Here is a 288,358-nt window from a genome sequence, read left to right as displayed (position 1 = left end):
CAGGTATCCTTCTAAGCAATATCTGTTATTTTATCATCATCATCATCATTACTATTATTATTACTATTACTATTATTACTATTATTATTATTGGTCCCAGGGTGGGTTACAACACTTTTAAAATGCATAATTAAAAATAGTTATAAACAACCTAAAATCACATCACGAAAAATAGGATGGGTCCTAAAAATATACATAGGTGTCAAAGGCCAGAGTAAAGAGCTGCATCTCACATTTGCCGACAACTGTATAATGAAGTTGCCAGATGCACCTCTGTGTTACACAGCTTAGGGGCTGCTACAGAGAATGCTCTCTCCTGGGCCACCACTCCCTGAGCAACAGGCCCCCTCTGCTGAACTCAACACTGAATGGGTCTGTAGGGATGGAGGAGCTTGGGCATTTGGGCCCTAAATCATTTAGGGCTTTAAACAGTAATAAGAGCACCCTGAATTGGCCCCGGAAATTAACTGGCAACCAATCCAGCTGTTTTAAAACAGAGGTTATATGACAACTAAAGGGAACCTCACAGTAATCTGGCTGCTGTATTTTGGACCAGGTGAAGTTTATGAGTTGTCTTCAAGGGCAGCCCCATGTAGAACACACTGCAATAATCCAAACTAGAAGTTACCAGAGCATGGAGTACAGTGCCTAAGTCAGATATATCTCAAGATGCTCATAAAGCCTTAAATGAGCTTGGCCCTAAATTCCATGGTAATCTGTCAGTTTTTTGTAGTGTGCTCCATAAAGCAAATTTAAAAAGTGAGGGGAAAATGTGGAACTCCTTCCAATCCTGAGGTCCAACAAGGTCCAAAATGAAAGTTAATGTTTCATGTTATGTTATGTTATGTTATGTTAATGTTAATGTTTATTTATACCCCGCTTTTCGGCCAAAAGGCCCTCAAGGTGGCTTACAAAAAAAAAAAGTAAACACAAATATAAAATACATCAACAAGGCAATACATCAATAAAACAATACATTGTACAAAAAATTAAATTAAATAGCAAATAACATTATATTAAGAAAAAAATATCCAGGAAAGGCATTCTGTCTCGCCTAAACTTACAACTATTTCAAGGGGCAGTACACCAGTCTGAAATGGTGACGGCCTGTAGCTCAGGCCAAGAGTAGTACAGCTTAACGCTAAGGGTCTCCATCTGCATGCCCTGGGCCCCATGATGCCGACGCCGGTAGAGTGGGAGCAGGGCAGTGGCAACCGGCAGGCCGACCAACTCTTGTGACAAGCTTCAGTTTTTATTTCTTTGAGGGCACGTTCAGAGAACACACATCCACAATTGCACAGGAAACAAAACCGATGTCTTCCATTCATTTCCAAACCAGCTTCTCTTGTAGTCGTCCCTCTCGCGCTTGGCTTTGGCCAGGACGTTGCAGAGGACGCAGATCGCGGGCGTGATGGTGTCAATCTGGACGCTGACACCATCCAGATGGACCCAAGAGATGACAACAGCAAGGTTATCAATTGCGGCCCTGAAGATGGGTTGTGAAGAAGGGCGTGTTTTGCAAGGCGGTATTTGCTGGGGGGCGGGCGCGATCATGAAAGGCCTTTGTAAAGTAGAGCAGAGCCTTCCTTGGGTTTCTTCTCATGTGAAGAGGAAGCAGCAACAGCAGAAGCGACTCATGCCTCCTCTTTTCACACGTCTTGCGTAACATGCAAAATGCAAGGCTGCCCATTTTCCCTGTGGTGAGATGCATTTGGAACCATGCACTTCACTGTGGAGGAGATACAGAAGTTCTTGCATTGCACGCTACACCAGAGGGATGTAAGAACGGTACAAGTCACTCCTCATGTGTCTGCTATTGCTGTTCTCCTGTAACTTCTGAAGCTGCTCCCTTCAGAATGTCCTTTGTATGGGGCGGCGGGGGGGATCAAGTGATGAAAGGCAGTCATTGAGCAGCAGGTCTTCTTACAGTATGTTTTGATATATTTTAAAATTTATTTAAAATATGGGTGTCTGCTGAGAGCAGGCACAGTGGGTTAAAAATCAAATAAAAAGATGAGATGCTGAACAGAAGGGGTTAAATAATTTTACAAGGTGTCAGACAGAGCTGTGGCAAAAATATTTTCCATCTTGGTTCCCTGAAAGATCTTTTGGCACTCTGTTGCCAATAAAACTGCCCCTGAACACTGTGATGTCCCTGTATTTTAATATTTGTAAATATGGTAAGTGTGGGTTTATTAAGCGATATATGGTAAGTGACTGAGTGAGAGGGGGGAGTACATGGGCTAGAATGCTGGATAATGTTGGATGATTATTGGCTGAGTGTTTGAATGGCTGAAGGTATAAATGAGAAGATGACAGTTGGGTCGGTTGGTTGTGGAGTGTGGATGGGAGTTGGTTGTGGGTTGGATTATATTTAGCTGGTATTCAGGCAAATTATATATGACCAAAAACATAAAGAGTGACACTATATGAAACCATACGCTTGTTGAACATTCCTAAAGTAATCTTGTTATTTCCTGGTGTTATCAAATAAATACTTTTATTGGTTTACCAAAAGCCTGATCCTTGGCTGGGGATTAACAGACCAGAAGGGAGGGCAGAGTAATTATCAAGGCTGGAGGGAAACAGTATCAAATAAATGGTGGCAGCGGTGAAAGGAGATATTGTAACATCATCAAGTATCCAGAGCAACCCAGAATTGTATGCTTTATAGACAAAGATACAAGGGGGGTTGTGAAGGCAAGGGCACTCAGACACATAGTAACAAGAAGCCAGAAGGAGACTAAAGGCGAGGTCTCAGGCAGTATTGTTTACAGGAAGTGGCTGGTAGTGCTGCCTAGCAGTGGGATCTTGTGAGATCTGTGTTAGGGTGAGCTAGAGAAAAATAAAAACTACGTTTCTCCCTGGTGGTAGCCACGGGTGAGATCGTCACAGGTGGTGCCAGGGGAGGAACATTACAAACACTAGCCCAATATAGCAGCAATATAAAGGTATAGAACCTGCAGCCCTTGGAAGAAAATTATGCCAAACTAGTGACAGGTACAAACATTTTAGAGAGTAGGCTCTCCCTACTGTCCTCAGTCATAAACACAGAATTTGCTATTCAACCTAGCTGCCTTAAATGACACTTGAAGAGGCTGGGCCAGATTCCTTGCAGATCAGGGGAAATCTGGCTGAATTGCTCGGAGTTCATAAAAATAATGTGGTGTTGGAGGGAGAAGGTGGGGGGGATGGCAGTCTGCTCTCCCCCTCGTTCTCCACCCCAGCAAGCCCAGAACTAATTCAGATCTGATTAGGGATGCTTGTTCAATATTCAAAATGTAAAACATGGAGGTTGCTGAACCAGCACTTTGAAAAGTTAATTAAATGCCAGGTTTCTTTTTAGCAGATACTCCATCACTTACTGATTGCTTTGACTATTTCACCGGATGAAGTTTTTCAACTCTGTGTATTGGGAAATACTCTTTTCTCCTTTCCTAGAGTGGAAGCACAGTGTGACAAGGAACATAACAAGGCTCTCCTTTATATGCTCTACCCCCAAGGAAGGGCTTCCACCCAACAATCAAGAGACAGTATGATGGGGAATTTTTATTTTCAAACAATAAGCAAAATATATTCTTTTATAAAGCTATAAAGGTTTATAATATTTTAATAAGTTTAGTAGCCAGCCAGAACGCTTTTCTTCTTGGAGCTGTCTTCCCTGATTGTGTTGGTTTGTATGGAACAGCTAGAACTCTACAAGATAAGATAACACTGAACAGACACTGAACATTTCTGTACTCTCCAAAACATAGGAAGGACTGCATTAACTAAAATGCTTAGCTCACTAGCTGGAGTACTCAGCTCATGGAGAAAGTGTATTGGGATGTGAAGTTTTAAACATTGCCAAATTGACTAGAACATAATGTTGACTATGCAATGCCTATTGCAATGCTTATGCAATGCCTATGTAATACTGTAATGCCTATGTAATACTGATGCGTAAACTCCTGATTAATTAATGCTAATTTCTTTGTACTGAAGTGTATAAAACTCCAGGCAAGCAGTAGCATGTTGCAGTTCTCCACTCACTCAGAGGGAGACTGACCAAATGTATGCTTGTCATCCCATAAAGGTCTACTTTTTCCTGCAAGCCTGTGTCTTTAGTTCCCTCAAGGACCCCCAGTCCAGCGAACTACAAAATTCCCCATCAAGTAGAGCTTCAGAATGTCTCTCTCCTGAGTTTTTATAGATACAGGGACTGTCTCTAAGCAGCAAATATCATCACCAGAGCCAATATAAAGCCTCAACTGCCACTTCTCCTTGTTAAAGTGAGATGATAGGGTGGTAAGAGGCTCTTTCTCCTCTTACACCATATAGATTCTAACTATAGGGTGGCCATGTGTTCAGCTTCACAGAAGTCAATCCTCTATTCCACGGCTGGCACCAGGCATGACTGGGCTCTTGGGCACCAGCTTGGCCCAGGCCCACAATGTCCACCTGCATGCACCACTCACCTCTCCTGTTGCTTCATGTGAATGCCCTGCGCACTGTGCAAGCATGGCTGCCATCAGCCAAGATGGCAGCAGGGGGCTCCCTACGGGGCTGATGCCACTGCCACCATTTTAGTTGATGGCACACTTGAGCACTACATGCGCACATGTCTGCCATCAACAAAAATGGTGGCAGGGGCATGAGCCATAGAGAAGCCTCTGCCGCCATCTTGTTTGATGGCAGGTATGCGTGCGCAGTGTGCATAGCATTCATGGCAATGGGAGAGGCAGGTGGGGCATGTGGATGGGCATCATGGCCCACATGGTCTGTTTGAGGGGACCTGGAAGTTCCCTTTCTGCTATCTGTAGCAGGGTCGGAAATCAACACTGCCACAGATCACAGAACGGAAGTGCTAACCTCCCACCCTAAGGAGAGGCCCTTCAGGGGCCCCTCTGAGCCACAGGCGCTCTTGGCCAGAGCCCATCTGGCCACCCTCTGGTGCCAGCCCTGCTCTATTCAATCAAAACTTCTGTTTGAAGGGCTGTCCAGTCCAAGTCTGGTTGAAAGATAAAGAACAGTAAGAAAGGAGAGCATCCTGAGTTTGCAGAGACATTTATACTGCAGCCATCTCTGACACAGTTGTGAAGACCACTTTGAAAAAAGTTCCATGAGAGACCTAACAACACTCTCCTGTGCCACTACCTCTTCTCAGCTTAAACCATTCTTCTTAACATTTAATTAATTTTATCCTCCAATTCAAGCCCATTACAAATCCTATTACCCTTACTGAAAATAATGCACAATCTTAGCATTCAGACGGATGTTTAAAACTTAACCTTTGTTGGGGGCTCTGACTTCTAACAAAGGTTTTACATTTGGGATGAACACTCTGTCATTTCATGAATGCAATAGTTATAGTGCCATAGATGAACTATGTATCTCACCAACCTGTTCAGCAGAAGCATACTTAGCAGTTTCATTGATTGAAGTTTATATTATGATGAGAGCATTTTATATACAATCTATGCACATTCACACTTTGCCACTCTCTAAGGTAAATTTAATTAGACCCCACATATCAGAGAGATATGTTGCCTGTCCCTTACATATACAGACTTCTTCTAAACTCCCACTATTCTCTTCAAGAAACACTAGTTTGTTTAAATCCACCCTCCAGTTAATAGCATTCCTTCTCCCTAAGTAAGAACAAAATTAGGGAATGAATGCACTAGAATTTAAAGGTCACAGGACTGGTTCCTACATGAGTATTAATCACTGCAGAACTGCAACATCAAGTGAAGACTTCCATATGTGAATGGGCTGTCACAGATACAACCACCATAGACAGAAATTTCATGTCACCTCAAATGTAATACTCTTTTTAGTGGGGTCAGTTCAGTTGCCTACCACTGTGTGAACACAAACCAGCAGAATGCAGATGACAGAATGCCAGGTTTGAAGACAGGAATTCCTTGTTCAAATGTCCTTTCAGATATAAAGCCCAGCTTTTGAAAAGTATCTCTCAGGCTAACCTATCTCACATGGTAAACAATTGCGGGGTGGTAGGTGTGGTGGCCTGACCTGAGGTTTTGGGACAGGGCAAGGAAGCAACACTGATGAATACAACTCCTACTTTCTGTTCTGTCAACCATGTCGGAGGATATACTTTAAAAATAGGAATAGCTTCTCTAAACACATTAATATACACCAATGACGCCTCTCCTCTTCTTTCTCCTTCAGCAATGTACCAGATTTAAGGTGAGGAGGCAATTCTCCTCCAAGTGCCACTGTCTCAGAGGTTAAGTGCTGAAGGGTGAAAGGCAGCACTAATGTAGACATCATCTCTGTTAAAACGTTTCTCTCCTATTTAGTGGAATACTGTGGAGATTTAATAGAGATAAAATAGCCAGGTTCCAAGAAGAGCAAGGATGCTATATTCATGCAAGATGACAGTGTTCAGTGGTTAATTAGACACCGTTAACCTGTTCTAACAGGAGACATAAGTGGGACAAATGTGGACAAATGCCCTTGATATTGTTGAATGTCCATAGCTCATCATGGGCCCTAGTTATTCTTCCTTGGTGTTCTACAGTACACAGTACAAACAACTGAGCATTGGAGGTCAGCCTGCTTTACAGACATACAACACAAAATGAATAAATTATATATAGGTGGCAATGGTAAAGACCAGGGAAACAACAAAACTGCTATGATAATATATTGGATATAGTGGCATGCATTGATGGAGTGGCTAGAAACCTTTGATGAGGGTTTTCTGGAAAACGTTGAACTGAAATTTGTACTTTGTATAGAATAATGTTCATTGCCAACTTTTCAGTTTACATCAGGAAATGTTCTGATGCCCTAGAGTAGTCTAATTTAGAATGTTTATTGTACTTGGATTTAGCAAACGAAAGGTAAAAACTCTGAAACTGCTGATCTTGCTTAATATTGTATTTGCAATATATTCAGAGTTACTAATGAACTTATGGAACAAAAAAAATTACTATGGAAAAATAAAGCACTAGAAAATTTTCCACCTCACATCACAGTGGAGACCATAAGAAATGCTGGGTTGTTTTCAGCTAAGTTCTAACAGCAGGGCCGCTGACATTAATGAACCTAAGTTACTAATGTCTATTAACGTCAGTGGGCCTATTTTGAATGGGACTAGCAGTAAATAGCATGATTAAGCCCAGAAATCTGAACACATTGAAAGATGCCACCTTCATCTGACTGAAACCTACTCCTTTACCAACTATTACTATTCCCAGGTATGGTGTTCAGAATATAAGCCCTTGTAAAATACAGTGGAAGCTTGTTATATCGCATTTCATTGTACTGTGGATTCAGATATACTGTGGGTATGACGATGTCCCTGAGTATAATACTGTATACACTGTCTTTGTAACACGTAACCTCTATAAAGCAGGTGCGTCCCCTGACCCCCGCATTATAACGAGCTTCCACTGTACCTGCTGGCACTAGCAGCTCTCTAAGAAAAAGAAGGTAAAGAGTATCATGCTGCAACCTCAATTTCTTGGCAGAAATAGGTCCATCATGTCATCCTTGACTGGATGTGTTAAAAAACAAACTCTCTGTAAAACAAGACACAATCAGACAGCATATTTGCCATAGAGGGAGGGAAAATAAGGTGAATGATCCATGATGATGATGATTTATATCCTGCCCTTCTTCCCAGAAGGAGCCCAGAGCCCAGGTTAAAACTCAAGTGAGCAACATATGAATAGCTATGAGGCTTGGTAAAAACAAAAGGTGGATTAAGAAGATGGCATGAGTTGAGCTTTTGCACAACAGTCAGTTCTGCCTTCTACTTCCCCAACAGACCTGTATCCCTTAGGCAGTGAGGCCACACCATCTTCCAACTCTGTCACAGCCCCAGTCCACTGTGGTTAACCCTTATTGCCCAATTTCATCCGTAACACTACAAAGAGAGTAAAATAAGTATTGATGGGGCAGAACTCAGTGGAACGGAGACTGCCAAAGTGGGAAGCATATTGGATTTTGTGCATATTTCTTGGCAAAGTTTGCCCCCTTCTGACTAAATTTACAACAGCATTCCCATTTAATTCTCTCCCCATCACTTTCTCTGCTTGAAATTCCTTACTCCTGATGCAGCTTTGCTTCCCCCTCCCCCAAAGGGAAAAAAGAAGTCTACTGCTATTCCCATGATGTAACAACAGTTTGTCCCCCAGGCAGAAAAATATAAAAGATTTCATGTTTTCTGGATTTTCATTCAATCACCCCCACTGGGTATTCAACTACTCATTCAATTCAAAGACTCCTCTTACCAGTCATAGTTGCCTTTTTTTCTGTTTAACTTCATCAACAACCAAGCCATTATACATTACAGACTTATGCTCTTCATTCAAGAAGTGATTGGAATGGCTTTCCTCATCTCCAAAAAATTACTTTCAGCAATCATTCTGGATACCACCGTTGACTGTCTTGAACCCAGCAACAAGTAGTGTTGCACTCAAGGGGTCTTGCTACTCTGAAAATTCCAAAAAGAGGGGGCAAGCATAGACACACAGAAAGTACAGTGCGTAGTTTTTCACTTCTGGAGAGTGACACATACAGACACAGTAACCCAGTGGTGCTAGTTGTGAGGGATGGGGATCGACAGAGCTCTGCAGGGAGCCAAAGACTGGAATATCAAAGATGCTGTAGGTCCACATGCAGGAGCTCTGTCATCACAGCTGAAGGGGATGTTTCAGCATAGCAGTGAACATGTTTCCTACCCCATCTAAGCCGTTTCTCTTTTATGGATGACCCACAAAATGAAAGCCCCTTGAAGAAGCCCTCTTGCTAGAAGAACAGGAAAAAAAGAAGGGAAAGGAAAGTACTGGTGTTCACAGACATTTTATTCTTGAAGAGAGGATTCATCAAAAGGAAAACAGAGCAATTTGCTAGGCTTGTAACATTCAAAATCTCTCTGCCTCCAAACAAAGCTACTGAATACACAGGATGCTTGCACAGATTACCACTAGCTGAAGGGATGGAGAAAGGACAGAATTTTATTTCTGATGTAAACAGGAACACAGCATCCTGCAAGGCCGAAGTCTGACTCCTTAAGATACGGTCTTGTGGAGAGAATCTGCTAGAGATTCAAGGTACAGAGTCAGGACAGAATTTCCAGAGGTTTAAAGCAGCAATTCTTTATTTAACCCATGTTCTGATCTTCTCCCACAAAGTCATTACGTCTCCTTATACATGGATTAGCATTTCCAGCTACAAGACACATCTCCAGATTTGTGATTAATATAAAGTGAATTATTCTTCTATTTTGTACCAAAATTCCAATTAGGAAAAGAATGAGGGATTTTAGTGCAGTGTTGAAGACCTACTACAATTGTGTAAACTACATGGGGCTGTCTGTAATATGCATGTTTTACTAGGGTTACTTTTTCTCTAGTGTTGAGTATGAGACTAACATAGCAGTTTGGGTGGAGTAGACATTCAAGACTGGGTGTGTGAATATTCACCTTTTAAAAAATCCTATTTACTGGTTTTTACACAAAACCTAAAAACATTTTTATTTCAAAACTCCCTTTTACTATGTTGTGCTCTGTATTGTTTTAACTGCTGTTGTTTTAATGCTGTAATGTTTTAGCTTTATATTATGGTTTTATTAATATATTGTGTATTATAGTTTTGATGAAAGCCACCTTTTGAGGTTTTGTCTTCATGGGCTGCACACACTTTTTTGAAATATGGTGTGCTATCGTTTTCCATCTCTGCTTCTGTTTTCTCTCCACTCCACCCCCACCTCCAGTTATTTTCAAGATTACAGTGATCCTAGCTAATCAGGGTTCACATTGTAAGGAGGAGGAAGCTGATGTGGTTGCATCACTAATACAAATGAGAATGTGAGCAATGCTTCCTGGATTAATCACGTTGGTGACCCTACCCTATCAAGATTATATAGCGAGCTGTATTATGTCACAGTGCTACAAAGCCAATCAGATCTGACTACATGAGGACACCAATGAGACTGAATGAAAGTAATTGAGAGTAAGAGCAAGTGAGAGCTGGGAGAAATTTTTGCAGGGAAAAATTACTTTTGCTAAAAATAATTGAAAATGGTTTTTTCCCCAGCATTGCCAATAATGTCTGTGAACATTTGAGAGTAATTTCAGCTCTATCCTAGTTATTACCACCAGAGTTGTGAGTACTGCAACTATATTCCACCCAGCAAAATCTCTGATTCCAGGCACGGTTATGTTTCATAAACTAGAATGTTTATCTACTATTTTAGAGACCTTTGTCAGTGATGGCAGAAATATTTAGATAAGTTATGTGCAAAGCAGCCAACTTTGTGATGTTTCCAGATTTATTCTTTTCACAAAGGAGCTTTAAAATGAAACAAAAAAAAATCACACTATAAATACAAAATTCTAATTAGCGCCATAACAGCCTTCAACGTTAGTACTTCACCAGTGGAGACAACTCCAAATCCTGACTCTTTCATTATCAAGCTGTAGATCAGCTTCTGTGTTAATACCCATAAACAATTTATACTGCACACATAACAACATAAGAGCCCTGATAAATCAGATCAAAGGCCCATCTAGCAGTCTGTTCTCACAATGGCCAACCAGATACTATGGGAAGTGTGGAAGAGGGACCTATGTACAAAAGCACTCTCTTCCAGCAACTGGTATTCTGAAGCACCCTTCCTATGGTACTGGAGATAATATATAGCCATCATGACTGGTGGCCATTGACAGCCTTATCTCCATGAACTTGCCTAACTCCTTTTTAAAGCCATCCAATTTAGTTATCACTATATCTATGTATGTACTGCCTTCAAGTCGATTCCAACTTATGGCGACCCTATGAATAGGGTTTTCATGAGGCTAAGAGGCAGTGACTGGCCCAAGGTCACCCAGTGAGCTTCATGGCTACGTGGGGATTCGAACCCTGGTCTCCCAGGTCATAGTCCAACACCTTAACCATTACACCACACTGGCTCTCTCACCATATCTAGTGCTAGCAAATTCCACAGCTTAACGACACACTGGGTGAAGTACTTCCTTTTGTCTATTCCGGGGGTCCCAAACATTGTGCCCAGGGGTATCACAATGCCCTCAATCACCCTCCTTGCCACCTGCCAATGCTATCTGCCCTTACCATTTTTTAAGAATTGAAGGTTTTTCTGGCTTCGGTGAGGGGGGGGGTTGCCTGCTTTTTTGTCTCTTTTGTTCGTTTCAGGGTATATGTAGGTGTTTTTCTTGGAGGGAGGTTCTTAGCGCTGCCAGCTTTTCTTTTGTGAAATGCATATTTTGTGGTGCCCATGATTTCGAAATGTGCCTTCTGACCCAAAAAAGGGTGATACTTGATTTATTCAGAATCTCCCACCATTCAGTGTTATTGGATGACCCCAGTCCTAATATCATGAAGGAGAAAAACTTCTCATCCACTTTTTCTTCACCATGAATCATTTTATATATGTCTATCATGCCTCTTTTCTAAGCTAAAAGCTCCCTAAAATGTAGCCTTTTGCCATGGGGGGGGGTTTACTTTAGACCCTTGATCTTTTTGGTTGCTTTTTTCTGCACCTTTTCCAGCTCTACTGTTTGACTTACTGCTACTTAGAAGACAATACCTCACACTGACTAATTATCCAGACGGTCTTGTGCAAAAAAAGCAGGGTAACAAAAGCCCCCCCCCCTTTTGGATCAAGAACATTTGTAAAAATCCTATGCTTTCAGATCTTCTTGATAAACAGCAGAAGGGAAACAACCAGCTGTGATGACCTCTTTAGCCTAAAGATTAACAGAACACAAAACAAATAGCGCAACCCAGAATTTACTCTACAGCCACCTTTGCACAGGTAGAAGATCCTTAAGGCAATTCTTCTGTTGCCCTTTTGCCTTCTTATTTTTGCCAAGTCTCAGCGCAAGAACTGTCTGTGAAAAAGACAAGGAGAGAACCACCCCAGCAATGACACTGAAGGAGAAGTGGACAGGAGCCAGTTAGCATTCCTGGAACATCCACTCCATAAAAAGAAGGAAAAAAATCCAAGCCCACAGATTGCAGCTCTACCGCCATCTTGATGTCCTTGATGCGTGCTGATGGTGTGGAGGAGGCAGGCACCAGAACAGCCCAAGAGAAGGAATGAGAGGCCAATGGAGATTTATGTGAGGAGAGTGAGATGGACAAGGTAAAATTGTCAGGAGGAGTTGTTAGAAAGTAAAATATATTGTGACAATTCCACTCCTGCCGTTCATCAATAAACTGACAGATCATTTAGTGTCAATTAGGTGTGATAGATGGACAAGTCCCCATGATCCCGGGCCAAAATTAATGGCTTGGAGGGAGAGGGTGATTGAAAATGACGGCTGACATTGAGGAGAACGTCCTGAATGTCCCAAAGGGGCCATTACTTGCCTCATTCCCTTGCAGATCAATGCAGGGACAAACCCAAAAACAGACACTTCGAGACAAAACTTAATCAGACTTCCTTTCCTTCCTTCCAAGTTCTACTCATTCACTCCGCTTCCTGTGCTCACTCTTCCCCCTCCCCCAGTAGGGCCATCAACTGGTGGCAGCATATACAAGAACACTTTCAGCAAACCACAATTAAGGCTCAGGATCCATCGCAGCGCCACCAGCAAACTCTTTCTTAGATTATGGACTGGTTCAAATGGTCATTTATTGGCTCCCTCCCATTTAAAAGGTTGAAAAACCTCTGTATGAACTGGGATTTTATTATTATATTTATATCCCACCCTTCCTCCCAAAGGAGCCCATGGCAGCAATGTAGGCAGATAGTGGCCAGCAATTATTTCTAGGATTCAGGTAGCCTGGAAAAAAAATGCCATTGCAATGGTAGAAGTGGCTCCTGCAGGCCGTATCCATGAACAGCCTAGTTTTCTTAATACTGAATTTTTGTTTTGTTTTGTACATGACTCAGTTTTATTTGTGATACAGGTACCTTTTGTTTTTATCTTTTAGAAAAATGTATTGAAAGTTGCCGTGTTTTTTTGTTTGTATGTCAACCATTTTATTATATTAAGCAGTATATTTTTTAAAAAAAGAATATGGAGGTTTCTTTTCATAATCCCCCATATTGAAGGGACTGTGTGTAAAAATAAACACCCAAATTGTGTGTGTGAACCAATCCTTACTTTGGCAATAAAAACTTTTGTTTGCAAGAGAAGAGTTACTCTGAGATTTTGTCAATTCTTGGAGTCACTACATAAAAATAAAATTCAAGAGGATTGTTAATTATTTAAATTCAGAGCCCACCTCATTCTGAAGTCATTGGATGGGAAACAATAAAATTAGAACATTAATAGGAAAATATCCTATTAACATCAAATTAAGTTCCATCTTTGATTAGATTTTAGATTTTCACTTCTCCAAAGTCCTCAAATTAAGTATTCAGTCTCCAGTTCTGTTTCCAGTTCTGAGCTGCTAAGCCTCAGACGCTGAAAAGCTTGAAATTTTCCCAGCTCTGTCAACCTCAACCACATACTGCTAGCCGCAGAACTCAAAACTGCTACTGACCACACTTCAAATAGTTCTCTCTTTCACTTCAGACCTTTTCTAAGGTGTCCCACCTTTTTTCTAATTGTCTGTAGAGTAAGCTCTACACACTGTTCTGAATTACAAATACTCTAGAGGTACAATCTGAGAAGCGCTTATGTGAAAGCTCCATTGCATATAATGGGAGCAGAACAAAGGCTCAAGCAGCTCTCATTCAGTTCTACTAAGTTTGCAAAGGAGCATGTCATGAGGATTTGTGTCCCCAGGGAATATCCTGCCACCTCTTGCTCCAGAATAAACTAAAACATGCATACTTCAAGTTTTGCCCCGATTGCTCCTCATCTTAAGGATTGGGTCATAAGGTCAAAAGAGACTATTCACCTGGCCCAATCACTTGATCCAAAGCAGGTGTCTCCATAAATTAACACCCTACAAAATAACTACATAATCATCATGTCTAGATTATTCAGGAAAGGAAGATATTCATTTCTTAGAGATAAATTCCTTTCCAGCCCCAAATACAGGGGTTCAGATCTTGAATATAAAGAAAAACACTTTTAAGTTTATCCCAAAGGAAGATACAATTGACCATATTATTTGCTGTGGGTGATTTTTAAAGAAAGTATTTCACCCCTTTTCCTATGCCATGTGGTATAGCTTGCTTACTTATTCCTCCTGTTCAGTGCACCTTGGTTATTCTCTGCTTACAGGTCACTAGAGGCTGAATGATATCTAACTCATCCCATATGAACCTGCCAGTCCATTCAGATTTTCAATGGAGATCCTTCTCCAGGTTCCTTCACCTTCAGAGGTGAGGCAGGTAGTGGCACTGAATCTTCTGAACACCCTTTCCAAGAAGTCTGGTTGGTGCTCCTGGTATAAGTATTCAGGCACCCAGTAAAGAGACTGTTATTTTCCTGTGCTTTTGGCCATTTCTTCTTTAATCACTTTGCTTTGCTCTAGTTCATGGGTATTTTGTTGCAATTTTCTGGTAATTTTAATGATGAGGTTTATTTGCAGTATTGGTTATATATATATTGTGATTTGCATTGCAATATGTATTGTGATTATTTTATTGCAAGCCATTTGGAGCATATTTTGAAGAAAGCAAGATAAGAACAACTCTAGTAAACTGTTTAGTGCAGGCATGTTTCTGGCCTGATAATGAGGGAATTCAGACTGCAATCCTATATATGCTTACATGCATGAGTAGACATGTGTAGGATTGCATTGTCAGTCTAATAATTCATACTAGTTTTCAGTCCCGCCCTCCCTCTTTCTTGTACTCATCCTTTTTGTGCTGATGGCGTTGTAAACACACACACACAAACACACACACACCCCTATGTAATTTCTTTTAGTTCTTTTCGATATTGCTGGTCTGGATTAATTTATAATATTGTATCACTGCAATTTGCATAAAAACCCAGTTGCAACAGCTAGCAACAGCAGCAACACTTCATTAAAAAGTGCTTCATATATGTTATCTCATTGTAACCCTTACAGCAACCCTTTAAGTTGAAAAGTATCCCCATATTGCAGGTGGGGGGCTAAGAATGATAGAAAGTGGCCTGTCTAGGTAAACCTGGTGAGTTCATGCAAGAGGCAACATTGAACTTAACATGACACCCCACTCCCCAATTGCAGCTCAGTCTCTTAGGCGCTACTGCTAGCTCTGTTTAGAAATAGAACCAACTACATATTTTTAAGTGCTCAAACAGCAATCCACAACAAAGAGAAATGTGTGCTTTAACATCAATCTTGCCCAGACAGTGGCTAAGCTGTTTGGGATGTTTAGATATGAGGGCTCTGCTGGGTGCATGGACTCCATGAAATGACCTTCATGGTACTTCTAGACTTCAGTCCTGAAGGCTTTCATTCGTATCACTCCACTGCAACGGTCTTTTCTGGCCTCACTTCCTCATCTATGATACAGCAAATATAGTGACCTATCCCATAATATGCTTTTCCTAGGAGAGGCATCATAAAAACTATACAAGGTAAGTAATTGTGTTGATAGCTCCCCCAACAAATTTTTATTCTAAGACCACATATATGGTTTATGTGTGGAAACATACTCAAATCAGGATTTTTTGTTAAATATCTGCTAGCTTTAAAAAAAATAGAGAAAGGAACAGATACTAATAGCAACAGGCTCTATAAAGGAGATATTTAGGGTGGTAGCAATACTGTATTTTAAAAAAGGAATCATGCTGAATGTCTCAATCCTCTACCCCTTGCTTTCATTTCATTTAAATTCCTTAACGTATGAGAATAAGTACTCTTTGCCAGATGCCTGGTGATCTCTTCAGCAAGCACGTTCTCTTTTCCCCTTGTGCCTTATAAATATAATGCATGAGCTAACATAACGGGCCATTTACTGTAAGTCTGTTTATCAAAAGGTAATGATGTCATGCAGTGCATCTGTTCAGCTTTCAGAACAGAGCATGGGCACCCTCTCCTGGTAGGAGACTGACTGTGCAGCAGAAATAATATGTATCAGGACTTCGGCTCAATATATTACACTGTAGGTGGAACAATGTAGAGGAAGTGGGGAGAGTGGATGGATAATAATTTTATAGAGGGTCCAACTAGACTGCAGTTCCTTTGTTCACTTTGCTGTTTGTACATGCCTTGGATTATTCCTCCTGCTCTGTTCACATTGCTCTCTCTTTGCTTATAGCTCACTAGAGGGTAGATCAGTGTTCTTCAACCTAGAATCCCCAGATGTTGTTGGACAATAAATCCCATAATCCCTGGCTATAGGATAAGATGACTGGGGAAGATGGGAGTTGGAGTGCTGCAACATCTGGGGACCCAAGGCTGAAGTATACTGGGGTAGATGATGGTGTAGTAGGCTAATTCAGTACTATAGTTCAATCTTTTAGCACAGGCTAAATATTGGTCTGATATTGAGGGAATTCGGCTTGATCATCCAAGTCCATCCCACTATCTGCCTTTCTTCTTCTCACACTCTCTGAGTGGATGGGGCAATAAACAATATTTATTAGCAGACCTATGGAAGTTATTTTTGCTCTCAAGCTGAATTTTGTGTACCGCATAAAAAAATACAAGTATTAATAGAAAAAAACCCAAGCTTTTCACAGGGTTGCCCTGAATTTTATAAAAAACACTTTACAATTCCTTTAAAACCTGGTTTTTTAAAACTTTTTTAAAAAATTGAAAACCAACCTATCTTGCCATGTAAGCAAAGAATATAATGTCCTCCTTATTCAAACTTAAGCATAGTGGGTTCTAGTCAACTAAGTCCTACTCAGAGTAGATCCATTGAAATTAACTAACCTAAGTTAGTCATGTCTATTAGTTTCAGTGGGTCTCCTCTGAGTAGCACTAGCAACTATCCTATTGTTTGGGCACCTTTTTGGGAGGTAGTGCAAGGTATGCATTTGATAAAGTAATAAAATTAACATAAGTTAGTCATTTCATTCCCCTTATGTAGACGTTCCACAATGGAAAAAAGTAAAGTGTGCAGTTAGAATTAGCAATGAGGAGGCAGCTTCTGATTTTCAGGTGTAAAGATATGCAGTTGGTGGACTGTGTCCAAATTCTTTACAATTCATAAACATAATAAAGACTATTCCAGGTTGCAAAAAAAAGTCACAGGAGTTCAAGACTTTTATAAGCACTGAGTTGATGAATGCACTTTCAGCCATAGCAGTGTTCCTTTAAGTTTCTATACCACAGGTTTAAACTCAAATAGTTCAAAGTCTTCCACTGCTGCACTACAGAAATCCACACTGCAGTCATCATGAATATTAGAAGATCCTTAGATTGTATGACCTGACCAAATATGGTCAATAATGTAAGTTATGGCACACAGTCTATCCTGTCACTAAGTGTTTTGGCTATTTCTTCAGCTATGATGCTTCAAAACGTAGACATAATTGTGAAATGCCACCAAAGTTGCATATATGATCCCTTATGAATGCATCCCCTCCACTGCAGGATACAATGAACACAGTTGTAGCTCAAAATCGACATTCAGCTCAGGCTGTTTCTTCTGTAACTACGGACTCCAATTGACAGCTCGGGTTATTGTCTTGGAACATTATGGGATGGAACAACAAAGCTAATGACGCTGATTTAATCTCCTTTTTAAATCAATTTAAGATCATCTGTCTACAGGAAACCTGGGTAATGGAGGAAACTGAGATACTCCTCCCAGGCTTCCGTGCTTTCCCCCTACCTGCGTTCAAATTTAATCTTAATGGCAGAGGCAGCGGAGGTTTGTGTACATTCATCTCGGATGACCTACCGGTTGACATCTTTGTGGTAAACTCAACCTGCAAGCAGTATGTACAGGCCCTGAGACTAACAGGCTCCACGTTTGGAGCTATTGTTATAATAAATGTTTACTCCCCCCCCCCCCAAGGCCAGTACATTGAACCCAGGCTGCGTCTGGGATCTCCTCGCTGAATTTTTGGTTTCTCTGGAATCACAATACCCCGCCTACAAGTTAATTCTCTGTGGGGATTTTAACGCTAGGCTGGGTCTAGGCTGGTCAGAGGGCCCTTCTTCAAATCAAGGCCCGATATATACAACCCCACATAATGCAACAGTCTCTTATGATCGGACACTAAATAAGCAAGGTATGAGGTTTTTAGAAATAATCCAGGCACACTCCTTGGAGTGCCTACATGGTTCAAATGTGGATCGATCTAATGGTACATTTACCCACCTATACTCCAGAGGTGCCAGCGTGATTGATTACACGCTGGTTTCAAGTTCCCTTGTCTCGCAAGTTCTTGAGTTCTCGGTGTTGGATAGATATGAAAGTGACCATTTCCCTTTATTAACAGTTTTAAGTATGACTTTGTCCTGGAGACGTCCGAACCTCCCTAATTTGGAAGATCTCCAACTAATAGAACATAGAGTCCTCTGGTCCATTAATTTGCATATCTCAGTTTTAAGTCAACTTGAGAATAATTCTCTTCTTGCGCTCAGACAGGCTATTATTGCCTCAAAAATTGATGTTCAGGTTGCCTATCAACAGATAACCTCCTTGTTAAAACCTTTGCTAACCAGAAAAGAGCCCTATAACTCCACACGCCAGAGGAATTCTGGTTGGTTCGATCCAGAATGTAAAAAGGCAAAACAGCAACTATCTAATTGCCTAAGAAAAATGGCAAGGGACCCTGATAATATTGATCAAACTCATTTAATCACCCTCCGGTCTTTTTATAAAAATCTGATCAAACAAAAAAAGGCACAATATGCGAGAACTCAGTGGCAACGGCTCTATCTAGCACAGGCGGAGGGAAACGAGCGTCTTTTTTGGGACTTGGTTGCAAGAGGTTCAGGTAACTCTAGACAATTTGTAACTAGCCAAATATCAGCCTCAGTCTGGTTTGATCACTTTACTAAGATATATCATGACCCAACGGTACCCGTGGTTTCTCCTATGCGATGCATAGAGGAAAATTGGCCCCTGGTATCGTCATCACAGGTAAAGATGCTCATTTCCTCACTAAAAAAAGGTAAGGCCCCTGGGGAAGATATGCTCCCCCCGGAATTGTTTTATAACTTCCCCGATTGGTGGATTCCTATCCTGGCCAAATTATTTACACAGATTAACAATACGGGTACTTTTCCAGAGGGTTGGAAACAAAGCATAATTATTCCCATATATAAAAAAGGACCAAAAGATGATCCGAACAACTACCGTCCCATTAGCTTGCTAGATACAGGCGCCAAATTATATAGTAAATTACTTCTAGACAAGCTTGAAGAGTGGGTAATGGACAATTCAATAATTTTCCCAGAACAAGCTGGTTTTCGACGTGGGCAGAGCACTATAGATCATTACGCCACCCTATCATATCTTGCTAGGAAATCGATAAGGGGCCCCACAAAACATCTCTATGCTGCTTTTGTAGACCTAGCGGCCGCTTTCGATTCAATGGACAGAGACCGTCTGTGGACTAAATTGGCCCAAATGAACATTGACAGGCGCCTTTTATATCTAATTAGAGAACTTTAATTCTACCAGAATCAGAGTGGGAAATAACCTCACAAATATAATACCAATAAATAAAGGCGTCAAACAAGGCTGTTTATTAGCCCCTACCCTCTTCAATCTATATCTTAATGATATTACCACCGAGTTAGAGGGTCCAAAAATTTTTTCCCCATCAGTAGGTTCCAGGAAGATATCCCTCCTATTATATGCCGACGACATGATTCTCCTATCATTGACTCCTATAGGAATGAGAAGACTTTTGGCGAAATTAGAACTTTACTGTAATAAGGAGGGCCTTCAAATTAATTACAAGAAGCCTAAGATCATGGTCTTCGGTAACAGATATCGCCAACATAACTGGTCTATTGGGAATTTCCCAATTGAGCAGTGTCGCTCTTTCAAATATTTGGGAATTCATTTTCAATATAATCTTGCTTGGAAAAACCAGTTGTCAGCTATAAAATTAGCCGCCTCTAGAACTGCAGGGGTGATTCCTAAATTTTACAGGACAGCAGGGGGATACCTAGCCTCTCCAGCCTTGAAAATATTTCAAAGCAAAGTCATCTCACAAATAACATATGGGGCAGCTATCTGGGGATGGATGATCCCCTCGATTCCGATGTTAGAGGCTATTCAAAATAATTTTCTCAGGCGCCTGCTATCCATACCTCCAGGTACCCCGGCTGCGTTTATGAGAGCCGAAACCGGCCTACTTCCAGTATCAGCAAGGATTCATGAAACATTATTGACATACTGGGCTGCACTTCCCAATTCAACATCTAAGGTATTAGCAAAGGCATGTTTAGATGTGGTGGTGGTAGAGAATTACTGGCTCACAAAATTCAAGATGGTCCTATCCCACTATCACATTCCAATTCAATCAGTTTCCTCTCTGCACGGGTTTAACTTTCGGGCCCAGACTGAGAGAAACAGTATTTGGCAAGATAGATTGACTATCTTGAATTCTAAGTTTTCTAGATGGTATGGCATATTTAAAACCAACCATCTAAGGGCCAATTATTTGTCTTATCCTCTACCTATACAGATTAGACATGCTTTTACTGCTTTGAGATTTCAATCTATGCCCAATGCCATCGCAAACGGTCGATACCATCAGACAATATATGAACAAAGATTATGTATCTGTCATCTAGGGAAGGTTGAAGATCTAAACCACTACCTATTTGAATGCCCGATCTATATACACCCTAGACACAAATATCTTGACAGTTTGATAACCCACCCAAGACACGAGGAGGACGATTGTTTAGTTTCTTTCTTATTAGCAGACAATAATTTTCAAACCACCTACTCTGTGGCGCATTTTGCCCTCGCCGCTCAAAAGCTGAGGGCAAAATTTTTGATCACCATTGGTTCACAGAAATAAATGAGGTGTATTCATAAACTTGGTAGCACTCCAATTACAATCGCTGTAGTCTAATAATGATAGGTCTATGAGTTAAACACAGACTTTATAGACTAAGGTTTTATTCTGGCATTCTGCGCTATAATAGTTGTAAATGCCAAAGTTTTATTGTTGACTCTGATAATTTTAATAATTTTTGAAATCTTGATGTTTTATTGTTATATTTGTTGTATTTATATCTATGCTGCGATGGCCTACGGCCTGCAATAAACTTACTACTACTACTACTTTTAATCCCAACTAAGCCTGTTCCCAGTTGAGTTTCAGCCATTGGCTTATTTTGAAAAAAAAATGTAATCTATAAAGCACCTTAGATTTCCACAGCTCTGATTGCTTTTGTAGGTCTCCATTAACAACAGCAGGGTGATATGAGAATGAAGACAAGGGGGGGGGGTTCTAAGAGAGAATGATGTGCTTGCCATTATTTTTATGTCATAAGAGTGCACACCATAAAGGGATTGTGTACATGTCACAAAAAGTTTGAAGCAGGTTTAAGAAAAGGCCATGCTCTTAGTGACACTCCTCCAGTATCTGCCAATTCAACATAAAACTTGGTTTTTAAAGATAAGACAGTTGAGCAGTTCTTAAAACTGATATGTAGAAGTTCCTTGGAAACAACTGTGATCAAGAATCCTAGCAAACGAAAAGAACTACTTGCCTAGTTCTCATTTTCTGCTAGTAAAACTAAAAATCATACGGCAGGTTAGAGGGGTGAAGAATTAACATTGGCATGACAGCATACAGACATATATCTGAGCCAGAGAAATACAAAGGAAGCACATCCAGGCTGAGTACCTGTAGGATCAGAAGATGGTGCTGCTAGCGAGCTTCAGAAGCTGTTGGCTAGAGGTTTAAAGTGTCACACAGAAAGGCCAGTACATACCAGACTCATTTACTGGCCAGAGTCAAAGCTGAGGCATCTGTCCAAGGAAAGTGTAATGCAGGACCACAGCCAGCAGGCAGGACAGCTAAAAGAAGATGCAGGAAGGTATGGAGTAAAGTAGGTCAGACGGAGGCTAGAATGTTACCCAGGCCTGACTACAACGCATTTACAAGCAGATCATGACAGAATGAACCAATGGTGTGTCCGGGGTACAACCATGATGGAATCTGAAGAAGAAAAAACTGGGGGCCCTCACCACTTGAGTAGATGGGGACAAGCATGCAGACCAGAGTGTTCCTGGCTGATCCTGACAATCCTGGCTGATCTTGACAGAGATGGAGAGAGATGTGTACGTTATGCACCAAGCACTGGGAACTATGCAAAGTCCACAGGAGCTTTCCTTCATGGTAATTGTACAAAGCAGCAAAGGACGGGATATACATTTAATAAATAAACAAGGTATCTCAGATACCTCCCTCTTGCTCCTACTTCATTGTATCTGGTATCACCATACTACTACAGTCCGGATATTCAGTTCTGCACAGCAGATTCAGTTTTTTACCACGGAAATTCAGATTCTGAACTGAGGTGTAAATGTTTTTCACTGTGTAGTTACTTGAACAGGGAAGCCACTGCGTACATTAGCTACCTGATCAACGTCCCAGCCCATTTCTCCTCCAGTTAGTGCAAGGACAGAAAAAGCATCCAGTCACAATACTGTAAACATGCAACGAACTCATTATTTTCCAAATAAACCTTATCTTCATGCATGAACATCAGTGTATGGATTGGCTCCTTCAGCATGCTACTTCACCATTATCTGCCAAAGGAGAAAAAGATGCTCCAGATTCCTGGATGCTGCCTCCACTGCTCTGTCAGAGCCTTGTAATGAATCCTGAGCCCTTCTAGGAGAGGCACAAGTGATCTTTGCACAAACGTTTGTTGTTGTTGTTGTTATGTGCCTTCAAGTCAATTATGACTTATGGTGACCCTATGAATCAGCGACCTCCAAGAGCATCTATCATGAACCACCCTGTTCAGATCTTGTAAGTTCAGGTCTGTGCCTTCCTTGATGGAATCAATTCATCTCTTGTTTGGCCTTCCTCTTTTTCTACTCCCTGCTGTTTTTCCCAGCATTGTCTTTTCTAGGGAATCATCTCTTCTTATGATGTGTCCAAAGTATGATAACCTCAGTTTCATCATTTTAGCTTCTAGTGACAGTTCTGGTTTAATTTGTTCTAACACCCACTTATTTGTCTTTTTCGCAGTCCATGGTACCCGCAAAGCTCTTCTCCAGCACCACATTTCAAATGAGTTGATTTTTCTCTTATCCGCCTTTTTCACTGTCCAACTTTCACATCCATACATAGAGATCGGGAATACCATGGTCTGAATGATCCTGACTTTGGTGTTCAGTGATACATCTTTGCATTTGAGGACCTTTTCTAGTTCTCTCATAGCTGCCCTACCCAGTCCTAGCCTTCTTCTGATTTCTTGACTATTGTCTCCATTTTGGTTAATGACTGTGCCGAGGTATAGATAATCCTTGACAAGTTCAATGTCCTCATTGTCGACTGTAAAGTTACACATATCTTCTGCTGTCATTACTTTAGTCTTCTTGACGTTCAGCTGTAGTCCTGCTTTTGTGCTTTCCTCTTTAACTTTCATCAGCATTCGTTTCAAATCATTACTGGTTTCTGCTAAGAGTATGGTATTGTCTGCATATCTTAAATCATTGATGTTTCTCCCTCCAATTTTCACACCTCCTTCATCTTGGTCCAATCCCGCTTTCCATATGATATGTTCTGCGTACAGATTAAACAAATAGGGTGATAAAATACAACCCTGTCTCATACCCTTTCCGATTGGGAACCAATCAGTTTCTCCATATTCTGTCCTTACAGTAGCCTCTTGTCCAGAGTATAGGTTGCACATCAGGGCAATCAGATGCTGTGGCACCTTCATTTCTTTTAAAGCATTCCATAGTTTTTCATGATCTATACAGTCAAAGGCTGTAGTCTATAAAGCACAGGGTAATTTTCTTCTGAAATTGCTTGGTCTGTTCCATTATCCAACATATGTTTGCGATATGATCTCTGGTGCCTCTTCCCTTTCTAAATCCACCTTGGACGTCTGTCATTTCTCGCTCCATATATGGTAAGAGCCTTTGTTGTAGAATCTTGAGCATTACTTTACTTGTATGGGATATTAAGGCAATAGTTCGGTAATTACTGCATTCTCTGGGATCCCCTTTCTTTGGAAGTGGGATATATATTGAACGCTTCCAGTCTGTGGGCCATTGTTTAGTTTTCCACATTTCTTGACAAATTTTTGTCAAAATGTGGACTGATTCAGTCTCAGTAGCTTGTAGCAACTCTATTGGTATGCCGTCTATTCCTGGTGATTTTTTTCTTCCAAGAATTTTAAGAGCAGCTTTCACCTCACATTCTAAAATTTCTGGTTCTTCATCATATGGTTCCTCCGTGAATGAATCTGTCATCCTGGCATCTCTTTTGTAGAGTTCTTCAGTGTATTGCTTCCATCTTCCTTTTATTTCATCTCGGTCAGTCAGTGTGTTTTCCTGTTGATTATTCAACATCCCTACTCATGGTTTAATTTTCCCTTTCATTTCTCTAATCTTTTGGAATAGGGCTCTTGTTCTTCCCATTTTGTTGTCCTTTTCTATTTCTATACAATAACTATTGTAATAGTTTTCTTTGTCCCTATGTACTAGTCATTGTATAGTTGCATTTAGGGTTCTGACTGTGTTTCCATCTCCTTTTGCTTTTGCTTTCCTTCTCTCTTTAACCATTTTAAGAGTTCCTTCAGTCATCCATTGAGGTCTTTCTCTCTTTTTAACAAGAGGTATTGTCTTTTTGCATTCTTCCCTGATAATGTCCCTGACTTCAGTCCATACTTCTTCTGGTTCTCTGTCAACTAAGTTTAAAGCCTCAAACCTGTTCCTTATTTGATCTTTATATTCTTCTGGGATGTTATTTAAATTGTATTTTGGCATTATGAGTGCATTGTTGTTCTTCTTTAGTTTTACTCTGATTTTCGATACAATCAGTTCATGATTTGTACCACAGTCTGCTCCTGGTCTTGTTTTTGCAGAAAGTATGGAACTTCATATTCCATTTCCAATTATATAATCAATTTGATTCCTATATTGACCATCTGGTGATGTCCCGTGTACAGTCGTCTTTTTGGTTGCTCAAAAAATGTGTTGGCAAGAAAGAAATCATTGGCTTCACAGAATTCAGTAAGTCTTTCTCCTGCTTCATTTCTGTCTCCTAAGCCCCATTTCCCCACAATTCCTAGTTCTTCTCTGTTCCCTACTTTTGCATTCCAGTCCCCCATGATTATCATCATATCTTGTTTTGGTGTGTGATCAATTTCCTTCTGTACTTCTGCGTAAAATCTCTCCAATTCTTCTTCTTCTGCGTTTGCTGTTGGAGCGTAGACTTGGATGATGGTTGTTAATAGGTTTCCCATTTAATCTCATTGATATCACTCGCTCAGACCTTGCGTTGTAGCTCCTAATTGCTTTTGCTACATCACTTCTCGCTATTAAAGCAACCCCGTTTCTTCTTGATTTCTCATTTCCTGCATAAAATATTTTGTAGTTGCCTGATTGAAAATGTCCCATTCCAGTCCATTTTAATTCACTCACGCCAAGTATTGTAATGTTGATACACTCCATTTCTTGCTTGACAATTTCTAACTTTCCCTGGTTCATGCTTCTCACATTCCATGTTCCTATTGTGTGCATCGTACAACTCCGAACTCTCCTTCTGCATCAGTGCGCATCAGCCTCTGTGCTTCCTTTCGGCTTTGACCCAGCTGCGTCATTAGTCACAGCGCTACTTGTACTTGTCCTTTGTTCTTCCCCAGTAGCTCGGTGAGTGCCTTCTGACCTGGGGATCTCATCTTCCAGCACTATCTCGTGTTGCATTTTGGATACTCTGTTCATAGGGTTTTCGTGGTAAGAGGTATTCAGAGGTGGTTTACCATTGCCTTCCTCGGAGTTTGGATGCATCTTAGTCTGGTGTCTCACCTTTGACCATTCCGCCATAGGTGCCCCTGCTAGGAGTCTAGCCTCTTGGTCTAGACTCCTGATGGCATTGCTCTCAGCTTCTTCAACACTCTCAAACCCCCTCACCACGTTAAGGTGTGCATCCTAAAGGGGGTTGCACAAACCTAGGAGTGCCAAATAAAGGAAGACAAGTCATGAAACACCTATACCAGGACATTTTATGCCAAAGCTACTCAAAAGGCTCATGAATTCATCTTCACCTGCCTTGTTGCACTAACCAGAAGAGACAACTATGAAGGGCATCTTCTCTGCAGTCACTGATGTCACAGAAAATAGACTTTAACAGCCCAAGGAAATACATCTAGCAGGATGAGAAGATCTAGAGGGCAACAACCATGAAGATTTGTGTATTTTAATTATGCATGGATTTTATAATTGATTTTATGCTTAATGCTTAGAAGCTATTCCAGCTTATAAGTGGTATATAAATTATAATAATAATAATAATAGGAAGAAGAGGAAGAAATAATTCATTATTCTAGGAAACTGCCCCAGTGACCACAACAGCATGTTTTCAATTGTTGTTGAGTTAAACAAAATTGCACTTACTTGGAAGCATTGGCGCCAACTGAGCCATACCACACTTTTTGCCGAAGTTGAGGTTTAACTGATGAACGCTTTAAAAAGGCAGCAAGCAATATGAGGAAAAGAGAAAAAAACACCAAGGTTATTATATTATATTATATTATATTATATTATATTATATTATATTATATTATATTATATTATATTATATTATATTATATTATATTAATAATTTGTATCCAGTCCTTCTGGGAATGGGACCTCCAGGGTAGCTTTACAATAATAATGAAATCAGCTGTCACAATAAAAAACAATATACAATCATTTAAACAAATAATACAGACAATACAAATGGTACAAGTTCAGCAAACATATTTACTAAAGGCAAATGTAGTTGCTTCCCCAAAATCAAGATCTGTGGAAGGTGGGGTTTCCCCTGTAATAGGGTTTTGATGAATGAGGCAATCCTGGCCAAACCACTTGCATGCACATTTGCATCTAGGTTTTTTTTAAGAAAAACTTCTCATTCCAAATTCTGACATGGTATATCATAGAAACAATTTTTTTAAAAGCACAAAATCCCACTCTGGAAGTAGGGATATCTATTGTCTTGCTAATAGCAAAGGCTGCTCTATATAGTCAAAGTATTTGTCACCTCTATGATCCTATTTCCCTTTAGTTTTCTAGCAATATCACTGCTCAGACAATCCTCTGAGGATTGGCATAATCGCCTAGTCTCTTTCCCTTCCCGGTGAGAAATCATGCATGTTCAGAAACCTCTAACACTTGTTTGGCAAGCTCACCTCATAGCCTGAAAAGAGATAGTATAGGGCAGTGGCTAAGAAACCAAGATGTCCATGGTGCAAATTTCACCGAGTGGCCTATGTCAAGCTTCTCCCTCTCCCCCCCACCCGCAATATTGGGATAATAATAAGGGTAATAAGGTTTACTACAACCCAGTCAAAATATGCAAGAGGTGATAGAATGAACTGTGACCACAGCAGATGGAGGACTCCAATTGTGAATGTTCTTCCACAATAACTAAACTGGCAAAAATTCTGTCCAAACTCTTCTCATTTTCTATTTGTAGTTTTTGTTTCGTATTGGTTTTTTCCGTCTGAGATGATAGTCCATTTTACCACCTCAGCACTTTACCATTCTGCTATATGTGTAGACCAGGCCTCAGGTAATTGTTTCGCTGCCTATTGCTATGTATGTTTACTTGGAAATAAGTCCTACTATATTCAATGGGGTTTGCTCTCAGGTAAGCATTTACAGGACTGCAATTCTATGTAGGGCATACATGGATCACATCAAAGCACTATATAAACCTTATGTATTGCTATAATCCAGCCTTTTCCAATCTTTGGCTTCCCAGATGTTGCTGGACTACAACTCCCATCAGCCCCAGCCAGCATGGCCAATGATCAGGAATGATGGGAACTGTAGTCCAGCAACATCTGGGGACCCAATGGTTGGGAAAGGCTGCATAATCATTACTGAAATCATTATAACACACAGGGCCGCAACAAGTCCCCCCCCCTTTTTCTAGGAGCTGTTTTCACCATAAAAGTGATGGGGCCAAAATAAGTTGGGTTAAGTATATCTAACTGGGGATCATATTTCTTGCAGCTGAGACAATTGGAGGCCTAAAATGTGGCTAATTCCATATTTAACCTGCTAAAATACTTTGGATTGTAGTAGTAGTAGCAGTAGTAATAATAATAGTAATAATTATAGTAATAATCTTGTTCCAGCAAGTATTTTAAGGTATGTTCAGTTTTAATGTTCATTTTTGTGATAAAATGTTATGGTTTAACTGCTTCATGTTCTATTTTTTGTTTTTGTGTACACTGCTTAGAAATGTGCTTAGAAATATGAATAATTAAGGATTATATAAATGTTTTAAATAATAAGCCTTCAGAAACCTGCTTGATATATCATACTTTGATGCTAAATGGTGTATTGTACTAGCTAGTATACTATTTTATTTCTCCTATTCTATTTTTGTTTAATGATGTTGTCACACTGCAGTTTGCTTGGCCACAGACAGTATGAAAGTTTGGCAAGGTCTAGGGGGAGGGGAATTTGGTTGGGTTTATGAAGAGAGGGGTTTGGTGGGCCTAAGGTGTGGGGGTTGGTGAAGGAGTTTGGTAGGGATAGGTGGGGTTCACAAGCAAAATGAGCAGGGTTGCAGTCCCTAGTATTCACTATATTTACATAAAGCCACTCAGTAACATTATTCTCTGGGCAGCTTACATCATGAAATAATAAAATACAATTTAAAAAGACATTATAATAATTTGCAACATAAAGATTTCCAACAAAAGCAAAGCAGCAGTAAAAACAAAGCTTAACAGGGATGTATCCAACAAAGTCATCATGTTAGCATAGGGACCCCTGTCCGTGCAACAGGTCTTCTGATCTTTCTCCTTTCCCCACATTCCCCTGCTCCCCCCATCTGTTCTAGGGGTTCCCCCAACACTCCAGAGCAGATTTCAGGGGAGAGCAATGGAAGTCCTGTTTCACAGGAAGATGTCAGTGGTGCTAACAGGATCCCTTGGTTGGATACAACCCTAAGAAATAAAAGCAAACAAGAACTAAAACAAAGCAAAACCTATGTAGCAGATAAAGGCTTTTGGAAATGTTTTCAAGCAGTAATACAACTGCAAAGTGGGGAACAAACGAACCTCCCCTGACAGGGAGTTCCACATACTGAGTACCATGACAGAAAAGTCCTTCTCTTACATCCACTTGCACTTTCGAAGGCAGAGGGACATGCAGAAGGGCCTCTCACCAGATTACCTTGTCGAACAGGCAGATTCATAGGGAGAGATCTGTGGGTTGGGTCCTTTTAAAGATGACTCAGGTCCTCAGGCTTATCAGTGACAAGATCCATTGTGGGGCATAAGTTAATCAGAAATGCTGGTGTCACCAAAGTTGAAGGTCTGTGATGCCTCCTCTCCTTAGCTGTAGGCCCTGGCATTCAATTTCAAGTTATCAGCAGATGCTGGGTGGCAGAAGCCTGACCTGGAAGACATGAGGGTTTCTGGGTGGTTTGGCTGGATAAAGCCAAACCAAGACTGATCCCCACATCTCAAAAAGGATACCATAAAGCTAGGGAAAGTATGGAAAAGGGCAACCAAAGTGATCAAGTCACTGAATCATTTTTCCTATGAGAAAAGGTTTTAAAGCATAGGAAAACTGGAGGGATAATATTATAAAACTTTTAAAGAGTTGTAATAGTGTGGAGGCAATGAACAGAGATTTTTTTCTCCCTCTCTCACAATCTTAAGAATTAAGGCCAATAAAATTAGTTGGCAGAAGATTCAGAGTCAGACAAAAGAAAGTAGTTCTTTGCAAAGTGGAGAATTAACTTGTGGGATTAGCCACCACAAGATGTGTTGGTGATCAGTTATTTGCCACGACTGCTAAATAGTACCTAAATATTCAAAGAGAATTTTCTTTTGAAAACATGTGATAGGAATGGGCTACTGGCTTCATGTCCTGCTTGTGGACTTCCCAGAGACGTTTGGCTAGCTACCATTGGAATTAGGATGCTGGACTAGATGGACCTTTGATCAGATTCAGCTTCTAATTTTCTTAACATTCGATTCCCCCATCTGTAGGTCAAAATGGCACAGTCCTCCAAGTATTACCACATGTTCTTAATACATATTTGACTGGCTCGCAAGAGCTTTAACAACATTCACAGAGGTACAAATTCTTCCACAGGTCACTTCAGCCCTTTCACTGCTAAAGAGGGAGGGAGGCAATGTTCTAGATCCCTCCAGATAGTAGCATAAGAAAAGAATAGAGCCTGAGAGTCTCCCAAAAGCCTTTGGGGGCTACACTCAGGGTGATGGGAAGGCCCAGCATCTTCTACAGGTGAAGAAGTAATTTATTTCTTGATGTAATATTTGTGACTGTGGGAAATGGACAATACTTGCCATTGGGGGCTGCTGCCTGCTGGAAGGAGGGGGCATGACCCAACATAGCTCCCTAAGAGAAGCAAAAATAGTCACTCTCCAAAAATAAACAGGGAGAAGGAATGAGCCGAGAGCTGCAATTTCTAAATACCAGCTTTCTTCAGCAAAGGGGGCGCGGAAGGCCAGAGGGACACACAGAGAGCTCAGAACGCAGGAAACAGCTTCCTTATATGGGCTCATCCGCAAGCGACAGAGCTCAGTCGACTGGAATGACTGTGTCACAAAATGTGAAGACTTCAGGGGCTGCAGTGAATGGAGTTTTCTGATCTTTAAATGATTCCTCCAGATTCTTAAGATGCCAAAACCAAGAGGCTATAGTGCCAAAAAAGGAGCATTTTGAACAGGGTTGTTTCAGGAAAACACACCACATTTGGGCGTATGTGTGCACATACACAAAAGACCCTACACATATTTTGTCACCCTACTGAACCACCAAAATATACACTAAGCTATCTCATATATTTTCATACATTTCTGTTATATACGCGCACAATAACCTATTATTTACTGTATTTTTAAAAACAACTTTTACATGGTTTGTAATAACATCCTTTGACTACTGCCCGTACGTACATTGTGCATATGTACATGACAGTATAAATCATCCCAAGCCAACACGCCCATCCAGCTGCTCTTCTCATTGAAGAAAATATTAACAATCCTTATTAAACTGGAAATACAAAACTCATATAATTTTAAGAACAAACCTTTGCAAAGCCCAACAGTCAAGGCAATACTTCAGTAGCACACATACAATTCTACCCTGCTCGTCACACAGAAGAGTATTCAAGTAAGTAGATGCATGTACGCAAGGATTACTGCTAGTACAACAGAACTCCTTCCCCCTTCCTCCCCCTGCACGAACCCCACACTAGCCCCAAATCTGCTCCAGAGTTTAGGGGGTGCAGGGGGAGGAGAGGGGTATTCCACTGTGCCAGGAGATCCTTGTGCTGATGAAATGTTCGCCTTATGCTATATTTAATACAACCCATAGCTTACAGACCACCATAAAAACAGCCTTGCAAGGCTTCCTTTTGGTGTAGGGAACATTTGGCCTTCCAGATGCTGAACTACAACTACCATCAGCCCCAGCAAACATGGCCAAAGGCCAGGGATGATGTGAGTTGTAGTTAAGCAACATCTATAAAGCCAAAGGCTTCCGACTACATTATTTATATTGTACTGACAGAAGGAGAAGATATAGGAATGCAATGCAGTGAAATGGCAAATTTAGTTGTGACACTACAATCGGGCTCCTAGCGTTAGGGTACCCTCCCTCAATATATTTCTTTGTACCTGTTTAATGTTGTTCTCCACAAGACAATGAATTCAGTTTCTGCACCTTTAAGGAACCTTGCTTCAAGGTTTGTGTACTAGTTAGAAGAGCTAAGAGCCAAATCAAATGAGCAATGCCCCTGTACCAGGTTTCACACCAATTTACATGAAAACCCACTAAGATAGGGATTCTGAAGTTTAGTTTACTGAAATTAGTCTACTCCCCCTCCAACTCTGCAGTATAAATCTCTCCTGATTTTTTGTTTTGTTTTGTTTTAAGGGGTGAATGCGGTATGTTTATCCTCTGCAGCAAGGTTATCCAAACTACAGCAAGGCCTCCCTCCCTCCTCCTCCCGCTTCCCTGTTATGTGGAGACAGAATACTATACTGAATTAGGAGAAACTTGAGGGGCACTCAGAGGAAAATCCTGCTTTGTTTTTTAAATAGTTCATAAAGCCGAGTAGAGAATGAATTGTCATGGGTGGAAAGGTAGATCTAGTAGACATCAGTACAAAGGTGATAACGGAAGTCATGTCATGAGCATAAACAGCAGAGTGAGGTGTGTCACGTGTGTCTTATACGGATAGAATTTAGGATCAAACCCTATGGGAGAAAAAGTTGCAATCCTGTGTGCATTTACTTGGGAAATAACTCCCATGGAATTCAGTGGGATTTATTTCCGTAAACATGAACAACTGTTCATGTAGATTTTCACTGAATTATAATGTTGTTTTGATGATTGATTTACTGTACTTTTATCTTTTGTTGTATTAATATGTTGTTTATTGCTTTGGGATCCTTTAGGCCCCCAAATGGAACATCATCATAATATATTGCATCCAAATCAGTCATAATTAGAGTAGATCAACTGAAATCACTAGGAACAGGAATAACTTAAATCTATGAATTTCAATGGATCTACTCTGAGTATGACTATAATAATGGAGCAGAGTCCTGTGGTAACTTAAAGGCTAACAAATTTATGAGGGTGAAAGCTGATGCCACCATAAATGTGTTAGTCTTTAAGGTGCCACTAGAATTTTCTTCTTTTTTCTCTAACAGCCTAGCATGGCCACCCCTCTGAAATGATAGTGGAGTGGTCAGAGAGGTAGAAGAACTAGAACCGTACATCTTGAAAGTGTAAAAGAGGAGACCCCTTTGAAGGAAATGTGTGTTGAAGGCAGTAGACAAGTCAACAAAAGGCCCTTAGATTTTGGTAGAAGGTAATCTGAAAATTTGATGACAGTATTTTCAAAAGAGTGAAATAGGCAAAAATAAAACAAAATAGCTTGGTCAAGCAGAGACCTTGGAGGATAAAAGTTAAAAACAGCGATAGAGTACAAGCCTCACAAATTTGTGGAAGAAAAGGAGACACAGAGCAATAGCTGGAAGGAGAAGTGGGATCAAAGGTAGCTTCTTTCTTAGGGATGGGTGAGATCTGAGCTCCTGAAAGTAAAGAGGAAGAAAGGGGTGGGGAGGAGAAAGAGAGAGAACAAAAGATATCAAGAGAGAGAGAGAGAAAAAGACCGGAAGGGAAAAGGTCAAGGGAACAGATTGCAAGACTGGAAGTTGAGGGGAGCCGAGCAAATTCCCCCACTGGAATTGAGCAGGGCTCAAATTCTATGTGTGAATGAAGGCTGCTTCACATCATATCAATTGTTTCAATGGAAGTCAATCTGCAGGGATCCCATGTGCTGATAACTACATGTGATGACCCTACACATATACATAAACTGCTCTTAGATCCAACTAGACTATTCTGCCATATGTTTTACACAGTCTATAGTCTCTTGCAACGACCTTTCCCAATCTGGAGCACCTCAGAGGAGTTCAGATTTAAAATGCTTCCAATATCTCTCTTATAGGTACCATAACTGGCTCATCTGACTGCTCAACTCTTTAGGGCAAGATGTAATTTTATCTTTCCCACACCAGCTATCATGCTGCCAGAGTCCAATGATCCCAGCTCTTTCCCTCAGGGCCACATCCAGATCCATATTTCCACAGTGTCCTGGGGCAGAGGATGTGTGAAGTAACAGTCTACAGTCAATGGCACCCTCCCCTCATTCTTTGGTGGGCTCAGGTTGGAAATATTCAAAGAATGAAATAAATGTGTGGAAATAGAATTTTAATATAACTCTTTCCCATGGTTTTGGGCTGAACACCAGCAACTGTCAGTGCAAACTAACAGTGAAAACTAAAATGAAAAGGGCTGGGAAATAGAGATGCTTAAGAGAGTTATTTTGGTGAGGATGATGAAAAATGTTATTGAGGATCAGGAGATAACCCCAGCGGGCTGAAAATAACTAGGCAGCTATTCAGGGTGCCAGGGGCTAAGGAGAAGGCCTTGGGGAGCTCCAGGCTGAATGAGGCCAGAGCTCATTCGAAATAAGCTGGCCTAATTAGGGAACATGAGTTCAGTTACATTTTTCAGATTCTTGTTGGAGAATTTGGCCATATTCCAAGGGAACAGCTGGAAGTCCAACACTTCTGCAGGCAACTGGGTGGCTTCAGGAGGAGAAACAGTGATCCGTTACACAGAATTTGGCCATATTTGAGCAAAACAGACAATGCTTACCTATCCTGACCCTCTTCTGATGGAAGGTGCATCTACTGGTCTAAGGTCAACTATGAAAAGGACACAGTAGTATATTTCAGTCCAAGGACTGCTGAGTGTATGTGAAAGGAGATTTAGTCCTAAAGGCATCTCCCATGAGGTTAAATATTAAGACTGGCTCAGTGGACTGCATGGGTGAACTACAATGATCTGGACAGAGAAATGCAATGACATATGGTAGAAAATGTAGCTTGCTGACTTGCTGTCCACAACCATGACATGTAGCAAGCTGGCACCAAACTGTAGCACTGCAGAGTGTGGACAGTTCCCATGATGGCAAACCTGAGATACCAAGAAAAAAGTCACATTATTCTATGATAACCCTAAAAATGCAACAGTTTAGCAGAATACCATAGTAGGAACTGGTTCACACATTACTTTTTTGGGTGTACCCCTAAGATTTAAAGGTCTGCATCTAAAATGTAAAGTGTGATTATAACATTTGTAATTATGTATAACATATAGTACATTTGTGACAGCATCTTCCCACTGACCTGGTTTGGACATCACAATAGACCATGATTTATAGTTAAGGGAACAAGTCTCAGTGAGCCTTGGGCTCGTGCACTCATCTCTCCCCTCCTCCAAGGTGACAGTGAGTAAATCAGAAGCCTTCACTTCTATGTTTGAATAATCACATATAGTACATTTGTGACAGCATCTTCCCACTGACCTGGTTTGGACATCACAATAGACCATGATTTATAGTTAAGGGAACAAGTCTCAGTGAGCCTTGGGCTCGTGCACTCATCTCTCCCCTCCTCCAAGGTGACAGTGAGTAAATCAGAAGCCTTCACTTCTATGTTTGAATAATCACAACTTGTTGTTACATCTACATCTGATACACTGTGGTTAATCTTAACTATGGTTTATGTGCAACAAGCCAACTTCAAACCATGGGTTATTAAGCTGGCTGGTTTCCACAAACCATAGTTAAGATTAACCATAGTTCAGCTTTCAGGTGTAAGGCTAAGCCTTGATTAATGAAAAACAGAAACAAAAGCTTCTGATCCCTTCCTTGCCAGAGTAGTGGGGCATATGAAAGCCCAAGGATTGCTGTGGCTCATTCCTGTCACAATAAACCATGGTTTACTGTCTAGCAGCATGTAGCCAATCTTCTTGAACAGACTTAGCAGACCAAAGTGTCATCTTACAGTCCTTTTGGCTGCCACTGGCTTAGCTGCTCTGATATAACACAGGATTGGTTTCAGAGCTTTCCAATAAAAACATAGGACAATTGCTGTTTATGTGGTAATACACAAAAGGCATATATTTGGACAGCCATCCATACAAATCAGTCTGATCTTCACACTAGCAGCTGAAAGCATTTGCTGTAGGTCAACTTTCAAGTCTTGGAGAACAGTGACATAGATGGATCAGAGGTTATGGAAACCAAGTACAGAACAAACAACTAGGATAAAGGAAACAGCATGGCTTCATTTCAAGATACAGAGGATTATTCAAGTAAGTTTTATTAATTCAAGTAGATATGCTGATTTGAATGGATTGCTTATGTAGATGCAGTGAACAATATTTTAAACTTGAAACTCTTAATTTTCATAGCCTGAAAAACTCTCCAGATCTCCTAGCTCCTAAGTCATATTCACATTCTTCCAGCCTGCCAACAAGATTTTGTTCTTCAAGCTAGTTATGATCATAGTATCCTTTGCTCAGCTTAACTGCCCAGCTTTGTAAGGCATCCAATGGCCCAGATATGAGCTAGTTAAGAGATACACAGCCACTCAAGAGTCAAGCATATGGACAGAGGAAACAGCCCAGGTTTGGTAGCAGGCAAGTGGCTGAGGTCCAGGATGTCACCAACTACAAATTTTAATTTTCAGCAGAGATATGATTATTCACTAGACTTCAGTTAATCAGAAGCTACTTTTGCCCATACAGAGAAGAAACATATACCAAATACATAAGACCTTGGACCTAAGCATGTGACCCAAAGAGAGTTCAGAGAAAGTGAAGAGCGACCAGGGATTTGGGTAGAGCCAAGAAGGAAAAATGACGAAAGATAACAAATATTTCAGCTTGGCAAATCAGCAAGCAATTATACACAGCAAGTGTACAAGCTTTTAAAGCCACAGGCCATATTTATGGAAGACTGAAGAGAACCCTCAAAAATACTTAACAGAAGATGTTCACACTGTAACAGAAATCATGGACACCTCCCTTTCCTGTTGTCATCACAGATCTCTCAAGCAACTACAGCAACAAATGCTCACATCCACAGCATATTTTTCATTTATTTTCATGAGATGAAGCAGCTAGGAGTCAAGAGGAGTCAGGACCACATAATTGGACAGCATTTTTAGCAAGGGCCCAGGAGACCACAGCTTGAGAACCCTTGATTTTGCATGATACTAGAAGCAATAAAACAGATTTAAGAAACAGTCTGCTAGCTATGAAAACAATGGGCATGATCTAGTCCAAGTTAAGCATTTTTAAGTCTCAGTGATTTCAGCGTGTAGGTGTGTTGGGTGATTTGGTCAATAATCTGAAAGAATAACTGCCTAAAAGGAAAGGCCATCACTTAAGACACAAAGCCTAGTCTAGCCACAACTATCTGTGAAGGAAATTCTCTACAGAACAATCCTATTACATCTCACCAGGAGGACAAAGATAAGTAGGCATCCTTGCAAAATTATTTCATTATTGCTGCTTTAATAAATGTGATCCACAACACAATGTTGTAGTGAACCCACACCTGCTATGAGGAGTGCTCCTGTTCAGAGCTCAAGAACAACCTGGAACAGGTGCCTTGTACACATGCCCTATGAAGGCTTTGGGTCAGGGGGTGTTTCAGGAGTGGGGAAGGAATAAAGCCAGAAGTGACTTGACTAGTGAGGTGGAGCCATAGCAACAGCCTCACAACAGCAATGTCACTGCAAGGTGACAGTAAGGTCAGGGCTGCACAGGTGCATCAGGGGAGCCAATCCAGTGTGACTGTGTACCCCCAACCTTGCAAGTACCTTGTCCTTCTCCCTCCTGATAAGTGGCAGGGACACCACTGCCTGGAAGTGATTACTGCATCTCCACCCCCCTAGGCAAGTCACTCCTGGATAAATTATACTTTCCCCCCCTTTCCCTTCAGTTATGCACTGCGTAAAGAAGTACTTCCTTTTGTTTGTCCTGAGGTATAGAGTCCAAAGGAATAACCATGAGGTCTTGGTTTCCTTTCACAGTATTAAGACTGTATTAATGACTACCATTGCAGAACAGGACAAGAAAGTGATTACAAATAAAACCAAAGCCCCCAACATCATCACTTCTCTCATAAGAACATAAGAACATAAGAAGAGCCTGCTGGATCAGGCCAGTGGCCCATCTAGTCCAGCATCCTGTTCTCACAGTGGCCAACCAGGTGCCTGGGGGAAGCCCGCAAGCAGGACCCGAGTGCAAGAACACTCTCCCCTCCTGAGGCTTCCGGCAACTGGTTTTCAGAAGCATGCTGCCTCTGACTAGGGTGGCACAGCACAGCCATCACGGCTAGTAGCCATTGATAGCCCTGTCCTCCATGAATTTGTCTAATCTTCTTTTAAAGCCGTCCAAGCTGGTGGCCATTACTGCATCTTGTGGGAGCAAATTCCATAGTTTAACTATGCGCTGAGTAAAGAAGTACTTCCTTTTGTCTGTCCTGAATCTTCCAACATTCAGCTTCTTTGAATGTCCACCAGTTCTAGTATTATGAGAGAGGGAGAAGAACTTTTCTCTATCCACTTTCTCAATGCCATGCATAATTTTATACACTTCTATCATGTCTCCTCTGACCCGCCTTTTCTCTAAACTAAAAAGCCCCAAATGCTGCAACCTTTCCTCGTAAGGGAGCCGCTCCATCCCCTTGATCATTCTGGTTGCCCTCTTCTGAACCTTTTCCATCTCTCTCTCTCTCTCTCCCTCTCTCCCTCTCTCTCCCTCTCCCCCTCCCTCCCTCCCTCCCTCTCCCTCTCCCTCTCTCTCCCTCCCTCTCTCTCTCTCTCTTTCTCTCTCTCTCTCACACACACACACACACAGAGTGAGAGAGAGACAGAGAGAGAGAGAGAGACAGAGAGAGAGAGAGAGAAGAAACTGAAAAGGCAATATAGTTCCCATCAGCCCTAAGGGTTAAAAGTGCAGGGAAAATAAAAGCTATTCAATAATCACCTTGGGCCCAGATATAAGGATCCCAACAAACACATACAGTCATTAAACAGTTACATCTGCTTTGAACCAATAGTTCAAAGCAGGCTCACAAAGACATCCTCTGCTTTGATTTCACGGGAGGGAGATCACATGGTTTGGCAAAGCCCCTGGAAACTGTGCCCCAACTTCCCAGGTCTAGCATGGTCACTCATTTGTGAGACCAGAAAAAAATTGTACCGATTTATGCTCATCACTTTCATTCCTGACCATTTGTTCCCATATCTGATTACTTCTTACTTACCATACAATTTCTTTTTCGTATTTCTCCCTGACTTCTTGCCTACTGATTTGTAATCATTTCTTATTCTTACTGTTTACTTTTTTTAATGCTACTGTTCTAACCCCCTCTAAATCAGTGCTGTAGAGTATTCATCCAATGGGTCGGGATCACAAGTGCGTCATGAGGCCTGTCCAGGTGGGTTGCAGCAAAGCTGTTGCCTCTATGTTAGGACTCCAGCTCAGGCTGATCGGCCAAAGGAGCGCTACATGCGATGTCTGGGCTAGGATACATTATTGTGATGAGGTAGACATTTTATCAATTTCCATGACTGCTGTAATGTGGCAGGAGAAAGGCATGAGTCTTTTTCAGTCAGATACATATTTCTGGCCAACCATATGCCCCATCTTCCTGCAGCTATGCCTCTAGTGAGGAAGCTCTATATGGAGCAAGGGCACTCTGTTCACTTTCTAGTCTATTTCTACAGCTTTCTAGACTTCTCCCAGAGTAGAAGTATGCTGGAGACTAGGATGCTAAAGTGTCAGCTGCGATGGGATATCTCTGTTGGCCAACGGTTGCCACCATGGCAGCAGCCAGGGGCCCAGGCAGTAACAGCAGAAGTCTGCTAGCTGCAGGAAGTGAGAGATGGAGGGAGCAGGGATACCACATCATCATCACCCTCCCTGCAACAGGAAATAGGGCTGGGTCAGAAGAAAAGTTCCTTGCTGGGCAAAGAGGGGTCTCTCTGTGATGCCTCAAGTGACCCTGCTCTCATTTCCCTCCTTCCTGCTTCATATATTGCCTCCTCCCATTTCAGAATAACTATTAAGGCCATGTACCCACTTCAGCCAGCCACACAACAGCACTTTGCTTTTCAGCTCATGTTCTGGGGAAACAAGGGAAGAAAGCTGTGCTGAGCTGTGGGGAGGGGGCAGGGTTGATTTTAGTGCACGGAGGAAAGTGGAGACAGAACCGTAGCTGTTTCTGTTCTGAATATGGAAGTGTGACTGAATGGCTCTGAATGCCTATAGGAAAGGCAACAACAGCCGGTGAAAGAAAGTAGAGGAACATGAGAGAGAGAAAGAAAGGACTGAAATGTGTAAAGGTAAAAAAGAAAGTGGAAGATAATGTCAGCAGAGATGAAAAGGCAAAAAGTAGACAGCTGGTCATAGAGGATTATGAAAGAAGGTGAGACAACAGAGAAAAGTCTGAGAAAGTGCAAATAGGAGGCAAAGATATGCTGGCAAGTGAGAAGAGAGAAAAACAAAGGGAAGACAAGTGGCAGGAGAAAAAGTGCAAGAAGGGGAGGAGACAAATAGGCACCAACAGGTGACAGAAAGAAAGGAGGTGGCAAAAGTAATAGCAAGCAAGAGAGGATACAGAAGAGAAGGGAGAGCTGAATCCTTTTGAATACCATGCATGATTTTTTGGTAAGAAAAAATTTGGGTAAGAAACAAAAAACTTTTTGGTACAAACGTAATGGTGTTGACTTGTCCTCTTGCTCAGCATCAAAGACAGGCTTTCACTACAGAGAAAACCCCCAGAAAGCACGAAAACACAACTTCTAAAAGGGTCTAAATATCTGACCAACAACACATGAAATATAGGTTCACCTGTATTGGGAAAAAAGAGCAAACCAATACCTCAGTATGTGAAATGTTGCAAGACACTAGCAAATGAAAGCTTGAAACCATCAGAGCTGTCGAGGCATTTAGAAACAAAGCATGATAGTTTTAAAAACAAAGCCACTTGATTCCCCCTGCCCCCAAAGAATAGACAACCAGTTTGTTATTTATTTATTTAAAATATTTCTGTCTCACCCTTCTACCCTACAATAGGGCACTCAGGGCAGCTCACAATAAGATTATACACAATAAAATCACAAAAACATTAAAACAGATAAAATACATAAAATACAATTAAGAAACATAGAGGAGTGATATTAAAAGGGACTAAAGAGGTAAAAAACTAAAAAGAGGGAAATAAAATAATGTACAGGCTCTACCTTCAGTCCCTCCCAAAGGCTTTCCAGAACAAGATGGTTTTCTGAAGTCTCTGGAAAACTAACAGGGATGAAGCAGAGCAGGAGTCAAAGTGCTGGTTCTGACCTTTAAAGCCCTAAACAGCCTTGGACCAATGTACCTGAGGGAACAATGCCTTGACAGCTCTGATAGTTTCAAGCTTTCATTTGCTAGTGTCTTGCTGCATTTCACATACTGAGGTATTGGTATTCCAGAGTTTGGGGGCCACAGCTGAAAAGGCTCTCTCATGTGTGCCTGCCAGTCTGACATCTTTCATTCCAGGCACGCAGAGGAAACCAGAGGCAGCCAATCTTAAATCATGGGCAGGTGCATGTGGGCATAAGTGGTCCCTCAGGTACATTGGTTCAAGGCCATTTAGGGCTTTAAAGGTTAGAACCAGCATTTGAATTGGTCCTGGAAACAAATTTGGAGCCAGTGGAGTTGATAAAGCACAGGGGTGATATGATCCCTGCACCGTTTCTGAAGAGCAAGAAAACTTTATCTATAACACAAAGGAAGAATGGACTGCTCCAATTTGTTCACAAAATGACCAAGATTACCAAAGTTTTGGATTTCGGTTAGTAAAGAACCCTAGCAGGGGAGCAATTCTAATTTCTTGGCAGAATTAGTGAAAAGAATGTGCGGTTGGTTTTATTTGATCAGAAACTACCTTTAGATACATAATTTTCATGGTGTAACTCTATGGTATGTGGCATATAATTTTGATTATGTCATTAAGATGGCTGCCATCAAAATTCACAAAATCATGAATATCTCTGTAAATAGTGGATGGATTTTAATGTATAAGGTCGCATTTTGTATGCATTTCACAGAACTATAAATTTAATCCTTACAACTTTAACTCAAAAGTCAATAATTTGTGTAGATATCTGTGTATTTATGTCAGCTTTATCTCTATACTGATTTTGGGTGTTACACAGGTAATAAAGACAGAACAAAAAAATTCCAGTAGGAATTTATTTTTGTGTATGCGGTTAATATCTAATAGGTAAGTATTTGTGTATGTGGTTAATACCATAGTTAATACCTAATAGGTAAGTATTTTAATAGGTAATACGTTTAATAGGTGACAGTTTTATGCTGATAGTAATATGTAATATAATTGCAGTGTTCTCAGCTGTATAAAGTCATTCACTATTTTTTATTGGGACTGTTAGTTGTTACTGTAACATAATGTAATTGTTCACACACTGCATATTAGTCAACATGGTCACCATCATCATCACCATCTTCATTATCAGAGTCTGAGAGGTCTGGTCCAATGTGAGAATCATTATCACACAGGTCATCATTTCCTCCATACTCGCACATGTCTGTACATGGTAGGTTGCTGGCTAAGCATTTGCAGGATAGATATCATCTGTTCTTTATACATGAACATTTGATCAAATTGCAGAACTTAATCTGGTGCGCATGGCACGTCAGAGATTGGGAGATATCTGTCCACCCTCCATGCTCCATCCATGTTCAACAGGAGGTGGAATTGTTGGGTGTGCTTGGTCATCTTGGTTCCAAATCATAGCTTGGTAGTTAACCCTCTTAATTGCAGTATAAAGGCACCTTGTGTAGGTAGTAATTTTTCCCAATTTGTCTATTTCCTAAAAAACATGGACCAACATAACTCCACAAGAGTAGTTATCCTAGTTCTTGGCTGATAGAGCTGGCAAATGAATGCTTCCAATTTATCAAACACTATGTCTGGGATTGTGGCTTGTGTTCCTAGTGAGTCTAAAGCAAGAAGTGTATCTTCGGTCACTGTAGTGAATGTTTTCCAGTATGAAATTTTACCTTTCCCTTACATAGTAGCTGTGCAATCAGATCTGGACAAGGCATGAAATGCAGGCATTGCAGAAGCCTTTCAAGGGCCTAGTGATTGAAATCTATCGACAAGTGATATAACATTTTTTGAAGAAGGAACAAAGTAAGACTCAGGGGGAAGACTTGGGTACCTTTGTATAGCAAGAACCAATATATCAGTTTCCTGCACAAATATATATAAAAAAATAGCTCCTCTTTCTGTGGCATTGATGACATGTAGAATTATCTTGGTATCTGCTTCTTCGTGGGTAGTACTAAGAAACTCCAAAGAACAATGTGAGGCAGTCACGTTTGTACTCCATGCAGCTACCAAGTCTTTTCTAGTCATTTTTGCATGCTAAGGCATCTTATCAGCTAGGCACACAGTTAACTCATCTCTGGTGCTAATTTGTGAAAGTAGCTTCTTCATACTAACATTTGCTATGTTTGTGCTATCCATGATTTTGTATTGGGTGGATGATATCCCCAGGAGTCTCTTTTGTCGTGTCATATTCTCAATAGAATTGTTGTTATGTGTGTTAAACACCAGGTGTATTTCATCATGCTCTCAATACTTGCTCTGAATTTAGCTCTGCCATACCATCAATAATTGCAACGGAAAAGATGCTTTCAGATGTGATGCTAACTGATTTAGGTGTTTTGCTGGTTGTGCTAGTACTTTACGTTGGTGGAAGTGACTTCTGGACAAGGACAATACTCTGGATAAGAGGTTACTGTATAGATTAAACAAGTAGGGTGATAAAATACATCCCTGTCTTACACCCTTTCTGATTGGGAACCAATTGGTTTCTCCATATTCTGTCCTTACAGTAGTCTCTTACAGTAGTCTGGCAGGATTTCTTCTTGATAAATCCATGTTGGCTTCCAGTAATCACTACGTTGCTTACAAGGTGCTTACAGACCGACCGCTTTATAATCTGCTCCAGGATTTTCCCAGGGATTATGTCAGGCTAACTGACCTGTAGTTCCCAGGTTCCTCCATTTTGCCCTTTTTGAAGACAGGGACATTAGCCCTCCTCCAGTCATCTGGTGCTTCACCAATCCTCCACAATTTTGCAAAGATAATAGACAGTGGTTTCCAAAATTCCTCAGCCAGTTCCTTCAATACTCTAAGATGCAGTTCATTGGGTGTTGGAGATTTGAACTCATTCTGAGTGATTAGGTATTCCTTGACCACTTGTCTGAATCTCAAGCTGCAATCCTGCCCCTTCAACGTACTTCATGTTTGCCAGGAAGGTCATAGACCCTCTTTTGGGAGAACATTGAGCCAAAATAGTAATTGAGCACTTCTGCCGTTTCTTTGCCATCTCTTACCTTTTTGCCATCCTCACTGAGTACCGGTGCCACCATTTCTTTTCTCTGTTTTTTACTATGGATGTACCTAAAGAAAGCTCTTTTGTTGCTTTTAGCCTCCCTTGCTATCTCTCATTCTCAGCTTTAGCCTTCCTGATGCCATCCCTGCAATTCTGCGCTACCAGTCTGTACTCTTCCTTTGTGGCCTGGCCTTCCTTCTACTTCCTATATATGTCCTTTTTCATTTTCAGGCCATCTCTAAGCTTTTTGTGAAGCCACGTTGGCTTCTGCTGTCTTCCACCTTTTTTCCTTGTTGGAATTGTTTGCACTTGTGCCTTTAAAATGTCCTTTTTTAGAAACTCCCGCCCATCTTGAACTCCTTTTCTCATTAGGGTCACTTGCCATGGAACCTTACTTATCTTTGTTCTAAGTTTATTAAAATCGACTTTGCTGAAGTCCACAGTATATGTATGGCTACACTCAGCTTTTGCTTTCTTTAAAATTGAAAACTCAAGTATTACATGGTCACTTTCACCCAGAGTTCCTGTAACTGCCACTTCATCCACTAAGGCTACAATCCAATACACACTTACCTGGGTGTAAGTCACATTGAACCTAATGGAGCTTACTTCTGAGTAGACGTGTATTGGACTGCAGTCACAATCTGCAATCCAACTGCTTGACAGTTAATGTTGAGCATTTTTACCATGTAAATAAGGCAAGAAGAGGAGATCACTGTAAAAGCTGCTGCTGTCACAAATGCATTGAGGCATGCATATTCAGGAAGCATAGCATTTTCTCCTCTGGGAGGAGGCAATTGTATAATGTATTTATTTCTCACATGTAGGTCACAGGTAGACTAACCTCTCCTTCCCTTTGAGCTTCGCAACAGCACACCTCCGCCATATATGCCAGTGCAGTGTTTCAGGAAGAAAAGTAAAATACTTTCGAACATGAACATTTTTTACATATACAATGTATATTCGCATACATTTTGATTACTTACAACTTAACCTCCATAAAACCTCTGCACGCTGAGGAAAAACTGAAGCTCGGGACAGTGCTGGAGACAGGCTACATAACTGCACACTGACTGACACCACACCCGCACACTCTGGACACTATTTCATTCATGTTAGAACAGAGTATGCCCCAAATGAGAGGCTGTATATGAGCAGAGAATGGAATTTCTAAAACCTGGCAAGATTATCTCCCACCCTAAGTAAATCCTCTATGCCACATTTCATATTCATAAGACAAATCATTTATACTGTATAATAATCTTCAGGCTGGTGGTGGAAAAGGTGCTCACCTTAATTCCAGAGCGACTTGCTCAGCTCTATAACAAATATAAAGATTATTCACTAATAGGCAAAAAACCTTGTGGTTTAAGAATGTACCTATAGCCAACAGATATTTCTATCAAACTTAAAAAAGCAGGGAAATTGGGCAGCTGTAGTGAATGCACCAGGGGAAAAGGAGACTTGCCCTCCTCTCTGAGATATTGTACTGCCCTACATTTTGTAAAAATGCACAATTTGGGTTGGTCTTTCACAGTCAAACCAACTTCCTGTGTCGGTGGGAAGAATTTGGTAACGTGTATAATTAGCATTCTACAGATTCCATATTAGGAGGGAGCCCTTTGGGGTTGAACAGTAGGATACAAATTAACATGTCAATAAAAAAACAGCATAAATACAGATTGCAGAATCGAGATTCAATCATCAAATTCTAAATTGCCCAACTTACCAGCATAACCATCTCTCCAGAGAACTAGTTCTAAGAGAAAGAAGGGAGAAAGAGAATCCCAAGGGAGAGCTACAGCTATGCAACACAACCAACTATAACCCAACAAAGCTGCTAGCTGGTTTCCTCAAAAAGGAGTCCTGTAGGATTGTGTGGCTTTCCTATAGGATGCTGTTAAATAAACAGACCAGTCAGAAGCCAGATTTTGATTTTGTAAGCTTCTCACTGCTGTCCCTGTGATTTCCAAGGAGGCCCTGGAATCTCTAAAGCTTTTCACCTCCTCCTATTGCTTCTCACATGGAGTTCCATAACTCCACACTGAGTCATGGAGAGACAATAAAACTGCGAACAAAAAAAAGCAGAGCAAATGAGTGCTCTAATCCTTAATTTTTGAGTGTAACGGCACCCCTCAAGGCAGGATTGGGGAACTTGTGGCTCTCCAGATGTGCAATTCCAATTCCCACTGGCCTTGGCCAGCAGGGATGATGGGAGCTGAAGTCCAACAACATCTGGAGGGCGATAGGTTTCCCATCCCAGTCTTAATGCAAACTTCACTTGAATTAATGTTATCGGTGGAAGTGTTCCCTTCAAAAGTTCCTGTTTTGATTATCTACTAGAATGGAAGCAGGAGAGGAGGACGCATAATAGCTGTTCAGTAAGGTTCCCACAGGCATCTAGTTGGCCAGTGCAGAAAAAAAGGAGGCCAGACTAGTTAGGCCTTTGGTCTGATCCAGAAGGACTCTTCTTATGTTCTTCTTATGCAAGTTTAACTCACAGTTAGAATCCTTACTGTCACCTGAAGCTAAGATTATGTCTACACTGGATGAAGATTCAGCATGTTTGACATGAAATTAATCTCAAATTGCAATCAGTGTTGACCAATCCAGTCGCACCTACCTCTAAACCTGGAGAGTTGGTCTGACTAAGATGGTTTTCCTCTGGGAGGTAATCCTGGTGAGCTCGTCGACCCATCTTCACTACCTACACAGAGGACAAAGAACACAATTCTTCAAAAGGCTAGCTTCAGTCACTGCAGGAAGTCAAGGAGGTAGTTGTACGGCAGGGATGGTCCAACTATGGCTAACTGGATTGGGCTGATGGGAGTTGTAGTTCAAAAAAGTAACTTTTCCAAGCTCTGTTTCCTAAAGAAAGTTAATAGAAGTAAACTATGAACTCACATTAAGCTTACAGTGTAGAGTTCAATATGGTCTCACCTTCCTCACTGGAATTATTGCATGAGAAGGCAATAAAGGAAGAAAGAAGTACAGGGCTGGTGTAGGGTGGCCAAAAAGGCAGAAGCTGTAGTGATTAAAAATACTGGCAACAGGGGAGCAAAGGAACATTGTAAGCTGGGCCTTATACAGGAAAGGCGTTGCCAGTCAGTGTAGACAATATGGAGCTACATTGACCAATGGTCTGAACTGATGTAAGGCAGCTTCCTATGTCTGTAGTTCCCTAAGGAATATAAAAAACCTCTCAAGTGAGCACATTTCCCAAGGCAAAACTTTGCAAGCTGAAGCTCTGCTCAACAAAGCAAACACTGCGGTACTCAGGCACCACATGTGGCAGATTAGGCTAGAGTCTATGTTTTGTGTGTGCACATACGTAATGAATACTACAGGAAGACTCTTACTAGTTGATTAGAAGACAATATAAAATGTTCACAATGGCAGTCCCTACTTCTACTCTAGATGAACCTTCTAAGCATGGTAGGGACACGTATATACTTGGACGCCTTAGGCAGAACGAAACGCCATGGGATTTCATGGCCCTCAAAGCCCAGAATCCAAGAATGCTCCTGTAGCTTTAAGAGCCGGTCAAGATGCAAGACTTAATGAGGGGGGGCTCCTTCCAAACCCCAGAGGTGTATTAAGGGTAGAAACTGCACCAGGCATACATTTTCTCTTCAGCACAAGTCTTAAAAGCATGGATGAGGAGAATGTGACCCTCCAAACATTTGTTGGATCCCAACTTCCATCTGCTCCAGCCAGCATGACCAAATGTCAGGGACAATGAGAGTTCTAGTCCATCAACATCTGGAGGACCACACCTTCCCCATCCTTATCTTAAAGGTACAGGTGCCCTCTCAAGCTCTTAACAGTGTGTGTAGGGGGGGGCTGCCATATATCAGTCCATCACTCTGTAACGCTCCTGCTTTCAGACAGCTGAAGGGCTGCTTCAGCTTAGAGTGACAGCATCATTCTAGGCAGTTAGAAATCTGTTAATTTCAACAGAAGGAGCAGAAAGTTCAGTTAGAGAAACATCAGGAGTCAGTAAGAAAGTCTGAGGGTGCAGAGTGGTACAATAGGAACAATAAGTGATTAGTTAACACTTGTTGCTGTTTACTATTCAAACAAATTAAAAATAACCCCATTTCTGGATAGCAATAGTTGTCTGAGATGCACGTCCGTGCTAATCTCTGCCAGCAATTATATTTCCCTCCCACACTTCTCTGTGGCAGGTGCTTTCTTCCTTGGCTGATTTTCTGCAGTAGGAAAAGTTTGAGCTTAAACAAGAACAGCAAAAGAGCTTCAGCGGAGTGATCTAACCACTGGAAGGAAGGGGAGAGCTTTTGCAAAAGGAGAAACATCCTTCATCTCTCCCCAAAGCTGGCCCTACTATTGGTCAGAGCAAGGCGACCAGGCAGAGGAGCAGACGCTGGGAAGTGGGCAGTAAAGTGTTAGAGGCCAGAGCTGTGTGCCATCTGGCCTGCCCAGGGCCTCCTAGGTAGCCTGCTGTCCTATCACTTATGTGGAACGAAGATTCAATCGCCAGTCTGGTTGGTTTCTGTAGGTCACGGATGGGGAAACGGTCGCCCTCCAGATATTGCTGGACTACAACTCCCATCATCCCTGTTCATTGGCTATGCTGGCTTGGGGCTGATGGGAGTTAGAGTCTAACACATGGGGGTATACGTTTCCCGCCCCTGATTTATGTGGACTAAGGGAGGGGCCACCAGCTTGACTTTTGCCTCCAGCAACAATATATCTAAGGACGGCCCTCCCCTTGTAGTTCTGGCCCTTAGAAGCGAGGTCAGGAGACAGCGGAGAGAAGGCAAGGGGGGACAAGCCGGACAGCCTGGATGGAAAAAAAGTTTCTCCGTCGCCAGGGCAATTCGGCCCGCGTGCTTTTGCTCTTCTTACCCCCTTGCAGATTTCCTCGTCCAGCTCCAAGTCATCCTCCATCCTTCAGGCCCAGAGTATGCGCGAGTGGGGAGGAGGGGGTGAGGAAGTCCTCACTTCCGGGAGAAAGACCCGCCCCCCAGCGTCCTTAGCAACCACAGATTTCCCTTAAAAGGACCGCAGCCCTCTATAATCTACTATCCGATTCGGAAGTCGTTGCTGGGAAGGGTCGTTGGGACCGAGATAAGGCAGGCAGACCCCTTTACTCAGTGGCGTCACTAGGGTTGGTGTCACCCGGTGCGGTAACTCATGGTGTCACCCCCATGGACCTCCTCCCGTATCAGACCATACAGAATCCTTAGTAATGTTTTTTGTACTAATGTTACTCATAAATCGTAATTCCCATATATCACTGAATGTAATGGCAATAGTAGTGACATAAACAACTAGCAAAATTAAAATTACACCTTTGAATTACAATATCATACGCACAGCTCAAATTCTTGCTCTTATTACTAATGGGAGCTAATTATCTTGCATATGCCCATAGTAAATTTTCAGATACTTTCAGACCCTCAGCAATTTTCAAGTGGTCTACGTAGAAGAAAGGTTTGGGAACCCCTGGAATAAGACACCTGCTTATGTCCCTATGCTGCTCTCTCCCCTCATTTAGGGGCCTGGGATGCTTGCTGTGGACACACCTCCTTACAATTATGGAAAGTGATTCTTAATAATAAGTCTCCAGACACAAAGTTACATAGGTATTTATCAGTTGTTTAGTAGAAAATTCAGAAGTGCAGAGTCCCTTCATGATAGTTACAGCCACGTACACCCTTTGCTGCTCCTGGATTAAGAATTAGATCTTTGTTAATTCTGTCACAACAACAAACATCTCTAGGAGCCAATCAGCATGAAAGTGGAGAGCGTTAGCAACTGAGAAGAGTCTTCTCAGTGGCTGACTCACCTCCTTTCACTCTGATTGGCTCCAATCTGCAGAAAAGGCAAGGAAGCATATTAGAAGACTCTTCTCAGTGACTAACACACTCCCTTTTCATGCTGACTGTAGGATACTTGGAGACATAGGGACCCTGCTCCCAAAAAAGCAGAGGGACTAAGATCCCCTGGGCAACTACCCTCCTGGTGCTTACGGACATGACCGTAATAAATTTTGTAAAGTGCAAGTTCGATATTATTTATTAAGTGTGTTTAGGATTACACTGATGGCATTCCCAAATACGTACTTTCACACAGACTTTGGTTTTCCATAACACAATATTTGTCCAAGCCTCCACACTTGGGGGGTGGGGCACTACTTGCACACCCCTTCCATATGCACATCAAAGTTGGATACACACCTGAACCAAGACCCAGACAAAAGGGCACTCAAAACCAAAAGGTAATTATAGTGGCTGAGTAGATCTTGTACAGTGGTTATACTGACTGGGCAGCCACTGTCCTTCACATTTTACAAAATACTTTTTCCTATACAAAGATTAAATTTCTGTGTATGAAAAAGTAATATATGAAGTGGTCTCAATAGTGAGAAAAGTAAACAAGTGAATGGTGATCCAAATGTTTTTCATTCTCCCGTTATGAAGCTAGCTGCCAGATGATGTATCACCTTCCCTACGCATGTAGCGTAGACTGAAAAAACAGCACCCAAGCCACCATTCAATACGTGCATGTGTTCTTTCCAACATGAATCTACAGGTCTCAAAAAGTGATGTGTGACAAAGTCCTCAACCACCTTATAACATGCCTCAAACATGGTCTCTTGTTCTACCAGCATGCCTCCACACCATCACTTTGCCAAAACGTAAGGATAGGTAAATTGCTTTTAGGGAGGTTCACAATTATGATTTCCTATTTATTTAATCTAAAAATATTTAAAATACATAAAAACAGCCAGGGGAAGATATTGGAGAAATATAAAATAAATACAAATAAAAAGGGGGGGGGAGGTGAAGAGACCTTAAATGTGCTACTCACCATCTCTCAGCCTATCCTCCCCTCAGGATGAAAACAATGGAGAACCATGACCACCCCCAGGAAGAAGGGCACACTTAGAGGGAAAAAAGCATCTACAACCATAGTGTGAAATCAAATACTTATTGGGACACAGTATGAAGAAATATTTATATAAACATGACTATCAAATATGTTTATGAATTACACAATCTGTAAATATATTTATAGTGCAATCCGATGTTTGTTTACTCAGAAGCAAGTCCCAATGTATTCAATGGGGCTTACTCAAACTGGGAAGTGTGCAGAGAACTACAGCCTCAAGTGATAAGGAACTTGTTCTTTTAAGTTAAGACCTCATCCCAGTCTGAGTCTGTGTTGGAATTGCTTTTTAATATGTTTTTAAGCCTTTTCTTTTTTTAAAAGCTTATAAAAATATTTTCAAAGATGTTTTAATATATTTTAAAGTCTGTTTTTATGATGTTTTAAAGTGCTTTTAGTGCTTTTGTTTGCCGCCCTGGGCTCCTACTGGGAGGAAGGGCGGGATATAAATCAAATAATAAATACATAAACTTCATTCACCCAACCCAAAATTCAGAATCATGCCTCTTTAGGCTGTTTTTCAACTGTTTATTCTTGCTTTACGGTTATTGGATTTTAAATGGCTTTATTTCTTGTTGTGAGCTGCCTTGGTTTCCAACCCTACCTCACAAGGTTGTTGGAAAGACTACACACACACACACTGCAGATGTATAAATACATACAGCCCATATAATAGTTTATTGTCAAACCAGTTGGTCATTGCAGAAAAATCAGTACTAGTTTTTAAAAAATCAGTATTCGTTTCCTACAGAATAAAAACTGTAATACCTAAGTAAGCCCTGCCTACTTGCTTTAAAATAGGACTGGAGGAGGGAGGGACAGAAAGAGAACACAAACACAATTCTTTTTTACATTCACTCCAAAGTCCCATTGATTTTCAGCACATTCATAACCATGTCTACTCAAAAGTAAATCCTATTGAATTCAATGGGATTTACTCTGGACATATGGGATTAGCAATGCTTTTACCCCCACAAAAGCAAGTATTGGGAAGGTTTTGAAAACACTGCCCAGGATCTGACTCCTACACACAAGAGGGGAAAAAACTGAAATGTATATACTTACCCAATTTATGAGATTTTCAGATAAACGGGGGGGGGGACCCACCATTTTCTGGCCTTGCAATGAGGTTTACTAGACACTGCCACAGGTCAAACAAACACTTCACTGATTGGCTGCAATCCTGAACGGGCGGGGTTAAAGCTACGAAGTGCTATACAGTAGTTTAAAAAAAGATTTAAAGGGGGCGGCTGACGTTTTTATGTATATCTCGAGAACCAGACCACCTAGAAACTTAATTTTTTTTAAAATTAAAGCTGAGACTCACCCCCCTCTGATGTGTCACCTGGTGCACTCCGCACCCCCCGCGTGATGCCACTAGTGGACGGCTGACATTTTTATGTATATCTCGAGAACCGGACCACCTAGAAACTTAATTTTCTAAAAAAATTAAAGCTGAGAGACACCCCCCTCTGATGGTGTCACCCAGTGCGGTCCACACCCCCTGCACCCCCTAGTGACGCCCCTGCCTTTACTTTCATCTCCTCAGCCCGTCGACTCCTCACCTGGCAGCAGCCTTCCTCACCCGCCTCATAACAACAACACAAGGGGGTGCTGGTGCCTCAATGTTTTGCGCTCGCCCTGCTCCACCACTGCCTGGTTTGTTAACATGTCTGGTAAACCAGGGTCCCCGAGTGGCCGCTCCCAGATATTAATCGCTACCTGGTTAATCCTCGAGAATGCTTGAGGGCTTGATCTGAAGCGGGGATCAGCCTTGAGACCTGAAGACAAGAGGGTTTCTAAGCATGTGACGAGTGCCTTTCCCTAGCACTTGAGAAACTAAAAAAAATATGAAATGGACTGCCTTCAAGTCGATTTCGACTTATGGCGACCCAGTGTGGTGTAGTGGTTAGAGTGTTGGACTGTGACCTGGGAGATCAGGGTTCGAACCCCCACACAGCCATGAAGCTCACTGGGTGACCTCCAGTCACTGTCTCTCAGCCTCAGAGGGAGGCAATGGTAAACCCCCTCTGAATACCACTTACCATGAAAACCCTATTCGTAGGGTCGCCATAAGTCGGAATCGACTTGAAGGCAGTCCGGTATTCAGAGGGGGTTTACCATTGTCTTCCTCTGAGGCTGAGAGGCAGTGACTGGCCCAAGGCCACCCAGTAACCACTACGAAACCTCGCCATACATAATGGGAGAAAGCTGGGCGCAGGGGGAAGGGGGTAGAAGCCTTCTTGAGCAGCATGTTTGACTCTCAAGAGCTTCAGGCCCAGGCAGCGCTTCTCATTTTAGACCTTTCCAGCTGTGTTAGTCTGCTGCAGCAAAAACAAACAAAGGGTCTTGTAGCACGTTAAAGTTTAACACAGCTATTATGGCACGACCGCTGGCTGACCACTTCATCTGACTCATCTGATAAAATGGGCTGCAGTCCACAAAAGCTGAGGATGACATAAGAAATATGCTAATACCGAAGGCGCTACAAGGCTCTTCATTTTCAGAAGAACTGGAGGCCTCTTCCTTCTATCTCCCTACCTCCCTTCTTTATTTCATAACATTTTGATCCACTTTTCTCACAGATACTCAACGCAGTGTACAATAAATAATACATAATAATGCAAATTAAATGTTTCTGCTGTAATAAATTAACGCAGACATTCTTCATTACTCTCCTGCTGCTTGTACTTACTTATTTATGTATTCTGCCTGGCACCTTCGTTTGCTCTCCTTTGACCAGTCCCAGCATTGAACATGGTAGTTCTTCTGGCTGCTGGGGCAGAGGGCAAAATCAAGGCAACCTTTGAAGGACTGGAATGTCACAAGTGGGGACTGAGCCAGATTAATCTCCCTGCCTCCAACCAACAGGTCCAACAGTTAAAACAGAAGTTCAATGGGCCAGGAAAGGCTGATATCCTATACTTGTCTCTACACTTTTTACAGAAGGGAAGGGACTAATAGTTTCAAACAAGAAATGCTATGGGCCCCTCCAGGCTGGTGTCTTTTTGTGGGTGTATTATGCAAGATGTTGTTGATGCAATATTAGTGTATTATTGGTGGATTTATACTGGAGAGTCCGCACATGATTCTGCTTCATTTGTTGTTCTGCAGTGGTCCTCCCAATGTTACAGAATTATTGCCAGCTGGAGGGGCACTCTTCTGCTATAGCACATCAAAAGCAGAACCAACGCACACACAACAGAACATTTGTGGTATAAAAAAATAAAGGATTTCAGCAGGAAGCTTTAGAACATCCACTGATTGGCAAGGAAACAGTATGTCTGCCCCAAAACTTTTGCAGGCACAAAGAGTGTTGAAAGCAGTGTGGCGTATAACCACCATAATACCATCATGTGCACAAATCATCATGAATGCACAATAAAAAGCACATCTGGAGGAGCCCTATGTAGTTTGTTGGTGTCTAGTCCACAGATTTTTATGGGACTGCTATTTCTTAAAGTGTAGAATAAAACCTGAACCTTTTCTATTTATGTAATTCTCTCTCTCTCTCTCTCTTCCATAATTCCGCTCTCTGGAAATCTTTTGCACACATGTGCCGGCCATAAAGCAAAGCGTTCACATTAATGCTCCATCACCATACAAACTGTTGCTCAAAGCACAGCAAGGTGAGTGAAATTTTCCACATACCTTACTGCTTGCTAGATAGTGATCCGAGTACACTGTGCTCTTATGGTAATTTCTGTCAGACTCGCTTTATGTAACATGCGTTAGATTAACTGTGCATTGAAGGTCCAGTTTCACCAGGTGTATCAATCCCTCATGGAGAAATCATGTGAAAAGAAGGATGAGGCGCCATTTCTCTATTACGGTTCACTTTGTATTTTTCAAGATGTTTCATGGGTGATTGGTGGTTGCTGTTTACATTGTCTGCTTTCTCTAGTTTTTGTTTAACTGAATAGTTTTGTTGTGCTGTTCATTTGTGTTGTATTTTGTAAACCATTTTGGATATTTTATACCAGAAAGGTGGCATAAAATATTTTAAAATAAACCAATCTCACTTGTGGGGTTTGGGGGGGGGTTATACACTGGAAGGCACAATTCCTAACAGACATATTTCAATCCTAACAGTTCCTACAACGAAACCTTACAACAGGTGTCCTATTTCTGTTGCAACTACCACGATTGTTCATATGCTGGAAAAGTCACATTAGGTAAGCTTTAGCATTCAAGACGCTGTTTAGCAGCTCGAAATAACTGGGAGGAGGATACGACGCCAAATACCCAACCCACTCTTTTGCAGCTCAGGGGCAAACTTTTTTCTTGGTAACTGCTCCTATATATAAACAAGGACTCCTGGGAGTTACAGTATTTCACAGGCATAAATTGTCCGCCAGAGGGCACTGTTCGCTTGCCTGAGTGACTTCCAGCCTCCGGAGACGTTGGTAAAATAAATGAAGCCTTGATCACGGCTAGAGTGCCCAAGTCTCAGCCTCTTGCCTCAGTCCAAGCCTTCTCGCCTTCGAAGGATGCCCAATATTTTAAGGAAGAAGAAAAACTGGAGAAATAGACTTGCCAGATTGCGTATACTCCAATTTTGCAGGATCAACTCGACGTTTCTAATGTTTTCCAGTGCCATCCTAACCATGTTTACTCAGAAGTAAGTCCAACCGAATCCAATGGGCCTTACTCCCAGATTAGGACTGCAGCATAAGCCTATCAACGTTTTATTGTAATAGCAGCCCAGGCAGACACTGGCGTGAAGAGTGATCAAAGGACGGATACGAAGGGATTGATTTATCTCTCTCATACGCACGATTGTTTTTGGCATTCTCATGGGAGAAACCGGATTTCGGCTACATACTTTCGCTACAAGCCATCCTTCCTAAAACCATCCCACTGCTTCCACTAAAGCTTACTTCCGAGCAAGGCTGCAGTCCTAAGCAGCACATCAAGGAGTAAATTCTCTTTTAATCAGTCAGGCTTATTACTCCCGTCATGAAAAAAATATGAAGGTTGGAGTCCGAGTGTTTGGGGACATAGTGAACACGACTTGTTGGCACCAAACGTGACAGAACCGTGGACATCTCCTGTCTCCCCACGTGGGTGTGTGGGATGGAGATTCCGACAGGTTTCAGTAATAATCGTGAAGACGCAGGCAAAGGGTGGGTAGTTGTTCTGAATCCATTCATCCCGTTATTAAAAGAGGGTGGGCGCGATCAAACTCTGAATTCTCTGGCCAACATTCTATTCTGGAAAAAGAGTGCAGCAACATGTCGATTGAGCTCGTGGGGAGAACCCTTTCAGCATGAACACCCTCCGCGCAGCATCGCAGCGTCGCGAGAACAGGGCCTGAGGACAAACCATCCCCACCATCACCATACGTGGGTGACAATGTGCCTCTCTGTGTGTGTGTTGTGTGTGTGTGTGTGTGTCCCGCCTTTCCCCAGGACGCGCCTGTTTAACACATTAAAACTCTGCTGAACGCGAAGGCTGGGCTTGGAGAGATTTCTCCCTCGCTCCCCCTTTGCCCGTCCCGGTCTCAGAAACGTCACGGGATGGAGGTATAAAATTTCAAGCGAGAGGAGTAGAGAGAGGCAGAGTGTGTTGTGAGAGCGCGCGGAGGAGGAGGAGGAGGAGAAGAAAGAAAGAAAGAAAGAAAGAAAGAAAGAAAGAAAGAAAGAAAGAAAGAAAGAAAGAGGGAGGGCTCGGCGGCAGGGCAGGTAGCCAAGGCGAGCTCGAGGGCCGTGGGGAGGGTGGCAAGAAGGGCCAAGTGGCAGAGAACAGCCAGCTTGCCCCAGAGCTGTGAAGCGGCGGCGGAAAGGGAGGGAGCCACAGGCGGCCAGCGGCGGTAGCCCGGCCAGCGCCGCTCCGTCCGTCTCCCGCGACGGCGCTCAGTCGCTAGACGCGCGCAGCCAATGAAGCGACTCCACTTCGGCTCTGCTCCCGCGGGAATGGCTAGCAAGGGGGAGGCATGAGCGGGGCTCGCCGGCAGCCGCGCGAGCGCTCCCGGGCCCGCCTGACACGTGCGCTCCAGGCTGCGCCTCCAGGGCGCCTGGCTCCGGAGCTGCCCCGCGCCGCGTAATTCAGAGCGCAAAAAGCGAGCGGGTTCGCGCTGCCGCTGCGGTCGGAGCGCCCGCCGAGGTTCGCTTGGCCCTCTGCGGACGCCTTCGGACCCATGGAGAGGGACCCCGGCGGAGCGAGGCGCCGATCCGCTCCCTCCTCCTTCTCCCCCTCCTCCCCTTGCCCGAGAGCTGCCCGCACTTCTTCCTAGAAGTCCCAACTCGCTTCCGAGGCCGGGGAGTCCCTTCATGCCCCTTCTCGTCCAGCGCCAGCGCGCAGGAACTACCCCATCGCCCTTCCGCGTGCGCGCTTGCCCCCGAGGGGGCGTCCTTCCTCCGCCGCCCCTCCCTGCGCCTGAAGATGCACTTGCACCGGGCTCTGCTGCTCCTCTCCCTCCTGAGATTGGCCACCGTCAGCCTGTCGCTCTCCTCCTGCACGACGCTGGACCTGGAGCACGTCAAGAAGAAGAGGGTGGAGGCCATCCGGGGCCAGATCCTGAGCAAGCTGCGCCTCACCAGCCCCCCGGAGACTGTGGGACAGAGCCACGTGCCCTACCAGATCCTGGCTCTTTATAACAGCACCCGGGAGCTTCTGGAGGAGATGGAGGAGGAGAAGGACGAGAGCTGCTCCCAGGACCACACCGAGTCCGAATATTACGCCAAGGAGATCCACAAATTTGACATGATCCAGGGCTTCCCGGAGCACAGTAAGTCCCTACCAATGTGGTCCTGAGGGTCGTTTGCCGAAGGTGCTGGAGCGTGGCTGCATGCCGAAGCTGGAGATTCACAGCAGAGGCTGCCAGGGCCCCAGCAGCTTGGAGAGGAAAGGGAGGCTCCCTGATGGGGAGGGGATTGGCTGACCGCATCCCACTTAGGTCACTCTTAAGGCCATTTTACAAAGGGAAAGCTGAGGCAAAGTAGTAGGGTTAAACCGGAGGTTACCCAGCAAGTCCATGGGTAAACTGAGATTTGAACTCCAGCTTCCACACCCAAGGCTTGATTCCCTGGATTATGCTGCTACTTCTGGGTGCCTGGGAATGCCGGGTTGCAGAGGGAGAATTTCTCTGCCAGGCTTCCTGAAAAAGGGAAGGTGGTGTCTGGGCAGCAGAAGTGCCTTTTCTCTGGGATGCAGAACCCTGTCCTGCCAAGAGGTTGGCAAGAGCTGCCCAATGCACCACTGACTGCAGTGTGTATATATGCTCTGTGAGAGTATACCGAGGCAACTGTGTTCTTGTAAGTGGAATTCTTGCACATGGACTAGCTTGCACACACACACTGCTTATACAACCAAATAGCATTAGATGCACAGTCATACTGTGCAAACATGTGCGTGCACAAATGCATGTGTGGGCCAGTATATGTTTTGGATGCACCCATATATCTTAAACAGCCATGGAACAGGAATGTTTATTTGCATCTCATCATGCAGTGACTCTGTGGCAGATGTATTTGACTCATGAATGGATGTTGGGGGTCTGGCAGATTTGCATGTAAGCTGTGTGATCTTTGTACAGTGACTTGTTCATATGTATCCATGATTTTGGACCCACAGGACATGCATTTCAATGTTAGGTCTGGAATCTTGGCGAATGCAGAGAGTGCACAGGCCGGTTTTCCAATCATCTGGGGGCCGTGAGATTCTGGCAATAGCCCTGTTTGCCTTTGCTGCCATTAGGTGTCCTCACGGGCTCTTGAATTACAGCAGAGTAGTGGGGGGGGGGCTGGAAGGAGGATGCGGCCAAGTGTTGTCAAGGAAGGGGTGAAGAAAGCAACAGCAGGAAGGGGTGGCAAGAGTATATTTCTAAGAGAGTTAGTGAAGAGTATAAAGAGCTTGGGCGGAGGGGGGGTGATGAGTGGCTCTAAGGCAGGAATCTAAACAGTTCAGGCTTCAGTTCTGTGCACACTTCCTTAGAAGTGAGCCCCCATCTGAGCAAACACACCATAGATTCAGGCTGATCAGAAGGTTAACTTATTTGAAACTCTGAGTTATGAAAGCCAGGCTCTTGGTATGGAACTGCCCCCTCCCGGCAGGTGAAGAAGCTGGAGTGTTGGCACAGGGCAGGCCAGGGTGGGCCAGCTTTCAGAGTCTTGGAATAACATCAGCCCAAAATCCAGCCAGTGAACAGAAAACGGAGCCAGTGCCTAGGAAACTAAAGGAGGAGGGATGGAGGAAAGGGAGAAAGAGAGAGAGAGAAGGAGGGAGAGCGGGGAGGGACGCACTTCAGGATTGGGAGAGAATAAGCATTTTGAGGCTAGGAAGCCAAAATTCTCCTTGAAAGGCTGAGCAGATATATTAAAATGTTCCATATGTGAGTAGCAGTCGCCACAAACACTGGGCAAGATTCCTCCCTCATGGAGTGCATGCATGCACACATGTGCTCACACACACACACACATACAAGGCATGATAAGGTTTGTCACATTGAGTGAATTTGGGTCATGCTTGGCGTGTCGTGAAGTGGTTATGTGGTGAGAGATGGACATGATCAGGCATAAATGGAACCATTCAACCCACGCTTAGATTTGCAGCTGTAGGGAAAATGTTTGGGTGAGCTGTGCAGCCAGGCACATGGCAAAGCAGTCATTCAGCCACTTACACCCTCAACAGATTCTGCTCCACTCCACTCAGTCTGCATCCCCATTGCACCAGTGTGGTTGTATGGCCGTGTAGTGCGGTAGCTTTGTGACCTGGCTACTGTTTGGAAACAGAATGGTGTGACTGTCTTTCCAAGCAGGAAACCATTTGTGTGACGTTTGAGTGATCTCAACCATGCCAGTGCAATTCCTGCCTCAACAAAGAGGCTTTGTACTAGCATGGTTAAAATGGCCAAACCATGTGAGGAGCCATTTTTACACAAATAGCTTTCCATGTGGATGTCACCCACACTTTTTCCTTTTCCAGAAGTAACCAAGGGTGGTATCTATTTAAATAGATTTGCCAGTGTAAGGACTTTTGGCTGCACAAAGGAAATGTCCCTCCCTCTCCTCTCCCCAGGGGTGTAGTTGTCCAGGGTCTGGGAGGGCTTTGGCCCCCTTAATGTTTTGGGAGCCACATCCCAGCAGGATCCCTCTATCTACAGCATCCTATGAACCAATCAACATGAAAGGGGAGTATGTTAGCCACTGAGAAGAGTCTTCTAATTTGCTTCCTTGTCATTTCTTGTTGACTGAAGCCAATCAGAGTTAAAAGAGTTCCTGTTTCAAAAAGCCAAGCTGTGGAGAGTGGTATTTTGTAATTGTAGAAGAAAAGACAATGAATCCTGATGATGGCATCCCATCTACATTATCAAGTAATTTGGTAGCAGCAGGAGGTAAACATGTAGACACAAAATTCAGCAATCCAAGCAATATCTCTGACAGTGAAGAAGGAGAGTAAAATGATGACAATGAGAGAGAAATGGGAAACAGTATTCAAGCCTGGCCAGATTTTTCTATAATCTTTGGTTGTATAATCTTAGAAGGGGATGTGGCTGTGATGATAATGAAAGGACCCTGCTGCTCTGAATTTGCCACTACACTACTGCCTCTCCCCACACACCCCTGTGTCCCTCAAAATATATTCGGAGGGTTCCCCCAACTCTCCAGAGCAGATTTGGGGAGGGTGCAGGAGGTGGGAAGTTCCATTGTGCAAGTAGAAATCGTTGCACTAGCAGATCTGTTTAGTTGGATACTGCCCCAAGCCCTCAAATGATTTTGTAAATGGAGTCTGGGGGTGGGAGAGAGAGCACAGAGAGGAAGCAGATGGGAAACGTGGAGAATCAGGAAGAGAAGGCAGAAGAGTTGAAGTGGCAAGGAAGCTTCTTTCTGATGCTGAGGAGATGGCCACTGAACTAGCAGGAAGCAAGTAAAACAGCCAGATCCTCTTGTCAGTGGCAGTGAAAAGGAAAATTCTGAGGAGGCACCAAAGAGACAGCTGCTAAGCAGATATTGTGCATCTGTGTCTCTTCACACTGAGGGGTGGTAATATGAAGCCATAGACTAGAGGCTGAGCCTATGCAGATGTGAAGTAACGTCAGTAGGTATCAGCATTTCTTAGTGCTGCTGTTGCAGCACAGGACATAATAAGCTGCTGCAGGTGACTGTAGTTCATTGAGTATATTATTATGCTTGTCTGACTTCCCAGAACAGTGAAGTACCAGAGGTGCAGCACTTACCTAGATGTGATTTCCTTTAGAAGGTCACGAGAGTTTTGTAATATTTGAGTTTATTTACAAATATACAAGTTGATCATAGGTGGAGACATGCATCTTAAACAACTCCACAGCAAATCCAACTGCTCTACAATCGGGCTCATCTACATGGTGGTTTACTGTATGTCTGGTGCTACTCACATCTCCTTTAAATTTGAATGGTTCATATGATGTTACCGGCAAACAAAAGCTATCACGCAATTTCCCCCCTGTAAATCTATAGTAACCCAATTGACTGATAATATGAAAAGTGGAAAAAATAATGTGTCGGCTTTGCTTTCCTCCTCCATGCAGGCACTTTGTTCCAATGCTTTTAGGTGGGTGTGTCAATTGTTCCCCTCTTCGCTCTATCTTCTCCTCCCTTCTTTCATTTTGTTTCCTGTAGGCTGACATGCTACTTCTGGTTGCTCTCCTCCATTCTGTTGGTCTTTTTTATGTTGCTGCAAACAGTGCCTTTATTTTCTTTCCCCCCTAACTTGTGCATAAAAGCATAATACTGTTCAAAAAAAGAGTTGTATTTCAGCTGTATCCTACCAACCATAGGAACGGAAAACACAGCTATTTGCGCATCTGTTTTTTTTTAAAGAAACCAACTGCAGCTGGTAGAACAGACTGAGCGTGCTCAGTCACTTAGCAACCAGAGGGAATGGAAATGTATAATAGAGGGTGGGGCCACAAGGAAACAGCAAGACTAATCCTTCCCAGAGGAACGCCTACTTGTATGAATGGGAAAAATTTGCCGACGGTGCAAATCTATTACAAAAGGAATATGAAGAAATGCTCCCATGTAGATGACTGCCAGAGAGAGGCAGTCAGCACCCCAAAATGCTTTCAACATCTGTTCGTGCACAAGCCCAGATTACCTTGTACATAGATAGGGTGAGGGAAGTTATGTCCCCTGTCCCATTCAGAAGACTTGAGGAAGATCCAGCTATTGAGAGCAATCAGACAACAGATGTCAGGAAGCGCCAACTTTACCATGAGCTATGAAGGAGGTTTCAGCAGCCATTCTACCTTCATTATCCCACTTCTGAACAATCTTACAACAGGATTTGTATCCACAGTAGTTGGTCCTGCCTTCTCCTTGGTATTAATCTTAAACACAGGGCCAATTTGCATGCTCCTATTTCAGAATCAGTTCTGTGACTGATCCGTGTGAAAACAACGTGCGAGTGTATAGCAGTTGTGGAGCAGTCCAGTGAAGTCTTATGCACAAACTGAATGGACACTTTAGAGATGGCTGCTTGAATTGTCATGTAGCATATGGCATATATGGCCTAGAATACATCTAAGCCACAGCATCTCTTCTCTGTTCTACCTACCTACTGGTGGGGAAACAATTCAGAAATATAGCACATTATCATGTTACATTCCGACAAGTATTCAAGTATTATGACTGAAAAAAAAATATATAAATCAGCCATGTGTACCTTGCTCATCTAAAGAGTTGGGGAAAGAGGGATTAGCATTAGAACCATTAATAATGATTTTACATATATGCAGAACAAGGCTGGGGACCCTGTGACCTCCCAGATCTTGTTAGATTCCAGCTCCCATTATCCCCAGCCAACATGGCCAATGTTTGATGAGGATTGTACTTCAGCAACATCTGGATGACCACAGATTCCCCACATCTGATGTAGAGGGACCCCACCTTTGCCCCAAGATCCTACTGGTTAAAGCTGGACCCACCTTAAATAATTCACTCATTGGCAAAAAACAACAACACCTTCTAAGCTACACAGGAAGTGGACTGGACTGTGAAATACCAACCTAAATTGTGTTTACATTTTTACAAATTTGTAGGGCAGTATATTATCTCAGAGAGAAGGCAGGTCTCTTGCTCTCCTGGTACATTCACTATAACTTCCCAGCGTCCCTGCTTTTTAAAGTTTGATAGAAATATCTGTTAGCTATAAGTACTTTCTTAAACTTCAAGTTTTCTTTGCCTATTAGTTAATTTCTTTGCTTTTTAATCCAGGAGGTAAAAATGGGATCCTGGGCAAGTTTGCGAGAATGGACTGATGATTTGCATGCTTATTGAGTTCAGTGGGATTTACTTCCCTGCAATCATGCTTAGGATAGGTGAAACTGACCACAGAGGAGGAGAAGGGGGAGGGAGGGAGAGCTGGAGTGTGGAGGGGAATGGGAAGGGGAGGAAGGGGAAAGAAGGGGAGGGGGAGAAGGAGAAGGGAGGGGGAAGAGGGATAGAAGGGGAAGGAGGGGAAGGGCAGGTTTGATCATTGGCATGCTTTTTGAGTTCAGTGGGATTTACTCCCATGAATCATGCTTAGGGTAGATGAATGACCTAGGGGAGGCAAGGGGAGGGAAGGGAGGAGATTGGGTGGGTGGCACTGGGCAGAGGGAAAGCCCCTTTCCTTTCCAAAAGGAAAAAAATGGTTAACAGTATTATTATACAGATTTCCCCCACCTTTTATTCTACAGCAGATGCATGTAGTCTCCCACTCAAATGTAAACCAAAGCTGACTCTGATTAGCCAAGCCAAACGGCTGTTTGTTTGGCTTTTAGAACACTGACAGTAGGTACTTACTGAGCATGCCTTCACTATCATAGACTCCAATGTTAATTTTCTTAAACTAATTAAAAATCAGCCAGGCATTTTTTTAACATTTAAACTGCAGAATATGAAGATCAGAGTATGGGGCAAGATAAGTAATAGCATTACATGTCCTCTGTGAACATGCCTGATTTTTAATTAGTTTCAACAAATTATGAGATCACTGACAGAAAAAAGTCCAACAGGGTCTGGACTGTTTTACTCTTGTTTCAGACTTTAAAGTGTATTGCCATTAAATCTTACAGGGTTGTTAAGCAAGCGTTTCTGAGTTCAGGACTATAAATTTTATAAGATTTGATTTTGAAATGAATTTATGGGAAGCAGCAGAATGGCATGGGGGTATTTTCAATTTAACATGGTGAAATGCAAAAAAAAAAATCCATGCTGGGTGTATAAATGCTGCTCTGGGCTCCTACTGAGATGAAGGGTGGGATATAAATCAAATAAATAAAAAAAGGAAGTATTTAAAGTGAAAGAGCTCAGTAAATGGAGGTGAGGTTGTCAAACTCCTGATTCTTTGTAACAGGTGTTTATGGAAGGAAGCCATTGCAGCTGCTGGTTTTCTCCCTGCCATGCAGCTGTGCTAATGGAAGTTCTGCTCATGCAAAGGAGACCCCGGATCTGGGGTCACCAACCTTTCTGAACCAGAAGGCACATTTCAAATTTTGAGAGAGCTTTAGGGGCACCAGTCACAAAATGGCTGCCATGGGGGAATGGTGTAACACCAAATGGCTGCCATGGGGAATATGGCATAACACAAAATTACAGAGTAGTCATGGAGAAGCTTTTCCTATATGCATTTCCAAACTAGAAAAGGCTGGACCTGTTGAAATGAATTCTGTTTGCCATACGGCTGCTGAAGGCACAAGAACCCTGTTTTCCCCTAATACCAACCCTAAACCAAAGCCTAGGCTGCCATCCTGTACCCATTTAGCTGGAAGTTAGCCCCATTAAACATAAAGAGACTTACATCTGAGTAGACATGTATACCATTGTACTGTAAGTTAGCTACGCAGTGAATTCTTAATGAGTCTCTGGTCTTTAGTTTCTGCAAAACAGAAAACATGCCTAAGCCTTTTCGCAAAATGTTCACATTTGTCTTCTGGTGGGAGGGCGATCCTTTAACATTCACCCATACTTATTGTAGTTGTATATGCAGAAAATAATTTCTATACACGACCTGATCTCAGGTGAACCCAGCACAGCAAAGATGCATCCTGGTTGCTAGGGAAAAAAGAATGGCAAACTATGGAGATTCCAATGAATAGGGGAAAAAGACAGATGCAGGAAAAGTGCACTAAACGGGAGGGCAAAACAGCAGCTTAGAACTCCAGGGATTCCTATTGCATGGTGTCCAAACAACTCACTTATCAATCACAGATCTGACTTCATTCATTGGTTAATAACACTGATAAATTGGAGTGGCCAGGTTGGCTCATTTCACAGAAATCATTTAGAAGGGTACCTGCACATTTTGTTCCATAACTTTCTTTCTAGAAAGGCCACAGACTTACCTGAAAGCTCAGAGTCTGGACTGCCTGCTGGGGGTACCACTGGAGGCCTTTGTGGGTGCTACAGTATCTGTGGGCAACAGGTTGGTGGCCCCTGCCTCACATTAAAGCCAGGCAGTAATGATACTAACTAGAGTAAAGGAGAAAGGAAACTGAAGTGAGACATGGAAATGTGATTGGCTGAAAGAAAATATGAGCCTGTTCAAAATGCCATGGCAGTGAGCTCAGGTGTGGAAATAGAACACTGGCCAAGACTAAGGTAGGAGGCATCACTGGGCCTGCAGAAGAGCCTCGGGCTGGTACAGAAGTGCTGTTGGATAGAGATGGGGTGCTGCGGCAGAATGGCTTTAGGCCAGAGTCTACTGGGCATTCTCATCCTGTTACTGTCCATGATGCAGTGATAACAATTGAGCCGTGGCTTCTATGGGCAAAGGTGTCCTCTCAATTGGCCCTTTGGGACTAAATTGTTTGCATTGCATCCCAAGAGATGCCGCTGAACTTAGATGACAGCGAGAAAGATGGGGTTGAAATCTAGCCCTGGTGAAAGCAGGGACCTGTCTTGCAGAAGTCTGTAGTGCTCCAACCACATGCCTGAGCAATGGATTTGCTCCCATGTCTTCACAAAAAGTTGCTGGTGTTCAGCTTTCCCATGGCTCTGTCCCTCTGCCAGGTGGTGATTCAGAATGAATTTAGAGCCGAAACCAATCTCGTCCTCCTCTTTCTCCCCAAGGAAGCAGGGAGAGTCTTATTCCATTGAGGTTTCAAGATTGAGACAGACAAATCAGAACTCTCTCTCTCTCTCTCTCTCTCTCTCTCTCTCTCTCTCTCACACACACACACACACACAGAGAGAGAGAGAGAGAGAGAGAGAGAGAGAGAGAGAGAGAGAGAGAGAGAGAGAGAGAGAGAGAGGAAACGTCTTGGCTCCAAACCATCAACTAGACAGCTCCAAGTATTTGTCCTGTTCCAGGACTTCAGTCCAGCAGGGGAAGCGAGATAGCAAGCGGAGGAGAGCATAGCACTGATAGGAAAGCAGACCTGATATTTTAGGAGCAGGCTCACATCCTTGTTCCAGATGGTGATAAAAGAGGAAGTCCCACACACACACACGCAAAAACATACTCCTGCCTCCCCAGCATTTCATCCCTAGGACAGTAGCGCATGGCAAAACGAGAACTGGTCGTTAATGTCCACGATATGCCTCAAAAGTGGCAGGCTTTTCAAAGGACCAAACACACTTGTCAAAAGCAGCTGAGAGCATCACATCTGTGCACCTCTGGGGAAGCAGTCTCTGTGTACTTGCATGTGTGTATATGCCTTTATGGAGTCTGGAACTCAGGATCCTGCCGATTCCTCTCCTTGTGGTCTTTGTTTTCGTGCTTAAGGCTTGGAGCCCACTCAAGTCAGGGTTCCTTAAAAGAGGCAGGATGGTGATGACCTCACATTGAAAGAATGGGAAAAGGAGAGTAATGCAGGAACAGGGCTGTAGTTAGCAGTGACAGGAATTGGAAAAGATGAGCGTGTAGTTTTCGTTATTTATTGGTTTGCTTTAGAAAGAGTTATATCCCACATTTTATGACAATAAACTAATGATGTAGTCAGGCAGATCTCCCCCTGGAGGGCATCCCGTAATCTGGACATCACTACAGAAAAGGCTGTGCCTCTCTTACCCACCTGTCAAGCATCTGACAGCGATGGAACAAAGAGCAGGGACTCAAATATCTGTCCCAGAATCTGGGCAGAGTCATATATGAGAGGAGGTAGTTCTTGAGGTTCTCCTTACCCCTGCCAACATTTCAGATCTTCTAATGAAGCCCTGCTCCAGATTCAATCTCACAGGGAGGCTAATCTGAGGCAGCCTCAACAGTCTAACACTCTCTGCTGGGAGAGGTTCATACAGTCTTCACCCTGTGGGGTTTTGAAGACATGTAAAAAGGTGGCACTTGAGGACTGAGAATTTATAACTGATTTAGAAAGGACTACAGCGCCCGAGTTCTGCAGTGCTTTGCTGTTTTTCATGCTGCTGCTGGTCTTCTGTGAAGTGTAATTAATTTGGTATTTTTGTTTTATATTATATTATTTTATTTGTTTTTGTGTTTAATTTTCTAAACCAATGTCACATTTATATGAAAAGTGGCATAAAAATATTTTAAAATAAAGATATCTTGGTTCCAGGACTATGTAGAGTTTAATCTATAGGGCTCTCAAAGGTGTCCAAAGTAGATGTGGCCATGAAAGACCTGTGATCAGATCCCCTTGTGGCATTTCAAACAGTTAAATCAGAGGTAGCCAACGCAATGCCCTCCAGATATTGTTAGACTACAACTCCCATCTTCCCTGACCATTGACTATGCTGGTTGATGGGTCTTATAGTCCAAGAACACCAGGAGCACACCTTGTTGGCTTCCTCTGGATTAAATGTAGCTGCTGCCCCTCCCCTGATTCAAAGTTGGGCTGTGACACTGTGGAGAAGGGTTACCCTTTCCCCATAGACCATTTTTTTCTGATCTACATAGTCCTCCACCTGGAGCTGTTATTTACCTCACATAGGAAAACATACAGGTACCCAGAGGTGTAGTCTGCTAGCTTTTATTTAGAGACCCAGTAAAAGAGCCTATTATTTGCCTTGTCAACAGTGTAATTTGATTTGTGTGTGCTTCCTGCCCCCCATTACATATATTGCTAACTAGACCTGGGAGACCAAGGTTCAAATCCCCACACAGCCATGAAGCTCACTGGGTGACTTTGGGCCAGTCACTGCCTCTCAGCCTCAGAGGGAGGCAATGGTAAACCCCCTCTGAATACTGCTTACCACGAAAACCCTATTTATAGGGTCGCCATAAGTCGGGATCGACTTGAAGGCAGTCCTTTTCCATTTTTTTCATATTTATATTAGGTTCCAACATAGCAATAAATCCACATAGCTCCCTTCACCCCATCACACCAAGTGGAATTGTTATCTGTCTAGGTGCGGTGCTTAAATAGTGAAGGCCCATATAATGGCATTCTTGCGGGTGCCCCACAGTTGAAGAGTTCTGTTCCTGGGAGGCTCTGGTGACTTTAAGTTGGAGCCTGTTTTGGAAGTGATGTAAGTCTTTCTAAATATTCCAGTCTGGCTTTGATGATCAGGGTGCAGCTGGGCTTCCTTTACTCCAGGAGCGGGCTACCCATAGCTGTAGGTCTCTGCCCAATTTCATGTGGTCCTCTGCAAGCAATCGCTTCAGACCTCTGGAAAGAATGATTTGGCCATCCCCAGCAGCCAGGTGGACAGGAATGGAGAGAGAGAGAGACAGAGACAGAGAGACAAGGCAGTAACAGAGAAGGAGAGGGAGGAGGAGTGCCCCCCCTTTGGGCTCTGATGCTACTCACAGCTGCCTTCAGCCCTGCCCACCAGCGGCATGCAGCCCCTGACAGATTACCCCCAGGGAAATGCTGCTTTCAATCTGGAAAAAAATTCTCTACCCCATCTTCACTATGTTTGCAAATACCTATCTGTCATAAGTTTAATACTGTTACTTGTTCTGAGCATCTAGAATTGAATGGAGTAAAAATTGAATGAATGAACAAAAAATGATACACTTTAATTGATTTTCAGAAGCAAGCATTGCATGTTAGGGACATAGTAGTTCTTTGTTCCATGATGCCAAAAATTGTTAATCCACCTAAAGGAAGAGCAGCTCAGTAGCAGCCACATCCATCTTCTGCACTATTTATTATTTATTTTATTTATTTATTGAATTTCTTAGTCGACCATCTGATGGCTATCCAGCCACTCTGGGCAACGTACAGAGCTTGGAAGATTACTTTTTAAAAGTAATAAATTACAGTTACAGTTACATGGCCCAAAAAAGTAGTAATTACCGTTACAATCACAATTGCTCTAAAAGTAACTGATTACTTTACTTTTCCTCCAAAGTAATCACTACAATTACATTTCAGTTAATTTTAAAAAAACGCCTACAAGCTGCTGGCCTTGGCTGCTGCACATTAAGCAGCCTAAAACAACATTAAAAATAAACAAACACATACAGAGGTAGTAGAATAATTATTTTTATTCATAAGATAGCAATGGTGGCCTCTCTGCTGGTAAGGGTGATAGGGAGGGAGGCAGAGGCCACTACTCAGATTTTTGCACGTCAAACCAAGTGCAACCCCCTCACTCAGCCAGCCAGCATAATCTCTCTCACTTAACCACCTCCCAGACCCTGCCCTGCCCTGCCACCTGCCACTCACTCAAGCAAGCATTTTCCCCTGAGATGCAAAAAAGTCAAAATACTGCAAATGCAGCACAGTAGCCAGAGAGGGTGGTGAAGGCCACTTTGTGTGCCAAGTGCAAACACAGTATTCACACACAGACACACGCTTTGTCATCTTTCACCTCCACAGTTCTTTATCTCCATTCTGCTGCTGCCTCCTTCTCCTCCTTTATCCATGTTCTTGACCTCCGGCTCCTTTTTCCCTCCACTCCATTCTTCACCACCACTATCCGTTTTTTTAAATAATTGTTTTCTTCACTCCACCCCGTCTCCTCCCTCATCGCCTCCTACCCATCCACAGAGCATGAGGAAAGAGCGACACTGCACAGAAGCCCAGTTTGAGGCACATGATTTTCATCCACAAATCAGAGGATCAGAAGACTTCCCCTGCTTCCCCCCCAAGTATTGCCCAAAAGTAATTCTGGAAACGTTACAATTACTCCACAAAAGTAGTAAAATTACTCCTAGTTCTATTACAATCAAAATGTAAAGGAATTACCCACTCGTTACTCAAAAAAGTAATGAATTACAAGTAATTCGTTACTTGTAACTAGTTACTTCCAAGCTCTGCGTACAAAATAAGCATACAGATACAATAAACATTAAAAATCTGGACACAAGATAATAAAATCACTACCTATGACTCAAGTCACTCATCATGTTTGCTGTGGTTGTATTGGTTTCACAACATGTAAAAGTGTGAAACAGAGATCTGCATTTCCAAACAAACGGTGACCATATGTCAGCGGAGTTCTAAGCACACCTTCCCAAGTGTTTGAAGATGTTCATCTCCCTTTCATTATAAGAACATATGAAGAGCCCTGCTGGGTTAGGCCTGTGCCCTATCTAGTCCAGCATCCTGTTCTCACAGTGACCAACCAGATGCCAAAGGGAAGCTCGCAAGTAGGACCTGAGTGTAAGAGCACTCTCCCTTCCTGTGGTTTCCAGAAACTGGTACTGTATTCAGAAGCATATTTCAGTGCATAAAGTGTGAAATGATATATGTATTTGTTGCAGAAAACATGGCAATCCATAGAGGAATCTCATGGCAATCATGATCTCCATAGTGTTAACACCAGCATAGCTGTAACAAACAAAATTGCTGCATTCAGTTCCCTCTCCCCCCATGCAGCTGATGAAGACATATCTGCTTTATTCACCTTGTGCCAAATTTGGCAACAAATAGCACAATTCCATTCATGTCTACTTAGAAGTAGAAGTAAGTCCTACTAAGTTCAGGGAATTTGGGATAATTGAACAGGTTGGTACTTTCGTCTGAGTAAACATGCACAGGATTGTTCTGTTAAAGATTATTTTTCTTTCTGGTGGAGCAGTGTGGGATAACTTTATTTGGACTTCTGCCTTGAGCAGGGGGTTGGACTCGATGGCCTTATAGGCCCCTTCCAACTCTACGATTCTATGATTCTGTGACAGAAAACATGATTCCTATCAAGCATGAAAGAGTGATACGGAAGAATGATGTTCCCAACATACAGACCGGTTAAAGTTGTCAGGAATTTCATATCTAAGAAACTGTCCCTCCAACCAGAGTTTCAAAAAGGTGTCTTCACTGAGGTTTTACTATATGTAAATATAATAAATGAAAAAATCTTAATATGTATGCAAGGAAATTTAACATTGGGGAGTGCATTCTAAAGTGGCATAGTCCCAGCAGAGCTAAACTACATATCTGAGCATGGACAAGGCTTGATCTGCATGCCATTTCCCCCACATCAAGGTATTCAGATAGTTAAGTACAAATAAAAAGAAAGAAGAAAAAGAAGTGGCAGTGCTCACAGCCCTTCAGAGGAATCCTCCTGTCAAGGACCCCAGCTAGTCCGGAACATTCGGGCAACTGCTGGTGCCCATATACTTTGGCTGGGCCCACCAGCGCTTACTTCTGTCCCCTCCACAACACTTGCCTCCTGGGCCCTTGCCTGACACTGCTACTATGATTTGGGGCTGCCCTCAGCGTTATAGCTGCCAGTTGCATGTCCTGCCGGTGCTTATGTGGCAGTGCTGGCTTTGGGTGGAGGTGGGGTCACCTCATTCCAGTTGGTGCCAGGTGGCTGTGCTCCATTTCTCACCCTAATCCAACCATTACATATCCACAGGGAAGAGCCACTGCCATGTCAGTGTGGGGGAGGGGCAGAGAGTGACTGACAGCTGCAGTGCTGCCAGGGGGAGAGGGCGACACCCAGGCCAGCACAGGCAGGCCTATTGATGGCACTGTGCTGAGAGCCCACCAGAGCCTGGTGTTGGGCCTTCTGGAACAGGAGCCTTGTAGTATTGTTTGGGTCTCATGAAGACACTTTTCCCCCACTCCACTGTCCTACAACCGTTCAGGATTGGGGCTGGCTGCAGGCCCTGAACCTGAGAGCTCTGTTGCTATGTAACTGGGAAGGAAGTGTTTTAACCTCATGGTTTCATTCCCCATCACCCTAATGCTCACCTCTTAGATACAGTTTGCAGTTCAAGCAAGCAAAGTTTTCTCAACTGTCCTCAGCCATAGACTTAGCCTTCAGTCCTCTCCCACATCCCTGGGACTGAGGAGACACACATAACCTTCCCCCTTCTCCTTATAGATCCCTTTATCAAGTTTTCCTCCCCTGGGATGCATGTGCAAGCTGTCAGTCAAAACTATGGAGAAACCCAGGATTTTAGGTAGCAAATGCCCCCTCCCCTAACAAAAGGTACCAGCAAAGAGAGGAGTTCCTCTCTTTAGCATTCAGTGTGAGCTCAGAAGTTCCCTTTCCAAATAATGAGAAATATATGCCAGTACTCTATAGGTCTTGGATGCTCATGGGGCTGTTTTGGGTTTTTAATATTTTTATTTTGATATGCAATCTTATATATGCCTACATACCTAGGGAATCCCCCAAAAGTATAAAATTTGCTCTCTTCCAGTCATAATAGGCACTTGACCACCCAAGTTCAGTAGCAGAGGGAATGATTCAGCATGGGGCATTTACACACACACCCTGTCTTGTGTGTCCAAGTGATTCTTCCATTTGGCACAGAGGCTACCCATACCTCTGAACTACTGCCAGGAATGGGCTATGGGTAAAATGATATGTTTTATTCAGCAGTCATTTGGTGTGGGAGTATGAACGTTTTTTGAGTTTAACAAATTCCCTAGATGAAGCAGTTTTATTCCTTGCAGTAGAAGCTGGTCAATTAGAGTGAGTAGGCCCACCACCCTCAGCCAGCCCCCACTTGCCTGCCTTCTTTTTCTTAACTAGTCCAGTGGGTGGCACTGGCTGTGAGCTTCTCCTTCATCTATGCTGATTTTGTAGAACTCAGAAGGGAAGAGGATGAGGCTAAACTATAGTTAGCTCTGCCTGTCATTGGCTCTGGCACCACCTACTGTTGGTCTCCTTGCCTTCTGCCATTGGGCATCAATCACCGCTGAGCCTCAAGACCAGCATGGCCACCACTGTCTACTGTGACAATATTGGAAGTAATGGGGATTTTTTCTTGCAGGCCCCTACAACTTAGACAGGGTTTAGCTCTGTCATGATTCTTCTACCTCATTTACACTACATTAATAACACTGTCAGCAAGTGTTGGAATGTGAATGTGAGATCCTCCCATCTGATGCATTATGGGCCATCCTGGTTAGTTCATTATCCTTGTTTCTTCATTTTCTCATAGATGAACTGACTTACTGCCCCAAAGGCGTAACTTCCAACATGTTCCGATTCAATGTGTCTTCGGCAGAGAAGAACAGCACCAACCTCTTCCGGGCTGAGTTTCGGGTTCTGCGGGTGCCAAACCTTAGTTCCAAACGCACTGAGCAGCGTATTGAACTCTTCCAGGTGAGCAGACTCACAGCTGGGGCAGTGAGGTCTATAATAGGACTCAAATTGCCCCATGCCATGTGCTTGGCTTTACCATTCCCACCAACAGAATGGTTAACTAAGCTGTGGTTATCTGTTATGAAACACCATTTAATGTTATTTCTCAGAATGGTGTTAGAAGATTCTAGTACCGGGGGGTGGGGAAGAAATGTGCAAAGCTGTAGCATTAGGGAAGTGTTTCCTAAATAAACTGTCGTTTGTAAAATCCCCTCCCATTTGCTGCAAAAACTTTAAATGAGGGCAATGCTGTGTGTGCTTCCTTTCAAAGGCACTTTGACTCCTGCAGTTATTCTCTCTCTCTCTGTGTGTGTGTGTGTGTGTGTGTGTGTGTGTGTGTGTGTGTGTTTGTGTTTGCGTTTGTGTGTGTATATATATAGCCCTTTGGTAATATATCGCCCTTTGGTAGTAAACATCTAATAATAACTGACTCTTTTTATTCTTTAGAAGATCCCAGTATCTGCTGCTTCAGGCAGATACCTCATTCTGACTAATGTTAGGGTTAGTTCTGGTGCCTTTTATAGCCATTCCACAAACAACAATAATACTTAATAATATTTAGTGCTTCTTCCAAGTACTCAAAGCGCTTCATGTACGTTATTATGCCAGTAATCCTTGCACTACTCATGTAAGATAGGCTGTCATTACAGCCCTGTTATTACAGATCAAGGGAAGGTACATGACTGAGGAGTTCTGTAGGCAGAGATTTTTGAAGGGCAAACTGGTATGTTGAAGGGATGCTGTCACAGAATGAGGACCTCAGGGAGGAAGAGCATCACTCTGAGGAAGAGAGAAACAATCCCTTAGAAGGGACCTATTCCTTGGGGGATAAGCAGATACCCTCTCATGCTGAGGATACCTCTAGGTGTGTGTGTGTGGGGGGGGAGAGAGAGATCCTGGTAGTGGGTGATTCAGTCATTAGGAACATAGGTAGTGAGGTGTATGATGCAGACTGCAGGGTGATTTGCCTGCCTGGCATGAAGGTCGCAGATGTCATCTAGATAGCTTGGTAGATAGTGCTGGGGAGGAGTTAGTGGTTGGGGTGCACATTGGCACCAATGACATGGGGAAATACAGTTGTGAGGTCCTGGAAGCAAAATTGAGGTGCTAGGTAGAATGCTGAAAGCCAGGACCTCCAAGGTAGCTTTCTCTGAAATGCTGCCAGTTCCATACACAGGGCCAGCAAGACAGACATAGCTTTGTAGTGTCAATGGGTGAGGGGCGGCAACCCTGGACTTAATCGTAAGTGATGCCAGGACCTGGTGCGAGATGTAAGTGTTGTTGAACTGATTGGGAGCAGTGAACATAGTGCTATTAAATTAAACATATATGTGAATGGCCAGTTGCTGAGAAAATCCAACACAGTCACTTTTGATTTCAAAAGGGGAAACTTCCTAAAAATGAGGGGACTGGTAAAAAGAAAGTTGAAAGAGTCAAGAGGGTCAAATCATTCCAAACATATTGGGAGTTGTTTAAAAATACAATATTAGAAGCTGAACTGGACTGTATACCGCAGATCAGGAAAGGTACCACCAGGTCCAAGACGATGCTGGCATGGATAACAAGCAGAGTCAAAGAAGCTCTTAGAATCAAGGAGGTTTCCTTCAAAAAAATGGAAGTCCTGTCCGAATGAAGAGAATAAAAAGGAACGCAAACTCTGGCAAAAGAAATGCAAAGAAGACAAAAAGGGATGCTAAAATGAATTTGAGGAGCACATTGCTACAAACATAAAAACCAACAACAAAAAATTATTTAAATACATTCAAAGCAGGAGACCATCTAGGGACCATCAAGCTTCCCTTGGAAGACAAGGGAGTCAAAGGTATACTAAAGCAGGATAAGGAGATTGCAGAGAAGCTAAATGAATTCTGTCTTAAATGAAATCTGTCTTCACAGTGGAGGATATAGGGCAGATCCCTGTGCCTGAACTAATGTTTGCAGGAGGGGAGTCTGAGGAACTGAGGCAAACAGTGGTGACAAGAGATGAAGTCCTAGGCTAGACAGAATAAAAACTAACAAATCACCGAGTCTGGCATCAAAGAACTAAAATGTGATATAGCTGATGTTCTAACAAAAATATACAACTTGTCCCTCAGATCTGCCTCCATACCTGAGGACTGGAAAGTGGTCTAATGTAACATCAGTCTTTAAAAGGGGATTGGGGGGTATCCCGGAAATTACAGACCAGTTAGCTTAACATCTGTCCTGGGAAGACTGGTAGAAAGTATTGTTAAAGATAAAATAACCAACATATAGAAGAACAAGCTTTGCTGAAGCTTGTTGGTCTTGACTCACCAGCCTATTGGAGTTCTTTGAGAGTGTCGACAAACGTATAATAGAAGTGATTCAGTTGACATAGTGTACTTGGATTTTAAAAAGCTTTCAGCAAGGTACCTCACCAAAGGAGAAGTCCTCTTATGGATCAGGAACTGGTTAAGCAACAGGAAACAGACAGTGGGAATAAATTGACAATTCTCAATGGAGGAATGTAGATAGTGGAGTCCCCAAAGATTGGTATTGGGGCCTGTGCTGTTTAACTTGTTCATAAACTATTTGATTAAGGGTGAACAGTGAGTTGGCCAAGTTTGCTAATGATACTAAATTGTTCATGGTCATTCAAACAAAAAAAAATGTGAAGAGCTCCAAAAGGAACTCTCCAAACATAGTGAATAGGTGGTAAAATGGCAAATGCAATTTAATGGGAGCAAGTGTAAAGTGATGCATGTCGGGGCAAAAAATCTTAATTTCACATATACACTCACGGGGTCTGAACTTGGGGTGACCGACCAGGAACAAGACCTTGTGATTGTGATGGTTAGCTCGATGAAGATGTCAGCCCATGTGCGGAAGCTGGGAAAAAGGCAAATTCCATGCTAGGGATCATTAGGAAAGGTATTGAAAATAAAACTGCTGATACCAGAATGCCATTATACAATTCTATGGTGCAACCACATTTGGAATACTGTGTACTATTCTGGTGGCCTCACCTCAAAACGGATATTGTAGAATTGGAAAAGGGTCAAATAGGCTCACCAAGATGATGGAGATGGAGCGACGCCCCTATGAGGAAAGGTTGCTGCATTTGAGGCTTTTTAGTGTAGTGAAAAGGCGAGAAAGAGGTGACATGATAGAAGTTTATAAAATTATAAAATTTATAAAATTATGCCTGGTATGGTGAGAGTGGATAGAAAGAAGCTTTTCTCCCTCTCTCATAACACTAGAACTCGTGAACATCCAATGAAGCTGAATGCTGGAAGATGCAGGACAGATAAAAGAAAGCACTTCTTCACACAGCTCATAGTTGCACTATGGAACTCGTTCCCAGAGGAGGCAGTGATGGCCACCAACTTGGACTGCTTTAAAAAAGGATTAGACAAATCCATAGAGAATAATGATATTGAAGTCTACTAGCACAATGGCTAGTTCTGCCTCCACAGTTGGAAGCAGTATGCTTGTGAATACCAGTTGCTGAAAACCATGGCAGTGGAGGTGGGGAGTACCCTTGTATCCATGTCCTGCTTGTGTGCTTCCCATGGGCATCTGGCTGGCCACTGTGAGAACAGGATGCTGGACTAGAAGGGCTACTGGCCTGATGTTCTTAAGGGAAGAATCTATGCAGAACGTAAATACACCTAGCCTAATATGCTATTTAATTCTATTAAAATAATATTTGCTTTATAACATTTAAACATTAGTCCAGTACTTGTCCGTTAGCCTGATGTCTCTGCTTTCATTGGTTAGCAAACTAGGAGGTGGGAGCAGATTTGCTTCTTACTGAGCAATTCGATAGAATGCTGCCATCACACTTTTCCTTAGTCTCTACACAAGTAGAAGGGTGACTTATTAAAATTAAAGGTGAATATACAATGAAGAGGGCCTGGAATATTCTTGAAGGGGTTAGGCCCTCATGGGCCCTCCTGCAGCTATGGCCCTGAGGCTGAGAGGGAACAGCTTGCCTAAAGTCACGCAGTATCTGGCTCAACCAAGATTTGAACCAGGAACTTGCACATCACTCTTACTCTACACTACAATCTGGCAGGGGTGAGTGAGGAAATACCAAATGCAGGAGTCATATTGGGTATAGAAATGGTTATTGAACTCCAGCCTGAGGACCTGATATGTAAAGAAATAGAACATTTTAATGTGTACAGAGTACTTTTAACAAGCACAGGAATATAGGAAGTTGCCTTACACCTAGTCAGACTATTGGGCCATCTAGCTCAGTATTGTTCACACTGACGGGCAGCAGCTCTCCAAGGTTTCAGGCAGGTTTCTCGCCCAGCCCTACCTCAGCTGGAAATGTTGGGAATTGAACCTGGGATCTTCTGCATGCAAAGCAGTTGCTCTGTCACTGAGACATGGCTCTTCCCCAAGAATGTGCCTCCCACTTAGCAATTAAAGATAAGGCATTCTAATCTAAAGAACATGGTTTTCTGGAAGGCAGAAGCTCTGGCAGTAATTTTAGAAATGAAATATTGCTGAGGTTCAGACCAACAAAAAACTTTAGCCTAAGGAGAGGTGCCATTTTTCTTCATGAGAACATTTTCTGAAATGGAACGATGCTCTTGCAGTGTGGCAATGCTCCCCTCTCCCTCAAGGGTGGGGGTATAGTGGGAGGAGTGGAAACAAAGAACACTCAAAAGGAAAGGAAAGGGTCAGATGCAAGGCATGGCAAGGACCCCAGTAAAACAGGGCTGTGTCACACTTGTGTCTTGCCTTGTCCTTCCTTCCTGAATGTTCTCGCTGGAACAGCCAGGGATTTGAAAAAAGTGCAGGCACCATTTAGAATGTCAGTGAGGTTGTGATGAATATTGATGAGGGATTCACTGCAAGGTTCAAAGGCCTGTTCTTGAACACATTCAGGATTTAATTGCTCCAAAGATGTGTATGTTTAAAGCATTTGTTTTGGTTACATCATAATCTTGATGGGTAATCCAATATGATCTGAAGGAGGGGGTGACTACTGTCCCCCTCTGTAAATAGAACCTGGTATTGAGTTGTGGCTCTAAAAATGTTTTTATCCTACTCACTGTCCAGTGAGCTCAATGTGGCCCCTTTGGATGGACATGATTGATCTCTCCTTTTTTTATTCTCACAACAATCCTGTGAGGGAAGTTAATCTAAAAGTTAGTGTCTGACCCAAGGTCACCCACCAAGCTTCACAGCCAAGTAAAGATTTGAACCCTGGTTTCCCCATCCTAGTCAAACATTTCTAGCCACTCCACCATGCTGGCTCTGAAAAGGTTTCAGGAAAGTAGAAATCAGGACCACTTCACACAAGCTTTGAGCATGTGATAGTGGACTGGTAGCCATTTGAAAATCCTTCTTGTGCTGGCTCTCCACTTGTGGCCAGCTGATTGTGCAGAGCTTCTACTTCACAAAGAGCTCACCAACTTAGGGCAGACCTAACTTCACATTGTGTTAAATGAATAGCATGCAGCATTGCCTATAGGTTTCATTATTTAATACCAAGCATGAACCCACTTCCCAGCTAGGATCCCAACAAAAATGTGCCCCCCCACGCTGCAAGCAGCATTAGCAAAAAAGCTGTCATTGGTGCCAATGTGAATTTTTGCCATAATGTTAATTGCCATGCACCTTGTGGGGATGTCATTGGGATTATGGCTGGAGAGGGAAAGGTTAAAACCTCCTCTCTCTTATGCACTGTGGTCCTGATGGAAATTGCCCCATCCCCCGGTACTTGCTCTTAAACCAGACAACGCAAACAACACGGCATACATTTAGAATAAGTGTAGTTGGGCTCCTAATATCCTTGTAAGCATTGCTTTTTAAGTATTTGTGGTGATATGCTGGAAGCAGAAACCTTAAGTAGTGGCGCAATACCAGCTGGCCCAAAAGCAAGGAGTTGGCACATGTGGGATTTTCCAGCAGTTTTCTGTCAGGTATGTGCAGTGTGCCTAACTTAACTGCCCTCCTTGTTGCACTTCATCCCAGTTGCATCCCTGTCAGTCAGTCCTTGTGAGTGCTGCTATAGATTTTCACTTCCTTGTGCAGAATTGCCCCTCTGCACTGAGCAAATTATTTAGAGGTGTACTTGCATACAGTCACCTTAGTATCCAGCAAACTGGTGACACAAAGGGTATGCAAATGTTTGTATAGAAAGGATTGGCTTAGTTCTAATTTGGGAAAACATCATTACTGCCGTTGCTGAACTGAACCGTGTCTTGCATGTCTCCCCGATGCAGATCCTGAAGACCGATGAGCACATTGCAAAGCAGCGTTACCTCAGTGGCCGGAACGTGATGACACGGGGCTCCCCTGAGTGGTTGTCCTTTGATGTCACAGAGACTGTGCGTGAATGGCTTTTGCATAGAGGTGGGTGGAGCAGGAAGCGGGTTCAGTGACCCTCCCTCAGTGGATCTGGGGGATCACATGGGCGTGTACATCAGTAATTCCTCATCACTCAGCATGAATTACTCATCATTCACAACAGAATGTTTAAATTGTCTCTAATAGTCATCTTTATTTTTATTCTTATTTTAGAGTTTTCTACCCTTCTCCCTCCCTCCCTCCCAGCTGCCACTGTAGGGGCTTCTGAAGAGCATTTTGCCTAAAGGGGAAGGAAGCTGCTGCAGAAGCAGAGTTTCTTTCCTCTACTTACCAGTTTTGTTTTTGTTGTGTAATTAATATTGATAGTTATTTTAATAATTGTATGTGAATAGCTTTGTGAGGTCCCCATGGAAAGCGGTATATAAATACCTCAAGTAATATAATATAACTTATAACAATCTGTGGCGTTTGCTCTAAATTTTTATATTCTCTCTTGCTGTTGCTTTAAGGGGCTCAGGGTAGCATAAATTCCCTCCTTGATCCTCATAACAACCCAGTGAGGTAAGTTAGGATGAGAGGGAATGACAGGCTGAAGGTAACCATTATTGATTGTATGAAAGAGTGGAGATTTAAACCTCCAGTCTGAGTCCAACACTCTAACCATTATGCTATGCTGGCTTTCTAAGCCATTCAAATATGAAAACCACCACTCTGGAGCATGATGATCATTCAGAGACTATAGCATCTATGAAGCAGATATAAGAAGCTGAATTAACCTTTTTTTCTTCCCTGAGGGAGGGACGCTCTGGAACACCTCACTGGATTTCAATCACTCCAAATAATAATGCTGTTCAGAGAGCTCACGGATCATTAATTTTGTCCATTGCCCAAGCAGGAGTTCATGATGATTTTTTGTTTTTAAGATTTTAAATAAGTTTTCAAAAATGTTTTATCACTGTTGTTTGCTGCCCTGGGCTCCCTTTGGGAGGAAGGGCGGGATATAAATTTAATCACCATCATCACCATCTGATGCAAGTGCTGTCCTGGCTGCAGGTGAAGGTGGCTGGCATGAGCTTGCCAGCCCTGCTGTTGCTGTGCCACAAGCCCACCAGCTTGGCTGATGCAGAATGCAGCTTACCCTCCCTGCCATCACTGGAGCCATGCCAGGGTTGAGGCGGCCCTGGCAAGGTAGCAGTTCTGTCGTTTTGGGGCACTGTGGATATTTTTTTTAAGGAAGCCTCCCACTGGTGGCTGCCATGGTAACTGTAACCCACAATATCCGGGAACAACAGGGGCATTCCATTTTAGAAAAACTAAGATCACCACCAAGGGCCTGGAGCAGAGGTCCTGGCAGATGTCACTGTCAGCCACAGGCCCCAGCAGGCTTCACTGTTGACATTGGTCCCCAGCCCAAAGATGTCAAGTGCTGACATTGGTCTGGCTACCACCACTGCTGCCATTCTTCCATTTCAAATTTAGCATGTAGAGGGCAGTGCTGTGTGAGCACACATGCCTGCATGCACACACCCTTATGAAGGTGGGAATACCAGGAACAGCCTAAGAGCCAGATTTAAGGCAGGGCAGCTCCTGAGGTAGGAAAAATCATCACTGTACTGTCACCCCCAGTGATGTTCTGTGAGCCCCAGTTCCGCCAATGATCAGCTACTAAATTGGGCTAAATCTATTACCCTGTGCATTTCCCCCTGCCCCATCCCAAATAAACACTCATACAACATGTGTAGAAATAGTGTTTTGTCTGTCTTAGAGGAGTTCTGAGTAAAGTTGAATTCAAGAAATTTGCACCTGTTATTCAGCAAAATCAGCTGTTGGGTATGAGGGAGTCTAAAAGCAAGAATACAGGTTCATTTCACAGTTGCTGAGATTCATAGTTGCAGGTACAGTAGTTACCTGGATGCCAGTAAAGGTTGGCATGCAGGCAATAGATTCTAGAAGGAGAAGCTGATTATAGGCTTCTTATATTTTTCTTGGCCAGAGTCCAATGACTGAATTATTGGTAGGGCAAGGCTGTTAGTCTGACTAGTATTGTGCAATTCAAGAGAACATCACACATAGCTTTTGATGTAGGTGATGCTTAGAGATACAAATGACAGGTACTTTACATTGCGGCTTGGGCAATATAACAGTTGCTGCAGAGCTTGGCATTCATCAGAGAATAACAGAAGAAATGCTTGCGGCTACAGAATTCAAGTTGTGGGATTCAGCAGCTGCAACCAGCTGGGAAGATTAGACAGGTGTTGAGATCCGATGGCTGCTTCTAGCTTGATGCTTGGGAGCCTCAAACAATTCCTCTGGCTGTAGCTAGCAGTGTCAGCTTGTGCAGTATATGTTGGTTACCATCATGCTTCCCTCCTCCATTAAGGGTCTGGCAGGATTTTCAAATTCCATAACAATGCAATGCAAATTCAGGCTCTAAATTATGTATGTAAATTGGATAAACCTGTGAAATGATTTCTGACAAAGATCCCAGTTGCAGCATTTAGGTTTTGGTTTTTGTGTGCGCGTGATTTCTGGTTTGGTGGTACAGAATTCCAATAAGGAAATTTCTTTGTCTTGTCCATTTATACAAAGACAAGGACAATAAAAGGAGAGTTGTGCAGCCCAATCCTGTGCATATTTACCTGTAAATAAGTTCTACTGAGATCAGTGGGATTGCTCCCTATTGAAGATAGCGATGGAGCCTAAGCTTGTGGTTTTGAGGGCCTTCTGATCTGCGTGTCTTCTGACTGGGCTGTACACCTTCTATCAACATTATTCAGGAGAATCTTGCTTCAGTGGATGGACGTGTACAGTATTGAAAGAACATGACCACCAAAAGTTCAGAAACCTGAAACTGTATCAAACAAACTACTTGAGATGGGTGAATCCTGGCAGTTTTGATCTCTCTCCATTTCTCATTTTTCCAGTCTTAAATTCAGTGCTCTACATTTCCACATCAGTTTGCAATTTAAAAAATCCTCATGAAAATTCATCAGCATTTTAGTGCAAATTTCTCATAAAATTCAAATTTTGGGGGAAATGCATAACAACCACCACCACCACCACCACCTACCCTTCAGCACAGGATCCCAGGGCAGGTTGCATAATGCATTTGTGTGTGTTCTTTTCCCTAATATATGCATTTTTATGCACACTTTACCCCACATTACTTGGCTGAAGAACTGCACTGCAAAATTCAGAGGAGTGTGAATTTTGAAGGAAGGCTATGTTTCTCTTTCTGTACTTTTTCAGAAAGTGCAAGTTAAGTAGGTTTGGCTTTTAAGTGCAAATCCCTATGAGCGACCCATGATAAGCAAATTCAGATAGCTGTCTGAAAGGTTGCCTTGTGTCAGCTTACCTGCTCCCCTCCTCTCCCTCCATAACATCTCTGTCAATTTAGCCCCCTGTCCTGATGTCATTACAGTATGCATTTTCCCACTTCTCCCATTGGCAGTCAATGATGAGGAGCAAAGGTGAGGAAATGCACAACTTGAATTATGTCAGAACATGAGGCAATTCCAACCATGCAATATGGAGCAGGAAGGGAAAACTCAGAAGTGCCTCCAGTATGCTTCTGAATGCCACTTGTTGGAAACCACAGTGGGGAGAGTTGCTATTGCCCTTGGGTTCTGCTTGCAGGCTTCCCATGGGTGTCTGGTTGGCCACTGTGAATACAGGATGCTGGACTAGATGGGCCACTGGCCTGATCCAGCAGGCTGTTCTAATGTTCTTAATATGGGGCTACCACTTTTTGGCAGAAAGGCCATATTCCTTGTTCATTTAGCTCCATCCCCATTTTCATTTCTCTTCCGCCAACAGGATAATATCAGCGCTGGTGTCTACAAACAAAGAAACTCAACATTGATGGGACAAAGGAAATGAAATTGCTGGAGGATTGTTTGGATAGCAGGGATGATATTTTGTTAGTTCTCATGAAATCTTCCTCTCCTAATAGAGAGAAACCTTGGACTGGAGATCAGCATCCATTGCCCATGTAACACCTTCCAGTCTAATGGCGACATCCTGGAGAACTTACATGAGGTGCTGGAGATCAAGTTCAAAGGTGACACAGGAGACGATCAGAGGGGAAAGCCGCAAAATGGGCCACCGGGACAAATGAATCATGATCCCATCTAGATCTGAGTGTTTTTAAAACACTATTTGTGTGCAAGTTTTGCTGTGTTTCATAACTACACATCTGTGTTTGCATGTGGGCAGGGATGGTGGTTTTTACAGCAGAAGGGCAACGGCTCAGGAGTGTGTGGGCACATGCATGTTGCAGACAAATTGGTTTACTAGTAATCTCCACAGGGAATCCTGAGAACTATAGCTCTGTGAGGGATTGTTAACAGAATTCTCAGAGCCTTCACCAAACTACAATTCCCAGTGTTCTCTATAACAATCAAAGTCGCTCAAAACTGCTGAGGAGTAGACATATATGTATTACTGCGTAGAGGCATGCAAGCATGTACAAAGCAGATACATTTCTAAAGTTAAAGTCTCTCTCTTTTTCTTCCTCTGGAAAACTTGGTTCCAATGCATTCTTGGTTTCACTCTGGTTTCCAACTTTCATGATGTGGACACAGAAAAGCTGGGCAACCTGCCTGAGGTGGCACTGACAGCCAACGGCTTAGTGAGGTTCAACATTAGCAACTGGCTGGCTTTTGGCCCTGGGCTGTGGCCACTAGTACCCACAGGCTACGAATCCTGGATATTCTTTCTGCTGCATGGTTCCAGTAATCTGACATCTTCTTTAAGCCATTCGTCTTTTTTGGCCTTTCCTGAGATGGAAATTGATAACAAGAGGAGCAGATTAATGGTCCCACCGCCAATTTACAAATTATAAAACAAATGACCCACAAAACTTCATTTTAGGCTAAGAGCAACCAAGTTTATCATGGCAAGGCCAGCTGCAGTCCTTACAAAGAAGCCTCACAGTGGCCAAGTTGTTGGCAGGCTTCCCAAGCTGTCCTCGTGTTGCATCCTTCATAGATTCCAATGTTTTCTACTGCAGCTCTAAAGCAACTATGGGGTTTCACTGATGCCCTTGTTTGCCTTCCTCAGGCATTGAGAATGAGGATCACCATGGGCGTGGGGACTTGGGGAGCCTGAAGAAGCAGAAAGACCTTCACAACCCCCACTTGATCTTGATGATGATGCCCCCCCACCGGCTTGGGAGTCCAGCCTTGAAAAGTCAGAGAAAGAAAAGAGCGCTGGACACTAATTACTGCTTTAGGTAAGCTGAAAATCCTTGTTCCCTTCCATGACCCCTGGTGTTAACTTGCTCCATCTATTTGCTTTGCAGCTGCAGGGCTAACAGTTTACTAACTTTTATTTTATTTTTGCACTGCAATTGAAAAATGTTCTGGAAGCCCATAGCCTACATAAAGCTGGGAAGGCAAATCAGCAAAGTATTGTGGCATGCCAGGTACTTGAACAGTAGTGATGTCATTGAGTTTCATAACTTCTGTTTTGCAGATACAGAGCTTGATTACTTGTGATGCTTGCCTCAATTGTGGGGAAATAGTTTGGTTTTCTAAGCCCAATTACAAATGTAATTCTGGGGGAGGGATGCCCCTCCATCACTTTGATTCCGATCTCTATTTTTGCAGTCCTAGTCAGGCAGCAAAACCTATTTTGGGCTGCCATACTCAGCTGGCAGGCTGCAAATTCAGCTTGGTAAGTCTCTAGTGATTCAGGTGTCTAGTTACACAGGCCTGGCGTATGGGTTCCTTCGGCACATTCCCAGTACAGGTTGCCAAGTGCTAAACTGGTAGTGTGGAAAGCATCTGAGGGACAGACAAGTTGGTCTGCTGAACGGAAATATGGTTATCTGCAGGCTAAATTTCATGCCTACCTCCTCCTCTTCTCTCTCGTTTCGTGTGCAACTGGAGATACTTTATATTACAGTAAGAGAACCGGAGGGTTGCCATAATGTACCCTCCCTGCTCTTGAGCTCAACTCTTTTGATTCCTGAATCCTTACCAAGTGGTGGCATGAATTCAGTTTCTTCTGGATTAGTTTCCAATTCCATACAGCCTGATCACACTTCACAACGTGAGGGGCTACCAGCATCTTTGGCATCAGGTGAAAACTCCAGGGTGAGGGGGTGAGGAGAGAGATGAGTTCTTTCTCAGATGCTCCTGATTCTATGTCGAATCATTTTGTTCCAGGAACCTGGAGGAGAACTGCTGTGTGCGCCGTCTCTACATTGACTTTCGGCAAGACCTGGGCTGGAAATGGGTCCATGAACCCAAGGGGTACTTTGCCAATTTTTGCTCTGGACCATGCCCATATCTCCGCAGTGCAGACACAACTCACAGCACGGTACAGCAATTCTTTAATGTTGACAGGGAACCTACAGTTTTGGAGATGTGTTCTCTTACTCCAACCGGGGCAGTCTCATTTTACTTCCTCATCATTCAGAGTTTCTAGTTGCTCACAAAAAGATTTTGTAAAATTATTGACTCTGGTACCCAACTGCAAGTCTGTTCTATTATATTATATTATATAGATCTGCCTGCCTGCCTGCCTGCATTTTACCACCTCAATACACAATTGGGGGTGCACTTTACGATATCAGTTATGCATTTGCAGTCATGTTCTACCTGCCCCACACCTGACGTCACATATGTTAACTGTGGGGCAGGTGGGCATGGTTTGGGGAAAACAGCCTTGCGGGTCAAATTTTGAACCCCCGGTGGGCCACATTTAACCCACAGGCTGGAGGTTCCCCATCCCTGAACCAGAGTCTTGGTTGTTGAAAGGAGGAAAAATGTGTATGTAAATATATTGAGGAGAAAACCAACAAATAAAGATGGTTCTGGAAGGAAGGCAGTGATAAAATATCAGTATTCAAATACTAGTGATAAAATATTAGTATTAAAATGAATAAAGGGACAGAATGAAGCAAATTAATCATGTGAAAAATAATCCGTATTACACAGAATTGCAGGGCCACCACTGCATGCAATGCCCTGCTGCACACAGGGTGGAAAGTGTGGGGCGGCAGTGGCATGGTAGATCACTGCACTGGCCTGGAGCTGGCAGAACAATGTCATAATGTAACATCAGTGAGATGAGATGAGGATCCAGTGGAACTTTGTTCAGCCCAGCCCAGTTTGGGAGCCTTCCATTGGCTATCAACAAGGAGCATCCTGCTGATGGCAGCCCTCCCCACTTGCACATTTGGTGGGCAGAAGGAAGAGTTCTGCACTGGCAGCCGGCTGGCTTATCCAGGAAAGCTGGAGGGAGGGACATCTCTGCCTAATCCAAACACCCCTAGCCTGGCGCAAGTGGGTGGTGATAGTTGGATTGCTCTGTAAAATAGTAGAAGTGTAGAAAAGAAGGGACTATGTAAGAAAATGATTTAAGGAACAAAATAATACTTAGCACTTATAATATTCAAAAATATTTTGCACACATTATCTCAGAATTATGTACAACAACCCTATCAGGTAGGTCAGTGTCATTATTGTCATATTGCAGATGCAGAGGGTTAAGACTGAGAGAGTGGCTTGCCTAAGGCCACCTAGTGTCGTAGGTGAAGTTTGAACCAGACAGTTTTTGACTGGCTGGTCATTCTCTTTACCTTTACATTGTAGCCGCTGTCATTAACGGGCATGTGTGTAAAGAGGGGGGGGAAAGGAGGAAACAGGAAGAGGTGGGGGGGGAATGAAACTGTAAAAATTGTTCTGTCTAAAAAGGAATTAAGAGATAGAATTAAGCTTGTATGGAAGAAAAACTGAGTGTACAATGAAAAACAATGGCACATATGTTCTGATTTTCTTTGTTTAAGGAGGGGAAAGTGTGAGTGTGAAGGGAGTTTGAATGGAGGACAAATGACATTATCTATTTCTCAGATTATAGAGGTATTTTTTAAAATTCTTGCTTCACAATGCCCCAGGATTTGATCTGTCTCATGTTAAAGTGTAGTATGGCTGATGGAAAGACACTATGCATATGCTCAGAGACAGTATTTAGATTTCTCTCACAGTGTAATGAAGTTCAAAGGTTAGAGTGGTTTGCTGTTAATCGGCATATTGCACAGGCATTCTGTTTTATGTTGAATATTAGAGTTAGACTTGGATTCAGATACAATCTCTGCTCTGTACTCATTTTCAGGCCTTTAGCAAATGAGAATCTCAATAGTTGCCTTTCTGTAAAATGGATGCACCTTGTGGAACATTCAAGGAGTGATCTTGATAGTAATCCCTGATGTGTGGTGGTTCATGTTACTCCTCATGCATGTATTATCTCTTAATAAGTGCTACAGAAAGTAAATGATTGCCTCTGGCATTTGTACCAATCATACCCTCTCCATTTTGGAAATGGGATGAATTATGCACGTTACCATAAATGTAGTTTTATTCATTTTGGATGGATGTAATCTTTTGGGTAGGAAGGAATACTGGAGGGGGAGGGCTAGCAGTAAAGTGCTGGATGTGTAGGAACCATAGAGTAGGAAATGATGATTGTGGGAAAGGATAAGGAGATGTGCAGTGAGAGGTCTTCGGCCCTAACCAGCGGAATCTTTCCATCCAAACTCATCCCAATTTCTGCATTTTTGTCAAATGACGTAAATTTTCAACTATGCTTTCACCTATGCAGGCCATCCCCACCAGAGATTCTGGTACATGTCCCTGATGTTGTGCTGCAGGATAGACCCATAGTGCAATTGCAGTGATGCATATATCTAAACGCTACAAGCATTTGCTGGTTGTGGCTTTTTGTCAGTGAGAACTATGTTACCCTGAGTGGCTGGTCTCAGCTGTTCAATCAAGCTGGGTTGGCATTTGTACAGCATCATGGCCATGTGTGGACACTCCCATCCAAAATAATTTAATGAAGACTCCATGTACCTCATTCCAAGCCTAGCCATTTGTGCCCCAGTCCCTCCATCATGGAGCTAGTGCCATCTTCATCTCTGGAGTTTTATAGCAGATTTCATAAATTTAGGCACAAAGAAGGGGCTATGTAATTAAGAGTTTTGTTGAACTTCTCTTTCATGGAGGGGTCTTTGAACCTTTTGCTTCATCTCTCCTCCAAATTCTATTTTCAGTTTTAATTGGATGTGAGACTGATCAGTCTTGGCACTGTCTTCTGAATGGCTAATCACTAGCCTATAGCTGTTGCATGCATTCTGTAAGAAAATGGGACAAGTCCTTTTGCCAGCACTGTCTCCCTCACATATAGCAGAAAAGAGAAAATCCAGATAAGCCACCACTAGTTCCCATACAAAGCAAAGGGTTAGCTAGAGTGGAGGTTTTCCTTTATGGACATTTTTGTCTTGGCAGCAGTTATAGAACCCAACAGCTATACCATTGTGGTTGTTAATGCTTGTCCTAAGTGTTTACGTGGCCAAGGACCCATTAACAGTTATTAATACTGGTGGTCATCACTCCATCACACAGGAGAGTTTCCATGATGGAAAGCAACCACATACCTCTAGTAGAAAGCATTTCTATAACCATTATAAGGTGGTGTGCCATCACTGCCATTCCTCCAGGGTCTTATTTATGCTGTAGTTACAAGAGACATTAATATCTGTGAAAGCAAAGGAACTTACCATATATTTATTTCACAGCAGTGAAGGAAAAATACCCGTATTATTTCCTTACCATCTGTAATGTTTGATTGTACATAATGGGCCATCTGTGTGAGTAGCAAAATGATTCCCTCTGTTGTAGAATGAGACACAGTACTTTGAAAGGAAAAGCTGTTCTCAGCTCAGTTACCTTACTTGTTCGGGGCATTAAGCTGAAGGTGTGACTGTAGCGATCGGAGATGACTCAAAAAGAGAGGGTCCTAAAGAGAGCGCTGTGGAAGAAGTGGTCGTGTTTTTCTGGCAGTATACTTGGCAGCAGCAAGAATGGAAAAGCTGCTGATGTTATGTCAGAATGTCAGATTAAGATTATAGAAGACCAGCAATGACAGATGGTGCTGTGGTCTCAAGGGGAACATTTCCTAGAACATGTGGAAAAGGCATGACGTTATTGGGAAAGGACATTGTGCAAGTTCCCCCAATGTGGTTCAATACAATTCTATTACTTAGATTGTGAGTCCTATGGAGATAGAGATAGATATGACTTAGGTGAATAAGCTAGCCTGCACCCATAGACAGAGCAAGGTATCAGTAAAATTAAAGAAAGACAAAGGCCGCTAATCAGAGAGGATCAGTTTATTAAGAGTGAAGGAAGGATCTGGCTCCTGTTGCGCAAGGAAGGAAGAGACTCCTTCATGTAAGTGTGTCAACAGTATGGTGAAGCTGTGAAAAAGTGATCAAAGGTATCCACATAAGCCACTTGAGGGGATGCCACAACCCTTGTCATTTCAAGTGTTAAAGCGAGGGGAAACTTTGGGAGTTTCCCTGCCCTTCTATTTTGCACCTCTGCCTTCAGGGGTGGAAAAGAGAAGCACAGGGAAGGTGTGCAAAGCATAAGGCTGGCAACACTATGTGCACTGTGGTTCCTAAGATTGGGAATTGCATGCAAGGAATTTTGACAGGTGGACAAGACAATCTATCTTCAATCATGTGACATCATAAGGATGCAATGAGATTAGTAGGTGGGTTGCCCCACCCACATGTCAAAGTTGGCCCGCAGGATGGGACCAGATGAAGATCTGGCCCCTGGAGTCACCCCTGCCTTAAAGGAAAGATTTCAGAAATCTTTGGGGAGAATCTGAGGACCTGGAGGTGCACTAACATTGTCAACATTAGTCAGGCTTCTCTAGTCTGAGGAAAGTTGTTGACGCCTCTTTCTTCTTTTATAGTAAGGCTAGGGAGGAAAGCTGTGAGAGAACTAGAAAAGGTCCTCAAATGCAAAGATGTATCACTGAGCACCAAAGTCAGGATCATTCAGACCATGGTATTCCCAATCTCTATGTGTGGATGTGAAACTTGGACAGAGAAAAATCAACTCATTTGAAATGTGCTGTTGGAGGAGAGCTTTACGCATACCATGGACTGCGAAAAAGACAAATAATTGGGTGTTAGAACAAATTAAAGCAGAACTGTCACTAGAAGCTAAAATGATAAAACTTAGGTTATCATACTTTGGACACATCATTAGAAGACATGATTCACTAGAAAAGACAATAATGCTGGAAAAAACAGAAGGGAGTAGAAAAAGAGGAAGGCCAAACAGGAGATGGATTGATTCCATAAAGGAAGCCACAGACCTGAACTTACAAGATCTGAACAGGGTGGTTCATGACAGATGCTCTTGGAGGTCACTGATTCATAGGGTCGCCATAAGTCGTAATCTACTTGAAGGCACATAACAACAAACTCCCCAGCACTAGGGAGGCCTTTTTAGTAGGGATAAAAGCAGATTATGATTCCTTTCCCCATACATCACCAGACACCCCCCTTCCATGAAAAGCAGCAGCCTTTGGGGAGAAACATGGCTCTAGGTTAGATGTCTACAGAATGGTTCAGACCCAGCACTAAGGAGGCAGCTGAAGAATTCATTAGCGTCTCTCAGGGCTCTCCTCTGGCACTCTCTCTCTCTCTCTGGTAATAATAATATGTGAAATGAAGTAGAGAGAGACCTCACTGGATTTGCAGAGGATTCAAAAAGTTGGGAGAGAATGTAGATATTTGAGAGGGACTGGATTAAATCCAGCATGATCTGGCCAAAGCAAGTTGATTTTTTTCAGCTGTTTTTCTTGAAACTCAAACAGGGCCGTAGGATGGTTACACCCAGGGTTTTTTGTTTTTAAAAGAGCAGAATATGCATGAAAAATGCTTATGCGGATGCAGAGGAGGCTTGAATGCTCTATGTCTGCACTTGTGTTTTCTCTGTCAGACTGGGCCTCAACTCAGTGCTGTGAATTAATAACCATTTTGTTTAATAAGTTGTTAAATATATTAAACAGTAATGGAGGTGGGTGTTGTAAGCTACACAGATTTAGATCACTGAACAGAAGTTCAAGCGTGCTTTCTGGTTATCAGCAATTGTGTTTGATCCTAAACAAATTCCTTATGTATCTCCTGGTTGCTTTTCCAGGTACTTGGCCTATACAATACATTGAATCCTGAAGCATCTGCTTCCCCCTGCTGTGTGCCCCAGGATCTGGAGCCTCTTACCATCCTGTACTATGTTGGACGAACCCCCAAAGTCGAGCAGCTCTCCAATATGGTGGTGAAATCCTGCAAATGCAGTTGAAAGGGACCTAGTGCTAACCACAGCTGAGAAATTGCAATTATCCACTCTCCACTCCCAGATCAAAGGCAAAGAAACAAGTACTTGGAGGAAGGCCTGGTTTTTTTTACACGGCAACCAAGGACAAACTACTCACTTTGTAGACCTTTAAAAACAAACAACTCACCTCTCTGCCTTTGTGCCTCTGTCACTTTTTCTCTGGGAGTTACTTTTGCCAATATGGAGGCTTGGGAAAGCAGACACAAATACTGACTAGACAAGGAAAACCAAATGAGAATTTCACTCAAAGAGGCAAGGATTAGCAGAGCTGTGGACAGATGGAGACATCTTATCCCTCTACTAGCTTTTCTGCGAGCCCAGCCTTTCCTACACAAGGATGAAGATACCCTTACAAAGGAACATATTTTCCTAGAGCCAGACCGTAACGGAAATAATTATTCTGCATACAAGTTGGTGCAGGAGTCTGTGGTCCAAATTGCTCAGAACAACCAGTTCAGAGAGAACCTAGTGACTATGATTAAGTCTCCTACAGCTTCTCTGTTTCTGGAGTGCCTGCTAGATTACTTCTGGGTAAGAGTGGGCCGCAAATACAGGATTCTTTGAAAATTACTGAGTCTATAGGCAGTCAGCTTCAAAGGATCCAGTATTTGCTGCAGTGACCGAGGTATTATAAGGAACTCTGCACATCTTGTGCACAAGGACCTGGCCCAGGCCATACCAGCCAAGGGTTTATAAAAAAAGTATTAATCTCAAATATTGTAAAAAAATAAATTTTGGAAATTGGAATATTCTATTCAAATATGTTGTTTGGTCAGGGAGGGGAAGGGGTAAGATATATGTGGAAAAACCCAAGGGAGTGGATGAGGTGGGGGGAGTGTCAAAAATGACTCCTTCGTGAGCCTGCTCACTTGGGCCTCTTCAGATACTTTTGACAGATGTATGTCATGCTTAGGATGACAGAGTAGTCAGAGGGATTAGATCTGAACTGATGGAAATGAGCTTGTTTTCTGCTGAGCATGAAATCATTTAGCTTACAATGAAAGTTTTGGTGATTTGTGTTCATGGTGAATCAGTCAGAAGATAGCTATGCTCTGCCCCCACAGTCAGAGGCAGTATGCTTCTGAATACCAGTTGTCAGAAGCTGCAGGAAGGGAGAGTGCTGCTGTGCTCAGGTCCTGCTTGTGGGCTTCCCATTGGCATCTGGTTGGCCACTGTGAGAACAGGATGCTGGACTAGATGGGCCTTTGACCTGATCCAGAAGGCTGTTTTTATGTTCTTACAGTAAGATCACTTACCCATGAGCATGATAGCAACCTCATTTACTTTAACCACATTTATATGTGCATATGGTTGTTCTTCATTCTCATATGAAACTTCCCTATGCCAAAGCTATTGTTCACTGGCACATTTAGTTTGAGGCTGTCAACTCTGACTGGTAGCACCTCTCCAAGGTCTCTGGCAGGGTCTCTGGCAGCTGTATTACCTTGACCATTTTAAGTGGAGAGACCATGCATTCAAGCTGTGACATTGATCTTTTCTAGGTGCAGGTCCAATAAAAAAGACAATTCCTAGTCCCTCTGCCTATTGGTCTTTTGCCCTTCTGCCTACCTTTCATTTTCACATACTTGAGCAAGGGGCTGTGACAGATCTATAGTACCCCCTTTTCTTGCTTGCACTTCTTTTCCACCATCAGCCCCTCCATGCCACTGTTTACACTGGTACCTCTGCTTCTTTGGGTGTTGCCTCAGTCTACTTCAGTTGTACTAAGCTTTGCTGCCAATGGGGAGATGGGAGGGGGCTTAACCTATTACCCCTCACTGGGCCTTGAGCCAGAGTGGGGACTGCCACTACTGCAATTTACATTGGAAAAACACTTTTTTCCCAATATAAATCACTGGTGCACACAGGCTGACCAGAAGTTGGAGTGCGGGGGGGGGAAGGATGAAGACCCTCTACTCCCATGCCAGGGCCCCCAGTAACAATTTAGGGGTTATTTTACTTTATAGTTCATTGGAGTTTTCACATTATTACAATAAAACAGTACAATCCCTTATTCCCTCTCAGCTTTAAAGCCATTCATGCAGTTGCTGTTTGTGTGACTATCATGTTTAGTTTGACCTTTAGCCAGAGTAAATCCTGATGATCCATATGGACCTGCCCCCCCTACTTTTTTTAATAGACAGCACTCTAGGACACATTTGGTCCTTACCATAACACGAGGGAATCAAAGCACTGTTTCAACACTTTGCTGTGTCCCTGATTTGTGAAGTGGTTGAGCTGTGCCAGTTCTAGAACCTGACACTGAGCTGTACCCTGGTCCTTCCAGTCCCTCCAATTAAATTCCAAGCAAGCTCTTCTCTACCACAAGCCCATTGCTTTTCATTTTCTACCATACTGTTCTAATTCAAAATTTCAAGCATTTTTATGAGACATAAAAAACTGCAGCAAAAGCAGCTGGGCTGATGTTAATCCATCATACAGGCCTTTTTTGGCTAAAGGCCTGTGACAGGGAAACTCATACTCAGATAAGAGGGTACTTCCCACTCATTGCCTAACTTCTGGCATTTTCATTTTCTTTAGGTCTCCTTGACCTGTAATCATGTTCAGATGAAGTAAACAACTCTTATCTCATTCTAACTTTATTGTATATTTTAATTCTAGCAGTCAAGTAAGATTTCTTCATCCCTCCAGTAAGCATATACTTTTGGAATGGGAGAACAAGCGTGGTGTATATGACGACAAGTCACTGTATGCTAGTATTTTAATATTCCTATTTTCCTACCCCACTTTTGATTGTTCCTTCTTTAAAAAACACAACCACATATCAATATGTTATCCTTCTGGGTAGAATCTGTCAAGAAGACTTAAGGAGTGGGCCAATGCGGTTTTCTTCACCAGGATAGATTATTCATTTGACAGCTGATATACATTTTGAATTTCATATGCTGCAGTTGTATTTTCACTGCACAGAATAGGCACTATCGTTTCCATCATCTTTTAAGCCTCAAGTGTCACTTAAGGCTTAGTGATAGTGTCACTCTTGTCTTTTCCCAAGACCATCAACAAACTATCCAGAGCCCTGGGCCTAGTTTGGAACCTCCCAGCATAATAAAGAACCAAATCCTTTCCCATCCCTTCCCGCAACATAGGAAAAATATTGTACTATCCAGCAATGAACAAACTGGGATATGAAGGTATTTACCAGATATCTATTGATGCCAGAACTCTTGTTTTCCCCCAGTGCTGATACAATCAGTGTTCAGGGTCCCATCTTGGAGTGCTCTTTCACAATTAACTTGGTTGCTACTTCAATATATAGCCCTTGCATTCTTGGGTTTGTTTTCTTTTTGGTACCAAGAAAAAATATACCCTTGAGCAGTCTTTCCGTCCCCAGATGTTGCTGGACTACAACTCCCATCAGCCCAGACAGCATGGCCAATGGTCAGGAATTATAGGAACCGTAGTTGGGCAACATCTAGGAACTCAAAGGTTGGGAAAGTTTGCCCTACAGTGCCTCTTGAGCCCTTAGGGAAGTCTCTGTGGCCACCATTTCCAGTAGGTGCCGAGTGGCAGTTGAGGTGCAATGCTGTATGCTAGCTTTTTGGAGACTGAATATGCCTTACAGTTTGCACAGAAGCAGAGGGACATTTGGGCATCACCAAAGGACACAATCTCATGTCTCCATGGCTGTTTTAATGTATCACTACAAAAAGTGAAGAAGGCAGCTGCTTATTGACAAGGGTACACAGGGCTGCCTGACATCAACTAGTGTCTTTCAGAGGATGACAGGGATGACCCTTTTTTCTGCATGTTTGGAGTGTGGCCACTTACATCTGTTGACTGGCCAGACACTGATGAGTTGTTTGACAGTTTAAAAGGAGTGCAAAGCCTTAGTGTTTTTTTGAACACTTTCTTTGCCAAAATTTGATCTCTACTAGGATAGCTTCCAGTGGATCTCCAAAGAGATTTGAGCTGGAAAATAGGGTGCTTACTAGCCTCACCTGCAAACCTGTAACTACACTCTAGTCAGATAGAATGTCTGGCCATCACAGTGGCCGCCATTGGCCAAGATTCAGCTAAACCATCCAGGGAGGAATTGGTTTGTAAAGCTACTGGGGAGGAAATCTTTTAAAGGCCATCTTTTACCTTCTTGGGAATGTTTGCATATGCTTAGGTGATCTCTTCTGCCTATAGGTAAGTAACTCAGAAGAAAATGAAGCTGAGGACCAATGTTTCTCAGTGATTCCACTATGGGCCTCTATTATCGCATGCATCAAAAGAGGATGACTGCTGACAAGGATTATACTGCAAGCAGAGTGTCTACCAATGTGATCTTCACCATGATCTGTTCTAGGAATTAACAGTGATGGATCGCTTAGGAAACAAGTTTGTTGAAAACACATGGGCCAGACTTTCTGCATTTGCGTCCACATCTTCAACCTCCTTGTATGGGGAGAAAATAACCATTTCTGAATACGCCAGGGAGCAACTTTCACTGATGCTGCCTATCCATCCCCAGCCAGTACTTGCTAAAAGGTTCATAATAGACAGCCTCTATAGTAGCTGTTGTGCTCAATTGGACATATGAATGTACATCCTTGGAGCTAGGTTTCAGAGAAGTGGAACTGCTGCTGGAGGATGTGGATCAGGAAGGGTTACTAGCTGAAGACCTGTGGCCCCTCCGGAGCAGTGCTTGTGCTTGGAGCAGCCACTGGAGTAAATTCAGCACTTTAACAGGCTTCACCAATTTTTATGTGATGATTCAGAATACAAGAAACTTGCTTTTTCTTGAAACTACTGGGAGTGCTCCCATGATTTCCCTTACAACGAGGGACTTAACTCAAGTCAAAAACTGTCCTCACTTGCTTCCCTTTTTGGTCTGGAGGGAACAGGGAAAACTAAGCCCTCAATCCACTGTGTGATGCTTTCCATCTGATCAGTGTGCATTGGACTTGTGTTACTGATGCTACCAGACATGCTCCAGATCTCCTGTAAGTTACAGCTGTTTTTTCACTCATCCCTATAGAAACTTTTCTTGTGCCATGTGTTAGGTTGACTCAGTTCACCTGGCTCAGAGGAAAGGGTGCAGCAGGGAAGACTAGAAGTCCACTGCTTTAAGCCACTTAAATAAAAACATTTTTTTCACCCCTAACACAACACAGTTCAGGTGGAAAAGATGTGACCTTGAGATAGATGGCAGAGAATTCTTCCCAGTTTGCCTGGCCCAAAGGAAAAGGTGTGCTGGGATGGGATATATGTGAGGAATCAGGAAAGGAGTACAATGTGCTAAGGCCTTCAACTGCTACTGCTTTCAGCCAGGCTTGCAAGAAAAGACCAGCCACGGACCACTAACTGTGGCTTGTCCCTAGGACCCCTGCTGCCCCCCGTGTTATGAGACACAAGATAGGGACCATCAGTGTTGCCCCGAGAATGTAGCAAGAGGTGTTCATGCTGCTGCAGCTGAAGGTATTTTATTCAGAAAATGTACATCCTGCCCTTCCAAAGATCAAATAACACAGGTTCTCCATTTAGACACCTAGATTTCAGACCCCACTGAAAATGCCCCCTCAGCCCTCTGAAGGCACATCTCTACCTAAAGGACTTGTCAGATGAGGGAAGAAAAGTCAAGGGATGGGTAACATAAAATAAAAACAAATTTTGGTTTAGATTTTAGAGACCAGCTAAAATCACGGCACCTGACTGCTAAATAGGACAGGTCTTAGAAAGTTGTGGATCCCCCCCGCCCAAGGAATCTGTCAACGTATTGGCCCTACCTCCTAGCTAATGGTAAGATATATAACCCAAGAATAAAGACTTATCTTCTTGCCTTGCCTCGTGAAAATTTTAAATCCCAGTTCTTTCTTATTTATTGTCTATATAATTCTTAAGGAAAAACACTGGCCACACTGCAAATGCTTTGCAAACAAATGCCCCGAGTAATTTGCTTCTGATTTCCACAGGATTTTCTCTTTTGTTTTTCCCAGCATAAAAAAACCCATTTATCCTTTTTGCCCAAAGTCTCAACCTAGCAGGAGTCGGACTTCTAAGATAGCCACTGAAAAGCCCATTGGGTGTTTCATTTTATATAGGATGCTCAAGGACCTGGGAGACAAAGGTTCAAACCCCCTCTCAGGCATGAAGCTCACTGGATGACCTTGGACTAGTCATTGTCTCAGCCTAACCTACAGCACAGGGTTGTTGTAAGGACAAAAGGGGGGGAGAGAGGAGAATCATGTGAACTCGAGAAGTGGGGTAAAATAAATAAATAAATTAGAGCAGGTAATCAAAAAGGCTAAGAGGAGAGTCTACTGGCCATAATGGCTGTGCTCTGCCTCTACAGTCTGAGGCAGTAAAGGTAAAGGTGTCACCGCACTTGTAGTGCGAGTCGTTTCTGACTCCTTGGGTGACATCTTGCAACGTTTACTAGGCAGACCGTATATATGGGGTGGGATTGCCAGTTCCTTCTCCGGCCTTTCTTTACCCCCCAGCATACGCCGGGTACTCATTTTACCGGCCACGGATGGATGGAAGGCTGAGTGGACCTCGACCCCTCTTACCGGAGATTCGACTTCCTCCTTCCGTTGGAATCGAACTCCGGCTGTGAGCAGAGCTTTTGGCTGCGTTACCACCGCTTACCACTCTGCGCCACAGAGGATCTGAAAACCAGGTGCCTGAAGCCACAGCAGGGGAGAGTCCTATTGCACTCAGATCCTGCTTGTGGGCTTCCCATGGGCATCTGGTTGGACACTGTGAGAACAAGATGCTGGACTAGATGGACCACTGGCCTGATCCAGCAGCTCTTTTTATGTTCTTATGAGAGTAAAAACAACACCACCACAGAGAAAGCACAATGAGGAAGGAAGTGCCAAACTGCTAGGAAGAATGCTTAGTGGCATAAATGGTCTGTTGTCCCTATAGATCCTTTGCTACTCAACAATGAAATCACCCAGGCTTTCACTTCAGAGCCAATCTCTTGTATAGGGCATTCATGACAGTACTAAAATAGTCACTGAGAGTCAGCCCAAGTACATGCGTCCTTACTGCCTGTACAGTCATGATGTAGCTTTAGCATGTGGGAAACAGTTCACTGGGATGGCAAAATTCCTACCTGTCTGTGGACTGCTATGCTGTGCGATGATTGTATGGTTGTGATTTTCTGTTAGTTTCAAGAGAAAAAGGACAGTAGCCTGATTAGTACCAAGAAACAACCACAATACTGTATAGTGTCATAACTAGGCACTAGATGTTCCAGCCCCAATCCTGTGCAAACTTACCTGAGAGTAAGCTTCACTGAACTCTGAGATTGAGGAGACATGCATAGAATTTCGCTGTAAAGCTTGCAAGTAGTAAGCACAGTGTAATTAAGAGGGCAGAGTTTGCATATTTTAAAAATATGGACTAATTCCTGTTCTGTGACCAAGTAGGATGTATGTTTGGCTTGCAAGTCTCTCTTGTCAAGCCTAGCTTACCTCACAGAACAAATGTGAAGCATTTAGAATGCTAAATAGTGTTGTAGAGATAATAAATAGTGAACTGTTTCCATGCTCACACAGCTGATCTGAAGAGACGGAATCCAACTGCTGGGATAAGGTGGGACCCTGGAAACTCAATTCCTTCAGTACAGCAACATAAGAAGTGTAAATAAATGTGAGGAAAAGCCAACGTAACACATAAAAAAAGTGCCTTCCACTTACTGGGAGTAAAGTTAAACATCAACTAGTTGGAAGTATAATAAATGTAAATTTTAAGCTAAACAAACAAAATGAATGACTTTATTCAGACTGAGCATTTCTATGGCTTCCTGCCAAAATTCAAGATAGCAGCCAGAAGTGTCTATAGTCAAGTCAGCATTTTAACTCCTTGTGCCATTGGTGGTCATATGGTATGAATGCTGCCCAGAACTTGAAAGAGAACCTTGGCTGTTCTCAAGGTGAGCCAAAATGACTGCATGGAGAAAGAAATCTGGGTCTTGGTATATCTAACACAGACACAATTAAGAACTCCTGCCTCATGTGAGTCATAACCAGAATCTGAGGGCTAGCTGATGGAAGATGCAATACAGAATGCAAAGGAAACCCTGAGACTTAAAGCTCAGAGGGACTAGGAAGTCTCAGGTCGGGGCTCCAGCACCACTTCCAGAAACGCTGAGCTGCTCTCTTTTACTTGGGGAAAATTCTGGCGTGTGCGACAGGTCTTGCTATCAATCTGGGTGTTTCCAGGAGCGTGGAATAACATTCATTTCTGCTTCACCTCCTCCTCGCATGCTGAAGCATGGAATTGTTTGTTCACCCATTATTTAGGATTAATCCTTCATTTCAAAAAGTAAGTGCACGCAGGAGCTGAAAGAGAGATAAAGAAAATTGGTGAATAGTTTCAAAGAAGTGAGCGCTGACCCACAGGATATAGGAGTTTTCCTGACACAAATTACAAAACCAGACAAGATTATCTCAAATATCTTTAACTGTAGGTACCCTACTGCCCAGACTAAAGGACAGACTCTGCTAGTCTTTATAATTGACAGGAATCAGCGTGTTTACAATCACATGGCTGCCTTCTCACAGTGAATCCAGGTGTGTTGTAGGGAAACAGGCATCTGCAATTCCACAGGACACCTACAGCAAGCCTATGCGCATCTTCTCAGAAATAAGCCCAACTATGTTCAATGGTCTTATTCTTAGGTGTGTATAGGATTGCAGCTTAACTGTGTTCCACATTGGTCAACACAGTACCCAACAAGGAGTATAGGAAGCTATTATCTGGATATGTTCTAGATGTGGAAGAATATACTAAAACCAGATATTCAATACTGTATGTGACTGAGGTTAAAACTCTGCCCTTCAATGTCATCTCTATCATGATATCCAACAGTTATGTTATTACAAGCAATCCATTCACTTTTTTGCAAAATTATAGCCTACCTTCTTGTGTTTATTGCTCATATTTGCAGATTAAAGCTCCGATATCCCCCTACCTCCTTCAAAAAGGAAGCTGCAAGCAGATCTGGAGTTACACTGTTTTCATTTTTGACCATAATATTTAATTGTTTTATTGAAACTCCTTTCCAATACACACCACAAATTCTTAGCAATATATCAAATTTGGACTGGATGAAACAAATTATGTGGATCACTGTGGAACAAAGCTTAGGAACACAGGAAGCTGCCTTATACTGACTCACAGCATTGGTCCATCTAATTCAGTATTGTCAACACAGAATCATAGAATAGTAGAATTGAAAGGGGCCTATAAGGCCATTGAGTCCAACCCCCTGCTCAATGCAGGAATCCAAATGAAAGCATACCCGACAAGGTGCCTGTCCAGCTGCCTCTTGAATGCCTCCTTTGCTGCAGAGCCCACCACCTCCCTAGGTCATTGGTTCCATTGTCATACCGTTCTAACAGTTAGGAGATTTTTCTTGATGTTCAGTCAAAATTTGGCTTCCTGCAACTGGAGTCCATTATTCCGTGTCCTGTACTTTGGGACAATCAAGAAAAGATCCTGGCCCTTTGTGTGGCACCCTTTCAAATACTTGAAGAGTGCTATCATATCAGTCTTCTTTTCTCAAGGCTAAACATACCCACTTCTTTCAATCTCTCCTCATAGCGCTTTGTTTTCAGTCCCCTAATCATCTTTGTTTCCCTTCTTTGAACCTGGTCCGGTGTGTCTGCATCCTTCTTAAAGTGCGGTGTCCAGAACTGGAAAGGAGAATTCAAGATGAGGCCTAACCATTCCCAAATAAGAGGGGAACTAATACTTCACACAATTTGGAAATTATACTTTTTTTAATGCAGCCTAAAATATCAGGTGCCTTTTTTGCAGCCACATCGCACTGTTGGCTCATATTCAGCTTGTGATCAACAACAATCCCAAGATCCTTCTCACATGTAGTTCTGCTGAGCCAAGTAGAACAGATGGAAAGCTTTTTAATCTCAGTAGGCTGAAAGCAAAAAGTAAGGTAATTACAACCTCTGTTGTAGAACTTCAATATGCCGATGATAATGTAGTCTCCGCACATTCAGAGGAAGATCTTCAAACTATCCTAAATGTCTTTGCAAAAGCATATGAAAAGCTTGGCCTCTTGCTTAACATCAAAAAACCCAAAGTGCTTCATCAGCAAGTGCGAACTAGTCCCTCTGTAGCACCATCAATCCAGCTTAATGGTGCACCACTGGAGAATGTCGATCACTTTTCTTATCTTGGCAGCCATCTGCTGTAAAAGCTGACATCGATGCTGAAATTCAGCATCGTCTGAGCTCTGTGAGTGTCGCATTCTCCCGAATGAAGCGCAGAGTGTTCGAGGATCAGGATATTTGCAGGGAGACCAAAATGCTTATTTACAAAGCCATTGTACTACCGGCCTTACTGTACGCCTGTGAAACATGGACCATCTATAAACGCCACTTTCAACTTCTTGAAAGATTCCACCAACGCTGCCTCTGGAAAATTCTGCAAATTACTTGGGAAGATAAGCGGACTAATGTTAGCGTATTGGAAGAAGCAAAGACCACCAGTGTTGAAACAATGATCCTCCAACATCAACGTCGCTGGACCGGCCATGTTGTTTGAATGCCTGATCACCATCTTCCAAAACAGCTACTTTACTCCCAACTTAAGGATGGAAAATGGAATATCGGTGGACAGCAAAAAGATGTTTTCAAAGCTAATCTAAAAAAATGTAACATAAGCATAGAGAACTGCGAAGCCTTGGCCCATGAGGTCGGCCATTATCAAAGGTGCTATGGACTTTGAAGAAGCACGAGTACAGGGCGAAAGGGACGAACGAGCTAAGCGGAAGGCACGTCAAGCAAATTCTCATCGTGACCATCTTCCATCTGGAAACCTATGTCCTCACTGTGGGAGGCTGTGTGGATCCAGAATTGGCCTCCACAGTCACTTACGGACCCACTGTTAAAGACCTTACCCTGGAAGACAATCTTACTCGGCCACGAGTGATCTTAAAACTGTGCACTTGGTTTCTTTTTCTTAGGTGTAGTTAAATTTCATTCTGTTGCTTTCAACCCAATGCTCCAGCCGATCAAGATCCCTTTGAATCTTGTTTCTGTCTTCCAGACTATTAGCTATCCCTCCCAATTTGGTATCATCTGCAACTCTGATAAGCATTCCCTGCACCTTCTCATCTAAGACATTAATACAAATGAAGAACACTGGGCCCAGGACTGAGCCCTGCAGTACCCCGCTCGTTACCTCCCCCAGTTTGAGAAGGAACCATTAATAAGCGCTCTTTGAGTACGATTCTGTAGCCAACTGTGGATCCACTATCAAGTTGTTCCAGCCAGCCAACATTCAGCTACCTTGCTAATCAGAATATCATGAGGTACTTTGTAAAAAGCTTTGCTGGAGTAGAGATATATTATGAACATAGCATTCCCACAATCTACCCAATCAAAAAATGAGATAAGATTAATCTGGCAGAATTTCTTCTTGATAAATCCATGCTGGCTTCCAGTAATCACTGCATTGTTTACAAGGTGCTTACAGAATGACCACTTTATAATGTGCTCCAGAATTTTCCCAGGGATCGATGTCAGGTTGACTGGTCTACAATTCCCAGATTCCTCCCTTTTCCCCTTTTTGAAGATAGGGACAACATTAGCCCTTCTCGTTATCCGGCATTTCACCCATCCTCCACAATTTCACAAAGATAATAGATAGTGGTTCCGAGAGTTCTTTAGCCAGTTCCTTCAGTACTCTAGGATGCAATTCACAGGACCCTGTAGATTTGAACTCATTCAAAGTGATTAGATATTCCTTAACCATTTGTTTATCAATTTCAAGCTCCAATCCTGCCCCTTCAACTTCATGTTTCCCAGGAGGGTCAGAGACCCTCTTTTGGGAGAAGACAGCCAAAGTAGGAATTGAGCACTTCTGCCTTTTCTTTGTCATCTGTTATCATTTTGCCATCCTCATTGAGTGACTGTATCATTTCTTTTCTCTCTCTTTTACTATGGATGTACCTGAAGAAAGCTTTTTTGTTGCTTTTGGCATCTCTTGCTAACCTCAGCTCATTCTCAGCTTCAGCCGACACCATTCCTGCAATTCCATGTTACCTGTTTGTACTCTTCCTTTGTGGCCCGGCCCTCCTTCCACTTCCTATACATGTGCTTTTTTGTTTTCAGGTCATTTCTAAGCTTTCTGTGAAGCCACATTTGCTTCTTCTGATGTCTTCCCCCTTTTTTCCTTAATGGAATTGTTTGCCATTGTGCCTTTAGAATGTCCTTTTTTAGAAACTCCCATCTATCTTGGACTCCTTTGCTCATTAGGGTTGCTTGCCACACTGTTCTGAGTTTATTAAAATCTGCTTTCCTGTAGTCCAGGATATGTGTATGGCTACTCTCAGCTTTTGCTTCCTTTATAATCAAGAACTCAAGTATAGTGTGGTAACTGTCCCCCAGAGTTCCCATAACTGCCACTTCATCCACCAAGTCATTTCTATTGGTTAGAATCAAGTCAAGGATAACTCATCCTCTAGTTGCTTCCTCCACTTTCTGTAGGAGAAAGGTATCTCCAACACAAGTCAGGAATTTCTTGGAGGGGGCATGTTTGGCAGAATTTGTCTCCCAACAGATATCCGGGTAACTGAAGTCCCCCATTGACTAGCAAGAGTATTTTCCAGCTCAACCTGGAGATGTTGGGGACTGAACCTTCTGCATGCAAAACACTAAGCTATGGTATCACTGAGCTATGCCCTATATATTTAGCAAATTATTTTTGCTAACATCAGTTGATAACTTGGTGTAACACTTGTGTAGAGTAGCATCAAAAACATTAACATTTTACAAAAACATGTTTGTCTCTTTAAGCACCAAGCATCACACAAACGCATAAAATTTGGAATTATGTCTAGACTGTAAATGTAAAGACATTTGTGAGCAATGCCTGATCCAGCAGAACAAATATTCTAGCTATTACAAATGGAAAGCTGGGTCATTGAACAGAAACTTCGGAAAAGCAGCCCAATGTAGTTATTTATGAGAGTGAATTCCCATGCTATTCACTCCATCTTTGTGTACAAATAATCAATTATGCTATAACCTAATAATGACTACAAATGCTAACATATACACTGGTGAAAGTACTGGCTTACTAATGTGAGTTCTGAGTTAAATTCATACTTGTATTTCACTCTTATATTACTTTAATACTGGTATACAAAAACATGTACAATTTCTTTGTGCTAAAGACTGCTATGGAAATAATTATTTTGGGATCCTATTTCACTCTTTCCCCCCACTTTATTTTGAGGAGGGAAGCCCTGTTATAACTATTTGTTTAAGCTAATGAATAAGACTTTGCCTCTTTCCAGGCGTACAGAGGATTTGAGGATTCTGGACACTCCAAAGGCCACTTCACACATTTTGTTTGCAGAACAACACACATGCACTTCTCTCCCCACCCCCCTCCATTAAAACAGTGTTTCTCAAACTGTGTTCCATGGAATCCCGGGGTTTCGCAAAGCAGTCCAAAGGGTTCTGTAGAGAAAGAAGTTGCAATTGCAGACAAACACACACAGTGTATGATTTCCATTGAGCTGCAGCCATGGGAATTAAGTGCACTACGCAAGCAATTGCCCTGGGAATCCTTTCCCATCTTTCCTTCCCTCACCATGTTTTCCAAGGGTTAAATTTATATAGTGGCCAGCAGGGTGATGTAGACAGGGCAGCAGTGCTTACCTGGCTTTCCAACACTGTTGGGTTGCCAGTTACTAAGAGCAGGAGGGGCAAGGCAGCAGGGAGCTTCGTGCAATGTGGGGGAAGCAGTGGAGCCAAATCCACAGTTTCCTGCTGCCTCATTCCTCCCCCTCTCAGTAACCAACAGCAATGTGCAGCATTGGGAAGCCAGGTAAGCAACTCTGTATCTGCCCTGCTACTCGGTTCAATGTGCTGTTCAGGCATTTGTCATGGGAATCCCTTGTCCCCACTTAGCACCTTCCACTGAGCTAGAGCCTGGCAGTAAGGTTAAATATGCTGCTCTTTTAATGCTGACAGAGAGAACTCTGATGAAAGCCTAAAGGATGGCAAACAAACAAAGGCTTCTCCCATCAAAGGAGATGACAGCATTTTTTTTCAAAGTCTCAAAGTTGCTGCTCTGGCTGGTTCTCCCTGGCTTATTCTTCCAAAAACCACCACCACCCCTGCCCTTTTAAAAAAATCATTTAAAAAGAATTTACAGCAAAACCCAAGGTTTTGTTTAAAGAGAAGGGTTCCACCACAACAAAAAGCTTGAGAACCACTGCATTAAAATATATCTTCATATCTACATAAACATCAAACATATATATTTAATCATTTCCAGATGATTATGCCTGATTCATGAGTAGCCAAATATGTAATTTTTTGTTTGTTTGTCCCACATTGATATTTTGATAACAGGAGTGACCTTTTGGGAACATTGACATGAATGAAAAATGTTTTGTGAGCAACTGAGTCGCGGTCTGAGTTTCATTTCATCTTCTTCAATATGACTAATAGCATTGGTTGCACTGGTTATCAGGTGCTTCCTAAACTTAGTTTATTTATTTATTATTACATTTATATCCCACCCTTCCTCCCAGAAAACCCAGGGTGGCAAACAAAAACACTAAAAGCACTTTAAAACATATTAAAACATTTTAAAAAAGCTTTAAAAACATTAAAAAAGGTGGTTTAAAAACGCATTAAAAAGCAATTCCAACACAGATGCAGACTGGGATAAGATCTGTATTTAAAAGGCTTGTTGAAAGAGGAAGGTCTTCAGTAGGCGCTGAAAAGATAACAGAGATGGCGCCTGTTTAATATTTAAGGGGAGCGAATTTCAAAGGGTAGGTGCCACAACACTAAAGGCCTGCTTTTTATGTTATGTGAAACAGACCTCCTGAGAAGATGGTATCTGTAGGAGGCCTTCACCTGCAGAGTGCAGTGACTGACTGGGTATATAAGATAATCTTTCTGGTATCCTGGTCCCAAGCTGCGTAGGTCTTCGTACACCAAAACAAGAATCTTGAACTTGGCCCAGTAGCTAATAGGCAGCCTGCGTAATTCTTTCAGAAGCCAGATAACATGTTGGTGATACCCTGCCCCAGTGAGCAGTCATGCCACTGCATTTTGCACCAGCTGCACCTTCTGAACCAACCTCAAGGGCAGCCCCACATAGAGCACATTACAGTAATCCAGCTGGAGGTTACCAGTGCATGAACAACAATGGTCAAGCTATCCCAGTCCAGAAACGGCCACAGATGTCTTACCACCCGAAGCCGGTAAGAAGTGGCACTCCTAGCCACTGAGGTCACCTGGACTTCTAGCAAGAAAGATGGATCCAGCAGCACCCCTAGAGTACAAACCTGCTCTTTCAGAGGAAGTACAACCCCATCCTAAGCAGGCAACTGACTAATTATCAGGTCGGGAACCACCAACCCACAGCACCTTCATCTTGCTAGAATTCAGACTTAGTTTATTGGCCCTTATCCAGCCCACCACCGAGTCCAGACACTGGTCCATGGCTTGCACGGCCTCTCCCGATTCAGATGTTAGAGAGGAACAGAGCTGTGTATCATCAGCGTACTGCTGACACCTCCAATCTCCTGATAACCGCTCCCAAAGGCTTCATATAAAAGTTAAATTGCACTGGGGACAAGATGGTACCCTGCGGCACCCCACAGCACAACTGCCAGGAGGGAGAAAGACAATCACCCAATGCTATTCTCTGAAAACGACCCTGGAGATAGGATCAAAACCATTGTGAAACAGTGCCACCAATACCCATCTTTCCAAGTCAGCTCAGAAGGATGCCATAGTCAATGGTATCGAAAGCCGGTGAGAGAGCAAGCATAACAGGGTCACACTTTCCCTGTCTTTCTCCCAATAAAGGTCATCCATCAGGGCAACCAAGGCAATTCAGTCCCATACCAGAACTGAACACAGATTGGAAGAGGTCAAGATAATCTGTTTCATCCAAAAGTACTTGCAATTGCTGCGCCACAACCCTCTCAATCACCCTCCCTAAAAAAGGAGTATTTGCAATTGGGCAGTAGTTGTCTCAATCTAATAGGTCCAGGGTGGGCTTTTTTCAGGTGTGGTCGGAACACTGCTTCTTTCAGAACAGCTGGGACCACTCCCTCTCAAAGGTGCATTGACCACACCCTGGATCCATTTGGTCATACCCCCTCTGCAAGCTTTAATAAACCAAGGGCAAGGGTTGAGAGGTCACATTGCTGGTCACATCATCACAAGAACCTTGTCCACATCATTAGGCCACATCAACTGAGACCGTTCCCAAGAAGTTGCAGGAAACGCTGCACTGGACACCTCAAAGGGGACTACAGTAGAAGAGGGGGCATCAAGATTGCTACAGAGATGAGCAACTTTACCCTCAAAGTGCCTTGCAAACAATTCACAGTGGGCTTCCAAAGGGTCTAAAACTCCATTTCCTGAAGTTGATGTTAACAAACCCCTGACAATATGAAAAGCTCCACTGGACGGCTATTTATTTATTTTTTATTTATTTTATTTATTTAAAATATTTATACCCCGCCCTATTTCCAAAGAACTCAGGGCAGATTACAGATAAAAACCATAATCAGTTAAACAAGTAATATACAATTTAAAACAGTTAAAAATGGATTAAATCAACAATAAGTTAAAAAGTATGACTATATTAATTAAAAGCCCGTCTAAATAAAATAGTCTTCACCTGGGCATGAAAGGATGAAAGTGAGGCAGTCAGTCGAACCTCGCTAGGGAGGGAATTCCACAGTCTAGGGGCAGCCACTGAAAAGGCCCTATTCTGTGTTTTTACAAAGCAAACTTGTGAGAACAATGGAATAGTGAGTAGGGCCTCACCAGATGATCTCAAAGCTCGGACAGGGTCATAGAGGGAGACACGATCTAACGGATAGCCTGGACCTAAGCCGTATAGGGCTTTATAGGTTAAAACCAGCACTTTGAATTGTGCTCGGAAACAGATTGGAAGCCAATGGAGCTGGTACAACAGCGGGGTTGTATGTTCTCTGAGCCCAGCTCCAGTTAACATCCTGGCTGCGGCTCTTTGAACCAGTTTAAGTTTCCGAGCAGTCTTCAAGGGCAGCCCTACGTAGAGCGCTTTACAGTAGTCCAATCGGGATGTAACTAAGGCATGTGTCACTGTAGTCAAGTCTGACAGGTCAAGGAACTGGCGCAGTTGGCCTACCAATCTTAGTTGAGCAAAGGCACTCCTGGCTACAGCAGAGACCTGTGCCTCCAGGTTCAAGGCCAAGTCCAGGAGAACTCCCAAACTGCGAACCTGTGATTTCAGGGGGAGTGTAACCCCGTCCAGCACAAGTTGGATCCCTATTCCCTGATCCACCCTTTGACTGACAAGGAGCACCTCTGTCTTGTCAGGATTTAATTTCAGCTTGTTCGCTCCCATCCAATCCATCACTGATACCAGGCAACGGTTCAGAACCTTGACGGCTTCCTTAGTTTCGTTAGATGGAAAAGAAAAGTAGAGTTGGGTGTCATCCGCATATTGGTGACATCGAACCCCAAAACTACGGATAACCTCTTCCAGCGGCTTCATATATATATTAAATAACAAGGGGGACAGAACAGAACCCTGGGGGACTCCATAGGTCAATGGCCAAGGGGTCGAACAGACATCCCCCATAATCACCTTCTGGGTTCGTCCCTCTAGGAAGGACCGGAGCCACCGTAAAACCATGCCTCCAAGTCCCATCCCAGCTAGGCGACCCAAAAGGATACCATGGTCGATGGTATCAAAAGCAGCTGAGAGGTCCAGCAAAATTAACAGGGACACACTCCCCCTGTCTATTTCCCTGCGTAGGTCATCCACCAAGGCGACCAAAGCCGTCTCAGTCCCATAGCCGGGCCTGAAACCAGATTGAAAGGGATCTAGATAATCCGTGCCATCCAAAAATCTCTGGAGTTTGGTCGCCACCACCCGCTCTATTATCTTGCCCAAAAAAGGTATATTAGAAACTGGGCGATAATTACCTAATAATAAGGGGTCCAGGGAGGATTTTTTCAATAAGGGTCTTATTACTGCCTCCTTTAAGCAGGACGGTATTCTGCCCTGAAGTAAGGAGGCATTAATCACTTCCCTGACCCACTCAATTAGTCCTCCTCTGGCATTTTTTATAAGCCAGGAGGGACAAGGATCTAATATACAGGTGGTAGGATGTGCCTCTCCAAGGAGTTTGTCCACATCCTCGGATTGAACAAGCTGACAAGAATCCATTCTAATCAAGCAAGTAGAGGCCAAAGTTACATCCACAGAGACTGTATTAACGTTGGTATCTAAATCAGAGCAAATCTGAGTGACTTTATCTGCAAAATGTTGTGCGAATTCATCACAGCGGGCTGTTGCATGGTCACCATCATATTCACAGGGGTCAGATTTTAAGAGGCCCTTGACCACTCGAAACAGTTCGGCCGGACGAGACTTGGCAGACGCAATGGAGGCGGAGAAGAAAGCTTTCTTTTGAGCCCGCATTGCCACGGAATAGGTCCTTAGATAGGTTCTAGCCCGTGTTCGATCAGATTCGCTCCGAGTTTTCCGCCAACAGCGCTCTAGCCTTCGTCTTTCGTGTTTCATCGCCCCCAGCTCCTTCGTAAACCAAGGAGCAGATTTGGTTCCAATCCACGAGAGGAGGCGCTTAGAAGCGATTGTGTCCACCGCCCTGGTCATTTCCTCATTCCAGAGGTCGACCAGGGCTTCGACAGAATCACCTGCCGAGGTGACAGGAAACTCCCCAAGAGCCGTCAGGAAACCATCTGGATCCATCAGTCTCCTGGGGCAGACCATTCTAATTTGTCCCCCACCCCTGTGGAGGCTCTGAGTCCCAGTAAGTTTAAATCTAACCAGGAAGTGATCTGTCCATGACAACGGAACTGATGAAAGGTCCTCCACACCAAGATCACATACCTCCTGACCAACACAGAAAACAAGGTCCAGAGTATGACTACTTGAGGATGTGATGGAAGCAGAGAAGTGGGCCTTCTTCGCCACCCTTATAGCCACACAGTAGGTGTGGTTATGATGCTTTAATCATGCCCAATCAGTCTCACAGCATGTCTTTTGCAACTTGCGCTCTAGCCATCGTCCAGCCTGTTTCATTGCCCTTAGTTAATTGGTGTAGCAAGGTGCAAACCAGGCTCCACAATGGTCAATATTAGTTCAAGATTATGGATTTAATTTATGGAAGTACTACACTAGCTAGGGCCAGGGTATATATTTAAACATGTGCCTACACCCATTGAAATTATAGATGGGAGGAGGGCTCTACTTAGGAGGAGAGATTCGCAGGGGCTGAAAACAAGGCTCTCTCTCATTTGTGTTTGCAGAAATCCCAAATTCATTGATTGAAGAAACATGTTTCAGCCTTTTCCTGCTACATTTAAGAAAGATATGTGGAAGATAAGAAAGGATAGAGACACAGATCATCTCATATTCTCTCTAAGATATATTAGTCATACTATAGAAAGGAGAAATAAAAGTACAGTGAGACACTGAAGCACTAGCAAATTTCCAAATTCTCTTGATTCAGAGTCTTCAATATAACATGGCAATTCCTCCCTGTAGATGACACATGTATCTGGCTACATCAGGAGGAAATTTCCCAACTGCTAGTGTACCACTGGTACCTCTTAATGAATACACCTGAAATACCAACCATGAAATACCAAACATGGACTTTGGAGTTGTTGTTTTTCTTATGGACAAACACAATTGCCTTGGTTCTGTTATGCAACCCTACCAGAAGACACCAAGTAGATGGAAGAAGTCAGGAATGCTACCTCCAAGTCCCACTCTTCCAAACAGTACAGTGCCTTGGAAAGGTAATCAGACCCCTGACCAATGCTCTCATATTACTGAATTACAAATGGTATATTGTAATTTTGTTCTGTATGGTATTTTATTTTGAAACACTGAAACTCAAAATCAAAATCAATTATTGTAAGGTGACACTGGTTTTATGTTGGGAAATGTTTGTAAGAGACAAAAAACTTAAACATGTTGCTTGCATAAGGATTCAACCCCCCCCCACATTAATATTTGGTAGAGCCATCTTTCCCTGCAATAACAGCTTCTTTGGGGGTAGGTATGCACCAGCTTTGCACACAGTGTAGGACGAATTTTGGCCCATTCTTCTTGGCAGATTTGCTCCAGGTCATTCAGGTTGGTTGGATGTCGCTTGTGGACCGCAATTTGAGTACCCAATGTGCAATTCTTAAATATTAGGGTAATCTTTTACCAGTATTGCAAATGCTGCCAGATACAGATTGAATAGGAAAGGATCCCCTAGATAAGTCAAACTGGGACAACTATTCCATTTATTAAAATCCTTGGCAGTGGGATATGGTAAATCAATTTAATTCAGATAATAAAGCTGAAAACAGCTGAGGCAAGTGGGTTGGGGTGAGGTGGGGCAAGGGAGTGTTGATTAGCTGACAGCCTTTTAAAGCCCCTTCCCTGAGCTAGCATTTTAAATTGGTTGCCTGGGGGAGGGGAATGGTTCATGAGTGTCTGTGTGTGTGTGTGTGGAGGGGGAGTGCTTGGGGAGTGCTTGGAGGTGCCTGGGCTGTATGTGTGTGTCCATGTGTGCCCGGTGTGTGTGCGCATGTGTGTTTGGGGTGCCTGGTATGTGTGTTTGGGGTGCCTGGTATGTGTGTTTGGGGCTGCCTGGTGTGTGTGTGTTTGGGGGTGGGGGATTGGTAAGTGATGCAAGCAGGGGGGCTCTGCCCCCTAGTTTTCTGAATAAAGACCTTACAAGTTCTTTTAAAATTTAGAGAATTTTACCATAAGCAAACAGTTTGAGCCTAAATCTTGAGTACAGCAACTGACAAGAGAGTTCAGTGCTGTTCCAAATACCTCACTAACTGCCCACTTAGCGATGTGCTTGACACATTGCCACAGTGTACACCAAGGCACTGCCACAGGAGTACTGCAGGATTAAGCAAGGGCTTTTCTTTCACAGGTGGTAACAAACAAAAGCAGGCAGTTGACTAAGTAAGCTTCTACCACAGTGTCTCCCAGCTCATCAAGAGGGCCTATTCTATGTTGTAAATAAGATGGAGTGTGCAAGTGACAGGAGAAACTATTCAACCCCACTTTAATATGCTCTGCTCTATTACTTCAAACAATTACTCCTTAGCCCAACACTAATACTGGAAATGCAACACTGGGGATAAAATTGCTTTAAGTACAATACCACTATCTGCATTATATGTGGACAGGCAGACACAAGAATCAAATACTCATGGCTTCCAATATCTTACTATTGAGAATCTTCAAGACCCTCTCAGAGACATGCAGAGTAAGCTGGATCATATATATAGCCTTTTGTCAATATTTTATATCTCCTTTTAGCAATTAATTTTGCTTGGATGCGGGACGAACAGTGACTATTAGCTATTAAAACAGAGATAAGGCAAGTATAGAATATGATATAGAACCAAGGGAGAAAGGCAGCCAGCAGTTCTACAATCCCCTACAGCTTTTTCTGTTATATTCAGGGCAGCTTTCATAATTCCCAGCCTGCCTTCCATGTAGCAACTTTGATGTACTGAGTGTAGTATGTACCCAATATCTGCATATTACATGGAATGCGGTGGTACAATTCTAGACTATACCACTTCAGACTGTAGGTGGAGTGTGTTTGAATAGTCATCCACGTAAAAGTCTCCCATGCTAGCACATCAGGAAGAGATGCTAAGCATCTCTCTAATGTGCTAGTTTATTATATGCAGAGGGTTTCTTTTTTTAGAAAAGGGGGGGGAGAGAACAATGAACTATATCTGCAGTCTGAAATCATACAGTCCAGAATTCTTCCATCTCAATCAATCACCTTATTCTGCACTCAACTATGGAAGCTGGTTAGAGACACGACTATTTCTCTCTCGTTTCAGAGTTCCAAATGCGTTTTCTATACCAGAGTAATACTCTGCAGACTTGGACTATTTAGACCAGCCTTTCCCAACCGGTGTGCCTCCAGATGTTGTTGGACCACAACTCCCATCAGCCTCAGCCATTGGCAATGCTGTCTGAGGCTGATGGGAGTTGTGGTCCAACAACATCTGGAGGCACACTGGTTGGGAAAGGCTGATTTAGACTCTTTGTAGCATACAGCCAGCAGATAACAGGAAACACCTTCTTCCTCTTGTATAACAAAGACAAAGTGACTGACCCAAGGTACTAGGGGCAGGGTATTCTCATAGGCTAAGGATTAAAAGTATCTACCCACTGCTCTTTAGAAGCAAGTGTCAACCTTCAACCTTCAGATTTAGTGGAGAGATGGCTGCAGTGTTTGATGACTTTTTGAGAAGTGCTTTCAGAAAGCAGCTTTGAACTTTGCTGGAATTCAATCATCTTCAACCAAAAATACGAACAGTGAATAAATAGTTGCAATTACAAAAGTTGACTTTAGAACTTCAACAGGTTACAAGGGAAATCTAAGGGTAGAATTACATATTACATATGGTTCCATAGTTCTTTTTTCCTTAGGGTATTTTCATTCAGTCTTTTTGCATAATGCAGCTACTAAGGCTGCAATCTGAAGTGGAAAACTGGTAAAGGGCAGAAGGGCTTCTTAACCTTTTCACCTTCATGCTATTTTTCACTGAAAATCGCCCTCCAGCTATTAATGGGAAAGAAAAACTGAGGCCCAAGAATTTGTTAAGAGCCAGCTTTGCAGCCTCCCATACAGACAACAACAATGTGATTTAGAATGTTTTTGCGCTGGTGGATTTTCATGTGATTTTAGTATTCTATGGTCTGTGGTGTCCTTTCACCCCAAATTGTTTTTCTTCCAGCACATTAATACCTGAAAACTGGTCCTAATCTTGTCTCGACAGTTTCCATCCATCAAGACTGTGCCATGCAAGGAAGGGAGTTATCCGTGTACTATACTACTGATGAACGTTACCAGTTTCCCATATAGTTTTATGGACAATGTGGTAAGCTTATAAATAGTGGAAACAGGGTAAATGACTGTCTGTGGGCATTTACTATCAAACCTACAGCATTACTGCAAATGCACTGGAGCCTTCCACACATTTCAAATGTCACTGCTTCATGGCCCAAGTTCACAGGGAAGATATAGGGGGAGACAAGAAACCTGTAGAGATGGTTTTGAAATGCTTCTGAGGCCAATGGGTTTAACAGATGAGAAGCCAAGCACTCCATCCTAGTCAGGTCTCTAAATTTTCAAGTGAAATCCAAGAGCAGGTGTTCTTTCTACAATACATTGTGATGCTTTTCTACACATTTGTGTCATACAAATACAACACATTTCTTGTTAATCCATCATGGCTAAAAGGCTAAGTAAGTAACAGCAGTAGCAAAATCTATTATTTATGTGCAGGATGAAGAGGGCCTGGACTGGTGTTTCAAACAATCCAGTGAATTTTTCAGATGCCTGCAAGGATCTCTGGGAAGAACTAGTGGTCACAACCATGACTTCTGTGTTTCGGCTAGTGTGCTGTCTTCATAAGTTGTTTTCTTGCCCAATTAGGAAACCAAACCCAAGCACGACGTCACTTAAAGTGATATTTCAAACTCAAGACAACTTGTGCAGTCAGTTATGGCAAGCAAGAGAGGAAGGAAGATGAGAATGAGGAACGGAATTAAGTACATTACTATTGTGCAGGAAGAGATGCATCACTGCACAGAAATCAGAGGGATTCCTGTTTCCAGCTGCTTCTGCTGAATGATTTAAAGATATGGCTGACAATGAAGAGCTGTCTGAAATTATAGCTTAAGATCTCTGGGTCCACAGTTGTCAACAAAAAACACACACAACACAATTAGAATGATGATCTACAGACCACTTCTGGTTTTACAAGAAACCCTTGCGGGCTTCCCCCAGGCACCTGGTTGGCCACTGTGAGAACAGGATGCTGGACTAGATGGGCCACTGGCCTGATCCAGCAGGCTCTTCTTATGTTCTTATGTTCCTGGGAACCTAAACCTACAATACAGAATAACAGAAAACCTGTGTATAGGACTAGAGATGTGCCATAAATTCACTGGGCTCAGGCCTGAAAATGAGCTTCAAGGGCTCAGGAATGCTTGCCTAAAAAAGAGAGAAGCATCAGACCCCCCCCCCAATTTTTTTTCTCAAATTCAGACTAAACTCTGAGTAGGAGAAGACTTCCCAGGTGCAGCCTTGGAAAGCAGTCCCTGTTCAGACAGAAAATATTCTCTCCATCAGTTTCTATGGGCTACTTTATGAGGCTGCCTACTCTACATAGGGGAACGTATTGCCCCAAGAGTCCTCCAGGGGGATGGATTTTTGCCACCCAACAGTAGCTCTTGAGGGTCCAGACTTGGAAAACAATCCCATGCAAATGCATGGAGATTATAATGCAGGTAACTGCATTCTATGGATCATTTGGCAAAAAAGATGTAACTGCTAGATGCCTTCTTGAGCAACATACAGCAAGGTTAGCAAACCATTTCCAACTATGTGCAACCCCACTTTGCTTTGAGGCATTATCTAAGCCTGAAATTGGTGAATTTCAGCTGTTTCTCTAGTTTGGACCTCAACAATTGCATCAGATTGTTGCCCATTTGGAGGGCTTCTTGTGCTTTGGATCATTTTTCAGAATACCCAGCAGGAACTATTAAAGATGATATAGCACAGACATTGCTATATCTGCTCAACATTAATGGGACAATATGGCCACTATGTTTTAAATTTTTTTATAATTGATTTTAACTGTGGTGATGTCTGATCAATGAGCTTGTTGGTTTTTGATTTCTGGTTCTCTCAGACATCCTAATAATGAGGCAATATTAGATACAACTAATAACTTCCCTTTGTTATGTGGAAAGATGTAAATTCTGTTTCCTAGCTGAAATTCCAATTTTGAAGGTGCATTTTTTGGGGAGGGGGTGATTTTTTTCACTTCCTTGCTCATCTCCAAATGGACAGTGCACTTTTTTACTGGAAAAAAAAGAGAATAGAGGTACATTTTCCTACCACAAAATGATTAATAAAGCACTAAGAAAATGTCAAAAGGTCTTGGATTTATCCTGACCTCCTGGCACAATTGTTGAATTCTAGGTATTGGCAAATTAAGGGGTATGGTTGAAAATGTGACTGTAACACAGAGAAAGTCAGAGTTATGCAAGGCTATCATGTATTATTTGTCACAAGAGAGGCGCAACTTGCAAAAAAATCATAATGAGCCTTCATCCCTCTGAGTCATTCCGATGGTTAAAATATGAGGGTCTGGCTGCTTCAAAAGCAAAGAGTAGTGGAACACATGGTATCCTTTGTTTCTTTCTTAGAATACACTGGCAAGTGGCACATTACTACGCACAGACTTGTTGCAGGCCTCTATTATGTCTAGCCTTTTCCTATTCACAAGAAGTCCCACCCTCATGAGTTTTTTTGGAATCTGCCCCTTTTCCTCTGCTAATTTTTTTTTTAGCAGAGCTAGTGGAATTATTGAAGGAAAATAGTTGGGGATCACAAATGTGCTGCCGTTACCTTAATCTGGTCCTCCCTCCACTGGCCTTTTCCTTCTTGGCCCTACAACTGTGTCAATGGTTCTGGTTCGGCTGGACAAAGGTCTAGTTCTGGCGAAAATAATCTGGGGTCCAGCTTCTAGAAGACCTGGAAAATGGAAGAAATGGGTTAGCTTGGGGCAAGTCCTTCCACTTCTTTGCACTAAAGCCTCTCTTCCACTTGGCTTATCACCCACCCATTCTAGGAAAGACAACAAGAGCCCCATGAGTTAAAGGGGTTTCAACATACTCACCAGCATGACAGAAAAACTCAAGATGGTTTGCAGGTGCTCCACTTTGATGTTTGAGATTTTTAGGGGTGAGAAATGCAGCTCCAGCACTAATGTTGATGGAGTGCAAGAAAATAGGGAAGTGGAATTTTTTCCTTTTTTTTAACTTAAGGGGGAAATGTTATTGACTGCTTTGATCGGTCCTCTGTTAAAAATTCAGAAAAAGCTCTGTCCAACATGACATAACTCTAGCACAAGATGCCAGTTCCTTCCACAATCTGCTTTTAAAATGTGGCAGCAAATGCCCCTTTCTAGTTTTTCCTGTATTATACATGGTATCTGTGTGTTGGGCATACACCTCCTGGTGTTTTTCATGACATAGAGGCTATAGCTGAAAACTGACCTTAGCTAGGACAGATACAGTGCTGTGATTGTGAAACAAAAAAAACAAAACTGTGTTTGATGAAAAATGTTGACTGCAGTTCCCCTAGTTCTCACCTTTGCAGTTTGTGAGTGGCTCACAGGATGTAGCACTGTTAAGGCTATTCTGGAATCCATTCAGATGCCCTTCTGTGGAGGTTGCCCTGCCAGACAAAAAAATGAATCAGAATATAGCAGTGGATATGGAAAGCCATGTTTGAGAGGAAAAATTACATCTCTTTAAGGAGTAAAGCCATTCTAGTATTCAGAAACAAAAGCACCAAAAGGTCTTTCTAGACAATTAATTTTTCTGCACAATAAATATGTAGCTGTCAGAAACATGCAGATCTGCCTTATACCAGGTCAGACTATTTTGTCCATCAGATCCTACACTGTCTTTTAAAATCTCTTAAGTAGTGTACTAAAACAACATAGAAACAATAAATCACCATTATAAAAACAGACAAAACGAAATAAAATGAAAAAACAGGCTTCAGCTTTCTCCAGCCTGATACCCTCCAGATGTTTGACTCCCAACTCCCATCAGTTCCAGCCAGCATGACCAATGGTTAGGGATGATGTAAAACATCTGGAGGATGCTAGGTGGAGGGAAGGCTGGGCTATTCTGAATAGAATTAGCTCTCTAGTCTCAGGTGGAGGTCTTTCACATAGTTCATGAGGAATTTATAATCCAATTCTTCTAAAGAATCCAGATGTTCTTCCATGAAGTAGTGCTTCTATTGCAAGGATGTTTCATTTTGTCAGGACTTGTGTTCAGTGAATATCAAACAAAGAAAAGAAATGGTGAGGCTATGCGAGTGGTAACTCTGCTACTAAGATATTGAAATTAATGCTACACCAATTCAGTTGTTGGCATTCAATCAGAAAGGGAAACCTTTTTGTCACAGCCTTTGGTGACTCGCATAGAAGACTGACAGCAAGATGCCGTATGCAATGCTGTCAGGATCAATAGGTTTTCATAGTGAAAAGTTGAAAGTGTGCATCCTCCTCAGAACATGAAGTCCATTCACAAGAAAAAAAAATTCCCTACTCAAGCAGCACTCATTGTTAGGCTGCCAAAAGCTCTGTAAATCTAATAGTGCAGAGATAGAAGTAGACAGAAAGTAAGTGCAGCAAGCAGCTTCAACTTTAATAGGTTGGTACAGTGCTTCTCTTCCTACAGAATATGCATGTCAACACTGAGATCAGTTCATTAATGATAATGAAGTAATTTTATTCTCTCTTTATTCTTCTCTTTCCCTTTTCCAATATCATATAGCAGAGTTCCCCGTCTACTATACTAGTCTGAGTTACAAAATATTAATTACTTTTTTCACTCAATCTCCCATCTCCGTTTTAACCATATATATGGTACATTATGCCCAAGCTGCTGCTGTATCATTTGAAAATGAAAATGATCATTTAAGTTCTCAATTAAAACTGCCACTATTACATAAACAAAGTTAGATGTGGCTACAAATCCAACCACCTGTTGCAAGGTAGCATATTCATCCACACATCAGCCACACCTTTTGTTTTTCACAGCACTGATATGCAGAATATATTACCTCTGAACAAGTTTTGCTGTCATAGCTAATAAGCCACTGACAGACATATCCTCCATCAATTTGTCTAACTCCATAAGGAAGATTACAAATCAACCATAGTGTTGCCCATCCTGCACCTAAAGGTACCAGAGTGGATCACAACAATATAAAATACATTATTAAAAACAGTATAAAACAAAATACATTAAAACTAGAGGGGGTCCTAAAAATATCTCTCTCCAAGTGTCAAAAGCCAGGGTGAAGAGGTGTGTCTTCAGTGTACAACAAAAGCTGCAAGTGAAGGTGCCAGATGCACCTCTCTTGGGACAGAATTCCACAAATGTCTGAGACCAGCAGAACTTCCAAGAGGGCCCCTTCTGCAACCAATGCAACTGTTTTAATACAGGGCTTATATGAGATCTAAATAGAAGCTCAACCAGTAATCTGGCTGCTGCATTTTAGACCGGTTGAAGGTTCAGAGTCATCTTTAAGGACAGCCCGATGTAGAGCACATTGCAATAACCTAATCTGGAAGTTACCAGAGCATGGGGTAGAGTGGCCAAGTCATCTCTGTCCAAAAGGGGCCAAAGCTGGTGAACCAGCTAGAGCTGGAAAAAGGCACTCCTAACCACTGAGGCCACTTGAGCCTCCGGTGATAAGGCTGAAGCCAGGAGTACCCCCAAGCTGCAGACCTGCTCCTTCAAGGGCAGTGCAAGACCATCCTCAACAGGACATTTCCCCACCTCCAAGCATGAGACCTCTAGACACATAATACTTCTGTCTTTTCAGGATTTAGCCTCAATTTATTGGCCCACATCCAGCCCATTACTGCCTCCAAGCAGCTGTGTAGCACCTCAACTGCCTCTCCCAATTCAGATGGTACAGAGAGATAAAGTTGGGCGTCATCTGGATATTGATGACACCTCACTCCAAATCTCCTGATGACAGCTTGCAGTGGCTTCATATGGATGTTAAATAACATGGGAGACAAGATGGAATTCTGCAGAATGGTACAGGACAGCTCCCATGGTGCCAAACAGTAGCCTCCCATAATTACTTTTTGGAAACAGCTCTGGAGGTATGAATGGAACCACTGAAGCACAGTGCCATCAACCCCCACCTCCCTGAGACGTTCCAAAGCATACCATGGTCAACAATATCAAAAGCTGCCATGAGGTCAAGGAGAACAAGCAGGGCTGCACTCCTCCTATTGGACTTGCTCTAACTCTGATATCCTACTCTGTACAAATCTGAATGACTTTGTCCCTGAAGTGTCTCACAACACTGTTCCAGGAGGCCGCTGAGGATGTCAGAGCAATGCTCTCTTGGCCAGATGACAAAAGCCCACTCACCATTTAGAAAAGCTCTGCCAGACAGCTACTTGCAGATGCAATGGTGGCAATTTTTTTTTAATATGTTTTTAACCCTTTTTTAAAAGATGTTTTTAAAGCTTTTTAAAAAAATGTTTTTAACGTTGTTTTGTTATAATGTATTTTAAGGTCTGTTTTTATGATGCTTTAAAGTGTTTTTAGCGTTTCTGTTTGCCGCCCTGGGCTCCTACTGGGAGGAAGGGTGGGATATAAATCAAGTAATAAATAAATAAATAAATAAAATAGCAAGCTGTCTTCACCACTGCCACAACCATGATAATGCAAGCTTACAAATGTTCAGTCAGGTTCAAATGGCAACGGCAAGAGCACTCAGGAGCAATTGTGTCAGTGGTTCTAGACACCTCACCATGCCACAGTGAGACAACGGCTTTGGCAGGAGCGCCAGCCATGTCAGCTGGAAAATCCCCCAGAGCATTCAGGAATCCATAAAAATCCGTAAATCTCCAAAGGTGGAGCACTTCAATGGGTCCCCCACACCTGCAGAGTGGAGTAGCCATATTGAGTTCAAATCACACCATGGAACGGTCCATCCATGACAATGGACTCACAGTGAGCCCCCCAATCAACACAGTATCACCAGTATCACCAGAGATAGTGATTGGCCTGTAGTCACCTAGTGAATTTCATGGCTGAATTGGGATTTGAACCTGCTCCCCCCAATTCACAGAATTACAAAACTTAAAAAAGAAACGGTGTCAGAAAATTAGCCAGTGTGATAATTTGGATGGCTTCATATGTTTAAAGATGGGAAAGAAAAGGAAGCAGAAAAGGGCCCAGGCCTTCTTACAACATCCAAATGGTCAGTCATGAGCCCTCTTCATCTTTTAAATGTATTTTTTCAATATCTACATGTGTATAATTTTCTTACTAATTTATTAACAGCAGCAAAAAAATTTAATGCAGAAGACATTGAGTATAAAATATTCTAGCTCCCAAATAATAAAAACTTTTAGTTTGGCAAGTGGCAGAAGTTGAAAAAAAAACATTTATAAAACAGATTCAGAATAGAGAAAGAATGGATGGGTCAAGTTACTTTAACTGTATGAACATTGTGAAGTATTGGAAAATATCTTTGCTTTTTTGCAGATGTAATGAGAACTTGACATATGTAATGCAGTATGTATATGTATTTTACTTTATTTTTTAAAACAGCCGTACAAAAAGTTACACACCCAGCTCAAAAGATCTACAAATTCCATTAGTAAAATTCATATTCAGTCATAGCTTAGACATATGTTGGGCCATTTTCCTTCTGAAAATTAAAATCTGAAGTAGCCACAAAACGCTTTGGCAGTAGAAAAGAATCACACTTTTGCTCACTGCTGAATTAACAGCACCTTCTACTCAACTCTCTCAGCCTTGCCCTCCACCTTTTTCTTTAGCCTAGTATGTTGCTATATTTAAAATTAAAATCTTTGCATAGAAGACTTAGATGTATCTCTCTATTCCTGACCTCTCAGCATGGACTGATTTAATATACTCAAATTCCATGTACTCTTAGATGTCCTACGGTCAGATACATATACTTTCCAATGAAGTGGCTGATCTTCCACTTGATCATAGGTCCTTTGTTTCCTGACAGCTGCATTTACCCTAATTTCCAGACTTTTCCCCTCTCTCTTTAGTTCTCCTCTCCCCATCCATGGTTAGCCTCGTGCTGTTTTACTTTTCTTTACCTCCTTCCATACTTCACTCACTGTCCCATGTGCCCAAATCTAAGTTCATGCCTACGTCCTATATCAATTACTTTCTCCATTAGTATCAATCTTTTTTACCTCACTATACTTTTTTTTACTGCCCAGGCAGACTACATCTACAGAGAGGACAACCATTCTATGGCAAATATATCAAAATTCACTATCTTTATTATAACAGCTTAAGTTGGAGATGATACATATAGAGATAATGAGCAGGGAGGGCCAGCAGTAGGAAGTGTACAGCACAAAAGAGGTAAGGCTTGAATGGAAGATGGCAGCAGATGTGAAGAACCAGTGCCAATGATAGCTTGTCTCTGTTGCTTTTGGTCTGCGTGCATGGGCATGGCATGTGACCAGCCAGGAGGTAAGAGCTTTAGGATTAGTGATCCCTGCTGCGGCAAGGGCTAAATCAAGGCACTTCTCTTGGATGCACAACTTTTGCTGCTGAAACAGTCTAACAGTTAAGTAGCCTGAATAGCCCAGACACTTGGGAAAAAATGGCACAACGGAAGAGTGTAAAGTGAAAATTTTCTCATTCTAAGTCCCCATTCTTCAAACATGCCCTAAAGGGAAACTCTACATCCAGGATACCACTTTTTGCAAGTAAGAAGATAGAGCTAATTTCTGCTGTATAATTAATTGAGATCACCACCAGAGGAAGCGGTATGGCCACTAGCTTAGCTGGCTTTAACAGGAGATTAGAGAATGATAGCTGGTTGGAGATAGCAACAATGGAGGGATATTCCCTTCATACCCTGCTGGCAGGCTTCCCAAAAGCATCTGGTCTAGAAGGACTGCTCTTATGTTCTCATGGCTCCACTAAAGGGAGAGACATCTCAGTTCCCAAACTAAATTAGAATAAGCAGAAGCCCCCCAAACCCATAACACAGAAAAGGAAATAGTTAATGAGAAGCAACGAACAACAGGAACAAAATTGTGCAAATGCCTTAAGGGGAGAGAGTGTGCAGAAGCAACCTGTGTTGTCCTATCTACCTCACCAACCTGGGCTTAAGAGTACAGGCCAGGCTAAATGCTCTGTCAAGTGGGTAGGCTGCTATCTGGACAAGTAAAAGAATGTGATTTTTTTGTAAGAAAACTTACCCTCCCCCCCCATCTTGTCCAGAGGGACGTCTCCAAACCTGAGATGCAAAAAAGAAGTACCATCCCCTTTGCAGACACCACAGGGGATTGCACATTTTTATAGAACCATGAACCCAAATACTGTGCTGTCCAATACACAGAAGTTACCTTACAATGCTTGTTGAATATATGCACTGATGTCCACATGGCAGCTCTTGAGTCCTCTTCCATAGAAGGCCCAGCCCTGTAGGCTGCAGGGATTGCTGTCTTACAGAATGAGCAGAAACATCTTCAGAAGAAACCATTCTGATTGTGTTCTGTGCCATGTCAATATATTAAGCCAGCTAGCAGTGGTTGCCTAAGATCAGGGATGAGGAACCTTTGGTACTCCAAATGTTGTAACTACAATTTCCATCAGCCCCAGCAAGCATTGCCAATGGCCAAGGATAATGGAAGCTATGGTTCAGCAACATCTGGAGGTCAAAAGGTTTCCTGCATCTGCCTTAAAGACTGCCCTTCCCAGACTCCTGTCTCAGATCCAAAGTACTGGTCAAATAAACTTTAGTGCTACCCTGCTATTTAATTTATGCCAGTGTTTCTCTTTCTGATGGACTGGGTTAGGAAACAGTGTAGCATCCGCTCCTAGGATCTACGGAACAAATAATGTGTCTTGTGCATCAATGATTAAGTTTCAACTCCTTGTCTATATGAAAAATGCATAAGATCTTATTAAGTCAAAAGAGCTCCCAGCTGTGAAAATGATAGACCAAGATAATAGCTACTAGAAAGATTTTAAGTTGTGAATTCTTTGAAAGGAACTTTCAGAAAAGATTCAGTGGGGAGACAAAAAACCCCAAGAACAAAACCATGTCAGAAGGCACTATGAAGATAGCAAGCTATTTAGAGCTGTACCTTTCAAAGAATTATGTAGGTGTGTGTGTGCAGATAAGGAATTCCTACCCTCCTTGTGGAGGGAACTGGAGTTTGACCCCACCCATTGGTCTAGATAGTGTTGCTTATTTGCCTTAAAATGGACAAGCTTGCAAAATTGCTGTAGATGGATTGCTCTTATGTCAAGCCAATTGATGCTCATCTGAACTTCTTCCTTGAACCTCATACGTTTTGTCACCTGCCCCTAGAGGTTGGTATCTGTTATGATAATTGTCCTGTGGGGTTCCCAGAGCAACGTGACTCCAGAGATTTGTCCCTGTGTAACCAAACCACAAGGACTGGATTGTAGCTGAAACTGCTACTGCTGTTTGTAGATGGTCCATATGTTGCCAGATGGCCAACAGGCATTTCTATAGCAATTATATGACACAACCACTATCTAGATACCACTGTCCCTGGGAGCTTTGCCAAGTCAACATGGCGGTTTTGAGACACAAAGAAATCACTTCCAGGTGATCAATGCACTACTGTGGGTTCAAGGAATACACTCACTCTCTCTATGTATATATACACAGGGGGCTCTGCTCCCTGCTCCCTCCTCTCACCACGCCCTGCCAACCTCCCAGGGACCCCCAATGCCCAGTTCTCCTTTCCAACCCCCCAAGCACCCCAAGTCTCCTTGCCAACCCACTTGCTTTCCTTGTTCCTCTGCCTCCACTGCTCCAGGCAAGCTCTGATGCCACGCAGTGCAGTGCAACTAGTGTGCACACCTGCCTTCCCCACCCACTTGCCCAGGCTGCTGTCACCATCATCCCACACCAGCCTGGACAAACTCTGCTGCCCTGCCACGCAGCACACCTAGGCGCACACTGGCCTTCCGCTCAGGCTGGAGGACATTCTCTAATAGGGATGACTCCTCCTACTGGTCTTGACAGGCAGGGTCTTCAAATCCTTTTGCCTCCTCTCCAGGGGTGGGTGTGGATCCGCCCTTCAGACCAACCTGGCAGAGCAAAGACAACCCCTCAACCCCATCTGAAGATTCTAGACAGGAACTAATCAACAGGAACAGTGAACAATGAAAAAACTAATAACAGATAAAGAACGGAAACCGAGAATAGAAACCGAAAAACACAAAGCAAATAACAACCCATGGTGGAAAACACAGACAAATCTAATCATATGAAAATGTATGGTGGTGGCATAAGTTCTACAAACCCCAAACCCCTCCCTTCAGACAGATGCTGCAGAGGAAGGACACGTGGGCAGAATGTCCTCCACCCCTACCCACAAATAGAAATTCACGGTAAGGAAAATTTCCATTTTTGCTAGACAGGCTGGAGGACATTCTCTAATAGGGATATAGCAGAGCAGTATACACAATCACTGGGTGGGCTTCCTCTGTTCCCATCTAGGTATGCAGCACCCTCTGGAGAACCCTTCTTCCAAACTCAGTCAGCTGAGGAATATGAGTCTATGTTGTAATGTTTGACAAAGGTCTGTGAAGAGGCCCAAGTGGCAGCTCTACAAATATCCATGATGGGAAAACCCTCCCTTGCATGCCACTAGTATGGCCCCCCTGAGCAAATGCACAGCAACACCTGGTGACTCACTCCATCTGCAGAAGATCCTGCCTCAGAGCGCTGGTCAACACAGAGAAAGAGGCACTCAAATCCGACTAGCTCCCCCCACAGACGACTGCTGCAGCCAGAGGAGGCAGAAGCAACAGGCAAAACCATCAGAGCCATAGCACAACTCTCCCTGCACAGTCAGGGACGGGGAGCAGCCAACCATGTGAACACTGCCCACGCACTCTCAACCCCCCAGGAATCCCCAAGCCAAGGATGCCAAAAGGGCAAGAACACAGAAACTCAAAAACGTGCCAATGAGAACATGGTTCATTCTACAAGGTTCATCTTGCCTCATAGCTTCTGGTGTTAAACTTTGCCTAACGGTTTGGCCAATGTCATCTCTTCAGTTGGACAGTAGATCATCTCTAGAAGTGTTTTCTCTTGTGTGTCTTCTAGGTAGTGGAACTTCACATCAATGTGCTTCATGCGAGAATTTAGTCCTGATTCCGTGAGCCTTGTGCAAGCTTGACTGTCTTCAAGTACTCCAGTTCAGATATGCCTAACTCTCACAGAAGCTTGTGTAGCCACATCATTTCCTTCCACGCCCAGCAGCAAAGTGATTGCCCATAGTAGAACAGGTTTCCACTGGTTGACTTGTGATCCTTGGTGTCTCCAGCCCAGTCAGCGTCCGCATATCCCAGAAGCTTGGGATCTTGAGTAGCTGTTAGCTTTACTTTTAGGTTGGCAGTGCCTTTGAGGTATCTTGCCACTCTCTTGACTGCTTCTCAGTCTTTTGTGGTTGGTGAGCTGGTTCTTCTGCATAGGCATTCCACTCCTGCCGCCACAAAAGTAATCAGACCCCTGACCAATGCTCTCATATTACTGGATTACAAATGGTTCTTTATTTTGAAAAACTGAAACTCAAAATCAATTATTGTAAGGTGACATTGGTTTTATGTTGGAAAATGTTTGTAAGAAAAATAAAAAATTGAAACATGTTGCTTGCATAAGGATTCAACCCCTGTGCTGTGGAAGCACCCAGTTAACACAGATGAAAGAAAATGCCCTATCAAGGACACAATTACCTCACACAATTACCTTATCATTACTAAAGTTGCTGTCACATTGTCAGGATAATAACCCCACTGTTGAAGGATCACTGGTCACGCTGTAAATCTGAAGGAAAATGAAGACCAAAGAGAATTCTACAGAAGGGAGAGATAATATAATACAAATGCATTGATTAGGAAAAGGGTACAAAATAATATCCAAGGATTTGGATATCCCACTGAGCAGAGCTGGATTAATAATCAGGAAGTGGAAGCTGCATCACACCACCCAGGCACTGCCAAGAAAAGGCCATCCCTCAAAACTCTTCTGAGAGAAGCCACGGAGAGGCCAAGAATCACTTTGAAGGAGCTACAGAGTTCAGTGGCTGGGAGTGGAGTAATGGTGCACCAGTCAACCATATCTAGAGCTCTGCATAACACTGGCCTGTATGGGAGGATGGCAAGAAGCCGGTACTCAGAAAGTACCATGTGAAAGCACGCCTAGAGTTTGCCAGAAAGCATGAGAGTGCCCCAGCCGCAGTGTGGGAAAAGGTTTTGTGGTCAGATGAGACCAAGATAGAGCTTTTTGGCCAAAACTCAAATCTCTTAAGTGTGTTGCATACCTGCCCATGCCTCAAGACACACCATCCCTACAGAGAAGTACGGTGGTGGCAGCATCATGCTGTGGGGATGCTTCTCATCAGCAGAGATTGGGCATCTTGTTAAAATTGAAGGAAGAATGGATGGAGAAAAATACAGGGAAATACTACAAGAGAACCTGCTTCAGTCCACTAAAAAACTGAAGCTTGGGAGGAAATTCACTTTTCAGCAGGACAATGATCCCAAGCACAAAGCCAAAGCAACAAAAAGGTGAATGTCCAACAGTAGTAGTAGTTATGTGCCTTCAAGTCGATTTCGACTTATGGTGACCCTATGAATCAGTGACCTCCAAGAGCATCTGTTATAAACCACCCTGTTCAGACCTTGTAAGTTCAGGTCTATGGCTTCATGGAATCAATCCATCTCTTCTTTGGCCTTCCTCTTTTTCTACTCCCTTCTGTTTTTCCCAGCATTATTGTCTTTTCTAGTGAATCATGCCTTCTCATTATGTGTCCAAAGTATAATAACCTCCATTTCATCATTTTGGTTTTTAGTGATAGTTCTGGTTTAATGTGTTTTAACACCCAATTATTTGTCTCTTTTGCAGTCCATGGTATGCACAAAACTCTCCTCCAACACCACATTTCAAATGAGTTGATTTTTCTCTTATTCATTTCTTTCACTGTCCAACTTTTACATCCATACATAGAGATCAGGAATATCATGGTCTGAATGATCCTGACTTTAGTGTTCAGTGCTACATCTTTGCATTTAAGGACCTTTTCTAGTTCTCTCACAGCTGCCCTCCCCAGTCCTAGCCTTCTTCTAATTTCTTGACTATTGTCTCCATTTTGGTTAATGACTATGCCAAGGTACTGATAATCCTGTACAAGTTCAATGTCCTCGTTGCAACTTTAAAGTTACATAAATCTTGTCGTCATCACTTTAGTCCTCTTGATGTTCAGCTGTAGTCCTGCTTTTGTGCTTTCCTCTTTAACTTTCAACAGCATTTGTGTCAAATCATTACTGACAAATCATTACAAACAGACCTTAAAATACACCAAAACAACTTTAAAAACATTTTTTAAAAAGCTTTTAAAACATCTTTAAAAAAGGGTTAAAAATATTGTTTTTTTTTAACAAAACATATTAAAAAGCAATTCCAACACAGACGCAGACTGGGATAGATCTCAACTTGTTGAAAGAGGAAAGTCTTCAAAAGGCGCCAAAAAGATAACAGAGAGGGGAGGGAATTCCACAGGGTAGATGCCGCCACACTAAAGGTCCGTTTCCTATGCTGTGAAGAATGGACCTCCTGATAAGATGGTATCTGCAGGAGGCCCTCACCTGCAGAGAGCAGTGATCGACTGGGTATATAAGGGGTAAGACGGTCTTTCAGGTATCCTGGTCCCAAGCTGTATAGGGCTTCGTACACCAAAACTAGAATCTTGAACTTGGCCCGGTAGCAAATGGACAGCCAGTGCAATTCTTTCAGCAGCAGGGTGACATGTTGGTGATACCCTGCCCCAGTGAGCAGTCTCTCTGCCACATTTTGCACCAGCAGCAGCTTCGAGACCAACTTCAAGGGTAGCCCCACATAGAGCGCATTACAGTAATCCAGACTGGAGGTTACCAGTGCATGGACAACAGTGGTCAGGCTATCCCGGTCCAGAAAAGGCCACAGCTGTCTTACCAGCCAAAACTGGTAAAAGGCACTCCTAGCTACGGAACTCACCTGGTCCTCTAGTGACAAAGATGGATCCAGGAGCACCCCCAGACTACAGACCTTCTCTTTCAGAGGGAGTACGACCCCATCCAAAGCAGGCAACTGACCAATTATCCGAACTCAGGAACCACCAACCCACAGTGCCTCCATTTTGCTAGGATTCAGACTCAGTTTACTGGCCCTCATCCAGCCCACCACCAAGTCTGCCCGTCTGTTCCCTAACCTCAACTAAACCGCAGTCTCCAACCCATTGACATAATAAACCTTAAACAAAACTATGCAGGTAAGAAGCCAGCAGGGGTGTGGGGGCTTTCCAGTGTTTTGCACCGCCTGCAGCATGTATGACTATCTGCCTTTTGGACAGAAGTCGTGGGTGTGCTCTCGGTGCAATGAGCTCCTGGCTCTCCGGGAACGACTTCATTTCCTTGAGGCCAAGGTAGCGGACCTGGAAAAGCTGAGAGAGGCAGAGAGGTGTGTGGAGGAGGCCTTCAGGGACGTTATAGCTGTGTCCCACTCCAACGATGATAGCTCTCCTGCTATCATGGAGAACGATGGTCTCGGGGAAGGAGAGCATCCAGCTGAGGAAGAGGGAAACAATCCCTTAGAAGGGACCCATTCCTTGGGGGATGAGCAGCTATCCTCTCGTGCCGAGGATATATCTCCAGGGGGTGGAGGGATCCTTGTAGTGGGTGATTCGATCATTAGGAACATAGACAGTGGGGTGTGTGATGAGCGTGTAGACCGCAAGGTGTTTTGTCTGCCTGGTGCGAAGGTTGCGGATATCGCCCGTCGTTTAGATAGTTTGGTAGACAGTGCTGGGGAGGAGTCAGTGGTCGTGGTGCACGTTGGCACCAACGACATGGGGAAATGCAGCCGTGAGGTCCTGGAAGCAAAATTTAGGTTGCTAGGTAGGATGCTGAAAGCCAGGACCTCCAAGGTGGCTTTCTCTGAAATGCTACCGGTTCCACACGCAGTACCAGCCAGACAGGCCCAGCTTTGCAGTCTCAATGCATGGATGAGACGATGGTGTCGGGTGGAAGGGTTTGGATTTGCTAGGCACTGGGGAACATTTTGGGACAAGCCTGGCCTGTACAAAAGGGACGGGCTCCACTTGAACCAGAATGGAACCAGACTGCTGGCACATACAATTAAAAAGGTGGCAGAGCAGCTTTTAAACTGACTGAGGGGGGAAACCCGACAGGAGCTGAGGAAGGTCCGGTTCGGAATAAATCTCCCCCCGGGATAAAAACCAAAGAAATGATGAAATTTTAAAAGGGGTAGGCCTAGAAGTAGGCATTGTGAGAGCAGGGGCACAGGATATAAATTCAGAAGAGCAAAATTACCACAGGCCAAACCACAAGTGCCAAAGACACTTGAAGAGAGACACTGCTTACAAGTGCCTGTACGCTAATGCTAGGAGCCTCCGAACCAAGATGGGAGAACTGGAGTGCTTGGTCTTAGAGGAGAGCATTGATATAGTGAGCATAACGGAGACCTGGTGGAATGGAGAAAACCAGTGGGATACGGTTATCCCTGGATATAAACTATATCGGAAGGACAGGGCAGGACGTATTGGTGGCGGAGTCGCTCTATACGTGAAAGAAGGCATTGAATCCAGCAAGCTCGAAACGCCAAAAGAGGCGGACTCCTCCACAGAATTGTTGTGGGTGGTGATACCATGTCCCAGGAGGGACTTAATACTGGAAACGATCTATTGTCCCACTAATCAAAATGCTCAGGGAGACCTTGAGATGAGACATGAAATTGAGGAAGCATCCAAACTAGGAAATGTGGGAGTAATGGGTGACTTCAACTACCCGGACATAGACTGGCTGCATATGTGTTCCAGTGATGACAAAGAAGCAAAGTTTCTAGATATTCTAAATGACTATGCCCTAGACCAGTTGGTCATGGAACCGACCAGAGGGACGGCAACCCTGGACTTAATCCTCAGTGGGGACCGGGACCTGGTGCGAGATGTAAGTGTAGTTGAACCAATTGGGAGCAGTGACCACAGTGCTATTAAATTAAACATACATGTAAATGGCCAATTGCCAAGAAAATCCAACACGGTCACATCTGACTTCAAAAGAGGAAACTTCACAAAAATGAGGGGATTGGTAAAAAGAAAGCTGAAAAACAAAGTCCAGAGGGTCACATCACTCGAAAATGCTTGGAAGTTGTTTAAAAACACTATATTAGAAGCTCAACTGGAGTGCATACCGCAGATCAGAAAAGGTACCGCCAGGGCCAAGAAGATGCCAGCATGGTTAACAAGCAAAGTCAAGGAAGCTCTTAGAGGCAAAAAGTCTTCCTTCAGAAAATGGAAGTCTTGTCCGAATGAAGAAAATAAAAAGGAACACAAACTCTGGCAAAAGAAATGCAAGAAGACAATAAGGGATGCTAAAAGAGAATTTGAGGAGCACATTGCTAAGAACATAAAAACCAACAACAAAAAATTTATAAATACATTCAAAGCAGGAGACCATCTAGGGAGGCGATTGGACCCTTGGATGATAAGGGAGTCAAAGGTGTACTAAAGAACGATAAGGAGATTGCAGAGAAGCTAAATGAATTCTTTGCATCTGTCTTCACAGTGGAAGATACAGGGCAGATCCCTGAACCTGAACTAACATTTGCAGGAAGGGATTCTGAGGAACTGAGACAAATAGTGGTAACGAGAGAGGAAGTTCTAGGCTTAATGGACAATACAAAAACTGACAAATCACCGGGCCCGGATGGCATCCACCCGAGAGTTCTCAAAGAACTCAGATGTGAAATTGCTGATCTGCTAACTAAAATACGTAACTTGTCCCTCGGGTCCTCCTCCGTGCCTGAGGACTGGAAAGTGGCAAATGTAACGCCAATCTTCAAAAAGGGATCCAGAGGGGATCCCGGAAATTACAGGCCAGTTAGCTTAACTTCTGTCCCTGGAAAACTGGTAGAAAGTATTATTAAAGCTAGATTAACTAAGCACACAGAAGAACAAGCCTTGCTGAAGCAGAGCCAGCATGGCTTCTGCAAGGGAAAGTCCTGTCTCAGTAACCTATTAGAATTCTTTGAGAGTGTCAACAAGCATATAGATAGAGGTGATCCAGTGGACATAGTGTACTTAGACTTTCAAAAAGCTTTTGACAAGGTACCTCACCAAAGACTTCTGAGGAAGCTTAGCAGTCATGGAATAAGAGGAGAGGTCCTCTTGTGGATAAGGAATTGGTTGAGAAGCACAAAGCAGAGAGTAGGAATAAACGGACAGTTCTCCCAATGGAGGGCTGTAGAAAGTGGAGTCCCTCAAGGATCGGTATTGGGACCTGTACTTTTCAACTTGTTCATTAATGACCTAGAATTAGGAGTGAGCAGTGAAGTGGCCAAGTTTGCTGACGACACTAAATTGTTCAGGGTTGTTAAAACAGAAAGGGATTGCGAAGAGCTCCAAAAAGACCTCTCCAAACTGAGTGAATGGGTGGAAAAATGGCAAATGCAATTCAATCTAAACAAGTGTAAAATTATGCATATTGGAGCAAAAAATCTTAATTTCACATATACGCTCATGGGGTCTGAACTGGCGGTGACCGACCAGGAGAGAGACCTCGGGGTTGTAGTGGACAGCACGATGAAAATGTCGACCCAGTGTGCAGCAGCTGTGAAAAAGGCAAATTCCATGCTAGGGATAATTAGGAAAGGTATTGAAAATAAAACAGCCGATATCATAATGCCGTTGTATAAATCTATGGTGCGGCCGCATTTGGAATACTGTGTACAGTTCTGGTCGCCACATCTCAAAAAGGATATTACAGAGTTGGAAAAGGTTCAGAAGAGGGCAACCAGAATGATCAAGGGGGGGGCGGACTTCCGGGAAGGGTGACTTCGCTTGTGCCTGCTTTTTGAGACGAGCTCTCGTCTCAGAAGAAGCTTTTTCAGCTTAAATCAGTCAGAACGTTCTTTTTGACTGGTGAAGATTCTCTCCCGGGCAGGGAGAAACGTAGAGATTAACCATAAAAGCCTGTTTTTGTTTGGGAGGACTGGATCTCATTAATTTATGAGAGAAGGTTCAGCCAGCAATGCCGGAGGACGTCCATCGAGCTCTAACTGAAAAAGCGACACGTTTATCTTTTCTTTAAAGAAGAACGGACTTAAACAAGCAAGCATCCTTCTTTCTATATTTTTTTTCCATTTGGTTTAAATCGTTGCTGCAAAAAGAGATTTGTCAATGAATTAGCTATAAAGATCTTCTGGGTGAGTTAAAAACTTTCTCCTTTATTCACGAAACTAAGGAGGAAAGAAATTGAAAAAGCCTATCTTAGTTTTTATTGCAAAAAGCTGGCCTGGAAGTGCATTCTAAAGATACAAACGGAAGAGGGATTTCTATTTCAAGGAGGGAAAAAAATAAATAAATTTGATTTATGAACTTTGGAGCATTATATGTTTGGGATTATTTTCTTTTTGGTCTATTTCATTTTGACGAATCTACTTATTCACGATGCCATTCACTTTTTTGAAGCTGGGAACTAAATTTGTTTTGTATTCCTGAACATAAGAGATAAGGCAGGCTGTACTGTCTACATTGTGACTTCATCGAGCCTGGAATATTAACCCAATTGTGACTGAAATAATTTTTGTTTTTGTGGTTTTAAGAATGGCAATCAGGAAAGTGGCTGAGACCATGGAAGAAATTATGTTTCAGAAAATAATGGATGAGATTGAGATAACGAAACAAACCCTGAGACAGGGTAGACAGGAGATGAAAAATGAATTTAGTAAAATGACGCAGGAGTTTAAAGAAATAGTGGATTCTGTGAGAGAGGAGATTGTTGAGATTAGAGATGAGAAAAGAAAAATTAAAGGGAAGATACAAGCTCCGGAGATTGGAACAAATGTAGAATTGGAAAAAGATCTGGAGTTTATGGATACTAGAAATAAAGCTTACTGTTTGTAACTTAACGTTGTCTCTGAAGAAATTAATGAAGATAATAGAGATAAAGTTATCAATGTTTTGGATAATTTTTTGGACTGGAATGATGTGATGGAGCTTGATATAGAAAAAATCTATGGAATTGACTACAGATATATGACAATGGAAAAACTCTTAAGAGATGAGCCAGTGCATTTTGTAAAAAAGAAGAACAGAGATATGAGTTTACAACAATATCTCAGCAACATATTTAGAATTGATGGCAAGAAAAGATTTGTGATAAAGGAAATTCCCATCAGACTCTTATTATATGACTATGGCTATGACAGCAAGATTAATATGGGATACTGATAATGGAAGAATGGATACTGAAAATACTGGACTGAACAGGACTATTGAAGACGGAAGATGGAATCAATATTGATATTGGAAGAATGGCTATTGAAATCATTGGATCAAACTGGTTTGACGAGATGGATAAATCTATATGTTTATTTGGACTATGGCTATGATAACAAGATTATTATGGGATACTGATAATGGAAGAATGGCTACTGAAATTATTGGACTTAACAGGATTATTGATAATGGAAGAATGGTTATTGAAATTATTGGACTTAACAGGATTATTGAAGATGGAAGATGGAATTAACATTGATAATGGAAAAATGGCTATTGAAATTATTGGACCTAAGAGATTTGAATGAGATGGATTAATCGACATGTTTATTTGGAGAAAAATTGAAAGATATATCTCTCAAGGAACTGAAACCTCTCTTTGACTTTTTGTGGGAAGAATAAAGTAATGTTTATGAGATTTGATGATTAATTAAGATAATTACTGGAGGAAAGTGATTTTATAATATAATTTAGGAGACAGGATTGTTATATATTGTAGACTTATAACAGATCTGCGATAAATCGGAAGTCAACATTTTATTTTATTGTTTAATAATTTTTGTTTTGTTTTGTTTTTTGTCTTTAAAAATTTGAATAAAAATTAATGAAAAAAAAAACAGAATGATCAAGGGGATGGAGCGACTCCCTTACGAGGAAAGGTTGCAGCATTTGGGGTTTTTTAGTTTAGAGAAAAGGCGGGTCAGAGGAGACATGATAGAAGTGTATAAAATTATGCATGGTATTGAGAAAGTGGATAGAGAAAAGTTCTTCTCCCTCTCTCATAAGACTAGAACTCGTGGACATTCAAAGAAGCTGAATGTTGGAAGATTCAGGACAGACAAAAGGAAGTACTTCTTTACTCAGCGCATAGTTAAACTATGGAATTTGCTCCCACAAGATGCAGTAATGACCACCAGCTTGGATAGCTTTAAAAGAAGATTAGACAAATTCATGGAGGACAGGGCTATCAATGGCTACTAGCCGTGATGGCTGTGCTCTGCCACCCTAGTCAGAGGCAGCATGCTTCTGAAAACCAGTTGCCGGAAGCCTCAGGAGGAGAGAGTGTTCTTGCACTCGGGTCCTGCTTGCGGGCTTCCCCCAGGCACCTGGTTGGGCACTGTGAGAACAGGATGCTGGACTAGATGGGCCACTGGCCTGAACCAGCAGGCTCTTCTTATGTTCTTATGTTCAAGTTCAGGCAGCGGTCAAGGGCTTACGTGGCCTCTCCCAATTCACATGTTATGGAGAAATAGAGCTGGATATCGTCACCATACTGCTGACACCTCACCCCAAATCTCCTGATGACTGCACCCAAGGGCTTCATAGAGATGTTAAACAGCATGGGGGACAAGATGGTACCAAGCAGCACCCCACAGCACAACTGCCAGGGGGCTGAAAGACAGTCACCCAATGCTATTCTCTGAGAGCAACCCTGGAGATAGGATCGCAACCACTGTGAAACAGTGCCTCCAATACCCATCTCACCAAGTCGGCCCAGAAGGATACCATGGTGAATGGTATCAAAAGCCTCTGAGAGATCAAGTAAGAATAACAGGGTCACACTCCCCCTGACCTTCTCCTGATAAAGGTCATCCCTCAGGGCGATGAAGGGCAACTTAGTCCCATAACTAGGACTGAACCCAGACTGGGATGGGTCAAGATAATCTTTTTCATCCAAGAGTACTTGCAATTGCTGCGCCACAACCCTCTCAATCACCTTCCCTAAAAAGGGGGTATTTGCAACTGGTCAGTAGTTGTCACAAACCAATGGGTCCAGGGTGGGCTTTTTCAGGAGTGGTTGGATCACCGCCTCTTTCAAGGCGGCTGGAACCAAGACAGCTGGAACTCCCTCCAGCAATGATGCACTGACCACACCCTGGATCCACTAGGTCAGACCCCCTCAGCAAGCTTTAATAAGCCAAGAAGGGCGAGGGTTGAGAGGACACGTTGCTGGCTGCATCACTGCAAACACCTTGTCTACGTCATCAGGTCGCATCAACTGAAGCCATTCCCAAGAAGTTGCAGCAGACATTGCACTGGACACCTCATTGGGGACTACAGTAGATGTGGATGGGGCATCAAGACTGCTACGGAGACGAGAAACTTTACCTTCAAAGTGCCTTGCAAACAATTCACAGTGGGCCTCCGAAGGGTCTACAGCTCCATTTCCTGGAGTTGAGTTGATGTCAACAGACCCTTGACAATACAGAAAAGCTTCACTGGATGGCTACTTGAGGATGCAATGGAGGCAGAGAAGTGGGCCTTCTTCGCCACCCTCACCGCCACACAGTAGGCACCATTATGATGTTTTACTCGTGCCCGATCAGCCTCACAGTACGTCTTTCGCCACTTGCACTCTAGCTGTTGTCCAGCCTGTTTCACTGCCCATAGCTCACTGGTGTACCAAGCTGCAAACTGGGCTCCACAACGGCGGAGAGGGCGCTCGGGGGCAACCGTGTCAAGAGCCTGACGCGCCTCACTGTTCCACAGTGTGACAAGGGCTTCAACAGGATCACCTGCTCTATCTACTGGGAACTCCCCCAGGGCATTCAGGAATCCTGTGGATTCCATTAGGCTCCAGGGGCAGACCATCTTAATCTGTCCATCACCCCTGCAGGGAAGGATCAGAGCCATAAGTCTAAACTTCACCAGGAAGTGATCTGACCATGACAATGGGGTGACATCCACCCCCTCTATCCCCAGACCACCCCTTCCTCCATCTGGAGCAAAAACCAAGTCGAGGTGTGCCCTGCCCTATGTGTTGGGCCACTGACAACTTGAGACAGCCCCATGGTCATCATGGAAGCCATGAAGTCCCAAGCTGGAACACTACAGGCAGCCTCCGCTCTGGGCTCTATTGTTCTGGGCTCCTCCAACACCACAGCTGAGATGGCCTCTGCCAGCTCGGTCAGAGAAGCTGCCAGGCAGCAGGGTGGATGGTACACCAGCAGCAACCCTAGTTTATTGTCTCCTCGGCCTGACACCAGGTGCAGGCCCTCACAGCCAGCTCCAAGATAGAGTGGTTTCCAGGTAACAAGAGATGCAAGTTCTGTAGACCACAGCAACTCCTTCCCTCCGTCCCTGCAGCCTGTGCTGGTGTTGCACCAAGTATCCAGATGGGCAAAGTTGGGTCAGATCAACTCCTCCCAGCTCACCCACTCAGGTCTTGGTAATGCACACCAAATCGGCACCTTCATCCACAATCAAATCATGGATGAGTGTGGTCTTATTGTGTACCGATCTGGCGTTAAACAACAACACACACAGGCCAGTGGGCACAGATGAGCAATGAGGAACCCATCCATGAGAGGAGTGGCAGAAAGGAACAAGGCGCAGATAGCCTTGCCCTCAGCTTCTATGGTAACTTACCACATCCCCATGGCTATATTTCCCTCTACCCGTGATCACTGAAATTGTGGTGGCATCACCCATGTTCCTCCGTAGTAAGACTCCTCCTAAACAACTGATATGGACCCAGCACAAGCCCACCAACAAAACCTGTCGGAGCCAATTATTCCAGTAGGCCTCTGTGAGAATTGGGAACGGTCATACCTATTCAAACTTTTTCACACAGGGCCCATCTACTCCCCCTCCTGTCACACACCCAGGGACACACCTTCTGCCAGTTACAGACTCTTACTCTGAAGGCATCTGGCGACTTTCTGTCATTCATTTCATTGCACAGGCTCTCACCCTGTGCAGGAACTACACATGCACCACACGCCCTCCCCACCACCAATCTCCTCTAGATTAGTTTAACAGGAAACAAATTTAAAAGAAAAAGAATAAGAAAAGGTAATAGAAGTGGGGTAGCGCCCTTGCCCTCAGGACTCCCTAAGGGGCTCCCCAAGGGGCAATCCCCTTTGGTGGCAACCCTGCCAGCAGCAGACCCACCGCCCAAGGGCAGCTGGGCTTTTATGCCTCCTGCCCCAGCCAGCAGCTGATGCAAGAGGCTGCAAGATTGACTGCAGCCCCTCTCTGGAACTAGGGTCAGGCAGGGGGTCCCAGTCCTTGCAGCACTTACCAGGGACTTAAGCTGTCTCGAGGGACAGCAACCCAGAGGAGCGAGCAGCAAGCACCTAGATTTTTAGGTACCCACTCCCAGGGAAGGTCTTCTTCAGTCCCCTAGTGCTGCAGCTGTTCCCATATTAATGTGTGGGAGTTGAATACATATGCAAGCAACATGTTTCAGTTTTTTGTTTTTTACAAGCGTTTCACAACATAAAACTGATGCCACCTTACAATAATTGATTTTGAACTTCACTATTTCAAAATAAAATATCACAGAGAACAAAATTAACTAGCAGGATCAGAGGGTGAATGATAAAAATCAAGAAGGGCTCCCTCGTCCCCTCAGGGAAGTGTTGAAGGCAAAAGCATGATCAGTGCGATCTGCCCTCATAGCATGATTCTTAGCTGACTGCACTATGACAGGAGAAGGACTGGAACAGGGGGAGGAAGGAGAGCCCACAGAACTGCTACTTACAAGATCTCTGTCCCTTATGCCTCCTGGAATGGTGCCTCTTTTATAGGCTTTCTGTGAAGAGGATCTCCCCCTCCTCAGTTACCATGAGGGAGGGAGTCCTTAACCTCTTGAAAAAACAGGAGCATACCCACGAGATAAACCCTTGGAGAAAGGCTCATGACTGACATAGGAAGCAGCATGGTAGGAAAGGGACAAAACTTAACGCAGGACAGGAATTTAGAGTACTCAAGAGTGCGGGAAAAACATGATGGCCATTACCATGAAATGGAGTACTCACTCCCCCATTGCTCCCACTTGGGGATGGTGAAGAAACTGCCCTCAGACTGCTGGATTCTACTGGCAATGAGGCATTTTGGTCAGACACGTCTCCCACATAACTACAGACATGGCAGGGGACTGTTGAAGCATCAACAGAGGCCATTAAAATGGAGGCTGTGACTTTCCTGTGCAGCTATGAAAAATGTGGGAAGCTGCTAAGGACACGCTTCGCCTTCACGTGAGTGCTGCTCAACCTCCAAAGAACAGCCAAAGCCCAGATGACAGCACCGAAGCAGGCAATGTTGGTGGGGGAGCTGAGTGACCTCAATCCCACTTGGTATAAGTGTTGCAGTCCCCATGGAGCTACCGGGCCTGTCAGACCCACAAAGTCTAAGTGGCAGTCGTAATAGCAGTAAAGCATAGCGGCTTGCCAAGCTCTGTAATCTCAGAGCGGCAAAAGCGGTCCCAAACGCCCAGCCAGGTAGTCTCATCTCTCACACTCCCTCCACAAAACCGCGGTTGTAAAGAAGGGAGAAAGTCACAACAATAGGAAAACTGAGGTGATAACAGAAAAGAATCTTGTGGTGAGGAACAAAAACAAGAGACAGAAGGACTGAAGAATGAAGGAGAGGAGAAAAAATGAACAAAGAATAACTCAAAAAAGGCAAAAAATACAAAGGATTTGAGCAACAGTGAAAAGACCCAACCTTCACAGACTGCAGGCAGGGTCAGCCTGGAGGGCGGGACAACTCTTTCCCCTGGAGAGGAGGAAAAAGGATTTGAAGACCTTGCCTGTCAAGACCAGTAGTAGTAGTCATCCCTATTAGAGAATGTCCTCCAGCCGTATCTAGCAAATTGGATACTAAGGTCCTAAGATTTTCCACTTCTTTTTTTGGTTGCTTTGCTCAGGAATAAAGAATAAGGGCTTACCCATGGTAGAGGTGGAGCAAGGGAGCAAAAGGGGAAAAAGTGTAAAGCTTTGTACCAAAGTTACAATCTTAAATGGATATTAGAACTGGTGGTGCTTCAAAGTCATCTACATCTTCCCTGGCTGCTAGCCAGCTCTCTTCCTCTACATGAAGAACGAATCAGCAATTTATTTATTTAACAGATTTATAAACTGCTTCACAGTCTGAGGACATCAGTGGTGTAAAAGGTATGAAAAATTCTAAAAACAATAAAATGATGAGGTGCGCCTGGCGCCAACACTGTTGCCTTTTTGGCGCCAGGTCAAGACTTTCCTATTCTCCCAGACACTTTAGCATGTGTTTTTAAATTGTTTTTATTTATTTTTTTAAATTGTGATTTTAAATTTTTTTTGTGTTTTAAAATTTGTATATCTGTTTTTATTGTTTTAATTACTGTAAACTGCCCAGAGAGCTTCGGCTATGGGGCGGTATATAAATGTAATAAATAAATAAATAAATAAAATAATTTCTATAAATGTATAATTAATACAACTGAGTCACACTTCAGGGAAAGCCTTCCTAAAAAGAAAATCTTCAGTAGCTGCCTAAACATCAAGATGCTAGGTGCCTGTCAAATTTCAAAGGGCAATCAATTCAAGAGGGTTGGAACTACAATACTAAAAGCCTGGTTTCTAGTACAGACTAAGCACGCTTCTAGGGAATGCAGCACTCTCCACAGTACTCTGTTTGAGGAGCACAGCTGCTGGGCAGGGATACGGGGCAAGATGGTTCCTTAGGTAACCTGGTCCCAAGTTGTTTAATGGAACCAGTTTGGCCATAAATTCCAAGACAAATTCAGCATTTCATTACTTTGCAAGTATCTGGATTTTGTCAACAATGGATGCTGGGATTCCAACAATGGTTTCCCAGAGACATGCCCTCAAGTTCATAAAGAAATCCTGGGAGATGTTAATCAAATCACAGGAGTCCCCCAAAGCACCAGTGGTTTCTAACAGCTGCTCAGCACCTGTTGAACATCAGGTTGATAGAGCCTCTCTGCTGTAACTCCCTAAGATGGGTGCTCATATGCTGACCCTGCTTACTGTTCCAGCCCAAAGGCACCATCCTGAGAAGGAATGCCCTCTGAGTTACAAGTTGCCTCTCTCCAGAAGTCTGGAGACAAATGAAAACCCAATTGTTTGGAACATTTATATATTAGTGTCATAGGGCTCTAGGACTACCTGCATCACTATGTTGAAAAAAATACTAATTTATAGTTATATTTCAATACATAACTTTTTATAGTAATCTCCCAAAGTCCCAAAACTTTTAATCCACAACTTTCATGTTTTTATAAAGCTGGTGAGCTCCTTATTTAAAAAAAGTGGTTAGGAGGTAATGCAAAAAAAATATATAGAAATAAATGAGCTTTCTTTGTCTGGTTCTTAATACCTTTCTGAGTGGGAAAAGTATGGAATGAGGAAGAGTCCTAAACAGAGGAGGTTCTCAAATGATTCAAATACTTGCTGAAGTAGTAATATTCATCCTTAGGATATCCATCATGTTTTCAGCATTTTTTAAAATCTCTAGTAATTCTCTTTCCTGGTGAAGATCAAATGTGGTCTAGCTGAGGCTGGAACAATGAGATGGTTCAGAGATGTAATACTGATTCTAGTTTTTCTTTATGGCACACATTTCAAACAGAGGTTCTCCATAAATCTTTGATACAAGATTCAGTGGTTTTAGCTTATTTTATCTATGACAAAATGGCAGAAAGACAAGGGCAGCTTTGAGATAAAGAAAAATATATCCAACACTAAGGTTATAACCCCACTGAACACACTGAACTATTGCTGAGTAGACATGCATTGAATTGCACTGCAAATTACCAAGACTAGAATTCAACAATGTTAAGTTTGTCTTCAGAAATATAGAATGGCAGAATATGAACAGATCAAATGTGTCATATAGCTCAATCTCCTTGTCCAACCTTTCCTTAAGAACCTTCAAGGAGAGAGAGATTCCAAAACCTCCTGAGGCAGTTTATTAATTGCATGTTCTCTTTTTAATCTCAATTCCTTGTAATGGAATTTGCACAAACATTTAGCAGATTCCCCTCCCCCCCCAAGGAAAAGTACAACAAATGTAACTTTAAAACTTGAAGATCAAACTTGTGTAGAACTTAATCCCTTCCTGTTAAGAGGGCTTTTTGTATTTGGACCAAACAACATAAAATCTCTTTGCATTTTCTCACATGAGATGTAATGGAATTCTTGATAGTGGAGTTCAAAAGCAGGCTGGAAATACCAACAAAGAACAAATAGTCTGTACTAAATGGCTGAAGAACAATAGAAAACATAGACCTGAAGCATCTAAGAAATAGTTTTCATTTGAACTATTTTTTGAGTCAAAGGAAATCTGTCCTTTATACAGAACACAGGTTGTTTTTTCTCTCTGATCCTGTTGGAAAGACAGACTGGACAATACAAAAGAAACACAGAGGTCAGTGAGAGAGGTTTGAATGTGGTCAGTCCCCTAGTTGTTCTGGAATATATTGGGAGCTCCTACTTTCATGTAACGGAGAGAAGTTAGTATGTAATCCCACAAATTGCAAGAATAGACTTGGAGCCTTATGCTATAGTCTGAACAGCAGAAAGTATTTCCGGAATGGCTCCTTGCAGCCTTCAATCATTGGACTATGTTCTGAAATTGTGAAGGAATCTTTTGCTTTTTTCACTCTTCTATGCATTTTTGATGCTGAGCTTTTTCCGGTTTTCCCACACTTCTGCCTGTCACAGAGCACAAACCACAAGAACGCAGTAAAGTCTGTCCAAAGAGCTGCAATTCCATCTCACAAGGATAAACATTCTTCCTGCCAGTATGTGAGTACAACACACTGGCATCTTCAAATACACATCTTGCTGCTTGGCAGAAGAACTCACTGAAAAGACTTGTCACCTGAACTAACATGTATCACCCCCAGGACACGGAGAATCAAACAAAACTATCATCAGCATAGGCCCATCTGCACTCACTGAGCTGACCAACTCAATTAACATAAAATGTGTCTGGAGGACTTATCTCAAAATATTTTAATTAGCAGCCCATCTTATCTCAGGGACTCATGATGGGTGAAGACATCAAAACATTCAAAAAGTGAATGTAAAAAAATTGAACAGGCAACTCTTCTAATGGGTTGATAATCTAAAAATCTATAACCAGAAAGTAAGAAGCAATTACACTGCACAAGTGTGTCATCCCAACTTGCTGTGTCACAGCACTTTTGTGAAATGAGACTCTGACAGGGACAGTCCTATGTATGTTTATTTGGAAGTAAGTCCCATCTTGTGTAATGGGACTTACTCCTAGGTGAGTTGCACAGGACTGTAAGGACTATCTTCCTAGTCTTCAATATGTGTATGCCTACAAAAAGATAATAAAAAGTGCATTTTGCACAAGGCATTGTATGGCACCTTCTAGAGCTTAAGCCCATAGATTTTTTGATAGCAGGGTTTTGTGTGCATGCCTAAGGGGTGGACAGCATGCCTTATTGTTCATGGAAGACTGCCATTAAGAAAAAAATTACTTACACCTGTGAGGGGAGGACTTTGTGACTGTGCTGATGACAAAGAACTTCATTTACAGATAAGCAACCTTTCCTCCTTTGTGGCCCATGGCCCATGGGAGACTATGCAGCTAGCCTGTCTGGAAGGTTGGGCAGATCCTCCAACTGGCTGGTGGGCCAACTTTGACAGGGGGTGCAGCAGCACACATGTCAATCACTTGACATCAAGTGACCCATTTTCCTTTTTCTGCACAGTTTAAAATCAAACCACTGCAATAAAGGCAAAGGAACAATCGGGACTTCAATTAAAGGTCTCAAGTATTCCTTTGGAGCCATGTCCTTACCTGCTCTGCACCTGATGTCACATAGGGACATAGTGGGCATGGGTTTGGGACATACTGCCCCACAAGCTAAATTGGGACCTGTGCTGGATGTAATTAGGCTACGGGCCAGAAGTTCCCCACCCCATCCTATGCTAACAGAAACTAAAGAACTGCTCTCCCAAAGACTGCATAAGCATAGACATGAATAAAGAAACATTTGTCAACTGTTGGGACCATGCGGCAGCTCTGTGGAGGTGCTTTGCACTAGGCGTCTGGGAAGAATGAGGTCAAAGACCTTCCTGTGCTGACGGTGACCCAACTTGTAACAGAGCCTAACAACACATTTGAAAAGGTGTTTGGAAAGAGACTTTTGGTGTAACTTTGTGTTTCCTAGAATAGCAAATTTAATTTATTTATAAAAGTATTTATATGGTACCTTTAGATTAAAATATCAGGGCAGTGTACAACAATATAAAAACATTAAAAAACATTAAGAGTAATACAGAACAATCATTAAAATGATTGGCTACTCAAGACAATTTTAAACAACTGCATAGGTCTGTCAGCATAAAAACGTCTCTAAGAGATGCCTGCCAAGTCTCTGCTGCCAGAGTGTTCCACAGCATAGGACCAGTAGCACTAAATGCCTGACTTCTGATTAAGGCCACTCAGGCATCTGTACTATGGGAATAAGAGTCCCTCCAGAAGGTGCAAGTACAGTCCAGATAAAAGGCTAGTGTACACTGAAGTCTAGATATTCTACTGCATCAGCTGGAAAAAAATAGGTAAACAATGACCTTGTTGAAGGGCACACTACTTGAGGTAGAAAAAGGATGCATCATTATCTCAACACCACTTTGTCCAGGTGGAACAGCTAGAGAACTCTCCAAGACAAAAACAGCTTCAAGGTTCACCCGTAATGAGAGGATTTGACACTCCTACAGGAACTGTTTAGAGGAAGGGCTGTAGCTCAGCGGTAAAGGATCTGCTTTGTAAGCGGAAGGTCCCAGGTTTGAACCCCAGCATCTCCAGGTAGGGCTGGGAGATAACTGTGTTTAAAATGCTGGATGGCCACTTTCAGCATCTCCAGATAGGGCTGGGAATGTCCCCTGCCTCAACCTGCTGCCATTCATTGTAGACAATACTGAGCTAGATGGACCAGTGGTCTGACTCTGTAAAACGTAGCTTACCATGCTATAGGTGAGATATAAATTTAAACAACAAACAAACACTAGGGGATGAAATACTTGTAAAACCAGAAAAGCCAGGCCAGGGAGGGGGACAGGGAATGACACTGATGTGCTTCTGGTGAAATTTTGGGCTCCTGCTTGCACTCACCGTATGCTGGCACATAGGGACCACTTGCAATGTTTGCCAATGAACACAGCTCTCAACCTCACATCTTCTCCTAGGCAGAAGAGGCAATGGTCATGCCTGGCATTTTGCCCCAGGCTCCTGCACTTTTTAAATAGCAACTTTATCATAGATACCTGGCTACAAGGGAAATCATGGGGAAACACACCCAAGCTGAAATAAATTACGAACAAAAACACCCAACCCCACACACAGAGAAAAAGCCTAGAAACCAGACACAAGAGATCTGTGTTGAAATCCGTATTGGCCAGGGGGCGGGGGAAATATCCTACTGACAAATACCTGTATGCTTAAGTGCCAGAAGGTTCGAAACAACCATAAAGGGACAGCAGGGATGGAGGGAGAATTTTGTTTGTGTCACATTTTAAAGCAAGCCAAAGTAATTCACTGCTCCCAGACTTAAGCAAATCGGAAAAGCAGAATGCACAGTTCTACAAATTTTGCAATGCAGTTTTTGTATGCATTTTTTCAAATTTACATGCCTATTTTATTACAGAGAAAATGCATATAAAATGTATGTTTTACGGCAAATGATTACAAAATATGTATTTTCGGAAAATGCATACAACTTAAATCCAATAAATATCATTGCATTTAAATAATGGGACCCTCTGGAAAATAGGTTGACGCTTCCAACCCTATGGAACATTATTACTTAACAGGATGCCGCACACTGTCACATCCATCCTGTGCTCATCACTGCAGCTACACATATTTCACCTGACTTACAGGCAACCTAGTCCTATAGACTGGGGACAACCAAGCAAAAGGCACAATTTAAAACAAGCAAGATTTACAATGCAACTCAATATCTCCAAAGACACATGATACAATTTATGATAAGTCTAGAGAGGCTTCTGTATAATGAGAGACTGGGAATATTGAGACAGTTTAGTCTGGAAAAGAGAAAAGCAAGAAGCAACATGATGGAGCACAAAATAACAAAATGGTCAAGGGAAGAAGTCAATGACTTCCATAAAAATAGAAAGATGGCAAGTTCCTCTCCAGAAACTATACTGAAACCAAAAACTAATGATACAATATAAAATTGTTCACACATTTAAAACATCAACAGTTATGCTTTTGTTATAGTATACAGAAGTTACAAAAGAAGTATATCACATGCTACAGAAAAGAGACCTTATCACTAGTATGGAGAGTTAAGTATTTAAGATAATTTGTTTTTAAAGTTCTCTGTGCAGCATTAAATACTAGCAACAGTGATATAGGATAATGCCTGCATCACACTTGATCAAAACAAGCATAACTTATAATGTAGAAATGGTGATGCAAAATTTTCTTCACCCATAACATATTAGAAATCCTTGGCAAAAAAGCAATTATCAGACTAAGGAGCATACAACGAGGCAGGATGAACAAGTACTTTTATCCTGTATGCCGGATAGCGGAAGGGGAGCAGAGGGGCCTGTGGCAGGCTGTTACCCAAGGGCCCTGGCATGCCTGGGGCCGGCCCTGTGTGTGTGCATGCACCGGTGTGCCTGCATGTGTGTGTGTGTGTGTGTGTGTGTGTGTGTGTGCGCGTGCGTCTGTGAGAGAGAACGAACTATGTGTCTGCATTTTTGGTGCATGTTTATAACAATGGGGGAGGGGAGGACAGAGGTATTTTGTGTGTTTGTTTTTGTTTTGCCCCACCCACTACTGGAATGTGGCACCTAGAAGGTTGGCCTAGTTTGAATCAGGTCTTTGGGCTGAAGTAGGTGTCCCCCCCCCATCTTATGCCACATTGTGTGGTAATTCCTGTTATCAGGGTTACCTTTTTTTGCTTTTTAAAATTTTATTTATTTATTTATTTAAAATATTTCTATAATAGGGCACTCAGGGTGGCTTACAATAAAATCCAACATGTACATAATAAAATTGTACACAATAAAGATCACAAAAACATTAAAATAAATTAAAATACATAAAATACAATATATACACACACACACACATATATATACATATATATAGGGAGTGGTACTGAAGGGACTACAGAGGTAAAAATTAACATAGAAGGCATAAAATCAGCGTCAGGTTCTATCCTCAATCCCTCCCAAAGTCTCCCCGAAACAAGATCATTTTCAGAAGTCTCTGGAAAACCATCAGGGAGAGAGCAGAGCGGGCTTCTTGGGGTAGGGTATTCCAAAACTTGGGGGCCACAGCTGAAAAAGTTCTCTCCCTTGTGCCTGTCAGTCTAACATCTTTCATTTCAGGCACGCAGAGGACACCAGAGGCAGATGATCTTAAATCCCGGGCAGGGACATATGGGCATAAGCGGTCCCTCAGGTACATCGGTCTAAGTCCATTTAGGGCTTTAAAGGTCAGAACCAGCACTGTGAATGGGTCCCAGAAACCAACTGGGAGCCAGTGGAATCGATAAAGCACAGGGGTGATATGCTCCCTGCACAGTGCTCCAATTAACATTCTGACTGCTGCATTTTGAATGAACTGTAATTTCTGAACCATTTTTAAAGGCAGCTCGATATAGAGTGTGTTACAGTGATCAAGCCTCGATGTCACCCATTCATTTGTCACTGTGGCCAAGTCAACTGCTTCCAGGAACGGACACAGCTGGTAGATCAGTATGAGTTGGCCAAAAGCACTCCTGGCTACCGCAGCCACCTGATATTCAAGCAGCAGGGCAGGATCCAGGAGAACTCCCAAAATGCAGACTTGCTCCTTCAAGGGGAGTGCAACCCCATCCAGAATAGGTTGCAACTCTATCCCTGGCACAGTTTTCCCCTTGACCAGCAACACTTCTGTCTTGTCTGGATTAAGTTTCAGTTTGCTAGCCCACATCCAGCCCTTCACAGCCTCCAGGCACTGGTTTAGGATGAGCACTCCCTCCCTGCAATCAGATGGCAGGGAGAGATAGGGTTGAGTGTCATCAGCATATTGATGACATTGTACTCCAAATCTCCGGATGACCTCTCCCAGCAGTTTCATATAAATGTTAAAGAGCATGGGAAACAGAATGGAACCCCGTAGGCCAACAGCCAGTGGGTCGAAAGTAGTCTCCCAGCACCACTTTCTGGTGATGGTTACATTGTCTTTATTACATTGAACAATAGAGATACCCCATGTCCATAAGTAAAAGTTAGACATTTGCTGCCCTGTTTCTCCATCAACATTTTTCAACAGCAAGTTTTGTTTGATGAACACAAACTTACTTGGAAATCCTCTGAGATGCCACCTTCCTAATAACTGCTTGTCTGTGGCTGGCTGGGGGCTTTGGAACCAAGTGTGAAGATGCACTCTGGGATGGCATCACCTTATGTAGGCTGGGTACCTTCTGGCTGCTAGAAATGGCACTTGATGTTCTGTGGGCACCAGAACTAGATGACAGCGCCATAGAGCTGATACTTGATGATGGGAAATTAGCAAACAGAGCCTGGCAGAAAAAGAAAGAAATATAGATTTAATTTGCCTTCTGTGACTAGGTAAGGCAGCTGATGTGGTCATATACCCTACCAGACCACTTCTACTCTTGCAATTTATGCTGAAATGCTAACTTTCCTAATTTGTTATTCCATATTTCTCCATAAAATGAACAAGTACATGAATTTATGCTTTTCCCCAATACTAAAGTCTTAAGAATCCTGATGCCTGCAAGATTTTTGCTCAGCACTGCCTTTGCAATTTCCTTAATTGCATGCAGACAAGGAGCTCTATCACCCAGTGGGAACAGTCAACAAAGCAACTTCTAATAGCATGACTGTTAGAGGCTGAAGAAAGGTCAGGACTGTTTTTCTTGAGGGCAGCAGACATCCAAAAGGCTTTTGTTTCTCTGGCGTGTTGTAATTCCGGCTGCTCTACACACTAGCCAGCATACAGAGACTGACCTGAGCTTCTGGATCCAGCTTCAAAGAAAGCTATTCCACTGTGAACCCCCTCAGTGTATGCTAGGAAGCCAGGAGAAGCTACTCTACAAACAAGACAGCAGCGAGGTCACAGGGTTTGACCACACAGAGAAAGGAGGCAGAGTTAGGAAAATCTCAGTACATACAAACTAAAAAGAAATGTAGAAGCCTTCATCTGCCATGGATCAGGTGCAATGAGGGAAGGACACAAGAGAAATTCAGGCATAAAACAGTCAGATGTGTGCGTGGCTATTAGTTTGCTGAGATGTCCCAAGCAATATTTTAAAGGCCAGAGATCTGAACTAGCTTGTGAGGAGTGTCCCATGCAGGACAAACATTACACAAAAACTTTGAAAATTGACAAATCCGAGTCCTTCTCTGAAGCTTAAGTAATGCATTTGGTTTGCTTACCCCTCAATTATACTCGGTGACAAAAAAGAACCAGATTTTCTACTAATTCTACAGCCACGAGAGTGGCTGCATACTACAGCCAGCATGGATTTTTCACATTCTGCCCTCTTAAATTGAAAATACCCCCATACCATTTTGCTGCTTTCCATAAGCTAATTTCAAAACAAAATCTTACAAAACTTATAGTCCTGAACTCAGAAACACTTGCTTAACAATACTCTAAGTTTTCATGCTGATAAAAAAAATCAGAGAGAATCCAGACTTTAAAGTCTTAAACATGAGTAAAAATATGCAAACTCTGTTGGACTTTTTTCTGTCAGCGGTCTCATAAATTGTTGAAATTAATTTAAAATCAGCCATGTTCACAGAGTATCTGTAATCCTATTACTGACCTTGCCCCATATTCTGACCTTCATATTCTGCAGTTTAAAGTTAAAAAAATGCATGGCTGATTTTCAATTAATTTAAGAAAATTAACACTGGAGTCTATGATAGCGCAGGCATGCTTAGTAAGAACCAACTGTCAAGTGTTCTAAAAATCAGGCTAATAGCGTTTGGCTTGGCTAATATGGGGACCATACCCATGCCAGACATTTATTCCACTTTAAACAGTCATGGCTTCCCCCAAATAATCCTATTCCCCTGACAGAGCTCTGGAGGCCAGAGTAGTTTAACAGTCATTCCCTCTTCCCAGGAAATTCTGGTGACTGTAGCTCTGTGAGGGGATTCGGGTATCTCCTGACAACTCTCAGTACCCTTCACAAGCTACACTTCCCAGGATTCTTTGGGGGAAGCTGTGGCTGTTTAAAGTGGGAAAATGTCTGGGGTGGATATGGCCAGGGACAACTTTGGTTTAAATTTGAGTGTGTCTGCTGTAGAACAAAAAGGTGGGGAAAACCTTAACAATGCTTTCCGTTTGGAAAGGAAAGAGGCTTTCCCTCTGCCCAGTGCCAATCTACTCATTCTCCTCCCCTCCCTCTTCCAGGTCAGTTTTACCTATCCTAAGCATGACTGCACAGGAGTAAAATCCCACTGAACTCAATAAGCATGCGAATGATAAGACCTGCCCTCCCCTCTCCAAATTCTTCCAAAGAAGTGGATTGGACTGTGAAAGACCAGCCCAAATTGTGTTTGCATTTTTACAACTTTATAGGGCAGTACAATATCTGAGAGGAGATCAAGTTTCCTGCTCCCCTAGTACATTCACTATAGCTGCCCAATTTCCCCACTTTTTAAAGTTTGATTAAAAATATCTGTTGGCTATACTTATTCTTAAACTGCAAGGTTTTTTTTTTTACCGTTAGCGGACAAAATTAGTATTTCATAGTCAGCAATTTGCAGTTTGCCAGCAAAGAAAATTGCAGTTAATACATTTGAAGAAAATAATCAACTAGCTGCTGAATAAAACAATCTAGATATTCTGTAGCATGGATTGCATCATATTTTAATGTGAAGCTTTCCAACAAGATTGGGTTACAATGCCATCTTCTTTCTTTTTACTAAGAGTTTACTTCAGTTTTTAACTTAAGAGTTTACTAAGGAAAAAGTGGCAAAAAGAGCATTGGGTATTTTATATTACAACGGAACTAGTGTGGACATCTGGTAGCACCAGCACTGGAGGTGTGTAATAGGAAACTCATTCTACAACTTCTCAATGGGGCCCAAGTGTGCATTTCTGGGAATTTAAGTCCTTTGGAGATAGTCCAAACCAAATGTATACAGTCACTGCTGGTGCTTCTCTAATTGGTCACCTCCAATTTATGCAGCATTGAACTTGCAACAACAATACCAACAGAAGCATATAAAATGATGTTACATTTTGGGTTATAAATTAACTTTAGTGCCTTGCTGTCCTCTTAGGGTGGCAGCCTTTGTGGAAATTAGCAATAATTCTTTGAAGGGGTTTGTTTCATCCCTAATGGTAAAATTTTACTTTTCTGAATGATACATAAAGTGGGGATGGAGCTCACTAAAAAGCATTCGAAACACGAGATTGACTAATGTATCCCTTCAGATGGACAGTGCAACAATATCCATTTCTAAAATAGCAGAACAATATAGCATTACAATACTTGGGAGAAATGTTGGGTCTGATCATGAGCCTGTGAACAAGATTCATGTACAACTGTGACGTCTGCACATTTTCTATCTGCAATAACTGATGAGAGGAGAAAATTCTTTTAAAAGATGCTGTCTTGTCAGTGAGATCCAAAATTTTAAATTTGTTTCATGCTTTTATTCATTTCAGTTTTACCTAATTTTATTCATATTTGCTCAATTTCATTTCACTTAAGGATCACCTCACACTTTCTCCAAGTGGCAGCTGTACTCCAGGAGTGGTTGAAACAGCACAACCACAGATGCAGTAGCAACTAGAAAGTCTCCTAAGGAGGACATTGGTCCATCTAGTTCAGTACTGTCTACACTGACTGGCACTGCAAAGCATGTGCTCTATAACTGCGTTACTGCCCTCTCCTGCAGTAGGAGCTATCCTGTTGCAGAAATATCCTATGCACTCTAAGAAACAGAAAAATTTTTGATGGGTGCAGTACACAGAGAATCTTTCCTCTGCAAAGGGTTCTCACAAAACTCAGCAATAAAAGGAGGCTATTGACAGTGTAACTCAGACTCTCCCATCACCAGATAACCCACTGTTCTCCAATAACCCTGTCTGGAGAATGCAAATCAACAATTCTCACTCGCACTCTCCATGTCAGATTGCATGGAAGAAGTACTACTACTTCTATTTGAGATTTATATTCTAGGCATTAAACAGAACTCAAGATGGCACAAAACTTGTCTTTGCAGGTGACTTATGAGACAACATAAAGAGGGAAGGGAAAAAAGAAAGGGAAAGTGGAGGAAGGGACACACACACACAAAGACAGTGAAAGAAGGGTTGAACCAGAAGTTCCCAAACTATGAACCACAGAAACACCACCCCCCAATTCCTTCCTCTCAGCTGTTACACTAAAAATACATGAAATACATTCCTGACACGATTTTTCTATGTGGATGACTAAAGTTCTTTCCAAAGTAAGTTATGGCACTGCAGACCAAAGGCAAAGGGACCCTGAAAATGGCAAATGTAAAGCATCCCAGGGCCAAACTTAAAGGGGACAGCTAAGAATGAGGACAGTAGTAAGGAAAAGCACACCAAGAGTGATCAGAAGAGGAATAGAGATAGAATTGTATGTAGTTGTGAACTGCTGTTATGCTTTATATTCAAACAGCAGAAGCAGCCATCAACAGTTAAAACCAAACATGATGTTGCTCATGATTTCTGATTGTTTTGTATTAAGTGCCTAAACAGGAGATGATGTGGAGCAAAAATGTCATGGTCCATTTCACTGGACTTTTCTGCAGTACATAAGAATTATTATAAGTTGAAACTATTTGCTTTTCATTTTTAAAATGGCATTAAGGAAAGCAACTTCTATTTAAAATATGGGGGGCAGGCTATAAGCTCACAGGTAATATGTGGGCTATGAACATTATAGGTTAATATATGTGCTACTGTAAGAGGTAGCAGTGCAATGGGCAATACGTGAGGTACAAGTGATAAGAAGATATAAAGGGAACTGCAAAAGGGGAATAATGTTGGAAGAAAAAATGGTTTCTTGTTCAGATGTAAACCATGGGTACTCATTATCAGAACGCACCATGGAGAGTTTTGGATTTGTGAACTCTCTCCACCCTCCCTTCATCATGTATAAGGGAAGGACAATAAATCTTCCATTTGCAATTTGTAACAATCAGCAAATCTAAATAAGATTTGGACCAGATGTCAGACATTTAGTATCACTTGTCCCATGCTGTGAAACACTCTTACAGCAAAAATTCACAAGGCATCTTCAATTCTTACTTTCAGGTGTCTCTTCAAGCCTTTTTTTTAACGCCAAAAGGCCTACGCAGCTGCTTAAAACTTTTTGACTAGCCAGTCATTCTAATTACTTTCTCTTTTTAACTGTTTTTGTTTTTTATTGTATACATATTGTTGCATATCACCTTAATATTTTATGAGACGGCAGATATAAACACTTTTATAAACAAGCAAGCAAGCAAACAAACAGTGGTTTGGTTACATCCCGCTTAGACTATTGTAACGCGCTCTACATGGGGCTGCCTTTGAAGACTGTTCGGAAACTTAAGAAGAAACAAAGAGCTGCAGCCAGAGTGCTAACCGGGGCTGGTTACAGGGACCATAAAACTCCCCTGTTACAACAGCTCCACTGGCTGCCAATTTGTTTCTGGTCACAATTCAAAGTGCTGGTTTTGACCTACAAAGCCCTATACAGCTCAGGCTATTTGACAGATTGTATCTCCCTACATGAACCTGTCCGGGATTTGAGATCTTCAGGTGAGGCCCTTCTTGTGCTCCCCACACCTTCGCAAGTACATATGACGCGGACATGAGATAGGGCCTTTTCGGTGGCCGCCCCTAGGCTGTGGAACTACCTTCCGAGTGAGGTGCGATCAGCTCCCTCCTTGCCGTCTTTCCGGCGACAAGACTGTTTTATTTCAACGGGCATTTGGGACAGAGAACGACCAGGATTAAGTGTCATAGGTTTGGTGACTACATTATATGATTTTATTATTTTAAATTGTCTGCTGTTTTTAACCTATGTTTTATGGTTTTAATTTTTCTCATAGTTTAATTCTTTTTTAATAGTATACTTCTGTATGTTTTAATTGGTGTTGTTTTTAGTTGCAAGCCACTCTGAGTCCTATTGGAAAAAGGGCGGGGTAGAAATAAAGTTTATTATTATTATTATAATATTGTTCAATCACCGAACAAACCAGGATCTGAAACCATGGCTTGTTCTAATCAAATCATGATTTCTTGAATTTGGTTGTATTGGGAAACTGTGGTTTATTCAAAATCACAAGTGCAAGGTTTAAACTTCCACCCCTAATGCATGGATGGGGGAAAGGAATGGAAGGAAAAGTGTGCAAGTCTGTCACAATACATTCTCATAACAGGAAGCCATGGTTTATCATTATGATTGAACTGGGCAAATATATGTTTTGGTGCACAGTAATTTTTTCTTTTAGCATAATGTTTTACCTGGAAAATCTTAATTATACAAATGTAAACAACTACTTGACATTGTAAAAAACACACCGTTCAAGAAATGAGCTTATCTAAGGCACACTGCTAGTACAATTTAAATTAGTGATGGAGAACCTTTTTCAGCTCAAGGACCACATCCCTTCTGTGCAACCTTACAGGGGCCACATGCCAGTAGTAGGCAAGGCTGGAGGCAAAAGTCAGCAGAGCAATGAATGTGAATTTTGCCACTGTACACTATGCTCATTTCTACACAGTTCTGCACACCCTTTCTATCCTCCATCCAGGCAAGCAAGAAGCATTATCAGAGCTCAAGGACACATTCCAGCCAGGCACAAACATTAAAAGAGAGTGCAAAGCAGCAGGATAAGAGGTACGACATGGGGGCATGTGATTGGGGAGGGAGTATGCCCTTGGTAAAGTCCCAAGGGCCAGATAGAGAAGTCTGAAGGGATACATTAAGCCCCCAGGCCTGAGGCCCCCCATTCCTGATTTAAACATTCAAGCAAGGAAATGCAACACTGAACAATCCCTACACCTCAGCAGCCATCATGGCAGCCTTAATTTTACAATTGAACATAAAATGCTGAAAAGAACAGGAACCTCTGTAAAACTGAAAATGAACCTGGCTAAAAACAAAGAGAAAGATACTGTTTTTATACTTAATCCAGCTAAAATCCAAGCAAATTAATACCTTGTGTGAGGAAAATGATACTGGCACTATACTATTCATAATGTATCTAGCACTTACTTGCAAAGTTCTACATAAATGATGTGTTCACTCTGACAACTACCCTGGGAAATCAATAATTATGTTTCCAATTTTAGAGTTTAAGGAATTGACGTTCAGAAAAAGCTACTTCTTCAAAGCTACACAACAAGGCCATGACAAAGAGAAAATAAATTCTGGTCTTATACATCAAAACCCATTACACAAGGTTATATTATTTAAAACACATTTTAAACCATTATTTAATTATTTATGAAACTTGGATACGGCACTGGCTAGGCAGCCTTTTGTTTCTTTTTCTGCCTTATGTCAGCATGCAGAGTTATGGCAAACCTGCTGGTGACTGAGAGCAAAACCAAATAATTTATATTTTGTTGCCTTTTGACATTTAAATTATACTAATTAGACTGAATTAATCTACAGCGTACACTGTGATAGCCTCTGCATTAAACAACCCCCTTTCTTCAATGATGGAAACTTCAGTACTGCCTGAGCCTGCGGCATGGCAAGGATCTCTATAACTATAACTCTGACTGGCTGTGCTCAGAAGGAGAGGGGGAGGGAGTGCAGGGGATGCATGCAGAGATTTAACAAAGAATCACTTTAACAGAAACTCCTGAGTAATGGCTTTGCCCCAAGCCAAGAACAACATCATCTCAATGTCAGCAATTAGAAAAGAGATCAGCCAGGCAGCACGGCCCCCTTCAAGCCCCTCACACACACAGCTTTGCTCACAGGGCTACCCTGAGCTGAACACTGCCCACGTGGAGCCCTTCGGATAAGAGAGTAAAAATGTGCCCACTATTTGGCTAGGACAGAGGGAAGTGCAAATGGAAGAACAGTACACAAAGGGTCCTAACAACCAAGCCAGGATTGCTGAATTACAAGGGATCTTTTCTGTATGTTTCATTTCCAGAATGTGTTGTGAAACTATGCCTTGAGTTATTCTTCAGCTTTTTTGTGTATCTAATGATTTGGGGCAGAAGAGTTTTGAAAATATGCTTATAAAAGCAAGACTCAGTTCTGTACTATAAAAATGGAATTTTTAAAATGTAAATGTACTGCCTTCAAATAGATTGCGACTTATGGCAACCCTACAAACAGGGTTTTCACGGTAAGCGGTATTCAGAGGTGGTTTACCATTGCCTTTCTCTGAAGCTGAGAGGCAGTGACTGGCCCAAGGTCACCCAGTGAGCTTCATGGCTGTGTGGGGATTCAAACCCTGGTCTCCCAGGTCGTAGTCCAACACCTTAACCACTACATCACACTGGCTCTCATGGAAATTTTACTTACCATGAATTTCTATTTGTAGATAAGGCATTAGGGATGACTCCTCCTACTGGTCATGACAGGCAGGGTTGTCAACTCCTTTTCTCTCCTCTCCAGGGGGAGGAGTCGCCCTCCAGACCAAGCTGACAGAGCAAAGACAACTCCTCAACTTCACCTACCCTCCAGACATCCACTTTGGGACAAGCCGGGCCTGTACAAAAGGGACGGGCTCCACTTGAACCAGAATGGAACCAGACTGCTGGCACTTACAATTAAAAAGGTGGCAGAGCAGCTTTTAAACTGACTGAGGAGGAAAACCCGACAGGAGCTGAGGAAGATCCGGTTCAGAATAAACCTCCCCCCTGGGATAAAGACCAAAGAAATGATGAAATTTTAAAAGGGGTAGGCCTAGATGTAGGCATTGGGAGAGCAGGGGCACAGGATATCAATTCAGAAGGGCAAAATTACCACAGGCCAAACCACAAGTGCCAAAGACCCTTGAAGAGAGACACTGCTTACAAATGCCTGTACGCTAATGCTAGGAGCCTCCGAACCAAGATGGGAGAACTGGAGTGCTTGGTCTCAGAGAAGAGCATTGATATAGTGAGCTAACAGGGACCTGGTGGAATGGAGAAAACCAGTGGGATACGGTTATCCCTGGATATAAACTATATTGGAAGGACAGGGAAGGACGTATTGGGGGCAGTGTCGCTCTATACGTGAAAGAAGGCATTGAATCCAGCAAGCTCGAAAACCCAAAAGAGGCGGACTCCTCTACAGAATCGTTGTGGGTGGTGATACCATGCCCCAGGAGGGACTTAATACTGGGAACGATCTATCGTCCCCCTGATCAAAATGCTCAGGGAGACCTGGAGATGAGATACGAAATTGAGGAAGCATCCAAACTAGGAAATGTGGTAGTAATGGGTGACTTCAACTACCCGGACATAGACTGACCGCATATGTGTTCCAGTCATGACAAAGAAGCAAAGTTTCTAGATATTCTAAATGACTATGCCCTAGACCAGTTGATCATGGAACCAACCAGAGGGACGGCAACCCTGGACTTAATCCTCAGTGGGGATCGGGACCTGATGCGAGATGTAAGTGTTGTCGAACCGATTGGGAGCAGTGACCATAGCGCTATTAAATTAAACATACATGTAAATGGCCAGTTGCCAAGAAAATCCAACACGGTCACATCTGACTTCAAAAGAGGAAACTTCACAAAAATGAGGGGATTGGTAAAAAGAAAGCTGAAAAACAAAGTCCAGAGGGTCACATCACTCAAAAATACTTGGAAGTTGTTTAAAAACACTATATTAGAAGCTCAACTGGAGTGCATACCGCAGATCAGAAAAGGTACCGCCAGGGCCAAGAAGATGCCAGCATGGTTAACGAGCAAAGTCAAGGAAGCTCTTAAAGGCAAAAAGTCTTCCTTTAGAAAATGGAAGTCTTGTCCGAATGAAGAAAATAAAAAAAGAACACAAACTCTGGCCAAAGAAAAATGGAAATTTTACTCACCGTGAATTTCTATTTGTAGATAGTGCTGGAGGACATTCCTCAGTAGGGATGACTCCTCCTACTGGTCGTAACAGGCAGGGTCTCTAAGCTTCTTTGTAGCCTCTCCTGGGGGAGGAGTCGTCCCTCTCTCCAGACTGAACTGACAGAGCCAGGAACACCCCTCAGGCCCCATAACCACAGCATCACAGACGTCCCTAGAGAGGAAGCCTATACCAGGAGATAGCTGAAGAAAAGTGACAGACCAACACAGAACCAACGTGCTAGAGGACAGGTCACACATGAAGGAAGACACACAATATTAAACAACGGGTGCAAATGTAAGGCGCTGGCAGAAGCCCTAACTCCCCCACTCCCACTCCCGCTCCAGAGGGTTGAAGCAGAGGAATGAGAGGTGGGTGGAATGTCCTCCAGCACTATCTACAAATAGAAATTCACAGTGAGTAAAATTTCCATTTTTGCTAGATAGTGCTGGAGGACATTCCTCAGTAGGGATATGACAGAGCAGTGTACTAGGACTCCGGGTGGGATTCCTCTAGCTAGGAGGCAACACCTTCTGGAGCACCTTCCTGCCAAATGCAGCATCGGCTGATGAGAAGAGTCTATTTTATAGTGCCTGATAAAAGTGTGTGGAGAAGCCCATTGAGCCGCCCTACAGATATCCATTATGGGGAACCCCCCTTAAACGCTGCTGAAGCCGCTGCACCCCTAACTGAATGTGCTGTGGTACCCAATGGAGGTTTCTTACCCAGAGCTTCATATGCATGTGCTATAGCCGCTCTGAGCCAGCGTGAGATAGAGTAGGTTGTCACCTTACACCCCTTTGATTTCCCAGAGAAGGCCACAAAGAGGGCCTCAGACCTCCTGAACTCTAAGGTACGATCCAGGTAGAAACGAAGGGCCCTTCTCACATCAAGGGAGTGCCACCTACGTTCCTGGGCACAGGAGGGAGCGGGGCAGAATGAATGAAACACGGCTCCGCGGAGCGAGAGACTCCCGTCTGGGCGGTTGCTGCTCTGCTGGTACACTGCAGCTAGCCGCGCTCCGCCCTTCTTCGGCCTCCTTTCCGACGCCTGTGAACCCAGCCGGGTTCAGCCTGTGAACCCAGCCGGGTTCAGCCTAGCCTCACGGAGTGAAGGTAGGGGAGGGGAAGGAAACAGGCAGGGAGGAAATAAAACAAACGTAAGGAGAGGAGAAGATTAGCATAAGAAAAGACGCTAAGAGGGAGAAGCAGAAAACAAAAGAAAGAAGCTCTAGATAGAGAGGAGAGATTAACTCCAGACCTTCACTGACTGCAGGCAGGGCCGGTCTGGAGAGAGGGACGACTCCTCCCCCAGGAGAGGATACAAAGAAGCTTAGAGACCCTGCCTGTCACGACCAGTAGGAGGAGTCATCCCTACTGAGGAATGTCCTCCAGCACTATCTAGCAAATGCAAGAAGACAATAAGGGATGCTAAAAAAGAATTTGAGGAGCACATTGCTAAGAACATAAAAACCAACAACAAAAAATTCTATAAATACATTCAAAGCAGGAGACCATCTAGGGAGGCGATTGGACCCTTGGATGATAAGGGAGTCAAAGGTGTACTAAAGAACGATAAGGAGATTGCAGAGAAGCTAAATGAATTCTTTGCATCTGTCTTCACAGTGGAAGATATAGGGCAGATCCCTGAACCTGAACTAACATTTGCAGGAAGGGATTCTGAGGAACTGAGACAAATAGTGGTAACAAGAGAGGAAGTTCTAGGCTTAATGGACAATATAAAAACTGACAAATCACTGGGCCCAGATGGCATCCACCCGAGAGTTCTCAAAGAACTCAAATGTGAAATTGCTGATCTGCTAACTAAAATACGTAACTTGTCCCTCGGGTCCTCCTCCGTGCCTGAGGACTGGAAAGTGGCAAATGTAACGCCAATATTCAAAAAGGGATCCAGGGGGGATCCCGGAAATTACAGGCCAGTTAGCTTAACTTCTGTCCCTGGAAAACTGGTAGAAAGTATTATTAAAGCTAGATTAACTAAGCACACAGAAGAACAAGCCTTGCTGAAGCAGAGCCAGCATGGCTTCTGCAAGGGAAAGTCCTGTCTCAGTGACCTACTAGAATTCTTTGAGGGTGTCAACAGGCATATAGATAGAGGTGATCCAGTGGACATAGTGTACTTAGACTTTCAAAAAGCGGTTGACAAGGTACCTCACCAAAGACTTCTGAGGAAGCTTAGCAGTCATGGAATAAGAGGAGAGGTCCTCTTGTGGATAAGGAATTGGTTAAGAAGCACAAAGCAGAGAGTAGGAATAAATGGACAGTTCTCCCAATGGAGGGCCATAGAAAGTGGAGTCCCTCAAGAATCGGTATTGGGACCTGTACTCTTCAACTTGTTCATTAATGACCTAGAATTAGGAGTGAGCAGTGAAGTGGCCAAGTTTGCTGACGACACTAAATTGTTCAGGGTTGTTAAAACAGAAAGGGATTGCGAAGAGCTCCAAAAAGACCTCTCCAAACTGAGTGAATGGGTGGAAAAATGGCAAATGCAATTCAATATAAACAAGTGTAAAATTATGCATATTGCAGCACAAAAATCTGAATTTCACATATACGCTCATGGGGTCTGAACTGGCGGTGACCGACCAGGAGAGAGACCTCGGGGTTGTAGTGGACAGCACGATGAAAATGTCAACCCAGTGTGTGGCAGCTGTGAAAAAGGCAAATTCCATGCTAGCGATAATTAGGAAAGGTATTGAAAATAAAACAGCCGATATCATAATGCTGTTGTATAAATCTATGGTGAGGCCGCATTTGGAATACTGTGTACAGTTCTGGTCGCCTCATCTCAAAAAGGATATTCTAGAGTTGGAAAAGGTTCAGAAGAGGGCAACCAGAATGATCAAGGGGATGGAGCGACTCCCTTACGAGGAAAGGTTGCAGCATTTGGGGCTTTTTAGTTTAGAGAAAAGGCGGCTCAGAGGAGACATGATAGAAGTGTATACAATTATGCATGGTATTGAGAAAGTGGATAGAGAAAAGTTTTTCTCCCTCTCTCATAATACTAGAACTCGTGGACATTCAAAGAAGCTGAATGTTGGAAGATTCAGGACAGACAAAAGGAAGTACTTCTTTACTAAGCGCACAGTTAAACTATGGAATTTGCTCCCACAAGACGCAGTAATGGCCACCAGCTTGGATGGCTTTAAAAGAAGATTAGACAAATTCATGGAGGACAGGGCTATCAATGGCTACTAGCCGTGATGGCTGTGCTCTGCCACCCTAGTCAGAGGCAGCATGCTTCTGAAAACCAGTTGCCGGAAGCCTCAGGAGGAGAGAGTGTTCTTGCACTCGGGTCCTGCTTGCGGGCTTCCCCCAGGCACCTGGTTGGCCACTGTGAGAACAGGATGCTGGACTAGATGGGCCACTGGCCTGATCCAGCAGGCTCTTCTTATGTTCTTAAACTCCAATGTATGGTCTAAATAAAAACAAAGTGCCCTTCTAATGTCTAAAGAGTGCAACCTACGCTCTTGCACAGGAGGCTGCAGTGCAGAAAGATGGCAAGACCACCCCCTGGGATCTATGGAAAACTGAATTAACCTAAGGCAGAAAGGCTGGATCCAGTCGCAAGACCATCTTGTCCTGATGGAACACACAGAGTTGAAGGTCATGCCCCCGACTCAGAAACTCTGGGTGCAGATGTAATGGACACCAAAAAGACTGTCTTAAAGGTCAGAATGTTCAGAGGACAGATGGCCATAGGTTCAAAGAGTGGACTTGTCAACGCCGACAAAACCCAGCACATGTTCCAGGTTTGGAAACTGACTTGTGTGTGGAGATACAAGGGCAAGCCCCTTAAGAAACTGTGTGAACAAAGGACTGGAAGACAGCAAAAGACCCCCCCAGACTGAGCACAGCAGCTTGACGCTTGAGAGTAGCTGCGCTTAAACCCTTGTCAAGGCCCAATTGAAGGAACCCCAGGAGAATGGGTCAATGGAATTTTGGGAGCACCATGACCAAAAAAACACCTCCAGGTGGATGAGTAGACCTTATTAGTGGACTGCTTGCAGGAAGCCAACAAGGTCTCTAGCACCTTCCCTGCAAAATCCATATCCTTCAACCATAGCTGCTCAGCCTCTTGGATGTTAAGCGGAAGAGTTCCAGCTGAGGATGGCAAACTGGGCCCTAGATCAGAAGATCCAGCTGAATTGGCAATTGCCACGGTTCCCTGACTGACAGATTCAGCAGGTCCGTGAACCAAGGCCATCTCAGCCAATATGGACCCACGGGAATAAGTTCAGCTCTCAGAACACGAACTCGCTGAATCATGCACTGTATCAGCCCAAATGGGGGGAAAGCGTACAAGAGACCTTGCAGCCAATCCATCTTGACAGCATTTGTGCCCAGAGCCTGAGAGCATGGGGTTCGGGTGACGAACGTGCCCAATTATTCATTGTTCTGTGTTGCAAAGATGTCCACCACTGGTTTGCCCCATAGCTGTGACAACTGATGAAAAACTGCTGGGTTCAACTGCCACTCCACCTCCTTAATTGCCGTCCGACTGAGCCAGTTGACCACAAAATTGTTTGTGCCCGCCAGGTGCTTGGCCTTTAAGGAGGCCAGGCGTTGTTCCACCCATTTGAACAGGTGATCCGCTTCAGATATCAAGGCCGTAGAGCATGTGCCCCCTTGTTTGTTCACATACACGTTCACAGATGTATTGTCGGTGCGTATTAGAACATGTGCTCCTCTGATCTCTGAGAAGAAAGCTCTCAGGCCAAGCCTGATGGCCCGTAGCTCCAGAATATTTATGCTGGGCTCCAATTCCCATTTTGACTAAATACCCTGTGCCACGTGCTGACCCAGGTGAGCCCCCCATCCAGACTCACATCCGCTGTCATGATAGTCTGTGGTGGATTCTCCAAATTGACCGCTCGAGTTATCCGATGGGGGTTCAGCCATCAGCTGAGCTCTGACTTTAACAGTGGAGAAACTGGCACCAATCCCCTGTGCCAAAGCAGGATCTTGTCTTGGAAGGGCAGGAGAAGTTATTGGGAGTGTTCTTGAGTGAAACTGAGCCCAAAGAATCATGTCGTATACGGACACCACGAGACCCTGGAGGAGGACCAGAACAATCAGATCCATCTGGGAAGCTGAGGCAACTTCAAGCAGCAGTTGGGAGAGCTGAGACTCTTTCTGCAGTTAGACTCATTTGAAAAAGTCACATTTCCAACTGGACCCTGAGGTGAATAATTGACTGAGAAGGAACCAGAATACTCTTCTCTTTCTTCACCATGAAATCCAATCACTGTAGCCAAGCCACTATGTGATTGGTGTCTAACTGGAACCGGCCTCCGATGGAGCCCTCACCAGGATGTTGTCCAAGTAGGGATCTACTCAGATCCCCACTGTCCGTAGGTAAGCAACTAGAGCCACCAGCCCCTCAGTGAAGACCCTTGGCGCTGAAGAGAGGCCAAACGGCAATGTCTGGTACTGGTAGTGCAAGTTGTAGTAGGGAAACTGGAGAAACCACCAATGGTGCTATGGAATTGGGATGTGCAGATAGGCCTCGGAGAGATCAATGGAGGACAACCAATCTCTCTTCCCTAGTGTCGCAATTATGGACCTGAGGGTCTCCATTTTGAAGGATTTCTTGGACACCCACCTGTTGAGCTGTTTTAGGTCTAGAATGGCCCTGGTATCGCCATTCTTTCTGGGCATTAAGAAAAAAGCAATTAGATCCCTGATTTCCTCTCCAAGGGAGCAACTGGCTCTATCGCCTGAATGGTTGGCAAGTGGTGAATAGCGGCTAAATAACCTTGGTGTTTCTCCAGATTCTGGGACCAGGGCATGGGGAGGAACAAGTTGGGTGGGACTTGGGCAAACTCCAGAGCATATCCTCTGGATACTGTCTCTAATACCCATTGGTCCAAGGTGATGTCTTTCCACTGGTGGGCAAACCCCAGCAGCTTACTTCGGGGTGCAAGTCAGGCTGAGGGAGCCTTCTGAGCACCCTTCTGAAACTTCCCTGAGGTGAATGATGCACCTCCTGATCTTGCTGAAGAAGCGCATCTGCCACCCCTGTCCTGTCTGCCCCAATGTGACCTGTAGGACAAAAAAACTCTGGACCTGGGGAACTGCCTAGCTGAACGAAAAAGCTAGCTCTGCCAAGTCTTATACTCATCTTTCTTAGCTGTAGGAAGGGCTTTCTTCTTATTTCTGGTCTCCTTGAGGTGGGCTTCCAGACATTCATAAAACAGCTTTGAGCCAGAAAAGGGGTGGGACAGCAGGGCTGTGGAGTCGGAAGCAATCTTGGGTGGAGTCAGAGTTGGTAGAAATGTACTGACTCAGACTTCAAAATAAAATCTTTCATAGGAATTTAGGAAAGTTTTCTTGTTCAGAAATTTTAATCAAATAAATATATTTTATGTTCTATCAATCTAGCCTGATGATTCACATGGTGGTGATGAAATGCCTTGTGCTACCATTTTACTACAGTAAATTTGTTATTACTAGTTAATATACATTTGCCATTTATGAAGGAGTCAGACAGTAGAAAAATGGAGGAGTCGGAGTCGAAGGTTTGGCATACCGACTCCACAGCCCTGTGACACAGCATCCACAGCTCATTGCCTAAGCCAAATGTCACAACATGGCATGGTTGAGGCTGCCATAGAATGCGTCACAAATTGTAATGCATGCATGGATACATCTGCTGACAGAGCTAAGGCATACACCATCTTTTTTAATCCATCTTTTAGGCACATCCTCCTTTGCCCCCATTTCTTCTGCCCACATGAAAACTGCCCTTGAAAACACTGAGCAGGAAGCAGAAGCCATGAATGCCACATAGTACTTTCTCATACTTGCTTATTTGGTAACAACTTGCTCATCTTTACATTCACACTCGAATTATTATTACATTCACATTCGAATTATTACTCAAGAACTAGAGATTTATTTATTTATATCAAGGAGCAATATGGGATAACCAAAATAAAGGACTCTAACCAAACAATGAAACACAATTGCTAATAAAAGTCAACTTGATACAAAATACATAAGATGATACCTTTCAATCTGCTGAGATAGTAGTAGAAAACAAATGTTTGAATAATAAAGAACAAGCCAGGTTGATCGTGAAGGTACACAAAAAAACTCCTACTTAAAGTAATAGCAAGAAAAACAAATCTTATCACTATAGGATACAAACCTCAGTATTTGTCTCCAATTGACAGAGCAGACTGCACAGCTGTAATTATGATACAACTGCAAGAAAACCTGGATTATTTTTTAATTTTAACTTCCGATGACAAATAAAAGACTAAAGGTTTGTAGGCAGCATTTCTTGTAAATTTCAAAATCAAAATGCTTGTGATCAAATGGTGTGAACACTCCCATTCCACTCTATGGCTCTCAGGTGTCATTTGTCTCTCTTTATAATGACAACAGAAGATTTATGTAACTTTAAAGTTGATAATGAAGACATTGAACTTGTTAAGGATTATCAATACCTTGGAGCAGTCATTAACCAAAATGGAGACAATAGTCAAGAAATCAGAAGAAGGCTAGGACTGGGAAGGGTAGCTATGAGAGAACTAGAAAAGATCCTCAAATGCAAAGATTTATCACCTAACACCAAAGTAAGGATCATTCAGACCATGGTATTCCCAATATCTATGTATGGATGTGAAAGTTGGACAGTGAAAAAAGTGGATAAGAGAAAAATCAACTCATTTGAAATGTGGTATTGGAGGAGAGCTTTGCGCATACCATGGACTATGAAAAAGACACATAATTGGGTGTTAGAACAAATTAAACCAGAACTAACATTGGAAGCTAAAATGATGAAACTGAGGTTATCATACAGTAGGGCCCTGCTCATACAGCGGGTTACGTTCCGGACCCCCGCTGTAAAGCGGATCCCACTGACTTATATTGACCAAAATGGCGCCTGGCGGCAAAAAACCACTGTAAAAGCGGAGCAAACGCTGTAAAGCGGGGCCTTTCTACAATTCACAACTGCTGTATTAGCGGAACGCTGTAAAGCAAAGCACTGTAAAGCGGGGCCCTACTGTACTTTGGACACATAAGAAGACATAATTCACTAGAAAAGACAATAATGCTGGGAAAAACAGTAGAAAAAGAGGAAGACCAAACAAGGGATGGATTGATTCCATAAAGGAAGCCACAGACCTGAACTTGCAGAATCTGGTTTATGACAGATGCTACTGTATTGGAGGTCGCTGATTCATAGGGTCACCATAAGTCGTAACTGACTTGAAGGAACATAACGTACACACATGAACCTTTTTGGCGTTACTGACAAAACACTGCAAAAATCCCAGTTTGTAGGAATTTGTAGCAATAGGAAAACCACTATGCAAATCAATACACAAACCTGCATGATTTCTACAAATAACAAAGTTTGAGTTTTTCATTATACAGCATTTGGCTTTATTCTGAATGGGTGCAGAACCTAACAATGATATGTCTTCCAAGGTAGCCTCATTCATCTTAGTTACCTGGTGTCGGGCTCGGCTCTGGTCCAAAAGCTGTCGAGACTGAAGTTTCTGCTGTTGGAGCTGCTGCAGGGCAAAATGGAGTTGATAGCTGCCAGCACTTGGCGAGGCCCTGGGAAGTCCCGGTTGGCTTCCTATCAATTTAGTGTGTATGTTGTTCTCTGCATCCCCTTCCCAAGCAAAGCTGTCAGTCTCCAGAGTCCTGCATCGAGAAAGGTTCCATTTTAAATGTTTAAAGCTCCAATTAACAAGCCTGCATAGTAAGAGAGAGCATGCCCAAAGACCTTCCTTGTTGTTGCCCAAGAAGTTATGCAAGCTTTTACCACAAACAGTCCTACAACAACAGTGAAAACCACCTTCGCCGTACACCGTGTACTGCTGTTTGTACGTTAAATTGTACCAAATTTCAACCACTTGTTTACCATGGGCTATACACCTGCAAAATGAATAAGCAAAACTTGCATTTGCTGCTCTCTTCCTCTTGATGGAAAGAGCGTGTTTGAAAATGCACTAGCAAAAATGAAGCAGAACTTGGACCAATGTCAAGCTTCATTGCTAAATATATTCCTACAAATGCACTTCAATGCTATCCAAAAATCCCTTTGATTAATAGCTATTTTTATTTACCATATAATTTGTGTTCCTGAGAAAGACAGTCAATAGCCTTTGAGATATTCTCTCCCCTGTGGAAATGAGGCAGGAACAGCTGATGATACTCTTCCCCAAGAGTCCTTCTTCCATAGACTAAGCATAGGAACCCTAGGATACTGTAATAATAGCAACTACGAGAAAAAACTATCACATGCCCACTGGAGCCCTACAGAGAATTCTCAATAAACACATAAAGAATTACATCCCAGATGGATTAATCTTACGTGCCTACTATGCAGAAAGACAAGGCAAACTTAGCCAATCCATGTGGAAGGGGTCTGCGCTCTTCCTTCTCCTCGAGAACTGAGATTTACAATAAGTAAAACATTCATATTTTATCTGAGGAAAGGGAGGATGGAGTCAGTATTTTTTGGGATACATCATACGCTGGAAAGAAGGGTGGGCAACCTATGACATTGCACATCCACTTACACCAGTATCCTTTGTAGAACTCGTTGGTCAAATGCCACCTCTGCCACTGTAAAAATGTACACTTCATCATACACAGATGCCACTTTTTTTCAGTGAATGCTAAAGACACACCTCTACCCTAGCTTTCCGATTCTGAAATGTATATTTTCAGAACCACCCTAATCTTGTGATTGAAATGTGTTTTAATTCTTTTAAAGATTGTATTTTAGATTTTGTAACCCACCCTGGGACCTACTGGTGAAGGGCAGACAATAATGATGATGATGATAATAAACAATCCTACAGATCCCATCAAGAGGGAGCTCCTTCTGAATGCTACAGACATTGCTACCCCTCCTCCATGAATGTTCTGAGATATCTCATGGTAGTACCTTGCACAGGGCCCTATAGACTAGCACAACAGTAGTCAACATGGTGATCTCCAGATGTTGTGGGCTACAACTTCCAGCATCCCTGATTATTGGCCAAGCTGGCTGGGACAAATGAGAGCTGTAGTCCACAATGCCTGAAGAGCAGCATATTGGCTACTCCTGGAGTAGAGGGTGTCTAATGCTCCACCCACTAGCAAAAAAAGTATTAGAAAATATCTTCTGATCCAGGGTGTGCAAAAAGAAAAAAAGGCCTCCAACTCAGCAGAACTTCTCAACAGACAGAACTAAAATGCTCTTCTTATATACAGCTTATGCCATCTCTGCTCTTAAGAGCGGAGAAATAGGTTGGGGCAGAAGGAAGCTGTTGTGTTATATGAACAGCAAAGTTGACTTTTAGCATAGAGGATACATCTTTTCTCAGCACAATCTTGTATCTATGAAAAATGCAGAATTAAACAAATATCCTCCTAGCTCTGAAGTCCTTCTCACCAAAGAGAAAGCCACTAAGAACAGTCTTAACTTCTTCAGAGATGTAATAGACATGGACTTAAACAATGGTCCCATGATCACCTTCAGCACTCAATTTAGATTAGAAAAGATACTCCCTTGAGAAGGTTTCCAGAGGGGTAGCCATGCTGAAAGAGACTTTTTGGAGAAACAATGGAGTCTTGTAACACTTCAAAGTCTAACAAATTTATTATGGAATAAGCTTTCATGGACTCAAGGCCACTTTGTCAGATGTACCTGTTGAAGTGCACCTGAGTCCATGAAAGCTTAGGCCATAGTAAATTTACTAGTCTTTAAGGTGCTGGGAATAATGCTGGGGAAAACAGAAGGGAACAGAAAAAGAGGAAGGCCAAACAAGAGATGGATTGATTCCATAAAGGAAGCCACAGACCTGAACTTACACGATCTGAACAGGGTGGCTCACGACAGATGCTCTTGGAGATCGCTGATTCATAGGGTCGCCCTAAGTCGTTATCAACTTGAAGGCACATAACAACAACAAGGTGCCACAAGATTCTTTGGTTTTTTCCCTTGAGAAAATGTCAAATGTGTACATGGAAAGAAATAGAACCTTTCTTTCTGCAACCAAGAATGCTATTAAGAGCTGAAGCCTACCTTTCTGAGTACTAAAGCCCCTTATCAAAGTCATCCTGCAGAAACACCACAACCAGGATGTTGTCCTGCATCAGAAAAATGGAAATTTTACTTACCATGAATTTCTATTTGTGGATAGGGCGGGAGGACATTCCTGATTAGGGATGGCTCCTCCTACTGGTCGTGACAGGCAGGGTCTAGAAACTTCTTAGTCTCCTCTCCGGGTGGAGGAGTCATCCTGCTCTCCAGACCGAGCTGACAGAGCAAGAACTCCTCGACCCCATCAACTCCAACCATGCAGACGTTTATTAAACAGACACCTATACAAAGTAGTAACTAGGAAAAGGTAATAACCAGAGACAAAACAGACAACTGGAGAAAAACTTCACACAAAATGAGATACCCGCAGTACTAGACATCATGTGAAAATGTAAGACGCTAGCAGAATGCTTCAAGCCCCCAATTCCTCGCTCCAGAAGGCTGTAGCAGAAGGAGAGGTGGGTGGAATGTCCTTCCGCCCTATCCACAAATAGAAATTTATGGTAAGTAAAATTTCCAATTTTGCTAGATAGGGCTGGAGGACATTCCTGATTAGGGATGTAACATAGCAGTATCCACATCCCCAGGGTGGGCTTCCTCTGTGTGAAACTAGAGATTTAGCACCTTCTGGAACGCCTTGCTACCAAACACGGCATCAGCTGGGGAATAGAAATCTCTTTTATCATGTCTTATGAGGGTGTGTGGAGAGGCCCACTTGTCCCCCAACAGATGTCCATGATTGGGAAAATTGCATGGTGCAGAGGCAGCCGCCCCTCTAACAGAATGTGCTGCAGAAGCACTGCGGCTAGCCACGCTCCGTTGCTCTGAAGAATGCCTCACACGGCACCAAACTGCTCAGCTGGACTGAATGATCCTCCCAAGTCCCCAGACCCACGATGTGAAGGCAGGCGGGGGGGGAGAGAAAACAGTAAAGGATGGAGACAGAAGAGAGAAATAGCTAACATTAAGGAGAGGAGAACGACGGAATGCAGAAAAACGGGAAAAACAGCAAAAAAAACCAGAGGTAAAAGGAAGTTCTGAGCAGAGAGAAGAAAAGACCCAACCTTCACAGGCTGTAGGCAGGGCCAGTCTGGAGAGCGGGATGACTCCTCCCCCCAGAGAGGAGACTAAGAAGTTTCTAGACCCTGCCTGTCATGACCAGTAGGAGGAGCCATCCCTAATCAGGAATGTCCTCCAGCCCCATCCAGCACATCTGCCCTTTCTAAGTATACCAGGAACAGAAAGACTGTCTTGGTGGTACCATATACTTTGTTGGCAGACTTGCACAGAGAGGCTTACACAGTCAACAACACTATGCCCAAGTAATCAAATGTGGCCTAGCTATTACCATACAGCCTCCAGGCTTGTCAGATGGAATATACTGACTGGAGTTCAGGTGCAGTGCTAGGCCCTGAGATGGCAGGTTCAGGTACACTGGAAACATTGAACATCAGTGAAACAACTCTAGAAACTATGGTCTTAGAGGCACTAAGGATGACTCTGGCCCTTTTTTTATCTTACTTACTAGGACAGAAAGGCCTTTTTGGCAGTACCATATACTTTTTACTGGCAGACCCGCACAGAGAGGCTCATGTAGTCAACACCACCATGCCCAAGTAATCAAAAGTGGCTCAGCCATTCCCATAACCTATGCCACTGCAATACCATTTTAATACAAATTTCTCTGTAATTTGTGGCCATTGTAAAATTTGAGCCTACACCCAATTAAAAAGTACCTACTTCCTCCAGAATGTCCATCTATAAAACTCCCATTTTACAATATATGTATGTTTTACTTTGTTATATTTATGGGTCAACATCTGGTATAAATAGGAGAACAATTTAACTTGCTGCTTCTTGATCTCTTTCTCACATTCTTTTTTCTGTTTCCCAATGTCCTGCCTTTGTTCCAACTTGTTCAAGAAGGTTCTTATTTGAATATACTGAAAGATTCATGGTATAAAATTCTTGTATTGTTTTTACAAGATTCCTGTGCTTGAATAACAGCAGAACATTTATTGTAGAGCCCAATTATCCACTTTCTCCAAACACAAAAGAAACAAATAGCTATTAAGTGAAACAGAAGATCCAAGACTGAAAAGGCATCATAGTGCTGACAAAGTAGGAATAATTACAGAGCAACATGCAGTGTCACTATAATAATTTGCTCCCAAACTAGGACTCTGGCTGGTTAGAAAAACATCTGCAGACTATGGCACCAAGAAGTGCCTCAGCAATTTCGAGTCCATCTTTATTTTTTTTTAAATTATATATTATATTCTCACAAAGATATACAAGAACCCAGATTACAAAAAACAAAACAAAAACAAAAACAGTTGGCTCAAAAGCAGAAATTTTACTTACTGTGAATTGCTGTTTGCAGACTGGAGTGGAGGACACTGTTGATAGGGATGATCCTCCCCCTGGGAGTGACAAATAGGGTCCTTACCAATCTTTTGCCTCTTCTCTCTAGCAGGAGGAGTCATCCCTCTCACCAGACCAACTGGCAGAGTGAGACAACTCCTTGGCCCCACAGAACACCACATACAAACTACCTCAAACATACAAGAGAACAACCCAGGAAAAAACAGTGAAAACATCCAGGCTTAAACAAGACTCAGTAACGGCCCAGCTACAATCCACCCCAACTCAGTGGTAAGTTACACAGCACCTACTGCCCCTATCAAGCAGAGGAAGTGAGAGATGGCTTGAGTGTCCTCCACTCTAGTCTGCAAACAGCAATTTACAGTAAGTAACATTTCCTCTTTTGCCAGATGGAAGTGGAAGACACTCTGTTGATAGGGATGTAACTTCTGCGATGTGCCTAGTTTGGAACAATCCTTTGCAATACACTCCCGCCAAATGCAGCATCAGAAGAGAACACATCCACACAACAGCGCTTTGTGAAGATATTCACCAAGGCCCATGTAGCCAACCTACAGATATCTACAATAGGGAAACCCCTGAGGTATGCAGCCAAGGCAGCTTTCCCCCCCAACAAATGTGCCAACTTCCCTGCTGCAGGCTTATCTTTTTTTTTTTTCAATAATTTTTATTCAGATTTTCATAAAACATACAAGACAAAATCATAAAACATTCAAAGACAAAAAACAAAATCAAAAATAGTTAAACAAAAAGAAAAAAAGAAAAAAAAAACAAAAATAAAAAATAAAGAGTAAAATATTGACTTCCCATTTGTCAAAGATCAAATCAGTTATAAGTCTATAATATATAACAATCCTGTCTCTTAAGTCATATTATAAAATCACTTTCCTCCAGTAGTTATCTTACTTAATCATCAAATCTCATAAACATTACTTTATTCTTTCCACAAAAAGTCAAAGAGAGGTTTCAATTCTTTAAGAAATATATCTATCAATTTTTTTTTCCAGATAAGCATATCGATTAATCCATCTCATTACTAATTATGATAATCTTATTGTCATAACCATAGTCAAAATAAACATTTCAATTAATCCATCACATCAGAATCTGTTAGGTTCAATAATTTCAGTAGCCATTGTTCTATTATCTCTATTAGTTCCATTTTCCATCTTCCATCTTCAGTAGTCTTGTTAAGTCCAGTAATTTCAATATCCAATCTTCCATTATCAGTATTCCATAATAATCTTGCTGTCAAAGCCATAGTCATATAGTAAGAGTCTGATGGGGATTACCTCTATCCCAAATATTTTCTTGCCATCCATTCTGAATAGGTTGCTGAAATACTGCTGTAAAATCATATCTCTGTTCTTTTTTTCAAAATACACTGGGTCATCTCTTAAAAGTTTTTCCATTGTCACATGGCTGCAGTTAATTCCATAGATTTTCTCTATATTGGGCTCCATCACATCATTCCAGTCCAGAAGATTATCCATGCCATTGATAACTTTATCTCTAGAATCTTCATTCATTTCTTCAGAGATAACATTGAGTTCCAAACAATAGATTTTATTTCTAAAGTCCATAGACTCCAAATCTTGTTCCTGTTCCACGTTGGTTCCAATCTCCGGGATCTCCTCTCTCACAGGGACCCCTATTCCAGTCTCCAGGGTCACCTCTCTCACAGGGACCCCTGTTCCAATCTCCGGGGTCTCCTCTCTCACAGGGACCCCTTCCAGGGTCACCTCTCTCACAGGGACCCTTATATCTTTAATCTCCTGCTTCATTTTACTCAATTCAATTTTCATTATCTCAATCTCATCCATTATTTTCTGAAACATAGTTATTTCCAGATTTTCAGCCACTTTCTTAATTGCCATTTTAAAAGAAAAATATAGGAAAACCACTTCTTATTTCAGCAACAATTGGGTTAATACTCCAAACTTGGTGACATCACAGTATAAACAGAGCAGACAGCCTTATCTCTCCAATAGTTAAGTAAACAAAATGCAGTTCCCAGGATCGAAACAATTAATGGCAATCGTCAAGAAACAGATTCGTCAAAATAAAATAGACCAAAAAGAGAGTAGTCTCAAAACAGTATAATATTTTTCAAAATAAAAATCTGGAATAGAAATCCCTCTTCTGTGTATATCTTTAGAATGCAAATCCAGGACAGCTTTTTGCAACAAAAACAGAGATAAGCTATTAATTAGTGCGTAGCAGAGAGAAGTTATGGCTCCCCAGTGAGATGTCAAAAACTGATCAATCTGGCAAATCTCTTTTAAACAGCAACAATTTAAGTCAAGTAAAAGAAAAATATAGAAAGAAGGGTGCTTGCCTGTTAGTGCGTTCTCTCTTAGAAGATAAGGTGAACGTTCGCTTTATCAGATAGAGCTTGCTGTTAAAAATCCGTCCCACCTTCGTCGGCTGGACCTCGTCCCATAAATTAATGAGATCTGGTCGTCCCAACAAAAATAGGCTTTGAGGTTAATCTCTTCGTTTCTCCCTACCCGGGAGAAGTTTAATCAGTCAAAAAAAAAAGAAAAAACTGACTGATATATCTGAATAAGCTTCTTTTGAGGCAGGAGCCCGTCTCAAAAGCAGGCACAGGCTAAGTCACCCTTCCCGGAAGTCCCTGCTGCAGGCTTATCTAAAGCCTCGCATGCTATTCCAATAGCCTCTCGCAGCTACTGAAGAGGTGGAAACTTTCTTGCCAGCTGATGGCCCAGCATAGGATACAAACATGAAGTGATTTCCAGATTTCCTGGGTTCTATCTAAGTAGGGGTGCAACTGACATCCAGGGTGTGCCACCTCCTTTCCTGCAGTTGACATCCAGGCTGTGCCACCTCCTTTCCTGCAACAGGAAGGGTTGAGACAGAATGAAGGCAACACCACCTCTTGTGAATAGTGAAATGCCAAACTGACCTTTGGGAAGGAGGGATCAGCTGCAGCACACCTTATCAGATGAAAAAACCCACTATTGAGGATTACAGGACAGGGCACCCAGCTCCAATATGTGCCTGGCCAACATGACAGCCATCAGAAACACCATCTTGAGGGTCAGGAATTCAACAGGGCAAGTCACTATGGGTTCAAATGATGGACCCCATAAGAGCAGTGAGGATCCAACTGAGGTTTCAATTAGGACACCTATGGACCACCTGTGCCAACTTAAGACTCACCCCCTTAATGAAGCATTTGTACAAAGGATACAAAGAAAACACTGGACTCCCAAGACTGGCCAGAATGCTGCTGAGTGCCGCTGCCTGGCATTTGATAGTGCACAAGGCCCCCTCCACCCTGACTTGGAAAAGCCAAGCAGATCTTTAATGTCCTGGGAAGTGAGACCCACCCCCAACAGAAAGCACCAAGAGAGAAACACACATCATGTGGTCAAGTACATGCTACTGGTGGATGCCCAATGAAAGGCGAGCAGGGTATCAAGAACATCCCCAGAGAAACCCAGCTGCATCAGATATCTGGAAGAGGTCTGGCTGAAGATACACCACTGGGCCCTGCCAAAGCAGTCCTCCCTCACTGGAATCCTCCATGGCTCCCGCAACAACTGGTTGAACAGGTCCCGAAACCACAGACAACAAGGCAAATAAGGTATTATAAGATTCACCTCTGCCCTGAATTGGTGCACCTCCTGCAGTGCGTGCTTGATCAGTGAGAAGGGAAGGAACACACAAAAGAGTACCCTTGAGCCAAGACACTTCCAACACATCCATCCCCCCCCCACTGTTGCATGCAAACCAGAAGATGAATGCCACCACCTGCGTGTTTTCTGCACTGGTGAACAGATCCATCACCAGGTATGCCACCTGGACAAAAACCTGAAGGTCAGCGGCCATGCTGACTCCCTGATGGAGGTTTTGCTGAGCCAGTCCTCAATCAGGTTGTCCACTTCGGCCACACATCTGGCCCAAAGGGACAGGAGGTGGCACTCTGCCCAACACAGAAGACTTTTGGGAGCCAGCCACCATAGCAGCTACCCCCTTACAGCTTGTCCAGAAGGACAATCTCCAGTTTTGCCCATTCCATAATTTGGCTGCTGGAGGAACCGAGAATGGTACTGAGCTCATGGGACCAGATTGTGAACGTCACCATCATCCCCTGAAGCTGTGCCAGGTGAAACATTTGTAGCTATATAACAGACAAACAAACAAACAAACATTAATAAGGCTTTACAAAGCCCCCCAAATTCTTCTTCATTGGTCATGACTTGGATGAAAAGAATTCGCACAGTTAGATTGTATTTCTTTTCCCCCCTGAAAATGTAAATTTGGCTTTCCCTAAACAGACCCATTTAGGCATTGTATTGTTGTACCTTTGTTTCCTTAACACCAGAGAGCTGAAGTTACCTTCTGTTTTTCCATCCTGTAATTAAATCCTAAGTGTGGATAAGTATAAGTACAGACTTCCAATATACAAATTTATACAGACATCACCTTCCCCAAAATGACAAATTCTAATTTTCTAGGCTTTCAGAAGCCTACAGCTTCTGACCATGGACAAAGTGTTGCACACGAAAAGTTGCTCTGGAATTCCCAGCATCTGGCTCACTTGCAGTCAAAGACTAGCTCAATGCAAAAAAATTTTTTTCAATTTGTATACCCAAATGTTCTTCAGAACCAATTAAAAATAAAAACACGGCCATATTGTTTTTAAACAGGCTGGGGAAAGGAAGGGTTGCTGGTGGAAAGACAGTCCCTTTTTCTTTCAGCCTTGAACTTACAATTTGTTCTTGAACTTTCAATTATTTACTGATCTCAAGCCTCCTTTCAGAGAGCAGGGGAGGAGGAGGGGTTGAACTGCTGGCATTAACCCATTCTCTTGCTGTCTCCCTTTTTTGTTCCTGTGTTTTGTTCATGAGTCAGACAGCAGGAAAACTTTCTCACAGCATTATTTAGACAACATTTCATTTCAATTTCAGTGAAAGAATATATAATATCTTCTGTGCTCTCTTTAAATTCCTTGGGCTTCAAATTTTTTTCCCTTGGGAGTCCTTAAGACTCCTTACCTGGGATTCATGTAATCTCTTACTAGTTTCCTTCTGTCAATCAAAAATAGGCATTCCATTTTGCTGCTTCTAAACTCAAAGGCTCCGCGGAGGTGAACAATTTTATCTAAATCAAAAGTTCCCATCAGGGGAAACTATAAGTCCAGACTATCTCTAATATAAAAATTCCATTCATCCAAAATCTGCAACTTTGATGGCCATAATTCTTAAAAGCTGGTGTTCCTTTTTTGGCAGGGTCCTCCACCCCCATTTTCACTTCTCACAGGTCTTTCACACAGGCAAGGCTCATTCGGGTTTGTTTTCACTCACACAGGAAAGGCTTATTTCGGAAGTCCAGTTCTGGTCATGGGGTCTGCTATGGCACAGCAACACCCACCTAATGCACAGAGGCAAAACTGTGTGATGGTGGCACAATATGCATTTTCCCACAGTTAGATCTGGCTCATAAACTGGTATACACTGGGGAAAGGGGAGGAGAAACTCATACAGCCAAGCCTCTTTTTAATAGGAGAGCACTCAATGCATGCAGGAGCTCAGGGCCATGCATACCTAGCACATAGCATATTCCATTGTTTCTGATTGGCTAAGCCTACCTGGTATCCCTGTAGTTATTGAAACATGTTCTACACATCTATGTCCTTAAGCAACATAACCATTTATCAAATGTTAATCATACACAGGCCTGGTTTTGCTCAAGTTCGGGTGCCTGAAAGTTCAAGAACACCACAGGCCTGTTTGTTATAAGTTACCTACTCATTATACTTCTTAAAATATATTCCTAACTTATGTATATGTGGCTATATAGAAATCCTATACGGATATGTGTAAATTCCTCATTAAAGCCTCCACAAAGCTCATCTCATGACTCAATGGCTCCTGGAATCTCTTAATTAAAAACATGAAGTCCCTCCATGCATCTAATCTCTGCATGCTTCCTCACTGGTATGCTCTACAGATTATGTTGTTGTGACAGAACCTTTTGTGTTTTCACCCACATATACTTCTTTGCTTTCTAAAAGCTGTCACATACACTTAGCACCATACTACTGTACAACAATGCCATTATGAACTGTTACACCTAACCTTGAATCTCTGAGACTTAGATCATCAACATGTTCCATCCCAATGGCCTTGTTCATCTTCGAAACCCCAAGTCACAGAATGTAAATGCAGGTTTTACAACCTTGCGGGAGTGTACACATAGACACACATATAATCCCTTTAAGACTCATCTATGGCCAAAAACTGGGAGAGGAGGCCTAGAGAAGTCGAGACTTAATAGCTCCCAGGTGGGAGGCAATCTTTTCTGGTACCAACAGTGAACATCTGTTATTTCATCTTTCCAAGCTGAACCTCGCCAGTTTCTGATGCCTCAGATTTATAAGACTCACCAAAACTCTCTCCCTTTAGTAACCTAGATTGGTGGGCCTTCTTTGGTTTTGTTCAAAAACTCTGAAACATGTACTAGGTCCAATAGCTTTCCTGACTGACTCTTTTCAGTCTTGATATGCTACAGAAGACCCAAGGCCTAGTCCAATTCATTCAACTCTTATCTTCAATCTAAACTTCACAGGACTTAAACCTTGCTTCACAACCCCCAAGGCCCTTACTGGTGCTTTGACTGAGCCCCGTTGCAATCTTTTCTAGTTAGGAGCTTGGGTTGTAAAATTAGAGCCAACAGTTGTTGGGCTATTCTGGGATGTCCAAAAATCAGCAGCTTCCAGCTTGGCCAGAGACACTGGACTGTGTATCATATGAATCATTATCCCTCAGCTACAGTATGAATGTGCTGGAAACAGACATATAGCATAAATGTTTTTTATAAGTACATATAAGTGCACACAGATAGAAGCCCATAGCAGAACAAATCACTTGCAGCTTTCCTTAGCGGTCTAGGATGAACACACTAGAGATTCTCACTAGAGACGGGAGCTGTCCAGCTGTCCCATGAAGAATAAGCAAGAGAAGTAGAAGGGCATTTTAAGTCCTTTCAGATTTACCCAGCATAAATTTATGCTCTCAGGGCACTTAGCAATAAAAAAAACCAAAAAACAAAACCAGCAACAATCTGTTCAGATAACTTCTGTTCTCATGGAGAAAGAGCAGCTCCTTCCTTCCCCAAAACTAATTGGAAAGAGCAGGGGTCCCCCCTCCAACGATACAGCAATTTAAAAATAATGACATACACTAACCTAGCAAAATGAAAATGAAAACTGGTACAGGCAAATACAATAAACAAGGAATGAAAATAGAGAATCAGAGCAATATTCTAAGTGACTATCTTCCTTGCATGCCCTAATCCAGAAGAATTAGATTATGCAACCACAACGGACAGCAACAAGACGAATGCCCCCCAGCTTCTCCTGAGAATATTTTTCTTATCATGAACTTCTGTTTATCCCTGAACCTCAGGCATATAACCTCCCTCTGGAGGAATAAACAGTGCCATCATCAGATCAGCCTGGAAAAGCAGAAGCAGACCCTCAACCTCAAGTTGGTGGGAAAATCTGTGCCTACAGGGAAGGCCATACCAGAGGTGGGGTCACACTGTATGTCAAAAAGGATAGTGTCCAAGAAGCTAGAAATCCCAAGGAGGACAGAGTGCTCCGCAGAACTGCTGTGGATGGCAATACTAGGCTCCAACAGTAATTTAGTATTGAGGACATATTGTCCCCCAGACAGGCAAGAGGCAGTACTTCTTCACACAGTGCATTGTTTAACTGTATTGTTGTTGTTGTTGTTATTATTATTATTATTATTATTACAACAACAACAACAATTTATATACCACTTTTTGGCCAAAAGGCCCCCAAAGTAGTAATTATAAAACATATTGCAAAAAATTACATAAGAAATATACAGTAAAAATACAATGCATACAACAGAGATATCAAAACCGTATTTTAAAAACAACATGAAAATTCAATCAATAATGCCAATACCAATTACTCCTTCCCACGTTCATTCCCACATTAACGATCTTCACACATGGTACAAACATCCAGAGAGTTAAAAGGCATACATAGAAATGGTTTTACTTCTGAGACTTACATTTCAAGTAACAAATAATCCTATAAGGATTACTGTTGAATTCAGTAGCAGAAGATGTAGTGGTGGCTTCCAACTTGGATAGCTTTAGAAAGGGTTTAGAAAAATTCAAGGAAGACAAGGCTCTCAGTATGTGACTACCTATAGTGGCTATGCACTCCTGTGTTTGAGGCAGTATGAATCTGAATACCAGTTACTGGGAATCACAAGTAAGAACGTAAGAGGAGCCTGCTGCATCAGGCCAATGGCCCATCTAGTCCCACATCTTGTAATCAAGAGTAGCCAACCAAGTTGCCCATGGGCAACCCGCAAGCAGTGGGGAGAGTGCTGTTGTGGTCAAGTCCTGTTTCTGAGCTTCTATAGACATCTAGTTGGCCACTATAAGAATGGGATCCTGTACTAGATGGACATTTGGTCTAATCCAACAGGGCTCTTCTTGTGATCTGAGGCAACATTGGCAGTGACAACAAGGTGTATAGTAGGGTGCTGTATCTCCTTGTTTTTAGGGCATTTGTGCTTGAGGTTTTGGGACATGGAAAAAACAGAAACTTCTTACCATTAGTTTCTGTCTTTAAAGAGTCTTCGGAATGGCGCCTCCTGCTGAAGCCGGCAGCCAGAGCCAAACAACTCCTATTCCTCCTGAAAGAGTAGCTGCCCGTCGATTCTCAGACTAAGTAAGTAAGACTGGAAAGTTAATGCGAAGATATGCTTCTGAGAGGTTGGTGAAGGTCAGGAATTCATTCTTCATGAAAGTCTCAATGACTGATCAGAGTTGGAAGGGGCCTATAAGGCCACTGAATTCAATCCCCAAGAACTTGTTGAGTCATTTTAAGCCTCAGATAGGTCTGGTGTCCCTCTGGGGCCTAAGAAAAAGATGGAATAGATCCCAGAATGGATATCCAACTCCGGAACTGGTTCTTTGGTGCAGCATTTATCTCCAGCAAGTGGAAAATTTCCTGGAGAAAATTATGATGCTTGACTTCATTCCTGGACCTTAGAACAGTGAAAAACCTGTTTGGGTGACACACAAACCCCAGAGCATACCCCTCAGACACTGTTACCTGGACCCACAGGTCTGAAGTGATTAATGACCAAAGATGTGAGGGGAACAGCTAAGCGCTGTTAGGCACAGGATGTTTTCTTGAAACTTTTGCCAGACTTTGCAGGTGTGCTGCAAGTGGCTAAAGAAGTGGTACTATGGTTCCATCTAGGATACAAGCCTCTAGTTAGAGGAATGGCAAGATCTAGGCATGGTCTCTGAGTTGTGAAAAGAATATTGCAACCTAGGCTTTTTAGAATCCTCCTTTGCTGTTGGAAAAGCCCTCTTTTTATATTTAATCTCGACCAAAACCGTCACCAATGGTTCCCCAAATAACTTGGCCCCTGAGAATGCCGTAGTGGCCAATCTTATCAGAAACCCAGGTCAACATCACATTTCCTCAGCTAGATCTTCCTCCTGGCCAACCTGTTGGTTGCCATGTTTCTGGCATCAAACTGAATGGCATCAAATGAAGATTCTGCCCCAAATACCCAAGGCAATCATTTTTAAACTAGCTTTAAGGGGCTTAGGGGCTTCCGACTTCCGGGAAGTGGTGCTGGCTGGTGGTTGTCTCTGAGGGAGCTCTGCCTCAGAGGAAGCTTTTTTCAGGTTAAAAGCCAGCCAAGAGGAATCTTGGACTGGCTTAAATGTTCTCCAAGGTATAGGAGAACCGATCAGATCTTCCACAAGACTTCGTTGAGCTGTCGGCGGCTGGAATTGATCAGGAAATTCCTGAGATAAGAAGGCAAGCCGATCGGCTGAAGACGGAGTCAGGAATTCCACGCAAGCTGAACTGGAATAAAGCGAAGCGTTTTTTCTTCTCTCAAAAAAAAAACGTTCTTAACCAGCGAGCCCACTTCTGCCTAAACCTTATCATTCGGCTTAAATTACTGCAATAAAAGGGATTTGTTTATGAATCAGCAACTGAGAAACCTGGGTGAGTCATACTTTTTCTCTTTTAAATATAATTAAGGAAGAAAGAAAATATAAACAACTTATATACTTTTTTTACGACAAAAAGCTGGCTTGAATTTGGACTTTTAAAGTTTAAAAACGGATGAGAGGTAATTATTATATTTTGGACTATTTTTCTCTTTGGACTATTTCTTGTTGGATGAATCCGCTGCTCGTATATGCTACTAATTGTTTAGTCTTGGCAACCAGAATTGTTTTGCATTCTTGGAAGCAGATAAGGACTGTGTTGTGCTGGCTGGATTTCAATAATAGGCCTGGAATATTAACTCTTCTTTTTGGTGGAGGGAAAAAAAGAAAAGAAATAGACTGCCCTTAGGTTCTGAAACAGTGATTAATATTAGAAATTAAAGGCCTCTTTTTGAAAATGACAACTAAAAAAACAACCAAGGCCCAGGATATACCCCCAGAAATGTTTCAAAAAATAATGGAAGGGATTAATGCTATAAAACAGGAAATGAAACAGGAAATGAAAACTGAATTGACAGATATAAAAGACTATATTAAAACACAAGTGGATGAGATTAAAGGGACAATTGGGCAAATAAAGGAAGATGCAAAAAATACTAAAGAAAAGGTACAAACCTTGGAGAATAGAACAGATATACTAAATCTGGAACTAGAAAAAAATTTGGACTATTTAGCTGTGACTGAAATGAGAAATAAAGAGCATTGTTTGAGATTCCGTGCAATCCCTGAGGAAACAGGTGAAGACATTAGAGATAAAATTGTTAATGCTTTAGTAAAATTTCTGGACTTGAATGAAGATAGGATGGAATTTGAAATAGACAAAGTTTATAGAATTAACTCCAGATATGCAACAATGAAAAAAATTCCAAGAGATGTGCTTGTTCATTTCGTAAAGAAGACGACCAGAGATATGGTTTTACAGCAACACTTTAAATATACCTTTAAAATTGATGGTAAGGAAATACTGGTGATGAAGGAAATTCCTATTAGACTTTTACGTAAGAGAAAAGAATATGCTTTCCTTACAGAAAAATTTAAGCAATGCAAAATTCAATTTAGGTGGGACGTTCCAGAAGGAGTGATTTTTACATTCAGACAACAGAAATACAGACTGAATACTGTTCAAAAAGCAAGGGACTTCTTGAGAAAAGCTTCAAAAGATATGGAAGAAGATAAACTTAAAGATATGGATATAGTTCCTGGGAAACAAAGTCAACAAGGATATGCAGAGGAGGGGAAGGAAGATGATGGATCAAAAGGAGCATCAGGCAAATTTTAAAATACACGCTTAATGATGGATTACAAATACCTAACTTGGAATATAAATGGAGCCAACACGGCGCAGAAGAGAAAGAAAGTGTTTCATTATTTGAAAAAATTAAAATTGGATATAATTTGTTTACAAGAAACTCATATTCAGAAGAAAGATTCCAAATATTTGATTTGTAAAAATTTGGGTGAAGAATTTATTTCAGCTGGACCAAAAAAAAAAAATGGAGTTGTTCTCTATATTAACCCACAATTGCTTCCTAAATTGGTATTATTGGACGATAGTGGTAGATTTGTGGGGGTTGAAATTACTTTACAAGGTACAAACATTTTGATAGTGGGTATTTATGCCCCCAATGAAGATAAAACAAGGTTTTATACAGGACTTATGGAAAAATTGTCAGAGTTTTCATATGAGCATTGGTGTGTCATGGGTGACTGGAATGGGGTAATCTCACCAAAAATTGATAGGCTTTCTGAAAAAAATATCAAAGAGACACAAGGTAAATTACCGAAGATTTGTTTTGAACTCATGGAACATTTAGAATTGGTGGATACCTGGAGATATATAAATGATAATGCAAAGGAATTTACTTATTTTTCAGAAAGACATAAAACATTTTCGAGGATTGATATGATTTGGATGTCAAAAATTTTAGTGAAGGATATTTTTAAAATGGATATATTACCAAAAACTTTTTCGGACCACAATCCTGTGATATTAACTTTAAAAAAAAAAAATCTTGGATTTAGATGGAGACTAAATGAATCTTTATTACAGAATGATAAAGTAGTACAAGAATGTAAGAAGAAATTAAAGGAGTTCTTTGAATATAATTTATATAAAGGAACAAGTGAAAATATTGTTTGGGATACTAGTAAGGCATTTATGAGGGGATACTTTATTAAATGTAATTCTGAATTAAAAAAAAAGAAACAACAGAAAATGCAATTAATTTTGGAAGAAATAAAACAAAAAGAGGAAGAATTGAAAAAGAATCCAGCTAAAGTTTCTATTGTAAATCAAATTAAAATGTTACAGAAGCAAGTATCAATGTTGACAGTTAGAGAAATTGAAAGGAAATTAAATTTTGCTAAACAAAGGACTTTTGAATTTGCAAATAAACCTGGGAAATGGTTAGCATATAAATTAAGAAAAGAACGTCAAAAAAATATTATTTTAAAGATACAAGAAGGAGATGAGACGCTGACAGATAATGTAAAAATCAAAAAGATTTTTCATCAATATTACTCAACATTGTATAAGTGTCAAGAAATTCCATCTGAAAAAATAGAAGAGTATTTATCTAAACAGAATTTGCCGAAAATTACAGATTTTCAGAGACAAGTTATTAATGGCCCTATTACGTCAAGAGAGATATCTGAAGCTATAAATAAAATTAAATTAGGAAAGGCGCCAGGACCAGATGGGCTATCTGCAATGTATTATAAATGTTTGGAGGAAGAACTCTTGCTACCCTTACAGTCTACAATGAATTCTATTTTGCAAGAGGGAAAGATACCGGATAGTTGGAAAAATGCTAATATAACATTAATACCTAAAGAGGACCAAGATTTAACTAAAACAAAAAATTATCGGCCAATATCTCTACTGAATAATGACTATAAAATTTTTACAATGATTTTGGCTGAAAGATTGAAAATAATATTGCAACAATTTATTCAGGAAGATCAATCAGGGTTTTTACCTAAAAGACAATTACGTGACAACGTCAGGAATGTTTTGAATGTGTTGGAATATTTAGAACAACGAAATGATAAACAAGCAGCTTTGATTTTTTTAGATGCTGAAAAAGCATTTGATAATTTGAATTGGAAATTTATGTTCCAGGTTTTGGAGCAAATGGATTTTGGAGACAACTTTATAAAATGGATCAGATCGATTTATACATCACAGAAGGCCCAGATAATTGTTAATGGAGACTTAACGGATTCATGTGAAATACAAAAGGGTACAAGACAGGGATGTCCATTATCTCCCCTTTTATTTATTCTGGTTTTAGAAGTGCTGCTTAGAGATATAAGGCAAGATAAAAGGATTTCGGGATTAAAAATAAAAAAAGAAGAATATAAATTGAGAGCATTTGCTGATGATTTGATAATTGTACTAGAAAACCCTTTGGAAGGAATTCATATATTGATGGACAAATTAAAAGAATTTGGACCGTTAGCAGGATTTAAGATCAACAATCAAAAAACAAAGATGTTGGTGAAAAATTTAACTTTAAGGGAACAGAAAGAGTTAATGGACAAGACAGATTTTACAATAGAAAAAAAGTTGAAATATCTAGGCATCATCATGACAAATAAAAACTCAAAGCTGTTTCATAATAATTACGAAAAATTATGGACAGAGATTAAGAAAGACTTGCTAAGATGGGATAAACTACAACTGTCATTAATGGGTAGAATATCTGTGATAAAAATGAATGTATTACCGAGAATGATGTTTTTGTTTCAAACAATACCTGTAATATCCTCTGATTTACCTTTTAAACAATGGCAAAAAGATATTTCTAAATTTGTATGGCAAGGAAAAAAACCAAGAGTTAAATTTAAATTACTTCAAGACGCTAAAGAAAGAGGAGGACTGGGATTACCAAATTTGAGACTTTATTTTGCTGCCTGCTGTTTAGTCTGGATAAAGGAATGGATCTTATTGAGGAATAAAAGACTATTGGATTTGGAGGGCCACAATCTGAAGTGGGGATGGCATGGATATCTATGGTATGACAAAGTAAAAGTAAACGTAGACTTTAACAATCATTTTATAAGACGTTCTCTGTTGAAAATATGGAATAGATACAAACCAAGGTTTTATTCGAAAATACCATTATGTGTCTCAAGTCAAGAAGCGTTTTATAGAAGAGAAATGTCTGGAAAAGAGAAATGGTTAACTTATCAAGAACTATTAGAAAATGTACATGGAGAATACACAATGAAAGAGAGAGAACAATTGATAAAGGAAGGATATAGTTTTCATTGGTTTGCCTATTTACAATTGTTAGAAAGATATAAAATGGACAAGAAAATGTATGGGTTTGAAATAAGTAAATCTGATTTTGAAATAGGTTTGTATACAAATGATGAAAACATAATTGCAAAAATGTATAAACTTTTATTGAAAATGGATATGGAGGAAGAACAAGTAAAAGAGTGCATGGTAAAGTGGGCAAAAAATTTTGGTCATAACATACAAATGGATCAATGGGAAAATATGTGGAAAAAAGGCTTGAAATTTACATTATGTTATAATCTTAAAGAAAATTTTTATAAAATGATGTACCGTTGGTACATGACTCCAGAAAAGCTGTCAAAAATGTATAGTAATGTCTCTAATGTTTGTTGGAAATGTAAACAACAAGAAGGATCTTTTTATCATATGTGGTGGTCATGTAAAAAGGCGAAATTATTCTGGGCACAGATAGGTAGGAAGATGCAAAAAATTTTAAAGATAAATATTCAGTCAAAACCAGAATTTTTTTTACTGGGTTTTATGGATAAACAAATAGAAAAGAAATATGGAAGAATATTATTATATATGATTACGGCAGCAAGATTATTATATGCACAAAAGTGGAAAATGGAATCAATACCAACAATGGAAGAATGGCTACTGAAATTAATGGACTTAGTAGAAATGGATAAATTGACGTGTTTACTTAGAGAAAAATCGACAGATACATTCCTTAAGGATTGGAAGCCTCTCTTAGACTTTTTGTCGAAAGATCAAAATAAAATGATGATACTGGGATTTGATGATTAATTAAGACAGCTTATGGAGAAAAGGGATTCTGTATGTACATATTAAGGGACAGGTTTGATGTATATTATATACTTATAGCTGATCTGTGACAAATCGGAAGTCAACCATTTTATTTTTATTTTTTGTTGTAGTATTGTTATGTTTTTTCTTACTTTGTTTTGTTTGTTTTTTGGAAAAATTTGAATAAAAATTATATATAAAAAAAAAAAAAAAAAAAAAAGGGGCTTAGGGGCTTCCCAGACTCATGGTCAGCATCTAGGGCCAAAGAACAACTCAAAGACTTGCAAAGATGGCACTGGCAGTCAAAGCCCTGAAAACTGCCACGGATGTCTCAAAGTCCTGCAAAGAGATGCTTCTACTCTCTTGTCACAAGCATTTCTGCTGTTACCCCCACTTCTGTAGGGATGGCAGCTTAAAAGGAGAGTTGCCACAGGGGCCTCAACCATTTTTTCCCCCAGAGAGAGGATATATCTTATTTGCCAACTTTTGAAGAGGTTTGGCCTTGGCAGGATTAATCATCCAGCTTTCCTCACTTTTTCAAAGGCCTCAGAGTACTGCCAGAGTTTTGGAGATACTGTCCCTAAGGGAAGGAGTATTTAGCTCCCTGGAGGGAGAGGGCATTTATTTCTGAACCTCCCTCAGGACCCCCAATTCTCCTTGTGCCTCTTTATTACATGGGGAAAAGGAATCCAATTTGCTGTGGGATCATCCTCTCCCACTTAATGCTAGAGAGTCTTACACTTTGGGAGCAATAAAATCCAGAACCCAAAGGGGAAAAAAGCACAGGCCACCTTCCCGATGTAAGATAGGGGATACTTCACTCATTCCATCCGAAGATGTGAGGAGTCTTGGAGATCTTCCTTACCATTGAGAAAGCTTGGCTCTGCCTTCTGCTGTTTGCTTGCTGAGGCCTTCAGTTCATTTATTTAATGGGTGTGTTTGCCCTGCATAAGAAGCACACAGAAAAATCCTAGTAGTGGTACTGCCCTATGGACCAGAGAAGGTAGCAATGACTCACAGCAGCCTGGCCTCTCTAGCATGAATGGTGCCAGTTGGCCTCCATATTAGTGCTATGGTGGGTGGTGCATTTGCCACCCTGCAGCACTGTTTCTGAGGGCCTGGTTTTTCAGTACATCACCAACTGCAGGAGGCAAGGTCAAAAAACAAAAGGAAAAGCCTTCATGAAAAAAGTCTCCTTGCCTTTCCTAGGATATCAGAAGGGAAAAGGAAGGAGAGGATGAGGTGAAATGAACAATAATTTGAACAGAACGCTAAATCGAGTTAAGGCTCTTAAGAGCACAAATTGAGCATCACCTTTAGGCTCATTATACAAAACCAGTCTGAGGATCAATGGGTGGCTCTTCCTCCAGGAGGCAGTGAAGTTGTTTGGCTCTGCCTATGGGCTCCAGTAGGACGCACCATCATGCAGGAGTTAAATGCCCCACAGGAGCCTCTGAAAAAATTAGCAGTGTGTGTGCATGGTCTCTGTGGAGGCAAAGAGGTCCAGAAACATACAAACCGGTGTAACAACTGTCTGAAGATTTGGAGGTTGAGAACTCCTGGACTGAAGTCTTGCTGAGTCAGTCAACCATCTAGTGGAACCCACCAGATACTCCACTCTGATAGATAGAAAGCATAAACAGGACCACATCCCCATTCTTCTGAATGTTTATAGGGTGACCTTTATCACGTTGAGTTCTAGTCATTTTATGCTTTGGCAGGACTCCAACTGAGATTAAGTCCCTGTGGCTCCTCCATGTGCTCTCCCATGTGAGCTCTCAATTGGACCATTGTTATTATGGTCCTGTCTAGTTCTGACAGACTCACTCCACATAACTGCTTATGTGGTTTCAAGCACAAGTCCAGTGCTAGGTAGATATGGTCTGTGCTCACCACCCTTCAGTTGTGTAAGGGATCCTATCTGGTGTTCATGTTCGTATCTATGTGCTGGAGTGGCAAAAGAATTTTTTGCAGATGTCTGGAGCAAAGACATGACTAGTGCACCATGTCCTAGCACAAGACCATCATGCCTAATATTTGAGCCAAGGTCATGATATTCACATTTTGCTGTCTTGACACTGACATTGCAAGCTGAAGGATCTTTTGTTTTTGTTTCTCTGTAAGGAACATTCCGTACTATGCAATGCCCAGGATCAGACCCAAGTGCTCCAGGCATTGCCTGGGAATCAGTGAGCTCTTTGACCAGCTCACAACATAGTCATGGGTCTAAAGGCATGACAACATGGCCTGGATATGTTGGTCAAACTCTTACCCCCTAGGATAAAGATGCTATCCAGGTACGGGAAGAGACACATGCCCTGCATCCTCAGGTGTACCACCAGTGTCACCAAGACCTTGGGAAACATTATTGGGGTAAGTTTTGGGCCAAAGGGTAATAAAATGTACTAAAAATGGCAACTGTTATAGGCTGAAATAATTCATATTCCCACCTCTGATAGGAATTTGAAAATATACCTTGGACATGTCAATGAATGCTACAAATTCCTGTTTATGTATGGAAGCCATAATGGATTTCAGCATTTCCACCCTGAAGCACTTCTGCCCAAGTACTGTAATTTGTTCATCCACTTCAGGTCCAGAATGGCTTACATATTCATTTGTCTTAGAAGCAAGAAAAATAATTACGTAGACCTGGACCATTTGTGGGAATGCGGCACTGATACAATGGTTTGAAATTCCATGTATTGAATCACAATCATGAAGCCTCAATGCTTTGCCTGGCCTTTGCCTGTGCAAGGAAATGTCATGCCTTCACTGGTCCAGGTTGGGGAGGGGAGGGCAGCTGGAGTGGTAGTGATCTACATGATTCTTTAAAGCCCTAAACTACTTAGGTCCCAAATATCTGAAAGACCGCCTCCCCTATAGACCCTCTCAGGTGTTGAGATCAGCAGAGGGGGAGTTCCACCCTTGGGGAGTTCCACTATCCTCAGAAGCTCAGGGGAAGGGGTGGTCTGGGAGAGGGCATTCTCTGTGGCAGCCCCTAAGCTATGGAACTCCCTCCTCACTGAGGTGCATCTGGCAACTTCATTGTACAACTTTCAGTAAATGCTGAAGTTGCACCTCTTTACCCTGGCCTTTGATGCCTGAGATGTATATTTTTATGACCCACCCTATTTTTGTGATGCTGTTTAGGTTGTTTTTAACTGTTTTAATTGTGTGTGTTAAAATTGTTGTAACCCACCTGAAACCTCTGGGTGAAGTACGGGGGATAATAATAATAATAATAATAATAATAATAATACATTATTTCCCTTCCAACCTTGAAGGTTCTTTTTCTGTGGCTTGGGACACATGAGTAGGGGGAAAGAAAGGGAGGAAATCAGTGTAAGAAAAAGGTGAACCAAAGCAAGTTCATGGCATGGTAAACGAAACCGAGCTATTGCCAATAATCAAGGCTGGTTCAGGGAAACCCTTCCTCTTGAAGAAGTTGCTGGCCCTGCATTCTGATCCAAGGGGAGGTGCTACCCAACAGGTTATCAAAATGCTCTCCAGGAGTTCAAGGAGAATATTCTCGTAACACAGACTACACTGCTGGAAATTAAGCCTGAAGCAGTTGACCAGAGCCAAGGGCAGTGGTCTAAAGGAGGAATGCTGCCATGCATGATGTAGGTTTGCCAAAATGTTAGCTGGCAAAGCTGAATACCGTGGACTGAAATAGCAGAAAAGGTGAAACAGTGAAAGGACTGTGCAAATAAAATCTAAATACTATCTGATTAAACAATTTCTAGATTCAATTGAAATTACTGGCACTATCATGTTCAGAAGAACTAGAATTTACCAGTTATTAAATTTACCAGCTTTTGGCAGAGTGGGCTTTTACTCAGTCCAAAGTAGCATCTCTGGATCTGTGCCAAGAGTACTGTAATACTGGCCTCTATGACTTGGGAAATACTTGGCACCTGAGTACTTTCTTTTTTCCCCTCTCCTCTTTCTTTTCCTTTCATAGAAAATCAGGCTTTGAAAACGAATGGGAAAACATATGGGAACTAAGTCAAAAGGAAAATGAAGGGTCATCCAGCTAAGAAGTTCAGTGCCTTCATTCCATCACATCAGGTCAGAGAAGACGTAGTAATGGCAGCAATGCTTATCCCCTGTGTGATTTGGATTAGCAGAATCACAGAGCACATAGCACCCTCTCTTTCAATTAGAGAAAGCCAAACAGTAAGGCGCACTGAACAGGAAGTAGCCCTGGATTTTGGACGCCAGCACATGCTCTGCACAGGGGCCCAGCCTGCTGGAACATTTTAATGAAAAATATGTGATGAGATTAGCATGAATGAAAGAGCTCCTGCTGCCATTTGGGGGTAAGAAGGAGGTCTCCCTAAAGATAATGCATGCCATAATTCCAAATTCAAAGTATTAAAACAAACACAAAGTACAGTAACAGCATAATCTCTGAAGAGTAAGTATACAATTCATCTATCAGTACATTGCATAAACTCCACTGAAACACACAAAAACTATAGAAAACTGTTCTATATATGGAATAATTGCTCTCACAGCTGCCATATGTACTATGTACAATTTGAGCTTGTCTTGGCCAGAAAATGATCATGTTAAATTTGAGACCAGTCTAAATATGCTAAGTATTCTTCTTCATAAAACATTTCCCAATGCGTGGTTTGGGTAACACTAGAGGAGGGGTATCCAATGTGCTGCCCTCCAGATGTTGTTGGACTAAAACACCCACATGCCTAACAACAGGCCAGGCTGGCTAGGGCTGATGGGAGTTGGAGTCCAACAATATTTGGAGGGCACTAGGTTTGGGAAGGATGGGCCAAGGCATCAATAATCTTCTCTGTCTTCCAGGAATGCTAGAGTGCTACAAAACAGGAGTTTATGCTTTCCTGGAAAAAGTTAAACTACACTATCAGATATATCTCCTACCCTATGTCTATCAGAACACAGAAGGCTCCTACAGCATGGATCCCTTTCTCTAGCTTAGCATTGTTATTTGTTGTTTATTATGTAAAAACAATACAAAATATGAAAGGCAGTCTGTAAACTCTGAAATTACATTAATCACATAAGCTTCACAACAACACTGTAGTAAAAAGGGAATTAATTCTAGATTCTCCATTAACACTACTGAATTAAACAGCACAGGTAGGCATTATCTACTTTCTCTCTGGCAGCATCTTGTGACAACATACATCACTACCTTAGTTCTAGTTCTGTTACACAGTCCCGGCTTAAAGACGAAAATCCACAGTGACATACTTTGTTCTATAGAGGAAAGTGAAGATTAAAAGAAGAGGGAGATTGAAATTATGAACCAGAGTAGCGTAGAGAGGAATGTAAACTGGTTTCCTATTCAAGTGTGACAAAGCCTAAGGCAGCCTTCCTCAACCTGGTGCCATCCAGATGCTTTGAACTACAACTCCTAGAATCCAACAGTACTGGCCATGCTAGCTGGGACTGATGGGAGCTGTAGCCCAAAACATCCAGAGGACACTAGGATGGGGAAGGATGGTCCAAGGCATCAATAATCTACCCAGTCTTTTCTCAGAAACCAACTCTGGCAGCCAGGTCCCAGAATTTTCAGGTCCCAGAATTTCTAACTTTCCAAGAAGTCAAGTTCTCCCTCAGTTAAGGCCATTTGGCTCTCCTTAACTTTCAAGCAATACAACAGTTAATATTTGTGAAATTCTTCATGTTTGGGAGACAAAAGTATTTGAACCCTCAGTAACAAATCTAAGCTGCAGAACTGAGAAAGCATTTGAAAAAACAGTAAGTATTAAATACTTGGGAAAAGATTTAGGGTGAGTCTCATGAGATACTTAGGAAAAGATTTAGAGTGACTCACTTCACAGGAAAAAGCAGCAGAAGAGCAAGAAAGGGCTTGTGCCAAAACAATTTTAAACAAAGTAGAACTAGGTTAAAGCCTTTTACAATCTTGGCTAATTATTTTCTTCCCTTCCCCCATCCACAAACACTAGCATGTGCACTAAAGAATGCAGCATATGAAGGTTGGGTTCAGAAACACTGCACAGGGCTGAGGCAAAAATACCTGGCAGCTGCTAAAACAAAACTTCAAAGACTCAGCTCACTTTGAAAACACATCAGGCAGGAGCCACTCTTCCCCCTCAGCTTTTCTAGGAGCCTGTGGGAAACTTAACCACTTCAGCATGGTTGGCAGCCTTCAGGTCCTTCCAGGCAGGTGATACAGTGAGAAAACTGAAGAACAACAGAAGCACCAAGCAACATGCCCCCCCATGTCTCTTCCCACAGGGAATATGTAGTACAGGGGCCATGGAGGCACAGCCTTGCAACCAGTACTAGATAAAACCCAGAAGTCAATAGGTCTGCCAAAAAAGATGCAGGTATGACAATAGGAGACAAGACAGGAACATTATACATTGCATGGTACAACATAGATTGCTGACATTTCTATGCACACAGTAGGGAACATTTTCCACTTTCATCCTTCAGGTTTACATAGTCTTTTCCACTTGTGACATGTTAACAGTAGGTCAGAACAGACAAAATGAGTTGCAAGGACAACTTTGATCGTACTAATTTCTGTATTACCTTGGATATAAAGCAAGTATAATCAAGCGTAGGAAATGCTGAACCTCCATTACATGTCAGTGTACATAGTAGGTCAGCTAAGTAAATGCTGAAAGATTCTCTCTGTCTCACTCTCTATCTTTAAAATGGGCAATATGTCATGGATGCGTAGGCAGTTTAATTCAAAAAAGAATCCAAGCAGCAAATTGAACAGCAAAACCCAGGGGCAGTATGTCTGATGCACAGCTGAAGGGATCAATTCTGTTACTGCTGGCTAGCCAGGAATATAAAATTGGAGGGTAGGGACTGAAAGAGCTTCTATGGATTATCTATGGGGTTTGGGTTTAACCCCCACAGGGATATTTTCCTACCCACATTAATTCCTATGGAAGTAGAAAAAAGAAGCTCCATATTCATGCTGACCAGTGAGGTGGGGACCACCAGCCTCACCGGCCAGCATGAACAGAACACACTGTCAGAGAAAGGACAGCACTGCTGCTGCCTCTCTCAGTTACAAGCAGAATTGGACAGCAGGTCGCTTGAGGTGAGTTATGCTTCTGCGTGCAGAAATCATGGAGTACTCTGCTTTTCCGAGCAGCCCTACTCAGTTTCTCATGACATCTCTACAAGATACTGACCAGTGTAATAGAGCAATTTGCGAGAGTGGATGAAATATGAAAACTATCCAGCTTAAACTCTATAAGCCCATAACCACGGCTTCAAATTTAATTAATTATTCAACACAGATGTTTCAAAATTCTTATAATCTACATAGATTCCTTGCTCAGCAATGGACTAACAGGACAGCCTTGGAAAAATTCATGTTTCCTATCTGTAAAATGTAAAGGTTAATGATTGTGAAAGAAAGCTTTAAAGCATTTTGCAAATTTAAAAGTCTATAAAAGATAGGTGGAGATAGGTGATGGCTGCTTAGATGCGTTAAGAATAGACATAAAGGATGATGATTATACATAAACATAATAACTCCATTATCATTACTATTGCCATTATTAAGCTTTATAATATAGCGAGTATTTACATCCCATTAACAATTCCTGCTTGACTCTTAATAGGATATAATTGCTTGATAACGCTGATATCAAGAAATTGAATATTAGTGTCGAAGATCACATTCTCAAAGTATCTACTTGTCACTGGTTATATATATCATTCCTAGCTTTTGATATACCTTCTCCCTGAATGGGTGTACTAGAGAACAAATGGGGCTTATGATGACAAAGCAACTCTAGTTGATTTAAGATGAACAGATTGACTTCTGCCATGAAAAAGCTTGGTATCAAGTTCTACACTTGTCTTTAGAGAAATCTGCCTGCCATAAAGCTTGCAAGAGAAGGGGGAAGAGGAGGAGAAAAATACTTTGGTGAGAAGGCAATGCTATCCTAGTTTACTGCATCCATTATAATGTGCACTGTACAGCTGCTTGCATCAAGATCAAATGAGATGTACATTGGCCAGGTGCAAACATCAGAGCTTTGAGATTCAAGTGCAGAGACATAACACTGCGGTTATGAAATTAGAGTAGAGAGCATTATAGTGAAAGCAGCTGAGGGAATATTCCCTAGAGAGCAACATAAAAATAACTGGAGCAAGCTCTATAGCTTTTGTTCAAGGAACATACTGAAGCTGACGTTGGGGAAGCTTAATTTTAGACCTTTTAAACAATAAAATCCCTACTAATTGACTAAAGTACCTGAGGCCACATGGCCCAGAAACAAAGGAGTTATTGTCAGAATAGGAATGACACACCTGAGTGCAAAATCGCCCTCTAAAATAGGAAGACGGATCTTCACAAATGTGCCAAGTAAGAGTATTTCTAGTGGGATTTCTTCAGCAAAATACCAGACCCATCTCATCCACAAATCTTTAACAGTTTGTACCCTCATTTATGACCCAGGGAATCAAACAATTTTGGCTTAGAGTTTTTTACTTAACAGCTTCAACTCTCTTCCCTACAAGCGTGCTTTATATGCCACTGATACCAGCAACTCCAAAGTTAAACTAGAAGCAGGACTGAAATAACATCAGAAAAATATGAGCGCTAGTTGGGATTGTAGAATGACATTTTAGTTGTCTTTTTCTAAGGTAGTCTAGATCCTCTATACCTTGATGGGCACAAAGCTAGTGTTTTATCTTACAAGAACATAAGAGTCCTGCTGAAACAGACAGAAGGCCCATGTAATCCAGCATCCTGTTATCACGGTGGCCAACCAGATGCCAATGGAAAGCATGAAAGCAAGACCCATTTGTTATTCCCTGCAACTGGCATTCAGAGGCACACTGCCTCAGACAGTGGAGGTAGAATACAGCCATCCTGGATTGTAGCCATTACTAGCCTTATCCTCCATGAATTTTTCTAACCCTCTTTTGAAGTTGGAGGTCATTGCTACATCTTGTGATAGCAAATTCTAAGTACTTCCATTAGCCTTTCATTAACATTCCAAAATCCAGCTTCAGTATTTTGAGAGAGTATTTCTAGTATTTTGAGAGAGGGGAAAAACTTTTCTCCACAACATGAATAATTTTATCATGCTCCTCCTCCTGTACTGGCCTTTTTTCTAAACTAAAAAGCCCAAAACATTGTCAACTCTCCTAATTTAAGTAGAACCCCCTTTTTAGAAAGGGTTGAAACCTAGCAATAGGAAACAGGGGCTATTCAGCATGAGCAGAGAAGAGCATTGATATAGTGAGCATAACGGAGACCTGGTGGAATGGAGAAAACCAGTGGGATACGGTTATCCCTGGATATAAACTATATTGGAAGGACAGGAAAGGACGTATTGGTGGCGGAGTCGCTCTATATGTGAAAGAAGGCATTGAATCCAGCAAGCTCGAAAACCCAAAAGAGGCGGACTCCTCCACAGAATCGTTGTGGGTGGTGATACCATGTCCCAGGAGGGATTTAATACTGGCAACGATCTATCGTCCCCCTGATTAAAATGCTCAGGGAGACCTGGAGATGAGATACGAAATTGAGGAAGCATCCAAACTAGGAAATGTGGTAGTAATGGGTGACTTCAACTACCCGGACATAGACTGGCCGCATATGTGTTCCTGTCATGACAAAGAAGCAAAATTTCTAGATATTCTAAATGACTATGCCCTAGACCAGTTGGTCATGGAACCAACCAGAGGGACGGCAACCCTGGACTTAATCCTCAGTGGGGTCCGGGACCTGGTGCAAGATGTAAGTGTTGTTGAACCGATTGGGAGCAGTGACCATACATGTAAATGGCCAATTGCCAAGAAAATCCAACACGGTCACATTTGACTTCAAAAGAGGAAACTTCACAAAAATGAGGGGATTGGTAAAAAGAAAGCTGAAAAACAAAGTCCAGAGGGCCACATCACTCAAAAATGCTTGGAAGTGGTTTAAAAACACTATATTAGAAGCTCAACTGGAATGCATACCACAGATCAGAAAAGGTACCGCCAGGGCCAAGAAGATGCCAGCATGGTTAACAAGCAAAGTCAAGGAAGCTTTTAGAGGCAAAAAGTCTTCCTTCAGAAAATGGAAGTCTTGTCCGAATGAAGAAAATAAAAAGGAACACAAACTCTGGCAAAAGAAATGCAAGAAGACAATAGGGGATGCTAAAAAAGAATTTGAGGAGCACATTGCTAAGAACATAAGAACCAACAACAAAAAATTCTATAAATGCATTCAAAGCAGGAGACCATCTAGGGAGGCGATTGGACCCTTGGATGATAAGGGAGTCAAAGGTGTACTAAAGAACGATAAGGAGATTGCAGAGAAGCTAAATGAATTCTTTGCATCTATCTTCACAGTGGAAGATATAGAACCTGAACTAACATTTGCAGGAAGAGATTCTGAGGAACTGAGACAAATAGTGGTAACGAGAGAGGAAGTTTTAGGCTTAATAGACAATATAAAAACTGACAAATCACCGGGCCCAGATGGCATCCACCCGAGAGTTCTCAAAGAACTCAAATGTGAAATTGCTGATCTGCTAACTAAAATATGTAACTTGTCCCTCGGGTCCTCCTCCGTGCCTGAGGACTGGAAAGTGGCAAATGTAACACCAATCTTCAAAAAGGGATCCAGAGGGGATCCCGGAAATTACAGGCCAGTTAGCTTAACTTCTGTCCCTGGAAAACTGGTAGAAAGTATTATTAAAGCTAGATTAACTAAGCACATAGAAGAACAAGCTTTGCTGAAGCAGAGCCAGCATGGCTTCTGCAAGGGAAAGTCCTGTCTCAGTAACCTATTAGAATTCTTTGAGGGTGTCAACAAGCATATAGATAGAGGTGATCCAGTGGACATAGTGTACTTAGACTTTCAAAAAGCGTTTGACAAGGTACCTCACCAAAGACTTCTGAGGAAGCAGTCATGGAATAAGAGGAGAGGTCCTCTTGTGGATAAGGAATTGGTTAAGAAGCACAAAGCAGAGAGTAGGAATAAACGGACAGTTCTCCCAATGGAGGGCTGTAGAAAGTGGAGTCCCTCAAGGATCGGTATTGGGACCTGTACTTTTCAACTTGTTCATTAATGACCTAGAATTAGGAGTGAGCAGTGAAGTGGCCAAGTTTGCTGACGATACTAAATTGTTCAGGGTTGTTAAAACAAAAAGGGATTGCGAAGAGCTCCAAAAACACCTCTCCAAACTGAGTGAATGGGTGGGAAAATGGCAAATGCAATTCAATATACACAAATGTAAAATTATGCATATTGGAGCAAAAAATCTGAATTTCACATATACGCTCATGGGGTCTGAACTGGCGGTGACTGACCAGGAGAGAGACCTTGGGGCTGTAGTGGACAGCACAATGAAAATGTCGACCCAGTGTGCAGCAGCTGTGAAAAAGGCAAATTCCATGCTAGCGATAATTAGGAAAGGTATTGAAAATAAAACAGCCGATATCATAATGCCATTGTATAAATCTATGGTGCGGCCGCATTTGGAATACTGTGTACAGTTCTGGTCGCCTCATCTCAAAAAGGATATTATGGAGTTGGAAAAGGTTTAGAGGAGGGCAACCAGAATGATCAAGGGGATGGAGCGACTCCCTTACGAGGAAAGGTTGCAGCATTTGGGCTTTTTAGTTTAGAGAAAAGGCGGGTCAGAGGAGACATGATAGAAGTGTATAACATTATGCATGGCATTGAGAAAGCGGATAGAGAAAAGTTCTTCTCCCTCTCTCATAATACTAGAACTCGTGGACATTCAAAGAAGCTGAATGTTGGAAGATTCAGGACAGACAAAAGGAAGTACTTCTTTACTCAGTGCATAGTCAAACTATGGAATTTGCTCCCACAAGATGCAGTAATGGCCAGCAACTTGGATGGCTTTAAAAGAAGATTAGACAATTTCATGGAGGACAGGGCTATCAATGGCTACTAGCCATGATGGCTGTGCTCTGCCACCCTAGTCAGAGGCAGTATGCTTCTGAAAACCAGTTGCCGGAAGCCTCAGGAGGGGAGAGTGTTCTTGCACTCGGGTCCTGCTTGCGGGCTTCCCCCAGGCACCTGGTTGGCCACTGTGAGAACAGGATGCTGGACTAGATGGGCCACTGGCCTGATCCAGCAGGCTCTTCTTATGTTCTTATGAGTATAAATGGTTTTCACTGGTAGTCATAAGTGGAAGACTGCGAATAATAACAGATAAGTTTGCACATCTCACACACAAGAGGGGAGGTAAGGAGAAGTGTTGGATGCTTTTCTATTAGACCTCCAATGCACTGGAAGTCTAGTTTTAACGTAGTTCTTCAAAGCTCTAGGGTTTTGCCAACGATAAATTAGCATAGGCTTTAGCGTTAAGGTACCAGAGGCATTGCCACTTAACAGAAGGGTTATTCTATCTTTAGCTGCCTTGTAGCCTGGCATTGTTTTCTCCTCTCTTGCGATGAAGGTTCTTGCAGGCATGTTTTTCCAGAACAGCCCAGTCTCATCCACATTAAAAATTTGTTCCTTGGAGTAGCCTCCCTCTTCAATAATTTTGGCAAGGCCACGTGGATAGCTTTCTGCAGCCTCAGGATCTGCAGCAGCTGCCTCTCCTTGCACTCTGATGTTATGTAGGTTAGACCTCTTCTTGAACCTATCAAACCATCCACGGCTTGCAACAAATTCAGCATCCTTTGCTGCCTCACCTTTCTTAGCCTTCAGGTCATTGAATAGGCTTAAGGCCTTACTTTGAATCATGGCCTGGCTTACAGGAACCTGGCATGCAGTCTGATTTTCTATCCAAACTATTAAGAGTCTCTCCATGTCTGCAACAACGCTATCCCTTTTTCTAATTTTTGTTGTGTTCACTGGTGTAGCACTCTTAACTTCCGCAATAATTTTTTCTTTGCTCTTCATGACCATGTTAACTGTAGTTTGAGTGAAGCCTAGCCTTTGGCCTATCTCAGCTTGAGAAACACCTTCATCAGACAGTTTAATCATTTTAAGCTTCATATCTAAGGTAACAGATTTACCACTTTTCTTTGTATCTGCCATTATGTACTGTAATACTGTACAGTACTGTACTACTGTATGTACTGAAGGCAAGGGAAAACAATACCAATACACACACACAACCCACACACGCTATTGGTAATCACAAGCCAGCAGTGGCAAAAGCCAGAACTAATGATGGGCAGAGACAGAGAGAAAAGTATTCAATTAAAGCAGGAAAGGAAGATGGGACAATGGAGAGGTATGAAATGGGACAATGGAGAGGTATGAAATGGGACAATGGAGAGGTATAAAAGGAAATCAGGGGGATCTAAATTTTTTTTTATTTTTTTATTTTTTTATCACAATCAATTAAAGCAGGAAAGGAAGAGGGGACAATGGGGGACAATGGAGAGGTATAAAATGGGACAATGGAGAGGTATAAAATGAAATCAGGGGATCTACAGTACTGTAAATACCACGAGGTGCCATACACACACACACACATACACTGCCGCCACCGACCTAGGCCGGGAGCTCCAATCGCTCTGTACTGTACAGAGTAAAGTACAGTACTGTACTGTAGTAACAATTTAAAGAATTTAAACAATTTAAAGAAGATATTTACTGTACTGTACTGTACACGAGATCCTTCAGGTCAGCAGTCGCTCAGAGTCGCTCTGAATGCTACGCGAGACGAACCTTCGCAACGCATGTGGCACGTGGAACGCAAGTTTGGGCGTTCTGTCAGTGTCCGTAATTGCGAAGCGCGTGTACGTTAAGTGGGGTATGGTGGAGTATGGAGCATGTCCGTAATCGCAAGGGTCCATAAAACGAAAGTACGTAAATCAGGGTATTCCTGTATAACGGAGTCTTGCATAAACTAAAGATATGTCTCCAATGCAATGAGAGTTCATTGCATCACATTATGGTGGAAGTTGTACCAGTAAAGGAGAGGCAGCATGAATGGTGGAACTCATTCACACAGGATTTCGCTGAATGGTTTTATATGAGCATTTGGTATGTTTAATTTGACTGTTATGGCCTTAGGTATTGTGATTTTACTGACAGTAAGAACTCAGTCAAGGGAAACCTATGTATCCCCCACGCACGCACACACGGGAGAAGCCACTCATTTGTGGGATTCCCTGGCAATCTGATGTAGAAGGATGACTTGCACTAGAAAAAAAGAAAACTGCTGGTTCTAACTTAGCTGACTGAAGCAGTTCTTTCCAAATCAATTGAACTACAGTCAAAACTCCTGTCTAATCATTTCACAGGGAGACCATTCTGAACATCAGTACAATGTAACCATACTGCTAGATTTGTTTTCCTCTACTGCAGTTATCATAATAGTGTGGCTATTATGGTCAAGGAATACCTAATCACTTTGAAAGAGTTCAAATCTCCAGGGCCCGATAAACTGCATCCTAGAGCATTGAAGGAACTGGCTGAAGAACACTCAGAAGCATTGTCTATTATCTTTGCGAAATCATGGAGGACCAGTGAAGTGATGGATGACTGGAGGAGAGCTAATGTTGTCCCTATCTTCAAAAAGGGCAAGAAGGAGGAACCAGGGAACTACAGACCAGTCAGCCTGACATCAGTCCCTGGAAAAATTCTGGAGCAGATTATAAAGCAGTCAATCAAGCACCTTGAAAACAATGCAGTGACTACTAGGAGCCAACATGAAGAACAAATCCTGACAAACTAATCTCATCTCATTGTTTGATTGGGTAACCTCCCTTGTAGACTGTGGGAATGCTGTGGACATAATATATCTCAACTTTAGCAAAGCTTTTGACAAAGTGCCCCATGATATTCTGATTAGCAAGCTAGCTAAATGTGGGCTGGATGAAACAACTATCAGATGGATTCACAGTTGACTCCAGAATCGTACTCAAAGAGTGCTTATCAATGGTTCCTTCTCAAACTGGGCGGAAGTAACGAGTGGGGTACCACAGGGCTCGGTCTTGGGCCCAGTGCTCTTTAACATTTTTATTAACGACTTGGATGAGGAGGTACAAAGCATCAAATTTGCAGATGATACAAAGTTGGGGGGCATAGCTAATACCATGGAAGACAGAAACAAAAAAGTGATCTTGATGCGCTCGAGCATTGGGCTGAAAACAACAGAATGAAATTCAACAGGGATAAATGCAAAGTTCTACACCTAGGAAAAAGAAACCAAATGCACAGTTATAAGATGGGGGATACTTGGCTCAGCAGTACGACATGTGAGAAGGATCTTGGAATTGTTGTTGATCACAAGCTGAATATGAGTCAACAGTGGGATGTGGCTGCAAAAAAGGCAAATGCTATATTAGGCTCCATTAACAGAAGTATAATTTCCAAATCGTGTGAAGTACTAGTTCCCCTCTATTCAGCACTGTGTTCAGTTCTGGTCTCTGCACTTCAAGAAGGATGCAGACAAACAGGAATGGGTTCAGAGGAGCGCAACAAAGATGATCAAGGGACTGGAAACAAAACCCTATGAGGAGAGACTGAAAGAACTGGGCATGTTTAGCCTGGAGAAGAGAAGACTGAGGGGAGATATGATAGCACTCTTCAAGTACATGAAAGGCTATCACACAGAGGAGGGCCGGAATCTCTTCTCGATCATCCCAGAGTGCAGGACACGGAATAAAGGCCTCAAGTTGCAGGAAGCCAGATTTCGACTGGACATCTGGAACAACTTCCTAACTGTTAGAGCCATATGACAACGGAACCAATTACCTAGAGAGGTAGTGGGCTCTCCGACACCTGTCGGGAATGCTTTGATTTGGATTCCTGCATTGAGCAGGGGCTTGGACTCGATAGCCTTATAGGCCCCTTCCAACTCTACTATTCTATGATTCTTTGATAAGTAAGATTTCAGAATATTAACTATGCTATACAGTTAATGACCCTTAAGGCCTATTTCCATAACCATAGAAAGCTATATGATATACCAGAAGGTCCATGACTGATTTCCTCAGCCCTCAGCCCACCCCTGCCATGCACACTAAATGCAGCTGAAAGGGTGGGAGGATGAAGGTTGCTATCAATTTGATTGGGTTAACAGTGAGAAATGAGCACATGCAACTCTTTTCCCTGTGACCTCTTCCTGATCTGAATTTCTCTGATATTTTACACTGAGATGAGTACACACAAACACATTGTAGCAGGACTGCATTTTTCCTCCATTGGAGGGGGGGGGGACAGCTTAAAAGACGGGTAATTTAGATAAGGAAATTGGCATTATTTAGTCCATTTAATCTAAAATAGCATGAAGGAAAAATGTTGGAAGTCAGAACTAATACCAACAGAAATGTGGAAAGAGCAGATTTGGGACATTGCATTATAAAGCCTTGAGTATCTATATTTATTTTAAAATATGAAAAGAATGGAGCTCAGAAATTTGAAAAATAGTTGTTTGATGTTTATTTTCTCTGTATTTATAATTTAAAATGTCAGAAATAAAAATTAAAACAATTGAATTAAAATGTATACATGACACTAAAATATTTTTTAAAAAACTATCACTTCACCAGTTCCAATGTCATCACCACCACCACTAGATTCACTTTTTATTTTTTTTAAAAAAATAGTAACATTGATCTTCCAGTCACAGTTCTCCCGATGTAATGTTCAGCTTGGCCATTCTCCAGCCATTTTTACTTTGTGGAGTGCTGAACATATGTATGGAAAGTTAATAATATGAACTGGCTACCACAAACACAAGTTAGTAGGCTGCATTGATTTTTATAGTGCCAATGTCACACAAACTGGCAATTTGTACCTCATATTACGAACACACATTCAATATAATTATATATAGCAGATATATGACCAAAACAGCAGCAATATGAATAAGCTGTGACTTCATTCAGATACTGAAGGGGAGCAAGACCTTAGTGCCAGATTCTATTTTGCAATGTGCATTTTCTGCAAATAGCTGTGTGACTCCCATTTCTCTTTTCTGCAAGCCTTCACATCAACAACTCTACCTGTCCTTAAGTTTTCTTTTTCTTAAAATTGGACAATTTAAATATTTATCAAAGATTCTGTAACAACAACATAACCAATGGCTAGAGGGGGATCAATTTAATAAAATGAAGCCAAGGATCTAATAGCCAATAAAAAGGGTGAAATCAACTACTATAACATGCATTAACCTCCCTTTCCCCTCCTTTTTGTGGGTGTATCTGGTTTAGGGAGCAAACAGGGAAATGTGCATTCTGTGTATTAATTTGATACCTCAGTCATAACCATAGAGAGTACTATAACAAGTTAATTTTTGACTTTCCTTCAAGCATCTATTTGCAAACTGAACAGCAGAGAGAGGTATGGCAGTTGCTGCAGTATCAGCATAATCTGAGCTCTACCAGAGAAACCAACAGCCCATTCCTAATCAAATTTACTCAGTAATGTTTCATGTATGCACACTATAGCAGAACCAAATGATACAATTTCATTTCATTTGGACTGGAAACTAGTAAGAGCTTGTTGGTTCAGACACAACAGCAAACTGTGGTTTCATAAATATTCCATTAAGTCACACAGGCAAGAGGAGAAGGGAGCACAAACGTCATTCCTAATCCTTCAAACCACAGTTTGGAGGATTGGAAATGTGACATCGAAATGAAGCCAATTAAAAGTTCTGTTATTTATTAATTTATTAGAATTATATCCTGCCCTTCCTCTCAGTAGGAACCCAGGGTGGCAATCAAAGAACCAAAAACACTCTAAAACATCATAAAAGCAGACTTTAAAATATATTACAACATCCTTAAATACATATTAAAACAAAACATCTTTAAAAGCAACTTTTTTTAAAAAAGCTTTAAAAATCTTTTTAAAAAACATATTAAAAAGCAATTCCAACACAGATGCAGACTGCGATAAGGTCTCAACTTAAAGGTCTTGTTGAAAGAGGAAGGCCTTCAATAGGTGCCAAAAAGATAACAGAGATGGCACCTGTCTAATATTTAAGGGGAGGGAATTCCACAGGGTAAGTGCCACAACACTAAAGGTCTGTTTCCTATGCTGTGCGGAACAGACCTCCTGATAAGATGGTATCTGCAGGAGGCCCTCACCCGCAGACTGCAGTGATCGACTGGGTATATAAGGGATAAGATGGTCTTTCAGGTATCTTGGTCCCAAGCTGTATAGGGTTTTGTACACCAAAACCAGCACTTTGAACTTAGCCCAGTAGCTAATAGGTAGCCAGTGCAATTCATTCAACAGTAGGATGACATGTTGGTGATATCCTTCCCCAGTGAACAGTCTTGCCACAACATTTTGCAGCAGCTGCAGCTTCCGGACCAATCTCAAGGGCAGCCCCACATACAGCGCATTACAATAATCCAGCCTGGAGGTTACCAGTGCATGGACAACAGAGGTCAGGCTATCCCAGTCCAGGAACAGCCATAGCTGTCTTACCAACTGAAGCTGGTAAAAGGCACTCCTAGCCACTGAGGCCACTGAGTGTTGAACCTCAGCTAACCCAGAATGGACAGGGAAGGGGGAGGCATGAGTTTCAGGTGCCTCCGCTGCCAGAGGAAGCAGAGTTGGGAATTGTTGAGTCTGAGCAGGACCTTGCAGGAGGGGGTCAGCCTGCACACCAGCCAATTCCCACAGGTCCCGCACTCCCCAAGGAACACAGCGCGCCGCCCCCACCTGCTGCAGAAGACTTGTTGGGGGAGGCTCCAGAGACATTGTCAGCTCCTCCCTTGCCAAGCAGTTCCCAGGAGGATACCAGTGTGGCACAGCCCCCTGATCTTGAGCCTGTTGCTCAGGAACAGGTGTCTTCCGATGAGCCGTTGGAAACACGCCCTCTGTCCCCGCGCTCCCGTCGCCACGAGAAATGGACAGGGCAAAGACAGGAATTACGCAGGAGTCAGAGATTACGTTCGAAAACGTTCCTTTCTTAAGCTTGCCGCTTACAGTGGGGAGTCGTTGAGTCAACTTTCTTCACACGCTGCAGAACATGTCTAGAGTGTAGTTAGGAATTCTAGTGAGTTAGCGCAGGGTTTTCTATGAAGCGCAATGCCTTTGATGTATCCATTACTCTAATAAAATGAGATTTACTTGCACCTACGCTTCAGCCTCGTCCTTCCGGCTCTGAACGGGACACTGAGGTTACCTGGGCCTCTAGCAACCAGGATGGATCCAGAAGAACCCCGAAGACTATGGACCTGCTCTTTCAGAGGGAGTACGACCGCATCCAAAGTAGGCAACTGACCAATTATCCAAACTCAGGAACCACCAACCCACACTACCTACATCTTCTTCAATTCAGAGTCAGTTTATTGGCCCTCCTGCAGCCTACCACCTAGTCCAAGCAGCAGTCCAGGTAACAAAGAAAACCAAATTTATTGTGGCATGAACCACTGCAGGAAGGAGCCCTCGTTATAACATGCAGACTGTGTTGGGATGGAAAATCATATTGCATGCCCTATCTTATTTTATTTATTTATTATTTGATTTATATCCCACCCTTCCTCCCAGCAGGAGCCCAAGGCGGCAACAGAAACGCTAAAAACACTTTAAAACATCATAAAAACAGACCTTAAAATACATTAAAAAAAACTTTAAATACTTAAAAAAAAAAAGCTTTAAAAAGATCTCTTAAAAAAGGGTTATTTAAAAAACAATAACAAGCAATTCTAACACAGACGCAGACTGGGATAGGTCTCAATTTAAAAGGCTTGTTGAAAGAGGAAAGTCTTCAACAGGCGCCGAAAAGATAGCAGAGATGGAGCCTGCCTAATATTCAAGGGGAATTCCACAGGGTAGGTGCCGTCACACTAAAGGTCCATTTCCCATATTGTGCAGAATGAACCTCCTCATAACATGGTATCTGCAGGAGGCCCTCACCTGCAGAGCGCAGTGATCGACTGGGTATGTAAGGGATAAGACGGTCTTTCAGGTATCCTGGTCCCAAGCTGTATAGGGCTTTGCACACCAAAACTAGAACCTTGAACTCGGCCCAGTAGCAAATGGGCAGCCAGTGAAATTCTTTCAGCAGCGGGGTGACATGTTGGCGATACCCGGCCCCAGTGAGCAGTCTCTCCACCGCATTTTGCACCAGCAGCAGCTTCCAGACCAACCTCAATGGTAGCCACACATAGAGCGCATTACAGTAATCCAGCCTGGAGGTTACCAGTGCATGGACAACAGTGGTTAGACTATCCCGGTCCAGAAAAGGCCACAGCTTTCTTATCAGCCGAAGCTGGTAAAAGGCACTCCTAGCCACGGAGGTCACCTGGGCTTCCAGTGACAAAGATGGATCCAGGAGCACCCCCAGACCATGAACCTGCTCTTTCAGAGGGAGTAAGATCCCATCCAAAGCAGGCAACTGACCAATTATCCGAACTCGGGAACCACCAACCCACAGTACCTCAGTCTGCTAGGATTCAGACTCAGTTTATTGGCCCGCTTGCAAGGCCTCTCCTGATGCAGATATTACAGAGAAATAGAGCTGGGTATCATCAGCATACTGCTGACACCTCACCCTGAAGCTCCTGATGACTGCTCCCAAGGGCTTCATATAGATGTTAAACAGCATGGAGGACAAGATGGTACCCTGCAGCACTGCACCGCACAGCACAACTGCCAGGGGGCCGAAAGACAGTCACCCAATGCTATTCTCTGAGAACGACCCTGGAGATAGCATCAGAACCACTGTAAACCAGTGCCTCCAATACTCATCTCACCAAGTCAGTCCAGAAGGATACCATGGTGAATGGTATCAAAAGCCGCTGAGAGATCAAGTAAGAATGACAGGGTCGCACTCCCCCATCCTTCTCCCAATAAAGGTCATCCATCAGGGCAACCAAGGCCGATTCAGTCCCATAACCAGGCCTGAACCCAGACTGAGATGGGTCAAGATAATCCGTTTCATCCAAGAGTACTTGCAATTGTTGCACCACAACTCTCTCAATCACTTTCCCTAAAAAGGGGGTATTTGCAACTGGTCGGTAGTTGACACAAACCAATGGGTCCAGGGTGGCTTTTTCAGGAGTGGTTGGATCACCACCTCTTTCAAGGCGGCTGGAACCACTCCCTCCCACAATGATGCGTTGACCACACCCTGGATCCACTAGGTCAGACCCCCTCAGCAAGCTTTAATAAGCCAAGAAGGGCAAGGGTCGAGAGGACACGTTGCTGGCCGCATCATCGCAAGCACCTTGTCCACGTCCAGAGTCTTGAAATAGTGTCTTCAATTATCCCGTCCATAGATGGAAAAATTCGAATATTATAATATGAAAAGAGTATCCATGAGCATCTGGGAGAAGAAGTCAAGTACAACCATTCCATCTTTGCTGTGAGATCTGTTGCTTCTGCCCCTCCCTCAGTTGTCACCTACTTGTAGTCATTCCATCAGAACATATACAACTAAACAAAGACCTCAGAGGAGAAAGTTTTCCTAATGCCCAAACAGAAGACATCCACCATAGCTGAAAGCAATGGTGACATTTTCCCACCTCCTTTTCCCCTTTCCTCACTTGAGCTATTGCTGTTAAATCAGTATACATGCCCCAAGACTGACTCTTGGAACTCACTGCACTCTCCCTCACCCTCTGGCAACTAACATCCCCTATTATCTTGGAAAATTAACAGCAGAGTACAACTCATTAGTGCTTGGAAATCTGAGGTTGCAAGGTCAGGCCTCAAACTGCTGAGAGATACAAGCTTTCTACTTTCCCTCCCATGGAAGTTCCAGGCAGGCAAAGCCAAGACTTGAGACTGTAGAAAGCAATTGTCCATAAAACTGTGCCAACCCACAAAAATGGGCTCAGGGCTATTTCAGATGTGGAAGTACAACTGGAATTGCCAATACAGGTTTCTTCAGCATGACAATGACAATACACAGACAATGCAAGTCATGCTTCTCTAGTTTCAAGCAGCCTAGTTTATCTGCTTTCAACAAGGACAGAATTATTGGCCCTTGGAAATTCTGCCAAGGGCATATTGTAGCAACTTCATGCCTAAAGGTAAATAGATGGGTATCTGACTGCTAGTGACCAGAGCTGACAAGCCTCTGGAGCCCTGTTGCGTCAAGAGCCATGGGTTGCTATCTATCCCTTAGGGTAACAGCTATGTATCGTGGCCCAGGAACAACTTGCCTCAATCCTTCTCGAGAAACTGCCTGGAACTGAGTCAATTGGTCTATCTAGCTCAGGACTGCTGACTATGACAGACAGTGGTTAGGCTCTTCAATGTTTCAGATCAAGTCTTTACCAGCCCTCCCTTGAGATTGAATAAGAGATCTTCTGTACACAACATGTATTCTACCACAGAGTTAAGGTCATTCCTCAAATACTATGTGGTTGAAGTGGTAAATTTCATCTAGAAGTAAACCCAATTGGTGTCTACAGCCGTATACAAGAAAGGGGAGAAAGGAAGATATTTCCCTCCGGCATAATCTATGTTTTCTAAAACAAGAAAGACACTGGATAGTATAACAACAAGCTGATGAAAAATAGGATGAAGTTAAGACAAAAGAGCTATAGCCAGCCAAAGCTGTGACCACTGGAAACCCTTTTAGGACAAAAAAAATTAGAACAAAAACATTCAGTGAAATCCTTTAAAAATTTACTCAGAAGTAAATCCTACTACTATGTTCAATGGGGCTTACTCCCTATTAAGTGTATTTAGGACCATGGCCATTCCTCTGTATGTGGTTTAAAAATGGGGATAGGAATGGTTTTGTCAAAGAAACTCCATAGGTTCTCCCACACTAGGATTCTTCCAGTTAATCAGAAGATGTAGCAGCTGCAATGTCTGCCAAGAGCATTGTCAAGAGCATGTGGCCAGAGAACAGAGAGTGTTGGGGCCAATGCAAGCAGTTAGGGATAGTAGAACAGTTACAGTAGGTCAGCAACAACCTGATGAGGGATGAAACAACAGAAGGCTGCATACTTTAAATTCAGAGGGATAAAAAGCACGAGGCCACTGCTCGTAATTCTCCAAATGGGGAGTGGGGATGTTTAATAAACGTTTGAAGTTCTTGTTTATAAAACTTTATTATGGAGGATGCATCATTTTAGGTTTGCTTTCTGAGATCACTGAACAGTTTGATTTAATATTTTTTGGGCATTGTCGCTTGTTGTTATGCGCCTTCAAGTCGATTATGACTTACGGTGGCCCTATGAATCAGTGACCTCCAATAGCATCTGTTATAAACCACCCGGTTCAGACCTAGTAAGTTCAGGTCTGTGGCCTCCTTTATAGAATCAATCCATCTTTTGTTTGCTCTTCCTCTTTTTCTACTCCCTTCTGTTTTTCCAAGCATTATTGTCTTTTCTAGTGAATCATGTCTTCTCACTATGTGTCCAAAATATGATAACCTCAGTTTCATCATTTTGACTTCTAATGATAGTTCTGGTTTAATTTGTTCTAACACCCAATTATTTGTCTTTTTCGCAGCCCATGGTATCCGCAAAGCTCTCCTCCAATACCACATTTCAAATGAGTTGATTTTTCTCTTGTCCTCTTTTTTCACTGTCCAACTTTGACATCCATACATAGAGATCGGGAATACCATGGTCTGAATTATCCTGACTTTAGTGTTCAGTGATACATCTTTGCATTTGAGGACCTTTTCTAGTTCTCTCATAGCTGCCCTCCCCAGTCCTAGCCTTCTTCTAATTTGGCCAGAATTTGGCCATAAAGGCACAAACTTACCACCCCTCATTTGATGTCCATAGAAATCTAAAAAACACAGAAATGGAAACAGTCAGCAAGACACACAGGACGTGATGGTCTGCCAGAAGCACACTTTCTTGACTTATAAAGCCAAAGCTTAGAAAACTGACAGATGAATCCAAGTAGCTTTAGTAATCCAACGTTGCTCAACTTTCCATGATCTTAGTTACGTTTTAACGCCTGTGAAAAATTTATTTTTGTGTCAGGCAGACATCCAATAGGACCAGTGGCCCAGTACAAGAAATTTACTGAAAGACATGCGCAGCCTTTCCCAACCAGTGTGCCTCCAGATGTTGCTGGACCACAATTCCCATCTTTCCTGATCATCGGCAATGCTGGCTGAGGCTGATGGGAATTGCAGTCCAACAACATCTGGAGGCACACTGGTTGGGAAAGGCTGTGCTAAAGGCTGTAATTCACAATCCAAGGGCAGGGCCATATTAATGTGGAGCAAGTTTGACATAATCAACTCTCCCGCATCACACTTTTAGAAACACCAGGGGTTTACTGAAATACACAGGAAAATTCTTTAACAAAGGGGGAAGAGAGAGAGAGAGAGAGAGATGCAGATTCAAAGAGAACCAGAGTCTTCCACAATCTATAGCTCTATTTGGAGCACAACCCACAGGCCACATCTAAAGTCCTCACACCTCACACTTAGTTTTCAAACAATTTATTATACAGCCGCAAGAGTGACTATATACTACAGCCAGCGTGGATTTTGCACATTACGCAATGTTAATGTCCCATGCCATTCTGATGCTGCCGATAAGATCATTTCAAAACAAAACCTTACAAAACTTATAGTCCTGAACTCTGAAATGCTGGCTTAACAAACCTCTAAATTTTCATGGCAATACACAAAACAGTCAGAGAGAATAGAGAGTTCAAAGTCTAAAAAGAGGAAAAAAAACACCCACAGCCCTTTTGGACTTTTTTTCTGTCAGAGTTCTCATAATCTGTTGAAATTCATTAAAAATCAGCCATGTTCACAGAGTACCTGTAATCATATTACTGACCTTGCCCCATATGCTGACCTTCATCTTCTGCAGTTTAAAAGTTAAAAAAATGCCTGGCTGATTTTTAATTAATTTAAGAAATTTTGGGTGGAACCCAATGATAGTGTCGGGCATGCTCAGTAAGAACAAACTGTCAGTGTTCTCAAACCCACACTCGCACCTGCTAGGCTTGCCTAATCAGGGGGCCACACCCACACCAGACCTTTATTTCACTTTGGACAGTCATGGCTTCTCTCAAAGAATCCTGGGAAGTGTAGTTTGTGAAGGGTGCCACTCTGATTGAAGGTCTGAGGGGAACAGGGCATCTCCTAGCAACTCTCAGCACCCTTGACTAACTACACTTCCTGGGATTCTTTGAGAGAAGCCGTGGCTGTCCAAAGTGAAATAAAGGCCTGGTGTGGATGTGGCCAGGGACAGCTTTTGTTTAAATTTGTGTGGGAGGCTACATGTGCCTTCTGTAGAATAAAAAGGTGGGGGAAACACTGAAAAGCAATGATACTGTTCACAATGTTTTCCTTTTGGAAAGGAAAGGGGATTCCCCTCTGCCCAGTGCCCACCCACACAATCTCCTCTCCTCCCTGCCCCTCCCCCACACCAGTGTTGGACTACGACCTGAGAGACCAGGGTTCGAATCCCCACACAGCCATGAAGCTCACTGGGTGGCCTTGGGCCAGTCACTGCCTCTCAGCCTCAGAGGAAGGCAATGGTAAAACCATCTCTGAATACCATTTACCATGAAAACCCTATTCAGGATCGACTTGAAAGCAGTCCATTTCCATTTTCAAACATGATTGTACAAAAATAAATCCCATTGAATTCAAAAAGTATGCAAATGATCAAATCCACCCATCCTTCTATTCCCTCCCTCTTGCCCCTTCCCTTCCCCTTCCTTTGCCCCTCCCTACCCATCCCCTTCCAATCCCCTCCTTCCCCCTCCCCTTCCTCCTCCCCATGGTCAGTTCTACCTATCTTAAGCATGATTGCACGGGAGTAAATACCAATCAACTCTACAATTATGCAAACAATCAAACCTGCCCTCCCCTCCCCCTTCCTTTGCCCCCTCCAACCCGCTCCTTCCCCTTCCCCCTTCCCCTCATCCTACCCATGGTCAGTTTTACCTATCCTAACAATGATTGCATAGGAGTAAATCCCATTGAACTCAATAAGCATGAAAATGATCAGACCTGCCTTTCCCCTTCTTCCCCTCTCCTCTCCCTTCTTCCTCCCCTGCCCACTGTAGCCCTCCTTCCCCCCCAGTCAGTTTTACTTATCCTAAGCATTGCACGGGAGTAAATCCCACTGAACTCAATAAACATGCAAATGATCAAACTTGTCCTTGTCCTCCCCACCCCCTCCTACCTGTTCCCAACCTCCTCCTCCCCTCTGCCCTTCCTCCCCTTCCTCCTTCTCCCCATCCCCTGTGGTCAGTTTCACCTATCCTAAGCATCATTGCAGGGGAGTAAATCCCACTGAACTCAATAAGCATGCAAATGATCAGGCAACACCTGCAATCAGCCCAAATAATTTCTAGATTGGATTCTCTGTAGAAACATTAGTAACACAGGAAAGAAGCAAAGTAAGAAGAATACCAACAAACATACAAAAATATAATTCTCCATCTTTGGAGATGGCAGGTGTTGCCACCACTCACCATATGCTCAGAGGCACATGCTACCAAATTCTTCCAAACTACACAGGAAGTGGATTGGACTGTGAAAGACCAACCCTAATTGTGTTTGCATTTTGCCAAATTTGTAGGGTAGTACAATATCTTAGAGAGCAGGTCAGGTCTCCTGCTCCCCTGGCGCATTCAATATAGCTGCCCAATTTCCCTGCTTTTTAAAGTTTGATAGAAATATCTGTGGGCTATAGGTATGTTCTTAAACTGCAAGGTTTTTTGCCTATTAGTGAATTAACAAAGCTTGCTGCTCAATGTTTAGAACAAATCAGCAGCCTCCCAATATTTCCCCTTTTTCTTTACATTTAGGTTTGAAAGCTTAAGTTATCATTTCTCTTTTTCACAGCAGTCATTTCATGAGCCCATGTTTGCAAACTGAAACAGCCCTAGGAAATAAACATGTGATACAGTGCACCACTTCCACATATTTTGAGCATTTGTTATTGCTAATTCATTTGCTGTAACACTTTCAAAAATATATGCATTCATACATTTGAGGCAGGAAGTTTCATTTCTATTGAAGCCATGTATTCTTTTGAATGGTTTAGAAAAAGACCCTATCCTGTACGAATATTAGTAGAGCTCAAAGGAACTCTTGAAAAGGAAAACAGTAAAAAAGTGGAAACTCGCATAATTATTGTAAAGGTTCATACTCTCCCCCCTTCACCCCTTCCATCAACAGCATGTGTTTATGTTCGTGTGTTCCTTCACCTCTGTTTAGTTCTCCCACTCCTTACATTGACAGCCGCCAGGAGGTGATCCAAATACACCTCTTGTCTTTCTATACCACCTCCCTTTAAGACCACATAGACCATCAGTCCCTAGGCGTTTGGGCTGACAGCAACACACAAACAACTTAAAACACCATGGCACTTGCTAGGAGCAGCAGGACATAATTCAATAAACTGATGCAGGAGCTTTAGGTTTTTGTGACACCGTATCAGTTTAGTTTACATTTGCCTCTAATATTCTCTTTTTCAAGTTCTTAGGCTGGTTAGAAAAACATGTATGATTTGAGTTCCCCTCCTCCCAATTCATGGTCTATAACTATAATAACTGTGCTAAAATGGTATTCACACAAAAACTGTAAATTAAGACAATTATATTAATTCTTTTCATTATGAATAAAAGCAGAGGTCCTATTAGAATGGATTAACTAGAGTTAAGATTCTTTTTATTAAACACACCCACAAACCACTGGTCTGGGTCTGAAATTAAACTCCATTAACTTCTCCAAGCACATTAATTCCTAGGCAAGTGCTTGAAGAAGTGGTTGCCAGACAACCCCAGGATGAAACAGATTTTCTAGTTCCATTTCAACTGAGGGTTAGCCCTGATTTGGCACTGAAACTATCTTCGTCAGCTTATGGGATGACCTTTCCTAAGAGAGAGACAAGGAGAGCAAGATCTTATCGATTCTACTGGATCACTCAGCAGCTGTGAAACCATCAACCACATGGTAGGCTGTCGGAACTGGGCATAGGCGGCACTGCTCTTCAGCGGATCTACTCAGACGATCATTTCCAGAAGGTGGCGCTGGGGGACTTTTGATGTAGCATTTATGCTTTCGGATCCCATAGGATCCTATCCTATTCCTCCATGCTGTTTATATACATGAAGGAGATCTTCCAGAGATTTAGAGTGTGGTGTCATCAGTCATCAGTATGTGGATGAAATGCAGCTGGGGGAACAGCTGCAGCACGAGGGGACTGAAGAAGACCTGCCCTGGGAGTGAGTATCTGGCATCTGGGTGCTGGCTACTAGCTCCTTTGGGCTGCTGTCTGTCCAAACAGCTGAAGTCCCTGGTAAGTGCTGCAAGGACTGGGACCCCCTGCCTTGGCCCCTGCTCCATAGAGAGGCTGCAGTCAATCTTGCAGCCCCTTGCAACAGCTGCTGGCTGAGCCAGGAAGCATAAAAGCCCAGCTGCCCTTGGGCGGTGGGTCTGCTGCGGGCGAGGTCACCTGGGAAGGGGCGACACCAAAGGGGATTGACCTTTGGGGAGTCCCTTAGGGAGTCTCAATGGCGAGGGCGCTACCCCCCTTCTATTACTATTTCTTGTTTTGTATTTCTTAATTTGTTTTCTGTTAAACCAGTCTAGAGGAGATTGGTGGTGGGGAGGGCATGTGGTGCATGTGTAGTTCCTGCACAGGGTGGGAGCCTGTGCAGTGAACTGAATGAGAGGAGAAAGTCGCCAGATGCCTTCAGAGTGAGAGTCTTTAATTGGCAGAAGGCTGGCCCTCCCTGGGTGTGAGACAGGAGGGGGAGTAGATGGGCCCTGTGTAAGTAAGTTTGAATGTGTGTGACTGTTCCCAATCCTCGCAGAGGCCTACTGGGATAATTCGCTCCAGCAGGCTTTGTTGGTGGGCTTGAGTTGGGCCCATATTAGGTATTTAGGAGGAGACTTAGCACAGAGGAACATGGGTGATGCCACCCAATTTCAGTGATTACGGGTAGAGGGAAATATAGCCACGAGGAGGTGGTAAATTACCATAGAAGGAAAAGCAAAGCTACTTGTACCTTGTTCCTTGCTGCCACTCCTCTCATGGATTGGTTCCTCTTTGCTCATCTACTGTGCCCACTGGCCTGTGTGTGTTGTTGTTTAATGCCAGATAGGTACATAATAAGACCACTCCCATCCATAACTTGATTGTGGATGAAGGTGCCGATTTGGTGTGCATTACCGAGACCTGGGTGGGTGAGCTTGGAAGAGTTGATCTAACCCAACTTTGCCCACCTGGATACTTGGTGCAACACCAGCACAGGCTGCAGGGACGGAAGGGGGGGGAGGAGTTGCTGTGGTCTACAGAACTTGCATCTCTGTCACCAGGAAACCACTCTATCTTGGAGCTGCCTATGAAGGCCTGCAACTGGTGTTGGGCCGAGGAGACAGTAAACTAGGGTTGCTGCTGGTGTACCATCCACCCTGCTGCCCAGCAGCTTCTCTGACCGAGCTGGCAGAGGTCGTCTCGGCTGTAGTGTTGGAGGAGCCCAGAACGATAGTGCTGGGTGATTTCAATGTCCATGCAGAGGCTGCCTCTAGTGTTCCGGCTCAGGACTTCATGGCCTCCATGACGACCATGGGGCTGTCTCAAGCTGTTACTGGCCCAACACATAGGGCAGGGCACACCTCGACTTGGTTTTTGCTCCAGATGAAGGAAGGGGTGGTCTGGAGATAGGGGATGGATGTCACCCCATTGTCATGGTCAGATCACTTCCTGGTGAAGTTTAGACATGGCTCCGATCCTTCCCTGCGGGGTGATGGACAGATTAAGATGGCTCCACCCCCCGGAGCCTAATGGAATCCACTGGAGTCCCCAGTAGACAGAGCAGGTGATCCTGTTGAAGCACTTGTCACACTGTGGAACAGCAAGGCACGTCAGGCTCTCGACACGGTTGCCCCCGAGCGCCCTCTCCGGCACTGTGGAGCCCAGCTTGTACCTTGGTACACTAGTGAGCTAAGGGCAATGAAACAGGCTGGACGATGGTTAGAGTGCAAGTGGCGAAAGACATGCTGTGAGGTTGATTGGGCATGAGTAAAACATCAAAACCGTGCCTACTGTGTGGCGGTGAGGGTGGCGAAGAAGGCCCACTTCTCTGCCTCCATCGCATCCTCAAGTAGCCATCCGGTGGAGCTTTTCCATATTGTCAGGGGTCTGTTGACATCAACTCCAGGAAATGGAGCCTTAGACCCTTCGGAAGCCCACTGTGAATTGTTTGCAAGGCACGTTGAGGGTAAAGTTGCTAGCCTACGTAGCAGTCTTGATGCCCCATCTACATATACTGTAGTCCCCAATGAGGTGTCCAGTGCAACGTCTGCTGCAACTTCTTGGGAATGGTTTCAGTTGATGCGGCCTGATAATGTGGAGAAGGTGCTTGCAATGATGCAGCCAGCAACCTGTCTTCTCGACGCTTGCCCTTCATGGCTTATTAAAGCTTGCTGAGGGGGTCTGACCTAGTGGATCCAGGGTGTGGTCAACGCATTATTGCGGGAGGGAGCAGTTCCAGCTGCCTTGAAAGAGGCGGTGATTCAACCACTCTTGAAAAAGCCCACCCTGGACCCATTGGTTTGTGACAACTACCGACCGGTTGCAAATACTCCCTGTTTAGGGAAGGTGATTGAGAGGGTTGTGGCGCAGCAATTGCAAGTACTCTTGGATGAAACAGATTATCTTGACCCATCCCAGTCTGGGTTCAGGCCTGGTTATGGGACTGAATCAGCCTTGGTTGCCCTGATGGATGACCTTTATCAGGAGAAGGACAGGGGGAGTGCGACCCTGTCATTCTTACTTGATCTCTCAGCGGCTTTTGATACCATTGACCATGGTATCCTGGGCTGACTTGGTGAGATGGGTATTGGAGGCACTGTTTTACAGTGGTTCCGATCCTATCTCCAGGGTCGTTCTCAGAGAATAGCATTGGGTGACTGTCGGTGGTGGGCTGGATGAGGGCCAATAAACTGAATCCTAGCAAGATGGAGGTGCTGTGGGTTGGTGGTTCCCGAGTTCGGATAATTGGTCAGTTGCCTGCTTTGGATGGGGTCGTTCTCCCTCTGAAAAAGCAGGTCCGTAGCCTGGGGGTGCTCCTGGATCCATCTTTGTCGCTAGAGGCCCAGGTAACCTGAGTGGCTACGAGTGCCTTTTACCAGCTTTGGCTGGTGAGACAGCTGTGGCCGTTTCTGGACTGGAATAGCCTGACCACTGTTGTCCACGCACTGGTAACCTCCAGGCTGGATTACTGTAATGCGCTCTATGTGGGGCTGCCCTTGAGGTTGGTCTGGAAGCTGCTGCTGGTACAAAATGTGGCAGCGAGACTGCTCACTGGAGCAGTGTATCGCCAACATGTCACCCCGCTACTGAAAGAATTTCACGGGCTGCCCATTTGCTACTGGGCCGAGTTCAAGGTTCTAGTTTTGGTGTACAAAGCCCTATACAGCTTGGGACCAGGATACCTGAAAGACCGTCTTATCCCTTACATACCCAGTCGATCACTGCGCTCTGCAGGTGAGGGCCTCCTGCAGACACCATGTTATCAGGAGGTTCATTGTGTACAATATAGGAAACGGACCTTTAGTGTGGCAGCACCTACCCTGTGTAATTCCCTCCCTTTGAATATTAGGCAGGCACCATCTCTGCTATCTTTTCGGCACCTTTTGAAGATTTTTCTTTTTCAACAAGCCTTTTAAATTGAGAGCTATCCCAGTCTGTGTCTGTGTCAGAATTGCTTAATATGTTTTTTAATAATGTTTTAACCCTTTAAAAAAAGTTTTTTAAAATGTTTTTAACGCTGTTTTGTCTTGGTGTATTTTGGGATTTGTTTTTGTGATGTTTTAGAGTGTTTTTAGTGCCTTGTTTGCTGCCCTGGGCTCCTGATGGGAGGAAGGGCAGGATACAAATAAAATAAATAAATAAATAAATAAATATTTTTCTTCCTCATTAAACACAAGTGAGGCAGTGAAAGTGCTAAATAAGTGCCTGGTTATAGTAACTAACTGATTGAGACCAATAAACTGAAGCTCAATCCACACATGAGATGTTGTTAGTGGGCAGCTTGTCTACCAAAGTGAGTGGGGCTCAACTTGTTCCAGAGGAGGTTACATTCCCCCTAAAGAATAATCTGGGATACACCTTAATCTTTCTTTGTCACTGGAGGCACAGCTCATCTCTTCAGCACAAAGTACAGTTTTTCCAGCTTAGGCTGGTATGCCAGCTATGACAGAGATAGCCTGCCTTCAGTGATCCATGCCTTAACAAGCTCCCATGTAGATTACTGCAATGTTTTGAATGTGAAATGCCTTTTGCAAACAGTCAGAAAACTTCAACTGGTACAGATTATAGCTGCAAAAGTCCTAACTGCAACCAGGCATTATGAACATAGTAAACGGACCATTGGTCTCACCTGAAGGGTGGTTTTCCAAGGTAGCATGCCATCACATGGGTTATACTAGAATCTAGCATCCAAAGGCAAGAATGTACTGAAGTCAAGACCTTGTGGCAGGCAAGCCCTTCCCACTACAGTTCATTTGCGACAAGTTTGAAGTGAGATATCTGAAAAAGGTACCAAGGGCCAACAGGCCTACCAGCAAAGAAAACAGAGACACTGCCCCAAATGACGCTGAACCACATTAAATTCTGATAGAACCAGAAGGTCTTGACTAACGCTGAACCACATTCATTTCTAATAGAGCCAGAGGGTCTTGACTCAGTCACACACTGTACGCAGTACAAGTTTAACAGGAATAATTTGAGAGGTGGTACAAACCACCCAGGCATCCTCCTACAGGGAGGGCCATGATGTCATGATACCTGGGAAAACCACCCTTCAGGTGAGACCAAAGGTCCGTTTTCCCCAGGTAGCATGCCATCACGTGGAATGTACCAAAGCAGCCCCAAAAAGGAGGGACCACCCACTGCTTTCATATGAGAAAGGACCTGTTGCAGACCACGCCTCTCAAAAGAGGCATTGGCAGAAGTGTAGCGGTCTATCTTATAATGCTTGAGAAAAGAATCTGAAGTAGACTATACAGCCGCTCTGCAATATCTGCAAGAGGTGCATTGGTTGTGAATGCAGCCATAGTGGCTGCCGACCTAGTCGAGTGAGCTGTTATCTTGGTAGGCTCTGGGAGCTCAAGCAACTTTTAAGCCAGTGCAATGCAAGCGCACAACCAACTAGACAAAGTGGATTTAAAAGCCTTTTTTCCCCAGTGTCTGTGGGTGAAAGGATATAAACAGAGAATCAGGTCATCTTATGTCCTGGGTTCAAAACAGGTAGGACTTGAGGGCCCTCCGAACCCCGAAGAGTGCCAAGCCTTTTCCAGTGGATGGGCGAGCTTAGGACAGAACAAAGGAAGAACAATGTCCTGGATGCAGTGGAAACTGAATTGACTCTGGGACGAATGGCTGGAACTGGATGCAGCACAACTGAGTCCTTATGGAAAATGCAGAGATGGTGTGTCGCTGACCATGCTCCGAACTCTGGGACTCTTCTCACCGAGGTGACCACCACTGGAAACAGGACCTTAAAGGACAACAGTCACAATGGTACTGACCTAAGAGGCTCAAATGAGGTCACTGCAGGCTTTGCAGGACCCTAGGTAGACTCCAGAAAGGAAAATGGTGACACACTGCCGAAGAAAGGAGGGCAGCTGCCTATACAGAACCTATGATCATCGGATGAAAGCCCATTTAAACACTCGAAGGGTAATCAAACCAAGTCTGACAACGCAAGGTTTTAGCTGTCAGACTGATCTTCAGAGCTCTATGAAGACACTGTAAGACTTGTTGTAACGTGGCTCGTGGAGGTGGAAGAGCCCTGGAAGCATATCGTCGGAGAAGGTGGACCATGCAGTTTGGTAGATGTGATTTGTTGGTGGTCTTCTAGATGCCAGCATGGTATCAGCACACTTCTGCGATAGGCCTGTGGAGATCAACTGTATCTGCTCCAACGCCAGGATCTGCTATTAATAGGACAAGCCGATGGGAGAATCACAGTCAATGCGGCCAGTACATAAGGTCCTACAGCGACGAAACTCCACAGTGCTCTGCCCAGGAGGGAACCAAATAGGAGACCATCCAGTCAGGGAGTCCCAAGGCCCTATTCAGACTCCGCCCTTGTGTCTAGGTACCAGGAGAAGTACCAGGGAAACCGAGAGTTCTGACTCAAACCAGCAGGTCCACTGTCAAACTGTCGAAACTAACAGAAGGAGATAAAACACTTCCGGATGTAGTTTCCAGTCCCCTGGGATCACTTGTAGCTCGCTCAGCCAATCTGCAGTGACCTTCCGAGCCCAACTGAAGTAATCTCTCTTCGTGGACAGCGGGTGACTCTCGGTCCAATATAATGACAGCATGATAGCGCGGTCTCCACCCAAGGGAAAAGAGCTCCAATGCCCCCTTTCGATCTTTTAGGTAGTTTCACGCAGGAGTTGTCATGACTGAAAAATACAGGTGTCAGGTGGATTGCTCTCAGCTCCAAAGACACAAGATAAACACTGAAGAAGCCTTACTAAAACTCAATGCCTGATAACTGTAATAAAAAACGTTAACTGTTATAGTCATCCGGGGAAGTACTGACAACGGTACTTGACTCGGTCAGGACTCGAGTGGACAATCCCCACCTACAAGGAGAACTGCACCTCAGGACAGACATGACTATGAAAGTAGCTGAAAGCTTAAACTACGTGAACAATCTAGAGGGAAGTTACGCAAACAGCTAGAGAACAGGGTCCAGTTTGGTGAACATCGAAATGAGCCTAATAAGGCTGCATAGAATTTGTAAGAGCCGATATCACCCAGGGAACTGCAGGAGATGAGTCCCCTAGCCACCAAGTTCATGGTATTCTGCTAAACATCATTTACCAAAGATAAATGCTACACAGACAGTATGAGAGTTTGCAAAGGTACACACAGAGATAAGGAGGGCTGAAACCTAGAATGGAGGCTGGTGCAAGTCAAATAACTGAGGCCCCTAAGGAGGCACCATGTTGGGCCACTGTTGCCCCCAGAAGCAGCCTACTATTAATTCAGGCCTAAGGCAAAAGTGGGAATAACCAATATTGCTTTCAATGCAAAGATCGGACATAATTCCAGCCAAGGAGTATGTCCTCTCTCTGGCCAAAGCTGCAGAAATAGCTGGACCCCTTTTCCAGTCACTAGACGAAATGACAGGAATTCCTCAGCAGAGTGCTACACCGTTGTCTGCCCAAGGAGACTGGGTAGCAAACTAGGCCCTTTTCCTGGGGTTCTGAGTGAAAGGCTAAGCCCTTCCACAGTCACTGGCCAGACTGAGAAAGCGCCCCTTACGTTCCACAAGCAGCATCAATACCACCCTTGCTGCTCAGTTGCAACTGCTGGAGAGAAATACTTAGAAGGCTCAAGTTTGACTACTATACTTACCGTAAGACTGCCTCGCCTACCTTAGGGTCAATGCACACCTTGTGCAGGCCAAATTGCATGCAACATTCCTCCCAGCAGAATTCCTTCTGACACAGGCTGTACGAAACATGGAACTGACGGCTGCTGAAAAGGCTACTGCTGCCTATCACTGACTGCTGCTGAAAAGGGTGCTGCTGCCTATCACTGCCAGCTGAAGAAATGGCTATAGCTGCCTATCACTGTGCTGTGTCTAAATAACGACATTTAGAAAACCAACACAGGGTGATACGCCCACAAATATGCCCACACAGTAGAAGGAAGCTGACCCAGACCACATTATCAACGTCTGCAGCGGAAGAAGAGCAAAATGGCGAGGCCCAAAATGAGCCCACCCCAAGAGTGTGGAGGTCTGATCTTTAATGAGCTGTAAATGCAGGCAAATGCTGGATTCGTAAGGCCAGAAAGGACCCAGCCCAGGAGGAGGGAGAGGTCCGAGCCCAAAGGAACTCTGAATGCGGCCAAGCAAAAGAAAACTACCCAAGGTAAAGAAGAGTGGTAATAGCGAGGCCAAGAACTGCCCAACAGAGGCAGAGGAAGAAATCTGCATCTAATTAGTTCCAAATACTGGCAAAGGCAAACAAACAATCACCTCAGTAGAGGGAGCATTGACTCACGAGGGCAGCCTAACCACACACCACCAAAGGGGGTGGAGCGACCTCTGAGAACCCAAATAATCGCACTCAGTGGGGAGGGGCACTGACAGTGTCCTTCCACACTGGTCTTGTTTCTGGCCTGACAGGAACCAAAGAAGCTTAACAGGGTTTATGAGGGGAGAGGAGTGCCTCCAGAGAGCTAAACGAAACGCACGCAGCGGGGAGGGGCATTGAGAGTGTCCTTCTGCACTGGCCAGGAACCGTGGATACTTATCATGGTTTACACACAGTGGGGGGGAGGGGGGCAGTGAGAGTGTCCTTCTGCACTGGTCTTGTATCTGGCCTGACAGGAACCGCAGGTAATTTATCATGGTTCTGCAGCAGCAGCAGCCCGCTTGTCTGGATATGTCGGCAGTTTGCAATCTTCGCCTAGTAGGTGGGATCGGTTAACCTCTGAATGTAGCCTAGAGATGTATCCAAGGGCGAGAATATCCAAACACCATCAACTATAGTCCAAGCAAGGTACTTGCCGCCAAGGAGCGCCTCTAAGAACCAAAGTAATCATACACAGTGGGGAGGGGCAGTGAGAATGTCCTTCCGCACTGGTCTTGTATCTGGCACACAGTGGGGAGAGGCAGTGAGAGTGTCCCTCCACACTGGTCTGCATGTGATCTGATAAGAACTGTGGGGAACTCCTCATGAGTCCGCAGCAGCAGTCTGCTTGTCTGGATATGCCTTCGATGCCTGAGTTGAAATCTCTGAAAAGGACTCACTGGAGGAGTAGGCAATAAGAGGACCACCAATCAATCTACTCCACAGAAATAGTGGAGGAGACCCCTGCCAAGTCTGGCTGGCCACCAGCCAAACAGGGCAAGAGGTGATTGACATGGTATAGACTCACGTGTCTTCTGGCCTGGTATACACTCACCTGTCGCCTGGCCTTAGTGGAAAATACGCACTGGAAGAGGGGTGCAGAGAGTATAGGGAACACAGTTACACGCTCACGGACGAGGGAAGCGGTACGGCCCCAAATGTACTTCAGCTTGGCGGTACATTGAGTGGGCGTTGATCCGCCATAATATACACGTACAAGAATGGGGAATGTGGTATCCGTTGTTGGCCCACGTCTGGCCGCTGATCCACCATCATATACACGCACAAGGTAGGGGGTGCACTATCTGTCACCAACACATGCACAAAGGTAGGGGTTGCGGTGTGGAGGGCCCCCCAGTACACACACACAATGGAGAAGGTGCGGTATTGCTTCTGTGCACTGAGAAGAAAGAGCTCAGATACACGCACACAATGGGGAAGGTGCGGTACTGCTCCTGTGCATTATACAAGTAAATAAGTCTCAGTACATGCCCACAGAGGGAGGGGGTGTGGTACTGTACCTGTGCACTGTAGTATCAGTCACCTCTGTGTCCCTTTAGTATTGAATTTTATTTATTATTATTATTATTTATTTTGTTAATAAAGTTAGGAAGCTAAACTACATACTCCTCAGCCTATGTATATGAGGAAGCATGAGAAGGGTAAAAAAGGGAAGAGTCCAAAGAAAGCGGGACAGAGAAACAAACCAAAATGGAGGGCGATAAAACAGGTGGGAAATTAAAAAAACAAAATGGTGGTTGCCTAGCCCACAGCCGCTTAGGAGCAAGCAAGCCATTGGGGGGGGGCAGCCAAAATGAGCACCCTCACTAACACAGCCACCAGTGGCAAAGGGAAAGGGGCCACAACTGTGAGCCCCAGAGAAAATAAAACCACCAGGCAGAAACAGCTAAGAGAGCCTCCCCCACAAGCGCCACCAGAAGCAAAGGAAAAGGAGCCGCCGATAGAACAAGGTGTCTCAGCGCCTCGTGGCGATAACAGAGGCAGCGCTGCATAAAGTGGTCTGCTCCAGGCTAGCCAGAGTAGTGGGCCCAGGACGCAGGGGCCAAGAGCTCCGAGAGGCCGCAGTAGCGAGTCGTGGCAGCAACGGGGGAGGGGCAGAAGGAGCCGCAACCGAGCACAGGGGGAGCTGAAGCGGTGCCATGTGAAGCGGACCCGCCTGAAGGGGTGGTGTCGCTGCCGCTACTAAGCAGGGGCGGCAAAGCCAGGAAGGGCAGACGACCCTGCTGTGGCCAGGGAATGGGGGAGGAGAAAAAATCACTGTAAACAACCACCCTGCAGAAGCTATAGGAGAGAGGGAGGGGGAAACCAAAAAGCTGGAAAGGAAAAGAAGGAAAAACGGGGGGAAACCTAAAAGCTGGAAAGGAAAAGAAGGAAAAACGGGGGGAAACCATAGCAAGGGCTGGGGGCCAACAAAATCCCCAGTACCAACACACTCTCTCTCACACACACATACTTCACAAACACACGCACTGAATACTAATTCCTACACTAAAGCCTTACGCTACGGAGATATGAACAGCCTCGGACGAAGGCAAGAATGAATTGGAGTGGGAAGGGCTTGCCTGCCGCAAGGTCTTGACTTCAGTACATTCTTGCCTTTGGGCGCTAGATGGCGCTATAACCCACGTGATGGCATGCTACCTGGGGAAAACCAGTACTCTGTCATCTTCGCTGGCTCCCAGTCCATTTATAAGTCCATTTCAAAATGCTGGTTTTGACCTTTAAAGCCCTTCATAGCTTGGGACCTCAGTGCCCGAAGGATCACATTTCCCTTTGTATCAACCTATACTAGGGTGTACTCAACGCATCATTGCGGGAGGGAGTGGTACCAGCTGCCCTGAAAGAGGCGGTGATCTGATCATTTCTAGCTGGACCCATTGGTTTGTGACAACTATTGCCCATACGCAAATACTCCCTTTTTAGGGAAGGTGATTGAGAGGGTTGTGGCACAGCAATTGCCTTGAAGTACTCTTGGATGAGACAGATTATCTTGACCCATTCCATTCTGGGTTCAGAGCTGGTTATGATACTGAATCAGACTTGGATGGCCTGTATCAGGAGAAAGACGGGGAGTATGCCCCTGTTATTCTTACTTGATCTCTGGGCAGCTTTTGATACTATTGGCCATGGTATCCTTCTGAGCTGAGCTGATTATCAGAGACACTGTTTTACAGTGGTTCCAATCCTATCTCCAGGGTTGGTTTCAAAGAATAGCACTGGACAACTGGTTTTTGGCCTACTGGTAGCATTGTCCCCAATACTGTTAAACATCTATATGAAGCTGTTGGGAGCAGTAAACAGGAGATTTGGGGCAAGATGTCAGCAGTATGCTGATGACACCCAGCCCTATTTGTCTGTAATATCTGAATCGGGAGAGGCAATGCAAGCCCTGGGCCATTGCATGTACTTGGTGGTGGGCTGGATGATGGCAATAAACTCATTCTGACTCACTCTGACTCCTAGCAAAATGGAGATGCTGTGGGTAGGAGGTTCCCGAGTCTGGATAATTGGTCAGTTGCCTGCTTTGGATGGGGTCGTACTCCCTCTGAAAGAGCAGGTTTGTAGTCTGGGGTTGCTCCTGGATTAATCTTTGTCACCAGAGGCCCAGGTGCCCTCAGTGGCTAGGAGTGCCTTTTATCAGCTTCAACTGGTAAGACAGCTGTGTCCATTTCTGGATCAGGATAGCCTCACCACTGTTGTCCATGCACTGATAACCTTCAGGCTGGACTACTGTAATGCACTCTATGTGGGGCTACCCTTGAGGTTGGTACAGAAGCTGCAGCTGGTACAAAATATGGTGGCATGGTTGCTCACTGGGAAAGGATATCGCCAACATGTTACCCTACGGCTGAAAGAATTACACTGGCTGCCCATTAACTGCCAGGCCACGTTCAAGGTACTGGTTTTGGTGTACAAAGCCCTATACAGCTTGGGACCAGGATACCTGGAAGATCATCTCACCCCATATATACCCAGGCACTCTGCAGGTGAGGGCGCACTGCAGATATCTTATCAGGAAGTCCATTCTGCACAACATAGGAAGTGGACTTTATTATCATCATCATCAACAACAACCACCCACCCTTCACCCAGAGGTTTCAGGTGGGTTACAACAATTTTAAAACACATAATTAAAACAGATAAAAACAACCTAAACAACTTCCTTGGGAATTCCCTCCCCTTAAATATTAGACAGGTGCCATCTCTGTTATCTTTTCAGTGCCTACTGAAGACCTTCCTCTTTCAACGAGCCTTTTAAGTAGAGACCTTATCCCAGTCTGCATCTGTTTTGGAACTGCTTTTTAAGATGTTTTCAAATATTTTTTTAAAGATGTTTTATTTTTAAGATGTTTTAGGATGTTTAGTGTTTATCCTTTGTTTGCAGCCCAGAGCTCCTTCTAGGAGGAAGAGCAGGATAGGAATTTAATTAAAAATAAATAAATAAATAAATAAAACCTTGAGACTGTAATCTGAGACCCTTCTTTGAAAGCTCCCAGCAAGTGAAGTATGGTGGGTGGTTACCAGGGAAAGAACATTTTGAATAGTAGCTTCACATTTGTGAAATCCTCTCTCCAAAGAGTCCCACCTGGCACCTACTTTAGGTGTCTTTTCAGTGCTCAGCTTATTTTCCCAGGACCTTTAAGTTATACTATGGCTTTTAATACTATTTTAGCTCTGTATTAATTGACCTATTTTGATATAAACTGGTGTGTTCCATTTGCTGCACTTCATTGTAATATGACTTTAATATGTATTGTTTTACTTACTCTGTAAGCTGCCCATGGATGGCCTGCAAATAACATGCTTGCATGCAACACATGAATTAATAAATAACTGCTGAAACTCAATCAGCAAAAAAGAGTCATCCAAGTTGTAAGAGAGGCTAAACAGAAAACCACAAGAAACGCTAGACTATTGTTAATGACAAGACAATTGCAAAACAAACTTTGGGTTATAGTGTTAAAGAAACACTGAAGAAAGAACAGCACAGTTACCCTGAAAGGAAGAAATACATCATGTGCTGAAAGGTACTGACTTCACCAAATGCCAAAAAGAACTAGAGAGCATCATCATGGAGATTCTGTGTGTTTTTAAGAACTTAGGATTGACCAAAAAAACTCTATTTTTTAGCAAAGGCAAACATTAATGGACAATAGACCAGTACAGAATAATGGTTAAGATATTACAGAGTTATGCAGAGGACTTTACAAGCATGGATGGAGCATAAGACCTACTGACAACTGAAGTAGTGTTTCTGTATATCCATTAACAAGGAAAATATTTTCAGATAATGCCGAAAGAAGGAATTCTACAGAGGCAAGGCCAAATATAAATCCCCACTGGTACAGGGTATGCGAAGGAGAATGAAGCAGCTGGACCACTGCTCTCACAGGCTGGATGGAAGGAAGAGAAGTTCTTCACCTGTAGGAAATGCTCTCCTTTTGGTTTATAATAATAATCTCCAGGGTAAGATTGCAAGAGTGGGGCACATCAATTCTAGTAATTTAAAACCCTCAGAAATAACACTAGACTAGGGAATTCACAGGACAGGAATCTAACACTAATATCTAAAGTCAAGGAGAATAGCCTAGGCCATCTGTTCTAATTTCTTGGTGCTGTAAAACTTTCTGAACAAACACAATCACATACACCATGCTGTTCAGAGCAAACAACAAACAAAAGGAATTAAAACAGTAGAACGGTGCAATAATATAAATGCTGTTGATCTGGAGCTGCAGTGGCAGAAGGGCTAAAGGGATTGTAGCAGCTACTTCACTAAAATGGGGAAGGTGGAATAGTAGCAGCTCAGAGCAGATTACTGCAGGAGCATGGTAACAGGGACAGACAGGTGAGGCAGAGAGCATGCATGGGGTTGCATTCTCCTGAAGTAACCTATTCAGAGTTTGGGGACAGTCCTGGATCTGTGTTGCTTTAGGATGTGCGGGGAATAACAGGGACTAAGAGTGTGTTTACCAATTCTATCTGGTTTTCAAACTTCATTCTTTCCTAGAGAAATCAGACCTGGCAAATCATTGATGTCCTACTCTCTTCCAGGTTAGTTTACTCTAATGCATTTTACTTTTGCTTGGTCCAAAATGCTGCTGCCAGATGGTTAAAGGGAGTTTTTGATGCCGTTTCAATTTCACTGGCCATCAATGTGTTGTCGGAATCAAATCAAGATGCTGACTTTAGCCACTGAAGCCCTAAACGGCCTGGGACTAGTCATCTAAGGAACTGCCTCCTTCCACTAAGGCCTGCTCAAAAACTTGTGGGGTGGGGAAAGAAGGGCCTTGGAAGTAGAGCAAGGCTTGGTTAGTGGGACAAGAACAAGGTTTAGCTCTTCCTCTCCCAGGGTACACTCTTCTACTTACCTTTTGATATAACCCCAATTAAGATACCTCCCAAAGCACTCTTATACAGGAGAAGGGGATAGAAGAGAGTAATTTTATGGCAAGTGTTCATAACTACAGGAGTAAAAGAAAATTCTGCCTATCAACTTGGCATAGGAAGGCCTTGTCTTTCCCATTGGCTAAGTGCCTCAGTCAATTTGTCTGCCTGATCCCTAAGCAGTATAAGAAGACTGTTCTCCATGGAAGAAGAGAGGAGAGATTAATCTCTGAATTTTACATCTCAGGAAAACTAAAACCAATTAACAACTTTTACTGTTATCTAATCTACACAATCTAAGCACTGAATAAATATCAAACAACTCATTCTCAAGTTTCACTGTGGAATCAAACAGTGTCTTCTATCTGTTACACCCACCCAGGCCAGAGTTTCATTTCAGCCATTGCCCTTCAAACTAGTAATATTCCATAGCACTTCCACATATATTAGCATTTTCAGTCTAAAACTTTTAAACTTACCTGACTGTCAAAGATGCAGGTCTGATGTCAGTGGTTTGTGTGTGTGTCTGAAAGGCCCAGAATGAACCTCCTGGGTTGAGCGGTGGTCGGTAACTGGGAGAAGTTGCATTTCCTCTGCTTACAGCTCCACTCATCAAATTCAAATTCGTTAACTAAAAAGAAACAAGAAAAAGGACAAATATTTTATAAGGCTCAAGGAATATAATACATTTAGGATTATAATGTATGAGTAAAATTTTTCATTGTTCATACATGGATGCAGAACCTGTGGCCCTCCAGATAATGTTGGCTTATAACTCCCAGCATTCCTGGCCGCTGGACATACTATCTGGGGTACTGGGAACCCAGTAACATCTGAAATGCCACAGGTGCTCCGAAGTTGGGCCAACAGATACTGTCTCTATATTTTGATAGCCAGTGGGGCATAGGGCAATATAGTCGAAAGTTTGTTGTATTTAAGACTAGGAAGTCTCTGGTTCAAACCCTCAGTCATCTGCAAAGCTTACTTGGTGACCTTGAACCAGTCATTATCTTTCAAGCTAATCCTCCTCACAGGGTTGCTATAAGAGAAAAAAAGGGGGCAAGACCATGTATGTTACTCCAAATTTCATTGACTAAGGATAAAATGCAACAACAAAATCAAATATTTATAAATATGACAGCATTGCTCTTTGGAGTTAATCCTTTTCCTTCCATCATTGTAACAGTTAAGATGAATGACACAAACAGTCTATGAACAGAACTGTGTTTACATGAATTTTAATCCAACCCCACCCTGTCCCAAGAGCTCGGGTCTGGTTGCAACATTATTTAAAACTAGAACATAAAAATAAAAACAAAAAAGATAAAGCTCACAAAGCGCCAATACAGTAAAGATAGCCTATGCTACCTTTCTGTGTTCTCTCTGGCTGCATGGGGTGGTTGTTGTTCCATTTTATTTTTGCTTTGTTTATTTATTCATTATTTTGGCGTTTAATTATTTTGTAGGTCTCCTGGACAAGAGGCTACTGTAAGGACAGAATATGGAGAAACCAACTGGTTCCCAATCGGAAAGGGTGTGAGACAGGGGTGTATTTTATCACCCTATTTGTTTAATCTATACACAGTTCATACGGAAAGCAGGATTGGACCAAGATGAAGGAGGTATGAAAATTGGAGGGAGAAATATCAATAATTTATGCAGATGATACCATACTACTAGCAGAAACCAGTAACGATTTGAAAGGAATGCTGATGAAAGTTAAACAGAGAGCACAAAAGCAGGACTACAGCTGAACATCAAGACGACTAAAGTAATGGCAACAGAAGATTTATGTAACTTTAAAGTTGACAATGAAGACACAGAACTTGTCAAGGATTATCAATACCTTGGCACAGTCATTAACCAAAATAGTCAAGAAATCAGCAGAAGGTTAGGACTGGGGAGGGCAGCTATGAGATAACTAAAAAAGGTCCTCAAATGCAAAGATGTATCACTGAACACTAAAGTCAGGATCATTCAGACATGGTATTCCTGATCTCTATGTATTGATATGAAATTGGACAGGGAAAAAGTGGATAAGAGAAAAATCAACTCATTTGAAATGTAGTGTTGGAGGAGAGCTTTGCACATATCATGGACTGCGAATAAGACAAATAATTGGGTGTCAGAACAAATTAAACCAGAACTGTCACTAGAACAAATTAAACCAGAACTGTCACTAGAAGCTAAAATGAAGAAACTGAGGTTATCATACTTTGGACACACAATGAGAAGACATGATTCACTAGAAAAGACAATAATGCTGGGAAAAACAGAAGGAAGTAGAAAAAGAGGAAGACCAAACAAGAGATGGATTGATTCCATAAAGGAAGCCACAAACCTGAACTTACAAGATCTGAATAGGGTGGTTCATGACAGATGCTATTGGAGGTCACTGATTCATAGGGCCGGCATAAGTCATAATCGACTTGAAGGCACATAGCAACAATCACCACCACCACAGGTCACCTGGTTCACCACTTCCTGGATTACTAGTCATTGTTTGCCCCTTCCATCTGAACCAGGAAACTATCATTACTAGAAACACAAGAAGTCAGGCTCTTAAAAGTAATTTCAACTGTATTTAAGATCCTGGTTTGTTCCAATCCGGGTAACCATAGTTTCCCAATTTGGACAGGAAATTATGGTCAATTAAATTCAACAAGTGTTCAATCACAGCTTGTCAAGAAGGAAGGAATGGTGCAAGAGTGGAGCACAATATATACATCTGAACCGAGCCACTATTTCATTCTAATGTATGTACTTCATAGGGTTGTTTCAGAAGAACAACCTTGTGTGCTCCTTAAAGGAATACAGGATACACGTGTGATAAATAATAATACAACCATACTTGATTTGAAGATGCTCAAAATCTTCATATATCACACTAAAATCTGGCATATGGGACAAAAAAAATAACATCATGAGAATGCTTGAATTTATTATTAATTTTAGTTTGAACTAGGAAATCAGGAAATAGAATCAGAAAATACCTTACACAACTCTTTGCCCACCCCACACCAAAACATGACAAAAAATTCCAAGCTTCTTGAGAACCTGAAAGGATTATTCAAAAATACCCACTACGTGCAAAATCATTAAATTTGCAAAGTGTGTGCAAACAGAAGAATTTGTGTTTTCTTAGTGCAGAATTTGAGCATTTATGGATGCATACAATCAGGGCTGTGGAGTCGGAGTCGTGGAGTTGGAAGCAATTTTGGGTGCAGTCGTGGAGTCGGGAGCAATTTTGGGTGGAGTCGGAGTCGGGAGCAATTTTGGGTGGAGTCGGAGTCGGGAGCAATTTTGGGTGGAGTCGGAGTCGGGAGCAATTTTGGGTGGAGTCGGAGTCGGGAGCAATTTTGGGTGGAGTCGGAGTCGGGAGCAATTTTGGGTGGAGTCGGAGTCGGGAGCAATTTTGGGTGGAGTCGGTAGAAATGTACCAACTCTGACTTCCAAATAAATTTTGATTGTCAAGAAGCAATTTTGGGTGGAGTCGGACAGTGGAAAAATAGAGGAGTCGGAGTCGAAGGTTTGGCGTACTGACTCCACAGCGCTGCATACAATCCTGTTGAGGATCAGGCTTGATTTCCAGTAAGGAAGGGCTGTATGACGGCAGCTTAATTGAGACCTCTCCCAACAGCATCAGTGTGCATTTAGCCAGCTGTTTCACCAGTGTACCCTATTCTCCCCTTCTATGTGCTACCTTGGTGCATTTCCCCTCCATTATCAAAACACCATTTATTTTAAAGTTGCCTTTCCAAGTGAGGCTGGTGTGTAAACAGTTGAGTGTAGCGGGTAAGGAAATTTCACACATTCCATATAGACAGGTGTTTAAATTATAGCAGAATTAAATACAGGCAATGGATTCAAAGCACATAAGGCTTATGTGAACCAGCCCACCAGCTTCGTTCCATTTTGATAGTTACTCCTCCACGCACCGATTTGTTTCAGCTGCTATAATTAGCCTGCCAACTTGGTAGATTCCTTGGATAACCCATTAATACTTCATCAGTATAGCAGCTCTGCTTTGAACTATCTGACAGTGACAGTCCTTCCCAGCCAGTTAATGAACTTTCAGGCTATCATGGATATATAACAGCATCACACACATTCTTTACTCTTCCTTTTTTAAAAAATAAACCTTTTAATTGCAATTTTTTAATCAATCACAAATAAGGAAAAAAGAGGAGAAAACCCCTATATGAATAAAGTAACATTTACAAAAAAGGGAGGGGACAATATAAGGAAGGGAAAAAAGGGAAGGTGGATTGTGGCATTTCAGGCACATGAAATGAAAGAAACAACATACACTAAACTACTGAGCATAAGTCTCAAGAAGGCTGACAATGGATTGTATTCAGCGCAAAGACTTCTCCTTGCACAACAGAATGTTCTGCCCCTCTTCTCCTACTGCATGACACTTAAATCTGTTCTTGGGGTTCTCCCAACCCTCTGGGGCAGATTTCAGGGTGGTGCAGGGCAGATGAGGAGGACAGGGGAAGTCCCACTGCACTAGTGGTAATCCTTGTGCAATTATTTTGTTGAATACTACCCCAAAGTCTTCATATTTGTCCTCTCTATGCACCCATAGATGCATAGCTAATTCAAATAGGGGCAAAGAGTATAAATCACTTTTAAGTTTAAACAAAGAATGCAAGCAAAGCATGGAACAAACAATGTTCTGCCTAGAAAAAAACAGGTTTTATTGGCCCAGGAGGATTGATCATACTGTGCCAAACACTTATTTAAGATGAAGTGGAAAGAGATCAGTCTGGCTCTGCCCATCTGCCAGAAGCATCAACTGCCATGAATCTGCCCCAGCCCACATAAGCCAACACAACAACAACCCAATTCAATTCAATTCAGCCCAATGTTTTCCTTAAAAGTATGTGGACTAAAAATGAGGAGCAGGAATACGCACACAAATCGTGCTCCCAATATCCCTGTGCACACTAGCTGCACTTCAGACCTTTTCTTGAGGTGGTGATCAGAATCCTGTATTATCAGGATTTTAAGTGTGCTCACCTGGGGAAGGGCCATAGCTCAGTGGTAGAACGTCTGCCTTGCATGCAGAAGGTCCCAAGTTCAATTCCCTGGCATCTCCAGGTAGGACTAGGAGAGAATCCTGTCTGAAATTCTGGAGAGCTGCTGCCAGTCAGTGTTGACAATACTGAGCTAGATGGACCAGTATAAGGCTCAGTATAAGGCAGTATAAGACAGCTTCCTATGTTCCTATAAATGCACTTAGAACTCCCTTTCAAAGTTTCCCTCTCAATGAAGGAAGACATGAAAAGCAGCATGCGTTCAGGGACACTGTGGGTGGGTTTCGTGTACATACTTCTGTCCCCTTTCCACTTCTAGACCATTATCAGGCAAATGGCTTTTTTTGTTGGGCTATTGTGTTGTGTGCTTATTTGCAAGAGGCTTCAAGAACTGTCCAGATTCTAAGCAGTCACCCAACTAGCTAGGAGAAGACTATGGGTTATATTCAATGTAGTGTTAAATCAAACATTTCATCAGCACAAGGGTTTTTCCTTGCGCAATGGAATGCTCATTCCCTCTCTCCCCTTCCCACTTACCCCCTAAATGTGTTCTGGGTTTCCCCCCAACCTTCTGGAACAGATTTGGGGATGGCAATAGGGAGAACAGGGCAGAAACCCTCTTGTGCTAGTTGATGTTATTCTGCTAGAACAAGGATTTAGTTGAATACTGCCCTATGTAAGCCACAGAGACTCTATGTTAATAGCAGGGTGTATCTTTAAAACGAAAGAAGAAATCAGAGCCCAATATAATGTTAAAGTTTCCCAAACCAGCTAACAGATTTTGCATATGTTAAAAGAGTGCTGCACCTTCTGTCTACCAAACAGAAATATGTTCAAAGACAAGATGCCAATTACGTTCAGGTGACAGGTATATTAAGATATGCTTTAATGTGACATTGTAAATCCACATTTTGAAACTTATTGACACCAAAGGGACTTTCTAATTTTCTTCATTACATGGTCCCATCAATGAGAGGTCCAGAACTGAAGGTAATTGAACCACTTTGTTTTATCTTTCAGCAAATTATGCCTACACCCTAGTTTCAAGCCGCATCATTCTCCTCATTGTTGATCTATGCATCACTGAATATTGTGCTAGGCGCTTTACAATGTGCCTTTTTAAATAACCAACTATGACTAAGTCCTCATATACAATAGCTAGACAATTGCTGTTTTACATGATTAATGCTGGCTCTGGTTGGAGCATATATATAGAAGCAATCCTTGTGTTCCTTAGCAGTAGCTATAGCTACTCATATGGGAGGCATTATACCACTAGTGTAAAAGAACAGCACTAGACTGTCATTTATCATTTCCCTTACCCCACCCCACTTCTGCTAACCAAGTATCCAGAGCCAGTACTTCTCTTCTCTCATAGCCAATCTTCATATTGCAAAAATCAGACAAGTTAATGTTCCCCATATCTGAAGCGTGTTTATGGCCAATAATGGTAGGGGGAAGGGGGAAAGAGAGGGTGTAACTACATTGGTGCACTACTCCCTGGCCTTATCACTTATAGAATCAAGCTGTGCTTAGGGTGCCTTTTGGGGAGAAAAAAAAAGACTTGCTCTAAGGACTTTCTGCTGTCAAATGAGGCTCATTTTCAGCCACACCCATACAGTACAAATCTACCCCTAGGCAAGTTCATTTCATGCATACATTTGTGTTTACAACTAAAGGCAGAGGGAAAATGAGAGCAAGGAGCAAAGGGCTAGAGAGGTGTGAAATCTGTGTGTGTACCAAAGCTGATCTGGCTAAAGGCCCATGACATTCCTCCCCTACTTGCTGAGCTTACCAGCTTACAGGATATGCACATGCATAAAAAGCATAAGTGTTTTAGTCTCCAGAAAATGTTCCAGACAAAGACCTGCCAAAGACATTCCTGGGAAACCTGACAAACTTACAGATTCGTTTGTAGTGCCTCCAGCATATGCATCCATTTAACAATAAAAAAAGTAGTTTGTGCTGCAGTGGATGGGTACTTGCTGCTTGCTGTTAATGAAAAGTCAGGCTCTGAATTAAGTACGCTCCACTTCAATACTTCTCAGTGGGAGCTATTTCAATAGGGTATGAATGTGCCAAACGTTTGATGATTGGGGAATAATCCTTCCTACAACAAAAGTTCCTTGAAGTTTAGCTTGGTTCAACTAGTGGCCTCCTTCAAATCACAAGATCCATCCCAACTGCACAAAAGTCTCTGCAGCCAGAGAACAGAAGAACAGTGCTGTTCCAAAGACACCTTTCTTCTTCTAAAGCATTGGGTCATGCCTGATTTAAGGTGGGTTGAGAGCTAGTGTGGTGTAGCGGTTAAGGTGTTGGGACTACGACCTGGAAGACCAGGGTTTGAATCCCCACATAGCCACGAAGCTCACTGAGTGACCTTGGGCCAGTCACTGCCTCTCAGCCTCATGAAAACCCTATTCATAGGGTCACCATAAGTCAGAATCGACTTGAAGGCGTAGATTTACACTGTGAACACTAAGTTAAACAGTGACAAGGCAAGAAAGACTGAGGGAGAGTCAGACTGAGAAGATAGGGATAAAATATTTAAAAAATAATAAAAACGTGGCTCAGGTTGCAGGACACACTGAAATACAGAAAAGATTGAAAATTACTTTTCTAATGATAATTTTCCTAAGATTAGACATCTTACTGATGTTGCTACAAGTCGGTATTCCTGGAAGCACACTATTCAACATACGTGGCCCTTCTTGTGAGGAGTGTGCCATGAAAGGAGACTGGAAACAAACAAAAAACCCCTTCATGCAGGTGCCCTTCATACTGTCTGACAATCTTATTGCACATTATTTTTTCCTGCCACTCTGGAAAGAAAAGTGACCAAACTGTAGAATCAGAACAATGTAGGAAGGAACAGAGCATTTTGGGATGCCATTAAAATGACTTGTCACATCAAGGAGATTAAGTCCTTTTAGCATAAATAATGTTATTCACCTGCCTCCTTTACTTTACGGACACTGGTCTAATCTACTGCAAGCACACAGTCAGAATCACATTGTGAAGCTATAGACCAGGTTTTGAAAAGAATGAAGTCTAGCAGAGGGTTGTTACTATAAAAATCCTGCAGTAGGTTATTTGTACTCCATTTAGTTCTACAAGAATTGCCCAGTCCCTCTAATTACTACCTCCCTGCCAGAATGAAAACATGAAAGGAATAATGTTGTCCCCATCTTCCTAGGAATATATAATCACATTTACAGGAAACCTGGCTTCAAGATTTGAGCTCTGGCTGGCTCAGATAAGAAAGATACATCTCATTCCAGCCCTCTCCTGGGTGGTCTGATGTTATTCCTATGATCAGACTCCCTGGATGAAAGAGCTGGAGCTGTTCCTAGTGATAGCCAGCCCTGAATTCTCACACACTTCTTCAAGGAGAAGGGCAGAGCCCCTACTAGATTTCTCCTCCTCTTTACCAAGTTGGGTCAGTTCAACATATCCCATTTACCATCAATGACCACAAAGTGCAGAGCCTGAGACACAATAGCCCCCACCACATACATATAAAAACCATTGATAAAGACTTGACACAGATCCAATACTGCCTCACAGCATATTTCACAGAAGGAACATTTTTTGAAACAAAGAAATAACATCCCCATGTGCGTATCACCTGCATATATGTTCAATGTAAGAAGATTTACTAAGCAAACAGGGAGCTATATACAGCAGTTGTTGAAAGCTGAACTTTCTAAGCATTTTCAGAGTAAGTTCACAACCCAAGAGGAACAAAAGACATGCAAATGCCCAGTGAGACTTTTGATCATTTTTTTCTTTGAACAGCTGGTACCACACACATCCCATGCCATAGTAATGCTATGGCTTTAGAAATTCTATTGGGGAGAGGGGAGGACTGCTGTTCAAGAAGCACAAATGCATGGATTTGCGAACCAGGATCAGTGATCACGATGACTATGGACATGGGCAGTTCCTTTTATCAACTCAGACCCTGGGATCCATCAAGCCAATTAATCCTGATTGGAACAGCTTTTCAGGATTACAGGCACAGGTTTACCCAGTCCTAATGCTGGGATCCTTCAGCTAGAGATGCCAGGAATATAATGCTGGACCACAACACACAAAGTGAACTATAGTACCTCTACCTTACAATAATATTATGTTAATAAAAGATCTGTTCATTGTATTATAATCCTGAAGTAATGTTCTCCTGGCTTCTTCTTCTTATGTCCCATGGAAATATATCTCTACTATTCAATCAACTGCCAGAAAGGTAGGAAAATGCACAACTGGAGGATGATATTTTCCTTAAGCTGAACATTAAATTGCTACTTGTTTAAACAGAGCAAAGTTCAAGCAGCTTTTTAATCCAAAAAGCCAACCATTTTAACATCAGGGTACAGAGAAAGATGTAGAAGTGGGCAACTGTGTTACTGGTGCGGGGCTGCAAACTATACTCTCATACTTGTTTTTCTCAGTCAAAAATTTAATTAATTTTGACCCATTAGAGACCATAACACTAGAATGACTTTAATGCCAAGGCTAAGCCAGAAGCTGAAAATGATAAAATATGACTTCCAAAATGATGTAACTATTCAGTTGCAACTATTTCAACAGCCATTTACACACAAACCCCTGTATTATCTAAAACCAGGAAAAGTAGGAAACAGAAGAAGTGAAGGGAAAGGAAGGGCAGGAGAAGGAACAGACTTGCTAGCATTGGAAAACAGAATCAAGAGCACTTTTGCAGATACACCAACAGTTCCAGGAAAACCAGAAGAGGAATATAAGACCCCTCCCTCTCTCATACTTACTTTTCTGACTAGCCTGCAGGAATGGTTATATAGCGGCACATTTTTGTGGGCACCTTATGCCCCATAGCTATTACCAAATACCAGTGCTAAGGCTAGTCACATTTATTCCTATTTGTAATGTAATTGCTTGTATTATAGTTAATTCCTACCTCTACAAGCAATATCTACTTGACAGTTACAGAAATACAACAGTGATATAAAAAGTAGTTGCAAAGCTTTGCTTGCTGTCTTGTTCTTGCGTTATTAAGATCTTAGTCATGGAAACAGCTTAATCGCATACCACTGTAGGTATAACTGCTCTACTGCTTGATCACACTGAAAGGAAGAAGAGCTCCCTTTCATCAGCATGCAGCTGAGGCAGTAGGGATTTAAGGGGTTAGTTTATAGATTCTCCTACAAGAGAGTTGTGAAAGCAGCAGCAGATGCCACTGCCGCCGACTCATGTTGTCCCTTCTTCTTTAGCAGCTACAGCTATCTTCTCAGAACATTAGTTCCTTCATTTGCTCCAGCAGGTTCCTTTACCTAGACAGGGTAACCCAAGGCTGTTGGAGCAAATTGCCTGCTGATGTCAGATTGGTGTGAGGCAACTTTATAGGAGTTCTTCCTACTTCACCTCCAAAAATGTGCAGTGAGGAGAGAGTAAATCAGCTCCCTGAAGCCTCCCTCTGCCCTGGTTAACAATCGTAAATCATGGTGGAAGGGAACCCCTTTAACTTCCTCATCCTCACAGTTTCAAACAGGTGGTAGACTCTGCCCAGCCTCTCCATTCACAAGTACCCGCTGTGCAAACAGAGCCTCAGTAATTTTATTGCTTGCATTCATGATATCAGAATTCAGGATCATACATGCAAGCGTTTCATCATAGTTTGCTCTATTATTTTTTGCTTTTGATCTTTGATTCTGGCAGTACTGCATCTACATTTTCCACGTAATGAGGTTTCAGGTAACTAATCCCACAGTATCCTGTGGTGTAGATCTAATTCAAAAATAAATTATTTTCCTGCAACGTTTTACTCTTTACGAGATCCCTCATTGGTCAAAAGTGGATATAGTGAGCTTTTTAAGTGACATAATCAAACACTGCCCAACACCCATTAAAAAGAGTTAACTCTAACTGAAAGATCCTGTTTAAAGTGGCTTTCACTCATTCACAGACTCCATTCCATTTTCGCTGTTTCATGAAATTCTACTATTCCATTTCTGTTCTAAGTGTACAATACTGCTGCTTATGTACCTGCTGTGTAAGAAGACTGATGTGACTAGGAGGAGAGTATTGCCTGGCTGCCTGCTTCTCTGCCAGTCTCTGCAGTTCTGCTGCAACAAGACCATGACTGTAGCGCTTGCTCTGGGAAGAACAGTCTTCCCCATCCTTGCTCACTCTGGCAGATCCACCACGCTGTCTGCTTGGGCTGTGATTCCTTGAACCTGCTAAAGAAGGTTAAAAGTTTACTTTGCAAAACTTAGTACTAGTTTATAAAGAATTTGCCTTGTGTGCCTGAAAAGGGCAAAAGACAAACATATGCACAACAAATTTAAACCAAGATACTCAAAAAGCTGATACTCAGCATGAGAAAGAAGCTTATAAAATCTGACATACTACTAAGTCAGGCATGTGCTAAGCTCACTGCTGTGGACCAGAAATGCCATCTCAAGTCTCATATGAGCAGACTTTATTAATATTACTCAATTTGGGTACCCACCCCTCAGGAGGGCAAGCCTGATAGAGCTGAATATAGCCAGAGCCTAGCATTCCCTTCAGCACTTGAAAGGTCACTGGCCATTTGCTGTTCTATTGTCATCTCATCATGGTCTAACAGAGCAAGGGTTCTCAAACTTGCAACCCTCAGGGCTCACTTGAAATGGCTGAAAATTGCCAAGATCCACCACTCAGAAAATTGTGATGCAGGGGCAGAGCCAGTTACAAAATGGTGACAGATGCAGACAGATTTTGGCATAATCAGCTAGCAATTACTGACATCACTTTTTACTGAAATATAATCCATCTTTGGAATTGCTAAATTTTTGCCACAGTGTTTTCCTTGCAGCAAGGAGTTAGCACAGCGTTCCTTAGCATGCATACAGACATTTGCTCTGGAAGTATTGTGATTCCACCTACCCATTTAGGCAGAATTTGCTGAACCAGAGCCTCTTGAGTGGGAAAAGCTTTTGTTTTACATTTCCCCCTTCCCACCCCCATGTGCCTCTCAAAGTTTTTTTCATCAATTTCTTGTAATTTCTTCTCCTTTCACACTCAACTTGTACTTTATTCCACTCCCCCTAACTACCAGTTTCTTTCATCCATCCTCCCTGGTTCTCTTACATTTTTTTTCCTCCTATAACTACCCCCTTCATTTCTATTCCCAGATGATGATTCTTTATTGACCTTTTTATATTATGATTATGTATATTATTTATCATTGTAATTATTATAATTCTTATTTAACAAATAAATAAATATTAACCTTTTATCTCACTTGTTAATTTCCTTCAACACCTCCTCTAACATCTGCCCCTAAGAGGAGGGGGACCTTTCTTCCCTTCCCCACCCCAAACCTCTCTGTCTCCTAGCCACCTTTTCTCAGTATGCAAGCAGTTGCTGCTGCTGCTATAGCTAGTATTGGTCCAACCAAAATGCTATGATAAGACTAGGAGGTGGGACAGGCTAGTGAGGAGGTGCGGGGCAGGCTGGGGCACCAAGGCCTACCTGAGATTGACCCAGTTCCCACTAGTGGGTCCCAGATCACTATTTGAGGAACACTATGATTGAGGAAAGAGCCTTTAGCCAACTGACATTTCTTGAAGATAGATTTATTTGCATAATTTATATCACACAGCTTTAGCACAGATCTGTGTTCCCAGGTCAGCTAACAAAGTAGTAAGAACTGAAGAGTACAATTTAAAATAACAGCAGCAGCAAACTAATACAGCAAATTAAACTAAAACTGGAACAGCCAATATAAATTGATGGTAAAAACCAAAGTGCTCAGGTAGACTAATCCAATTGTGGGAAATCGGCTCAGGAGGGGTCAGTAGAAAGCTCTGTGGCATCCAGTTCCTGCTCGGGAGCCACTGTCCCGGCTGAGTGCCAGCTCCGTTGGGAGCTGCGTGTACAAGCAGGAAGAAAGAAGCCGGCTCCCACGAACCAGCCAGCTGGGGAGTAAGCGCTCCCCATAGATGCCCAATGTGATGATTTTTTTTACTCCACCGGCCTTTTGCCCAGTGGAGAGTTCACTCAAATCAGGACCCAGGGGAGGGCTCCGAATGCAAGGAGGATCTCACGTTAAGTCCCCCCCGAGACTCTTCCCCCGCCATGCCCCCAAAATAACCTGTTTTCAGGCTGGCTGTCCCCGGCAGACTCACAGCAGCACCAGCAGGGTCCCAGAGTTGCCACAGTGGGGGGCTCCTGCTGGCAGAGCCTGACAGCACCGGGAGCCTGCCAGTTTAACAGGGTGTCTAATGCATCCAACTCCCCCCAGCCCAGCAGAAATATGAGTTGAATTGTGCCCTAAATTAAAGAAGGCTTACACTAGCAGTTCTTTACATGACTTGGAAAAATAATGCTTTTTTTGTCTGTTATTTAGTGGACCTAAGAAGCTCCCAGATACTAGTGGCCCAACTGACAGTTTAAACGCATGGAGAATGTGAGAATATGCTATACCAAAGATGGCACCAGTCTCCAGAGAAAGATGTTTAAACCTTTCATGAGGAATGATAAAAGTTTTAGGACTGCTGAGAGATGTGTGCATTCTGCCTGATCATGTGAACAGAATAGCTACTCACGAATCATATAAAGAATTCTTCCAAGAAAAGAGCTATTAATCTGAGTCATTCATTCATACTTCAATGCAGGTTACTCTGTTGCTGCCCTACACTTTACCCTAAGCAGTTTCACATGGGTAAACTTTAATAATCACTTCCTGGACTACAGGGGACCACTGCCAAGCTGTGTTATGTGCCAACAGCAGCTATACTGCAGAAGCAAAATTATCCTGTTCTGTATTTCCACAAGTTGTCAAAAAATAGTAATATTCTCACACATGTATTATTAATCTAGAATTTACACAGAGACTAATTTCTGAATTTGATTACCTCTGTTGTTGTTTTTTAACAAGCCATAAATAAGTATTCTCCCAAATTTTGCTTGAACAGCCACATTGTGACCCTTTGAGTTAATTCAAACTACTCTGAAAATTTCTAGACAGAAAAGTATTACAATACTGTGCAATTTAAGCAACTAGATATGCTACTGGCTTACCTGCTTTTGCTGAAGATGGCCGGGACAGTCTCTGGCTGTAGATCTGCATAGCACTCTGAAAGGAAGAGAAGGGGCTGACAGTGTAACTGCCAGACCGACAACGGTGTAAATCTGCAGTGTTTGAGGACAGGTGGGCTATATTTTTTGCTGTATTAGACCAGTTGTCAGGTGCTGTGCTTTGGAAAGAAGGGGAAGGAGTCAATCTAGAACCAGATGAAAAAGAGAGCACTGAGCGATGATCAGGCACCTGTGCATTAGCAGAGGTTGTAGTATGAGAGGATAGCTGAGAACTGATGCTTTGTGGAAGGATGACACCAGGAACAGAGGAAGATGTACTAAGGAGGCTGCGTTGTAGTATGTTCTCTTCATCATCTGCTGAAGAGGGAATCCCTGTTTATAAAAAAGATATATCCAAGCTGATTAGAGCATTTAATCTTTTAAAAATAAAGCACAAATATAGCATTCACTATAGCATTTTGTAAAAGGACCAGCCTTTTACAAAAAAGGGAACAAGGTAAGCAAAGGACATGAGACATTATACAAGAAATACTGCATGACAGGTTTCTGTAACAACTGAATTCTCCAAATGAGTCTTATAAAATGATGACTATGTTCTACCTCCACTGTCTGAGGCAGTATGCCTCTCAACACCAGTTACAGGGAATCATCAATTGGGGAGAGTACTGTTCCACTTAGATCCTGCTTGCTGGCTTCCGATGGGCACCTGGTTGGCCACTGTGAGAACAGGATGCTGGACTAGATGGGTCTTTGGCCTGACCCAGCATGCTCTACTGTTCTTAAGGGACCCAGTTTCCATCAAAAAATGTTGTCCCCAATGGATTCTAACTTGGACATATACTATTAATTTCACTGATTTAGCTGTATATTTCATCTTATTACACCATTCTATTACAGGGATCTTTTCTGATTTCCATTTAGAAGTAACGAAGACAGTTACTATTAAAAACATATTCCCAATTGCTAATTTGGCTACTTCACATATTATTTAATACTTTCATACAATATTATAAGAACGTAAGAACATAAGAAGAGCCTGCTGGATCAGGCCAGTGGCCCATCTAGTCCAGCATCCTGTTCTCACAGTGGCCAACCAGGTGCCTGGGGGAAGCCCGCAAGCAGGACCCGAGTGCAAGAACACTCTCCCCTCCTGAGGCTTCCGGCAATTGGTTTTCAGAAGCATGCTGCCTCTGACTAGGGTGGCAGAGCACAGCCATCATGGCTAGTAGCCATTGATAGCCCTGTCCTCCATGAATTTGTCTAATCTTCTTTTAAAGCCATCCAAGCTGGTGGCCATTACTGCATCTTGTGGGAGCAAATTCCATAGTTTAACTATGTGCTGAGTAAAGAAGTACTTCCTTTTGTCTGTCCTGAATCTTCCAACATTCAGCTTCTTTGAATGTCCATGAGTTCTAGTATTATCAGAGAGGGAGAAGAACTTTTCTCTATCCGCTTTCTCAATGCCATGCATAATGTTATACACTTCTATCATGTCTCCTCTGACCCGCCTTTTCTCTAAACTAAAAAGCCCAAATGCTGCAACCTTTCCTCGTAAGAGAGTCGCTCCATCCCCTTGATCATTCTGGTTGCCCTCCTCTAAACCTTCTCCAACTCTGTAATATCCTTTTTGAGATGAGGGGACCAGAACAGTATTCCAAATGCGGCCGCACCATAGATTTATACAACCGCATTATGATATCGGTTGTTTTATTTTCAATACCTTTCCTAATTATCCCTAGCATGGAATTTGCCTTTTTCACAGCTGCCGCACACTGGGTTGACATTTTCATTGTGCTGTCCACTACAACCCCGAGGTCTCTCTCCTGGTCAGTCACCGCCAGTTCAGACCCCAAGAGCATATATGCGAAATTCAGATTTTTTGCTCCAATATGCATAATTTTACACTTGTTTATATTGAATTGCATTTGCCATTTTTCCACCCATTCACTCAGTTTGGAGAGGTCTTTTTGGAGCTCTTCGCAATCCCTTTTTGTTTTAACAACCCTGAACAATTTAGCCACTTCACTGCTCACTCCTAATTCTAGGTCATTAATGAACAAGTTGAAAAGTACAGGTCCCAATACCGATCCTTGAGGAACTCCACTTTCTACAGCCCTCCATTGGGAGAACTGTCCGTTTATTCCTACTCTCTGCTTTGTGCTTCTTAACCAATTCCTTATCCACAAGAGGACCTCTCCTCTTATTCCATGACTGCTAAGCTTCCTCAGAAGTCTTTGGTGAGGTACCTTGTCAAACGCTTTTTGAAAGTCTAAGTACACTATGTCCACTGGATCACCTCTATCTATATGCTTGTTGACACTCTCAAAGAATTCTAATAGGTTACTGAGACAGGACTTTCCCTTGCAGAAGCCATGCTGGCTCTGCTTCAGCAAGGCTTGTTCTTCTATGTGCTTAGTTAATCTAGCTTTAATAATGCTTTCTACCAGTTTTCCAGGGACAGAAGTTAAGCTAACTGGCCTGTAATTTCCGGGATCCCCCCTGCATCCCTTTTTGAAGATTGGCGTTACATTTGCCACTTTCCAGTCCTCAGGCACGGAGGAGGACCCGAGGGACAAGTTACATATTTTAGTTAGCAGATCAGCAATTTCACATTTGAGTTCTTTGAGAACTCTCGGGTGGATGCCATCTGGGCCCGGTGATTTGTCAGTTTTTATATTGTCTATTAAGCCTAAAACTTCCTCTCTTGTTACCACTATTTGTCTCAGTTCCTCAGAATCCCTTCCTGCAAATGTTAGTTCAGGTTCTATATCTTCCACTGTGAAGATAGATGCAAAGAATTCATTTAGCTTCTCTGCAATCTCCTGATCGTTCTTTAGTACACCTTTGACTCCCTTATAATAATAATCATCATCATCCAAGGGTCCAATCGCCTCCCTAGATCGTCTCCTACTTTCAATGTATTTATAGAATTTTTTGTTGTTGGTTTTTATGTTCTTAGCAATGTGCTCCTCAAATTCTTTTTTAGCAACCCTTATTGTCTTCTTGCATTTCTTTTGCCAGAGTTTGTGTTCTTTTTTATTTTCTTCATTCGGACAAGACTTCCATTTTCTGAAGGAAGACTTTTTGCCTTTAAGAGCTTCCTTGACTTTGCTCGTTAACCATGCTGGCATCTTCTTGGCCCTGGCGGTACCTTTTCTGATCTGCGGTATGCACTCCAGTTGAGCTTCTAATATAGTGTTTTTAAACAACTTCCAAGCATTTTTGAGTGATGTGACCCTCTGGACTTTGTTTTTCCGCGTTCTTTTTACCAATCCCCTCATTCTTGTGAAGTTTCCTCTTTTGAAGTCAAATGTGACCGTGTTGGATTTTCTTGGCAATTGGCCATTTACATGTATGGTCACTGCTCCCAATCGGTTCAACAACACTTACATCTTGCACCAGGTCCCGGACCCCACTGAGGATTAAGTCCAGGGTTGCCGTCCCTCTGGTTGGTTCCATGACCAACTGGTCTAGGGCATAGTCATTTAGAATATCTAGAAATTTTGCTTCTTTGTCATGACAGGAACACATATGCGGCCAGTCTATGTCCGGGTAGTTGAAGTCACCCATTACTACCACATTTCCTAGTTTGGATGCTTCCTCAATTTCGTATCTCATCTCCAGGTCTCCCTGAGCATTTTAATCAGGGGGACGATAGATCGTTCCCAGTATTAAATTCCTCCTGGGACATGGTATCACCACCCACAACGATTCTGTGGAGGAGTCCACCTCTTTTGGGGTTTCCAGCTTGCTGGATTCAATGCCTTCTTTCACGTATAGAGCGACTCCGCCACCAATACGTCCTGCCCTGTCCTTCCGATATAGTTTATATCCAGGGATAACCATATCCCACTGGTTTTCTCCATTCCACCAGGTCTCTGTTACGCTCACTATATCAATGCTCTTCTCTAAGACCAAGCACTCCAGTTCTCCTAATTTGGTTCGGAGGCTCCTAGCATTAGTATACAGGCACTTGTAAGCAGTGTCTCTCTTCAAGTGTCTTTGGCACTTGTGGTTAGGCCTGTGGTAATCTTGCCCTTCTGAATTGATATCCTGTGCCCCTGCTCTCACAATGCCTACATCTAGGCCTACCCCTTTTAAAATTTCATCATTTCTTTGGTCTTTATCCCAGGGGGGAGGTTTATTCTGAAGCGGATCTTCCTCAGCTCCTGTCGGGTTTTCCCCCTCAGTCAGTTTAAAAGCTGCTCTGCCACCTTTTTAATTTTAAGTGCCAGCAGTCTGGTTCCATTCTGGTACAAGTGGAGCCCGTCCCTTTTGTACAGGCCCGGCTTGTCCCAAAATGTTCCTGTGCCTAACGAATCCAAACTCCTCCTCCTGACATCATTGTCTCATCCACACATTGAGACTACAAAGCTGGGCCTGTCTGGCTGGTCCTGCGCGTGGAACCGGTAGCATTTCAGAGAAAGCCACCTTGGAGGTCCTGGCTTTCAGCATCCTACCTAGTAACCTAAATTTTGCTTCCAGGACCTCACGGCTGCATTTCCCCATGCTGTTGGTGCCAACGTGCACCACGACCACTGACTCCTTCCCAGCACTGTCTACCAAACTATCTAAACGACGGGTGATATCCGCAACCTTCGCACCAGGCAAGCAAATCACCTTGCGGTCTGCACGCCCATCACACACCCCACTGTCTATGTTCCTAACGATCGAATTGCCCACTACAAGGATCCCTCCACCCCCCGGGGATATATATCTGGGTTTAGTGAAATTATACATTCCACTATATATTTAATGCCCTCAGCTCTGAATTACACTTTGAATTTTGAGTCATTAAAAATGGTACTCATAAATCCATCTTCATGCATAAGCCAGACTCTAGTAATAACTTATAAATTCTTTAAGAATTATAACCATTGTACAACATTTCTTTCTGTTTCTATCTGTGGTGTGGTATAGAGATTACACTACTGAGAGATCTAGCCATGTCTGGTAATTTGTTCCTTTCAGTGTTCACTAAAATGTGCAATTTAGAATGTGCACTTTATTATGAAAGGGACTAGAGCAAGGCTAGGGAACCTGTGGCCCTCCAGATGTTGTTGAACTACAACACTCATCATCCTTGGCCATGGCTATGCTGGCTGGGGCTGATGGGAGTTGTAACATCTGGAGAGCCACAGGTTCCCCGTTAGTGGACTAGAGTATCTTCCACTTGTCTGATCTGTTGTAACTGATGAAAGATGGCACAATGGAAATACAGCAAAGAATCCTAACTACTATGCAACACTAGATTAAGGGGTTAGGGTTTAGGATTTGTGGGAAGAAATGACCATCTTTAGCATGTCAGCTGACTCATCATTCTGCTACAAATATTAATTTAATGTCAGTGGAACGTTTGTTAAGAAATGCCATTTATTGCTATAGCCACCGATTCTAAAGCATGCTTAGAGGAAACTGATTACTTGGATCCACTCCAGTCTGGCTTCAGGCCTGGCCATGACACTGAAACTGCCTTGGTTGCTCTGGTTAATGACATCTGTAGGGAGGGAGATGGGGGAGTGTGACCCTGCTCATTCTCCTTGATCTCTTGGCGGCTTTTGATACTGTTGACCACAGTATTCTTTTGGAGCATCTCAGGGAGATGTGGGTTGGGGACACTATGCTTCAGTGGTTCTGCTCATACCTCCAGGGCTGCCTCCAAAAAGTAGTTACAGGTGGCTACTGTTCAGCACAATGAGAGTTGTCCTGTGGTGTCCGTCACGGTTCCATCTTGTTCCCCATGCTTTTTAACATCTATATGAAGCCCCCGGGAACTATCTCTCACTCTCTCACACACACACACTCTCTCTCTCTCTCTCTCACACACACACACACACTCACACACTTTCTCTCTCACACACTCTCTCTCTCACTCTCTCACTCACTCACTCTGTCTCACACACAAACTCATTCTCACACTCACTCTCAACACTCTCACTCTCACACACACTCACACTCTCTCAACACACTCTCTCAACACACTCACACTCTCTCAACACACTCTCTCAACACACTCTCACTCTCTCACACACACACTTTCTCACACTCTCACTCACTCACAGTCTCTCACACTCTCACTCTCAACACACACTCTCACTCTCAACACACACTCTCACTCTCAACACACACTCTCACTCTCAACACACACTCTCACTCTCAACACACTCTCTCACTCTCTCACACACACACTCACTCACACTCTCTCTCTCTCTCTCTCTCACACACACACACACACACACACACACACACACTTTCACTCTCTCTCTCTCCTGAGAGAGGTGGTTGAAGTTTTAGACTGGTGCTTGGAGGCACTGATGTGCTGGATGTAGGCCTACACATTGAGGCTGAATCCTGAAAAGACAGAGGTGTTGTGTGCCCCAAGTTCTCGAGTCCAGGAGGTGGAGGGATGGCCTGTCCTGGATGGGGTTGCACTCCCATGGAAGGAACAGGTCCGCAGGTTTGCGATGCTTCTGGATTCAACCTTGTCACTGGAGACTCAGGTGGCCTCAGTGGCTAGGACTGCCTTTTTCCAGCTGCAGGTGTTTTGCCTGTTTTGGCCCCTTTGGACAGAGATGACTTGTCCACTATACCCCATGATCTGATAACTTCTAGTCTGGATAATTGCAGTGTGCTCTATGTGGGGCTGCCCTTGAAGATGACTCAGAAACTTCAACTGGTCCAAAATGCAGCAGCCAGATTACTGGCTGGGCTTCCATTTAAATCTCATTCAACCTGTTTTAAAACAGCTGTACCAGCTGCCAGTTTGTTCTAGACCCAAGTTAAGGTGCTCACATTACTATTTAAAGCCCTAAATGACTTAGGTCCCAAATATCTGAAGACTACCTCCATCCCTACAGACCCTATTGGGTACTGAGGTCAGAAGAGGGGGCCCTTCTGGTAGTTCTGCAATCCTGAGAAGCTCCGGGGGGCGGTGCCACAGAAGAGGGCATTTTCTGTGGTGGCCTGTAAGTTGTGGAACTCTCTCCCCACCGAGGTGCATCTGGCAACATCAGTGTACAGGTTTAGGCAAAAGCTGAAGATGCACCTCTTTACCCTGGCCTTTGACATCTCAGATGTATATTTTAAGGACCCACCCCATTTTGTGATTTTAAGTTGTTTTAAATTGTTTTTAATGCAGTATTTTAAAATTGTCATTACCCACCCTGGGACCTTTGGGTGAAGGGCAGGTACTATATGATTATGACGATGATGTCTGTATGCCAGAAGAAGCCACAGAATTATGTCAGACTCTAACATCTAGCATCTGTTCCAATGTTATATACTGCAGGTTTAGTCCTCTTCCAATATTCTCACTCACTGGATAGTCTGGTTCCTTTGTGTTGGTCACTTCTCAGCTCCTCTGCCACATTTTCCTTATCCACTGGGATTTCAGGTTGCTGTTTTTCAGCTTCTTCCATAATTTCTGGGCGACCTGAAATGAAGTTTGGAAACGGAGGGAAAAGTCCTAATTACTACTATGCTGGAGTACAACACGCAATATTACTTTCTAATATTTACTGTGGTACCCTTATAACTGCTTTTTAATATGACAAACAATTTGAAGTTGATAGTGTGCTACAAACACAAAACAATTCCAGCACTGAAAATTCTTGTCAATCCAAACCACTTGTTTTTTTCACACATCTGCTAGGAAGACAAAGTTAAATACTGCACCTATGTTTCTACATATCTCTATGGAAGGTTGTCAGTGACAGTGATAAGCAGGAACAAGTGCACTCACCTTCTTTGGCCCTACTTTCCATCTGGCTGTTACTGGGCTTTGTAGCTCCAGGGTTTGTTCCCAGGAAGACACTTGCTGACTTATTCTTGTGTGTGTAAAAAGTCAACACCTCCTCCAGATCACTTTCACTAAGATGAGAAAAGTGTAGAAAAGGAGCAAGTGGGAAGCTTTTACAATGTGGTGACACAACTAAAAGAGTTATAGAGACTCTTGCAGGGAATCATCAAGTGAAAAATAAAGACACAAAAAGAGAAAGTAACAATGGGTAGCATTCAATTCTAGTCCTACTTGGAGTTAGACCCACTGAAGTTAACAGACATGACTAACATAGGTTCATCCATTTCATTTTTTTTTTTTTTTACAATAATTTTTATTCAGATTTTCATAAAACATACAAAACAAAACCATAAAACATTCAAAGACAAAAAACAAAATCAAAAATAGTTAGACAAAAAAAAAAATAAAAAGTAAAATATTGACTTCCCATTTGTCACAGATCAAATCAGTTATAGGTCTACAATGTATAACAATCCTGTCTCTTAAATCATATTATAAAATCACTTTCCTCCAGTAGTTATCTTACTTAATCATCAGATCTCATAAACATTACTTTATTCTTTCCACAAAAAGTCAAAGAGAGGTTTCAATTCTTTAAGAAATATATCTATCAATTTTTCTCCAGAAAAGCATGTCGATTAATCCATCTCATTAATAATTATAATAATCTTATTGTCATAACCATAGTCAAAATAAACATTTCGATTAATTCATCTCATCAGAATCTGTTAGGTTCAATAATTTCAATAGCCATTATTCTATTATCCCTATTAGTTCCATCTTCCATCTTCCATCTTCAATAGTCTTGTTAAGTCCAGTAATTTCAGTGTCCAATCTTCCATTATCAGTATTCCGTGATAATCTTGCTGTCATAACCATAGAAATATTAACTTCCCATTTGTCACAAATCACATCAGTTATAGGTCTACAATGTATAACAATCCTGTCTCTTAAATCATATTATAAAATCACTTTCCTCCAGTAGTTATCTTACTTAATCATCAAATCTCATAAACATTACTTTATTCTTTCCACAAAAAGTCAAAGAGAGGTTTCAATTCTTTAAGAAATATATCTATCAATTTTTCTCCAGATAAGCATATCGATTAATCCATCTCATTAATAATTATAATAATCTTATTGTCATAACCATAGTCAGAATAAACATTTCGATTAATCCATCTCATCAGAATCTGTTAGGTTCAATAATTTCAATAGCCATTATTCTATTATCCCTATTAGTTCCATCTTCCATCTTCCATCTTCAATAGTCTTGTTAACTCCAGTAATTTCAGTGTCCAATCTTCCATTATCAGTATTCCGTAATAATCTTGCTGTCATAACCATAGTCATATAGTAAGAGTCTAATGGGAATTTCCTCTATCCCAAATATTTTCTTGCCATCCATTCTGAATAGGTTGCTGGAATACTGCAGTAAAATCATATCTCTGTTCTTTTTTACAAAATATACTGGCTCATCTCTTGAAAGTTTTTCCCTTGTCACATGGCTGCAATTAATTCCATAGGTTTTCTCTATATTAGGCTCCATCACATCATTCCAGTCCAGAAGATTGTCCATGCCATTGATAACTTTATCTCTAATATCTTCATTAATTTCTTCAGAGATAACATTGAATTCCAAACAGTAGATTTTATTTCTAAAATCCATAAATTCCAAATCTTTTTCCTGTTCCACGTTTGTTCCAGGCTCCAGGGTCTCCTCTCTCACAGGGACCCCTATTTCTTTAAACTCCTGGATCATTTTGCACAATTCAATTTTCAGCTCCTTACAACCCTGTCGCAGGGTTCGTTTCGTTATCTCAATCTCATCCATTATTTTCTGAAACCTAGTTACTTTCAGATTCTCAGCCACTTTCTTGATTGCCATTTTAAAAGAAAAATATAAGAGAACCACTTCTTATTTCAGCAACAATTGGGTTAATACTCCAAACTTGATGACATCACAGTATAAACAGAGCAGCCAGCCTTATCTCACTATGCTTAGGAAAACAAAATGTAGTTCCCAGGATCGAAACAATTAATGGCGTCGTCAGGAAACAGATTCGTCAAAATAAAATAAACCAAAAAGAGAGTAGTCTCAGACAATATAATATTCTTCAGAATAGAAATCAGGAATAGAAATCTCTCTTCTGTGTATATCTTTAGAATGCAAATCCAGGACAGCTTTTTGCAACAAAAACAGAGATAAGCTGTTAATTAGTACATAGCAGAGAAGAGTTATAGCTCACCGGAAAGATGTCCAAAGCCGATCAATCTGGCAAATCTCCTTTTACTGCAACAGTTTAAGTCAAGTAAAAAAATATAGAAAGAAGGGTGCTTGCCTGTTAGTCCGTTCTCTCTCTAAAGAAAAGATGAACGTGTCGCTTTATCAGATAGAGCTTGTTGAAAATCCGTCCTTATTTGTCGGCTGGACCTCGTCTCATAAATCAATGAAATCTAGTCCTCCCAACAAAAATAGGCTTTGAGGTTAATCTCTTCGTTTCTCCCTGCCCGGGAGAAGTTTCATCAGTCAAAAAAAAAAAAGTTTTGACTGATTTATATCTGAATAAGCTTCTTTTGCGGCGGGAGCCCGTCCCAAAAGCAGGCACAGGCTAAGTCACCCTTCCCGGAAGTCCAGGTTCATCCATTTCAATGGGTCTACTCTGAGTAGGAATTAGTTAACTACAACCCAGTAACTGGGAACTGACCTGATATTTTGTGTGTATGAGGAAACTGATAGGTGTAATTCCTCGTCAGCTTTCAGGAAAGACCTTTTAAACAACCTTAAACATCCAATGGCAAGCAATATAATCCTTATATACCTCCACGCAAGTTTGTGTTCACTGTGAAGGATATAAAAGGAAGGGAGGAAGGCGAAGCAGCGGCCTTCAAGCTGTCCCACCCTCACTTTTTTCTAAGAAGAATACCCTATGCTCATGTGGGGCTCAGAGGCAATCTGGGGAAAGGAAGGGAAAGGGAGCGGCACATAGAGGCTTGCACTTCTCTTTCTAGTCAACCCAGCTGCTACCCAAGATATAAATCATTTATTAAAAAAAAACACTTTTTAAAAAAAAAATTAAAGATCAGGAGGAACAGAGGTCCTGCCAAGGGGGGTGCCAGGTGATGCTGTGTCGTCCAAGGCCTATGGACACTACCTTGATGAAACCAGAGGTAAGTGATAATTGCAGGCTTTACAAAAGGATTTGTTCACTATCCTCTCTTCCAACAGACTGCTCAGATTGAAGGAAGTTACATTTTTAGTTTGACCTTTTATCATCAAAGAGCAATGTATGCCAAAGAGCAAGATGAGCTTAATAATAATCCCCTCCCAAAAAGGGATGGGCCTAATAATAGTAAAAATGTTGACTGTTCTTCTGTAGAAGAAGGTCAACTTTTTAACAAGAGTCACAGAAATATTGCATATGTCTGTTGACAGAATTGCTATTAAAAATTCCACCCCAATGATCAAGGCCCCTGTCACTTCTGGAATCTGTGCCCATCATCCAGTTAAAGCTGCTCTGCAGCTATACTTCAGCATCTTTGTCAAAGAATGAGATTTTTCTCTTTTTGGTGCAACTTTACAATTGTGTGGGAAAACAAGAAGAGAGGAAGTTAGCAGGAAGGCAATGCTCAACTGTATTTGCCATTGTAATGTTACAACTATAGATTGTCAGCATTAGCAGCTACGACCACTGATACTAAGTAGGAGCAGATAAATAAGCAAATGCACAAAGAACTGCTCTTCTGAGGGCAAGAACTAGGGACACATGCATAGAGAAAAATACACAGGAAAGTGCACTGATTTCCTTCTTTCCAAGTCCCTTCCTGCATAGTAGTCTGAAATATGGGGAATGAAAAAGCAATACTCTCCCAAAAAGGATTTGAACTGCTCTCCAAGATACATGATTAAGGAATTCATATAAGGCAGGGGTTCCCAAAGTGTGGTCCGCGGGCCACCAGTGCTCCATGAGCTTCATTCCAGTGGTCCATGGAAGTGATGGAGAAGGCTCTGCCTTCCTCAGAGAAATAAAGCCACAGCAGGCAGCAAGATAGTGGAAGTCCCAAATGGGGAAGAGAGGCTGACAAGATATTTAAAAGTAGTGGAGAGTTAATACATGGGCACTAAGGAAGCAGCAAGAAAGAGAAGAAGCTTAGAGAGAGTGCATTCATAGTGCATTACAATTCCTAAACAAGCAGAAAAGAATTACATGGTCCACCAAGGTCCTCAGCAATTTTAAAGTGGTCGGGGGGGAGTACTTTGGGAACCACTGATCTAAGGCATTCATTGGGGCACAAATGGACAGCTGGCTAGAATAAAATACCCTGGGCTCTAGCAAGTCTGACTTTCAACATAATATAAAAACATTATACATTTCATCAGTCCAAAAACGAAGATACTTACTAAGGTAGAGTTGAGCCATAAAAAAAACATCCCAAACACATTTTTGTGCAGCCTAGAGTTCTTGTTAAAATCCCAAGAATACCAACTTTCCCCCTAAAAGTAGTGTATTCTCTCCCTGGATGGAGGAAGATGATGGAAAAAGTAATGGCAAAGGATCAGAAAGTAAGAAAATCGTAACAGCTTTACCAAAATAATTATCAAATCAATTTCTCAAAATCTGATCTCCTCTTCCAAGGGTTAATACACATGTAATAGATAATTCTGGAAAGGGATGCTGTTGCACAGGTATGGGAACAAGTTAGGCCTGGCAAAAGGTAAAGGTGTCCCTGCACTTAAAGTGTGAGTCATTTCCCACTCTTAGGGTGACGTCTTGCAACGTTTACTAGGCAGACCGTATATATGGGGTGGGACTGCCAGTTCCTTCTCCGGCCTTTCTTTACCCCCCAGCATACGCCGGGTACCCATTTTACCGACCACGGATGGATGGAAGGCTGAGTGGACCTCGACCCCTTTTACCAGATATTCGACTTCCTCCTTCCGTTGGAATCGAACTCCGGCCGTGAGCAGAGCTTTCGGCTGCATGACCGCCGCTTACCACTCTGCACCTAATTTGGCCCACAAGGCAGCGAATATGTGGAAGGAGCAGGATTACACCCACTGCTCTCAACCTTCACGCATTCAACAGCAAGCGTGAGAGGAGTTTCTAAGTATGTACATTATGCTTGCATAGATCACATGATTAGAAGCCCTACACAATCAGTTGTAAAAGTCTCTTTCATGCTTCCTGCTGAATTCAGAGATCTCACCCTCCATGTATTCAATATATATGTGACTGAATATGTGAAAAAGCAAAGAGAGGCAGGCACAATTATTCTTGCTTTAAACACAATGTCAATTCATACCTTGCCTTAGTAATAAATTTGTGAAAGCCTTCAGCATCTACCCCCTCCTCTTCCTCCTCTTGTTTCTTCATTAAGTTTCTGTGAGCCATCTGATCAGTTTCCTGCAAATAAGTAAAATCAAGCAACCTCTCAAAGCAGCCTTTCTATACATAAAGGCTTCCTGTTAGATACAGCATAGGTCTAGTGTTTCCACCTTATGTTGGGCCAGCGGAACAGAGTGAGGATTTGTTGCCCATCCTGCTATCCAGCAGTCTCCCTACCTGAGCTGATCTCAGACATGGTATTGAGGACCCCAAGACTGTTGGCTCTGGGAGATGTCAATATCTATGTCAAGACCACCTTATCCGGGGCAGCTCAGGACTTCTTGGCTGCCATGACAACCATGGAGCTGACTCAAAACATCATCATCTCAACAGATATAGCAGGGCACACCCTGGACTTGGTTTTCTCAGCTAGGCAGGAGGATGATCTGAAAGTGAGAGACTTTTCTTCAATCCCTCCTGCATAGAAGAGCTCAGGAAGCTCCATGGTATACTCCAGAACGGAGGGTGATGAAGCAAGCTGAGAGACAATTTGAATGAAAGCCGAGGAAAACTCCTGACAAATGCAATCAAATACTAATACATGCTCATTTTCAAGTCCAATTTGTAGCAGTGAAGGCAACAAACAATTGTTTCGTTCACTGCCTCCATTGTATCCTCTCTGTGCCACCCAATAAAGCTTTTCCAGGTGGGTCATGATTATTACATACTGGTCCTAATGTGGTGATGGAGCCTTTCATGGCCTGCTGTAATTTGCTTGCAAAGCACTTTAAGAATAAAGTTGCGTGCATGTGCCAGGACTTCAATTCCACTATTACAGCAAGTCAATTGGTAGAGTTGTTGAGAGCGCTGTCTGGTTCTGTGTTGTTGGTTGAGTTTCACTTGGTATGGTTTGACAATGTGGACAAAGGTGCTTGGTCGAGTTCATGTGTGCATGCTTGAACCTTGCCTCTCATGGCTTATGAAAACTAGCAGAGAAGACTGCCAACTGAGCCAAGGAGGTGAATAATGCCTCATTATAAAGAGGAGAGATCCCAGGCTGCCTAAAAGAGATGGCAGTATGAACACTCCTCGAAAAACCCACCTTAGCACCAGAAGAGGGACAGAGGGTATGTGATCGGCTGATCTCTCAACAACTCGCAATACCATCAACCATAGTATCTTTTTGAAGCAGGTGTCTGATCTGGGAGTGGGTGGTGTTGCACTGTAGCAATTCTGGTCCTACTGCTGACCAGAATGTAGTGTTGGGGATATTGTTCAGCCTCATGGAGGTCTCAATGTGAGGTTCTGCAGGGTATGATCTTATTCCATTTACTCATTAACATCTACATGAAACCACCAGAAGTAATTTGGAGTTCATGGATCACCTGAAGGTAATATGTGAGAAAATTCTATTCAATAATTACAGTAGGTTAGAAAACAGACACATGAACGACTCATGCTTCTGCTTTCCCTACTTCTTTGAAACATTTGTATCTACACTAGGAGCAATAAAACAAAGCAGGGAGTGCTGCTCTATTATTATTTATTTATTTTATTTTTAAAATTTATATACTGCCCGACTAGCAATAGCTCTCTGGGCGGTGAACATAAATACAATAAAATACAGGAAAATACAAAAGCATCACAATCTAAAATCAAATTTCACAATCTAAAAACTGCATAACTAAGATCAAATTACAAACATAACCATCATTAAACAAAAAATTAAAATGCCTCGGAGAAGAGAAAGGTTTTAACTTGGCGCCGAAAGGATGATAGGGTCGGCGCCAAGCGCACCTCCTCGGGGAGACTATTCCATAGTTTGGGGGCCACCACTGAGAAGGCCCTTGATCTTGTCACCGCCCTCCGGGCCTCCCTATGGGTTGGGACCCGGAGGAGGGCCTTCGTAGCAGACCATAGTGTACGAGCCGGTTCATAATGGGAGAGGCGTTCCGACAGATATTGTGGTCCCGCGCCGTATAAGGCTTTGTAGGTTAATACCAACACTTTGAATCTGGCCCGGAAGCGTATTGGAAGCCAGTGCAAGCGGGCCAGAACAGGTGTTATATGGTCCGATCGCTTCGTTCTTGTTAGCAGTCTGGCCGCCACATTTTGCACCAGCTGTAGCTTCCGAACCGTCTTCAGAGGTAGCCCTACGTAGAGCGCATTACAGTAATCCAAACGTGAGGTTACCAGAGCATGTACTACTGATGTAAGATCCTCCTTAGTCAGGTAGGGACGTAGCTGGGCTACCAACCGAAGTTGGTAGAATGCATTCCATGCCACCGAGGCTACATGAGCCTCAAGTGACAGGGAAGAGTCTAGAACAACTCCCAGACTACGAACCTGTTCCTTTAGGGGGAGTGTAACCCCATCCAGGACAGGATATGTAACCACCATCTGATTGGAGAAACCATCCACCAACAGCATCTCAGTCTTATCAGGATTGAGTCTCAGTTTGTTAGTTCTCATCCAGTCCATTGTCGCGGCCAGGCAACGGTTCAGCACATTGACCGCCTCACCTGAAGAGGATGAAAAGGAGAAGTAGAGCTGCGTGTCATCAGCGTACTGGTGACAACGCACTCCAAAACTCCTGATGACAGCACCCAACGGCTTCATATAGATGTTAAAAAGCATGGGAGACAAAACCGAACCCTGCGGGACCACACACTGGAGTGCCCATGGTGTCGAGCAATGTTCCCCAAGCACTATCTTCTGGAGACGGCCCACCAAGTAGGAGCAGAACCACTGCCACGCAGTGCCTCCAACTCCCAACTCCGCAAGCCTCTCCAGAAGGATACCATGGTCGATGGTATCAAAAGCCGCTGAGAGATCAAGGAGAATCAACAGAGTTACACTCCCTCTGTCTCTTTCCCGGCATAGGTCATCAAACAGGGAGACCAAGGCCGTCTCAGTGCCAAAACCAGGCCTGAAACCCGATTGAAATGGATCTAGATAATCGGTTTCATCCAATAGCGCCTGGAGCTGGTCAGCAACCACTCGTTCCAAGATCTTGCCCAGGAATGGAACGTTCGCCACTGGTCTGTAGCTGCTGAAATCCTCTGGGTCCAGGGAAGGCTTTTTCAGGAGTGGTCTCACTGCTGCCTCTTTCAGACAACCGGGGACCACTCCCTCTCGCAAGGAGGCATTTATCACTTCCTTGGCCCAGCCAACTGTTCCCTCCTTGCTAGTTTTTATTAGCCAAGAGGGGCAAGGATCTAGCACCGAAGTGGTTGCACGTACCTGTCCAAGCACCTTGTCCACGTCCTCGAACTGAATCGACTGAAACTCATCCAACAAAACATGATAAGACTGTGCTCTAGACACCTCACTAGGGTTAACTGCTATAAAATGAGAGTCTAGGTCCCGACGGATGCGTAAGATCTTATGCTGGAAGTGCTCAGCAAACTCATTGCAGCGGGCCACCGATGTATCTACAGTGTCCTGCAGGCCTAGATGGAGTAGCCCTTGGACAACTCTAAAAAGCTCCGCTGGGCGGGAGAGAGATGCCTTAATAGTGGCGGCGAAGTGTTGTTTTTTCGCCGCCCTCACCGCTCCTACATACCGCTTGGTGGAAGCACAGACCAGCGTATAATTGCATTCGTCGGGAGTTCGTCTCCATCTCCGCTCAAGCCGCCTCCTATCTTGCTTCATAGCTCTCAACTCTGGAGTATACCAAGGAGTATACCAAGGAGCTCTAGATCGTCTGCATTAATCCATTGCTGCACTAGAACTCAACTGGCACAATTCATACTCACCCTGTTATAACAGATGATAAATTCACCCAGCTGATGAGCCAAGATGCGCCTACGGTCATACAGGGCCAGGCGCCGACTTGGGAGCAGCATTCTCAAAGATTGTTGGAGATTACTGGCTGCTCGCTTCAAAAAGCGAACAACCAGCTCCTGCCAACAAAAAACAAAATCAAAGAGTGAACCCATTAAACTATCATCCTGTATTTCACTCTTTTAGAAAGGATGTTGAAAGTGTGTCTGGGTTGGGGATAAGAGGAACTGGATTGAACAAAAGTCAGTAAATATGAGTGAATCCACTGAAAATAAGGTGCAAGGCAAAAGGGTTGAGGTTCTAACATAATCTATGATTGCTGGAAATAGCTGCAGTTAAAATTGCATCTCTTAATCGATAGCAGGCTTTTACATAAAACTCTGACCACTTACATCCTTGTCGACTTCGTGCATCTGTGGCACCACCTCTGCTCACTCTCTATGCCACATGGCTTGTACCAATTCTGTCTTGAAAACCATACCATCCCCTCCCACTATGTCACCAGCCAATGGTAGGGTGAACTATCCTTCCTGCAAAGTGAGCACTGGAGCAAGATGCCTGCTGGGAGTGTTTAGTTTCAAATGTATTCTGTCTCCATTCTGGATTTACTGTTGGTTAGGTGCCCTGCTACCATGTAAATGAACTGCTTCATAGCCAAAGTGTTGAATTTCACAGCTCACCTCTCACTAACATTATATTAGGCTCGTTCGATCTGTTATTTTAAACATTATTTTTCACAGCAAAGCAGAAAAGCTCTCAGAGAACCAGTTTCAGTTTTCCACTTTGAAAGAGCAAAAGTAACATTTTCCACTGAGGAAAACTGATTATTCCCAATTCCTGACATAAGGGTTTTAATCTATGAGCTAGATTGGCTCTTTACCCATAGCATATTTTCAGAGTGTCTGTGAAATTTGGGCTGAGACAACTACCAGCTGAGGGCAAGGACTAGAAATGTGAACTAAAGTCATTGAGTGCCATAAGGCAGCTCCCTTCAGATATAGTACAATGGTTTGACTGTTATCTGGGGGAGCCAGCAGACAATTCAAGTTCATGTCTGGAAATCTAGTTATATACAGATAGTTTAAGCTAAGGTGTGGGCTTCAGGAAGGCTATGCAAACAAAAAGACAGCAATCTGAGGTAGCCATCACAACAATGCTCTGTTCAGCTGTACAGGAATACCCCGCTATATGGACCTTCACTTTACGGACACTCATGAGTACGGACATATTTACAGTAGCACCATTCCCCTGTTTACATACAGTTACTTCGCAAGAACAGACACAGAAAGCCTTCAGAAACGCTGTTAGGCAATTTGAGTATCGCCGGAAAGACCAGAGAGAGAACACGTCCGTGTGCCTGCGCATGTATAACACAAGCGTGTGTGCACGTCTGCAAGGATGCTCGCTGCCTCTTTAAATTCAGCAGAGGGAGAACTTGTGGGCTGGCTTTGACAGCCAGCCCTCGAGAAGAAAAACTGGGCAGGTTTTTCCTTGACTAGCAGCGTGTGAGGGTGTGCATGTGTGCACGTGTGGCGCAATCCAATCAAGTCTCTTTAAACTCGCACCAGCCACTCAGCAGCCACCTGGGCTGGATTTTTTTTTTTTTTTTGTAATTCTAAAGTTTCCTTGGCCTTTTAAGAGGCTTAGAAGTGAACAGCAAAGGGGTGGGAGCTAATCTGCCAGTGGCGTAATAACTGCTAGTAGGAAGTGGCGTTTCACACACCCCGAGTCTGCATTGATTAAAATAAATAAAACTCGTGGGTCACAGACCTTTTATTAAAACAAAATATTCCATACGTGAGGTGCCCCTATTAAAGCTCCTCCCCCCAAAAAAAACTTCGAGGAAGGATAGTCTGCTGTTGAGCTGTTCTGATCATAGATCAGGAAATCCTCCTCCCTTAACCTAATTCTACCTTCCAGGCTCCCCTCCGACATGCTTTGTGTATAGATAAGATAGATCTGTTGCCCGCCCTGTTTCCTGCGTGTACATGCATCGATAAGTGAAAAAAGGTAGTGTTTCACTTTAAGTACATTTTCAGTTTACGTACTCGCTCTGGACCCATTGCGTACGTTAAGGCGGGGTATTCCTGTATGTGCATACCCCAGAGTTCAAATACAGTTCTTCTACCTACTGTGCATAACAATCTACATTGGTTCAGAAAGAGGCATTATTTATATTAATTTATTTTATGTCCCAGTCTTGCTGTCAAAGGAGCCCAGAGCAGCACTCATTTCAATAACTGATGCAGGATGCTCTGCAATGGTTAACAGTATTTAGCATTCCTACAGCCCTAAGCTGATGGGAATCAGCTTCACACTAACTGTGGTTCAGGAATTCTAAGTAGGATCAGTTGGGTTCCTCCCTGAAAGTAGCACACAGTTTCTTACCATCTGCTCATCCTCCTTGGCAGCCCAGGCAGGATTATGGACCTGATCCCCAACTTCTTTCATCAGGCGCAGCTGCACACGTTGCAGGTAGGCAGAAAACGCCTTGCGAGCCTGAACTTTGCTGTAGAAACAGAGAGGCACAGGCAGTAGTCAGAAGTACTGCTAAACAGAGCAAAAGACCATTTAACAATCTTGGTGAGCAACTGGAGGTCCCAAGTCCCATCCCCCCAGTTGCCAACCTGGATGTGAAAAAAAGCAGAATCTATGACAACAGAATTTGCTGCTGCCAGTAATGTGGAGTTGAAGCCCTAGCTCCTTTTTCAAAGTAGAATCCAAAACAACTTGTTTGGTTATCAGAGTTCCACATTCTCTCACTGGAATAACACAAGATATTATAGAAGGACAAAAAGCAGGGGCGAGTACTTCTCACATCAACAACAGCAGGATAAGCTTAAGGCAATTTATCATCATCATGGTTTATGTGTATTCTGAAATTACAATTCTGGCCTCATGAGCAGTTTTGATTCATCCACTAAAACAGGAGACCTCTGCCACAAATGCTTTAGGTGCAAAGGAGACCTCCCATAAAGCCCAGAACAAATAAGGAAGATTAGCTCAAGTCTCAGACATGGAAGTTCTCTCTCAAAAACAGACCTTGGGAGTGGGGGAGAGAAACAACATTTGCAGGTGTGATCTTCCAAATGTTTAATTTTAGTGAATGTTGCAGGGATTTTGCTGCCTATTAATTATTCTCTAGACCCTAGACAGAACTGTGTAATTAGTTAAGGCAAGCACATAAAACAAACACTCATCTTAATACCACTTTCAGTGCTCTACTCTGCATCACAAGTCAGAAAAGACATTTGGTCTTACCGTAAGTTTTCTCTGTGCATGTCAAAAGCTGATCTCAGGTGGGTAGCTAGCTCCACCTATCGGTTGAAGGCAGAAGAGTGCTAATAGATTTTTTCTTTTTAACAAGGACTTCCTCCTCTGTGCAGCTCCTTACTTCAGTCCTTAACAACAAGCCAACCAACATGTAGAAAAAGGAATAGAAACCACAGAAAATGAATCAGGAGACAACAGCACTCATCCGTTCTCTGCTGTAGGCCTAAAATGAAATATAGTGATGGCAGCCCAGCTCCCCTAGGGAGTGGCCCCGAGATCAATTTTTGACATGCACAGAGAAAACCGTTTTACAGTAACACCAAATGTCTTTTCTTCTATGCATGGAAAAGCTGGTCTCAGGTGGGACATACCAAAGCTGACCCATGTAGGGTGGGAACCTCGCTACGCTGAGTATACTAGTGGTCTGAAAGGACGTGCTGTAGCACTCTTCTCCCAAAGGCTGCCTCTACTGAGGCATATGTGTTAATCTTATAGCACTTAATAAACATATTAGGTGTGGCCCAAGTAGCTGCTCTACAAATCTCTCTGAGCGATGCATGGCGTGAAAATGCTACTGATGTGGCTGCTGCCCTCGTTGAGTGTGCCACTATCTTAGCTGGCTGGGCTAACTTTAGCAAGGCGTAGGCCAGTGTGATACATGCCTTGATCCACCTAGCGAGCATGGATGAAGACACCTTCTTTTCTAATGAGGCTGGGTGAAAGGACACAAATAAACTATCTGTCTGACGTAGGTGTTTTGTTTTAGAAATGTATACTTTCAGGGCTCTTCGCACATCCAGCGAATGCCAAGCTTTCTTTGTGGGGTGGACAGGGTTAGGACAAAAAGAAGGCAGCACTAGTTCTTGCTGACAGTGAAAGGAAGACAGTACTTTAGGACAAAAGGAAGGAACAGTACGTAGAACCACTCTATCTTTATGAAACACACAGAAATTCCTATTGACAGACAGGGCATTCAGCTCAGACACTCTACGGGCCGAAGTAATAGCCACAATAAACAATACCTTAAAGGATAGGAAGCGTAGAGAAATTTGACTTAGGGGTTCAAACGGGGACTTCTGTAGGGCTATTAACACCTTGTGTAGGTCCCAAGTTGCGTAACGATGGATTGTAGGAGGTGCCAATGCGGTTGCCCCATGAAGAAAGCGCTTGGGTAATGGGTGAGATCCAAGCAGTTTCTCAGGAGATGTGGACAGAACCACTGAAAGGGCTGAAGCCTGACATCCAAGAGTGTTTGGCCTAAGACCTAAGGATAAGCCATTTTGTAGGAAGCACAGAATCTCGTTGATACCTGCTTTCCTTGGGATCCTTCTTTTGTGACCACGATGAGAAGGCTTTCCATGTAGTCTCATATATTCTAATCATGGAAGGACGTCTTGAGTCCATCATAATTTCCACCACTTGAGTTGGAATGCCTCTTTTTAAGAAATGTCGCCTCTCAATTTCCAGACATGAAGCACCAACCATCCTGGGTCTGGGTGAAGAAGCTGTCCCTGCGACAACAGGTCTTCCCTGAGGGGAATTTGCCACGGGGGATCGATCAGGAGATCGAGCAGTTCCTGGAACCAGGGTCTCCTGGGCCACCAAGGAGCTATTAGCAGAACTGTTGCCCTTTTGGCTCGGATCTTTTGAAGTACCCTGGGTATGATCGGAAGAGGTGGGAAGGCATAGAATTGTCCTTGAGGCCACTGGGACATCAGAGCATCTATAACTTCCACCTCTGGTGTCACATATCTGCAGAAAAATCTTTTTACCTGGTGGTTGAGGTGAGTGGCGAATAGGTCCACTTCGACTCTGCCAAAGTGTCTCACAATTTCCTGGAAAATCATTGGATGAAGCTTCCATTCTCCCTGATGTACCTTCTGTCTGCTGAGCCAATCCTCTTGGCAGTTGTCCTCCCCCTTGAGGTATTCCACGAGGATCGAGTCCATATGTGTCTCCACCCACTGAAATAGTAAGGCAGCTTCCTTCTGTAGTTGTGGGGGAGCATGTGCCTCCCTGACGATTCAAATGACATTTGGCTGATACGTTGTCTGTCCTGACCAGCACTGCCCCTAACCTTCCGCTGTTCGTGACGTGTGGCAGTGCCAGTTGAACTGCATGGAGTTCCAGGAGATTTATTGGAAGTGCCGACTCCTGTGGAGACCATGTCTCTTGTACTATCTGGCCATCGCAAATGGCTCCCCAGCTGGTCAAGCTGGCATCTGAGGTGATCAGGGTCTGTGGTGGGTCCTGGAATGGCACTCGCTTTAGTAGGTTTGGTTTGTGAGTCCACCATTGGAGAGAGTGACGGACAGCTGGTGAAAGTGCCACCTTCCTGTGACGCCTGGCCACAATGTCATTCTGAAAAGGTAGAAGTGCCAACTGGAGTGGTTGGGAGTGGTGACGGGTCCATGGGGTAGTTTGGTAGGTTGAGACCATCAACCCCAAGACACCTGCCAGATGCATAAGGTCGACCGATGGTGAAGATAGGAGCTGTGTAACAGCTGAAATTACCTTGTCCACTCTGTCCTGTACTAGCATTATAAGTCCCTGCTGTGAGTCTATGGTGGCCCCCAAATATATTATGTGGTGTGTTGGAAAAAGCTGACTCTTGGCTTGGTTGACAAGGAAGCCGTGGTCCTTGAGGCATGCTAGGGTGATGTGCAGACCTTCCCAAGCCTTGTGGAGGGAAGGAGACCGGAGCAGAAAGTTGTCTAGGTAAGGAAAGACATGGACCTCCACGTCCTAAGGTGTGCCACCAGAGCAACCACGAACATTGTGAATACACTGGGGGGAGACACCAGACCGAAGCGTACGACCCTGAACTGGAAATAATCCTCCTCCACCACAAAGTGGAGGTAACATCTGTGGGGCGGGAAAACAGGGATATGTAAATAGGCTTCCTTCAGATCGATGCATGAGAGGAAATCTCCCTTTCTCAATACCTCCTTGATTGACAGCAAAGCCTCCATGCAGAACCTGCGGTATGTTATGAACTGATTTAAGTTCTGTAAATCGAGTGCCGCCCTGAAGGATCCGTCTTTTTTCGCAGCCGTAAAGAATATAGAGTAGTTTTCTGAAAACCTCTCGCTTATTGGGTCTATTGCTGCAATCTGCAAGAGGTGGGCTATTGCTTGTAGGGTCCTTTCCTGTTTGTCTGGAGACGTTGAGATAGGGGAGAGGAGGAAGTTGGATGAAGAGAGATGAATTCCAGTCTCAGACCGTATCCGAGAGTGCGCAGCACTAATTGGTTGGAAGATGTTTTCCAACATCGGTAGGCAAAGTGTTGAAGGCGTCCTCCCACTTGCGGGGCCCTGACGTCAGAATTGATGCTTATTTAAATTGTTTTAAATTTTTAAATTGTTTTAAATTGTTTTTAAAACATTTGTTTTAAATTGTATATTTGTTTTAATGTTTTTGGTTGCTACAAACTGCCCAAAGAGCTTCGGCTATGGGGCGGTATACAAGTGCAATAAATAAATAAATAAAATATTCTCTTGAGACTGGGATCCAAAACCCGATCTGTTGGGGAAAGGTTGTTGGCCTTTAGTGTGGGTACGTTGCCTATTCCAGAAGGAACAGCTGGCATGGGTATCCCTTGCTCTTCCAAATGCCCTGGAACCTCAAAAGGACCAAGAAGGCAAATAAGGCTGGAAAGGTCTCGTAAAGAATTTCTTAGCATCTTCTTTCTTGGCAGAAGGCATAGCTTTCTTCTTTTCCTTCGATTCCAAGACTCCAGCTAGGGTGTCATCGCCAAATAGTTTGCCACCCACATAAGTGTCAGATGCGAAATTAGAGCGGGCTGCAGTATCCGCCTCCCAATGTTGCAACCACAAGGTCCTTTGAGTGAAAACACTCGCTGCTAAAGACCTTGCTGAAAACTACATGGCATCCATGGATGCATCTGCCATAAAGGTCACTGCTCTTGAAATTTTTAGAAGTGACTTCCAGGTTCAAGCCAGATCCTTCTGTGGGTCGTCCAATAAGTCCTCCAGCCATAGCAGGGACGCTCTTGCAAAGACTGGGGAGGCTGCTGCAGCTCTGATGGAGAATGCATGGGCCTCATGAATTCTCCAAAGGCCTAAATCCAGCTTGCGTTCTGATGCATCCTTTAGGTGAGCATCCGAATATTTCGTGTTCAAGGATGGAGTTAGTAAATTGAAGATGGAAGCATCTACTAGCAGGACCTTGAGTTGGTCCATGATGTGCTGTTCCAACATATAGTATTTGTTGGCAGTTGCTACAGATTTCTTAACTGCGGCAGGACATCAAATTTGGACTTGGTCACTTTAGGAAGTAGTGATGGAAGTTTTAGCACCCTTGACTTGGGTTTCGGGTCTGGACACACCACTGAAATTCTGGATGCTGGGGGATCCTGCGGAGAATTTAGACTGAGAGCTTCCATTACCTTGCACAGGAGTAGAAGGAAATGAGCCTCCTGGAAAATCCTATTGGGTACTACCTCCTCAGACTCCAAATCTCCACTCCATTCTCCCTCATCGAGGACAATCAACTCGTTGACCCTGACAACAGTTGCCTCATCTGGCAGGTGAGTATGTCTGCCTTGAGAGGCGGCATAAGGGTTAGGTGACGCACTGCCCTGTGGATGGCGCGTGTGTGAAGGGGAGCTGACTGTAGCCCGGCCCTGCACCCTTTGCAATGTTGAAGATGGCAGAGCGGGTGCTGCTGTGGCAGTGTCCTGTGAAGGCTGTCATGCAGGAACTCCTGATGCAGAGAGATCCCTAGCAAGATCCATTATCAGGGAATCCCTCAGTTGTTCCTTCAATTGTTGCAGCATGTGCGCTGACAGTTGCAACTGGAGAGGCTGAGCATGAGAACAATGTGGGATGTGCACACACACCCCGAATTTGAGATGGTGGACGCAAAGAGGAGGAAAGTTTGGATGCTTCTCCCCTAGCCTCCTGTAGTGCTTGGTGAGACACAGGCGCCTCAATAAAGCTGTGAAGACCCCAGGAGAAGATGTTGTAGAAAAAATTGTATCTAAGGTGGGATGGAGCTGGGTACCTTCCTCCTCAGATAGGGATTCTTGGTCCCTCTGTGCCCTGTATATGATGCTGTGAGCATCCATTTCTGCAGCTCCCTATGGATATTCAAGGCTTTGTCTGTCATGACTGGTTCCTCTATTCTTCTTAGAAACCAGTCCTTGTGAAACCACCTTGCCCACTACAATACACGCCTCAGCCACCTCATGCCTATAGGTAGAGGGGCGGGCTATGGCTGCCTCTGCCTGGGATTCCATAGGCATTAAAAGCCCCATGGCTTGTTTAGGTAATGGCAGCGGCTCAACTTCCATTCTGAGGGGAGGCGGGAGTGACTTGTGCTTTTTTGAAGTATTTTCCGATTTGCGTGTTGCTTTCCCCATGGGAACAAACCACACTGCGGATCTTACTAGGACTGAGTGCTTCCACAGTAGCTTGTGCATAATGCTTTGGTGCTGTGGGGGAGGAGGAAGGCCAACCGCGCTTCCGCATGTCTAGCGGGCCCCGCTGAGGCCTTCCATGAGCAAGGAGGGAGAAGGTCCTTTCCCAATGCCTCCTTCGGCGCCCTGCATGAGTGCGACGAAATAGGCTTCCTGGTTCCCGTCGGGGATCTAGAAGGCCGTTCAGGCGTTTACCACCAAGGTCGCTAAGCCGCGACTGAGGTAACAAGACTCGGGGGGGGGTGCTGGATCCTGCAAAGGAAACAGGCTGGTCTCAAACAGAAAAGGGAGTGGGGTGCCCACTTCGCTGACAGCTTAGCGCTGCCGCAAAGTTCCTTGGGGGGGGGACTGAAAGTAAAAAACCGTAAACCTCCTTTTTTTTTTTTTTTTACATAAAGTACCTAAGGAAGAAATACAGGGGGAAAGAAAAACACGGACACACAACTGAAAGACACAAAACTATACTGGCCTGAACCACAGAGCAGAGAGAAAACAATCGACCTTGGTGGAAGGCAGAAGAGAACTGAAGTAAGGAGCTGCGCAGAGGAGGAAGTCCTCGTAAAAAGAAAAAATCTATTAGCACTCTCTTTCCTTCAACCGATAGGTGGAGCTAGCTACCCACCTGAGATCAGCTTTTCCATGCACAGGAGAAAGAAATATCACCCAAGAACCTACATGTTCTAACTCTTCAACCGTTTGTCCTTTCTGATCCTCGGCATTGCATACCATACATTGCTTTACACTGCTTCACAAAGGAACCCACCTAACTGCTATGGTGGGTGAGGCAAGAGCCAATAGCAATAGAAGCAGCAAAGGAAAATGCAGGTTTTATTGACAAATCCTGTACAGCATCACCATCATAGATGCTGTACTCTACTTTTACCTAAGTGTTAGCAGTGAAACTTCTCTGTCACATAATATTGAACAATTAGCACACCTACCCCCATTCTCACTACTTCTTATCAACATTGTCTTCACTTTTGTCTATCAACAGATAAATAGTGTAAGCCAATTGGATAAGTATCAAACTATTTTAGCATTCTGTATAGCACCTGGCACACTTTGGGCATTAAGTGAATGTTGAACAACAATGATGATATCCATTTGTATGTATGTATGTATGTATTTATAGAATTTATTAGTCGCCCATCTGGCTGGCTGTCCAGCCACTCTGGGCGACGTACAACATAGGCATATAATATCTAGACATTGAAAATATAAAAACAATGAAGATAAAATCTAGCCCGCCCCAAAAGCCTGCCTGAAGAGCCAGGTCTTGGAAAGATGAAGAGGCCAAAGCACACATTTTATGAAGGACTTATTTTACAAACTTAAAACTGGGCATGTGATGGAAAAGCCTTCATATTAAGGAAGTAACTGGTAGAATTGGCCAGTTTTACAAGAATATAGGAAACATGATGCCTCTATACACAGAGGGTGAGGGCCAGACTAAGAAATTAGTTGCTTTTAGCTCTGCTTGAAACCAGTGGGAAAACTTAAGTTATGACTCATGTAAGGCTCCATGGAAATCAACTGACTGAAGTGTGACTAATGCCTGGTTCATATGTCACATTAACCCATAGTTTAAATTAGACTATAGTTTAGTGTGAAGAAGCATGCTGTTCAAAAGTCCCTGCAACACTCCTCCCCAGCTCCTTCATTTCTTTCAAACAGGAAACAAGCCAGAGGCTGGCTGGCTTCACATTCAGTGCAAACCAGCACTCATGGTTTGTTTCTATTCTAACAAATCATAATGGTAGTCAAGGTCTGTTCTTGGTTTAGTTTGTTAGGAGAGAAATAAACCGCAAGTGCTGGTTTGCACATAACAGCAAACCATTCTCTGGTTTCTTCCACATAGGAAAGAAAGGAGTTGTGCACATTCACTTTAAACCATAATTTAATTTAACCTATGGTTTAAAGCAGAGGTTGCCATCCTGGCACTCACGGCCATGATGGCACCCACGAAAGCCTTTTTTGTGCTTCCAGCATGAACCATAATCCCCAGATATCCAGCTTTCTTTTTTTTAAAAAAAGGTTCTAGCATTTTCAGAACCTGAGATATGAGGCAAAATATACAGATACCATTCTTCTCATTTTTGTAAGAAATAACGAAAATTTGTCTTACCTTGAATTTCTGTTTACTGGGGATGATGGATGACATTCCTGAAAAGGATGACGCCTCCTACTGGAAGGAACAGTCAGGATCCACTAAAGCCCTTTGCCTCTTCTCCAGGGGGAGGAGTCATCCCTCTCGCCAGATCGACCCCACCTGGGGTTGGTGATGGTTGGGTCCTCTTGTTTTCTCTTGAGTATTGGCCTTTTCTTGATCTTGTGCATTTCCTATCATCTATTTGCTTCCTTCTCTCCCCCTTTGGTGTTACTACAGTCTTTGTTATACTAAGTGTAATTTTTTACCAGTACATACTTCTTTTGCTCTGTGTGTTTGCATGTGTGTCTCGTGGCTTCCCCCTACTGTCCCCTTGGAGTCCGGGGGGAGTGTCAGGTCCTCACAAGGGACATTTTGCCTTCATCAGAGTTCCCTGGAGGAAGCTCTTCTCTCAGGCATGGAGCTTGGTGGGTCCCACCATCAGGGCCAGCTCCAAAGGGCGGCCAGGTGGGGCCCTGGCTGAGGGGCCCCTCCACTCCCCTTCAGCAATTCACAGCAGGATCACTGCCGCGGATCACACACCGAGAACTCCGGAGCCCCCGCCATTCCCTTGCTTCGAACTACCTTTCTCAGCTCTTGTGCAGTTGCGCGTGCAGCACTGCCCTTTACCAACATGGCAGCTGAGGTTTATGGCAGGGGCTGTGGAGCTCTCGGCATGTGATCCGTGGCAGCGATCCACCAGAGTCCAGGGCAGGCTTGTCCCCAAGGGCCCTGGCATGTCTGGGGCCAGCCCTGCCCACCATAAACATTGAGTGGCACCGCCATTTTGTTTGAGCTGACATAAGTGGCAGTGCCATTTCATCATATTGCTCCAACTGCTCCATTAGTCAAGTGTTTGAGCATACCAGATCCCTGCAAGATCACTTGATTGCTCCCCCCCCCTTGTCAGGCCCAGGATGTGACTCAGGAACCAGACCAGCGGTTGTAGTTAATTCGTGTTTTATTAGGGTAATGTCCAAACAAAGACTGCGTTTTCTCATGAAGCAATACAGGGATACAGGTCCTGCGGCATTGGGAGAAAGTTGACAGAGCAAGGGACTTCTTCCCGCCTGTTCTTTAAGAAGGGGCCAAACGGGCGCGCAATCTTTCGCTCCTCCTTAACTGCCCCTCAGGTACTGCCCGCCTTCCCCCCCTTCTCTCTTGTCTTTTCAGCTGTCTGCGTGTGCGCGGTGAGGGGGGAAGCATCACCCCCTCCTCTTCTGAAGTTTCCGATTCCAGGATGGGGGATAGGGGAGGGGCTGATGGTAAACTGCCTCCCCGCTTTTCGGCTGTGAGCAGCCCTCCCTCTTCCCCCTCTTGCTCTGAGCCTGAAAGAGGGGGAGGCGTGAGAATGTCCAGGGAGGGCTCAGGCTCCCCGTTGCTAAGCGACCTTATCACTGGCAGTTCCTCTGTTTCGTCTTCGCTCCAAAGGGGGGAAGTTCCTCCCCCTTCCCTCTGCCATCCATCTGAATACTCTTCTCCCAACTCTCCGGGATCCAGCTCCCCGGGATTGGGACCCCAGCTCTGCCTCCCGACACCATCCCCCCTCCCAGGCTGTGCCCCCCTCCCCTTGTCTGGCTTGGGACGGTGGGGAAAATGTTGATGGAAAAGTTTTACCAATTCTGGAGCATGCACATCAGCTGCATCTTCCCATGATCTGTCAGCCACCCCATAGCCTTTCCAGTGAATCAAGTACTGCAGCTTGTGGCGTCTGATCCTGGAATCTAAGATCTCCTCAACTTCAAACTCAAGCTGCTCATTTACCAGGAGTGGAGCTCCGGGAGGTTCCTCCGGCCGTAACTCACTGGGAGGGGCGGCTTTCGTTAAGAGGGATCGATGGAACACAGGATGTATTTTAAACGTGTCAGGCAGCTTCAGTCGGTACGCCACGGGATTGATTTGAGTTTCTATTTTGAAAGGACCCACCCTCTTGTCTTGTAATTTTCTACATTTGCCCGGCATCTGGAGGAAGCGGGTGGACAGCCATACCTGGTCTCCCGGTTGAAGGGGGGGGCCCTCCTTCCTGTGCAGGTCAGCAACTCGCTTCTACTCCGTTTTGGCTTCGTTTAACTGCTGTTTCAGTGTCTGTTGCGCCGCTTGCAATTCCTTAAGGAAGTTCTCAGCTGCCGGTACCAGCATTCCTTCTGAGCTGCTTGGAAAGACTTTAGGATGGAATCCATAATTAGCGAAGAACGGGGTTTGTTGAGTGCTGGAGTGCAGAGAATTGTTGTAGGCGAACTCTGCAAAATGCAAATATGATACCCAGTCAGTCTGTTGATAGGACACATAACTTCGTAAATATCTTTCCAAAACGGCGTTCAAGCGTTCCGTCTGCCCATCTGTCTGGGGGTGATGGGCGGAGGAGAGTTTTAATTCCGTCTGCAACTGTTTCCACATTGCTCTCCAAAATTTGGCTGTGAACTGAGTTCCTCGGTCTGAGACTACGCTGTTTGGCAATCCATGCAGCCGGTAGACTTCTTTTATGAATAACTTGGCCGTTTCTTTAGCCTCTAAGGCCCCTGCACAAGGAAGAAAGTGTGCCATTTTGGTAAGTAGATCCACCGCTACTAAGATGGCTGTCATTCCTTGGAACTTGGGTAGATCAGTTATAAAATCCATGGAGAGGTCCTTCCAGGGTTCGTGTGGGACAGGCAACGGTTGTAACAGTCCTGCTGGTGTCCCTGTTTGTGTTTTTGTCTGCAGACAGACAGAGCAGGACTTTACATAACTCTCAATATCCCGACGCATTTTAGGCCACCAGAAGTCCTTGGCCACGTTCTGAATGGTCTTGTAAATCCCAAAGTGTCCCGCTGTGATGGAATCATGACACTGGCGTAGGATTCTGAGCCTTAATTCCCCTTCTGGCACATATCTGGCGGTTTTGAACCATAACAGTCCATTTCTCCAGTGAAAGGTTACTTCGGAGTCTTGACAGTGTCCCGTCTCCTGCTGATATTTTAGCATGTCTGCATCTTCTTGTTGTGCCTTTTTGAGTTCCTCTTCCCATGAAGGCTGGCATACTCCCAACGTTAATTTCTCTGGTGGGATTACGTACTGAGGCTGGTCCTCGGATTCGCTTTCTTTGTATTGTGGCTGTCTGGATAAGGCATCCGCTCTCTGGTTTTTGGCTTGGGCATGGTAAGTAATCTGGAAGTTAAACCTAGTGAAGAACTGGGACCATCTTATCTGTCTCTGGTTCAGCTTTCTGGCTGTTTGGAGGCTTTCAAGATTCTTGTGGTCGGAGCGCACTTCAATTCGATGAGAGGCCCCCTCTAGGTATTGTCTCCAGTTTTCAAAAGAGTCCTTGATGGCCAGCAGCTCCTTCTCCCAAACTGTGTAGTTCTTCTCTGCAGGCTTTAACTTCCGAGAGAAGTACTCACAGGGGTGCAGCTCCTTCCCTTCTTGGTCTAATTGTAGCAGGACCCCCCCCGATGGCAAAATCTGAAGCATCTGCTTCCACTACGAAAGGGCGGTTCGGATCAGCAAAGCGCAGAATGGGCTCAGTAGCAAACCTTCTCTTCAGCTCCTCAAAGGCCTCGGTGGCGTTCTCTGTCCATTGAAACTTCTTCTTCCCCCTTAAACAGTCAGTCAGAGGAGCTGTTAATTTGGAAAACCCTGGAATGAACTTTCTGTAATAATTGGCAAACCCCAAAAACCGTTGTACATCCTTTTTGGTGACAGGTTGGCCCCAGTCCAATATGCAGCTTACTTTCCCTGGGTCCATCTCCACGCCTTCCGCTGAGATTCGATATCCAAGGAAGTCTAGAGACTTGAGGTCAAATCCACATTTCTCTAATTTAGCATACAGGTGATTTTCTCTCAGTCTCTTCAACACCGTCTTCACATGCTGGTCGTGGTCTTCCTGGTTCTTTGAGAACACCAGGATATCATCTAAGTAACAGATTACATACGTGTCCAACAAGTCTCTAAACACGTCGTTCATGAATTTTTGAAAAATTCCTGGCCTTCCACAAAGCCCAAACGGCATGACCAGGTATTCATACTGTCCGTAAGCGGTCAAGAATCCTGTTTTCCATTCATCTCCCTCCTTCATTCTGATCAGATTGTACGCTCCTCTCAAATCCAACTTCGTGAAGATTTTTGCAGAGCGCAGTCGGTCCAGCAACTCTGAGATCAGGGGCAGCGGGTAGCTGTTGGGGATGGTGATCTGGTTCAATGCGCGATAGTCGTTTTACAGGGTCTGAGTTCCCCCCCTTCTTTTTCACAAACAATAGTGGTGCTCCCGCAGGGGATTGTGAGGGGCGTATGAATCCTCGCCTCAGGTTTTTATCCAGGAATTCCTTCAGGGCCTCCCTCTCATTCTCTGTGAGAGAGTAGATTCTCCCTGATGGGATGCTGGCTCCTGGCACTAGATCAATCGCACAGTCGTAAGGGCGGTGAGGGGGTAAAGTCTCTGCCTCTTTTTCATCAAACACATCTTTGAATTCTTCATACTTTGGCGGCAGGGTCACTTGCTCGATCTCTTGCACTGCCCCCGCTAAGGTGTTCTTGATTCCTTCAGGTTGACAGTTCTCCTGGCAATACTGTGAGGTGAACCACACCACCGCCTCCTTCCAACTTATTTTGGGTTCATGCTTTGCTAGCCAGGGCATTCCCAGAATCACCTCAAAGTTCGAGAGATCTGACACGTATAGCGAAATGAACTCTTCGTGCCCAGGAATTTGAAGTTTCACTTCCTCCGTGGCTTGTGTCACCCCTCCTGACTTCAGGGGTCTCCCATCGATAGTCTCCACAGCTAGGGGAGCGTCCAGTTTCCACCGGAAAATTCCATGACGCTTGACTAACTTTGCATCAATAAAATTTGTGGAGGCTCCACTGTCAATTAAGGCAGTGGAATTAAACACCACTCCTCTGGAAGTTGTAATCCGAATAGGCAAGACCAACACCCCCTTTGAGGGAGGTTGGATCGTTGGGGGGCCTTTATACAACGCTGCCCCCAGTCCACCGGCCTGCACGTGGACTGGGTGTTCTAGTTCCCCGATGGCTCAGCTTTCCCCCCTTTCAGTCCACAGTCTCTGGCCACGTGGCCCGGCTTTGAACAATAAAAGCATAAACGTTCTTGACGTCGTCTTTCCTTTTCTTCTTCTGACAATCTTGGCCTAGCCCCTCCCTGTCCCTCAGTTGCATTACCTGCCATCCCTGCAGAGGGAAGGGTCTTGCTGCGGGATGCCGAGGCTGAGTATCTCGGGACCTCCTGCTTCCTTTCCAGGCGCCTTCCTTCCATCTGGCGATCTATCTGTAGGCATAGCCGGATGAGCCCTGGTAGGTCAGCGGGGGGGGGGGAGGTCCTGGCCAACTCATCCAGGATTTCAGCATTTAATCCACTCCGGTACATAAACATCAGGGCGGCATCATTGTAACCAGTTTCCTGGGACAGAATTTTAAAAGCGTTAGTGTACTCGAAAACAGTCCCTTTAGCTTGCTTCAGAGTGCCTAGTCGCTGCGCTACTGTTTCAGCTCTTTGCGGGTCTTGGAACATCTCGGTCATCTCCTGTATAAATCCTCTGTACCTTCTTAAGACAGTATCCTTTCTCACGAGATACGGAGTCACCCATTTTGCAGCTTCTCCCTCCAGGAGGCTAATCACGAAGGCCACTTTAGCCCCATCGTCTGGAAATTCCGTGTGCCTGACATCCAGATATAACTCACATTGAGCCACGAAAGTTGCCAACTGATCACTGGCAGTTCCTCTGTTTCGTCTTCGCTCCAAAGGGGGGAAGTTCCTCCCCCTTCCCTCTGCCATCCATCCGAATACTCTTCTCCCAACTCTCCGGGATCCAGCTCCCCGGGATTGGGACCCCAGCTCTGCCTCCCGACACCCCTGCATCAATGATCAGCAAGGCTTTGAATTTCAGCATTCTCTTGCCCTTTCAACATCCTCAAGCTTGAGAATTGCTAGGGGGTTGAGTGGCGAACAGTGTCTGCACGCAGTCGGCTTCTCTCCACCCCAGCTGTGCAGAAAGAATCTTGCCATAGCCTCGATGGCTTTGCCTGTTGCTTCTGCTGCCTCTGGCCACAATGGTAAGAAATTAGCCTGCTTCACCCTTTCAGTGTTTTACTTTGCCCCCGCCTTTGTAAAATAGCCCTCCTCCCCCCAAAAATTCCTGAGGATGCCCATGTGTGAGAGAGACATTGATATGCACTTGGGAAAGAGGAGAGATATATGTGTGGTGTGTGTGTGTGAGACAGGGCGAGGGGAAGCTTATGTATGTATAGTCTGTGAGAGAGAGGAAGAGATGTACTTGGGCAGAGAAAAGGGAGATATATTTATATGAAGTGTGGATGTATGAAAGAGAATCCATTTATGTCTGTAGTCTGCATGCATGCAATGAGTGTGTGTGTGAGTATGGTGTGGCTACCTTGCATATTTTTGCTGCTACTAGGGAATGTTCCCTTCTGTTAGAAGGTAACAGCATATCTGTGTCTGATCTCCATAATCTAGACCAGCAGGACATAGCTGACTTCCCATAGTAAGCCTGAGGTTGTTGGGGGGGGCGAGGAAGCAGAAATGGGTGCACTCTCCCTAATTTTGTATTATGCCATGCCACCCCCCACATGACAGCCATTTTGTGGCTGGTGACCACAGACCTTTCTCAAAATTCAAAATGTGCCCACTGGTCAAAAAAGGCTGGCACCCCCTACTTTACAATGACATGTAAACTAGGCCAGTATCTGGATCCAACCCATAAGATTTAACTGAGTTTTAAATCTAGGCTGTAATCTTTTTTATGATGCCTCTATGCAATTTGCTATCTTTTATTGTTAATTTTTAGTTACTATATATTGTGTTTGTAACATTTTGTTGTAAGGTACACAGACAATATTTATTGATGGGCAGCTAATTATTATTACTATTACTATAATATTAGAAGAAGAAATAGAAGCACATATATCACTATAATCTGGGGAGAATAGTTAAAACCTCCCCAATAAATCAAACATAAGTTTGCATCTTTCCATTTAATATGGTTGTTCTAATAAAACATTAAATAACCTGAAGACTTTGAACAAGCTTAAGAAACTGTGGTAGAATTATCAATTCACTTATCTTCAACATGAGCACCACAAAAGCAAGCAAAAGTTAGTTAAAACCTCTGTTGGCCCTAATATGGCCTGTGGGCTGGAGGTTCCCCTTCTGTGGTCTAAGCATTTTATACTCTATTGCCATGCAGCATCATTCTCATCTATTACTATAATCCACATGGCTAGACCAAGATGATCACCTCTGTCTTCAGCAATCATAATATGGTCCATAGCATATGTTGGATTCAAGAGATGATTATAAGAACAGTTGCGCATCTGTACCTGTTTAGTCTGCTGCATCTATTTGAATAGTGTTCAGCTTGGCCCAGTCCAACCTATGTATCCCATACCTGTTATCTTATGATGTCAGGTGTGGGACATGTAAAGCTCTGCTTACAAAGGAACAATTGGCAGTCTTAAAGTGCACCTTCGATTGGTCCTGGACAAACGGGGCTTGCATTTGATACTTTTTAAATTTGGCACCAACTACAAGCCCCACTGGTATCAGCTCTACTCAGGAACTCCTGATCAGAGATGATCCCTGCCAAAAGGAGGGTGTGCAAGCCCCACTTTTTGACAAGAGCCTTTGGAGCCCTAGCTTGAATTCAAGCTGCAGCTGCAAAGAAGAGAGAGCATCCCAAAATGCACTTAGAGTGCACTTCCAATTCTTCCCTTGAAGGTGAGCATCCGTCAAAACTCCCCCACAGTGAGTGGTCAAATCAGGATCCAGCTCACTAACTGGTTCCAGTTCCTTGCCCGGGTTAAGACATTGCCTTTGGCTTTGACATTTGGCAGAAAGAGAAGCTTCTACAAAGTAAGATGCATATAAAATACTGCTCTTGACATGGAAACTTTCCTTATATACAAGTATTCCTACCCACTGCCTCCAAAAGCACAATAGTTCACTAGTATAGGAAGAGGTGTGGTGCAATAGTTAGTGTTGAGGTAAGACCCGAGAAGCTAGGGTTCAAATCCCCACTCAGCCCCAAAAGTCATGAGGTGATCTGGGGGCAGTCACAGCCTCTAAGCCTAACAGGGTTGTTGCAAGGATAAAATGGGGAAGGGGAGATCCTTGTACAGAACCTCAAGCTCCTTGGAGGAGAAGTGTGATATAAATGAAACAAATATGAATAAAGTCATCATTGGCAGAGTTAATACTTTCTTTTACAAAAAGAAGCAGCAAGAATGTAAAGTGAGGCATTAAGAAACAGCATGTGTTTTGAAGCTACAATTATCCATATAAAACAAACTACACAAAAACAGCCCTACTGAATCAGGCCAAAGATCTATCTCCCGGAGCATTCAGTCTGCAACAGTAGCCTGGCAGAAGCTTATAGTGAGGTCATGAAGGCAATAACACTCATCAAATTGTTTGTCCCTGTGTCTGGTTTTGAGCTATGAACCTGGAAGTCTGATTCTGTTATCATGGCTAAAAGCAGTCAATATTCTCCATGAATGTTTAGCCCTTTTTTTAAACTATCCAAAAGCCATTAGTAGCCATCGCTTCATCTTGTAGCAATAACTCCCACAAGGTAATGATATTCCACATTTAGAAAGTCCTGTAAAGGCACAACCAATAATGAACTATTTTCTGCACCAACCACGATACATGCCAGCATAACTAAAGTCATTTCACAAGCGGACAAGGACTCTGGTTTACATGTCTGTCCTCATATTAGCCACTATGATCATCAAAGCAATCTCATGAAAACTCTTACCTTAGATTCCTGTTTGCCTGCAAAATCTGTAGCAAATTAAATGGAAGCTCAGCATCTTTTGGCATTGGCTCTATTTTGGCTTGAAGCAGCAGCCCTTCATGTACAGGTTTCTGTTCAGACTCCTTTGGCAACTTCCCCTTTTGGGCAGGTTCCACTTGCTCTGACAACTTTGGTTTAAATTTCACCTGCATGTCCCTAAGAGAGCCAGCTGTTTCATCTTGAGATATTTCCAGTTCTTCATCCTCCTCCACTATCTCTTCTTCTTCTTCACATTCCATTTCTGACTTAAGGACAAAGTCAGTTGACTGTGAAGACACTGTTAGAATCAATATATACCAGTTCTCAATATTTTAACATCAGTAAGAGAGGCAGAAAAATTCAGGCTCTCATATCCACCATACAGTACACACACATAGAATAGATGCTAGCAACCAACAACCAAAACAGGAAATAACTTAAGTGCACTTCCTTTTAAAAACAACCACCAGAAGATGGTAAGGATCCACACATGCAAGAGAAGTGCCTCATCCTTTAAACCCATACATTAATGTTATAATATGGGGAAATAGGCAGGACTTGCATGTACCTGACAGTTTTGCCTGTCCTGGTCTCACTTTGCCGAAACGTCGCCTTCGTTTCCGTACCTCTAGTGACAGGAGTTTCCGCTCATACAGAGCAGCATGAAGCTGAGCATTACAATCCATAATGTCCAGACCAAGTTCTCCAGCAAGAGTTAAACTGCAAAACAGAACAAGAAGATTCCTCAATTCCTTTCCTCCCCAGCTGTATCCAAAGAAACCTACATGCTAATCTCAATAGTAAACACACACTTTGCCTACACAACCAAACAGGATTCAGTATAAGAACACTGTTACACTTCTAAGAATCATCCAATCTCAGGAATACAGAAGAACCAGAGTTACCTACCTGTAACTAATCACCTTTGAGTATCCACACATAATCGTACTAATGGGAGCAATGGTCCCAGCCTCAGACTGTTGCATTTTTCAGAAAGCTAGTGTTAGGGTTTGAAAAGCAAATCAATCGGCTTTTATTTAAGGAACCTTTATACAGCATTCTACACTGTCAGATCAGGGCTATATCTCAACATAACAAGATATGGGGAGGCAGGAGGACAACTGTGTGGACCACTCTCAAAGAATATCAGAGATAAGTCCATGCAAAGTTCCACTTATGATCCATTATATAGATGATCAGATGGAACAGGAGATTGAGTAATTCAGAACCGATGGCAGGCAAGCTCAAGACACAATTCATGGTTAGGGTGGGACAAAGGAAACAAAGGGATAGTTTAACTGCTGTTGTCTATTCTCTGGTAGCCACTAGGTCAGATTATTGTAATGTATTATACATCTGCTTTTGAAGATTGTTTGGAAACTGCAGCTGGTGCAAAATTCAGTGGCCAGGTTGCTGACTCGGGCAAGAGGGTCTGAGCATATCACACCAATCTTGGAAAGACTGCATTGGCTACAAATTAATATTCAGGCTCAATTCAAAGGGCTGTTTTTTTTTTAACCTATAAAGCCTTATTGTAGCTTAGGACCCCAATACCTGAAGGACCATCTCTCCCTACGTGAAGCATCCTGGGGCCTGTGTTTGTCTCCTGAGGCCCTTCTCCGTGTGCTTCCCTAGGGCTCAGAGAATCTCATGCAGCAAGTCCTCATGTGTACTAGGCTTCTATTGTAGCATTGAGTCCCTTGGATTTGTGTACTTTAAAAAGCTAATATCAGGGAAGCCTATCTGACTATTCCCAGGAAGACCTTGCTCATCTATATCTTATTTCTTTCATTTGTATCCTTCCCTACCCCTGAACAGCCTTGTAGCCTCACAACTCTGTGAAGTATATACAGAGCTGAACTGAACAAGGATCTGAACTTTTCTTTTCTACTCTATCCATTATAATATTACACCAACTGTTAGATATATGGCCACATCACTCAGCCTCTGTGTTGAATACTAAAATCCTAATCACATCAGGGCATTGTTAGGCCATGGCACTAGCCATCAGTTCCCAGACTCACTGTTGCTAAGAACTGCTTTTCTATATTTAGGGGCTGTCTTAGAAGAAGTCTAAAAACATTTCCAAGAAAGAAACATTTCCAATTTCTTGCATTTTCCTTTCCTCTAAAAAGTAAACTATTTTCCAGTAATAAGCTATACACCTAGAAAATATGTACAATATTTTGCCAGAGGAGGCAATAAAACTTTAGGAGCAGCATCCCCTGGGATTTCAAATGCCAAGAACTGTCCACCAGTTGTAGTCACCAGCCAGCTTAGTGTAAGTATATTTTGGTACTGACGAATGCAAGGGAGTAGTTCATCCCATGCACCCCTTGGGAAATGGAGCTTCTCAACTGTCATGAGGTAAAACAATTCCAGGAATGCTTTTAAAATAGACAAGGGCAGTAAGTATACTGAATTCTGAAACCTTAGCCCTGCCACTTAGATTCATACAGTGGCTATAACAAGGTCCTCTACTGTCAGAGGTAGTATGTACCTGAATACCTAAGAATCGCAAGTGGGGAGAGTCCAGTTGCACTCAGGTCCTGCTTGTGGGATTCCCATAGGCATCTGGTTGGTCACTATGCTGGAGTAGATGGTCCTCTATCTTGATTCGGCAGGGGTAATATGTTCTTAAGGTTTCCTGTCACATGAGGATGCAGTGCACTAACTGGACAATTTTGTGGCAATCACTTTAAATCTGGAGCAGTGGTATAAGGCTTTTTGGAGATCAGGAGTTTGGTAATTCTGCAAGCCGTCCCTCTCTGAAGAAATTAGCTTGATTTTTAAAGTCTGGTCGATTAACTAGACCAGATCCATATTTTAAGCCTAAAAACTCATTAGAATTAGCCTGTTTTCTCAGAGATGCATGTACGTATATGCCATTTCTTTTGTGAAAACCTCCTAAATATTCTTCCCACTTCTTCATCCTGATGCGTGTGAGGCTAAGTGTGGGTGAACTAGGAATGGTAAAATTTCTGATATCCTGGCAAAGTATGCTTTGTGGAGTTGTGAAAAATTAATTAGTTTCTAAACTAGTCTTCTAGTAGAACCACTCAGAATTGCTCACAAAATTAAAAATATAAACAATATAAAGAACAGTGTAACACTATAGGAGTTAGGAAAAGAACAAAGACATAAACACAATATAAAAATGGATGTCTTGTCAATTAAAGAACACTTAATTTTTTCCATTTCCTATAAAGGAGAGCTTAGAATGACATCATCGTCTCCGACTGGCCAGTGCAAGCCTTGCCTTGCTACTTGTGGCCAACAGGGATTGGCCCATGCCCAAAGTGAATTTGTCCCTCACTCTCAGTGAGAGACTGAATTTTGCCATGAGAAAGCAGAGCCAGGAGCTTCAAAAAGGTGGTTTTCTATGCATCAGAGATAACTTCCCTTTGGGCCTAGAACACAGGGAAAAACCATGTAGCAATTTCCTGCTTTTCCATGCCTTGGTGTTCCAAAGAAGCATGGGCCCTGCTATTAGACACAGATTAAATAAAATACTATTTTCTACAAGCAAGTACTTAAAAGGTCTCCATGCCAGAAGCTAAAGGCCAGGTGTGTAAGAAACCTAAACTATTATTCACCATATTTTTGATATTTTGTTTTGAACCTATCCCTGCTACTCTAATGTCATCTAAACATCAATCTCCTTAAATACACACACAATTACTTTTTAATTATAATTCTGTGACTCAAGTCTCTCTAGGCCTCACTGGAACAGGTTGTAAAGTCAGATGAGCTGAGAGGAGAAGTGTTGGGTGAATCCAGCAACGCTGAGGGTGGAACCCCTCAGCAGAAAGAAGTCTGTCTGCATTCAGAAGTTGAAGAGAAGCAGAGTTCACAGGCAGCCGAGAATTCCCCGAAGTGTTCTGTGAAGAAGGTAGGGACTTTGAAGAGAAGATGAAGGAAGACCCTACGCTGTTGAACTTAGTGCCTCTCCCTACATGGAACAAGGTAGAAAATGCTAATAAAGAATGTGCTTTCATAAGTTTCCTCCAAGATTCTGCAGCATTCCCTACTGTGTGTGATGCTGGAAAAAAGAATAAAAGAGGAAGATCTTGTCTACCTTTGAGATTTTGCTGAGATCTATTAATTTTGTGAAGCAGAGACTGTACTTGAGGGTGAGTAGAGGGGACAGGAGCTTGAAGCCAGTCCCAGTTTATAGTATAGTTTTTAATTTCTGTCTAGCTGGGATCAAGAGTTCTGTGAAAATGTGTGTAAATCCATTAAAAGAAGTATAACTGAGAAGCTGCTTTATTACCTGGAATCGGACTTGAGACATCTAGTGGCGACATGCCCACATTGCAAGTCAAAGCTTCTAAAGAGAAAAAGGGACAGGAATTGTGTCATTTTGAAGACTGCACTTTTGAACTTACTCTCTTGCACCTGTTGATTATATTTCTTATGGTCCAGGAGGAGTTAAGTGCAAAAAATCCATAGCTACTGAAATTGTACAGCTGGAAGAAACAGATTTGGGAAACAGATATCTTGTGCCTGAAGAACTGACTGCAGTAAAAGCAGCCTCCAAGAAAAGAGAGGATTTTCCAGGAAGAACCCTGAACTTGATGGAAAGACATCTCTCTCTTTCTCTCATTCACCCTAAATTAGATCCTTTAAATGTCTTTCCCTCCCTGCTATGGGGCAAAATACAATGAAAATTGTGGGGAACTTGTTTTTAAATCCTACTTATTTTTGAACTATTCTGCTTGCTAACTACGACTGTGGTTTTTCTTTTTTGATCAAAAAGAGAATCAAAACAGACTCGCAACGTGTTAACTCATGGACCTACACACTTCAACATTCTTCCTACTCCAGATATAAAATAAACAGCAAACTTAAATCACAATAAGTCTCTCAGATATTATTTTGTCCAGAAACACAGAACTGTTACAATTAAAACGCAGTTTAGGAACTGTTTGTCTGCTAGCATTACAGCAGAAATTTTTATGCCTGTTTAGTGCTGCAGACCAGGAAAAGTAAAGCACCACCTATAGGCTGAATAAGATCCTGTTCACTGATGAACGAGCCAGTTATTGCTTAACATTGTGCTAATGCCTTTGTGTTCTGCCCTTACTGTAAGCCATGTTCTTTCTGTATACTAATATGCTATACTAAGAAATTCACAGTTACTCTAACCATCTGTCTGATCAGCTGGTGAAAATGTGTCACAAGTACGCTGAAAATGAAGCAATGAGCCCAATTAGCTTTCAGGAGAACCACTCCACCCAGCGGCCAGGGCTCTATTTGTATGTTAATTGATGGCCTCACAGAAATATTGTTGCTTAACCTACAGTAAATCTTTAGAGACCACAAAGAGAGAGAGTACAGCAAATCTCTTACATAATTTATTTATCTTAAAGGATTTATTAATTTTTATGACAAATCAATGTACATCAATTTAAAATACCATATTTGTTTAGTACTAGCACTGAAGCATGGATTTGATAGTACATTAATGCTTATATACAAGAAAGAAAAAGTTAGTATGTTTTAAAAAGCAGTTTCATATACACCTGCATCTTCTAGGGGAGGTATGAGGTTGTAATAAGTTATTGATACAGGGTATTTCAGAGAAATCTGATTAATCTTCTACTAAACACTACGGGAACTCTAAAAATTATCTGTTATGTGTTAACTGTGCTTACTTCTGTTTTGATCCAGGAGATCAGTATGTGTTTGTTTACCTTTTTCCTTTTACTCGTGAAACTTTTTCTATAGATACTTCAGTAAGAATCCAGAGATTCAGAAGTGGAACCCACATGCCTCACATATATTAGAAGTGGGCAATGTGGGACTATAGTTTTCTTTTTATGTCCCCTGACCCTAGGAAAAAAACTGCATGGGCATGTATAACCATGGTAATTGAACTCTTTCTTTCTGGGTACTAGACTGCTAACAGCAGTAACTTAAGGACTTTATTCTCAAGATGACCTTGCTTATATTTTTAACTTTCATTGAATGTCTTGATTATACTTAATGTTCAATACCCCTTTCTTCTTTATGCCAAGTTAGACAGGAATGCACTTATTGTGACTGCATTCATATCTTTGGAAGGCATTCCTGGAAACACCTTATTTGAGACTTAAAACCTCATTGGAATCCATTTGGAGTTGAACTTATAATGTTTCCTTTATGAATTAAAAGCAGAGAGCTTCGGCTATGGGGTGGTATATAAATACAATAAAAAATAAAATAAATCCACACCTTTCATCCTACTGAATAAATAAAGCTGTGAATGGACTGTGAATGGTTAAAATAAATGTCTGACAGCTTTGTGGAGATGTGAAATGTACCTTGTGGCTCAGCATTTAAAGCAGGAGTAGGGAAGATCCAGTCAGCGGGCTGGATCCTGGATACCCCAAATCCCAGCAGGCCACTTTGACAGGTGGGTGAAGCCCTGCCTACCAGTCAGTCACCTGATGTTACTATGATGTCAGGTGACCCATTTTACCTGTTGTAGCATGTCAAGCTGCACTACAAAAGAATAACCAAGCCAAGTGAGGCTTGAAGTTACTGCCCATCAGCTCATAGCTGAAAACTCCAAGCCCTGCTTTCCTAAGGGATTAGCTGTGCTATTTTAAAGGATACTTAATTTTCCATTTCCTCTAAAGCACAGAATTATTATTATTATTATTATTTATACATACTCCACCTTTCGGCCCAAGGCCCTCAATCATGAAATCATCATCTCTGATAAGCCAATCCAACGTTTGTCTGGCTAGCTACAACAGTGAGTTTGTCCTTCCCACACAGTGTAGGATTGTGCCTACTGAAAAGGCAGAACTGGGATGTTCGAGATGATGTTTTCTGTGCCTCAGAAAGAACTTCCCTTGGGACCTAGGGTGCCATGGGGCAATTTCCTGCTTGTCCATGTTTTGCTGTCCTGATGTAGCATGTGTTAGTCTCCATCTTTACAGATCAGTTAAACAAAGGACTATTTTCTACAGCCAAGTATATAGAAGTTCTCGTCAGGGAACACCGTAGGCCAGGTACGTAAGAAGCTTGCAGAGTTATTCTATGCTTTTAACAATTTGTTCTGAATTCTTCTCTTTTACTTTTAAATATTTATATATTGGACACCCCATAATAAAAGTTCTCTGGGCAACAGCAGAGTTTAAAATAACTGATAATCATAACAATACAGCAACACCCCAGATCAGGTAACAATACACTATAAAACACAGCATATAGAGCAAAAATTAAAACAAATTCAGCCATATTCATAAAAATACACCCTATCTGGATAGGGAGAACCTTGCCACAGTTATCCATGCTCTGGTAACCTCTAGATTGGACTACTGTAATGCACTCTACGTAGGGTTACCTCTGAAGACGGTTCGGAAACTTCAGCTGGTGCAGAATGCTGCGGCCAGAGTTCTTACTGGGACAAAAAAATTTGATCATATAACACCTGTCCTGGCCCAGCTGCACTGGCTACCAATATGTTTCCGGGCCAGATTCAAAGTGTTGGTTCTTACCTATAAAGCCCTTAACGGCATCGGACTGCAATACCTGGCGGAACGCCTCTCCCGCTATGTACCTACCCGGTCGCTGCGCTCGACGTCGAAGGCCCTTCTCCGTGTCCCAACGCATAGGGAGGCACGGAGAACGATAACTAGAGCTAGGGCCTTCTCAGTGGTGGCCCCCGAACTATGGAACGCCCTCCCTGATGAGATACGCCTGGCGCCTTCTTTGCTATCTTTTCGGCGCCAGGTAAAGACCTACCTCTTCGCCCAGGCATTTTAAAAATTTTAAAATTTGAATTTAAAATTGAAAATTTTTAATTATGTTTTATTGTGTTTTTGTATTTTAACCTGTTTTATCATGCTGTACACCGCCCTGGGAGCTTATTGCTATAGGGCGGTCTAAAAATGTAATAAAATAAATAAATAAATAAATAAGTGTCACATAGTACTCTTCAGAGAGCTAACCTATGAAGTTATTGTGAATGGGAATATTAAGATGCTAAACTTTAAACTAATTTACAATGAGATTTTAAAAAGTCTAGAAAAACAAAATGTTCTTTGCCCTGTGCCAAAAATACTGTAACTTAATCACCAGACAAGCCCCTCTCGGGGACGGAAAAGCCCCTCTCACTTGTAACCATTCTCTGCCACTCTGATTAAGCGGACACATGAAGGAGGACCTCAGCTGATGACCTCAGGGCCTGGGTATATACATATGAGCAGAGGCAATTCTTCAGGTAATAAGTTCCCAAGCTGTATACTCTAATGCAGCATAAAATTTGATTTCCTTAAAAAATAAAATTTTACTTTAAAATGATAGTTCTGAGCCTGGAGTTATTCTACTTTGTTGTCCCCCCACCCCCCAATGTTATAGCTTGGTTAAATGTGCTTCTGAGAGATTCCTTCTGATTCACTTTAACCACCCCTAAACTACTATTTTATAAGCAAATGGTTAATGAGGGATTCCAGCTCCCTTCAGAAGCTAAAGTGAAAACTGGTTGTGCTTTTTGTAGGTTTTGGGAGTTCCTGTATCCTTTCTTTGACCTTGATCTGCCAATCCTGTGTACTATCAGTGTGTGTCCTGTATATAAATTCCTGGTAAG

General features: G+C 43.0%; 3 protein-coding genes across 4 annotated transcripts in view; 1 reads left to right on the top strand and 2 right to left on the bottom strand.

The window, feature by feature from the left end:
* Nucleotides 1–48,794, bottom strand: part of IFT43 (intraflagellar transport 43) — a 93,639-nt gene extending 44,845 nt beyond the window's left edge. Inside the window, exons 1-3 of the mRNA XM_061611791.1 lie at nt 48,688–48,794; nt 46,442–46,525; nt 26,384–26,451 (exon numbers count right to left, since the gene is read on the bottom strand). Coding sequence (XP_061467775.1) covers nt 26,384–26,451; nt 46,442–46,525; nt 48,688–48,729 — 194 coding nt within the window. The 5' untranslated portion in view covers nt 48,730–48,794. The remainder of the gene's footprint in view (nt 1–26,383; nt 26,452–46,441; nt 46,526–48,687) is intronic.
* Nucleotides 48,795–56,627: 7,833 nt separating this feature from the next.
* Nucleotides 56,628–92,389, top strand: TGFB3 (transforming growth factor beta 3). Of its 2 annotated transcripts, XM_061611786.1 has the most exons (7): nt 56,628–57,463; nt 72,946–73,109; nt 79,355–79,484; nt 83,392–83,499; nt 84,501–84,672; nt 85,610–85,763; nt 91,448–92,389. In XM_061611786.1, exons 1-7 carry the CDS (start codon nt 57,118–57,120, stop codon nt 91,604–91,606), a joined length of 1,233 nt encoding a protein of 410 aa, XP_061467770.1. In that variant the 5' UTR covers nt 56,628–57,117; the 3' UTR covers nt 91,607–92,389. The 2 variants fall into 2 exon arrangements, with proteins under 2 accessions (XP_061467770.1, XP_061467769.1); XM_061611785.1 differs by lacking the exon at nt 83,392–83,499 and having other exon boundaries at nt 57,016–57,463.
* A 6,956-nt stretch (nt 92,390–99,345) lies between these two features.
* On the bottom strand, nt 99,346–284,102 carry LOC133377538 (tubulin polyglutamylase TTLL5-like). Its single transcript, XM_061611787.1, has 17 exons — nt 284,051–284,102; nt 280,346–280,497; nt 279,760–280,075; nt 262,527–262,647; nt 260,111–260,257; nt 256,330–256,430; nt 250,969–251,096; nt 250,546–250,659; nt 243,457–243,599; nt 243,210–243,264; nt 240,189–240,382; nt 229,605–229,756; nt 166,904–167,102; nt 148,704–148,924; nt 117,835–117,920; nt 117,090–117,215; nt 99,346–99,942 (listed from the first exon to the last, which is right to left on the bottom strand). The coding sequence occupies exons 2-16, from the start codon at nt 280,461–280,463 to the stop codon at nt 117,091–117,093; spliced, it is 2,220 nt and encodes a 739-aa protein (XP_061467771.1). The 5' UTR covers nt 280,464–280,497; nt 284,051–284,102; the 3' UTR covers nt 99,346–99,942; nt 117,090.
* Between the last annotated feature and the right edge of the window lie 4,256 nt (nt 284,103–288,358).

This window comes from Rhineura floridana, chromosome 2 (assembly GCF_030035675.1).
Source record: "Rhineura floridana isolate rRhiFlo1 chromosome 2, rRhiFlo1.hap2, whole genome shotgun sequence".
In the NCBI taxonomy this organism is placed as follows: domain Eukaryota; kingdom Metazoa; phylum Chordata; class Lepidosauria; order Squamata; family Rhineuridae; genus Rhineura; species Rhineura floridana.
The sequence above is the reverse complement of the archived record's forward strand: the minus strand, read 5'-3'. Positions and strand labels throughout refer to the sequence as shown.

Excerpts from the sequence above, each read along its gene's own strand:
- TGFB3 (XM_061611786.1), top strand. The coding sequence starts at position 57,118 with ATGCACTTGCACCGGGCTCTGCTGCTCCTCTCCCTCCTGAGATTGGCC. Across the intron at positions 83,500-84,500 it reads GCTGGAGATCAAGTTCAAAG|GCATTGAGAATGAGGATCAC; the intron begins GTGACACAGGAG and ends TGCCTTCCTCAG. Across the intron at positions 85,764-91,447 it reads CAGACACAACTCACAGCACG|GTACTTGGCCTATACAATAC; the intron begins GTACAGCAATTC and ends TTGCTTTTCCAG.
- LOC133377538 (XM_061611787.1), bottom strand. The coding sequence starts at position 280,463 with ATGGATTGTAATGCTCAGCTTCATGCTGCTCTGTATGAGCGGAAACTC. Across the intron at positions 243,265-243,456 it reads CAACCTCTGCTAATGCACAG|AGTGCTATGCAGATCTACAG; the intron begins GTGCCTGATCAT and ends TCTTCCTTTCAG. Across the intron at positions 117,921-148,703 it reads GCATCTCAGAGGATTTCCAA|GGCAACCTCCACAGAAGGGC; the intron begins GTAAGTTTGTGT and ends TTTGTCTGGCAG.